A 237,692-nucleotide genomic window follows, 5' to 3' on the forward strand; every position below is an offset into this window, starting at 1 on the left:
CAGGCAGCAAATTCACTTGGATTCAGCTGAGAGGAGCCTGGACTTGTGCTGGATGAGCTTTCACTGACCTTGGCTGACCTTGGATGCTGCTCTGAGGGGAAAACAGAGTTTGTGATTCAGCCCGAGCCCTCTGGGGCTGGGGCAGCCGGAGCAGGAGGCCGTGGTGGGATGGGGGCTGTGGGATCAAATCCATCCCAGCCAGGACTGGGTGTGGGACCCCTCCCATGCACGCATTTCCTGTTAGAGAAGAAGGGTGTTTGCCTTGAAACATCCCAATTTCTGGGGAAAAGTGGGGTTGGGTGGGTTGTTTGCAGCACTCAGACAGAGGGTTTGAGGTGCCGCGGTTCCTGAGGCTTTTTAAAGCTCATTTTTGGGCGTCGTAATGACCATCTGCAGCACTAATGGGGACGGAGAGGCATCCAAACCACCTCGGGGAGGGAACGCTTCCAAATGAAACCTCCACTTCAAAGAAATGTCAAAATGCAGATCCCTCCTCGCAGCGCAGAAATCGCCTCATTTTTCAAATGTCAGCATTTCCCAGAGAACAGCGGGGCCGTTCCAGCCCAGCCGGAGCTGGGAGCCGCGTTAGCACCCGCGTGAGACTTTCCTGCCCCGAGTGCTCCAAAAGGTGCAAATCTTCCTTGGCAGGATCCATCAGGTCCCATTCCCAGAAGCTCCCTGCCCGCAGGCACCCGGGGCTCCAGCAGCCCACGCTGGGGCAGAGTCAGGCCCCGAGCTGAGGGTTATTTTTATTGCTGTGTTTATTGCCTCTTAAATGAACCTCCCGGAGGGCTGGAGCCTTTCGGAGGCGGGGAAGGGACCTTGAGCAGCCGGCGCTGTTGCGCAAGGTGCCGAAGGTGTGCGCCGGTGGGGGGGAGAGGGAAATTCCCTCTGGGCACCCGGCTTGGCTTGTGGCCCCAAACATCCTTCTCAGCCCCTTGAACACGCCTCAGTGCTGTTACATTTGGGCTGCTGACCTGTTTTCTCTGCTTGGAATCTCCCTCCAGGGCTGCCCCTGCTCCAGGATCAGGGAGCAAACACTTGGGAGCTTTCCTGTGTACCCGGCACCGCAGGGATCTGGGAGCAGGATGGAGCAGCAGGACTCCAGCTAATGACCGGATGTCCCAAGACTTTTCATAGTTATTAATAGTTTCAGCTAATAAATGGCCCATGACACCAGGGTTATTAATTAATGAGCTGAGGTGCCAAGGCTTGGCCCGTGACCAGTTAAAAGCTGACGCTCCTCGGGGACCTGGCTGTGGCTCACTTGGAGCGGTGCTGGTGTCGTGGGTCGAGTCCTGCCTGTGCTGGGGGTTGTTCCCTTGCTTTCCTAAGAGAGCCACTTCCCAACGGGATCCTGTTTCCCTGCAAACGCAGCGGGAAAGGGATCCCTGTGGCCGCAGTGATGTTCTCAGCCCCAGCTAATCTGTGTCTCGTCCTAATCGCCCGCTGTTTAATCGCTTTGCTGGGGATTTGGGGGATTTTGGGGACGGATGCAACCTTTGGAGAAGTGCCTGGGATGGACCTGGCGCTGGGCATGGCGTGGAGGCTCCCACTGACTCATCCCGGGGTGGGGCTGGGGGCAGAGCGAGCCCCAGGGCGAGCCCAGCCGTGCGGGGAGCGAATCCCCGGTGAGGTGCGGACGGGGCAGCTCGGCCTTGCCAGGCTGCTGCTCCCCGTAAAACTCAGCCCAAGGCAGGGTGGGAGCCTGGACTTTGGAGCAGCTGGGTGTGCGGAACAGCTGGAGGAGGCACCCTCCACCCTGGGCAAGTGGCATTGCTGGAGGATTACTCACGGATAACCCGGCACAGAGGATCCTGGAAATCACAGAGGATCCTGGAAATCACAGGGGAGCAGGGGCGAGGTGCTCCTGCAGCGCTGCCAGCCTGGATTTCGCAGGAACGCATCCCTGAGCTCCCAGGGAGCCCCTGAGCCCCGTCCTGCTCCCTGGACTCCTCTGTAGGGGACAGGGCTCCCTGTGTCAGTGTCCCTCCGTAGGATTTGCTGTCCTGGCAGCCAGGATTCCTCACTGGCCATCAGTAATTAAGTTATTTTTGTGCTTGTGAGTGAGGGACGGGGATTAACACCCTCCCTGCCCTCCAAGGGGAGATGGAGGACGAGCGGGGGTCAAGATGAGCTTGACTTTCCCGCCGTCCCCTCTGTCCCTGCCAGGTCCCTCTGGAGGCACCTTCAGCTGGAGGAGGTTTTGGATTTGGATTTTGGATCGAGCCCTCGAACGTGAATAACAATGACTCATAAATCATTGCTTGCACCACCTGTTTGTCATGTTTCCACCCACGATAACTGTATGGAGTGTTCAGAGGAGCTGAGCTGGCACGGGCTGTTTGTCACATCTGGACGGCATCACGGGATGTGGATCTGGCTCAGCCGCAGAGCGCGGCTTTATCCTGGCTGGGGGGTGGGAAAAGCCACACAAATCCCTTCTGCATGGGCTCCAGCAGGGTCTGCCTGGGTTCTGGGAACCTGTTTGCAGCAGGAGGGCTTGGGAATGGGATCTGAGGTGTCCCGAATGTGTGGGGATGGAGCATCAGGGCTTCATCTGTTGAAGGACGGGGGTGCAGCTGCTCTGTTGCTCTCCAGATCACTTCAGAGGTGTCACCCACCCCGTGGCCTTTCACGTTGGGAGTGAGCTGGTGCCACCCTGGGCTGGGAGCAGGGGCTGCCTCTCTGATTTCCCCTCTCTGCCCACAGCCAAAGCCCGAGAATGCCATCACCATCGCCGTGTCCTCGCGGGCGCTGTTCCGCATGGAGGAGGAGCAGAAGATTTACACGGAGCAGGGGGTGGAGGCCTACGTGAAATATCAGCTGGACCACGAGAACGAGCCTTTCCTGCCCGGGGCTGCCTTCCCCTTCGTCAAGGTGAGCAGCCACAGCGCTGTGGTCCCCAAAAATTTTGGGGAGAGGAGAGTTTGTGTGGGGACAGGGTGGATACGAGCAGGAGGGATGGAGCCACGGAGCAAACAGAGGGCAAAAAAAACCTCCCAGCAAGTGATGTGCTGCTTCCAGGGTTGGATTTTCCATCTTGAGCCCAAGAATTGAACAAATCATCTCCTTGGATCGCATTTAAAGTTTCCCTTTAGGGAATTGTCTTTTTTTTTTTTTTTAATTATGGTTATTATTACAATTTATTTATTCTTGTAAATTGGCTGAGTTTAGCCTTGCTCCCGAGTTGGCCGATTTCTAATTCTGATGTGTTGAAATGAGGCATTTTGAACTTGAAAAATATTTTCTCACTCCTGCTGCAGTTCATGCAGTTTTGGGTGCTGGAACCCATTCCCAATGAATAAATTAATCAGCTCTGTGGGGCGAGACTTGTTTCTGGTTGCTTGAAAAACACTTAACCTGCAACTTGGAGTTGATTTATCCTCATTCAATAACTCAAAACCTTTCCTGTTTGAAAACAGAAGAGTAGCTAGGTGGGTTTTTTCCCCCCCAAAAAATGAATCTGTTTTTTCCCAGCTGGTATCAGCTTGGCTCAGGGTGTAGCTGGGGTCAGGGTTTTGGTGAGCAGGAGTGTTCTGGGTGGGATGGGTCAGGGCCACACCTGGGAGGGGGCTGGCTGACACCCACCCCGCTGTCCCCGGGGTGCTGCAGGCGCTGGAAGCGGTGAACGCTCAGCTCCGTGAGCTCTACCCCGACAGCGAGGAGCTCTTCGACATCGTCCTCATGACCAACAACCACGCCCAGGTCGGGGTTCGCTTGATCAACAGCATCAACCACTACGGTAAGATGGGGACAAAGCTGTCCTTGGTGGCTTTTGGGTGGTGTCGCTGCTTGGCACCGAGAAAAGGAAATGTTTTCTCCCCTTTTTCCCGCTTCTCCCGGGTTTTCTGGGGGCTGGCTGGTGGGAAGGGGCTCTGGCTGCTGACCAAAATTAACCCCGCTCCTTCCAGCAGCAAGGCAGGGTTGGGGGGGCAGCCAGGCTCACCCTGCGGTGCCTCTTGCCCTCAGATCTGTTCATCGAGAGGTTCTGCATGACGGGAGGGAACAGCCCCATCTGTTACCTCAAGGCTTATCACACCAACCTCTACCTCTCCTCCGACGCCGAGAAAGTGAGTGGGGCCATTGAAGAGGGTGAGTCTGGGGTCCAGCTCGTGGCGGGGGGCAGTGGGGGGAGCCTGGAGCCCTCAGGGGGTTGATCCCAGGAAGGATATCTGCAATATCCGTGTCCCTAAGCCCACGTGCACTTAGGGTTTGCCTTGCCCCGCATCTCTGATGCTCCAAAGAGCCTCCAGTTTCCATAGAAATGAGCCTTTCCTGCAGCTCCACAGCTCTCCCGAGGCAAAGGCGGTGGTTTTCCTCCTTAATTCCTGTATGCAAAGGGTGATTTGTCATCTGGGGCTTTGTTTTTGCGGTGGGAGGTCTCGGGGCCGAGCCGCAGGTGCTCCCGGGCGCGTTTCCTCGCGGCGTTTTGCTTCCAGCCCGGCGTGTTTTGCTCTGCTCCTCAGCGGCCGAGCCACGGGGACGGATCCTTGGATAACTGCCACCTCTTGCCTCATCCTCAGGGATCGCTGCAGCCACCATCTTCAGCCCCAGCAGGGACCTGGAGGTGTCGGAGAAGCAGCTGCGGGTGGCCTTCGACGGGGACGCCGTGCTCTTCTCGGATGAGTCGGAGCAGATTGTGAAGGCTCACGGCCTGGACATGTTCTTCGAGCATGAAAAGGCTCATGAGAACAAGCCCCTGGCACAGGTAGAGCTGGGCTGAGGGCAGGGAAAGGCTCTGGGACAGAGGCAGCCCTCGTGGGGACGCTCCCAACTCTGGGATCAAGCCAGAGCGGGGTGCGAGGTGGGGTAGGGCAGCAGCTGCTGGCCCGGTGGTGGCTGCGGGGTCATTTTTGGGGGGGCTCACAGGGTGAAGGGATTATCCAGCATGTCTAGGATTGGAAGGATGGCACGGCGGCATCTCCTTGCTCCAACAGGGCCCACTGAAGGGCTTCCTGGAGGCGCTGGGGAAGCTGCAGAAGAAGTTCTACTCCAAGGGGCTGCGGCTGGAGTGTCCCATCCGCACGTACCTGGTGACGGCGCGGAGCGCGGCCAGCTCGGGGGCCCGGGCCCTAAAGACTCTGCGCAGCTGGGGCCTGGAGACAGACGAGGCTCTGTTCCTGGCCGGGGCTCCCAAGGGGCCGCTGCTGAGGAAGATCCGGCCCCACATCTTCTTCGACGACCAGATGTTCCACGTGGAGGGAGCCCAGGAGATGGGCACCGTGGCCGCCCACGTCCCCTATGGCGTGGCCCAGAAGCACAAGCGGCCGGCGCAGGAGAAGCAGCAGACCCCCAACAGCAAATAGTGGGGCTGGGTGGTCCCCACAGCCCCCGGCATGGACCTCACCCCCACCCCGTGGGCCGTGGCGCGCAGGGCAGGGAGCGTCGGTGCTGGGAACGGGAGTTCAGCCCCCAGTCAGGGGCAGGGAGAGAGGAGGAAAAGCTTCCTTAATGCCTCTGTTTGTCGGGGTCTTGTGGCGTTGTCGCTGTTCCTCGTGGGGCTGGAGGCTCCTCTGTGCCAGGAGACGTTTTCCCAGCTCGTCCACGCGCTCCGCGCTCGCTCCAGGCGAAATCCCTCGAGGATGGGTCTGCCCTGTGTGGGATCTTTGTGCCGGGTGGGTTTAACCTATTTATTTAAAACCCCACGTGAATCCCAAAGCATTCTGGCTTCCCAAGCAAATGTTTAGGCTGAACTGTTGAACTGGAAAGTTGGGAGCGCCCAAAAAACCTTCCGAGCAGCTTTGAAACAAAATTTTGTCACTTTTAACTAAAATTAAACTGTGATATTGTTCCTTCACAGCCCCAGCTGCTGCTCCCCAACCAGAGAATACTCAGTGTCCGTCCTTTCGCCAAGATTTTGCCAGCTTAAATTTGGAAAAATACAAACAAATACTTTGACATATTTGAAAAAAAAACAAGCAAACAAAAAAAACCAAAACAAAACAAATTCTGTTTCCTGCTTGGAGCTTTGGGCTGGTGTATTGTTGGCCCATGTTTTTATATTTGGGTTTCACACTTGCATGATTTAGCACTTAAAACTAATGATCTCAGCAAGGCATCCAAAGCCCAGCTTGTCCAAGGGCTGCAGACACATGGCCAGGGCTTGAATTAAGTTGAAAGCAGGCCCTGATATATTAGGGACATCATTTGAAGTCCATTTAGGTAAATCTGCAGAGAACTTCAGCCTGGGGATTTCAATTAAAGGATTTTTTTTCTCCCTTTCTAGGCTGAGCCCATATGAGTTGATAATCTTTTTCTCCTCAGCTTCTTAAAACCGCTGGTGCTTCCTAAAATAGACACCTCTGTTAACGATGCTGTGAGAGAACCAAATCTCTGATTAAAAAACAGGATGGGAAATCAATCGGAGAGAAACCGGTGTGAAAATCACGCTGACATTTCTGCTCAAAGCCCTGTCCCAAAGGAGACGCTCGGGAGGAAAATGTAAAGATTATTTCTTCCTTGTGGGTTCTTTTTTTTCCTCCATTTTTTCTTTTTGCACGACACCCCACGGCTGAGCAGGAAGGATGCTCAATATTATCAGACAGTTTTCTGCGAACTCCACGGGCTGCAATTTTCCAAGTTGAGTGTCTGGCTCTTTGCAGGGAAGTCTCAGCTCAAACAGTGAGGCTGGAGCTGGAGTCATCACCCGTTTGAGGAATACAGAAATAACCGAGCTGGTGATGCCTTCAGTGGCTCAGGAGACTTTTCTCATTGCACTATATCCTGCTCTAGCAGTGAAAAGCAAATTGCACTTCTCCCCCCCCCAAAAAAATTCTTTGACAGACTTAACTGTCACATCTGGGTGACAAACACCTCGGAGGAAGGTCTACAATCCAAACCAAAAAATCTTGGGAGAAATGAGTTTCCGAGTACCGCACCCGCCAGCATTCAGGTTTGTAGAAAGGTCTCGTCTTGTTTAACGTGAACCCAAGATTTTGGGATCTGAACTGGACCTTGGAGACCTTTCTGGCAGCTGGGAGGGGGAGCACAGCCTGGCCTCCCAGTAAACATTTCCAAGGTGTTTCCTGAAGATCGCGGAAGCCCAGCCAAGCCCGGCTTGTGCAGGGGAGAGGATGTTGCAGGAGGAATGGGATCGTCAGCCAGCCCTCGGGAACGGGGCAGGGTGCCAGGGGGGTCGGGCACACGGGGATGTGCCCATGGGATGATCCAGAGGTAACGCTGGTGTTGGCAGGGCTGGGCTGGCAGCGGGAGGTGCGTGCCCTGCCTGGGAATGCTGTTAGCTCTGGGGAAGCACTGGCTTCTGGTTTTGGGGCAGATTTTAGCAGAGTCCTGCTGCCTCTCCAGGCCCTGAGGTACACAGGGAGCTGGATGCAAGCTGGGGGCAGGGTTTTGGTGACCCTGCTTCAGCTCCTCCTGCTGCCAGGGCAGCTTAGGGGCTCCCTGGGAGATGTGGGGCCCGGGAAATGGGCCCCAGGTGAGCCAGACCTCCCCGAATCCTTCCCAAGCAGGGAGGATTTTCCATTCCCATCGTGGCTGCCCCTTTTGCTTTTCTACACGTGGCTTCCTCTGTTTTGTTAGGGTTTTTTTACCTCCTCCATCACTACAACTGGAAGACAAGGACTCGGGTACTTCCCTTGTGTCCCCTTGGGCTGGGAGGGCCAGCGGGGTCAGGCCTCTCGTGCTGTCCTGGCTGACAACTGGACTTTTCCTGCTGTGTGTTGTTGCTGTGGGTTTCACTTCGTTGTCCTCTGGTGGTTCTTTGCCATGTTAATGGAATCCCTCGGGGTGTTTTTCCCTAATAAACCGTGCTGGTCCCAGCCCGGCTGCCTCCGTTCTCACAGTGAGTGTTTGGCTCCCTGGTGCAGGGTCTGAGCTCCCTGCTTGGGACCTCCCAGGTTTTATGGTGATGGGGTGGGGGTGACAAGAAGGGAAAAAGGGGTTTTGGGGTTCAGGGGAATTCCGAACATGTGATTAAAGCACCTGGTTTGGGACTGGAGACTCGTGAGAGAGGTGGGATTCCAGGGGTGGGATGTGCCGTGATACAAACGCCTCCCTCTGCTTCGTGAGTGGCTTTTGTGGGCACCTGGGCTCGTGATGAAGCCCTGGGTAAAAATACAGCTTGGCAGGAGACTTTTGTCATCCTGATCTTCTCCCAGCCAACAGGTGGGAGGCAGCAGAAGCTCGACGGAGGAAAATCATGGCTGCTGAAGTACCGGCTCCATCCGAGCAGCGACACTGCAGCCCTGGCTCCTCCCTGCCAATGAGGGGAACAGATGGACTGAGGGGAAGCAACAAATTCTCCATCCATCACCAAATATAGCCAAGGAATGTCCGTAGGCCCCAGGGCAGCATCCCTGCTATGGGTGTTCATTTAAGGGGTGGATGGCTCTCAGCAGAGCGTTCCTGCTTCTCTGGAATGCCTTCCCCCAGCCCATCCCCAATCCTGCCGTGTCCTTCCACCAGATGCCTGGAGGGGAAAAAAAAAATTTAAAAAATCAAATTCCAGCACAGATTCCAGCCTGTGATGCACCAGGGAATGTCCAGGTGGGCCCAGCCAGTCCTGGGAGGTCGGGATGTCCACAGTAACGCCAAGAGCTGCAAAGACAACCCCACGCCCTTGATTGTGAGGGTTGACACCGAGATCAGGGAGGGTCAGGGAGAGGTTTGTGCAGGTGGATTTGGGATGCCTGGCTCGGCTTTGCTGCAAGCCCGAGGTTTTGATCCTGCTGCCTGTTTTCCAAGCTTTTCCCTTCATCAGGCACGGCAGGGCTTTGCAGGGAGCGTGCTTTGAAATCAAGCCCGTGGAGGAGGAGGAGGCGGAGGCAGAGCTGGTGGGAATTGTGCTGCCACTCAGCAATTGTCAGCACAGATGTTCCCGAGGTAATCACAGCCCTGAATAGCAGGAGCTGCTTTTCATGACAAATCCAGGATTTAACCCTGAGAGTTTGTGGGGTGTCTTGGCGAGGGTGGGACACCCCTGACACCACGGCAGGGAGGGCAGGCAGAAAGTGGTCTCTGCTCTCCTGGTCCTCCATGGGCACCAGGGAAGTTGTGACACCTCCCTGCCTCAGTTTCCCCATCACTGTGACAGAATCACAACATCCCAGACTGGTTTGGGTTGGAAGGGACCTTAAAGCTCATCCAGTGCCACCCCCTGCCACGGGCAGGGACACCTGCCACTATCCCAGGTTGCTCCAAGCCCCGTCTGACCTGGCCTTGGGAACTTCCTAGCAAGGTGAATCCAAAACTGATGAATGATCCAGCAGGAATGTCAGGTCTAGAGGATGACTGCAACTCCTTAGGGAGGGAAAGCAGAAACCCAGGAGCGCTCCGAAGTGCAGTGAAAACCCTGCAGGTCCTGGTGTGTGGGACCACACACAAATCCAGGTCTGTGCTGTGGCGTTGGCCGTCAGGAATCCCAGCTGGGAGCTCCTCTGCAGCACGTTTGGTTTTACACCCTTCCTGGAGGGCGGAACAGGCACCAACAACCCCGAGCAGGGACCTGCAGCCACCCCAGGGGGATAAAATGTCAGGGCAGGGGACCTGGTGACAGGGTGACAGAAACACCCGGGGCTGGAAGGACAGATAAGGGGACCTGGCGGCAGGAGAACAAGCAAAGGGCACTTGCTATCAGCACCGTGCCAGGATTTGAGCAGCCCAAGCAGCTCGTCCCTTCGACACCGCTATTTTTAGCCGCGGTTGCTGATGCCTCTGTCACCGGTGCCTAAAATGGTCCCCCCCGAGCGCACCCAGGGCCACCCCGCACCAACCGAGGCCACCAACGAAGCCGTGACTCAACGGGGCGGCTGTGGAGCCGCTCACGGCCCCGCTGGCTGCCGGAGGAAGCCGGAGCCTCCCGCTGCCAAGAGGCAGCTCCGAGCTGGGCCAGCTCCTGGGGACGTGCTCCAGAAGGTTCGTGTTTAGGGCCTGGCCCCTCGCCAGGAGTCAGGGGGGTACATGAAGCCACCTTCCACCTCCCCTGAACTGGGAATTGTCCAGCTCTGACTGGGAATCGTCGCTGTCCCTCGGTGTTGGTCCTTAAGGGAGCTGTGGGATGGCTCTGTGGGAACAGCTTCCACCCACGCCGGTGGGAATAACCCTTTGGCTGCTGGGCTGGAGCAACAGGCGAGAGGGCAAAGATCTTGGGACCACAGGGCAAACCCACCCTGCTCCCTGCCTGGAGATCCCCTTTCATAAAAAGCTGCCTTGTTTTCCCCGTTCTGCCCAGACCAGCGAGCGACGGAGGCGGAGATCTCCCTGTCCCAGCGTTTCCCCATTCCTGCAGCGGAGGCTCCGTTACCAGGGCTGCGCTTCAAAGCTTTGCTGGCAGTGCTGGGACGGATGGGGCTGTGCCATTATCCCCCCTGGGAGGGGAGCAGAGGAGAGGAGAGGGGGGCTTGGGACCTACTGGAACTACAAGAAACCTGGAGAGGGGACTTTGGACAAGGGCATGGAGTGACAGGATGAGAGGAAATGGGTTTAAGCTGAGGAAAGGTAGCTTTAGATTGGATATTGGGAAGGAATTCTTCCCTCTGAGGGTGGTGAGGCTCTGGCACAGGTCGCCTGGAGAAGCTGCTTGATGCCAGGGAGAATAAATGAGGGAAAATCTGCTCCGATTGCACTGCGAGGGAAGCTTGGCTTCCCCAGCCTGTGCTGAGTTTTGGTGGGAATTGGAGCACGAGTGGACATTGTTGTCCGTGCCGGAATTCACGGCCGTCCTGATGGGGATGCGTTCGCCCCAGGGAACAGGGGAGCATTTCTCATGGGGGTGGGATGGGGACAGGGACAGGGTCAGGGACAGGGTCCGGGCCAGTTGTGGTGCTGAGCGGGTGCCACGAGAGGGCGCGGAGGGCTGTGCGGTGCCGCCAGAGGTGACCTGGTGGCCCATGTCCCTCTCCTTGGTGTCCTTCACGGGCCAACGTGCCCTAAATGGCAGCGCCGCCTTCCACGGTGCCACCCGGTGCTCCTTGCCCTCAGGTGCGTGTTTGGGGAGTGTGAACGGGCATCTCTGCCTCAGCACAGCCCCAGGGGCCACCTGAACCCCCAGACTGTCCCCAACCCACCCCACTGCGGGGTTTGACCTCCATGGGAAGGGGTTGCTTGAAGCCCACCGAGCTGGGCATGGGAAGGATTTCCCCAGAGCCAATTGTGGTGTGGGACACGCGTCCTTAAGCGTCATCTCAGGCGCTTTGTCACCCAGGGTGACCTGGCTGGGGGGCCGTGGGGCTGCCCCAGATGGCACGGGTGGGGCGATGGGGGCCCGTCATGCTGGCTGTACAAACAGGCCCCGCTTCCTCGGCGGCCTCCTCCAGGTGCGGCTGGGAATCATTAGGAGCTCTCCGCACCGGCTGAGTGTGGGAACTGGAAGAGAAAGCTGGAGAGAGGCCTTCTTTCATCTCCCCACTCCCTCCTCCCCCCGCGTCTGCCAAGCCTGGCTTCCTTTTGAATCCTTTAGCTGGTGCCAAGCGAGGGAGAAGAGGAGGGGGGAAGAAAGAGAAAAAGGGAGGGAAAAAAAAAAAAGCAACAACCACAGGAATGTGTCCGGGGATCTGGCTTCATTCAGGCTGCCGAGCCCTGAATACCCCGGCTCCACTCGGGGAGCTGGAGGGAGGCCGTGGCAGCAGTGGGAAAACAAGCAGGGAAGTGCTGTGAGTGGCACCACAGGGAGTGACAAAAGGTGTCAGGGAAGGGGACACATCCCCCGCCGTGGTACCAGGGATCTGGGGGCACCCCCGGGTCGGGGTGCCACAAGTCCCACGCTGAGAGCAGAGCTCCCACATCTGGGTGAATCCCGGCCGTGTTCCAGCCCGGTATGGGGACACGGTGCCCAGCCCGTCCCCATTCCCTCCCCGTGTGCCGGGCCTGTCCCTCCCGACAAAGGCGACGGGGCTGCCGGCGGGGAGGGTGCGAGGGGAGGCTGGGAGCCTCTTCTCCGGCACATTGGGAGAAGGATGGGTTTTGACTCGCTGCCGACTTTATTCCCAGCAAATTAATAGTTTCCTCTTGTGGCGGCAGCGTTGGCCTGTGCGGGTGCGGGAGTGCGCTGGTGGCTCCCACTGCCCTCCCAGCCACCTTTCCCCGCTCCCGGAGGGTCCTCCCTCCATCCTTGTCCTCAGCTGGGCTCCTTCCAGCTGTGCAGAGCTGTCAGATCCAGCCCAGCTGTGCCGGCCGCGGCCTCGGGAGCATCCCGGCGGGAGCGGGGGCCCGGCTGTGAACTGATGATGCGAGAGCCGGAGGTGGCGGGGGAGCGCCTTGGGTGGCGGCGAGCGAGGCGCAGCTCCAGGAAGGAGCTCTCGCTCCCTCTTGGCTTCGCAGCCGCTTTGGCAGCGCTCGGAGAAACGGGGAAAAAGCAGCGAGGGAACCACCAGCGCATGCCGGACTCTGTCCTGGAGACACGGGGCAGCTGCAGGACGATCCCAGCGCAGGATGGGAGCACCCAGCGGAGCGCCTGGCAGGAACCTGGGGATGGGATGTGCCACCCGAGTCCCCGCAGAGCTCCGCACACGCGCTGCCCGCTCCTCCCCGTGTGCCATGCGCTCCGTGCGTCCCATCCTGCGCGCTGAGCGCTCATTCCCGGCGCATGGAAGCCGTTCCCGGGGCTGTCCGTGGGCCCGGCCGCGGCACTGACACCTCTCCCGTGTGCGGGCACGCACCGTGGCACTCGGTATCGGCAGATCTGCTGGGAACGCCAGCCATTCCTCCGGCAGCGATTGTGTTTTGTTCCCTATTTATATCCCCGGGGTGGTGCCACAGGTGGGCGATTGTTCCAGCTGACAGCCTGAAAGGCGAAGGAACAAGATTTAACTTCCTGCTATTCAATTAGAGAAAGTGAGCATTCAGCAGCAGCTGCCGGCTGCTGGCAGGAGCCGAACCCCCGCCGCGGTGGGCGCAGGGAAAGGCAGGAAAAGCTGCCTGGTGCCACGGGCCCGGCGGGCTCCGGAGAACCTCTGGCTGCCGCTGCTCTCTACCGAGTTTGTTTTTTGAAAGGGGATTGCCTGATCAAAGCAGCTCCGTGGAGCAGAAGTCGGATGAGGAGGAGCTGGGAAAGGGGCTCAGCCTGGAGCAAAGGAGGCTCAGGGGGGACCTTGTGGCTCTGCACAAGTCCCTGACAGGAGGGGGCAGCCGGGGGGGTCGGGCTCTGCTGGCAGGGTGAGAGGAAACGGCACCGAGTTGTGCCAGGGGAAGTTTAGGGTGGATATTAGGAATAAAAATCTTCTCTGGAAGGGTGGTCAGGCATTGGAACGGGCTGCCCAGGGCAGTGATGGAATCACCATCCCTGGAAGGGTTCACAGAACGCGTGGATGCGGCACTCTCGGACATGGTTTAGTGGAGAGCTGAGTTAATGGTTAGACTCGATTTTAAGGGTCTTCTCCAACTTCAGTGATTCTGTGGGAAGCACCAGCATGGAAAACAGCAGCGTGTGGTGGTGGGGGGTGGACACTAAATGGGGAGAGGCCATGCCGGGAGGGAAAGTCAGGAGCTCGCACTGCCAGAGGGAGCGGCAGCACCGCGGCTTCCCCCCGGGCCAGCCCGAGCGCTGCAGCTTCGCCTCTGCCCTGAACTCTGCGTGATCCCTGACCCTGGGGCCTCTGTGGCGGAGGGCTGGTGGCTTTGGAAGCCCTCTGGATGTGCACTTCCCCTCGCCCGTGCTGGAAGGGCCAGGGGATGATCCCTTCCCTACTGACTGGGAGCCTCCTTGTCCCTGTTTCCCCACACACGCCTGCGCTCCCTCCCGGAGGCCGGCGGGGGAGGAGGGAGTGTGTGCTCCTGCGAGCTCCACGTTGGGAACAAACCTCTCTCTCTCTTCCCCTGCACTGCTTGAGCCCTCTCTGAGGCACCCAGGACCTTGTGGAAACCCCTGCAGCGTCCAGGGTGCAGTGAGGGCTTCAGGGTCTCCCTGCTCCATTTCTTTCCCTTGCTCTTCCCCTCCTGGGACTGGTCCAGCTGGAGAAGAGTCTCCCGCTGCCACCTCTCCCTGCCCCTTCCCTGTGCCATCTGTCCCTCACTGGTGCCGTTCGTGCTCAAGATGCTCCCGTGCACCTCTTCGCTCTCCATTTTTAATCCATCTGGTTCCACGGGCTCGGGGTGTCTCCCAAGCTGGTTGTGATCATCAGGGCTGCAGTTGGAATCCGTCTGGCACCGCTGCAGCACACGGAGAGCCCCACATGCCTCCACGCACGCCAGACCCCGCAGCTCCGTCACCCTGCCCTGATCCAGAGGGTGGGACCGGGCTGAGCTCAGCACCTCGCACGAACATCGCGGAGGCGGGGGGGGGGGAGGATGCTCTGCAGCCGAGGCCATCAGCAGCAATTAGCCCCTTTTGGGAACTCGCCGTGAAGCGCTGCCGAGGCTTTTCCGTGCGTGCCGATGCTTTGGAAGTGACGGGGGTTGGACATGCCAAACCACCGGCCACGTCTGAGCGAGCCTCGGTGCCTCGTGTCATTTCCATGAGGCTGGGAGGGCTCGGGGGTGCTGTCTGAGAATGTTAAAGGCACTTGTGTACCCAAGCAGCGCAGGCACATGCTGTCATTGCCTCTGCAGTGCCATCTGGCCAGCAGCAACGCAGCTAGAACCAGGGCTGTGTGCAGGAGAACATTTTACAACAGAAAGCAATTAACAGAATAAAGCCCTTTTTAAAATCCAGTAATTAAAAACAGTCCCTCCCCCTTGTTTTCCTTTTAAGCTGAAAGTTGCTGTTTACTCATTTGCTTTACAAAGTGTGCCTTGTTGTGGCTTCAGAAGAAATGAAAGTTTGAAGTGGTTAGAGAAGAAAGGCTTTGGGGCTGGTGCGTTCCAGGCAGGGCGGAGGGGCAGGGGCTCTCCAGCCCGGCTTGTTTGTATTTGTTCTTGTCTACTCACAGGATCGCTAAACACACATTTAACAAGTGGTGAAACTGTCTACCAGCCCGATCTCTCCCAGGGTTCATGAGAAGAGGCCTGGCACATTAGCATTGCTGGGGGAAGGGGAGGGGGAGGACAGGCCTTTTGAAGGGTTGGTGTTTTGGGGCTGAACGAGGGAAGGGCTTCTTGCGCAGGCCAAGTCCCAAACAAAGGCATTGTGTTCCCCGGAGCCCTGGGGACTGGCCCCGGGGGAAGGCCAGGACCTTGCCTCACCAGCCACGGGTTTTCCCATCCCAGCTCCTCTTGTTCCTTAGCACGGGTGCAGCCCTAAGGCCATCCCAGTCTTTCCAGCGGCCAGAGATGGGAGTGGGGCTGGCACCTTCGGGGCTGGCACCTTCGGGGCTGGCTCATCCCATCCCAGAGCAGAGGAACCTGGGGCTGCAGTAGTCACAGGGACCATCCTGTGCCACCGCAGCTCACCTTGTCCCCATCACCCTCACCTTGTCCCCATCACCCTCACCTTGTCCCCATCACCCTCTCTGGGTACAAAATACCAGAGAGGAGCAGCCCGGTGTCCAGTGGCAGTAACTCTTCCCTCCTCTCTGTGTGGCCACAGGGGAGCCCTGACCTCGGCTCGGGCTCCTGGACAAGCAGTGACCCGGTCTGTAGCCGGGGCTGGTGCAATATTAATTCTCATTCGTTGTGGCTTCTCTGCAAAGCGAGCGCCCAGTGCAGCAGCTCCATTATGGGTGGGGAAACTGAGGCATATCAAGGGCCTAACCCACTGGTGTTGTCTGATGCTAGACCATCTGCTGACTCCAGAGCAGGATGAGGATCCTGTCCCTGGCTGTCCTCCAGCCGCACTGAGCTGGTGACACAGAGTGGCACAGACTCAAGGGGGGGACAGCAGCACCTCCAGGGTGTCCCAGCCGTCAGCTTGGCAGGTGTAGCCTCGTGGAGCCCCATCCCACAGGATTTGCAGGGCTGCGCCGCATTCCCCGACCCGCCGCGGGGCAATAGGTGTGAGGACACAGACAGCCCTGCCAGGGTGGTGAGGGCAGCGCCGAATTTCAGCTCTGGGATCTGCCCTGTCCCTGCCTGGGGAAGGGTGAGGCTACTGGTTTGTGGGAAAATGTTGTTTTTCCCTCCCCTGGACTGCCCGTAGCAGTCGGCTGGGCGGGCTCTGGATCGCGTGGGCCGGGGAAGTGGGGGGGAGTTTGCAATTGTGGTGCCTCTGGCTTGGAGCAGAGCCACGGCAAACAATCCTCTCCTGGCCCTGCTCCAGATCTGACAAACCACCGAGGTGATACCGCATTCATCCCTCCACGCTTTCATCCCAAATCACCTCCTGAAAGCCCTGCCTGGTTCTCCCGCCTGTGATGAATCTGCTTAGCCACAGAGCAAGGCAGCCCATCCGCAGCCAGGAATCCTGTCCAGCATCCCTGTGAGGCCTCTGCTTTGGGAATTACAGCTGTGGCTCTGGCAGGCGGCGGTGGGACCTGAGGTTAGGAGGTGATGTTGACTGAAGATGTGCGGACAGGGCATTCCAGGCATGCACGGGGTTAAATCAGAGGTGTCAGTTCACGGGGAGGTAACAGATAAGTCCTGCTCCTCGGCTGCCTCTGGCTTTCCAGAAGCCTTGCCCTCCCTCCCACATTCCAGCTGCTGCAGCTTTTCACAGCTGGCCGCTCTCCTGGGACATTTCCCAGAGCTGGGAAGGCAGGAGGGGAGGGAGCAGCGTGGTCCCAGTGTGGGAGGGGGGTTGGTGGCTGGGCTGATCATCGCCCCTCCAGGGATGCTTAGACTGGAGCCCTTCATCCCCAGGACAGGCCTGGCACAGGCAAACCTAGGCAATCCCAGGTCCCTGGCAGGGATCCATCCTCAGTCCTGGCCCGGAGAGTTTTTCCTGCTGCAGGGAAGGAACATCAATCTTTGCAGCTCTCTTTTTCCTTGGCCTCTGAAGCAGGGTAGCCAATTAGTGCTGGGTGTGATGGATGGCTTAGCCCCGTCCTCGTGACACCCATCCTCTGGAAACAGTTCCCACCATGGAGAGGCACAGCCAGCCCGAGCAGGGGACAGCTCTCAGCAGCTCCTGAGTCCCAGAGGGTCCCAGAGGGGTCCCGGGGATGGGGACAGGCATTGCAGCAATGCTTGCTGTGATCCCAGAGGGGAAACAGCCCCAAGCACGGGGCCAGCGTTGTTAATTCAGGGCTTGGGGAGAGATTTCCTCTGATAATTCCCTGGCTTGGCTGTGGCAAAGCCTAGAGCTCTCCAGGGAAGAGCAAATCGGCTCAGGGCAGAGGTTGGTCACCCACTGTTTGTGGCTCTGCTCTTGGGGTCACTGTACCACGGGAACCGCCTGCAAAGACACCCAGTGAGAGGCCAGGAAGGGCAGAACCCCCATTTCTGAACCCCAGTCTCCCCTTGCCCGCTGTGGGGGAGGTCTGGCTGCTCCCTCCCGTGGGACATGGGTGACACTCCCAAAATCCAGCTCCCCTCACGCAGCTAAACCCGTTTAATCCTTCCCTGTCATCTCCACTGAACCGGCCCGTGAGGGGTCTCAGCACCGTCTCTGCTCCGTCTGGGGTGGTTCAGATGCCCCTCACAATCCCCCCTGGGACCTCTGGGGTCGATTATAAAGAGTCTCCAGGAGCACAGGCTGGAGAACGGATCCGATTACAGGAGAAGTGGGTTTTGGGGCCCCCGCTCTGTTCATAATGAAGTGTAATCCTAGAAAAACATGTTGCCAATTACACTTCAATTGAACCCAGATAATGATGCTTAGACAAGGCCCAGAAAAGATGGAGTCTGGACAGTGAATTCCTTTCTAATGGACAAGAAAAGTGTTCCTCTGTGGCAGGTCTGGGCTCAGCTTGGTTCAGGCTCGCTGTGATATGAGCAAGAGCCTGAAACAACCAATCTCAGGATCCCATTCAAATGGTTTTATCAGTGGAAAGAGCATTAATCTCTCAAAAACACATGTTTATGGGAAGTTTGGTTTGGAGATGTATGTGTTTCTAACTGAAATCACTTTGGAAAGGGAGGAGGAATGGGTCTCAAAACTGCTAAAATAACACTTTTCTAATTCTTCTGGTTCAAAGCAACCTTTCGTTTGGAAATGTAAGCTAATAACAGCTCGGCTTCTTGACCGCTTCTCGTAGTGAAAACAAAACACCAGAATAAGAGAAACAAAGTGCCGTGAGCTGAAGCAAAGGTTTTACTCCCTTTTCCAGTTTACAAACACTGCCGAGACGTCCATTTTCCACTCCAGCACAGGACGGCTGCTTCAGGTCCCTGTTGCTTCACTTCAGAAGGGGAGGACGGTGCTGCTCAGTCCCAAAAACCACTCGGGGGGGGGGGGGGGCGGCCGCGCTTTCCTCTGCTCCATGTGCTGGGCTGGGGCAGGCGTGGGCGAAGGGCAGGCAGGAGCCAGGATTTGGCTTTTCCGGAGCTGCTGGAGAGGTGCTGGGGAATTGCAGACACCTCGGGGTTGGCGGGTGCAGCATGGGTGAGCTGGCAGAGATGGCTGAGGGAGATAGGGAGCACCCCAGGAGGCCACGGGAGACGGGTGGTGGGGTGGCTTGGCTGGCCCGAGCGGCGACGGGGCTGTTATCGCCGCCGCGGTCTCTGCAGAAGGGCTTTGGGAAACCCACGTGTTGCCAGATCTCAGCGCTGATTATTTTTTTCAAAATAAAAGGCATTATTTTCGTACTGGGAACCTCCACTTCTGTGCTCTCCCTCCTCCTCTCTCTCTCTTTCTCTCTCTCTCTCCCACACGCACACGTTTTTGCTGCCTTGGGGGATTTTAGCAGCGCAGGGCTCTGAAAAAACCTGATTCCTGCCTCCTTCCTGCCAGAGCAGGGAAAGGGAGATGCTCACTCGATGCTGGGCTGTGGGTTAAACTTTCCAGCATTGTGGAATGAGACGAGAAAACAGCGATTCACCCCAATGTTACAAAGCCTGAAGTCGGCTTTTGGCCGCTTTGTCTCACAGGGTAGGCAGGTGTCAAACGCCCTGCCCTGGCAGCGCCGTGGGCTGGCACTTGAGGAGGCTCCGAGGCTGTGGGAGCGTGGCAGAGGGGCCGAGCTCCCGGCCGGACCACCGCGGCGTGGTGCCGGACCCGTCCCGAGCGCGGTGCCACCGCTGCCAGCCCGGCCCTCGGCAGTGGCCGCTGATTAATCCCAGCCGAGGGCCCTTTGAGCGGCGTCCTCAAACAGCACCGCGCTCCGAATGAGCCGGTTTCCATCTGAATCATAAGCCTGCAAAGTGCCTGCGCCGCGCGGAGCCGGGCAGACATGTGTGTGCGTGTGGGGCTGGATGTTGATTTTTCCCTGAAACAACTCAAGGCTTTATCAGTCCCATCTCTTTCCCACGGTTTTCTGTTGCCAGTGAGGTCACTGGTCCCTTTAAACTGGGGCTGAGGCCAATGTGCAGCGGCTGGAAGGGGGGCCGTGGGCAGGAGGGGGGGGACATGAGACGGTTCACACAGACTGTTCCTTTTACAGGAAGATTTGGGATTTCGACCAGCGAGCGGGAGGAGGCGGGGGGGCGCGGGGGGGCCCTGGGAACCGGGGAGCGCCGGCGCGGCCGCGTAATCCGTCACTCCCGGGAGATGGTGGCTCATTAACCCATTACCCGGGAGGTGGGGACGTGCCGGGAGGGAGCCAGGGAAGGAGAGCCGGGGGTGGGAGAGGCAGAGCGGGCAGGGGAGGAGCCGTGCGGGGCCGGAGCGGCGGAGCCCGGGCAGGGACAGCATTGCCCCGAGCACGGCGGGGAACGACGGCGGCGGCCACCGGGGCCACGCGTGGGGCAACCTCGCCGAGCCCACCGGCCTCTCCCCCCGCCAGAATGAAGCGGCTCTGCGAGGAGAGCTCGTCCGACACGGAATCTGACGGCACCATCGACGTGGGCCGGGAGGAGGAGTACAGGTGAGGGCAGCCTCCGTCCCACGCGGGTTTTTGGGGTCCCGGCACGGCTCCTCCAGCGCTCGGTGCCTGCCGGGGCACGGCTCGGGAGGGCACCGGCTCTGCCACGGCGGCACCGGGACATGGCACGGGAGGGCACCGGGGCTGCCACCGCCGCACCGGGAGTCCCTCGCACCTCGCTTAACCCCTCGGGGTCGGGCTGGTCCTGCGCGGACAGGTAGGATGACCCTAGAGCGCCGGCCAGGGCTGGTGCTGGCCGTGGGGCTGACCCCGCAAGGAAACAGAAGTGGCCATACAAGTGTTAAAGCTATGTTAGGAGCTTCAAGAGAATCCCATTAAAGCCAGCGCGGTGGCCTTCTCCTGCCAGGTGGGAGAAGGGCAGCAGGAGCCCGTTCTCTGCACCCCGACATGGGGCAGCCCCCCCCGAGCAGAGACACCCACACCCCTGCGCTCCCGGCAATCCGAGAGCTCCCAGGGAATGGGGAAGAAACCACATTTTTTGTGGTTTTGCATGAGAAAAACGCTTCTGCTCTGCTGATGCATTCGTAAGGCACCAGCTGGGGCTGTGATGCGTTAGGGAGGGAGCCTGAGCGGGGAAGGGCTGCCCCGGTGGCCCTCGGCAGCGCAGTTCGCAGGCTCTGTCCCATCGCTGCTGAGCTGCACTTTCAGCTCTGGGCTTTGCTCTTTGTGAGGGAATGGTGAGGACAGGACCCGTGTGTGGTTCCCCAGGCGATGCCCTCAGGCTTCCCCGTGCTCCCCTGGCAAAGGGCATCCTCAGCGCCGCTGGCAGCCCAGGTTCCCAGGCTGGGTCAGCCCTCCCAGGCTCCGAGGGTGCAGACGGCGCAGGGGATGAAGGAAAGGCTCTGTTATTTGTTCCCATCCAAAAATCATCTGCTTTTGAACTCTTGTTTCAATGGCCAAGTGTCCCCCTTCCCTCTGTGACCAGCTTTGGATGAATTCATCCCCTCTTGCTCTTTGGTATCCTGAGCAGAGCAGCTGCCTGGCTGGTGCCAAGCTCAGGTTCTCTCATGGGACTAAATTCATGAATCTGCTTCTGATACAGTCACAGCAGAGTCGGGCACGTCAGGCACAAAATGTCCTGCAGGGATTCCCTGAGCCCTTACGCCGTTTCCAAGTGCATCAATATTTAAGCTGCTTTCCTGCTGCAGGTGAAATATATCCCACCTCTCCACATCAAAATAGCAGCACACTGAGTCCATAGGACCCCGAGGGATAAAATACCGGAATTGTCACAATATTTTATTTCAGTGACCAGCAATGATGAACTTTTAATGTCTCTTTGGTGCTGCTAACGTGTTTGTCCTCTCGAGCCAGTGGTAGAACCAGGCTGGCTGTGATCTGGTGATATTTGTATAGGTGGATGTTGTTCCTCATGTCACGCAAATCCACAGCCAAAAGAGCTGTTCCTGCCCTGCAGAGGTCACACCCCAAGTAATGCCATCCTGCATGGGATGCTGGTGGATCCAGAAAAATCAAACACTTCCAGGTGGGGAGTGTGGAGGAGTGATCAGAGCAGAGAGCGGCTGCCTGGCTGGGGTTCCCAGCCCATTACCCATCGGCTGAGTGGTTTGGGCAAACCAGTTTCCCCGTAGTGAGGGGATGAGTCATGCCGGGCGTGAGGCTTGGATCGGTGTGTGGAGCAAGTTTAGGCTCTGGGGTCACTGCAGAAGTGCAAGATCTGCCCAGATCACAGCCAGAGCTGTGCTGTGAATGACAAAACCAAGCAAAGAGCAATGCAGAAATTTTAGTCATGGGGAATATACTCATGCTATCTTTTATGTGGTTCAAGTCCACCAGATGTATTTTTTAAATACATTTTGCAGTGAGATAGGTGTTGATATCCACATCTGGAACAGCAGCTCACAAAGAACAACGCATCCAGACCGCCCTGCAAAGAGAGTTTCAAAAACCACTGTTATTTTTGGGTGCCTACTTTGCATTTCCAGGTGAATTCAGCACCTACCCCCTGCACCTAAAACACCCCGGTGTCTGTGCAGAGCCCGTTTTCACATCAAAATGGCTCATTCTGTGCGCGTCTGCGTAGCTGGCGATGCATGTTGGTACTTGTGGAGCCAGCCAGCACCTCTGCCCAGAGAAAGCCCACCCAGCAGACATTCAAATAGGGGACCTGTATGGAGATGAGCGGAGCAGGCAGCAGAAGAACGTGTTATTGTGTAAAACCACTTCTGAAAGCGCCTCGCTTGGGCCTATTTTTAATAGGCTGAGTTGGGTCTAGTTTTCAGCTGGCTGCAGACAGCACTGTCTGTGCAGGAAAATCCTTAATGGGCTCCTATTAAAATGCTCTGTCAAACTGAAAAACATTTGGATTGGGGTGAACCCAAGTGGCCCTTTCCAGATTTGGGTGCCTGACACGAGCTCTGGTCCCTGCGGCGCGCTGGGCTGGCCGGGATTGCAGGCGGACGCGTGTTCACATCCCTGCTCCGAGTTTCGTAAGGCACAGAAGGAGCCCCGAGCCAGTTCCACTTTCCAGAGGGACAAACCCTGAGCCAGTTCCACTTTCCAGAGGGACAAACCCTGCTTGGGGGAGGCAGGACGTGGCCTGGCCAGCCTCACACCCCCCCCCACCAGCCACGGGGTCTTGCTCCAGGGAGTTTCCCACGGTCGGTTATCCATCGTTATGGGGACCTAAGGGTTGAACTTTGCCTCCCTCTGCATGTCTAGGGCTGACCTTTGGTGTCTTTAGCCTGGCGGGCACAGGGTGGTTTGTGGGGCCCTGTTCCTTAGCCTGTCCCCACAATGTCACTTGTCCTCTGAGCCAGCAGGAGCGTCCCTGCTCCGTCACCTCCTGCCAGGTGTCCTCCCTGCCCCGTTCCTAGCCCCTCTCTGAATGGTTCAGAACGTTGAGAACATCCCAGCCCACCCCAAAAATTGTGGTTTGGGAAGCGACTCTCCGGGAAGCCCTCAGAAACCACATCAGTGCCACTGCTGGCCTCACCCTGAGGAGCAGCCAGCCCTCCCTGGGTGGGAGCTCGGATCCCTGGAGCCCAGATCCCTCCTGCTATCGCGGATCCAAGATGCAAAGCCTGCAGACAGGGCAGGCTCAGACACGAGGGACGGGAGGTTCACACATGGAGGAAAAAAGGCCACGACTCCAGAGCTTGGATCGCTGCTTTCCCAGCCCCGTGGAGATGCCATCGCAGGCTGGGATTGAAGAATCGTACCTTGGAGTGGATGGACATTCTGGTGCAGAAATCCGTCCCAGATTTCTGGGATCTGGTGGGAGATTCTCAGAGGGGAGAGAGTGGGATTCAAGTCTCTGCTTGGCTCCCCATCCCCAATTCCTGAGCTCTGTGTTGTGGGTAAAAATGAGATGGGAACCACAGAAGACGTTTTTTGGGGTGGGGGGAGGAAACTGCAGATGGCAAATGTGTGTAGAACATATGTGCAACAGAGGTTGCTCTCCAGCCAGTGATAGAAATGATCCCCTCTCCTTCCTTTCCAGCCATGTTTCCAGGTCTGTGTCTCCCACTACGACATCTCAGATACAAGCCAGGAAGAAGAGGAGAGGGGTGAGTGTCCTTTATGATGACCAGGGCAGGCTGGCCCTGACTGTGTGCCAGAGATGTCCCCCTGTGTGCACAGGGGGCCTGTCAGCCCATCCTTATTGTGAGGACACAGTACAACATCACCTTTACACCCCTCCTGCTCCATCCCCTGCAGAATTGTCCCCAAAGCCGATTTTTTTGCAGAGGTTTGGCCTCATATCTGGCAGAAAAGGGGAGAGCAATTTCACCTGCGGTTATCACACCACTTCACGTTTCTTCTCTCAAATTTTGCACCCCCAAAGCACTCACACACACGTGGCCCTTTCGAAGCACCTGCAGGGCTTTAGATCTGGGAGTTGTGGCTGGGAGTGACTGTGGTTTCTTCTCTCTGCTTGGAAATCTCCACAGATCATCGAGAAGCGGCGCCGGGACCGCATCAACAGCAGCCTCTCGGAGCTGCGGCGCCTGGTGCCCACGGCCTTCGAGAAGCAGGTGTGTGTTTGTGAGAGCCCCTGGTGCCCTGGTCCCACGAGGGCTGCAGGGTTTGGGCTATGGCCTCCAGAAGGAGAAATTCTGCAGCAAGGCTGTGCCTTTCTTATCATCCTCGCTTCAGGGAGTAAGTAGGTGGTGGGAATGGGGTGGTGGAACGATATTGGCAAATATTCAGGAGCCCTGGGGAGGATAAATTCAATCTAGGAAGCGTTTTGCAGATATGAGGAAGCACAGAAAAAGGGATTTTTCAATCTGCATTGGGAAGGAGCTGGTTTTTCTGCTCTCTTGATGTAAAAAACAGAGCCCTGGTGGATGCCCCGCGCCACTCTGAGCACTCCTGGGCTTCAGGGAGGTTTCAGGGAGGAAATCATCGGTCAGAGCCCGGCTCCTGAGAGGCACAAAGCCCTGGACCATAAAATGACAAATGGCTTTTCCTTTCTGCTCCCCACACAGGGGTCTTCCAAGCTGGAGAAGGCAGAAATTCTACAAATGACAGTGGATCACTTAAAAATGCTTCACGCCACAGGAGGAGCAGGTAAGAACTGCTCTTAGGAGCACGGGGTGAGGTGAAGGTGCAAACCTGGAAGGAAAATTCCCCATCAGCTGCAGCAGCGAGCTGCCTCCAGCCAGCTCTGCCTGCTTCCCAAGGGAAATACCTTTTGAGGGAGGGCAGATGGGCATTTTCCTACAGATGGGTCAGCATCCCATGCATCCATTTGGGAGAGTGGGACAGGTGGGGAGCTGAACCCCCCCCAGCCCCACAGGGACAGCACTGTTGGTGTCACACCCCCTGCTAAAAGCTGTTCAGCCAGAGACTCATTTCTTCCTGCTCAGAAATGGAGCCTGCTTCCAGAAAAACCATATTAAACCCTTTACCTCCTCCCTGGGATACATTTCCTGCGGAGGCTGAATTCTGCATGAGGACTCTGCAAATAAACAAGGCTTTTTTTTCCCCCTTTCTGTTCTTTTTTTTTTTTTTTTTTTTTTTGTGTGTGTGTCTCTTGGTTGTTATAAGAAGAGAGAGGGAGCCCTGTGCAAAATTCAACAAAGGTCTTATTTGTACTGGGACCTCAGTACAGACCCTCTGTCCTGTTCCAGTTAACAGGATGGAGATCACAGCTCCAGTAAAGAAGCCTCTGGCTTGCTTACCACCCAGTTTTGGCTTGCTGGGGACATTGCTGGCATCCAGGCTTTGGTTCAGGGCTGTAACTTGGTCTGGAACATTTGTTTAGATATTCAGTTTGACTGCACTGCAACAAAGGGCTGCATTGTCACGAGAGACCCTGTCAAGCACAGTGGTCCAGCGCTTCACTGTGCTGTGACATTCTCTGCTTTATTGCTTACGGCCTCACGAAGCTGCAAGTTGGGAGCAGAAGCCTTAAAATCAGCGGCTGGTTGCTGATTTCTGTGGCTTTGAGCTTTCTCAGCCCAGCTGTTTTGGTTCTGCCACTGCCCTGTGATGTTGGTTTAAAGGGAGTGTAAATTTTGGGAGCCAGGCAGAGGGAAGTGGTGCTAAGCTGTGCCTTGAGGAGGCACTGTCCTGATTGGAATGGCCCCTTGGCAAAGGCAGCCCAACCCCAGTGCCCGCCCAGCCCACAGCCATGTCTCCAGCAGTGATAACGGATAGAATCCAACAGGAAAAAATTCTTCCTTCCTGAGCACAGCTAATGAAACCTCTCACTGGTCTCACACGGAGTGAGAGGCTCCCTGACCCCGGCGGGTTCATCCCGGTCAGATAACCGCAGACGCCGCTCTCACGCACACAAACGTCCGGTCCCTCGGGACACCCACTTGGCTGCCTGCTTCAGGAATATCACACGGCAGCAAAGTGCCTCAAGTGAAATACACAGTGCACTAGAGAGGGTAGTGAAATCCAAGCGCATTCCTGAGCTCTGCACGGCCTTACTGTCACCCACGTCCTCTCTCTCCAGGCTTCCTGGATGCCCGGGCTCTGGCCGTGGATTACAGAAGCATCGGCTTCCGCGAGTGTCTCACCGAAGTTGTCAGGTACCTGGGCATCCTCGAGGGCCAAAACGCCGCCGACCCCATCCGGCTGCGACTCCTCTCCCACCTGAATAATTACGTGGCAGAAATGGAGCCTTCACCCGTGGCCACGTCCCTGCTGCCCATCCAGGCCTGGCCGTGGTCCTTCCTGCACGGCGCTGCCGGGCCTGTGCAGATCCCCAGGAGGGAGGCTGCTCCCGCTCCGGTTGTTTTGACTGCATCTTCCCTGGCTTACCCGAGCCCCGCAGTGAGGCCGGCCCCGCTCCGCCGCGTCCCTGGTGAGATGCTGCCATCCCGCCGGAGCTTCCTGGCCAGCAGGATGGGCTCCTCCAGCCGGAGGGCCCGGGGCGCTGGCTCGGCCGCAGCCGTGCCGGCCGTGCCCAGGATGCCGTCGCCAGCGGGAGCACTGAGGGAGGGCTCATCCAAGAGCAGCCAAATCGCCACTTTCCTCTTCTCCCCAGCCTCTGCCGGCATCCCTGTGCCGCCAGCTTACGCGGCACCTCCCGTCTTGGGTGCTGCCGCGCAGGGACCCGGGATCAGGGTTGGGACATCCAGGATCTGCCGCTCCTGGGCGACGGAAATCGGGGCTTTCTGACCCTCCCTTCCCCTCCGGAGACAGGAGTTCTTCAGCGCTCATTGCCCGCAGGGCTGAGAACAAACTCGGTTGAAAAGGCATCTTTCCTGCTTTGCAGAAGCCAAGGATCCATAGAGAAAATTCTCTCTGCTCTTCCCTCCCTCCTCGCGCCGCCCTCCTCGCCTCACCGTCGCACGTCCTCTCCCTCGTGACGCCTGCAAACGTAAATCACATCCGACTCCACGCACTTGTCTGCACGAGGCCGTGCTCCAGACCCTTCTGGCTACGAGGGAGGGGGCACACGCAGATCCCAACCCCGTTCCTCCTCCAGCATACCCCTCTGCAGAACCCAGCGTTGCTGTCCTTCGGAAAACAACCAGCCTTGAAATACTGTCTTTATTCCCCCGAGGACTCGGAGCTGCCAGCCAGACTCGCTCGTGCTCATTCCCTTCGACGCGTCCCCCAGCTGCAGCTCCTCATTTTGGTGTGGTGGGATGGACACAGCTCACACCCCATGCCCAGCACTGCTGGCACCCACGAGGCAGGCTCCAGCCCCCCCGCCCCCAGCTCCCGAAGAGAACTGGCTGCCTGCTAATCCCTGTGCTTTCCTCTTCGCATTACCAGCTTTTCCCACTTATGTGCCCTTAAGGTGGAGTGAGGCAGCGGCTTAGCAGGGCTCGTTCCCACAGCCCCGCTGAAATCCCGCCGTGGCTGCAGGGCCTGCGCTGGGTTCCCGGCACAAACCCTGCCGGAGCAGCCGGCCAGGCCACCCGGGCTCAGCCCTTGCCCTGCACCACCGAGGTGTGAAGAGGCGAGACAGAGGATTTCAAAGGGACGCCTGTTGTTGCTTTTTCTTCTTTCGGAACCCAGGGTTCCAACAGCCTGTCACGGAGGGGAAGGCTCTGACGGCCAAAGTGAGAAGAAAATGCCTTTCCCTCTGCCAGTCTCCCTGCTGGAGCTGTCTCTCCTCCACCCCCTGCTGAACAGCCGTGACTGCAAAGGGGGAAAATGGGTCGGAGCAGCCTGAATTTGAAGTGCCTCCCTCGTTCTCCCTGAGCCCAGCATCCCTCACCCTCTCCTCCCACAGTGTTTCTGTTTTCTTTCTCCAGCACCACATTTGGGTCTCACACCTCTCATCCCCCTCCCTGGGCTGGGACCAAAACCCACTGAGGTGTCACTGCACTTGTCCTGAGTCCTGAGAGCTCTCCCTGCCTTGCCCTGTGTGCCCCCAGATGACTGACACAGCAGATTACACCTCGGCTCCTCCAGCTGGCCTCCCCTCCTCTCTTCTTTGGGCAGAAAGAACAGAAACTTGAAGCTTTCAAGCCACCCCGCTCCTGTGCCACGTCCCGTGGTGGCAGGGCAGGGTTTCCCAGTGCTCCCCCTCACCTGAACAGCCCCTGCTCCGTGCATTTGTGCCTTGACTTGCTGGGATACACGTGCAGAATACCCTGGACCCAGCTGCATGCCCACCCCTTGCCCACCTCTACCACGGAAAGAGAGAGAAGGTCAGTGCAAAGAAAGGTAAAAAAGAGGCAGAAGATCTCTTTTGAATGGGAGAAACTCTTCCCATGCCTCAGGTCAGAGGTGCAGCCGGTCGGGCTGTGGGGATGAGCTGTTGTTTTCCTTCCTGCAGATGGTATCTGCCATGTGCATGTCAATGTATGTATCTGCCTTTGTTTGGAAAGTGAGTCCCTCCCAGTTGTTTTGATGGAAGTCATCGCACTTAGCGCACAGAAATGCCTCTGCTACTTCTCACCCTTGTCCTCAAGCACCGGAATCAGCCAGGAACAACATATTTCCTTTTAATAAAGTCACAGGAGGGAGGTCCTCGTGGACCCTGGCTGTTCCTGCAGCTGGTTTGTGCACTAGAGCTCACGGCCTCACTTTACACTGTGCAGTGCTCTTAGATTCACGAGCTGTGTCATCAGCAAAGGTGGCAAATAAAGTCTTTCAAACCCCCTGTCCTGGTTATGAAATGTAAGTGTTGAAGTGAATCCGATCTGCTCATCCAGCCTGCCCGGATCACGGAAGGGACCTGTGAAGGTCATCGATGAGTAATTTTGTGGCAGGTTTTGATTCCTGAAAAGCTCCAAAAAAAGGTGAGATTCAGCTTTTAAGGTGACATCCCCTGTGATTGTTTTATAGCTCTTGGTGACTCTGGCCCTAAGACTTTTTTACTTTGGAAAATGAGTCAAAATCAGCCAGGTATTCACCAAGGCTTGCCCTGAGATTGGCAATAATCCATCACTCGAGAAGAAATCATTTCATTTAGGGTCTACGAAAGTGTCAGGGAACAGATGGGGTCTGGCAGAGCCTCCAGCAGCCAGACTGAGGGCTTGCCCTGGTCTCCTGACCCTTTGCAGCCGAGACCAGAATAACCTCTGTGGCATCTCGCTGTCGGGAAACGCTTTGGACTAAACAAAGCGCCACAGCTGAGAGCCTGTCTCTGTTTTGAGGAAAGGAGCAGTAAATGATCCCTCTCGTGAAAGATGCTTGGGAGAATTTTACTGGGGAATGGTGGGAATTCAACTTCCTTTCCCATAACTCCTTCTCGCTGCAAAATGCCTTTCAAAACCGCCCATAAATCCCTTCCTTAAGTGCTGTGCGGGGAATTGCTGGAAGGGAGCAACTGCAGCTGTGATGGAGTAATGCAGCATCCGTCTGGAAGCGGGGAGAAACTTCAAGAGCAATAATAGGGCTATTGATGACGGCTCGTCCCGCTGGTGCCTGGGCTGCCGTGACCCGGCTGGAGGCGGCGGTGGGAGCTCAGTGCTCCGGTGTGGCCTCGGCCAGAGAGAGGAACCCAATTACCCTCCGTGGGAGGCAGGCACACAAACCGGCCCCGCGGGCTACAGTGCTAAAACAAAACAGAGACAGAGGGGAAAAAAGGAAAAACCACTTCCTGATCTCTGCGGATCAAACGGGAGCCGGGGCGGGTGGAAGGGCATCGGTTCAGCCCCGTGGGGTTTTCTCCCCACAGCAACACGGTGATTATAGAGCAGTAGCTCGGGACTGCAGCTTCATTTGATTTTTTTTTTCCCCAGGGTTTTCTTTAGCCTAAACGTCTCCTCTAATACATCCTGGCAACTTTTGATCTACCCTGCAGGGGAAATCCCCGAACTCTCCGTGCATCCTTGTTCTTCAGGCAAAAAAATTCCTGCTGAAGAGGCCCGTGGGAAGGCGTGGGCTGGGGCTGCGGCACAGTGGTGTTAAAAAGGCACCCAGCCCGACACGGCTGGAACAAAGCAGGGTCCTGATGAGCGAGCCTTGGAGGGGACAGGGACACTCCCAGGCCGTGGGAGATCTGCTGTGCAGCAGGTGCTCCAGGAGCGAGCCCTGCCCTCCCGAATTCCCCGGCATGGAAAAACGGGGCTTGTCCCGGTTCTGCTGCTGCCTGCCCTGGGTGAAATGTTCTCCCTCCTTTCTGCTCGTGGAGCAATCCCGCCCTGCCATCTGCTGGTGGAAATCCTAAAGCCGAGGTGGAGAAATCCTAACCCGGGGGGTGGCGTTTGGTTGGAAACCTGCCATCTGTGCTGAGAGTTGGGCGATCTTTCGTGGTGACCATCAAGGGCCTAGGTACAGCGCAGAAACACGGCAGCAGAGCAGCTCGGGAGGCCTCGGGATGATTGATGTGTCACCCACCAGCACCATCGATGGGGATGGATTGGCAAGATAAAGCCATTAACAGATGTCCCCTCTGCTCCAGGCGCTGCTGAAGGTCCTGAGAGGGCCAGCTGGGAGGATCTCAGGTATCGCTGGCCACCAGCAGCAGCTGCACTCGTGTGTTGAGGACACCAAGAGCAGTGGGGTCCCTGGGGGCAGTTTTGTACCTCCAGCCCATCAGGCCGTGTCAGGAGTGAAAAGGATAGAGGAGGACACAGCACGTGTGGCTGTCTGCACGGAGTCCCCTGGGAGGGAGCACAAATGTCACTAAATATGCTTCAAATCAAAGCCGTTTGCAGCGTAGCCACAGCGGCTGCTGCAGCCCAAGGGTGTTCTGTGTGGAAACACGCTCTTTGAGCTGGGCTGTGTTTTGACTTTAGCCGTCAAAGCAGGAGCTGAACACTTCCACAGCGAGATGCCTGTGTCAGTCCACGGTTTCCCAGCGGAGGAGGTGCCAGCTGTGAAGGACCAAGCACAAAACGGTGGCAGGCGTGACCCCACCAGTGCGGCCTCCCAGCACTGGCAGCTGTTGGGAGAATGATGAGACCAGGAGGAGGATGATTTGTGCCTTTTGTGTTTATCAGGACAGAAAAGACTGCAAATCGTTACAACTTGCTTTGCTGTTTTTACCTTTATTCTGCTACTCTTGATTATTCCACTGTAACGAAGGGGTAGATACCATATCCCATTTTTATGATAACACTGCATCCCGCTTTTAAAGCAAATTAAAGGCAATTTAATGTAGGATTAAAAAGCCACAATGCCCAGCTCACCAGCCTCTACAGACTATCTTAGTCCCCCTTAACAGGCCATCCGTGGAGCCTGAAGGTCACTGATGAATCACTGAATCCTGCACTGCCGTGTCCTCACGCTCTGCTGAAGATGCTGGAAATAGATAATTACGGGTCTCCCTGGAGCTGATCTCGTGAGCGTGAAGCCATGGGACAGCAGCAGAGGGGGGTGAATCCCTCTCCCATCCCAGCAGCTTTCTGCTGCATTCGGAGTCGTTCAAGCCTCACCCTGGGACTGACAGCTCGCTTCCATGGAGAGACATCAGGACCCTTGGTCCTGCTCCAGGGCAGCCCATGATGGGAGCTGGCACAGCGCCGGGGCTGCTGCAGGAACTTGTGCTTATTTGAGGAAAAATTATGCTCTGAAGAGGAGGAGGTTGTGGGAACAGCTCCAGCTCCAGCCGCTCCTCATCCCACTGCCAGCGACACCTCCAAAACCAGAGCGTGGAGCAGGGAGGAAAATGATCCCAGAGGAATTGTTTGATCCCCTGGCGCACTCCTCTGCTCGACCAGCTCCTTGCCCTGGTCCCAGCCCCATGGCCCCTTTCTCCCCAAGAGGCTCCCCTGGGGTTTTTGTGTTTTATGGTGGGGCTGAGCTGCCCCGTGAGACGTCCACACATGGGAGGATGGGGTGGGAGGGAAAACAACCCCAAAAACTCTTCTGGGGGGGGTGTTGCTGTGGATCCATCTCTCTGCCAGCTGCCCACAGGGGATTGTTTGTTCCTAAATCTGTCTAAATGTTGAGGTGAAACTCGTGTTTTAATTTACGGCTGCTGCTCCTCGCTGGGGGCCACTGAACACTCTGGCACCATCCTCTGACACCCTTTGGGGATATTTTCCGGATTGATGGGATCCCCTCTCAGCCTTCCCTTCTCCAGACCGACCAGGCCCAGCTCCCACAGTCTCTCCTCATCAGGGTGATGCTCCAGACCCCAAATCCCCTTCGTGGCCTCCGCTGGATCCCCTCCAGCAGCTCCTCACCTTCACAGTCCTGAGGGCAAGCGGGCACCGCTAACAATTAATTAAAACACCTAAAAAAACCCCAATCAATCCGGGAAGCGACATCATTTCCAACAACGCTTAACTTTAACAATCCCAGCACGGGCCGTTCTCCTGTGGCGGCCCCGAAATGGCGGGAGCCGGGGGGGGGGGGGCGGGGGGTGCTCCCCGCGGTCCTCCCGCCCGCTGGGGGGCGCTGCGTGCGGCGCGGCGCGCTCCGGGCCGGGCCCGGCCGCCTCCTCTCGGCGGCACCGCGGCCCACTCGCGCCGCCGCGGCGGCTATAAAGGGCCGCCCGCCGCCGCCGCCGCCCCCTAAAAACGCCGCCCTTCCGCCCGTCGCGGCCGCACCGCGTGAGTCGGGGTCGGGTCCGGCGCCGCCGACCCCGCCGCGGGGCAGGGAGGGCTGGGGAAGAGCGCGGGGGCGCCGGGCGAGCGCGGCGGCGGCCGCTCCGTGGCTGCCCGGCCGCCCTCAGGCCGCCGCGTGCGGGCTGTCGCACCGCCACAGCCGCTCTGGTTTATTTATAATGCTTTTAGGCTACCTAGCTGAGCTAATTTAAAAGGAAGTAGTTATATTAATGCGGGTTAGAGCTTTATTTGTTTTTATTTTTGTTTTTATTTCCTCAGAAGATCAACGGGCCGCCGCTCTGCAGAATCTGGGCTAAATCGAAGGAAAAAAAAAAAATAAGAGACGTGGGGTTTGGGAGGTTTTTGCCTCAAAGCGCTCGGGAGCCGGCGTATGAATTTTGGCGTCGTATCCGATCGCTGCTCTCCAGGAGGCGTAACTTTGGGGTGTTTTTTGCTGATTTTTCAAGCTCGCACGACCCTCTCAGCTGCTCTGTGTCCTGGTGCCCACCCTCCCACCGCCCCCTCCCCAAGCTTCTGCAGGCCGCAGCTTAGGCTTTAATTAAGAGTTTGAGTGTTCCCCCAAGATTAATATTTATAAGAAGCTTGCCTTGAACCCCCCAAGTGTAAAACCCCGTGGTCCCCAGTGGTTGAGAGCGCCGAGGGGAAGATGAACACGGCCGCCAGCAGCTACCCCATGGCCTCGCTGTACGTGGGGGACCTGCACCCCGATATCACCGAGGCCATGCTCTATGAGAAGTTCAGCCCCGCCGGGCCCGTGCTGTCCATTCGGGTCTGCAGGGATATGATCACCCGCCGCTCCCTGGGCTACGCCTACGTCAACTTCCAGCAGCCAGCAGATGGTGAGTGACAATTCCAACCACATCCAGGGCTTTTTTTTATCTCCCCCCCCCTCATTTTTTCCCCACTAATTCACGTGTTGCCATGTAGCTGCCTACCACAGTGTTACAGGGTGAGTCGTCCCTTTCTAGTGGTTGCAACAGGAATGTTTTTTGCTGCTTGGTGTCTACGAAATGCTCTGCAGAGGCACATCTTGGTAACATCTCTTTTAGGCGGGCCTGTTTCTCTCACTGATTCCGAATTTTGGAGATTTGTGTTTGTTCCTCGCGTAAGGAAATAATCCCTGCTGTGTTTCCCTTCGTTCTGAGGTCGTTTGGGGTTGTCTCTGTGGGGATTTGTGCAGCCAGCCCTAGCAGAGAAAGTTCAGAGCAGTCAGCTCTGGTTGAGTGCTCAGTTCAGTGACTGATCCTGTGGCTGCTCCACGCACTCCCTGTTCAATAAATTTAATATCTGCTGTGTTTGTGCCAGCAGCTGGACGTGCCTCCCAGTTTGGGAAGTGGTGTTCTTGCTCTAAAGTGAAATAAAATGCTTTGTTTGATGTGTGGAAAGCCAGGCTGTCTCCTGTGCCGATGCCACATTGCTTTGCTCTTGCCAGACTCTCTTTTTTTCACACTTTGTTTCCTGCTCAAAGCCAGGTGTTCCAGAGCTGAAGCAGCAGGTGAAAGATGGGACAGGAGAGGTCATTTTGGAACATGTCTCTTCTGGAAGGAAAATGGGTCAGCGTTTTCTGCCCCAGTTTTCAGAGCTTTGCCTGCTGACTGCTGCAAGTTTATTGCTCCGTGCTGGGGTTTAACAGCATCTCTATGTGATAGAGGCATCCAAGTAGAGATGAGAGTGAGCTTTTCCCCTTGAATTCAGAATCAGTTTACAGCAGCTTTCCTGTAGCCTGTAGTAGGTTTTCCTGCTTTATGTTTTTGCAGAGCTTCCATCTTCTCCCAGGGCAGTTCCTTCTGATGTCCTTCCCTTGGACTGATCTGATTGAGCACTTTTGATCCTTTCTCTTGTCATGCTGATTAAAGCTGACTTGCACCCCACTGCATAATATCTCATCCATGGCACTCTCAAAAAAGCTTTTCTTTTGCAGTATATTTGTGTTTTAAAGCTTCTCAGTGAGAAGGGAAGAACCTGAGAGCCTGTATTTGTGGTCCCATCCTGCTCTGATGAACCTGTCTGCCCTGACTGCCTCTTAAAACACCACCTTGGTACATTTATGTGCTGGACAAAGTTATCCCAGCCCACCTGCCTTCCCTAGGCTCTGATCTCATTTTGCAGGATCAGAGAAATAAAAACAAGCAGCAGAAACAAAGCCAGGAAGGAACTCTGAGCTCGGGTTGGATGAATCCTGGGGAGATGGGGTGCAGAAGTGTAGATAAACGTTCTCTCAAAGCAGAGAAGAGTGCTGATGTCAGAAGGGATCAGTGGCTTGGTCCCATGTGCTTTAGCAGAAACATTCTGCACCTCATACAAATCGGGGCCTTCCCAATAGATTCCAAGGTAATCTTTTATGGTTAAAAAAAGAATAGGCAGGAATTTAGGGGGAGGTTGCACCATTCTGGGCTGCTGGGGAGGCAGCAGACATTTTAGGAAGCTCCTGGACTTGAAGTGATACTTGGACCAAGTAGGTGGTGTCTTGTTACTGGTAGGTCTTAGAAGGTCAAGTGGTTTAAACCTAAATATTGAGTGGTTACTGGGCCACAGAGGAATAGTCAGACTCCTCCTGCCCTCATGAAGAGATGAGAATTTCTGAATTTCTCCTGTCAAACTGCAGCATTTGTTACTCTGCATAAATAAAAAACCCAGCTGCTGGTACTCCTTGTAATGCAGCAGGACATGGATAGATAATTTGGAAGAAGGTTGTGGTCTCTCCAAAACAAACTTGACTACGAAGAAGATGATTTTCAGTGTAAAATGCAGAAATTTGGACTGTTTTCAAGGAAATTTGGACTGCATGAGGCTTCCTGAGAGGAGGAGGAGGGATCTTTGTTTTCTTCCAGGAATGCATAATCAGAAATGCACTTGGGCTTCATCCCACTAAATCTGTGAAAAGCTGAGGGGAGCACTGCAGGAATCTGGTTGGATTTATGGTTGAGAGCAGGTGCTCCCGAAGTACCACTTAACAGTAATCAGGAGGTTTTGTGCTCTGCAAACTTGCTGTGGACACACCGTATGTTTGAACTGGTAGTAGGTGTTAAAAAGGTTGATAAATGATAGTTTGCACTTCCCCAGCACCTTTTGTGGAAGGGTGAGTTCTTTGTAAATGTGAAGAAAGCAACGATTTAACTTTTTTTTTTTTTGTGTTCTAAAGTAGCACTCTGTCCTTGTGTCCACAGAGCAAATCAAGCAGCCAGAACTCTTCCCCATTTCAGGGTCACGAGGAGCTCACACTGCCACATCCTGAGCATGCTCTGCACTTCCAGGTTCCCGTGTCCAAACTGGGTCAAAGCTTGTGTTTTTCTTTGTGTGTTTGTAGCTGCTGGAGTGATGCAGGACAGGCATTGTCTAACTGGCAGTGGTCTGCTGCAGAGAGGTTATTTTTAGGGAAAATGAGCTCTGCTGGTTTTGATTGCAGCTCCTTGCTGGAGTAACCAGGGAATGCTGAATGCTGAGCCTGTCATCCTGTGATAGGCAGGGTAAGGAAACACTTCAAAGTTCTGGCTAGTTCAGGCTCAGCTGTGGCTGTGTTAATATTTATTCTTCCTGACTGTGAAGAAGGGAAAGAAAGCAAACTCAACAAACAAGCTGAATTCCTCTTTTCATGTGTTCCATGCAATTTAATTCCAAACATTGACAGTCACGAAGTGACAACTCAAGTAACGAAGCAGAGAAGCTTCAGTTTGGCTGCAGAGATAAGATGTTCTGAAAGTGTAGGAAAAACAGAATGTTTCCCAGGCTAAGGAGGATCCCAGGGCTGGGAATAGATTCGTGTTTCTGTAGAAGAGCGTAGATAAACTTGTTTGTTCTCCTCCTTGAAGGCAGAGGAGCTGTGCAAGGTGAATTGTGGAGGTAAAAGGGAGGAGTTGGTACCTTTTTCATTGCAGCAGGATTTGGTTGTAACTTCAGTGATTGAGGAATCGAAGCCTGTTGTATGTGCAACCATCTCTTTTTAAAAAAGAAGTGGTTACATTTGCTTCGTGTGCTTTCCTTGTCAGGACTTTTTTTCTCAGTGGCCTAAGTGAGAGCCTGGAGGTTTGGGGAGAATAAAACTCCTTCTGTGGAGTTTCTTCTGGGTGAATCTTGGGGTGTGAGATTGGTTCTCTGTCTTCACAGCCACTAATTCCACCATTGTGTTAGCTCTGCATCAGGGAGCCTGTAAGGGATTTTAATTGCTCTTGAGGCAAACTGCAGTGAGTGTTCAGGTGCTCTCCCTGTCCAGAAGGCCATGGAAAGGGAATGAAAAGGAAGCCTGAAAGGGGCTGTGAGTGTGTTCAGTGTTCTGTATGAGCTGCAGTTTGAGTCTGCTGGAAGGATGACAGGAACCAGTGGGAGAGAAACAGATACAGGAACTGAAATGGCTGAAGCTTTGTGGCTTAAATAGAAGAAAACGAGAAGGTGTTTGCTCAGATTAAGGAAATGAATCAGATGTGCTTGCTGTGAGTCATTCACAGAACTCTTGCAGATCCCTTACAGGTTTTCTGAGGTCCTGGTGGAGTGGGATTGCATTTCCACCTGTGGGTGTGGCACGCATCCCTCAGGGAATCCATGTAGGGCTTTCACTGCTCAACCAGAAGTGTCTGGGTGAATTCCAAGCCCGGCATAATAATAGAGTGGAACAGTAGCAACCTGTTGAAAGAGCGGTGCAATAGTATCTGCTTGGGGAGCTGGTAAGAACCGGGAGGAACTTCTTGACTGCTCTGGATCTGGGTGGTGGCTGCGGAGCTTTCGCAGCTCCCCCTGCTTACACGCCACTGCTTCATCTGCTCCTCACCTTCCAGCAGGAGCCTGGTCCTGCTGCAAATGGTATTATCCACCCAGTTTGTGCCCTTGCCAGCACATGCTTCTGCAGGACCTCTGCCTGCTATAAATAAACACTGCCAAATTTGACAAGCTGCACCGGGTCGCCTGCTGAGCTGCCTACTAGGAAAGGACTGCAGGAAGAACCTGGGCTGCATGGACTTGGAGCAGCAGCTGAGGAATCATTTTAGCCTGGCACTTAATTGCATTTAACACCTTTGTCTAAACAGAGCTGTTGGAGTCCTTAAATTATATTTTTTTTCAAGCAGAGCTTGTTTCCAACTGGATTTATGTGTGGGGAAAACAGCAATGGTACCACTTCAATTTAAAAAGCAGCAAGAACAACAACAACAACAACAACAAAAAACGTTTCAAAGCACATGAAAAATCCGGAGAAACTTCCATGAAGTAATAGAAGCTGGCATTGGGGGTAGGGAGTGCTGACTTTGGTAGGCGATATTCCACTGGAATTCCTAGAGATGGTTTTGGGACATGCTGAGTGGTTACTCAGGCTGCATGAGCCAAGTCACGTGCAAGGTGTTCAGATTGGTCTTTTCCTTGAATTTTCTGCTCCTGAAATCTAATCAGCAAATACCACAGGGCGAAGGCGGCCTGGGAGAACTGAGCCAAACAAATTCAGAAAGCTTGGGCTCTGCCCTGTTAATTTCCCTTGATTTTAATGCATGTCTTCCCATCTCTTTGCCTGCTCCATGCTGGGAATTAACAATCTTTCTTTCTTCTCTGCTCGCTCCATGCTGGGAGTGTTTTCTGGCACGGAACAGTGCAAGCATCTCAATTTTATGAACAAGATCCTGATGTGTGTATGTAATGATCCTTTTAATACACCAGTAGGCAGCAGAAATAGCCTCGTGGAGGGGGGGTTTCAGTGCAGGTTAGAATGACAGTGCTGGTGTTGGAGAGTTTAGATAAACACTTCCCTGCTAATCAGATGGGGTGTACCGACTTTCCCCCCCCCCAGAATTTTCTCAGCTCTCTTGTCACCTTCAGCTTGAGCAACTTGGGAATCATTTTTTTGGCCCCATAAGTTCTGTAGAGGCTGACTCATGTCCTCACAGCCAGCCATGTGTTTGTGCACATTTTCCCTGACCTGACAGGGAGATGATCCTTCTCTCTGAATAGAAATGAGGATGGGGAGATGGGAGCTTCATGAAAAGCAAAACAGCCACACAGTCACTTTTGTTACTTCTTTTTTTTTTTTTTTAATCAGGGTTTCCTGGTTTTCCTTTCCTTCTTTAGATGGAGCAATTTACCTTCATAATAATTCAGAATATAGCTAATAAACCCCAGGCATTTTGATATCCATTTTGCTGTGGTGGTTAATGTATTGCTATAATGGAAATTTAAAGGCTGTGAAACCTTTTATATACTTAGTGACTGTGCTGCAAAGACCTCCCTTGAAACATTGAGTTAGAAGTCATTGATCACCTCTGATAACACCCCAAATGCCTCCATGAGCTGAGTAAAATTCAGAAAAAACAATCACCCACCCCCTGGAAACCTTTATTTTTTAACCAACCACAGAAATCTCTTCTTGGCTTCTCTTGCAGCTGAGCGAGCTCTCGACACCATGAATTTTGATGTGATCAAAGGGAAACCCATTCGCATCATGTGGTCTCAGAGGGACCCTTCCCTGAGGAAGTCAGGGGTTGGGAATGTCTTCATCAAGAACCTGGACAAATCCATTGATAACAAGGCACTTTATGACACATTCTCGGCGTTTGGAAACATTTTGTCCTGCAAGGTGAGATGTGGTTCCATTGTCCAGTTCTTTTATGGTGGGGACGTGATGAGAGATTGGAGTGTAGGAGTGACAAAGTGTAAGGAGCAGAATCACAGAATATTCCGAATTGGAAGGGACCCACGAGGCCCATCAAGCCCAGCTCTTTAAATGCACGGTGCCTACAGAGATTGAACCCGTCACCTTGGTGTTCAAACAGAATCTCTGAAAGGCACAGTTGACCAAAAGCTCAGGGATTGCTGAAATCACATCAGATTTGGTGGTGAAGTGCAGGAATCTGACGCTCAGGTTGCGTCTGCCTCGTGCTGACCCTTGGCAGCAACACCTTTTCACCTGCTAGCCCGTGATGCAGGAGGAACGCTGACAGCTCACTTTGCTCCCTCTCCTGCAGGTGGTGTGTGATGAGAATGGCTCTAAGGGCTACGCCTTTGTGCACTTTGAGACCCAGGATGCTGCAGATAGGGCCATCGAGAAGATGAACGGCATGCTGCTCAACGACCGCAAAGTGTGAGTGTCACAGCCGGCAGCAGCAGCGCTCACATGCTCCGGGATGCATCTCGGTATTAACAGGGACACACAAGGCACTGGTTCTCCTGGCCCAAGCCTTGGCCTGCTACCTCTCCACTCCAGGGCTGGTGAGTGACCCTGCCCAAGCCATGGCCTGCTACCCCTCCATTCCAGGACTGGTGGGTTTCCCTGACCGAGCCTTGATTTGCCACCTCTCTGTGAGCGGGCTGGGGTGGGTTCTATGTAGGAGGGCCAGTGGGAGTCCTTGGCCACCCACAGCACACAGGTGATTTTTCTGGTTGGTCTGTGGCCTGTTTGTTGTCTTCTGCTGTCACCTTTTCTTGTCCCCATTCCCAGCTCCTACTACACACTCATTTTTTTGCCTTGCCGCAAGTCACACATTGGTTTTTTTGCTCTGGAAACCGATCTGTTTATTGGGATTTTCATTTTTTTTATCTTACAGATTTGTTGGGAGATTCAAGTCTCGTAAAGAGAGGGAGGCCGAGCTGGGAGCCAAGGCGAAGGAATTCACCAATGTCTATATTAAAAACTTTGGGGATGACATGGATGATGAAAGACTGAAGGAGCTCTTTGGCAAATATGGTAAATACAGAAATGTTTTTATTGAGGCAGTGAATTTCATGAAATGTGGTACTTTGAGTGCTGCTACTGTGCAGTCTCTGCCTTGGTCACTTTGAGGCTGAGGCTATTAAATGGAAATTAATAATCTTGAGATACATTTGATATTTTACTAACCCTGTGCTTTGGTAACAGGTAAAACGCTGAGTGTTAAAGTGATGACAGATCCCACTGGAAAATCCAAAGGCTTTGGCTTTGTAAGCTTTGAAAAGCATGAAGAGGCCAACAAGGTAGGACCAACTTCCATGTTGCTTGGATAACTTCAGAGAAGAAAAACTTGGTTTATCTTGGGAGCCTGTTTCTGAAATGGAAGAAAATTCTGCCTCGGGCCTGACCTCTTCTAGATGTGGGAACTTGGAAACCTTTTGCACCTTAATAGCTTGACATTCAAGGGTGACTTGGCATTCCTCCAGTTTCCTGGATCCACACAGAGTGCAGTGGTATAATCAAGAATGTTAATTGCTGAAGAAATACTACAGTGCAGGGCTGAAGGAGGAGGAGGGCACCTAGAATGACAACATTGCTTAAAAATGGTATTTTCTAAGCAGAATGCTTGTTAAAATATAGTTTTAATTACAAGAAAAGGTGGGGATAAATTTCCAAGTTAGTTCAGCACTCTCTGGTGTTTCAGCTTGATCTGTCTGATAACTTCAGCTTGTCTTTAATGAGCCTGTTAACAGGAGCAGTGCAAAGGTAACGTGCAAACTCTGGTTTATGGACAGGCAGGGACACAACGTCAGCTCTGGGCAGTCCTGTTCTGACAGGATCAGGGGCTGCCTTGCTGCAGCAGCTGAGAGTTTCTTTTGGAACCCTCTGTGCAGGCAGTGGAAGAAATGAATGGGAAGGACATCAATGGGAAAATGCTGTTTGTGGGCAGAGCACAGAAGAAGGCTGAGCGCCAGGCAGAGCTGAAGAGGAGGTTTGAACAGCTAAAACAGGAGAGACTCAGCCGGTACCAGGTGAATAATCTGTTCCTTTTCTCAACTTAAGCATCGTGTCTGGCCTGTTGAAGGAATTGCCAGAGTAGTCATTGTCCTGTGACACATCCTGGGTTAAAACACAGAGGGGTCTCTGTGGTATTTGGTGGCAGGGGGGGCATCAGGGCTTAGTCTTGGCACTGAAAGCGTTTAGGAGGAACAGGCATGAAGTCTCCTTGACTTTCAAATGGGGATCCCTGGAGGGATGGGAAGAGACAGCACAAATCTGCACCGCTCTCTGTAATTTATGGCAGAACTGGGTCGTGTCAGAGGTGGCATCTGAAACTCCCCCACTCCCTGAGCTGCAGTGCTGGACTGGGGACATGTGATGATGCCACAGGAAGGCAGAGGAAATCCAGACAAGCTCCCTTTCACCACAGTGGGACTTGTCTCTACGCCTTTGCAACATTTATCACCTTCAGCTTTGGGTGGTGTGGAAGGAACATGATGCTAAATTAAGAGTTTTCAGATAAATTAACAGCTCTGGCAGATGGGTAACAGTTGATGTGCTTAAGATTTTGGGTTTTTTTAATATTATGAATGTCATGCTGTTCTCTCCCTTCCAGGGTGTTAACCTGTACATTAAAAACCTAGATGACACTATAGATGATGAAAAACTGAGGAAGGAGTTCTCACCTTTTGGGTCAATAACGAGTGCCAAGGTAATGTGGGGTTTGGGGGTTATTTGGATTTTAAAGCCTGAAGAAAGGACCTTTTGTCTACCATGGCATTAAAGGGCTCTTCTTAACCTGTGGTTATTGGGATTCTGAAAACACCTGGCTTAGTAAATAGTGGGATTGTACTGAAAACTTCATTCCCTTACCCAAAGGGGAGGCAGGAAGTGGCAAACATGCTTGTTTGAGGTGATAAGCATGAAATGGCACTTTCCTGTGTGCATTTAGAACTGCACCAAATCTTTCCCATTCCTTACTGTGCGGTGTGGGCCTGGGGACACATGGTGCTGACAGCAACGCAGAGCAAATCCAGACAGGTGACTCTTCATGAGAACCTGTCTCTACACCTCTGCAACAAGTTATGTCCTGCCTAAAATTTTAAAATCCACAGATTCTTAGGCTCAGTTGTACTCCATTAGCAATTCATCTTTACTGCAGGTGATGCTGGAAGATGGACGGAGCAAAGGGTTTGGCTTTGTCTGCTTTTCCTCTCCAGAGGAGGCCACCAAAGCTGTGACAGAGATGAACGGGCGCATCGTGGGCTCCAAGCCCCTCTATGTGGCACTGGCACAGAGGAAGGAGGAGAGGAAGGCCCATCTCACCAACCAGTACATGCAGCGCATCGCTGGCATGAGGGCCTTGCCTGCCAACACCATCATCAACCAGTTCCAGCCTGCTGCTGGCGGGTATTTCATGCCTGCTGTGCCCCAGGTGAGCTGCTGTGGGGTTTTTAACCTGTCTGGGTTCAGCTTTGTTCATCTCACTGAGCATTTTTTATGCCTGTAAGCAAACAGCTCTTGTGGAGGTTATTCTGTGACTTGCCAGCTGCCTGTTCTCTTAATCTGACTTGAGTGTTGGGTCATGTTGTGAACAACGTTTGTCATGCACTTGGATGTTGCCTCTGAGCTTATCTGATCTTCCTCCAGGCTCAGAGCAGACCCACTTACTATGCACCCAACCAAATGACACAGATGAGACCCAACCCACGCTGGCAGCAAGGAGGAAGACCTCAAGGTGAGAATGCCAGAGTCTGTTTTGGTTGTAGAAGCCTTTGGGGGCTGCCCTTCCCAACAGGAACAATTAATGCTTTCCTTTGTGGGGACGGTCCTGTGCAGGGCCAGGAGCTGGACTCTGCTCCTTGTGTGTCCCTTCCAACTCAGCATATTCTGTGATTCTCTGATTCTTCCCATGCTTCCCTGTAGCTGAGTGTCCTGCCTTGCCAGCTGGTTCCCTTTTGAGATTTCCCCTCATTCCATCCCTTAGGCTTCCAGGGAATGCCGAATGCCATGCGCCAGTCGGGGCCTCGGCCAGCCCTGCGCCACCTGGCCCCTGCCAACGCTCCGGCCTCCCGGGGCCTCCCAGCTGCTGCCCAGAGAGTTGGTAAGAAGGGGTCTCTTCCTGGGCTTTTCCCTTTCTCTGGGAGGGAGGAGGATGCTGTGGAGACTTGACTTCTACTCCCAGAGATGGTTGTCAGACCTGGGATGTCTGCAAAGAGCAGAGCCAGCACCTGCCTCTTTCCTATTCCTCGCTGTGCAGTGCAGGTCTGGGGGTGCTTGGTGCTACAGCACAGCAGTGGAAATCCAGATGGGTTCTTTCCCACTGGTTTGGGACTCATCTCTACACCTCTGCAACACCACTCAGAAAGCTGTGTTAGCTTATGGCTTTTGCTTTCAGAGGAGAGCATCCAAATTCATTTTATTCCAGCGAGCAGCTAAAAAGAAACAAAGTGTGGCATCTGTGGATTGGTTCTAGGGAGAACAGCCCCTCCCTGAAGTAGCCAGCTACACTTTGGAGAATGGTTTCTAAAGAAGTATCACCATGCAGAGCGTAGTTTGAATTCAGAATCAAACCCAGACATCCCAGCTTGTTTGCACGTTGCTGCAGGTGTTTGTCACTGTGTTCTCCTTCCTTTGCAGGTGTTGGCACAGCAGCACAGACTTTGGCTCCCCGTCCTCCTGTAGCTGCCCCTGCTCCCAGGGCTGTCCCTCCTTATAAATACGCCTCAAGTGTCCGCAGCCCACACCCAGGTGTCCAGCCTCTGCAGGTACCACCAGGGGCTGGGCAGTCCCCGCAGTTTCACATGCAACTGAAGTATTTTTATAAAAACTTCAAGCTACTTTTATGGCCCAGACAGTCCTAATTTGGAATTTACAAACCTGGCAGTTGTGCCTTTGCCAGGGGCACCCTGGTTGGTTTATCTGTCGTGTACTCACAAGCCCTTTTGTAGCCAGACTTGCTGTAAGGATATTTTTCTTGCTTCTTTGTTCCTGTTTTGCAACCCTTTAAGTGTCTCTCCTCTTTGCCAAGTTCCCACTGGGGTATCACTGAAAGAAAGAACAACATCCACACCTGCCTTTTTTAACACCTCACGATGTCTGATCTGGTTTTTGTGAGATATTTACAGTGCCCCGTGTGACATTCCAGGGTTTTGAGCTCAGGATTTGCAGGGAGTGTTTGTGAACCAAGGGCACCTTACCTGCCCTTTTCTGAAGCCTGAAGTGTGCTGTAGGCTTGACAGAGGTTGTGTTTTAGGAGGGAACATTTTAATATTGTCTAAATAGGAAGCAATCAGCCTCATACCTATTTCATAACCCTTGTCTGCCCTTTTCAGGCACCTCAGCCTGCAGTGCATGTGCAGGGCCAGGAGCCACTGACAGCCTCCATGCTGGCTGCTGCCCCTCCCCAGGAGCAGAAACAGATGCTGGGTGAGTAAAACCCCAGTGCTCACCGATCATTTTTCATCCCCTCAGGTTTCAAAGATCAAAACTCATTTGTCTGAACTCCTTTTTCTCCCTCAGGAGAACGTTTGTTCCCTCTGATCCAAGCTATGCACCCCAGCCTGGCGGGGAAGATCACAGGAATGCTGCTAGAGATTGACAACTCGGAGCTGCTGCACATGCTGGAATCTCCCGAGTCCCTCCGCTCCAAGGTGAGCTGCTGTGTTCCTTTTGTGTTGGGGGGTTCTGAGCAGGGAGAAGATCTCACTGGATTTGTCTCCCCAGGTGGAGGAGGCTGTGGCAGTGCTGCAGGCTCACCAAGCCAAGAAAGAAGCTGCCCAGAAAGTGGGAGTGGTTGCTGCTACCTCTTGAACCAGGATGACTGGTGAGTGTCTCAGTCCTCAGCTTCAGCGAAAAGCTTCCAGAATCAGCAAATAAAACACGGTTGTTAGTGAACAATTCATGTGGGTCTGTGACTAGCACTTGTCTGATTATAGTCCACTCTTTAACAACAAAAAGCTCCTAATGTCGTTCCTGCCAGAAGAATCCTTATGTAGAACTTAAAGAATATCCTTTAGATCCCTTAAATAAACAGCAGAATGGTGCTGTTGAAGTCCCTTGCAGCTGATGTGAAAAGGAAGGACAAAAACATGGGGATAAGTCTTGTGGAACTGCTGGTCTGGGAAACAGCCCTAAGGAGCTCTGGTGATTTTTAGGCTCAGCAGGCTCTTCATGCCCGTGCTTGTCCTGGAAACCATCTGCCTTCAGGATGTATTAAATGGTGGGAACGTTTCACTGGATAGGTCTGTCCACGCAAGTGGTGTCACCTGTGTTTGTTGTGGGACAAGAAGGTTTTTGGTTATTGGAATGCCTCTCCCTGTGTTTAACGCTCCATTTCTCTGTGGGTTGTCTGGAATTGCCATCTCCAGTACTTCCTGTGGTGCTGTTGAGATCAGATGTCACGACTCAAGCCGGTGAAGAAGGATGAGGATTCTTACTTTATTCTTATTTTCACTGGCTGATTTAGCAAAGAATTTGAGTTTCTCGTGGATAATAACGATTTCTGATCATCTGACCACCACAAACAGCTTCTCTGTACCTTCCCAATTATATCGCATTCCTTATGGCTTGGAATGCTGGAATATTCCCTAGTCTGGAGCTGACCTGTCTCCCCTTTTTCCTTTAGGATACAAAGAAGCCAAATAGCCCCTTCCTAGACATCAGCTCAAGATGTTTGAAGATCCTTCACTGTCCTGCAGATCTCAAGGCCGTGCATTTTATCACATAGTTATATTGCATTTTGTAAATTAATCTTAAAGATCTTATTTAAAAAGCCAACTCTGAAGCTTGAGGTTTCCAAAACCAGAATCTGGGGGTTTGCAAGCTTTTCCTTTGCCAGAACAGAGCTGCCCCTTGTGTCTTCTAAAGAGGACGTTGAGGATTTTAGGCTGGAAGTATTTTTGTGAGTTTGTGTTTAATTGAACAATCCAGTTTGGAAAGTTTGGGAAACATTTATCAATAAAGGAATAAACTTGCACTGTGTTTGTCATAATTTCTCTCTGCTGGCTGAATAAATGTGGCGTGGCTTTGTGAAATCAAACTGATGGGCAGTTATTGGGTGGTGAATACATTCACTTGGGATTTGAGTTACCCTGCTTGTTGATTTTGGATAATGAGTATTTTGAGGCAGCTGGGTTAAAATTATGCCTGGGGCAGTGTCTGAAGGGGGTGATGGCTGTAAGCAGTGATCTAAGAAGGGTTGGGGGAGGTATTTTCAAGTGAAGGGTACGAGGGTTTGGGCTCCCTTTCTGTCATGGGCTGTTCTCTGTTTCCATTTCTGCATTTTCAGCTGCATCTTTAATGGTTCTGCTGCTCTTTTCTACTCCGAAGGCGGCTGAGTTTCGGCACTGGCACTGATAAATCCTTTGCGAACTTATTTCGGCTGTTCCTTTGGGATAAAAAAGCGTTCTTTAGGTAAACACAGAACCACGAGAAGACCTCCGCACTCACAGCTCCGACACCGTGCTCAGGCTGGAGCTGAACGCGCCTGTTCCACAGCGCATCCGAGGCTCTGGAACGAGCTGCAGAAGGATGGGGAGGCTCTACTGGGTTTCCTCGTCCCGGGAGCGGCCCCACGAACGCGCTGCCGGCCGGGGGCGGGGCGATGCCGCCGTTCCGGGGCGGGCCGGGCCGAGCCGTTCCGGGGCACCGGGGCGCGATGGCGGCCACCAAGCGGGTGCTGTACGTGGGTGAGTGGCGGGGCTGGGGGACCCCCGAGGGGCCGCCGGGGTGGCTGGCGGTGACCGCTGGCCGCCCCCGCAGGCGGGCTGGCCGAGGAGGTGGACGAGAAGGTTCTGCACGCCGCCTTCATCCCCTTCGGGGACATCACCGACATCCAGATCCCGCTGGACTACGAGACCGGTGCGTGCTCGGGGCGCTGCAGCCGCGCCGTGTGCGGCTTTGGGTGCGAGCGCTTTTCCCGGGATGGGACCCCCCCAGGTGTGTCCGTGCTGGCCCTGACCCCTCGCTTGCCTCCCTCCAGAGAAGCACCGGGGATTCGCCTTCGTGGAGTTTGAGCTGGCAGAGGTGAGGAACCAGCAGATGCTTGAGCCTTTTGGGGGTTTGCTCGCCTTTGGGGTTTTGGGATGCATCCTTTTCCTGCTGGAGACAGTCCGTGGAATCGGGTGTGTGTTCCCTGGCACAGCATTAAGGTGTTCTGCTCCTCCAAATTCCCGCTTTTCCCATTTTCTTTTCCTGTTTCCAAAGCAAACTGCTCTCCTGCTGCCATCCCTGGGTGGGTTTCTTGGCTTCGTGGCCACCACGGGCTGTCACATATTTGTCCTCCTATCACCTGTCCTGGGCTTGGTACACAAACCTCTCCTCCTCTCCCAAATGCTCATGGCAGCAATAAAAAGCATCTGAAATACAAGGGGTTTTTTGGGTTGTTGGAAGATGAGACCCACATGGATGGGGTTTGGGTATGGCTTCTACGAAACCCATCAGTTTGTACATCCCTGGGATAGATGAGGTTTAGGAAAACCTGGCAGTCGTCTTTATAATGAGATGCTGGGACATGGCTATGCTGGGCCTTGAGAAGAAATGCCTATAATGATTGTATTTTGATTTTTTGGCAGGATGCAGCAGCAGCTATTGACAACATGGTACGGACCCTGTTCCCACTCCTGCTCTGTGTTCTAGGGGGATGTGTGGCTTTGTTGCCCTGGGTGCTGTGGGCTGTAGAGAGAACCCAAACCCCGTTCTCTGAGCTCTGCAGGGCTTTGGGGTGGTTTTATACCTTTTGGTGGGCTTTGTCGTGCTTTTTTCCCCTCTGCAGAACGAGTCTGAGCTCTTTGGCAGGACAATCCGTGTGAACCTGGCCAAACCCATGCGGATTAAAGAAGGATCATCCAGGCCTGGTGAGTCGGGGCCTGGGAGGGGGAGAACATCCCTGGGGATGCTCAGAGCTCTGTGCATAAGCTGAGGTGTGGCCCTTCGGGTCAGTTCCTGAGCTCTGACCTTTCCCTTTTTGGCCACAGTCTGGTCAGATGACGAGTGGCTGAAGAAGTTTTCAGGGAAGACTTTGGAGGAGAACAAGGAGGAGGGAGGAGCAGAGGCCCCCAAAGCAGAGGCGCAGGAGGTAGGAAAAACAACTGGAGCCATCTATATCCCCTCTATCCCAAAGGATGGGACTGTAAGGCTGGAGGCAGAGCAGAGAAATGTCACCTCAGCTTGCTTTTCTTTCTTTTCCTGCCCAGGATGAGCCTCCTGCCAAGAAATCCCGGGTCAACCCCCAGGTTTACATGGACATCAAGATCGGGAACAAACCTGCGGGGCGGCTGCGGATCCTCCTGCGCTCCGACGTGGTGCCCATGACCGCGGGTGAGGAGAAGGCTCAGCCTCCCGTCCTGGTGACCCCCGGGCTGGCACAGCTCTCACCTTCCTCCCCTTTGCCCCCACACAGAGAATTTCCGCTGCCTCTGCACCCACGAGAAAGGATTTGGCTTCAAAGGCAGCAGCTTCCACCGCGTCATCCCCCAGTTCATGTGCCAGGCCGGAGACTTCACCAACCACAACGGCACCGGCGGCAAATCCATCTACGGGAAGAAGTTTGATGATGAAAACTTCATCCTCAAGCACACAGGGCCAGGTAAAGCCATCTCCAGGCAGGGGCTGGAGAGAAAATGGCTCAGCATCACCTAGGGGCCACATTTGGGCTGGTTTGGCTGTGTTGATAGCAGCAGCCCTGAATTATAATTATAATTATTACAATCTGCATTGGCCAGATTCTTCTGCCACATTCAGACCCTCGTGTCTCACCGAGCAGAAATGTATCGTTCCCTCTCTGCCCACTTTATTTGCAGTATTACATAAAGGAAAAACAATTTCAAAGCTGCTTCTCCTGCTTGGTTTTAAATGAGGAGTGTCACAGCACGACTGTGAAAAGCAGGAGTGAGCAAGCAGGTTTATCTCCTTACAAACAGCTTTGCAGCTAAAAATAGCTGAGCATCTTTCACACTTGCAAGTGTTCCTCCCCATAATTGATTTCCAGTAGTTCCTGTGGATTTTGATACCCAGCAGCTCCCTTCGATCCAGCAGCGTTTTGCAGGACGTGGGAATGGGGCTGGGCTGAAGCAGCAGCTGCTGTGCTGGGCCATAACTCTGCACTCTCTGATCCCAGGGATGGTGTCCATGGCAAACTCCGGCCCAAACACCAATGGCTCCCAGTTCTTCATCACCTGTGACAAAACAGACTGGCTGGATGGGAAGCACGTGGTGTTCGGGGAGGTGACGGAGGGCATGGACGTGGTGCGGGAGATCGAGGTAGGTGAGGGCACTGGGGTGCTGGGGGCACACCCCATGTCCTTCCTGCCCTGAGGATTTCATGCCTGGAATTCCTGCTGCTCTTCTCTCCAAGGCTCAGGGCACCAAAGATGGGAAGCCAAAGCAGAAGGTGATCATCTCAGACTGCGGGGAGTGCCCGTGAGCTCGGCGCTTGGAGGGGCTGGATGGGGGGAGCCCGGCCAGGAGGGACGGGGAACCAGCAGGGATGGGACACCCCAGGGACACCCCAGCAGTGCCCATCCCGCAGCTTCCATGGGAATTGCCCTGCAAAGGTTGCTGTGGGCAGGGTTTATCCTTCCCGGGATAAATCGCTTCCCAGCCTGCGCTGCCCGAGCAGGGCCGGGCTGGTCCTGCTGCCGTGTTCTGGAAAACAATTGATGTTTGGTAAAATTAAAAGCTAGTTTTAAAAATACTGAGGGCCTGGCTGCGGAATTCTCTCTGTGGGACGCTGGTCTTTGAGCAAAGATGGGTTTTATTTTGCACTTGCCCTCGTCTTCATTAATCCTGTTCCTAAATCCTGGCTCCAGGGGAAGGTACCTGTGCCAGGGGAAGAAGAGCAGAGCTGAATCTCTCGTGTTTGTTCCACAGCAGCATCTCGTGGAGGCGTTTTTGGCGCGTCCCTGGCCTTGTAGTGTCCTTTTCCAGCAGCAGAGGGAGGCAGGTCCCTGGCTGGCATCTCTCCTGCTGGGAATCCTGGTCCAGCTCCGTCCCCGCCCCAGAGGGAGGGCGTTTCCTGGGATGCGTGAGCTGGAGAACACGGTCAGGACAAGGAACACCAGGGAATGAAGGAGCTCTTTGGGTGATGAGGAAGGAAAAAACCCGGAGTGATGAGGCTGAAGGAAAGGATTTCCAAACTCCAGGTTGTAGAGTGGGATAAACCACATGGATTTATGGTTCCTGTGGTGGGCAGCCCTGGCTTTGCACTGACAGGTGACCACATGGGTGGGAAGTGGTGGATTTGGGGTTTCCTGTGAAATTATGGAAGGGATGTGTGGTTCTGAGCTTGTGCAGGAGGGATGAGGCTGCTGAGGTGGAGAGGAAGATCCGATGTTCAGATTTTGGGGGTGTTTGGAAGAGCTGGTGCCATTGGGGGATTCCTGGTTTTCCCAGCCCCTCACGAGTCAGGGGTGTTGCTTTTCCATCAGGGTTGGGTTTTTTTTTTTCCACTGGCTGGTGTTCCAGCATGGCTGGGGGTTGTGCATTGTCCTGAAACTGGGGCAAGGTGAGACACAAGGATGTGATTCCTGACAGACAAAATCCCAGCCCTGCTTTTCCCTTCCTTGCTCCTTTTTGTTGTTTGAATCCCGAATTTTAACGTCAGCCCTTGCAGGCACCTTCAGCAAGACCTGAGAGGGAGAGTCCAGAGTCAGTGGAAGGCCTGGGTGTTCTCTCTGCAGGAGGCACAGAGCCAGGATCACATCCTGAGCTGGATTTTGGGTGGAATTAGACACCCAGATAAGCAAGACCCTTTCTTGGGAAGCTGGGCACTGGCAGGGAGCAAATCTTCCTTTTTCTGGTGGGGCTATTGGGATTTTTCCTGACTGTGCCAGGTTCTTTACTCGTTTATTGATCCAAGGTTCCCCAGGTATCCGAGCTGAGAACCAGGACAGGCCTTTTCCTTTTCAAACCAGAGCAAATAAATAATTTAATTGTGCAAATAGCCTGGGGAAGCTGCCTGGGACTGGTCACAGCCCCACTGGGAGCCCAGGGGATGGGCACAGCCTGACCTAAAACTCACACCAGGGCTCATTTCTGAGCAAATAGGTACAATTTTAGCTGGTCCTGAGTATTTTTTCATTGCGAAATGTCCTCCAAACAGAGCCCTGTTGTGCTGTGACATTAAAACACAAAGAGCAAGAGAAACTCCGTGTTTACTTTCCAGACTTTGCGTTTATTTTATAACAGTGCCGTAGCTCAATATTGGATGTTTTATTTTTTTTCCAGCTGGCTGAGTTTGGTGAACTTTGGGTAAACAGGAGCGGGTTAGTCAGCCAGCTGCTTAATTGGCTGATGATATTTTCATTAAGGGAATTAAAAGCACTCGGGTAGAGGTGGGTTAGTTGAGAAACACGCAGTTCTAGAAACAGCTCAGTCCCAGAGCAACCTGGATGCACAAATCGGTCACAGACAGAACAGAATCAGCCAAAAATCCTCTCTTTCCTATATATATATATATAGATGTGTGTGTGTGTTTGCATATATCCGTGTCTCATCAAGCAGAGTAAGAGAAAGGGAGTTTTATATTATTTACATCCACTTCTAGAAAGGGGTGGGAGGGGTTTATTTTTTGGTGTTTATTGTTGTCATGAACAGATTTTACTCTGATGCAGCCCCCAAAGCTCCTCTTCCACGCACGCAGCAGAAACCCAGGGGCACATTGCTCTGGTGGGAGTGGGGTGGGACACCCAGGGCTGGGAATGGGACACCCAGGGGTGGGAATGGGACACTCAGGGACCTGTCCATCAGTGGCAGCCGCAGGATTTCACCACCATGTTCCGATGCTTCTTGAGGATGACGTTGTTGTTGCTGTCATAGTAGAGGACAGAGGTGGCACTGAGCTTGGTGGGGGCACAGCACGCCTTGGGCACGGCCTCAGGCTTCATCAGGTGGACCTGGGGGATGGATGGAGCCCCGTCAGCGTCAGCAAATTTGGCTCCAGGCAACAGCAAAAGTGTCAAACCAACCAAAAACCCCGGGTGAATGGGGGGATTATTTCCATCTTTTTGCAAAAATATTTATTCTGAACTCCAGGCAGTCCCTGCTGCGGTTTGTGTTGGAGCAGGGCTCACGGCACTTCGTTGATTCGGCATTTCAGGGCCCTTTTCTCACAGAAATAGACAAACGACTCAAAAAAAGCCCATAAATGAGGGCAGCACGGGTCAGGCTCGCTGTGGGCGGGGGGCGCTGGGTGTTGTTCCAACAGCGATTCTCCACCCAGGATTTAAAACCCAAAGCCCACAGCACCTTTGTGAACGCGACTCCGCTTTGGGATGGCTTTTCCCTGCTCGGGCCGCGCTGTATCCCGGCGTTTTCCTGCAGGAGGGAGCCTCGGAGGCTGCGGGGCGCACGGAGCCCTCTCCGGCTTCCCCCGACATGTGCGATTCATTTGTGGCAGGGGCAGCCGAGCTCTCCCAGCTCGGAAGTCCGGTGTTTTTGCTGTCCAACCCTGCTATTTGCAGCACAGCCCGGGGCTGGCACGGCTCCGCAGCCGCCTTTGCCCTGGCGCTTCCCAGAAGAGCCGCATCCAGGTGATTCACATCCTGCCCGTTTTGGGAACAGCGCTGGGTTTAGGGGTGATGGGTGGGTGTAGTGGGGGGGAAAGGGGCCCCTCCCTGCCGCTGCCAGGATGGTTCCCAGCCCCTGGATGGGCCCTGGAAGCTGTGTTGATGTCAGAATTAAACCCTGCCAGGCGACACCTTCAAAGGCTCGGCCCAGGGCTCGGCGCTCCCTGTAATTAACCGGGAGCACCGGAGCCGGGGTGGTTCTGCCATTGGGGAAACGAACACTCACGGGGCAGGAAATTCCAGAAATTAAAGCGCTGGCTGGGATGCGGGGTGGGTTTGGGGAAAAAAAAAAAAAAAAAAAAGAAAAAAAATGGAGGCATTAAAGCTTTCTTGCTCGGAATATGCTGAGCCCAACGTTTGGGTGCCGGGGCTGTGGATAAAGCCTCGGGCACGGCTGGAGAGGAGGGTGCAGGGATGACACGAAGCCCTTTTTGGGAAGAGCAGGAGGGCTCTGCTGTGCCCTGTCCCTGCTCCCCAGCTCGCTGCCAGGGGAGAGGGACCATGAGCCTGTCAGAAATCCTCAGTTCTGCCCCAGCTGCTGCGAAACTGGAGCAGGATGGTGTCAGCCAGGAAATCGAGACGTGAGGGAGCTCTGGGATGACAAAATCCTGCTGTTGCACCCTTCTGGCTCAGGCTGAGGGGACAGAGCTGGTGACCTGGGTGCCCTCGCTCTGGTGCCTCCACAAATGCCTTGAAATTCCCTATTGGAACCTCCCGTGTGCCTGTGGTGGGGGCCAGCCTGTGAGCAGCCACCCAGATGTGCAAGCACCCGTCCAGATGTGCGTGAACCCACCCAGATGTGCATCCCCCCCCCCCCCCCCCCACTAATGCTTTATTTAAATCAGGAGCCCCACTGCACCTCCCAACCCGAACACCCTCCAACCCAGCTGTGCTCATCCCAAAATCCCAGCTCTCCCTCGGGTCCCACCGGGCTCTGGCGGCTCCCCAGGACCCTGAACGTCCCTCCCACCGTGGGCTGCACTGACCAGGGACTGCAGGATGGCGTGGTTGGTGGCGTTCATGCAGGAGTCCAGCGGGAATGCGCACTCCCCCTCGCAGTAGTAGGCCGAGTATCCCTGCGGAGCAATCACCCAATCCTGGAAAAAAACCCCAAACCCAGGATTACATCGAGGTCCTCACCCTTCTGCGCCCCCTCATCCCTTCCCCACCTGCACAAACAACTCAGCCAGCTCCTTCCCCACGTGGCTGTGCCAGCAGCAAGGGTTGATTTTGATTTTTTGGACCGAGCCGTGAGTTGCTCGGGGTCACCGGTGGGGTTTGGGGTTGTGGAGGTTCATGTTTGCCTTCCCAGCTCCTGGGATGGCTTCGTGGGCAGGAAATGCAGCCTGGGAGGGAGCCCAGGGCGGGGGCATGGGATGATGGGGGGGTTGTTTTGGCTTTTTTTTTTGTCATTTACTTCTCCCAGCAGACAAGTACCAGCCAGCCGAGGTCCTGGAAGCTGACGTAGAGCTCGTGGCGCCGGCAGACCTGCCGCTCGTCTGTGGCGTGGACATCGTCTGTGGGAAAAGGGAATTTCAGCCCTGGAATCCCCCGTCCCACCCCTCAGAGGTGGGATACAGCCCCTGTGATCAGGATTGGTCCAGGGGAGCCAAAGGAGAGGAGCCTTCGTTGCTGCACAAAGGGAAAAGAAGCTCCAGAGCGACTTTAAGTTGATATTCCAATATTGGGATGAAGGAATTCAGCCTTGGAAGGGCTAAACCCCAGCTTTGCTCACTCTGAGGGTTTCCCAGACTCGGCGGTTTCAGGGCCTTCCTGCTCCCCTCCTGCCTGAGCTTTCTGGAGCTGTGACACCTTCGCAGGGCTCCAAAGCCAAGGGCAATGAGGCAAAAATTCCAATATTCAGTAATCCTGACACGCTCACCAAACACCATTTCCTTGAGGGCATCCAACCCAAACCCTCCCCGCACCTCCCAAACTGCAAAAACCTCCAATCCTAAAACCTCCTCAAACCTTTTTGCTCTGTTCCCCTTGGGGCCAAAAACTGGGATTTCAAGGTGCTGAACAGCAGAGCCTGGCATTTTCCATAGGGATCCCCCCCTCACCCAAGCAAACACCTTACCAAAAATTCCCGGGAGCTTGTTTGGATGGGGGAGGTCGTTGGATTTCTTGTGCTGCCGCCTCCTCGGGGGTTTGGCCGCTCGTGGGACGCGGGCGGGGCTGGGGCTGGCGCGGAAAAATGTCACCATGAAGGGCTGCTTGGAGCGGGGTCCCCGGCGCCCCAGGAGCCCGGCCGAGCCCGGATCGACGCTGAGCCCTGCAGGGACAGGACCATGGGCGGGGTTGCCCTCAGATAGAACTCGTTTGGTTAAAGCAGAGATTGAAAATAAAAGGAGTTTTGCAGCAGGAGCTGCGGTTTCGGCATCCCAAGGGGTTGAAGCCCCCTGAGGATCCTGTTGCAATGGTCGCAGGGGGCTGTTCGAGGGTTAAAAGCAATTTTCCCCTTCGCCCCAGTGGAGGGAAAGGGATGGATGGGGTGATCCTGGCTGAGATTCCTCCTGCCACGGGAGAGGAGCTGCTCTTCGTGTGCCTGCACACCTGGAAAAGGCTGGAAGAGATCTAATCCCATGGGGAAAGGAGGGTTAATCCTCTGCCACACACACACAGGATCCCTCCAGGTAAGGAGTTCATTAAGTGTTAATGGCGTTAATTACAGTCCGTGCCACCAGAACCTGCAAACCCAGACTTCTGGCACCCATCGCAGCTGGAAATTTCAAATTGCGCTGAGATCAAACCCCCACCACATCCCACGGCACCCAGGGGACTCCAATTCCCGGGAATTTGGCCCCGGATGCTGCAGGCAGCTCCGGCAGACTCACCATCATCGGTCTCCACGTAGAGCCGCAGCCCCAGGCTGTATTTCTGATCCACGGACCAGTGGTTGCTGGCGGCCGTGACGTCGAACACCAGCCAGCCCTCTGTCCCAGCACGCAGGTCCTGCACATCCAGCAGGAACAGGTCGGATTCCCTACAGGAACAGGGGGGAGAAGGAGCAGGTGAGTAACAGCAGCCAAAGGGCTCCAGCAGGAGCGATGATTAATGGGAGCGACTCCTTGGAGCTGTGTCCGGACACATCCCGGCTCTCGTGCTGGACACGATGGTGGTGTCCTGGCAGCTGCCCTGGGAAAAGCTCCCTCCCTGCCCAGGTGGGAATGCCAGGGCGTGGCACCGGCCTGTGGGGAAGTGTGGGAGCAGCCGGACACGGCGGTGCCGCTTCCTGCGGCCTTCGGGAGGGGTGGGGAGGGAAAGGGCTGGAGCTGGTCCCTACACCCGTCTCCATCCTCACCAGTTTCATCCCAGTTCTCATCTCCATCCTCTTCATCCCCATCTTCTTCAGTCCCAGTCCCAGTCCCTTTATCCCCATTCCCATTCCCATCTTCATTCCTGTACCCACACCCATGCCCATCATCTTTATCCCCATTCCCATCTTTCCTGTACCATCCCTCTCCCCATCAACCTCGTTCCCACCTTCTCCATTCCCACCTTCTCCATTCCCTTACCCACTCCCATTTTCACTCTCATCCCCACACCCTTCCCATCCTCATCATCTTCATCCCCACTCCCATCCCCATCATCCCACACCCACGTTTTCACGCCATACCCGCTCCTGTCACCTTCACCCCCATTCCCACCGCCCTCATCCCTGTTCCCACTGCATTCCCAGCCCGTCACCTGTTGGAATGCTGGGCAGCCACCTCGTAGATGCTGATGTGGAGGCTGCTGTTGGCGTGGCCAGGGACACCCCGGGATTTGTAGATGCGGAACTCGGCGGCCGTCACGGCCTCTCCCGCCGGCACCTGGGTCAGGTCGAACCTGAACTCCTTCCAGTAGGGCTTGGGCGAGAACAGATCCCGGTCCTGCTCCACTGTGGAGCAAAAAAAGGGTCAGGGATGGCCGTGCCAGGCCCTGCTGAGTGCCACCAAAAGGATTTTGGGGACAAACCCGCTGGTTCCGAGCCGCCCGCCCTAGGTTGGGAATTCCCATCTCCCAAGAGTTTGAATCGGGATGCAGCCTCCCCTATTTTTGCATTTTATTTTGCTGTAAACCCCCCAGCCTCCCCTCCCAGCCCTCTTCCTTTATTATTAATTAAAATTAAAAGGAAAATTAAAATCAAAATCACAAATGCAGCCTATGGGGGGAGCACAGAGAATGTGCCGTGCCTCGGGGGCTGCAGCTTTTTGTGCTTCATCAAAAGGTGAAAACCACAAAAATTTGATGTTTTGGGGGTCATCAGGACCATCTGGAGCAGGAATTGGCATTTTCCAAACTTTCCTTGCAGCAGAAAAAGCCAGGGCTCATCAGGGCCATCATCACTGGATATCACAGGTCCCCTCTTGCCCACAAATACAGATTTTCAGCCTGTGCAGTTTTGGGGAGTTGGGGGGATTATCAGGTCACTGCTCTGTAAAAAACCTTCCCTTTTCCCTGAAAATTCCTTATTTCTCCATCAATCCAGCACAGTCTGGGGCAGCAAAAATCCGATTTTATTTTGTGAGCCCATAAGGAACCAGCCTCCCTTTCCCTGTGGTAACGCAGCCCCCACAGCTCTGCTAACACGCAGTTATTTGCTTCAAGTTGTTCTTTAAAAATCTTCCAACCTGTCTCATCTGAGCATAATTAAAGTTTATGATTAAATACAATTCAACGTGACCAAAGCTGCTCCTGCTTCAGGCGCGAAAGCAACGTAACCAATTTGACCTGGCGCTTTCTTTTAAAACTAAAACAAACAAATAATTAACTAAATCAAAAAGAAACCTTTTAAAGGCATTTTTTAACCAATTCCAGGGGGGGGAGAAATACTCCAAATTTAATCCACCATGAGGTCACCATTCCCATTCACACAGAGGGAGCAGCGCGTCCCTCCAAACCCAACACTGAGATTTTACCGACGTACCCATTTTTTTCCTCCTTCTTATTTTTTCCTCCTTTTTTTTTGCCCCCTTTTCTCTCTTTTTCTTTCTTTTTTTTTTTTTTTTTTCCCGAATCCCACATTCCCTCCAGCTCCCAGCCTCACCACAAGCTGGGTTATAAAAAGAGCCCGGGGCCAGGCGGGCAGGGCGGATGCGGAGAACGCTTCCTGCTCCGGCGGGGCGGCTGCCAGCTGCGGCAGGAGATGCTGCGGGCACCTGACCCAACCCCTGCCCCCCTCGGGGGGCACCCGCCAGCCCCCCAAACCCTCTGCAGTCCCTCGGCCTCTTCCCTCTTTTCCATTTCTTCCCCCAGCCCATCGTGGGTGGTTTTATTCTCCTGGACCTTTGGTGCCGCCAAAGCCTTGTGGAGCTTCCGAAATTATTCAAGTTCCACCCCCACCCCCCCAAAAAACACAAAAGGAGTCACCTCCTTTTTTTTAGCACTGCTAAACCCCCAGTGGGTGTCCCACAGTCGGTCCAGGGGACACCCAGGTACCCCTTGGGTGTCTGTGGTCACTTCGAGTGACCCCTTTGCTCCAAAATCTTTGGCTGTAGCTGGACTCTCACCCAGGGGATGGGCAGAGGGATTTTTTTTGTCGGAGCCAAGGAGGTCACAGAGACCCCACACGAGATAAAAAGAGCCAAAAAAAAAGGTGATTTTTGGCCCCAGAGAAGAGTGAAAATCATAACCACAACAAATTTGTTACGGGAACTTCCCATCGCCGTGGAGGTGATGGAGGGGTCCAGGGATGAAGGCAGAGGGTGGGAGTTGGTGGGAGGGAAGCCCAGAGACACCTTGGCAGTAGGAGAAATGCTAAAGGGGCTACAATTAGCTGAGCTCCTGGATGAACCAAATAATCTGGGTCTGACAGCAAATCTGTCTGTGCTCGGGATGAGATTCTGGGAAGAACCCCTGAATTCTCCTTCGGGGAGAAAAAGAAGAACTCCCATGGAGGGGCAGGACCCAGGGAGAAGCTTCCCCTCCTGTGCCACCTCTGGGACACAAACAGCAGCTTGGAGAGGGTTCAACATCACCGTGTTTGCTGCTAAAATCAAACTGGTTGTGAAATGAGAACCCTGCAGCTCCCCCAAATCGCCCCAGCAGAACCGTGGGTGCTCAGCTGCTGCTGGGGGTGCACTGGAGGTGCCCCCCCGGCCGGTTTTGGGAGCCCCTGGTGCCTGGGAACCTGCCACTGATCCGGGTTGACTCAGCCACACCACCAACCCTCAATTATCTGTGGGCGGATTATCCGGATTGCGGAGGAGACGCACTAAAAAAGCCCAACCCAAGCGCTTTGCTCTCCTTGCCCCCTCCTTTGGCATCATCCCGAGGAGCTGCTGCGTCTTCCCCCGAAGCTGAACGTCACCCCTGTGCTCCCACCGCTCCCCAAAAAACAACATTAAAATTAAAATAAATTTTCTCTTTTTCGGGGCCGTGCCCCTGGCAGGGGATGCCCAGCTCCACCCAGACTGAGCCTCCTGGTGTCTCCCAGTCCCTGAGCGCTCCCGATCTCCTGGCAGATGCCACCCTTCCTCCTGCCCCCCAGGTTATTCTTAGCTGCACGTTTCTCGGCGTGCACTTTCTCCGCTGCTATAAACTGCGCATCAGTCGTAATTACCGGCCCTGGCTGCTCCCGATGGGTCCCCACGACCATTTCAGGCACCAAATTAAAAGGAAATGCCAGGATATTCAACCACATCAAGTGCTCTGGAGCCTAAAATAGGTTTAAAGGAGATGCAGGGAAGATGCTGTCCTTCACTTGCAAGCAGGAAAAAATAAGCTCTGGAGGCTTTGTGAAGTGGGGAGGGATTCAGGAGTTACCCCAAGTGCTGTGAGACACATCCAGATTCCCAGTTTGCTTCCTGGGATGAGCACTGGGAGCTGCAGGACACAGGGCTCGGAACTGGACACCCCCAGTCCAGCTACTCGTGGCTGGGACACAGCTTTGGCCCCTGCCCTGCCCCGTGGATCCCAGGGATTTATCTGGAAAGCTTTTCCCATTAAAACACACACGGAGGGTCCACACAGAGCACTGACACCTTGGCACGGGCTGCCCCCGGATGGATGCCCAGAGGAGGAGGAGGCTGAAATGGTTGCAAAATGAAGCCAGGAGTGGGAAAATCCCGAGCTGGCTGCTGACAGCAGCTGGATTTCGGTGGTGATTGTGTGGGGGCGAGGGCAGTGGGTGATGAGCTTCCAGAGAGTGGAGCAGCACATCCCAACTCCCAAAATTCAATTAGAGAGGCTGCCCTGAGCTCCCACCTCACACTGATGGTTCCCTGAAGTGCCTGGGGCGCTGTGGCTATTTTTGCCAAGGTGTCCTGCATTCCTCTCCAGTGCTCCCTGGATTTTCCAGGAAGATGTTTGGCTGTGGGCACAGCTTCATCCCGAGCAGCCACAGGGGAGTCCGGCCACATGGAATCAGAGGCTGCTTTGGGCTGGAAGGAGCCTTAAAGATCATCTGATTCCAACCCCTTGCCACGGGCAGGGACATTTTCTAATAAATCAGGAGCCGTGGATGCCGGGAGGGAGAGGGGGGATGCGTGTTCTGTGTGCCCTGGGTGTTGTGGGGGGCTCAGGAATGCTGTGAATCTCCTCATCCCCTTCCCATTACAAACTCCCCACCCCACCATTACACCCTGCCCGTACCCATGACTCAGAGCCGGGGAGAAATCCCAAAGCCCATCCTTACCCCGGCCTTAAAAACACAACATCCTGCTGGACTCCTCCAGCAAGGGCACAGGAACACAGGCCAGGCTTTATCCTTGCTCTGGGAGGAGCAAAAAGGATGGGATGGGATGGGAAGGGGGTGGGAATGGGGATGGGGATGGGAATGAGGATGGGATGGGGATGATCCCCCATCACCAAACCCAGCTGGGGGTGCCCGGTGGCCCTGGCTGCCCCTGTCCCCCAAACTGGGCTGTGTTTGTGCCCCAGGGAGGTTTGTCATTCCCCCTTGCCGGGAACAAGGTGTGCCGCTGGGAGCCGCGCTCCGGCCTGGCTCACACAGGGCTGCGTGGGGTGGCTGCGAGCAAAGAGGTCCAAGTGGCCAATGGGGCACAGACTTTGCCCTATTTGCATGTCCCATCAGGATAATTGTGCAGCCAATTATGCATGCAAATGACAGCTGGCCTTCTCCCACAAAAAAAATCCCTTATTTAATTAACATGAAGGGGCTGATGAAGCCGCAGAAATCAAAGCCATTCAAATGGAAGGCTGGAGCTGTGTTCCCCAACTCTCCCGGCTACTCCAGGGGCACTGGGGAGGGGAGCAGTGCCCCTTTGCCTGCACCCCCGTACCTGCAGTGACACCTCCCAGGAGGCTCCCCCAAACATCCCACCCTGGTTGCCATCAAACCTGACCATTTTAAAGCCCATTTCGGTGCTTGGCTGTTGTCCCAAGTGCTGAGGGGATTTGGCGTTTCAGTTTTTGTCTCCATCACTCTCAGCTTTCCCAGGACACTGAGCTCCCACAGGTCCCTCAGGACCCTAAATGGGTGCTGGGTGCCTGCACCCCTGGGCACCCCAAGCACCTCCTGAGCAGCAGGGTCTGTTCCAGGGAGACTCCTCACACCCACGCGTGGTACAGGGAGTGTAGGAACGAGTGGGAGACACCTCTGCAGCCCCTCCCTCGCCTAAAACTCCTCCCAGGGGTGCAGATCCCCTCCCTGCCTCGAGTCTCCAAGGAGGGATTCTCCTCATCCTCAGAGGTTGTGGGGGACGTCGTGCTTGGGGCACCCAGACACCCCTTAAAGCAACGAGAAGAGACAGGGAAGAGCTCCATATCCGAGCTCCTGCTCTGCAAACCCCACAGGATTCGGGGCACCTGCTCTCAGACAGGATCCATCCCATCCCGAGTATTTTCGGCCCCGCTGATGCTGGGACAGCTCTGCTGCTGCTCCAGCCGCTGCCTGGAAGTAGGAGGGATACTGGAGCCGGAGCTGGGTTTCCAGCAATAATTAGCAACCTTGGGGATTTTATTTGGACTCAGTGTCCCGCCGAGGCTCACCGTGCTGCTGGCACCAGAGCTGCTGTCCCGCCTGCCCTGCACCCCAGTCCTTGTGCCCAGCGAAATGGTCAGTGCAGGGTGGACGAGCCTCCCTCAGCCTCGCTGCAGGACATTCCCCTTCTCCATTTCCCCTTTTTAAGCGGAGTTGGGATTCGTCCCGGCCTCTTTCACCCAACACCCGCGTCCCTCGCCGCCACCGTGTCCCCCACAGCCGCTCTCCCCCGTTATTGAGCTTAACCTGGGGCAAAAGAGTTCCTCATTTGAACAAGGACGCCCTGAGAAACCACCCCAGGGCCGAGGGATGCTCGGAGCTGCCGGTACCACAGTCACGGACCGGGGGTTCGGGTCAGCTCAGCCCCCTGCGCCCCGTCCCGGTGTCCCCTCGGTGCCTCCCCGGCTCTGCGCTGTGCGGGGCTCAGCCGCCGCCTCACCCCCGCTCCTGCCGGTCCACTCCTGTCTGCTTTGGTCCCCTCGGTCCCTCCGTGCCCTCCGGTCCCCGCCCCGGGTCCTTCCTAAGCCGCCTGGATCGTCCTCGTGCGCTTCCGTGCCTCCACAAGCTCCGGTCTGCTCCTGGCGCCGGGATCCTGCCCGCACGCCCCGGTATCGCCTCCCGGCGCCCTCGGTGAGCCCCGGTGCGCTCCGATCATCCCGATGCCCCCGGTGCTGCCAAAGCCGCCGGGATCCTGCCCGCACGTCCCGCTACCCCCGGTACTCCCCGCTGCGCTCCGGTCCCCCCGATGCCCCGCACAGCCCGGTGTCCCCCGCTCCGCCCCGATATCCTCGGTGCCCCCGGAACGTTTCTCACCCATGTTGACGAGGCTGACCACGGTGTCTGCGCGGCTCACGATGCTGCCGGGCGGGGGGCTCTGCGTGCTGAGCCCGGTGAGCACCGGGCGCGACACCGCCGCTTCCTCGCCCTCCTCCTCCTCCTCGCCGGCCACGGCGTGGTACAGATCGAGCATGAAGAGCGGCGCGGCGGCGGCGGGGACGCGAGCGGGGGCGCGGGGCCGGGGCCGGCCGGGCAGCCCCAGCACGGCCAGGATCTCCCGCTGCACATCCCGCCGCTCGCCGCCGCTCAGCCGCCGCTGCGGGACCCCGGCGGCGTGGAGCCGGCGGCGGAGGACGCTGCCGCTGCCCAGCTGGCACAGCACGGCCGCCACCCACAGCAGCGCCACGGCCCCACGCCGCCCCCCGCCCGCCCCGCGCCCCATGGCACCGCCGGGACCCCCCGCCCGCCCGGTGCGGTGCGGCCCCGGGCACCGGCACGGCCCCGGCTCCGGCCGCGGCCCGCCCCGGCGGGGCGAGGGAAAGGGACGGTCCCTCCAGCGGCACCGCCCCGGCCCCGGGACGCCCCAGCCCTCCCCGCCCGGCGGCTCCGGGGCACGGGGAGCATGGCTGGGTGTGAAAATCGACGGGCACCCAAAGCCGTGGACACACAAATTCATGGGAACCCATCCCTAGGGATGCCTGTGCTCGCGGGCACCCAAAGGGTCCCACCTTCGCTCACACCCCAACCCACGAGCACCCATCCGTCCCCAGGGATGCTCACCCTCCTCGAGGGGACCCAAACCCGTGGGGACCCATCCCTGGGGATGCTCCCGCTCACGGGTGAGCAAACCCGTGGAAATCCATTCCTAGGGATGCTCACCCCATGGGCACCCACTCCTAGGGAGGCTCGCCCTCGTAGGAAACCAAACCCAGGTGCACCCACCCTCACTGACACTCAAACCCCTGACCACCCACACCTGGGGATACTCAGCGTCGTAGGAAACCAAACCCGGGGCACTCACCCTCACCGACACCCAAATCCATGAACACCACACCTGGAGATGCTCACCCCCATAGGCATCCACCCCCAAGGCCACCCAAACTCTTGGACACCCCCTTGCATCCCTTCCCCTCACAGGGTTCACTGAGCGCCCTCACCAGTATCACCCACCCTCCTGGACCTTTTAATTTTGGGGCTGGGTGGTTCCCTGCTCCACCCCCCAAGGAAAACCAGCGTGCAACCCCCCCCCCCCCGACTTGCACAGGCACCGCCTTCCCACACGGGATAAGCAGCTCCAGCTCATCCTCACAAAGCTAACACTGGGGAATAAAGTAGGAGGCAAGATTGTTTATTACCGCAAGCAATTTTAATACAAAAATGTGTCTGGTTTTTAAACAATTCATTGGTAGAGCTTCAGTTTTGCCTCAATTTGAAACCAATTGAGAGAATCACACAGCAACACGGTCAGAGCCGGAGAGGAACACTATTTAATAAATACAGGAGCTGTGGAGAGCCCTCGCCCCCGGCCCGTCTCCTGGTCACTTGGTCAGTTGGATTTTATTACAAAGAAAAAGGAGCGTACAAAAGCGAGACAGGACTTGCAGCGAGTGTGCTGGTGAGACTCATTTCAAGGACAAGCAACTGTGCGTGTAAGTCCAGATTTCTCCTAGGAGCAGAGTTCACATCAATCTCAGCCTGGCTGGAAGTGGAATGACCAGTTAAATAATAAATAGGAAACAAAGAGATGCAGATAAAACAGCGATTGTGTAAGGAACGCCTCGGGTCGGGCTCGTTAAGCCATCAATCCAGAAGAATCCTTGATTTTGGAGGACCCACCACCTCTAAGGGATGCATCCGAGTGATCCAGACCTGCAGTCGTACCCTGTGCTCTCCTCCGGCGTGAACCCTCCCTCCTCAAGCCCCTCCCCAGTCCCCTCACCCTCGGTTTGTTGTTTAAAAACAAAGTTGTCAGGACAGTATTCTCAGGACAGCAAATCGTCACGGCCTTTGCTGTAGTGTGTGCAAATTTTATTATGTCAAACTCCGCTTTCTTCAGGTAAAACCACATAGCTTTAAAAAATGGAAACATAAGCCCCAAGTCCCCTCACCTCATGTTTCTCTGGTTGAGGTATCTGTGATTTACAAAAAGAGAGTTCCTTGAACACTGCAGGATTCAGGTCTTCGCTTTTAAATATAATTTACCTTGCTGAGACAGCAAGTTAAGTTTATAAAGATGCATTTAGGAAACAATCCTAAAAGATAAAGCAGGTTCACACCCTGCACCGCGCAGAAATCCTATTTATATTTTAGTTTTTCTTTACACTTTCACATCTTGACCTTTTTTTTTTTTGCTTCCTTTTTTTTTTTTAATCTTTTTCTTGATTTTTTTTTTTTCTTTCTCTCCCACATTTCAGTTTTCCAGGCCCCTCTCTAAACAGGGGTCACCGAGAGGCAATTTTTTTTTTTTTTTATCTACATAAATATTCACATGAAAATAGTAACTTACAAAAAAGAAAAAAAAAAAAAAAACAAACCCAAAAAAACAAAACAAAACAAAAAACCCAAATAAGGCAGCTTCATAACACAACTTCTCTTTTACACTTTTAACAATATAGTTTCTCCCATTTAGAATAAATATACATCCAATGTACGGAGCAGGGTTAAAAACTGGACACAGGTTGGGTTTTGTTTTGCTTTTTTTCTCCTTCCTCTCCCAGGAGGGTGGCGGGTACAGTATTATCTTTTAGGGCCCGGAGTTTTTGGGGTGGCAGTGGGCGTTTTCTTGGACATGGTGGGGATTTTGGAGGGCTTGGCCACGCCGCGGCGCGAGCTCTGCCCGCCGGCCACGCTGCTCTCCGAGGTGTCCGAGCAGGCCGACTGCGTCTCCAGCAGGTCGAAGTCGGAGGCGTCGCTGCCCCGCCGGCTGCTGGCCCGGCTCCCCGTGCGGCTCCCGGCGCGGCTCGTGGGACGACTGGCTGCTTTTTTAGGGTCTGCAAGGAGAGCCCAGCACAGGCTGCCTTGAGCAGGAGGGTTTAAAGGGTTTCATCCTCCTCCAGCCCCAAACCAACAGCGACATCCCCGTCCCTGCTGCGGCCACAGCGGCACCGCTGAGATGGGAGGTTCAACAGCAGGGTTGGTTCCTCCCCGGATTTCAGCAGTTCCTCGGAGTGCAGAGCTGTGCCAGCATCTCCTCCCCCAGCCCACCCCCAAAATATTCCGTATTTTCGCCACTGATTTAAGAAGCGACAGGAGTTTTTCCATCTTTTCCCTAAACTCACCTGCCCGAGCGGTTTTGGCACCTGTTGAGACCGGTGAGGAGCTGTTACTGGTGTCCCCAGCCAGGGAGGTCCGGCTGGAGTGGAAGGTGGGGCGCTTCAGCTTGCTGCCCGCCGAGGGGGTCACCTTGGGAGGAAGCACATGTGGGACACCCTTTAGCTGTCACCTGCACTGTGCCGGGCCGAGGTCACATCCGAGATCAGATCCTCAGCAAGAATTTGGGCTTTTAAGGAACCCCCATCTCAATGGTCAGGGAGGGCACAAGCTGCCGTTTCAGCAGCAGCTCATAAAATAAGGGAAAAGCCCGAATCCTGAAAATTGGGAGGGGAATGGCAGTTTGTGCGCTGCAGGCTGATGGAAGGGAATTTGTTGGGGAAAAGGAAAAATCCAAGCAAAGCTGTTAGGAGACAGCATCAGCTGGGCTTGAAAGCTCCACAGAGGGAATGTGAAATACGGAAAAATACGGATTTCAGCATCCAAGCAGCTCAGGAGCATTTTAGAAAGTCAAGTCCATTTGGGATCTTGAGAAGCACAACCCATTGCAGGGAGAGGTGGAGGGGTGTATCCACACCACTCCCAGTGCCCAAAGGCAGCCAGATTGGAAAAATGATGGGCAGGGACACAAAACACAGCGGGTCAGCTCTGGCTGCATCCCAAAACGGCGCTTTTCCCTGACCTTTGAGATGTGGGAAGTGCAGCTGGTGTGGGGTGAAGCAGCACAACAGGCAACTCTGCTCCTGCCACTGCTGCAGGGAGCCGAGGGGAAGGTGCCAGCAGGGTGAGGGCACCTGGATCCAGCTGGAAAAGGCAGCTCCAGTTTCTGTTCACCATCCAAAGCTCTGGGTTTGGGGCAGCGCTGCAGGAAAGCGACCCCAGCCCTGGGGGTTTTTGGGGTGCTGCAGCCCTGGATAGATGGGCACGGATCCCAGAGGGCATTCCCCACAGAGCTTTAAAGCGACAGCTGGAGGGGTTTTCCTCCATCCCCTGCAATTTTGTGATTTTTTGGGAACCTCAGAAATGTTGGGATGTGATGAAACTGGAGCTGCAGGGGGAGAGGGGGCAGCTGAGGGAATCAAAATCCATTAATGCGCGATTTTCGAGGCACCGCTGTCATCACCAGAGATTTCGATTCTCATCCTTGATCCTATTTTAAAATAGGCAGCAAGCAGCAATTTAGGGCAACCGGGGAAGTGCTCCTGACCTCCTGATGAATCAAATGAACCCCTTTTCCACGTGGAAGCACCGCTGAGCAAGACGCAGCTACCTCAACAGCACAGTGAACCACCGGGATCTACCCCGGTGCTTCTCAGCACCCACTCACGAGGGCAGGGAAAGTCCACGAGGAGGCTGAAAACTTCAGGAGAAAACCCAAATCTCAGCCCAAATCCATCCTCCTGGGAGCATCAAGGCGGTGGCTGGACACACCAGACGTGCTTTACCACGGTGATGAACACAAGCTCTCCGCAGAATGAGGCGGTGTGGTTACGGCGCATGCGCTGTAGCTGATTTTCAAGTCTCCACTCGGCTGCTGCATTTCAATTTTGGGAAGCCAAACGCGGCCCCTTTTCCAATAAAGCTCGGGAAAATGAATACATTTCTCAAAGCACGAGAGGATTATCGTGGTTTGGAAGCAGGGGGAGGCCAATTGAAAGTGCTGTGCTTCACTCTGAAGCCGATATTTGTGTTTTAAGCAGAGTTGGAGACCCATGAAAAACGCCAACAGCCGGAGCGTTAGCGGTGCTACAAGCGCTGCTCTACCACGAGGAAAGCGTTAGGAGCAGGCACGGGAGCGGGGTGACTCCGTGCCAGGGGCACTCTGGCCTGCCAGCAGCTCCTTGGGGCTGGCAGACCATACTCTACCTCGGCGCTCGGGAGCTGGAAGTCGGAATAATCGAATCCCCTCAGGGGGGTGCTCGCTTTACTGTTTATCAACCAGGGTTTGTCATAACATCGAGAGAAGTGGTGTGGAGTCTGCGAAATGGAAAAGCCAAGGAAAAGGGGGGGAGAGGTGGAATGAGTGGTAAAAAAAAAAATAAAAAAAAAAAAAAAAAGGAAAAGAGAAATGGGGAAAGGATCCGGAAAACTTGGGGGGGGGGGGGGGGGAAACGGCACTAAAACGGAGCGAGAACCAAACAGGGATGACATAAATTAAATAAAAGGGAAAAAACCCAGTGGGTGATGGAATAATGATGGGGTGGGGAAGGAGAGATGAGGGGTGGTGGCTTCCTCCTGACACCACAGCCCTGCCTCGGGCACCAGGAGCCTCCGGCTGCACGGCGAGCGCTGGGGACCCTCCTGCGGAGCCACAGGGATCCAAGGCTGGCCTGAAAACCAAACCTGTCCTGCAGCATCCCACCCCATCCCACCTGGATGCCGGTGAGCACCTTCTAGAGCCCTCATCAAGCCCAAGCCCCAACCTTCCTCCTCCCAACACCTCCTGCAGCTCCTCCTCTGGGTTTTGGAGACCACCCAGTTGCTAAAGGGAAGGGAGAGCTTCACCCCTGAGCCCCACCTTGGCTCCGCTGGCCGGAGTGGCCGGAGAGGATGGCATGGAGGCGCAGCTGTGGTTGCTCTGGCTGGCGCTGGAGCTGGATCGTGTCGGGGAGGCTGCCCGGGAGGAGGGTTTGGATCTCCGGCCCCGCGACCGGAACGGGGTCATTCCCTGCGAGGCTCCTTCCGGCAGGATGAACTTCTCCCGCAGCTCCAGGTTGGTCCGTCCTCGTGCTGCAAGGGGAGAAAGGAGAGCTCAGGTTTGGAGGGACACGACATCCTCACTGGGGATCAGGAGGCTCCAGGGTTGGGAGCAGCTTCCTTGGGCATCTCCCCACGCCCATCTCCGAGGGCAGCCCTGGTTCTCCTGCTCTGCCTTAGAACCACCTCCTGCCATGGATCAGCTCTTTGAGAAACTGGCTGATTAAAAGCTGCCCCAGGGCCAGAATTCACAGTGGATGCTCTGTTCCTCTCTGGTGCAAAAGCATCCCGATGGCCTTTAAACTCACCATGTTACAACAGCGGCCAATGCCATCTTCAACGTGGCTTTAAAACAGCAAAAGCAGCTTTGAAAAGTTGAGATTCTTGAGAATCCGAGAGAGATTCTGCTCTCTCGCAGCTCTGGGCAGCTCCCCACGCATTTTTGGGGAGAGAGGAGGGAAAACCAACTTCCCAACTTTTCCAACCAGCCGTTAAAAACCGACTTCTCCAAACTTTCATCCAAACGCCTCAAAGAGCTGGAATGCGTCTCCCTTCGACAAGCAAGGGGGCAACCAAGCAGGGAGAAGGTCTGTGGGCTTCATCCTGGGCCAGCTGACGCGTGCCAGAGTGTTTCATGCTCAGGGGTGTTGGAACAGAGAGCGAGGGCATGCACCGAGCCTTACGGGACACCGGAGGCATTCCGGAGCCGACGGATTACGGAGCAGAAAGCCAAGAAAGCAACTGCAGGAGGGAAGGGCCGCGCTGAGATAAGCAAGGGATAGAAACAACCTCGATGTCAGCGCTGCAAAGCGTCTGCTGCAAAGCCTGAAGGGCGGAGGAGGAGCAGGAAAAGCCCGCGGGCTCCCCGGAGCGAGCGGCGCGCGCTGTAAATCATGCTGCTTTCAGCAACAGCCGTCGGGCAGCCGGAGCACGGAATGCAGCAGCTTGAACAAGACACATCCGAAGCAATTAACATCCCAGAGACCCCAGGGGAATGTGGAGCGCTCTCCAAAACCCGCTCCAGACCCGGCCAGCCCCTGGCTAATCCTGCTCTGTGCCCCGGTCGTGGTTCTTGTCCAGCGCCCGGTGGCTCTGAGCAGTGGAACCCGGAGGATTTGGGAAGGAGGTGATCCCAGCTCTCCACACGTAGAGTGTGTGACCCTGGTCTGTGTTATCCCAGCTGTCCCTTCCAAATCTCACCAAGCACGGCCCTAAAAATCCAGGATTGAGGTGGTTCCTCCCTAAAAACCCAGGATTGAGGTGGTTCCTCCCTAAAAATCCAGGATCAAGGTGGTTCCTCCCTAAAAATCCAGGATCAAGGTGGTTCCTCCCTAAAAATCCAGGATTGAGGTGGTTCCTCCCTAAAAATCCAGGATCGAGGTGGTTCCTCCCTAAAAACCCAGGATCAAGTCAGTTCCTCCCTAAAAACCCAGGATTGAGGTGGTTCTTCCCTAAAAACCCAGGATTGAGGTGGTTTCTCTCTAAAAACCCAGGATCAAGGTGGTTCCTCTCTAAAAACCCAGGATCAAGGTGGTTCCACTCTAAAAACCCAGGATCAAGGTGGTTCCTCCCTAAAAACCCAGGATCGAGGTGGTTCCTCTCTAAAAACCCAGGATCAAGGTGGTTCCTCCCTTCTTCCATCCTGCTGTCTCTCTTCCCTACGCTCTGCTCACCCAGGAGCAGAATTCTTGCACTTGAATTTTCCTGCATTAATACTGCACCAAAACATCTTTGTTGCTTCACCTGGGATGCACTTGTGCGAGGTGACACTTACCAACAACCCTTAAAGCAGGACACGGTGCTCAAAATCCCCCCAAAAATCCAACCCAGCCCCATGGACAATAGTGTCTAAATGCAGCCCTTTTTACAACTCAAGTCTGGCTCTGGAATAAAGAAGAAGGGTCACACTTCCACCCTCAAAGGCAAAAATGGGGGGGGAAAAGTTCATTTTAAAGCACTGGAAGAAGACCCAGCACCATCAAAAGAGGTATTTAAGGTGCACGGTCCTGCCCAGCTCAGGGTTTCTAAATTAGTTCCTTTTACTGCTGCTCTGAAGACAAGAAATAAACTGAGAAAACGTGGATTAAAAATGCATCAGAGAGAGGCTCAAAGCCACAGGAGAAATGTCTCCTTGTCCAGCAAAATGAGCCTGGACCATCAGTGCCCTGTGGAGCAGCACCACAGGTTCACAGATCCTGGGCTGGTGCATCTCCCCAGCATGTTCAGACTGGGATTTTATCACCTCCTGGTTTTGAACCTTTGGAATTCCTTCAGGTCACCTCTACTAAACCTCACTCCATCACCTCCAGAGCCACACAAACACCCGTGGGAAGCCAGGACCCCCAGCACAGCGCTGCAGCTCCACTTTTGGGGTCTCAAACCCAAGGAAAACACAACCCTTCCCTCTTCTCCTCCTTCCACACCCAAATAAACACTGCCAGCTCTGCTGCAGCATCACCAGACCCCGTGATTCCAAGTTCCTGGTTCGCTTTGGATCTGTTTTCTCCAGCTCCTGCCCATGTGGATAATGACCCACGCTGGCCACCTCAGCCACAGCATCCCAACTCCCCTCAGTGGGTGGGAAGACACTGATTGCACCAAGCCTTACCTCTGCACGGGTCATTCTTCACCAGGAACTCATCCAGGGCCATCCATCCTCCGCCCACACGGACCATGACCGTGCTCCGCAGGATACGGACCAGCCGCAGCTGCTGGGAATCGCCGAACTGTGGGGCCAAGGGAGAGGTCAGGGAAAGGGGAACAACCAGGGGGGAACGCAGCTGCTTCCCTCACCAGGCTGCACCAAAGGCTTTCATCCACCTGTCTCATGGTTCTGAGGCTTCTCCAGGCAGGTTCTTTTGGAGTAAGTGCAAGGTTAACACCAATTGATGTGGAGTTTTCCTGCCTTCGAAGGTTTGAAGATGACGCAACCAACCCAAATCCTTTGATTTTAAAGGGGTTTTTTTTTAAGAGCAACGAAGATTTTAGAATTTGGGGGTTGGATGGCTTTTCTCAGCCAGAATTGTAGCTTTTTTTCTCTTTATTTGTGAAGGAAAGAGAGGCTGGCAATGCCCTGACCCTGCTGGTGCAGCCCACGTGGGAAAGAGCCGGCGGGTTCAGCAGGACAAGTCGAGCGCGGCACCTCTGATCACCACCAAGTCTGAAATCCAGGGGTTCCCCTGAGCCTCAGACTTGACCCCAGCAGCCCCAAAGCCCCTGCTGCAGCAATCTGCCAGTGAGGATGTTTGGGTGAGTGCAGAGTGATGGGAATCCAGGCAGCAATCCCCAGCAATGGTGATTAGTGACTGCCATGTTCATTAGTGGTTTGAGATGCCTGCGATATCAAAGAAGGTGCACCCCAGATCAGAAGCATGTGTTCATAAAGCTCCCCTAAATCTCCTGGACACCCAAACCCAGGCTCCTGGGTGTCTGCCAGCCTTGGGAGGGACGTGGAGAGCCTGGCTGGGGTGTGGCAGCTCTGCATCCAGGTCTGCAGAGCACCTGCTGGGATGAGAAGACAGCATAACCAGCTTTTGGAAGTGAGACCCTCTCCAGAATGATCAAAAAAGGGGGGAAAAACCCCCCAAACAGGAACATTTTCTGCGGGTGGAGATGCAAAAATAAGAGATTCAATGAGAACAGAGGGTGCAAAGTGACTGGGATGGGTCAGGGCAGGAGGTGACATCTCTGACCTGCAGGGAAATGGGACCTGGACCTCCCTGCTCGAGGCCCCACCAAGCTGTGCTTGTCTCAGCTGAAGAGCTGCCACTGTGCCCACAGGCAGGGAAGGGAGCAGGGCAGCTCCTTGCCTCTCTCCAGGCTCTACATGAGGTGTCCTTCAAGACCCAACCCCACCAGGGACGAGTCAGTTCTCATGATTTCTCAGTTTTTGCTGAAAACATTTCTATAATCACTGCCTGAACTAAAGCCAGAGCTCTCATCCACTTCCAACACCCAAGCGTGTTTCATTTTGGGCACCTTTTGGGGCATCTTTCTGGGTGGCCACCATCACTGCACGTGAAAAAGAAGCTGGTTTTGATCTGGGCAGGGGCAGTGGGGACATCAGAAGGGCCCGGGGTGCTCCAGCCCTGTTCCAAAGGGGGTTGTGCCCCCCGGGGCAGCTGGGCTTATCTCGGGTCACGGCACTACCAGGATACATGCAGGTTCTGGGAGGGGAGCCTTGCTCCAGTGAGTAGTTACTCAGTGCGAGTAGCAGGATGAGGGTTTAGTTGTCCTACAGGATTACTCAGCGCTCCCATTCCACGGTGATCACGGTCCAAACCCGCCCGGAGCCTGGTGCAGGTTGTACCCCCCCAGTTCCCCTCAGGAGAACGCATCCATCTGCACCCCAGTGCCACGATCCAGCACCTCAACACCCCCAGTATATCCAAGAGAGGAGCCCAGAGAGAAAAACCTCTCCGCTTTTTCATCAAATTTTTCCATCAAATTTTCTCCCTTTTTTCTGCCCAATCTTTTTTTTTTTTTGGGAGGGGGGTGGCACTCCTCTGTACCAGGCTCTCCCACATCACATCCTCCCACAGCACCACAGGACAGAGCAGCACCACGACACACAGATCTACAGTGGTTAAAGAAACTCCAGAGGTGAGAGACAGCACCACGAGGCAAACTGTACCTGATTGCCGAGGAAGAACTATGGAGGGAGAGGAGTTGTAGGGAGAGGGAACAACGGGGAGAGGGGAGGAAAGTCCAGAGGGAAGAGGAGGGGAAAGAAAAACAAGAAAAACATTTATGGGATTAACAGTGCAATAACAATGAAATCTGTTAACTGCAGGAGTTAGAAATCTGGGGGGGTTTGGGCTGTTTGGGGGGGAAGGAGAAGCTCTGAGGGGTTGGGGCCAGCGCTGCTGGAGGGGGATGGGCTCCTCCCGGCCGGAGCATCAGCCCCAAACCCAGCGGGGGCAGGGAAGTGGGAATTCTGCCGCCACTTCGCCTCGGTGAAGGGTTTGAAACATAAACAGCAGCTCGTTACAAAGAGATTCTGTCAGGAAATTATTCTCCCTTCTTCGGGAGCGAGCTAAGAAAAACACAGGCGTAAGGTACACTCATCCAGGAGGGAAACTTCAAGGGCGGCTCCGGCGCAGTGAATGCGGCGTTTCACGGGGGCCCCCGGGCCAGCTGCCCCAGAACAGGGACACTTTTATGTTCTCCCAATCCAGGGAACGCCCTGGGGCCAAGGATGGAGCTGGGAAAACACATCCCAGCCACCTCCGTGCCAGGGGGACGAGGCCTCCGCCTCACCCCAGGTCCCCTCGTGCTGGGCTGGGCACCCCCTGGGTGATGCCCCCTCCCTGGGTGGGAAGAGGGAGCGGGATTTGGGGAATTTTCCGTCCCCTTTGCCTTACCCGGTATTTGTTCTCGCCGATCTGCTCCACTTGGAACCTCTTGGCACATTTGCACTGGGCCACTTGCCTGGTGACCTGCCACCACCAACACGAGAGGTGAGGAACCAGGATTTTGGGAGCCTCTCCCAGTACAAATCAGCCCCAAGCAGCCTTTCCTTCTCAAACATGCTCAGTCCCAACCAATTACTTTGGCTCCAAAATCCTCTTTTAACCTGATTTTTCTCTTCCCCTCTGCCAACCCGCAGCCTGAACCACCCCCAACCCTGCTGAGCACCCCTTTTTTTGGTGCTTCACCTCATCCTCGATCTTGTCAGCATCAGTGGTGGGTCTGTAGGCGTCCTTGTTGGGATGGAGGGCGGCCACAAACTCGTAGTAGTCGATGTAGCCGTCGCCGTCGCGGTCAAAGATATCGGCCACCGCCGTCATCTCCAGCTTCGTGGTGGGGAATTCTGGAAGGAGAAGGGAATGAGGGAAGGATGAGACAGGGCTGCAGGAGCAGCGAGGTTGTTTTCCAGGCTGGCTCCAGGGACTCACTGGAAGCCAGGATGCCGTCGATGAACTCCTGCCGGGTGATCTTCCCGTCCTGGTCCTTGTCGATGCGCCGGAAGAAATCCATCACGCGGGATTTCTTGTGGTTCATCCAGCGCATGTACTTCTTCCTCCAGACGTCGAAGTCGAAGTTGGCAAACTCCTTCAACTGGAAGGAAAACCCAGGGGGAGTCAGTGGGGGAAATCTCAAAGGAGCAGCACCCACAGAACCGCCCCAAAACCCCCGCCGGGGCTGAGCTCCCGGCGCTCCCGCTCCCTGCCCGCCCTCCCGGGAAGGTTCATCTGGATTTATCCAGAGAACTCCCAGTGAGGGGCTGCCCAAACTGAATTCCCAGCAGCACAGGACACACAGCAGAGCCGACAGGCAGCACGTGGAGTGGACTGTGCATCCCAGGAGCGCGGGATGCAGCGTCCCCCACGCTGCTGTGGGGACACACAGGCAGGGAAGGTCAGCTACGGGCACACAGACACACACACACCCCGTCTGCTCGGCCTTCTGGGGATGCTTCCTCACCCCACGGACTTGCCAGGGAGGAATTCCCACTGCCAGCATCATTTTGGGCATGGATCTCCCCTCTCCCTGTCTGTCTAAGGGATTTCTTGCTCATCTTCCAGCACTACAAGTCCCAGCCTCAAACCCTCCAATTTAAACACCCTTCTTTATCTCCCCACCCCAAAAGGACCCCCACGACCCCACCAGCTCAAGCAGCTCACACCAAGGTAAGACAACAATTTTAAGGGGTTTGGTTTTTTTGTTTGTTTTTTCTTTTTTGGTCTCTCTCTGAACATTCTTGGGGTGAAAAGCAACAAAGAAAAAACATGGATACGAAGGAACTGAACTGACCTACAGCAAAAGCAACAGAAAACAAAAAAAAAAAAACCACTCACTTCTGGGCATAGCTGCTTTGTTAAGCGTAAATAAAAACAAAAATTACATTAGATGGTTGGATAAAATAGAGACAGTAATTGTTTAAAACTAATTACTAGGAGGAAAGCAGGGCCTGGCTATCATTAACTCTACAGATACCAAATACAGGGGCACAAAGTTGGTTAATGTGCAGTTAATTACTGAATTACCAAAGGGATTTTAGCCTTAACATTTTAGGAATATTTGATTTGGGCATTTCTGGGAAGGCAGCAGGAACTGTCTGGGGCAGCACTGATTTAAAATTGCTTCTTGCACCTCTCTGGGGATGAACTCCCAGCTCCCACCCTGCCCGGAGCAGCCAGGGGCTGTTACCTCCTCCAGCCTGTCCAGGGCATCGTTGAGCTTCCTCTGCCTCTCCAGGGCCAGCAGCCAGACCTGCTGCCAGCGTGCTGAGAGCTGGTTTATCCTGGGATTCTTCGTTTCTGACTGGGAGATGATGGGCATGCTGGGGGGAGCAGCCTGCCCCAAGGATTTCCCTGGAAAAAAGGGAGAGAGGGAGTTGTTTGAGGTGCTGTTCATGGGTGCAGCGAGTCTGAAGAGCAGCAGCAAAATGCGTTTTGTTGTTTGAAAAAAGGGAAAACCTCCCAGGGCCTTGCTGGCTGCTGTCCCAAGGGATGCAGTGTCCCCAGGCAGGAGGACAGGGGGACAGACAGCCCTACACCCACAGTCCCCCAGCCCTCAGGAACTCGCACTGGACTCTTCAAGAAACCACATCAAAAGACCCCAAAACTTCATCCCAAAGCAACTGCAGAGAGAGAAAGAGCAGTGAGGGGCCCAAGCACCCCCGGGAACAGCACACCCAGCACGGCTGCTTCGGGAAATGCCACCCGGATTCTCCCCTCCTGACAAGTCTCAGCCGCCTTCCCGGCGGCTGCTAGCGCAGGATGCCTTGTTAATTGATAATCAAAGCTAATTAGCTTCCTAGGAGTTTCATTTCCTGCCATCCTAGGACCCAAAGCAGACGCACTGTTGCTGCGGGACTTGTCGATGAAGGGCCCGTGGGGAGGCTCAGTAGCTTTTCTTTTGTAAGTCTTCGTCACCCGGTCCACGTCCGGCTGTTTCCGTGTCATCTCCTCCATAAAGGACTGTCAAAACATAGAAAGGATAAAAAAACCCTTGGCAATTTCACCATTTTTTGGCTTCCAGCCCTCACTGGGACACACCAGGCCTGCAGAGGGAGGTGAGCATCCAGCACCAGCGATTGCGGGTTGTGGTTGAGCTGCTGCTCAACGCTGGCTTGGATTTGCCAGGGCTGGAGTTCATCCCTGGGCTGGTTTTGCCCCAGTTGGGTCCCACGCTGCTTTAGGAGGGATTTCCAAGAGAAGGCAGTGCCTCCTGCACCCAGGGAGCCAGGGAAGCATCCCTCCCCCTGCGCCTCTCCCGAGCTCAGCTCAGGGCTCACCTGGTGCTCCGAGATGAGCGCTTTGACCTGATCGATATTCTGGGGCATGGGGTCCTGGTCCCGCTGGATCAGGGTGGTCTCAGCCCACTGGATCCAAGCCAGGAGCTCCTCCAGAAGCTCTGCATTGGCCACCAGCTCGGAGAGTGCCGACTCCAGCCTCTGCTGGTGCTGCTTTGCCCACGTGAGAACCTGTTGGAAACACGGGGCGACTGTCCAGTGTGGGGAACCTGGAGCAGTAGCCACCACTCCGAGGCCACCCCTGGGACCACCATCAGCCTGGAACTAATCCTGCAGCACTCACCTCCTCGAACCTGGCCCGGATGATGGTGATCCAGTGCTTGATGGTGGTGATGCAGTCGGGGTGGCAGGCGCCCAGGATGACCTCGCCCATCCCCACCGCCGCGTTCACATCCACCCTCTTCTCTTCCACTTTCTTCATGAACTCCTGGAAGGCCCAAAGGAATTGTTTTGTGATATTCACCCCCCTCAGCTTTGCCTGGGTTGTGTTTTGGAGCTCCCTGTTACCTTGTGGGTGTCGATGAGGGCCTGCAGGGCCTCGGCGTCGTCCGGCAGCGCTCCCCGAAAGCGCAGGGACTGCTCCGCTTCCGAGAGCCACTCCAGCAGCATGTGCACGGCTGTCCTGAACTCCTCAGCCTGCAGCAACAAGAGCACAGGCTTTTGTCAGCCCTCCCCCTCCCCAAACAGGCTGCTGGGTTCGCTCCTGGCAGCTGGAGTGACGACGGGGCTGAAAGGGGCTTTAAAAATACAGAAAAAGGGGGGAAAAAAGCCCTGTTTGGGGCTGGGGTTTGGGTCCTGCAGCACTCAGGCACCTCCCTCCCCTCAGCATCAGCTGCACGGAAGAAAGAAATGTTTATAAAAACAGCACAAGTGCTGTATCCTGAGCAATCTGGTAGAGTTTATTCTGTAAATTGCCTACTTGATGCAAAAGCTGCTTAAGAGCCTTTGACCTTTGTGGTTGGGTTTTTTATTTATTTTTATCTTCAATCGAGTCTCTCTGGACACTGGCAAACACCAGCCTGGCCTGTCCGATCACTGCTGTGCACATCAGTGAGATCTTTCCCATCCTCCCTCCTCAAACCAGCCTTTATCAGCTCTTTTTGAGGAGAAAGAATCAGTGACTGGTTGATATCCCCCCGCTGCTTTGCAGGGACCTCTGCAGGGCCTGGCTGGGGCAAAACCTCTTCCCTGAGCTTCGCGTGGAACAAAGCTGGAGGCCAGCAAAGCTCTCCAAGAGACTTTCCAGCTACGGTTTCCTCCTCACCTGCTTCAGGGCCTGCTCCAGGCGGGTTTGCTTGGACACAGACAGCTTGCACACCGTGTCCCAGCGGTTGCTCAGCTCCTGCAGCTGCACCTTCACCCAGGTCGTGTCATCCCGGCTGTTCTCGATGAGCTCCCGGCCCGAGCGTTTGAGCACCTGCACTGTCCCCGTGCGCTTCCCCAGCTCCTTCTGGAACACCTGGGTGGAGGCAGCAGAAGCTGAGCAAGGTCAGGCAGCTCCACTCCCATCACCTTCCCAGTAATGTGGAAGTTCTTCCTGGTTTTTTGCTGGTTTTTCCCTCTTTATCCCCCGCAGGAAAGCAGGACAGGCAAAGCACCGACTCCGTGTCTGCTCTTTGGCTCTTGGGGAGGACAAGCTCCACTCGGGTCTCGGAGAAGAGCTGGGAAAGCTGCTCTCACCTTGTGAGCATCCATGAGGTTCATGACCAGGTCGAGGTCCCCGTGGACAGGCTGGTCCTCAGCTAACTGGGGCTCCACCTTGTAGAGCCAGTCCACCAAAGCCTGCAGCGCATCCATGAACTGCCCGGAGAACAGCAGGGCCTCTTCCAGCTTGTGCTGCCTGGAAAACAAACATCCCAGTGAACTTCCATGGGCAAACTCACCTCCTTTTGTCCTGTCCCAGTGACCTCCAGCCACCCCATGAAACCCCTCTGGGCACACGAGTGCTGCTGGCACAGCCTTGGGGCTGGGCTCACCTCTCCACGGATTTTCCACACACTGTGTCCCACTTATCCCGGACTTCTCCCAGCAAATTGTCCAGCTTCTGAGTGTCATCTGGAAGCAAGGCTTTTTCTTTGAGGGCTCTGCCTGTCCTGATGGTGGTGTCGTAGACAGGCTGCTTCCCACCCAGAGTCTTCTGGAACTCCTGGGAAATGGAGGGAAAACAAAACTGCTTCAGAAAGCCTGGCCCTGCCTCTGAGGATTCCCAGATTTTCACCCTCCCAAGAGAGCCCCTTCCACCCTGTGCTCAGCACCAGCCTGGCTTTGGCAGAACTCACCTTGTGTTTGGAGAGCTGGAGCTTGATTTTGTCAGGATCGTTGGAAATCTCCAGCTCGGAGTCCAAGTGATTCTCTGCATCCTCCAGCCAATCAATCAGCTTCTTCCAGGCTTCGTGGAACTGCAAGGCAACAGCAGCAAGCCTGAAACTTCACACTGGTGGTGTCTCCAGTTCTTTCCTGGTCCTGGCACCTCCTTGCTGGCCGTTCCTTGGGGTCTGTCACGCCCACCCCACGCCCCTCACCTGCTTGGCTCTCTTCCTGGAGTCATCAAGGGCCCGTCCCCGCTCCACCGAGCGCTGCACCACCTTCTCCCAGCGGGACTGGACGCTGACCAGCAGGTTCTTGATCAGCACCACGTCCTGCTTCTGGCTGAGGAACTTCAGCTGGTTGCCAGTCTGATCCAGCTCGATGATGCGATCCCGGTGCGCGTTCACCTCGTTGGCGAACACCTGCCAACAGCAAAGGGCGTCCCACGTCTCAGAGCAGCCGGGTGTGACCACCAGAAGCCACAGGGGAGCTGAGGTGCCCCCCTGGCTCCCTCCATGCCGGGGATGGAGCCCTTGGGTACCTTGTGCTCGTCGATCTGGGCCAGCACCGCGGCGAGGATGAGGCTGGGGGGTGGTGCAACGTTCAGGCTCTGCTCAGCCAGCGTCAGCCAGTTGATGAAATCCTGGAGGGAGTTCTGGAAGTCGGTGGCCAGGGCCAATGCCTCCTCCAGCTTCGCCTGTGGCAGTGGGGAGGGAGAGAAAGAGAGGAAAAAACACAGCACGGAGGGTGAGAGCTCTGATGTGCAGACAGAGACAGCCTTTGTGTCCCTGCAACAGGAACCTCATCGCCCTGGCTGGTTTGCCAAGGGGAGGGGGCTGCAGTGAAAGGCACGGCTTTCTCTCTGAACAAGAATGGTCCCTGAAAGGGGAGACCTTCCTCGGCACACGAGCAGCTGCGTCACCCTCAGCTTCCTGGGAAAGGGATCTCCGTGGGGACAGCGCTGGCTGGACGGGGGGTGATATTCTGATGGCAGCAGCTGCAGGGCTGCACATTTATTCTGGGCCCAGGCCACCGTGGGCCTTGCTTTATCTCATCCCCGGCCAAAAGCTGAGGATGGAGTCAGCTCGGAGGAGGGTTTGGCTTGACCAACAAAGCCTGCCTTTGAGAGCTGCGGGAGGCTTCTTCCCACCTGCCTGAATTAACCCAAAGTGCCATTTCACTCTCATTTTCTGCGTGATTTAACCAATTCTGATGACTATCTAGAAAAAAAGCCCCGTGTTGACAGCTTGACACCCAGCACCACCTGAAAAACAGACTCAACCTTTACAACCAAGAGAAAAGCATAAAAAAATACCCCAAAAAACCAACCCCCAGCTTTGTGTGGGAAAGCAGAGTGGGCACACAGGGAGCAGCTGCTGTCAGGCCATGGGGCAAGGCTGGATGCATCTTTCCCTCAACATTACCTTTCTCTCCTCCATCTTGGTGCTGACCAGACTCCATTTCTGCTCCAGCAGGGCCACGCTCTGCTCCGTCTTCGAGCCGGAGCCGGAGTCGTCGCGGTTGAGCAGCATCAGCCTCCCCTTGGCCAGCAGCTGGCTGTAGACGTCCTCCTTGGCTTTGAACTGGCTGTACAGCTCCTGCAGAGAGCCACCACAGAAGGGTTAGGCAGGGAAAAGCTTGGAGAGGGAACATGTCGTGCTGCAAAGCTCCAGGTGATGGGAACATGAGGTTGAGGACAGGCAGGGAAGTGACAGCAGAGCAAAACTTGGAGCTGAGAAAAGGTGGTTAAAGCATCCTGATGGTTGTTCCAGGCATCAAGAGCAAAATGATCTGTGAGAGGAGACCAGAGCAGCCTCTTCTCCCCACCACACACAGAAAGGAGAAGTTTTGATGCTGATATTTGACAGGAATTTGCTGAATTAAAAGCATTAAACACCCCCCCCCCCCCAAAAAAAAGTCTCTCCTGAGAAATTACCATGTGGGCATTGAGCTGTTCCCGGGCAGTTTCTGGCAGACCTCCCGTGGGTTTTGATGCCGACAATTGGCTCTCCATCCTCGTTAGCCACAGGAGGAAGTCTTCAATCTCACCATGGAAACCCTGAGCCTGTTGGGGAACAGAGAATCGGCCCCGGATCAGATGACATCAGCCACCATTGATCATGTGCCAGGGGTAACGCTGTGTTTGCTCTGAAACCAGATAAAGAGGCAGAGCTGGATGTGCCAGCGTGCTCAGGAGGGTGAGACGTGGTGTGTCCCCAAGCCACAGCTGTGCCCGGTCCCCGCCGAGCCTCCCGGCAGGCACTGAACCACGGGAGCTACAGAAAAAACTTCCATAAAAAAAATCCCGGTGCATCCCCAACTCTATCCCCCCAAAACGAAGGGGAAGGCGGCACCCCACTGCCCAGGGGGGCATTCCCGATGCCTCTTCCCAACCTGCTGGAGCGTGGACTGCAGCTGCTGCTCCCTCTCCTCTGTCTTCTGCAGCACCAATTCCCAGCAGGAATTCAGCTTCTCCAGGCGGTTCCGCAGGCTGCTGGCATCGTCCCCTGCGCTGGACTCCAGCAGCTCGTTCCCTGCTTTGTTCACCGTCTCCACGGTCGCTTGGTGGGCCAGGACGTCGTTCTTCAGCACCTGCACGAGGTGGGCAAACATTGGACACCTCTCCTAAACAGCCTGCTCGCTCCCAGGGATCAAAGCCTTCATGAGAAATCAAGTCTTGCCACGGGAATGGGCTACAAATGTATCTGGAGTGGGAAAACACTCACGTGGTGCTTTGCGAGTTCGACCTCGATGACTTTTGGGTCGCCGTTGATGGGTTTTTGGGCATCCAGCAGCTCCTCGGTGTGGGTCAGCCAGGCCATCAGCTCTGCCAAGGCGTGCTGGAACTGGCCCAGTGCCAGCAGGGCGGCTTCCAGCTTGTGCTGGGCAAGGACAGGGATGGAAAAGGGGAGTTTGAAAGGGCTGGGAGCACCGCAGCGAGTTTCATCCTGCGACAGCCCCAGGTGTTCACTGTACCTGTCTGTGAGCAATCTTCTCGCCCAAGTTCTCCCAGAGATGTTTGAGCTCTGTCAGTGGTTCCTTGATGATGTCTCTGTCTGTCTCATCCGTAGCCTTTTTTAGCATCAGTTCACCTTGGTGATTAAGCTTTTCCATCTCAATCTGCTGCTGGTAAACCTCCATTTTAAACTCCTGCCAAGACAAGCGGGACAGAAACCAGAAGCGAGTGAATCACTGGAGCTCTGTGAGGCGAAGCAGCACCACAGAACTGGTCCCTCCCCTCCCGTGTACCTTCATCTCATTCATCTGCTCCTTGACCGTGCTCAGGTCGGTGCCCACAGGGGACATGTTGCACAGTTTGATCACAGCGTTGTCCAGCCAGTCAAACATGGCCTGGAAGGAGCAGGGACAACGTGAGGGAATGGCAAAGTGTCCCCTCTGCAGCCATTCAGGGGACAGGGATGGTCCCTCCACCACCCCACAGCTATGGAACTCATCTGGCAGGGCAGCTCTGCCTGGCCAGCTCCCTGTTCCCTCCCCTCATCCTGCTGCTCTGAGCAGAAATGAAAGTTTGGGGAAGACCAATGCAATCAAATATCTGCTCCCCCTCAGAGCTGGTGGTTGAGCTCGGGCTCCCTCAGAGAGGTTTCCTGCCTTAAGGAAGTGCAAATCCCAGCACAACTCCAGGGAGAGGATTCACAGTGGCGCTCCCAAGGTCCACCCACCCCGCACCAGCAGCCCTGCCTCTTACTTGGAGTGTATCTTGGTACTGCACAGCCGACTGCATGGCCTCCTCCAGCTTTTCCAGCCTCTCCTTCCACATTTTGTTTAGGTTTTCCCACGCGTTGTTCATCTGCGGAACGCGGGATTGCCCACAGAACTCGTTAGGCTCTTCAACCAGAGCTCCTGCTTGCTCCCACCTCATTTTATCTGCAGGGGAAGCTGCTGGCTCTCCCTACCTCATCAATGCTCTTCTTCACTTCTGGCTTCTCAGTCTCGCCACAGGCAAAGATGAGATCGGTCCCGAGGAGGCGGATGAACTCCAACTCTTCGTGCAACCCGTCTGTCTCCTCCTTGATAGTCTGCAGAGGCACAGCCACAGAAGAAAAACCTTTCTGATCAAATCCTCTTCCAAAACTGCCCCGTGAACAGGAGGGATGAAGAAGGAAGGGCCCTTCCTGCCCCAGTGTCCTGCACCTTGGCCAAGAGCCCAACTCCAAACCCCAGGAGCAGGTGACACAGAGAGCAGGTGGCCAATTCTGGCACCACCACCCTGGTCTGCTGCCACCTCTGGGACTAAAATAAGAACATCTGTATTTAGCTGTGAGCCTGAACTGCCTGGGCTGAAGATGATGTTTGTAGGAGACATGCTGTTGACAGGAGCATTTTGTCAATACAGGAGTGAGGGTTTTGAGGCTCAAAAGGTGCAAAGCCTGAAGGAAAAGGGAGCAGCAAGGCTAAACTTAGCAAAGCATAAAGAAACATCCCTGCTCCTCAAGGCCTGAGCCAACTCCAACCCACCTGAAGCGGGTTTTGCCACTTCCTTGAAGCAACCAGCGGCACACAAATCCAAGCACTTATCTCTGGTCTGACCAAAAGCTAAATATACTCTTCCCACGCCAGACAGCCTCTGGCTCGGGCTGGGAGCAGAGCCACGCAAGCTTCCACATCACTCCAAGCAAGTGGGCACAGAGCTCTGACTACACAGAGCTCCGTGGGCTTCCCAGAGCAGCAGCAGATAATGTGATTTAAGGTGAAGGGTGTGTGGAATCCACTTCTGGTTTTTTCCCTGCAGCTCCAAACTGAGATGGAAAGAACTCTTTATAATCTGACTGACCACCTACAAATCTGATTTACAGCCACCTCTGGCCACGGTCATGATCTCAGATCTTCCCAGTTTAATGGATAAACTGAGGGTGGACAAGCTCCAGACTGAGCAACGCCCCATGGGCCTCACCTCTGCTGCTTCCACCTGCTGCTTGATGATGGAGGGGTCAATGCCTGGGCTCTCCAGGTCGTGGACAATGTCCTGGGTGTCCTTGATGGTTGTCAGGAGCGCTGCCATGTCGTACCAGAACTTCTCTGCAAGCTCCAGGACATCAAGGAACTTCATTTCACGTTCCTCGGTCCGAGCTTTGATGTCTTCCCAGAAGAAAACCATCTGATCCAACTTGTCCTGGATGACTGTGGAAGGAAATTAAAGCACTCAGCGAAGAAGGGAACCTTTTTACAACGCAAAAAGCACTTTGAAAACACTCAGAAACAGCCAACAGAATATCCAGAGGGGAATTAAAGATGGCCAGGACTACCAGAGCATTAACTCTGGGAGATGCTGAGGAATGTGAGAAACTCCAGCCTGCAGAAATAAAGCCTTTATTTATGTGCAAGCTCAGGGCAAATTTGCCCACACACTCTCCCTCCAACAAACCTCTGTTCTGGCCACCTCTAGCATGAAGTCTCTGCTCACTCCGTCCGTGAGCTGCCTGTTGAGCTGCCAAGGAAGGTGCCAATTAGTGCCAATTGTGCTGATGGGGTTTTTGTGCTGGGGGATGTCCCCTCCCCTCCATTAGACGCTGAATCAACACCAACAAATCATGTCCCAGGGGCCACCAACAAGAGGCCAGCTCGGCTGAGAAGCCACAAGTACTTTTTCTTCTCCTCTGACTGATGCCACCCTGTCTGCTCCAGATGGAAGCAGGTACATCCATCCTGAGGACTCATCCTTGTTCCTACAGCCAGGAGAACCCTTCAAATCCTTCCTGAGGACTCATCCTTGCTCCTACAGCCAGGAGAACCCTTCAAATCCATCCTGAGGACTCATCCTTGCTCCTACAGCCAGGAGAACCTCCCAAATCCAACCTGAGGACTCATCCTTGTTCCTACAGCCAGGAGAACCTCCCAAATCCATCCTGAGGACTCATCCTTGCTCCTACAGCCACGAGAACCTCCCAAATCCATCCTGAGGACTCATCCTTGCTCCTACAGCCACGAGAACCTCCCAAATCCATCCTGAGGACTCATCCTTGTTCCTACAGCCACGAGAACCTCCCAAATCCATCCTGAGGACTCATCCTTGTTCCTACAGCCAGGAGAACCTCCCAAATCCATCCTGAGGACTCATCCTTGTTCCTACAGCCAGGAGAACCTCCCAAATCCATCCTGAGGACTCATCCTTGCTCCTACAGCCAGGAGAACCTCCCAAATCCATCCTGAGGACTCATCCTTGTTCCTACAGCCAGGAGAACCTCCCAAATCCATCCTGAGGACTCATCCTTGCTCCTACAGCCAGGAGAACCTCCCAAATCCAACCTGAGGACTCATCCTTGCTCCTAAAGCCAGGAGAACCTCCAAAATAAACCCCTGGGACATCAAAGCCTCCCTAGCAGCGATGGAGCCATGGTTTGGGGGAGAAGCTGGACAATTAAATCCACCCAGAGATACCTTTGGCTGCCAAGTCCTTGTCCGCTCCCTGGGAGCGGCCAATGAGCTCTTCCCCACGGCGTTTGAGGGCCTCGAAGGAGGGCTGCAGCTTCTCCAGCTCCACCGTGGAGTTCTTGTTCTCGCTGATGCACTCCCGGATCTTGTCGACCTCGGCGGGGATGAGGGGCGGCAGCCGCAGGCGGGAGGAGAGGCTCTCCAGGGTCTCCAGCATGGGCTCGATCTTGTCGTGGAACTGGAGAGGAGCAGACCCATTAGGGCAGGAGGGATGGGACACAGGGACACCAGCATGAGCCATGGCCCTGAGCGCTGAGCCCACGGCTCCTCTCGGAGAGGGGACAATGCCTGCGGCAGCAGCAGTGCCAGCCCTGCAGCAGCAATGCCACCTCTGCAGCAGCAATGCCACCTCTGCAGCAGCAGCAGCAATGCCACCTCTGCAGCAGCAGCAGCAATGCCACCTCTGCAGCAGCAGCAATGCCAGCCCTGCAGCAGCAATGTCACCTCTGCAGCAGCAGCAATGCCACCCCTGCAGCAGCAGGAATGCCACCTCTGCAGCAGCAGCAATGCCAGCCCTGCAGCAGCATTGCCAGCCCTGCAGCAGCAATGCCAGCCCTGCAGCCTCCTGCTCACACGTGCCCTGCTCCAGCAGAGCCCACAGATCACCCACGGACACTCACAGAGCTGCCCCCGGCACCTGTGACCCAAACACAGCAGCGCCTTGGATTCAGCCCTAAAGATTCACTTTTTTTGCTGCTGTCTCGGTTTTGGTGGCTGGGCACAGAACCCCAAAGCTGGCTGAGGGAATACCCAGGCAAAAAGTGCTGCTGGAAAAGCGCCCGTGTGTTTGGTGCTGATGGGAACCTCCACGTGGTGCAGGGCCAGTGGGAACCCATCCGGCAGGACCAGCGGGAGCTGCACGCGGGTGGGGAGGAGCTGCCATGGAGCTGCGGCCTCACAAGCAGAACCAGAAAGCCAGGAGTGAGGGAGGGAGGCAGGGAGGGAAGGAGGGAGGGGGTCCAGCAGGGTTTATTGTTGTTTTTTTAAGGAGAAGTCAACTTTGGCCTTAAAGATCCCAAACCATCTCTGCTGGTGGGAAGGACAGCTCAGCACTGGGGCTGCTCTTGTCCCCCTCCCAGTTCCTACTGGGAATGCACTGGTGCTGGTGCCCACCAAATCCCAGGCTCTCCCAGCAGAGATGGGCCAGGCTCTCGGTGCAAAGTTGATCAGGACAGGCTGGCTCAGCCAACAAGCAGGAGCAAACCAGCACATCCAGCTGGAGCAGCATGACCCCTTCCAAAAGCAAAACCTCCGCTCTGCAGGAAGCATTCCCAGCGGAAGCTGAGACCAGGCGGCCACGCAACGAAAGCCATCCCAAAAAATGTGATTCCAGCCCCCCCCACCCCGCCCCCGGCGTTAATTTTGAAGCACGTTCTGCTGAGCTGTGCATGGACCAGAAATGAAAGTCTGGGTGTAAAACAGAACCAGGCCAGGGAGGGTAAATGAACGTCTGTGGTGGGGGGGGACTCGCTTACCTCCGAAATCTGCAATGGTGGGGCGCAGTCAACACAAGAATGAAATGGGACCATGTGGGGAGGACGGGCACAGGCAGCAACACACACAGACAACACATTCCACAGTGGGAGTGAGAGATGAGAGGGGAGGGGAATGTGGGGGTGGGGGGGAAAAACTCGGAGTTAATACAAGTGCAAACCAAGAGAAGTGACTACACAATACAGGAATTAAGAAAATCAACACCCAGGACGTGACAAAAGCCAACTGTGCTACAGTAACACGGGGTGAAATGAAACGTAACTGGGGGTCATCAACCCTCAGCAGCAGGAATTTCACCCCCTTCCCAGACTTCAGCACCTCCAGTCTCTGCCCTTCCCTTCCTATTTTTCCTCCTGCACTCACCCACCTCCTCAGGAGATGCCCAGACCCTGGAGACATCCATTACCTCTCCCATACAAAGCATCCCATGGCTGCTCACTGCGCTCACAGCTTATCAGAACTGGAAATTATCTCTTCAAGCTCTTTCAAGAGGCTCTCTGGGCCCTTCCAACCTTGGGCGGATGCCAGAGCAGCCCCTTTGAACCAGCATCATTATTGAGGTCGTAAAAATTTACAACCCTATTTACTGCGTGGAGCCTCGAACGCCTTCTCCTCTGCTCCCACCGAGCAGCAGGAAACTACCCCGGAGGTGCCTGACCACGTTATTCCCTATAAAGGGTTTTCCAGTGGGAATAAAGCCACATTCCAAAGCACGTGGCTGTCCCTGGCGGGGCTGTGAGAGGAAGGTTCACCTCCCTGGCACCCCGGCGTACCTGCGTGGACTGCGAGAAGGCCTCGTCGAGCGCCAGGGCCCGCTGGCAAACCTCCTCCTTGATTTTGGCATACGTGGCCTCAGCCCTGGAGTATTTCTCCTGCACCATCTCCCCTTCTTCAGGGTTGAGGTCCTTGAGCTGGGGCCCGATTTTCAGCAGCTTGTCGATGTGAGGTTTGTGTTCAGCGATGGACTCCCTCAGTTGCTAGGGAATAGAGGGGGGGAGGGAGTGTGGAAAAAAAACCACATTTGTTTAGAAATCTGCTGCGAGCCGCTGCCTATTTATTCCAAACAGCACTCCAAGAGCAGTGATGGGATCTGGGAGGAACTCACACCCTGGATTTCATGCCCCAGCATCTGCCAAGCACATGGCACTCGGCTCTTCCCAACATGGCTGTGGCACAGCGCCTGGCACGGGTCCTTCCCCAGCCTCTGACCCTCCCCACAGCTCCACGGGAGACCCCACTGGGAATTCTTTGCTTTGCAGCCTCTACCCTAAAAGCACAAAGTGGTTTTTTCCTGCCACGAGCGGGAAGGAGATCCAAAGGCAGCCAGGTTTCCTTGGGAGCAAGCTGAATTTTGGTCAGGAGTGCTCCAACACAACAAATGGTTTTCACATGGCGTGCTTGTGCCACACAAGCAAGCTCCCCAAAAAAGGACAGAATAGGGGCAAAAAAGAGAGGAAAATTCAGGAGAAAAAGGTGCTCTTGCCCCTGCCCTCTGCTGAGGGCAGAACTGACAGGCAGGAGAGGAAAACCCTGCATCCTCTTACCCTCATGTCATCCTGCTGCTGCTTGAGCTGCTCGTGGTCGATGGCTGGGGGTGGCAGCTGGGAGATGAGGGCTTGGGTCTCCTCAATCCATGGGTTCAGCTCCTCGTAGGTCTCCCAAAACTGGTTGACCAGGACCTGGGCACGCTCCAGGCGGGCGTAGCGCTCCGAGTTGAGCTGGCTCACAGCCTCGTACTGCTGCACCAGGGACTCGGTTTTCTCCTAAAAAAAAAGGAGGGAGGAGATGCAAAAGGGCCCAGGGAAAGGGCCAGCTCCAGGCTGCGAGCTGGAAGAGAAGGAGGTGCCTTTGGTGGCCTTCCATGCTGTAATTCCAATTAAAGCAGCCTCGGGAATCTCCCGCTCCCCCATCCCCAAACCTTGCAATAAAAACCAGCAATAAAGGAGAGTCATAAATGCAAAGAGATTTCTGCTAATGCTGGTGGGAATTACTGAAGATGGAGCAATTCTGAACTCCTTCTGCCTGGGCAAGGGCTGGGGATTGGCCTCTCTCCCCTCTCTGTCCCTCCCTGTCGCAGTGAAGGGCACAGGGGGCTCACCTGGAGAACAGCTTTTTGTTCCTCGCCGCAGGTCCCGAAGATCTCGTTGCGCTGGCTGAACAGCTCATCCATGGAGTCTTTGTGCCGGATGATGTCGATGGAAAAAGCCTGCAGGAAGAGGAAGGGGAGAAATCAGAGCTGAGCTCAACCTCTCCCCAGCCTCTCCCGGCACCCTCCTGCCACAGAGACCCCGCAAAACCTGGCGCAAGCGTCCTGTGGCGAGCTGAAAATGTGGCTGGGAATGCAGATTCCTGCCTGTTTTCCTCATCTACACCAACCTCTCTCTTTCAAAGACCTGAAAACAGCTCTTAAAATGAGGTATAATCCACACCCAAGGTCCCCAATGGAGGAAAAGCTCCATCATCCCTTTGTCAGTGAACACAAAATGATGCTCTCCAGAGCTGCATCCACCAATAACTTTGCCATTCCCAAGGTCCATGAGATTAACAGCGGGAAGCTGAGCTCAATTTAACTCAATATTCAACGGTTCAGTCCTCCCTCTCTTAAAACACTGCCTTATTTTCCCTTTTTTTGCTTTAATTTTAAACCCAATAAGCCCACGTGCTGCTCTGATTGCCCCAGCAAAGGGAAGGAAAGGGCCGTTTATTTAAAGTGCACATTCTTTCAGGCATGAGCTCATCCCAAAGATATATAGAGGAAAAAAAACCCCCCAACCCCTCCAGCACCTCTTTGTTCCATGTCTGGCTGCTGGGAGGGATCTGTGGAGTCCCTCACTGCAGGGAAACAATGAGCAAAAAGCAAATGGAAACCACCCTCATTAATCAATATATTCATTTCTCTAAACCCTTCCTGCTGCCAGTGCCGGTGAGAGCCCGGCAGAGCTCACTGCAGTGGCCACAGGGAAAGGCTTCCAAGGGAGCAGCTCTCCCAAGGGAGACCAAAGCAGAGCACCCATCAAGCCCTGAATTGCTCCAATGCAAACAGAGAGGAAGCTTTTTTCCTTGGGAATCCCAACACTTGGAGGATTCAGAGCAATTTTTTCCTTTGTTCTTTTTTCCTCTTTATACACCCCAAGGACAAGTGCACCCAAACTGGACCATCCCTCCTTGCTGCCCACCCCACCCAACCCCTCAGGGAGTGAAGAGTGGTCACAGACCTTCTGCACCTGCAGCTGAGCCGTTGTCTGGTCCTGCTCCAGGCGGATGGGACCCAGAGCCATCAGCTTCCGCTTGGTCTCGGCCACCCAGGCCAGCTCTGCGTCAGCTGCCTGCTCGTACTGGCACGGGGGAGAGGAGGGGCAGTGGTCAGTGATGGAGCACACACAGGGCTGGGGACAGTGGGAATCACACAGGGACCTGGTGGGACCCGGGGACAAACGCCTCGCCCTGGCATGTGGAGGAGAAGGGGACACCGGGGTGGGGCTCGGGTTCCTGACTCCACACTGCCCTCGTGGCTCCTGCAGCTGGTTTTGGGGCAGGCTGGAGCAGCCACCTCTCCTGACACCTTCCCTGCCTGCAGGGGAAGGGACATCCCTATAAACAGGAGCATTTCCCTCGCTCCACGGAGCACGGACTCCATGGTATTCCCAGCACTCCACGGCCTCCAGTCCATGCAGGACAAGCCTTTTTGGGGAGGATTGTTGGCCTGGAACAAGTCTTTGTGCTCCCACAGCAGGGGATGATGTTTTCCCAGCTTTGACAGTCACCTGTCACCAGTTTGACACCATCTCCATCCCCCTGCAGGCAGCAGTTCACAGGCGGGACAACACGGTGCTGCTCCGGAGTTATCCCATCCCAAAAACACACACCAGGACGGGTCAGCCACCACCCCTGCTGCCACACGCTGCTGCTGGGGTCCATTCCTTGGCATTCCCGATGGGATTTGGCCTTCCTGGCTGGCTGGCTGAGCTCGCCATCCCTCCCACTGCCATGGCCCTGTGTGACGAGCAGTGCCCCGCCGCTCCCCAAGAAAACCCTGCAGGGGTTGTTCAATCACCTGCTGAGACCTCTGGATAGCAGCATCGATTTCTTCCACCCTCTGCTTGATGGTGTCACTGACCACCTTGTAGCGCTCGTTGGTGTCCGACACCAGCTTGTCCAGTCCCTCGCGGGCTCTCCAGGGCACCAGCTCCAGCAGAGCCCGGCTCACCTCGTTCACCGTGTCCAGGACGAGCCTGTGCTCCATCACCTCCTTCTTCAGCTCCTGGGGACGGCACCCATGGATGTGTGTCCTCCCCAGCTCCTCCCCAAAGCAGAGAACAAACCACCCTCACGCCCCCATCCCGTGGTGCTGCTCTCCCACCTTTTGCCGCTGCTGGAATTGGGGAATCTGCTCGCCGGCGGGGGATTGTGCCCCGCTGGAGGCCAGCTCGTCCTCCACCTTGCTCATCCATCCAGTGAGCTCCTCGTGGGTGGACTGGAATTTGGTGGCCAGCTGCCGGGCCTGCTCCAGCGTGCGCAGGGCCTTGGAGCTGGCGGCGGTGATGTCGGAGTAGCGGGTCTTGATTCCGTCCAGCTTCTCCTGGATCAGCAGCACCTCCTCCCCTGCGGGACAGCAGCAAGGGGAAAATTGTCCCAGGGCCCCTCTCCCAGGGCTACATGGCAGGGGGGTCTCAGAAAATGATGCTGGGCTCTGGAGGCTTCAGGAGCCACCCCAGGAGGCTTCAGGAGCCACTTCTCTGTCCACCTTTTAACCAGCGAATTCCAGCCTCACTTTGCTTTGTATTAATGCAACTTCAGCCTGGTTTTACTCAGAGCTGACATTTTCCACCAATGCAACACCCACCTTGTCCCTGGGATGGGATGGGATTGCGAGTGTGCTGCAAAGCCCCAAAGCCACCCCAACTCAGTTCTCAGCAACAAGCCCCAGCTCTAAGAAAAAAGGGTCAGTTCACCCCTTGCTGCTCTTTCCAAGAGGACACGGAGCTGCCTGCCAAATCCTTTGTAATCACTCTTCCTGCTCCACAGCTCCCACAAGGACACGGGGCTGTACAGCTGCTCCAAGCACACCACATCTGAAGGAAGCGCAGCGCCCCGACCTCTCTTCCCACTCATAAACATAAACTCACACCCACGTGGCAACAGCCACAACTGCTCAGTCTGGGAAAGCAATATTAGGAGAGAGCTGGGGGTATTTTTAACCTCTTTTCCGTGTGATTTTGCAGCTGGCTGCAGTGAGAAAAGCCTCCCTCAGCACTGAGCATCCCCACGGCAGCAGTGGGAATCACCCGCTGTGAGGCTGGGATTTGGGACCAAGCAAATCCTGAGCTGGAGTGCTCCAGAGTGAAGTCTGGATGCAAACCAGCTACTTTGGGAGTCTCCAAAAGGAAATGAAGAGCTGAGGGAGAAAAGCCTCCACCCAACAGAGCATGGACATCCCAAGGAAGAGCATGCTGAGGATGGATTCCCAGACCTCCCACATCTCCCAGAGAGTGCCAGGATCTCCTCTGCGTTACCTGTGGTTTGCTTCAGGAGAGCTTGTCCATTTCTGATGGCTTGGTCCACGTTCTTCTTCCTGTTCACAATTTCCTCATTCAAAGCCTGAAGGAAAAGGCAAATTTGGGTTATCCTGCTGTGGGCAGGTCCCTGTGTCCTGCCAGCCAGAGATGCTCTGGAGAGCATGAGCTTCCCTGCTGAGCACAGGAAGGGTGCACAACCCATCTGAAAACTGTCCAGTCATCCTGCTATGGGAATTTTTGGGATTTTTGGGACCCAAAGGCTGAAATTTTAGAGCAAACCCAACCCAACCCATTGGACCTGTGTCACCAAAGGACTTGGATTAGACAGAAAAGAGCCTGCCCAGCCCCAGGGAGCGGAAGCAGAGGCTTCCTTGGTGGCCAGCCCAGCTCCAAAAACCCACCAGGCTTTTCCAGCTCTCAGTTTTGGAAACAGCATCCAGCTTTTCAAAGGCACAGGGTGGCCAAGCTGGCTCAGACACTGCTCACAAAGCAAACGAACCATTTGAAGTTTCCCCGTCTTGAGAAACCCATTTTTTGGGAGTGGGGGGGGGCCCAACAGTTGTTTATAACACACAAAATCCCTTTACACTCCTCTCCAAGCCTCAGAGAGACCCAGCAGCAGAACAAGCTTCGCAAAACTAAAGCCAGGCCAGAAACATAAACAGAACCAGACAAATGCAACAAAACCAACAACACAAACACGGAAATAAAAACAGAAAATACCAGCTGGTCGGCATGCTGCTTCTGCAGGACGTCCCGTTTGTAATCCTTTATGGACACTGAGCCCAGCTTGTCCTCCACCTCAGCCAGCCAGTTGAGCACTTCCACCTCCTCCTCCCCAAAAAGCCTGGCGTTGGCCAGAGCCTGGTCCAGCAGTGCTGCCTTGCGGCCGCACCGCTCCCGGACCTCGCCGTAGCGGCTCTGCAGAGCCTCTAATTTCTCAGCCAGCAGCCTCTGCTCGGCGGCACAGCTCAGGGAGGACAGCGACTGCCCGACCCCCAGCGCCCGAGACACGTCGGCAGCATGGCTCTGTATCTCTTCCTCAAGAGCCTGAATGGCGGGGAGGGTAAAATGGACAACAGGAAGGGGGGAAAAGAAACAAAAAATACAACAAAAAATGAGTGAAGAATGGGGAAAATAAAAGAAACGCAACGTAAAAAGGGGGGAAACACGACAATGAACGCAACTGAAAGAATGGAGGAGACACAAAAGCCGCCCCTGAACGGGCAAACTGAGCCAAAATTAAAAAGAAACACATGGATGGGAATGTTTTTTCTATCCAAGTGTGCTGGGAGGTGCAAGGACATCAGTTTAATGTTTACCCACGCCAGTGGGTCAGGGCTTGCAGCCTTCTCTGTACATAAAACAGTCTGGATAACTCCTCCAATCCTTGTTTGTGCCAAAACCCCTCCGGCTGGGGTGGAAACCACCACTGGAGCGGGACCTGACTCCAACCACCTCCATCCTGTTCCTGCACAGGCCCTACCTTGTGGCGGCTGATCTGCTGCTGGATTTTGGCAGTCTGGGTGCCAATGGGCTCGGAGTTGGCCAGTTTCTTCTCCGTCACCGACAGCCAGTCGGACACGGGCTCCGTGGTCTCGTGGAACTGCTTTGCCAGCACCAAGATATCCTCCAGCTGCTTCTGCCTATAAAAAGTAATCATAAAATTAGAAGGAATTAAGTGTCCAAGGCCAGGTTGGATGGGGCCTGGAGCAACCTGACTGGAAGGTGTCCCTGCTCACAGCCAGGGGTGGGAACAAGATGGTTTTTAAGGTCCCTTCCAAACAAAACCAGTCTGTGATTCTTTGAGTCAACGAAAACACCAAGGAGCAGCTCCCAGCTGGAGCCAGGCATGGGAAGCAGCTTCAGGTATTTGGAAGAGGGGAACCAAAGCAGCCCTGCCCAGAGCAAGGTGAGGCACCATTGTCAGGCAAGCTACAAAGGCAAAGACAAAAATCAATGTGGAGGAACTGCAAAATGAGCTTTTCCTGCAGCTGTGCCTTTAGGATCCAGTTTATCTCCCTGGGAAGGTGGCAGAAAGGCTCCCCTGTAGTGCAGCTTTTTGATGGAAGGGACCTTAAAGACCATTTAGTTCCAACTCCCTTTTCTTCCATCCCTATCTTGGATGATCCCTCAGCTTGTGGCCAGGCTCTCGGTCTTTCAGAGCTTCTGGTTAAAGGCAGTCCTGGATGGACAGTCCTGGCTGGACCCTGGATGGACAGTCCAGCTTGTTGGCAATGATTAGAAACACTGACAGGGCCAAATCTGGCCTTCAGAAGTGACTTCATAACCTCGAACATCGGCTTAGGTAGAAATAAGTAACTCACAAACAAGATTCTGGCAGCAGAAAGGTGTCAACAGGATGCTGCTAAACGTTAAAGCTTACAGGAATAAAAATAACATCCCTCCCCTGCAGGGAAATTATTTAATCTCAGCTCTTCCCTGCCATTGTAAACCACTGCTATCAGCCTTTGATTCCTCGTGTTTTCCAGCTGTTTCCATGTTTCCAGGATGTACCTGCACCGAAAGCTCCGCCAGCTTCCCGAATGTTGTCACCCCTGGCTCCGGGGCACCGTGACTTGCGGCATGAGCCACTCCCAGTCCCTCTCACCTGGCAGCTGCCCTGCCCAGCAGCCCTTCCCAGCGCCGTGCCAGGCTCTCCAGCTGCCCCACGATCTTGTCCCGATCCGCGGGCTCGGCCGACTGCGCGATCCTGTCGCCCTCCGCCTGGATCATCTCCACCGTGGCTTTGCGATCGTCCAGGAGGCGCTGGAGCAGCTTTGGGGAGACAAAGGAAAGGGGAAGGTTACCAGATTGGGGCAGCAGAACCAAATCCAGCCCTTGGAGAGGTCAGATCTCTAATTGTGGCTCAGAACCAGCGCCAGCACTGGGCTGAGACCAGGCCCAGCCCGGGGGGACGGCTCTGCCTTCTAAACCAGTTCAAAAAATTAGAGAGTTGTATTATATTGTTGTATTATATTACATTATAATAGTCACATGCTTCGATTTGGGCAGCCCTGAAGCGGTCAGGCAGCTGGGCAGGGTGACCATTGTAGGTCTCTTCCAACTGAACTTTCATTTTATCTATTCTACTCCTATTCTATTCTATTCTATTCTATTCTATTCTATTCTATTCTATTCTATTCTATTCTATTCTATTCTATCCTATCCTATCCTATTCCATTCCATTCCATTCCACTCCACTCCCTTTTCCTTTTTCTTTTCCCCTTTCCTTTCCCTTTTTTCTTCCCCTATTCTATTCCCTTTTTCCTCTCCTCTTTCCTTTTCCCTTTCCCCTTTTCCTTCCTTTGCCCTTCCCCCTTCCCTCTTTTACACCACTCAAGACCCAAACCACTCCTGTGCTTGAAGAGTTTCCCGAGTCTCCCCCGCCAACCCCCTCCAACTTATCAAGCTTTTAACTTCCACTTGAAACACATTTCCTCTTCCAACCTCAACCCAAGCCTGGGTAAGAATTCATTTCTGAAATATTTCCCCATGACCACACTCGGCCTTCCCCCCGCCCGCTCCGCAGGGCAGGCGCCGACCCCGGGCTGTTATCTCAGCAAACACCGGCACACCTCGGGCCCGCTCTCACACTTTGTAACATTCCCTTTGTCCAAACACCCAAACCAGGCCCTGCACCACCAGCAGCTCACTCCTGACACAGCAGAATCACTGGCACAAAGCAAAACTCAGGGTTGGAAAAACACGGCCGACCAGCAAAACCAGCGGCCGACTTCAAGGGGCAGCGGGGACAATGAAGGGACTTAGGTGATTTAGGCCATGGAGATCATTGAGTGTGGGCAAAGCGTTCATCACACTGGGATGAGAGGAACTGAGATCCACCAGGAAAGAAGCGTGGACATCCCAGCTGGCCCCCCAAAATGTTATCTGGCTGTCCTGAGGTCCCCCTCCCACCCTCCCTCCCTCCCACCGAGCTCACCTTCTGCTCTTGGATCTGGGCTTTCACCACCTTGTACTCGGCAGAGGGAGGTTTCTGGTTGGAGATGAGCTCCTCGGTGTCTGCCAGCCAGCTCAGCAGCGGCTCCAGGGCATCCTGGAACTTCCCACAGTGCAGCAGGGCCTCCTGCAGCTGAGCCACTCGCTGGGCCACCTGAACCCCAAAAACAACCCCACTGCAGCGTCAGGCACCGGCACTGGAGCCTCAGCTCCCTGCCCGTGACCCCCTCCTTCGCCCAGATGCCAGAGGAACCAGGGACAGCCCCTGCCCATGCTCCCACCTTCTTGTTGAGGGTGTTCCAGCGGGTGTTGATTTCTTCCATGTCGTGCTCCAGCCCTTGCACGTCACAGTTTTTCCCGGCGCTTTGGATGAGTCCCTGACCAACTCCATTGACTTGCTGCAGTTTTAGCTGGAGGGGATCCACTTGCTCCTTCTGGAATTGCTGGGGATGGAAAGGGTGGGAGAGAAAAGGTGATTGACAAGCTGTGAGCTGCTCTTCCAGCCCCTCAGTCATTCCATGGATACAAGAGGCTTTCCTCTGCAGGGAAGATGCAGTAGCCACTCGCACTGGTTTTATTGGAATTGTGCAAGTTTGTCTAAACTCCTCCCTCGCCTTGACCCAGTGACACAGATGTCACAGGAATCTGCCGGTGTGGAGCACAACTCAGGGTCTATCCACACCCACCTCTGCTTTTAAGCAGCCAAATCCCATTTTTCCAAGCACTGGAGTGAGGTAAAGAGAGAAAACTGAGGAAGAAATGAGAGCATCAGCTCTGACTCGCCATCAGATTGGGGAACAACGCTCCTGGGGAAAAACCCCAAGCAATTCTCACAGTGAAGCTATTGAGAACGGAGACCTGACATCATATGAGTTTTGTTAACCACGAAATTACAGGCAGCGAGGAGCTCGCTGTATTTCGAAAGACAAAGGCAATAGGCAATTAATGTGCGAGTCGTTTACCACGGATTTGGCACGGTCCTGCCTGGGAATCCTGTGGGGAAAAGCTTTCTAAACCAAAAAAGATTTGATAGCGAAGGGGGAGGAGAGCGAATGAAGCTCCCCATTGTCAGGAGAGGCAGCAGGGAGAATCCTGTTTCTCCGGAGGAGATAAATGCTCTTTATCAGAGCTGGGGATCTGCTGGAACCACGCGCTGCCCTCCCTCTCTGCTCCTTCCCCACCAGCCCCAAGGGACAAGCCTGCCCTGTCCCCACAGCAAGTGCCCCAAAAGCCCCCAAAACAGGGAGCAGATTCCTTCCTGGCTTACTCTGCTCCCCTGGCCCATGAGCCCATGCAGAGCACAGGTCACCCCACACCCAGAGCTGGGCAGGAGCGGAGCCCTTGGCCCTTTTGGAACATTTTCCAGTTGGGAAGCAGAGGGGATGGCAGCCAGCCACCTGCTCCCTGTGCCTGAGAATGCACGGACACAGCCTGCACTGAAAAATTCCCACTCGGATGCAAGATCTCCCCCAGCAGAGCAGTGGTTCGGGGAGGACACGGCTCTCTGCGCCCAGCAATCGCTTTGCTCTGGAGGAGCACGAGGCAAAACCCCCCCGAAACCACCAAAATCCCCCAAAACACACAGGCACAGCTCCCAGCCCGAGCAAGAGGCGCTGCTCTGACTTTCCCTGCCTCATTTCCAAAGGGAAAAAAAGCTACTTCTTCCCAGCAGAGCTCAGCAGCCGGAGGGCAGGGAGGTCCCTCCAGGACAGGAGTGAAGGGTGAGCTGGCAGACACTGTCCAGAGCCGTTTGCTCAGGGAGAATTCTGCCACGGTTATAAGGAATAAACGGTGCCTTGGAATCGCCGATTCCCGGGCTGCTCTCCTGTTCCTGTTTATATATGGAGCTGCTGGCTAGAAGAGCCAAACCCACAAAAGGATCAGGCTGATAAGCCTGGCACGCCGGGCTGGTCCGAGCTCTCCATGGACTGCAAAACAAACTCCAAAGGAGCCAGGCAGGGAGGGAGCCCTGTGGGAAAGGCCAGCTGATCCAACCAGGGGTACCTGCAACACAGGTATCAGCCAGCCCGAGAGCCCGATGCTCCCTGAGGATCCTGACAAAAATAATCCCAGCAACAGCCTGGGGGGGAGCGTGTCCAACACCCTTGTTTTCCTTTGCTCATGAAAGGTTCCAGCGATTTAGCTCATTAACCTCACCGTGACTCAGCTTGGAAACAAATATTTAACGACTACCCTCGAAGCCGTGGAGCGAGGTGTCCTGCCCTGGGGAAGAGCTGGACAGACAGGCAGGCAGGACATCTGCTCCACCACACCTCTGCCTCCTCCTCACTCCCAGGAAGGCTTCCCAAAGCATCCCAAAGCTTTCTGCTTCCCTCATCTCCCTTAACCCCATCGCTGCCGGATGCGGAGCTCCGGGAAGGACCAGCGACTCCAGGAACGCTTGGAGCAAAGGGGAAGGTTTGTGGGGTGAAAAATCAAAGGTGCTGAACCTAAAATAAGGAGCCCACCACTGAATTTCAGGGAACAGACAGCTATGGCAAGAACCCAATGGCTTTTCCCTCACCCAGGTCCCCTCTGGGTGTCCCAGCCTGTGCTCACATGGACCCCCCATGTGAAACCACCTCTCCAAGCCCCTCCACGTGCGTTTCTCAACGGGGTGGTACAGCCCAAAGGATGAGTAATCGCCACCAAATCGGGATTTTTGGTGCTGACTAACTTCTGATGTCTCCTTAGTGATATTTCTCCTAATCCAGATGGCAGGAAATCAGCGCTCGGCTGTGGGAACTCCAGCACCGAGGTCTCTCCAGGCAAGAGCCACGAGAAACACAAATCCCTGAACACCAGAGAGAATCTGAGCCCCTTCCCAGGCACCTTCTGAGCCTCAGCACCTCAATGCTCACAGAAAAAGCTGCAGACAGCGATGACTGCACGGGACAGGAATTGCTTGTGCTTAATTCATTTTACAGGTTTCTCTTTCCTGACATACTTTCTGCTTCAAAGATGGGAACTCCCCGCCAGGAGCCAGCGAGAAGGTTTTTCTGAAGCCTGTGATTTCCATCTGAGTGACCATAATGTACTTTAATAAGCCAAAAAAGTGTAAGTCAACATTTCAGGTCATCGAGCAGCCAGAGTCTTTTGCCTCCCTTACTTACACAACCCCACAATTCCCCCTCTCCCAGCCCAAAAACTTTTTGCCTGCCAAATCCAAGCCGATCTCGGGAGGGAGAAGGCTGTTTGGAAGCCCAGATCGTGCGTTACTGAGTGGGCTCCCACCTCCCACCCAGCCCTGGAGTGCAAAATAAAGCGAATTCTGCGCCTGAAGCCCCGGCTGCGGGAGCCCGAGCAACAAATACCTCGTTATCTGGAACGAATCCATCTGGGAGAGCAGGGGGCCCTTCTGCCATGAGAGCGGCGCCGAGGGGTCCCTCCGCGCCCGGTGTCCCCTCTCCCTCGCCGGGGCACAGGGACAGGGCACCCCCACAGCTGTGGGGACGGAGGCTGCCCCTCAACACAGCCCTGGGGAGGGTTTGTGCCCTGGCTGCTGTGGCAGAGCGCGTCCCCCGCAGCTCTGGGGTGGCGGGACCCTCTGGGAAGGGTGGCAAGGCACCAGGGGGACCCTCCCAAGGTGCCGCCCCTGCTGCAGGTGCACTCGCAACGGGGTCATCCTCCAAAGCCAGCGCTTCCTCGGGCAGGTGCTCCAGGATGGGCGGCACAACCATGATGGCAAAGTCATCTGTATCCCCCAAGGCCACCACCAATGGCATGGGGTCACCACCGAGGTCCCCGGCACCCGAGACGAGTGGCTCGGCTGCTGGTGGTGGCACAGTGGCAACAGGCACGTCAGCAAAGGGTGGTGGGGCTTCCAGAAGCTCCTCCACCATCAAGGGCATGGCAGTGGTGGTTTCTCCTGGAGGTTCCTCAGCATCCATGATGGGATCCCCGGCAGCTGGTGGTGTCCCCTGAGCCTGGGGCTCCGGGACAGCCACACCTCCTGGTGAAAGTGGGTGGGTTGGAGCAGAAAGCTCCCCAAAATCCCATGGAATGGCAGGCCCTGCGATGGACAATGTGTCAGGAAGCTCTTCAGGGGCAGCTGGGCTGGCAGGACATGGGACCTCCCAGCCAGGGGCAAACAGCAAGTCCACATCTCCTGGCCGCAGGGTGGCTGCTGATGTCCCCCCACATGTGACAGCCACCTCCACAGGGCACCCCTCTTGGTGGGCAGTCCCTTCCAGAGCCAGGCCCTGGCCCAGGGAAATCACTTCCCATGGGAGGTCCTCAACAGGCACCGGGAATGTTGTCGGAGCCTCGGAGCCTGGCTCTGATGCAGAGCCGGCGTGGAAAGGCAGCAGAGAACCACAGCAAACATCCCCACTCTCTGCTGGATGAGTCCAGCCCTCAGCTCCACTCCCTGATCCCAAATCTGTGGCTTCATCCTCAGAAACCAGTTCTGGGACATCCCAGCTGGCAACCTCAGTCCTTCCAGGCAGAAGGTGATGGGTCCTGAATGGATCCACGCCCTCAACGCCAGCCTGGCCGTGCAGTGGGAGGGACCCCAGCTCCTCCATCGCTGTGGCCGGAGCTGGGGGCTGGCAGGGGGACACTCGGCCAGGACAGGTCACCTCGGGAAGCAAGTCTTGGTTATCTTCACCCCACCCCTCCGGAGCGCTGGGGTAACCATCTCCCCCCAGCCCAGCAGCTGGATGTGCCCCTGTGCCAGGACAGGGCATCCCACCAGCCACAAACTCCGGGTCCACGAGTGGGTCAGGATCAACCTCCCCCACCAGCGCTGGGGAGCACTCCAGGAGGGACCCCAGCCCTGCCATGGCAACGGGGCTGGGGGAGGCCCCTCCGTCCGAGTCCGTCGGGGTGACAGCCAAGGTGTCCCTTTCTGAGAAGGGCTCTGTCAAGGGCTCCAGCGTGCTCAGCACCTGCGAGCTGCAGGTGACATCGAAGTCCTCCAGATCTGACACAACAGCAGAGTCCGAGGCGCTGATGTCCAAGGGGGCCCTGTGCTGACCCCCTTCAACCACCAACCCGGCCAGTTTGGCCGAATCTGGGTCCAGCCCCTCCGAGTCCATCGGGGACATCTGAACCTCCAGGCAGCCGGGGACAGCCCCATCACCCCCGTCCTCGTTCAGGCACTGCTCTTCCAGCTCCAGGAACATCTGCACCGAGTCCGTGTCGGACAGCTCGGGGCCTGTGGGGCTGGCTGAGCGCTCCAAAACCGGAGCAAAGTCCTCCACCTCACATTGCACCGCCGCATCCTCCGTGCAGCACGTGCTGCCAGCACCCCCCGGGGATGTGCAGGGCCGGGAGGTCTCCGGGCTGGGGGCAGAGCCATCCTCTGGAGCAGCGGATTGTTCCTTTTCTTCAGAAATATCTGCCAAGCAACAGCTCCTCTTCTCCTCTGCCACCAGAACAGCCTTTCCTCTCTCTGACAGCGTCGCCTCCTCCCACTCCTCCATCATCACCCAGCGCTCGTCCTCCTCAAATCTCAGCTCAGACTCCGTTTTCTCCCTGAGATTGGAGGTGATGAGAATATCCAGTCCCGTATCCAGCAGCTCCTCACTAAGGCACGGAGAGAGGTTGACGTTCTCCACTGTAGAGTCCGACTCGGAGGCCTCCAGGGTCTCCTGGTGCCCATCGCTGAAGCTTCCCCTGATGAAATTCTTCCTGGCTCGTGGCCAGGTGGCACTGGGGAGCCGGCGGGCCCTGGCCAGGTCCCTGACACGGCTGTCCCCGGCGTTCAGCAGGGCCTGGCGCTCGTCCCGGGGACCACCGTAGCCATCAGCACCGAACTGCTTGGCTGCCAGAGCCTCTGCCGTGCCAGATGACTTGGAGACGTGCTCCAAGGTGAGAGACTCGGACATGGGCTCGCCGTGGTCGGGCTGGCCTGGCTGCTCGGCAAGCATGGCACTGGAATCCCGCTTATCCCGCAGGGAAGGGTTGGAGGCACCCGCCTCCGACACCTCGCTCAGCGAAGCCCCCATCCTTTCCGCAAACTCGGTGAAGTTGGGTGGCATGAAGGACTTCCACGAGCGCCGGTTGACGTTCTCCTTCTTCTCGGGGTTCGGTCGCCTCTTTGGCGGAGCCGGCGCCGGCTTGGAGACATCGCTGCTGAGCTTCAGCTGGTCGAAGATGACTCGCTCATCCAGCTTCTTGGGTTCCGGCGGCCTGGACTCGAAGACGTTGGCAGCTCCTAGAGTCCCGTTGCTGGATATGGTGCTGCCATCCCCCTTGCCGAGGGTGCTCTTGGAGAGCTGGTTGAGCTTCGATCCCTGATCGATTTGCTCGTTAATCCTCATCGTGTCGTATATCGATCTCTGGGGCACGTAGCAATCCTCTATATAGCCATCCTCATCCTCGCCCTTCCCCAGGCAAGTGCGGTTCTGCCGTAAACAGTCTGGCCGGCTCAGTGGTTTGCCCATACTCTCGTCCTTATGGATGACGGAACCACCCCGGCAACCTTTGGCCTACCACGGCAGGAAGCATCACATGGCCAGCAGGTCCCAAACCTGCCGGGGCGGCCTCTGATCCCAAAGTGACACTACGGGGATGGGAGGGGGGACCGGCAGCACCACGCCGGCTCAGCAGCCCGACCAGCGGTCCCGAGCTGTGAAACAACCCATCTCATCCCCCGGGCCCCCCTAAAAAACCCCATCCATCAGCGGATCATCCAAAATCCAACAGCTTCGGTAAAATATTCCAAGTGGTTCGCGACAGAGACGGCGGAAGAGTTTGAAGCTCTTAAATTATCCCGTCCGTCCTTCTTTACTAACAAAGGCACTGCTTGTCCCAGCCGCTGCCGGCTGGCAGTGGCGAGCGGCTCCGCGCGTTTTCTGCCCAGCTCCGAGCGCCGTGGAAGTCCAGCTGGTCCGAATTAGCCTCTCCCCCTGACTCTCGTGTTTTCATTTGAACTGAGCTTGTCAGCGGATATTCATACAACTTTAAACACAGGAAGTTCTTCATTCAGGGCAAACTCGGAGGTTTCCTGTCTCAAAAACATGATGGCATTGTTGCTGCCGTCACCTCGCCCGGTGCCACCGGGAGTGGCGGAACCCCCAAAATCCAGCTGGTGGGTGTGCGGTGGTGGCGGCACGGCCGCCGAGTCCGGCAGTGGAGGAAGGCTGCTGGGTCTTCGCTTTTTTTTTTTCGCTTTCTCCCCAGGAAAAAAAAAAAAAAGGCTATAAAACGCATCCAAAAATGGCAAAGGGACGGAGCGGGATGGAATCCCCTGAGTTGCCTCCGGGAGCCGACGGGGGGGACGGGGAGCAGCCGCGGCTGGAGGCGGCTGTTGCCGCTGCTGCTGCTTCTTCTTCTTCCTCCTCCTCCTCCTGCTGCTGCTGCTGCTGCGGCTGCCGGCCCCGCTCGCACTAACTTTCGCGGCGGCCGGTGTCGGGCTGCGGCGGCTCCGCGCCACCGGGCGGCCCGGCCATGGCGGGGCGGGGGGCGGCGGGGCAGGCGCGGGGCCGGTACCGGCGGCGATGCGGGGCGGACCGGGGCTGGGGACGGGGTGGGTCACACACACACACACCTCGGGGCCGCCCTCCCGTTCCCCTTCCCCGCCGCTCTCGCCCCTTTTGTGCGCGGCTCAGCGGCCGGGCCGGGGGCGGGGGGCTCCGCGCCGCCCCCGCGGGCAGCCCCCGGCCGGCGCGGCGGGATGCATGGCCGCTGCCTTCCTCCTCCTCCTCCTGCTCCCGCTCGTCCTCCTGTTCCCGGCCGCCGCCGCCCGCTCGCCTTCCCGCCGGCGGAACAAAAGGCCGAGCCGCGCAGGCCGCCGCACGCCCCGGCCCCGCCGCCGCCGCCAGCACCGGCTCCCGCGGAGCTCCAGCCCCGGCGGAGGGCGGGGGGACGCGGGGGCGGGCGGGGGGCGGCGCCGCGGGGCGGGGCGGCAGCGCCGGGGCCGCCCCCTCCCCGAGCGCCGCGGTGCCTCCCGCACCCCTCCCGCGCCGACCCCCCCACCGGCCCCGGGAAGGGGGGACCGGAGCGCGACCCGGCCGGGGAACGGGGGGGATGCTCGGTGGCGGCGCGGGGGTGGTCCCCGCCCGCCCCGCCGGGGATGGCCCCTCCTCCGGGGGGAGGCGGCAGCCCCCGACAAAGAGCAGCAACGCCCTGGCTCGGCGGCGGCTCCGGCTCCGGCTCCCCCCGCCACCGGCCCCGCTCCCCCGGCCCTTTGTCCGCTGTTCCCCGAGCCGGCGCTGGGAGGAGGATTGCGAACACCCCCCCCACACACACACACGACACACACACATCGGGTCTCGCTGCTCCTCACACCCGCCCTCGCACAAAGAACCGAGTTTTTAAATCACCGGAGGAGCCCACCCGAAACACCCCCAAAGTACCAATTTTGCCTTCCCCACCGCTCTGCCAAAAAGCCACCCGCAACTTGCCACCGTTCCCCTCAACCACTGCAGGCTCTTTATCCTAAAAACCATGATTTTTTATAGCCCCAACTCTAGGGCAGCAACCTGAGTCCTGTCACCCTCTTTTCCTCCCCCAAAACCCTTGGGTTTAAGAGATGGGGAACATTGGAAGTGGGGAGGGAGGCAGCCCGGGCGCGTGAATCACCGCTGCGAAGTGATGCTGAGGGAAGTCACAGACTTGGGAGAGAAAACAGGAGGGTTGGGAACAGCCTCCACGCATCTCCAGGCAACAACCCGCCCCACCAGCCACCCGGCCTGCTACTTTGGGATGAATTATGGCATCGGGATAAAAATACAAGGTGTTCAATACAGAAAAACGTGCAGCATTGCACTCCAAAAGCACCAACACCGGGAGAAAAGGACCTCGGTCTGCTCTTTGCTGTGCCACAGCTTCACCAAAAGCCCTCCCACCTGGCCATGGTGAGCCGCAGGCAAGGAAGATGAAACCCTGGATATTTTTTGATGCATTGCCATCCTGAAAACACTGAGGCTTGGCCAAAGTCATGGTGTGGCTGTGGTGGGCGCCCAGCTTCCACATCCCCAAGCCCTCAGACCCTTCATCCCCATGTCCCGGCAGCGCATTCCCAAAGCTTTGTTTTGCTTTCGGAGAGATGGGAACGGATGTTTTGTGGACGGGGAATTGCCCATTAAACGGCCCGAAGTGCTCCTCGGATGGAGACGTTCGCACAGCGGGAAACCTTCGGAACCCCCTTTCCCCACCATTAAATATAACCAAGGAAAAGAGCAGGAGGCGGGCAGGGAGTGGGAATTCCAAACAGCCCCCTCTGCCCACCCAGGGCATGTCCCCTCCACGTCCCCCCGAGCCCTCCCGGACAGACAGCCGGACATTCAACCTCCTCCAGCCCCAGCTGCCGACACTGCCAGAGTGTCCCAACGCCTGGATTTTTCCCCTTGCTGGGGGACACCGCAGCTCCTGGTCCCTGCTTTTAATCCAGAGCAGCTGAAACAACAAGAGGACAACGGTGCCGTGCCAGGGCTCCGGCCACGCCGCCCGCTGCCACCTTGGCCGGGAGCTGGCGGAGCTGCACCGTTACCGCTCCGGGGCCCCTCCGCCAGGAATCCCAGGCATCCGGGCTGGGGCGCGGAGGCTTTTTTGTTCCACTGCGAAGAAGGAACGATCTCTCCCTCCCTCTCTCCCTCTCTCGCTCTCTCGACGTGGAGCTGCCCCGTTTTTCACAGCCAGAAATTCTTTTCCCATTTCCTCACCGAGTCACGTGCCAGGAGCGAGCCGAGTCTTCCTCCCGACACATCCCCCCCTTCCAACAGTTTCTAAAACCATCGGGGAAATATTGGGCAGGGATGGAAGCCAGTTGGAAACCTGCTGTGCCTGGCCCGAAGATCCCAGCCAGAACTCTTGCAGGTTCCCCAAATCACGGCTTTAAGCCTCCAAGTGCCACCCCAGCGATGGGGACAGGAGCCAACCAATGCTGGGAATTGCAAGGTCAGGGCTTTGCTGGGGCTTTGTGTCAGTGCAATGGATGGATGAATTTTTGTCCTTTCCGGTGTTTCCAAGTGACCACCAAGACCCCCTCATTTGGCTTTTGCTCAGTCCCCAAACCTCCCACAAACAGCTCCCGTCACCCACTCCAGACCTGGTCACATCCTGCAGGTAAAACACCCTCAAGGTTGGAAAAACCCGGAGGTTTTCCAAGACCTTCTCCAAGTAGGAGCATCCCCATTTGTCTCCTGAACCTGCTGGTTTCAAGCTTTCCTCATAAGGCCACCAGCCCCGGTGCGTGGGGACGCGTGCTGTCCCCGTCACGGGCTGATGTCACCCTGCTTGCGGCTGTGCTACATCCTGCCACCGCTGCCGCCACTGTTTACATGGCACAGCACTATTTGGACACCAAGGTATTTTTAGCTTTCTTTTAATGCATCTCAGCAGCTGGAAGCGAGGGACCTGTGTTATGAGACAAGCAAGAGAGCTCAGAGACAGCTCGAGATCTCTGATGGACACATCATTTATGAGATCGGGGTGCAACCAAGGGTCTTCTTTGCCCTCAAAGCTTCTTTAAACTTCACCTTGGTGCCCTCCTGCCCTGGGAGTGAAGGGTGGATATAGGAGAGCTCCTGGCTTGGCACTGTGAGCTTTGTCCCTGCTGGTCTTGCTGCCCACATCGTCAAATCATAGAATAGTTTGTGTTGGAAGGACAGTAAGATCATCTTCCACTAGACCAGGCTGCTCCAACCTGGCCTTGAGGGATGGGGCAGCCACAGCTTCTCTGGGCAGCCTGTCCCCCGTGTGTGACTTCGTGTGGGTCACTGTGTCTCCCATGTCTGACTCCACAAGTGTCACCACTGGGCTGGAACACTGTGCCACATCCAAGCCAGGCAGAGTGGATAACCCGAAGAGCCTCCAGCCCAACAGAAGGACTCAGGGTGCATTTCACCCTCCCTCAGACACTGCAATAAAAGCACAAAGCCAAATCAAGCACTCACAAAATCTCCCTTAGAAACGGCGCTTTAGGCTGCGCTGGGATTTTGAGCAGAGGATTCATGTTTTTTAAAGCCTTTGCTGCGTTTGTCAGAAAGTCAGAGGGGTTTCTTTCCCTCTTGCTCTCCTCCTCACTCATCCCTTTTCCCAAACCTTTGTGATTGCCATTCCAGCGCCTGCTCCAGGCGGGAGCACCGGGGCTATTCCCACCCCACTGTGCCGCGCTGGGTGCTCCCTCATCCCTCTGGCTCACAGCTGACTTCAAACCAATCTCACATCAGCGCTCTGCCACCACTCAATCCCTCTTCAAAGGCTACAGCTGCTGGGGATGCAGGGAGCCAGCACATCTTTAAATCAGCCATTTGGAACCTGGAGCCTGTTAATTCGGGACTCTCCTCCGCAGGGCTGTGGGAGGAAACCTCGGCAGGCTCCGTGGGGGTCTGCACCTTTCCACGGGGAAAGTTTTAGGAAGAGGTTAAAACCCAAACTCCCAGAGAAACCTCCTGCACTTTGGACGCACAGCTGCAGCGAGCGCCGTAAAAAAAAGAAAAATAATTACATTTATTTTGCTCTTCCAAGAGTGCAGGAGCTGCACCGCAGCGCTTTCCCTGCAAGGCAGCTAATATAGATGTTGGTATAAATAATTCTCCCGAACGAAGCCTGGAGCCCACGTGTTGCAGCAGCGCTCAGGCACAGCCCCACGGCATTCAGCGTTCCCATGGAACCCCATCTTCGTGCACAGAGCACCCCAAAACTCCCTGGCAGCAACCTGAGATGGGACTGAGAGACAAAGGTAGAGCCACGTGCCAGGGCCCGCGTGGCCAGGAGGTGAAAGCTGCTGAAATGCCCATTTCTGTCCTCAGCTGCTCCATTGAAGCACCCTGGGCTCTCCGGGCATCCCACTGCCCACGAACCGCAGAAGCTGCTCCCCAGAGCAAAGCGGGACAGCAGGGATGGGGTGATTAATAAAGTGCTCCGAGGCTCTTTAGGAAGTGAGGTAAGTGTGTTATCATCCCGAGAATCCTCTGCATGGGAGACATTTAAACCACTCCTTCAGCAGGAGAATTGGCAATTGTTCCTGAAAGGCTGCAGCGACTAATCCCGGCCTGAGTCCTTCCCTGCTTGCTCCAGACCCAGGGGCCACAGTCCCTCCCTTCCCAATCCTCGCTTGGATGCTGTGGGTGATGGGAATGTCCCCACGGATCCCCCCAACTCCACGGCTGCATCCTGCCAGGACCAGGCTCCTCTTCCCTCCTCTGCTCAGTCCTTTGCAGACAAAAAGCTTCCCATCTCCTCCTCCCTCAGATCCTCAGCTCTCCTGGTCTTATGCAAAGCCGGTATTTTTAGTATCTCCTGGAAACACTGCGAAGTGTCATCACCACCAGCTAACGAGTGCTCCGGAGAGGGGACATTCCTCCGGCCACCTCCCTCAGCTCAGACCTGGCAGGGTCACCAAAGCATCTGCAAGTGGGTGGCTTTTGGAGCACTGAGCCACAGCAGCTCCTGAAAGGCACCATTTGATCACGGCCTGATTGTTCCACGGTCAAGAAAAGAAAAGGAGGGGAGAAAAAAAAAAAAATTAAATAAAAGCCTCGCTATGATTTGGTCGATCTCAGCAACTCTTGGCTTAATTCGCTCTTGTTCTCGGGTTCGGGGAAGTGCCTGTGCCTCTGCTGACACGTCAAGGTCAAAGCCCACCCGTGGCTTGCTGATGAACCAGCACACTGGCAGCGTTCCCTCCGGGCAGGAGGAGCTCCAGGGCTTTTCCCTCCATGCTAAATAGTCTCCCCCAGTGCTAAAATTTACTCCCGAGGAGTGAGGAGGCTGCCGGGGCTGCTCGTGCTCCCCGTGCCTCTTGTGCAGGCACGAGATCGCCAGGTTCGGAACGCACCCAGCCCCACCAGGGCTCTGCAGCTTGGGCCACTCACCCCAGCCAGGCTCGGTGACAGCCCTGTCACCCAGCACAGCCCGTGCTTATCACCCCTCCCCGTTTATCATCCCCTTCCCCAGCGAGGGGAGATGGTGCCTTTAAGGCAGCTTAACAGCTGTCAGAGAGGAGGCATTTCTGCGTGTGCTGCTGATGCTGAAAATACAAGCCAGAGATACTTTAAGTAGGTCTGGAAAGCGTTCAACGAGAAGACACCGTCACGCAGCCTGTCCCCACTCCCAGCCCAGTCCCACCCAGCTGCTCCCAACTCCACGACTGTCGGGAGCCGCACGCATTCCTCCGGGGGCACAGAAGGGTTAAAAATACCCTCGGCCAGGCTGGGGCACAGCAAGTGGCAGAGTGTGCCTTGCCTGCCACATCCCGTTCTCAGAAGCCCACCTCCCCTCGCCCACCTGCCGGCCAGGCACCCCCAGCTATGGAGGCTTGGCTGTTTGGTGGGGTGTGGAGTGCCCAAAAAAGCCACCCTGGGGGTGTGGGCTGGGCGCTCGGGCATTGCCTGTGTGGCCACTTGTCCTGGCTAAGGATCACTGTCCCGCTGCCTCCAGAAATCCAAGGCTTTGAGTGTCAATGCTTTGGTGTCAATGCCTTGTGCCACCAGCACATGGAGTCACTCCTGCTCTCCAGTTCAGCCCAGCAATCCCAAAATGGGATGCTGCTTTTCCTCTCTGCCCTCCTTAGGAGGGTTGGAATGAGATGATCTTTAAGGTCCCTTCCAACCCAAACCATTCTCTGACCTTCAAGAGCGGTTCTGCAGTGGCAGCAGCAGAGCCGCCAGTCCTGGAGAGAGAACCACAAAACCAGTGAGGCTGGAAAAGACCCTTGAGATCACCCTACAAAGGAAGGTCACCCAGGGACCGCTGGGGAGCACAAGCTGCAAGCCTAAATGGGACAAAACTTCCGGGCAGAAACCCAAACTTTGATCCTCCTGCAAAATATCCGAGGTGAAAGTGCAGGATGCTGGGCAGTCACGTCCCCATCCCACATCTCTCCCTGCCTCAGTGGCTCATGCAGGGGACACGATGAGGTCACACCAGTTGGCAGCCGCCTCTCCAAAACCGGCACCCTCAGGCAGGGACACCTGGGACAAACCCAGGGACAGGAGGCAGCAGTTAGGGGCACCTGTGGCACTTCGGACAGCACCGCTGACTCAGCTCCCTGCTGGAAAGGTTGGGGCAATTATGAGTCATAAATGAAGTGCTGAGAGAAGCTGACATCCCCCAGCCATGCAGAGGGGCAGGAGGAGGGCACGGGAGGGTTCGTGGGCTCCCCAGCCCTGGCTAACTGCTGCCTTCCCCAGGGAGCAGCGTCAGGCAGCAGCACGGGAATGGCCAGATGAGTAATTCTGGTTTGGGCCTCACTCACTGCATCACCACTCCCGGGATTTCTTTCCTGATTTTTTTTTTTTTTCTCATTGAAGCAGACAAAGAGGGTGCTGGAGGCACAACGGCTGCGCGGGCCCTGGCCGACCTGACCTGCTCTAAAATAAAACCGAGGCTTCAGTTATTGCTGTCTAGGGATTCTCCCTCCCCCCTCTTCATCATCCAGCACTAAACCTTTATTGGTGTGACACAGCAGAGCCAGAGTTCACCGCATTGAGCAACTCCAGTTTCAAAAAAAACCTCCCCAAAAATGCCAGGAGGAGAGGCAGGAGCCCGAAATCCCATCCCTTCCCTCTGCTGCCTTGGCAAAGCCATCACCCACCGAAGGCTGGATGAGGGAGACCCCCTCCTGCTCCTCCCTCCTCTCCAGGGTGGGGTTTAATTAACTCTGGGAGGCGAGAGATCCTGGATAAACAGCTCGGCTGTGCCAGCTGCGGCAGGTCCTGGCTCGCCACATTCCTGTGCCATGTCCCAGCGCTGCCGAGCTCAGCTGTGGTGACAGCGGGAGCCACCAGCCCATGGACACGTCACCAGGTGTCCCCCCCTCCAGCCAACTGCACCTGCACCCACCCAACGTGACCCAACATGAGGGCGACCCTTCGGGTTTCATTTTGGGGGAAGCGCTCCGGATCCTCGCAGAAATCCCTTGTGGCTGTTGAGCACAGCTCAGGGGGAACGCAGGGGTGATCCTGCTCTCATCTTCCTCACAGGGACAAAGCGTCCCCAGCAAAGCAGAGCACCCTGGCATGATGCAGCTGAGATTCTTTGCTGGAGTAAAGGTCCAGAGAAGCTGTGGCTTCCCCATCCGTGGAGGTGTCCAAGGACAGGTTGGACGGGGCTTGGAGCACCCTAGGATAGTGGAAGGTGTCCCTGTCCCTTCTCACCCAAACCAGTCCACGAACCCATGACTGGGGAGGCACCAGGATCTTCACTTCTGACCACTGTAAGGTAGAGAGCCCAAAAATCCCTGCCAGCACCTCTGAGCCAGGGCTGAGCGTTAACACTCTGCCTCATAGGTGAAATGTGGCAGCGTTAAGAATTTGTCCAAAAACAGCACCGTGAATCAAAGAGGGTCCCAGCTCAGAACTGCCAACGCCAAGCACAAGCCACACTTTGAAACCCAAGTTCAAAACCCACCGTGGAAAAGATAAACAAAAGCCAGGCTTAAGCTTGCTTAGCCAGGAGGCCAAGCTAGCCCAGCACAGATGTCTCCCCCAAAACACCCAGGAATGTGACTCCATCAGCTCCGTGGCCCAGGCTGATGGGTGCTCTTTGGCCAGACAGGACGAGCCCACGCCTGGGGCTTTCTGGCACCTCTGCTCCCAGCCAGCAAACCTCACCTCTGCTTCTTCAGCGTGGGAAGGAGGATGAACCACTCACACTGAGCAGCACAAGCTTTGTCCCATGAGTTTCACGATTTTTGGGGTGAAGGGTTCTCACTTGGGGTTTTCCAGCTGATCAGGGGTTGCTGATGCTGGAGATTAAGCAGTGGAGAAAGCCCCTATGGCTTCACATGAGTGACCCCCCCGTCTCATCTGTACCTGGGGAATCACATATCCCTGGGGAATTCTGCTGTTTGCCAAACTGAATCCACAGGGCTGTTATGTTTAGTAACATCTCAACTGTAGCTCATTTGATTCCAGTCATTAAAATTTAATATCAGCGTAAGCTTTGAGAAACCTGAGCTGACAGCAGAGACAGTGGAGGGGGAAGAAGTGCCCCAGCCTGGAAACTCCTACGAGCAGCTCTTGCTGGTGCCCGGCACTTGTCCCTCATGCTGAAGAGCCCAACTTGGCCATGTGAAGCTCAGTGCAAAGATTCTCCCAACTTTTAACTCCTTTTTATACAAAAAAGGGGCTCCTCGGGGAGGCAGCAATGGAACGAGAGCCACTTGGGTTAAACTCCTGTTGGAGATCAGGAGTTAAAGATGAGGTTCCTTCGCTCTGACAGCTTAACATGAGCTAAACCCGTGTTATTTCTCCTGTGGCACAGCTGGATCCGAAGCGATCCATCGGGATGTCCATATAAGCACAGGCTCCAAACCACAGAAATGCCTTTCAGCTGCACTTGATCTCACCAGAAAACTCAGGGCTGAATTCGATGACCCCTTAAAGTCTCCTCCAGATGGGTTTCTTACAATCCTGACTGGATTTCCTGCACTCCCTGTACTCCAGCTCCACCCTGGATCGTTCTCCTGGCTTCTGATGGCCGTAGAAGCTGGTGAGGGTCCGTCCCCAAAATCGCTTCTGCTCGCTGAACCAAAACCCCTCCTGCAAACAAAGCTTCCCCCTGAGCACGATCCGACAGCTGCTTCCCAGCCTCCTGCCTCGGAGGAACCCAGCCAGGAGGAAAACTTACAGCAGGAGAGGGCTCATCCATCCCAAAGCCAGGATTAGTCCCTCTGTGACCTGGGAAAGGGGCTGGGGGGGGAGAGAGGAAATGCACGGATGGCAGTTTTCCAAAAGTTAAGGAGGTTGTGGCCTTTTGGGGCAAGTTTGAGGGAAAAGAAAAATACACGGGAAGCTTCAAACATAAGCTGCTTCCAAAGTCACCCGTTCCCAGCCTCCACCAGAGCCTTCAATGGATCCTCTTTATTAAAATCTGGACACAATGAGTCCAGAAGTGCCCACCTTTGTCAGGGCTCCATTGGCAACTTGCCTGGAGCCCCGGGGCCATGCCTAATTTGCATCTCATTTACACAGATGTTCATTAAAATTAATGCCTTAAGACATAATATCTGCCTGCATTTGAGCCTTCTGGACAGACAGAGCGCGACCGCTCCCGGAGAGCCCCCGTCACCCCATCCGTCACCCCATCCGTCACCCCATCCTCCCCCCGGAGCACTGCCAGGATGAGGAGCTCCTCTGCTCCACCAGGACGCTCCGGGCACGCCCCTGGTTTGCAATCCAAGGAGGGCAAGAGGTGTGATATTGTCTTAGAGAGAGAATTTGTTGGGAAACAAAAGCCTGGCGCAACCAAGAGAAGCCCCCCGAGCTCCCCACAGAGCATGAGCCAGGCTTTTCCACAGCTCTCCCTCCACGCCCTGCTGATGCCCTTCCACGTGCAGATGGGGATCTGGGGTTGTATTTCTCTTAGAGAGGACCAGAAGGCGAAGCTTTGCCAAGATCAGCTTTGGGATTTGTGCAAAAATCCCCATTCCCGGGATGAACCGTGCACAGCAGGAATGGAGGAAAGGGGGAAAGGGGGAATGGAGGAATGAAGGAATGCTGCTGTAACCACGATTGCTCCATCCACCCCTCGTGCTTCTCCCCCATTTCATTCCCAGCCAAAACCTTCCCACCACGGCTGCAACTTTCACTTTCCCACCCACAGAGGCCCCAGCTGCACCGTGTGGCCTCGATAGCCAACGAATGACTCCTGGTAAGGACACCTCAGACCCCCAAACCCCCTCGGCTCAGGTCACCCATGCGTTGAAGGGTCATCCTCAAGGTCACTGAGCTGTGGACCATGTGCAAAGCCCACGGTGGGTTAAGCTGCTCCTGCCCAGTCTGGGTTTTGTCATTGTTCCTAATGAGAGCTACTCAGCTGGGAATAATCCCTTGCTCTGCAGGAAACGTTCACTGATTTTAAGGACTAAAAACTCCTTTCTGGATATATTTGTTCCAAGTGACTCTGTGGTGTTTAATGATGAATTTAAATCCTTCCCATCTTTGCTCAAAGCAAACTGCCCGACACAAGCAACACCATCAGGTGAGGTTGAGTTTGTCCCATAAATACAATTCCAGGGTTTTTTTTTGGATAGGCATCCCCCAAAACCAGAAACACCTTGTCCTGGTGAAGGTTTCACACAGCTGCTCAAGTGGTGGAACGGGATCAATTAGCCATGAGATGAAAAGTAAATGGCTGTAAAACTGCTTCTCCCTCCCACCCCCCCATTAACACCAGGAAACGAGCAGCCAGATGTAAATCAGCCCAATCATCAGCTCCTGAGCACATCAGGAATAGAAGTTTCACAGCAAGAGAACTTCTGAGCCGTATTAATGTAATTAATGCAGTGTAACAGCACGACCCGACACCATAACACTGTATGGAAATGCATCAAACACACTCACACTCTTCCCTCTCTCAAGTCTTGATGGTCTCCATCCGCTCCTTGCTGGAAATGTGAACAGCACACATAAAATTTCACCTTGGTTTTACTCTCTGGGCACACTCCTCGTCTCACAGTTTATCTGTGGCTCTTTTTGTACCCAAGGATCCCAAAATGGACGCAATAGGTGACCCAGATGGAGCGAACAGCAAGCAGGAGCGGGGGGCCAGGCAGAGGCAGACCCACAGGATGATCTGATCCAGACTACACTCTTAAATTCACAGCTCAGACGGACTCAAACCCCTCCTTTCCTCCCCCAAAATCTAAATGCCACCCACCTCTACCAGCCCACGAGGTGCTGGCACGCCAACATCACACATCACCAGGAGAACAGGGATTTTCCTGCCCAACCCCAAAATCTTTCCACACCTTTTCACCACAGAGTATCAAGTCCACCAGCAGGATTTCACACCCTCCAGAGCAAGGATATTTCACTGCAAACCCACTCACATCACAGCAACAAACAACGAAGACGCCACGGCTTGAAGCCCACAAAAAACCACACCACCTTCAAGCGCCGAACCCCACTTTAAAGAAAAACCAAAACCTCCATGGAATCAAACTGACCTTGAAGTCTGCCAGCTGCTGGTTGATGGTTTCCACCTCTGTCCCCACCACCCACTGCAAGGCCTCGTTCTCCTCGGCCGCTGTGGTCATGTGGCTCAGCTCCTTCAGGCGGCTGTAGAAGTCCTCGACGCGGGACAGCGTCGTCTCCACCTGCTCCTGCCGGTTCCTGCCCCTCTCTGTCAGCTTGCTGCACTGCTTGCTCAGTGTCTCCAGCTCCCGCTTCAGCCCCAGCAAGTCGGGGCTGCCCTCGTCCTCCAGCATCTTCTTGCACTCGCTCTCGGAGGATTCGATGTCGGATCTCAGCTGCTGGAGCTTGCCCAGGAAGGCGCGGACGTCCTCGGCCTGGGACTGGAGGCTGTCAGAGTCCCTCCCTATGGGGCCCATGCTGTCCAGCTCATCATCCAGGTCTGCCAGCTGGGAGAACATCTCCCTGACCCTGCTGTTGAACTGGCCGATCCCTTCCAGCTTGTTTTCCATGAGTGCACAGCAGTCATTGACTTTCTGCTTCACAGCCTTGAAGTCCTGCTGAGCCACCTCAGCTTGGCTTAAGAGCTGGGAGCAGTCGGATCCGTCTGGAGCATCTTCTACCAGACCTTGAGTGAGGTTTTTCAGATAATCCACTTGTGGCTCCAGGGCCTGCAGCACCTCCTGCTGTGCCTTGAGCTTCTCCAAATTCTTGTTGCTGCAGGCTTGTGGCCCCAGGGCATCGTAGATCTCCAACTGGTGCTTCGCCCCTTCCAGCTTCTTCTCGATGTTCTTGAAGCTCTCCTGGAACTCCTTGAGCCTCTGGGACATTTCTTCAATGGAGCCAGTCTTGGTTTGCAGCTCTTCTGTGATGGCATCCATCTTCTGGTTGATGCCAGCCTTCTCATCCCGGATGTCGTCCTCGTCGGTTTGGGAAGCGTCAATCAGGATGTCGGCAGCACTGTTGAGCATCTCCAGCAGGGACCGGCGCTTCTCCACATCACTCAGCATGGCCTTTGACCTCAGAAGAGTGGCCTCCAGCTGCACTGGATCCAGGGTTACCTCCAGCTCTGCCATCCTTGCCTTGCAGTCCTCCACCCAGGGCAGGAGATCCTCTGCGTGCCGCTGGTACTTCTGAGCCTTCTGCAAGCAGTCCTTGAGCTTGGAGTGTCTGTCAGCAGCCTGCTTGCTGAGCTCCTCCCAGTGTGTTTTCAGGCTGACCAGCTGGTTCTGCAGAGTGGTCTTCTCCTCCCCAGGCTGGACCGAGAGCAGCAAAGATTCTCCCTCGGCCACAATCATCTCGTAGGAGCCACTGTGTTGGTTGAGGCTCTTCTGGAACTCTTCTTGCTCCTGGATTTGGCTCTGCAGCCTCTCCAGTTTAGCAGAAATCGGTTGGCTCTGGGCTTGCTGGCACCTTTTGTCATCCAGCCAGGTCCTGAGTTCATCAAACATGTGCTGGAACTGCTGGGAACTCGCGAGCGCAGTCTGCAGTCGGTTCATCCGGTCGGCTGGAACGGGAATGAGATTAGAAGGCGACAATTAAGCTCAAATCAAATAAGCGAAGTGCAATTATTTAAAATCATCTCAGATGCACCAACTGTGTTTTGATTAACAGGAAGGAGCTTTCCATTGCATCACCAGCCCTCTTTGCTCACTGATTCATAAATTTCTTAAGTAGTAAGAGGCAGTGATGATGCAGAAGTCTCAGCTCTCTGGGCTGGTCTCTAAACGTAACCTCTGAGAAACCAGAAGATGCATCCCAAGACCAGAGGACGACCACTGGGGCTTCTCCATGCCCCAATATGGATTTAGGAACCTGGGGTTTTTTTTCCCAAGCACGTGCCACCCCTGCTTGTTGAGGAGCCACATCAGTGGGGCTAAACACCTCTGCTCCCTCTCCAGGCTCAGGTATTCCTGGAGTTTGAGCTCTCCCATGCTTGGTCCCACATAAAACACCCATGAAGAACCCTAAAAAGGGATAAATGGTGCTTCCCCTATTTTTTTTATAAACCCAGTGATGGGAGAGCCCTTTGGCAAAGAGCAGGGGTGGAGCTCGACATCCCAACATCTCTTAAGCAACCTCTCCTCTATCTCACCTGCCAGATCTTCCAGCCCTTTGAGGGGCAGTGCCACCGTCTCCAGACGTTTCCTCAGCTCATCTTTGAGGTACTGCTCCCCAATGAGGATGGAGAGGTCATCACAGAGGGTCTGAGCCTCTGAGATCTCCTCCTCCAGCTGCTCCAGGTCCGAGCGGATCTCACTGGTCTCCTCCAGCTGCTGTTTGACGGCATCAGGCTGGGTGCTGATGGCAGACTGGCTGCTCAGGCGCTGCCCAACAGCCTTCACCTTCTCCGAGAGGCCCTGGAGAAGCTCCTGGTACTGGGTGCTCTTTACTATGGCTTGGTCAATCTGGCTGGAGCGGGAGTTGAGGCGCTCTGTGAGCTCAGACCATTTCTGGTTGACCCCTTGGAGCTCATCCCGCACCTGGCTGGTGGATGGAGAAACATCTCCAGGGCCAGTCAGGATGCTCTGAGCTGCCTGGTTGAGCTGCTCGTGCTGTTGTCGGCGAGCTTCAAATTCCTTCAGCATAAACTGGAACAGAAACAACATTAAAATGTTTGCATAAAACTGACAGCTCCGAGTACACACAGTCAAAACAAAGCAGAGCTCCAGGGGCTTTATCCAGCCCATGGAATCAGCAGGAACAGGCCTTGGGGTGGGACAGCAGTTGGGCTGGGTAGCCCAGGATTTACTGTGACCTTGGAAGTTAAAAAGCTGGGAGAGGTCTGCGACTCCAGGACTTTTCTCTCTCTCTCTTATTTGTCTCGTAATGTAGCATAAACCACTTAGATGAGATGGAAATCTGATTATCTCCACTGGGGCTTTTTTTTTAGCTCCGTGATGTGGCTGGTTACAGCCATGTTAGGATCTGGAAGCAGGAGGAATGGAAGGGCCAGGCTGGCAGGCAGAGGGGCAGCATTAGCAAGTCCTGCAGAGCATCAGCGCAGGCCTTGTTTAAAGCAATTTCACTCTCCAGGAGAGGCCAAGTGATTCACTGGTGAGTCAATCCAGTGCGGGAAGGGAGCTGAGCACTGCACCCTTTTCAAGTTACTCACAGCAGTCTGGGCTCAGCGGGGTTTGGAGGACTTGGAAGAGGAGCCACGAGGTCTCTGAACACTCACGGCACGCCAGAGCGCTCGCAAGGCAAGCACGACCTTCCACAGCACTCTGGGCGAGACACTCCCCTCCATCCCGAGCCCACCGTGAAGACACAAACCCCTCTCACCTGCACCTGCTGCTTCTGAGCATTGAGCATGTTGGGGTCGATGGAGAGGGGGCCCAGCACGCTCATCATCAGCTCCTTCTCCATGAGCCAGGGCCGCAGCTGGGCCTCGGCCGCCTGGAACGTGGCCAGCTGGGTGGCCGACTCCTCCAGCTTCTGCTGCCGCGCCGCCGTGGCCTGGCTGGCCCTCTCCCACCTGCAATCTGAAGCACCACCTCTGTTGGCTGGGATCAAGCCCCTGGCCTGCCCACCCCTCCATCACCACGGTTGTTTTCCCCTCCCCACGGTTCTCCCGAGGGGAAGTCTCCTCTGTTTTCCAATCAAACTAGTGTGGCTCTATCCACTCTCCATCTCCTAAGCCATTACCCAAATCTAGTGGCTATGTGGTCTGGAAGCTCCTAGGAAAAAAAGCCTTGCAAGCAGGATTTCTGTGCTCTAGTCACTACTGCTGTGAGCTGCTGTGACCTTGGGTGAGCCATCTCACATCCCTGGCCCGATAAATGAGGATACTCTCATGTGTACCCGTCCTCACACAGCACACTCAGATCTCCTGGACGGACAACTCTGTCAACAGGCTCCTGCTATTTCAAAGAAGAGAATCTCCGGGCTTCTTTTTGAACACACAGCCTTGTTTAGTCAACACTTAATTACCTAGGATAGCCTCACTAATGATTAGAATTTTATATCAAGCAGTGAAGCTTTTAATCAAAATAATCAACCCGTGCCTCTAACACATTTTCCCCCCCGCCCCCTTTTTATTTTTTTAAGGAGCAATTTAAGGAGGCAAGTCTTCAAAATCCACATCCATCACAGAGATTTCATTAATCATGACAGGGCTCATCTCAGGAACACCTTCCACACCAGACAGCTCGGAGATAGGTTTGCTATTTACTGAATTTTAATTAGAAGTGACTCTGCTCTAGCGTGACTTTGGGATCGCCCCACACTCCTGAACCACCTCTAACGTGATGTTTGCAGACAGAACCTCATTAAGCGCTTCAGGCACTTACTCAGGTCTTCCTGCATCTTCTTCCAGTTCGCTGCTTCTGGAGAATCTGGATATTTCTCCAGCAAGCCAGAAAGTGCTTCCTTTACCTTCTGGATCTTCCCAGAATTCTGTTCCAATTCAGCCAGAAATGCCTGGAAAAGAATGATTTGAACTTCCTCAGATATGGGGCGAAAGAATCACCGAATAGGAATGGAAAAGCAGCTACAAGCTGGAGCTGGACAATTCCTCTTCTTTGCTCTTTAATGATATCAATTTGTTAGCAATAGTGTGAACTAACTTGTATGCAAGGGCAGGGAAAGGCTGGGAATTGCTTTCCAGGAGAAGCTGGAGTGACCCAGCAGCAAGGGCTCCAAATAATCTCATTTTCCCTCAGCCTGACAGCAACAGGTCTAAAAGCAAAGGGGAACTTGGGGCTGCTGCTCCATGGATCTGCCTGCAATTCCTGATCCGGGAATGCCCTTCTTTAACTCAGGGTAAACCCTTGTGACTAATCCTGTGCAGTAAAGCACATCTCTGGGATCCTTTGGGAGATGCATGGCAGAGGGGTGGAACTGCATGATCTCCAAGGGCCACTTTGTGATCCTATGATCCCAGAAAGTCGCGAAGAGAAATCACCTTGTTGTGCTCAGCCTGGGCTCTCATCGTCTCCGTCTTGGTGGGCGAGGAGGAGGCATCCAGCTCCGACAGCGTCCGTTCCTTGGACTCCAGCCACTTGAGCATGGAGCTGGCCTCCTCCTGCACCTCCTGCATCCTGTCCAGCATGGCCGAGAGCTGCTGCTGGCGCTCCCGCAGCGCCGCGCCCAGCGCCTGGTACCGCCGGCTCACGTCCGACACGTCGCACTGGATCTCCGTCAGATCTGCGCCCAAAATCCAGCCCGGGGTCAGCACCACTGCCCACGTTCTCCACCCCAGATTATCAGGTTCTAACCTAGCCCCAGGCAGCCACAGAGAGCTGAGATGAGGAGCAAGAGGCCACGCTCCGTCCGTCTGTCTGTGGAGTGACATCGCATCATCTTCACCTCTCCTGCCACGGGGGATTTTCCACTTGTCCCCCCTATGCCCTTTGACAGTTTACAAACAAAGCAAAATGCCTCTCTGTTTGTGAGCCTGGTGCAAGCTGAGCCCCCCTTTGATAAAGCCACTGCTAATACAAGGTTAAATAATTTGGCACCGAGGTATAAAGCCATTTTTATGCACCTATTATCTCGCTGAACCGGCGAACTAACAGCAGATAAGGGGCAATAATTAAAATTGCTCTTCAAACTGGAGGGCTGGATGCCGTAATAATCCCGCAGAAGCAATAAATTTAATTGCAGGCCTTAAAATGATCTCCCATTTATCAGCTCCTAACACCACCTGACGAGGTGTCAGGGTGCTGTCGCTCCCCAAGGCTGCCCCTCTCTGTCCTTCAGCCTGACCTCCACCCTCCATCGCTGCAGCTGAGAATTCCCAACCCATTGCCAAGCTCACTTCCCTTCTACCGGGGTGCTGACGGTGTCACATTGAGGTTTGTATTCCCAGGGAATGGAAGTGCACGGACAAAAAAGGGACGTGGCTCGGCGGCGCTGACAGCGAGCTCACCTTTGCACGTGTGGTACCCGTTCACGCTGCCTCCTGAGCCTCCTGGAGCAGGCAGAGTGGCACCTGGGCAGAGGGGACGGGGACAAGAGGGACAAGAGGGATGAGACAGAAGTGTTAGGGATGCAGACAGCAAGTGAGGAATGGCTGCTGCATGACAGGGACCACCGAGCATCGATGCGGCGTCTCCACCGCCCGCCTGCCCAGCACTGGCATTAATTCGGTTTGGAGTCCCTTTATCTCTCCTCCTGCTGCTCCCCTCACTTTCCTGCTGAAGCTGAAGCTTCTGGAGGTGGGCAGCTCCCCCAGCATCCCAACATCACCCAAACACCGAGGTGGATGTGGCTCCTGCTTGGGCTGCAATACTGGGGACCGCAGGCCACTTCTGCTGCTGCCCTGAGCACGATTTTGTGAATTATACCCAATAAAACTGCTGAATGCCTTCTCTGAAGGGATTAACTCCCCCACATCCTCCTTTGTTCATGGGATGAAACTATTCAACCAGCCCTGTGGACATGCTCTCTTTGCCCAGAGATGCAGGATGCACCAGTGGCCCTTCCCTGGGCACCAGATGTCACAGCCAAAGGGAGATCCTTGATTTTCAGGCAAGTCTCCCTTTTCTAACCACGTATTCTAAAGCTTTCATGGACTTAAGGGGTTGCACCTGTGGGCACCCACAAGCCTCTCTTCACTTCTCCTGATGGTTTCCCAAAGAACTGCTCACAAACTTAATCCTGACAAACACATCCAGACCATAAATTCCCATAAATTCCCATCAGCAATGAGAGTCCAGGGACTTGTTCTCACAAGCTGGAAGACATCTTTGAGCTGGTTTCCAAACAAACCAGACATAATCTCATTGCTTCACAGACTTGAAGCCAAAAAGGAGACCAGTAAATCACATCTGACTCTCACAGCCCCAAATGTCATCCAGATATGAAGCCCAAAGGCTGGGGCTTGATTAAAACACTCCAGCCCTCAGGAGGCTGAAGAACATCACCAGGAAAGAGCAGGAGCCACCTCCACAAGCTCCCAAGCTCCATCAGAGCAGTGATCTGTGTCCCCACAGCAAACGCAGGCCAATTCAGAGCTCGTTAGGCTACAACTAATTAAGCCAAGTTAGGCTGATGCATTAATGCAATGAGTGCCAGCGACTCAACCACTGGGCTGAGCCCCACGATACTCAGATCACCACAGCCCCTCTGAATTCGGTTAAAAGGGGGAAATAATCCCATTTTTTACTCGAGGCAGGCTCAGAGAAGATGCAGTGGTGGCAGCAGAGGTGTCCTCAGGAGAGCTGGCCACAACTCACCTGCCTTGGGCGGGGTGTTGGGGGCCGTAATCTCCACGATCAGGTTCTCCAGGAGGGTCCCTCTGCGGCCAATCTCCTCCACCTGGGCGCCCTTCCCCTTCCATTCCTCCAGGAGATCCTGCTCAAGAGCAAAGGTTGGGATTGGGGGTCACCCTTGCCCTGCCACAGCCCTTCCTTCCTCGCCTGTCCCCTCTGCGGTGACACGGTGACACCGGGACACGGTGCCCAGGGAGCCAGCTCACGGCTGCAGCAGGCAGGTGGGTGTGAAACGTCTATTTTTTGCCAGGGGGGAATCAAACAGTGAAAGGCTCTTCCCAACTAATGGGTCTGTTGAAGGAAACCTTCTCCCTCCCACCATTCCGGGGACATCCCTCCTCCCCCTCCTGGTGGAGCCCAGCCTGGCTGAGCCCAATCCCGCGGCATTCCGGGTGCTGAGGGCTGCGAGTGACTCAGCAGAGCTGCTCTGCCTCTGAGTCAACCCCTCGGCACATCCCGAATTTGTCACATCCCTGCGCTGGAGAGGAGCGGGGGCTCGGGTGACAGGAGGCCACCTTCCACATCCACCACGGGAAACACTCGGCAAAAACGAGTGTGCTCGGGTCTCCCACTCCCAAATCGCTCCCAGAGCAGGCAGAGGGAGTGACAGGAAACCAGGCAGTACCCAAGGAAACCCTCAGGCTGCTCCTTTCTCTGCAAGCCACTGGATGCACACTGAGGATTCCTGAGACCGTAAACCACCTCCCAGGCCTCTGCTTCTTGGGATTTGTTCCACATTCCAGCATTTCCACGCTTTCCCAGCCTGATTCCAGCTCCCTTGGCCCACCTGGATCTGCTGCCTGCACTGCTGCAGCTCTTGGGTGCCCAGGGAGGTCTCAGCAGGCGGAATTTTGCCTTCACTCTCCCTCAGCCACTTCCTCACGGCGCCAACCAGATTCCGAAACTCATCCAGTTGCTCCTGGCAGGACGACGCATCCTTTTCTCTGGGAGTGAAAAGGTTTCAGAGAGTCAGAGCTTGTGCTCTGCCTTGTAATTATCCCCTCTTGAATGCAGCATGCTTCTCTCTAGGAGCCATTATTATTATTATTATTATTATTATTATTATTATTAGATGTTGCCTGGGAACAGCGCAGGCAGCGCCAGCCAAAACGGGGTGCACCCACTGCCAGCCCCTCACTGCTGCTGACCCCCTCAAATCCTGCCTGGTGGCACTTTTGGGCACCCCAGTGGTGGCCAACAGCCACAGGACCATCACTGCCAACCTGCCCAGGCTCTTTGTCCTGGGAAAAGCGCCACTTTTGGGAAGACAGGGCTCATTCATGCCATGTCCCCCCGGGCAGCTGCATCCCGGGGGAGCCCAGGCTGTGCTGCCCCTTCCTCCCTGGCCACAGCTCCATCCATTGAGCCCATCCTGGAGGAACAAGGCAGCCCCTGGATGGGAGTCCTGATGCAGCTGCGAGCAGCCTGCAGGGCTCTGAATAACGGGGGATTATTGGGAGTTTCATCTGCTTTTCCCCACCACCCTCCCTGCACTCCGCAGGGATTTTGGGGACACAGCCGGGGAGGTGTGACTCCCGGGGATGCTGCTGCTCTGACCCTGCTCAAGCTCCCTTTCTACCCCATTTCAGGGGACTCCAGGAACAGGCCTGCTCTGCTGTCAGCCTCACTCCTGATCCTCCCCAGCACCCAGCAGGATGCTCTGGGGTGGAGCAGCCCACACGCCGGGAGCTGGGAAACGCAGAGCGCCGGCTCCTGCAGCACCAGGAATTTTTCACAACGCCCCCAGGCAAGGCTTTTTTTAAAGCGTCAGCTGGAGCAGAGCTGCCTCAGGATCCTGGCGTGGGAGGAGGGCGGCAGGAAGAGTTGGCTCATGTCCCCCCCTCCTCGGAAAGGAGATCTCCACAGGGTCCTGCTCAGACCATGAAGCCACCGCCAAGCTCCCCTCCCTGGGGCTCACCTGTCTTTTGCCACCTTTTGCAGCTGCAGGAAATCTTTCTTCAGGTTCTGCAGCTTCTCCTGCTGCTGGAAGGCACTGGGGGCGAAGCCACAGGAGCTCAGCTCCTCAGCCAGGTGCTCCAGGGTGGCCAGGTCCTCCTGGTGCTGCCTCATCTCCGAATTCAGCTCCTGCCAAGAGCAATGGGGGATACTGACCACGTTCCCCAGCAGCAGAAGGGATGAACTGGACAGTGCCACGTCCTGGTGAGCTGGGGAGACCCTCTGTGGGCAGTGCCACACGTGGCACCAGCATCAAATGCTGGGCACAGCTCACTCCCAGCTGCTCCTCCAGCTCCAGCTCAGCAAATACTTCGAGCAGCTGCAGGGGCAAATCCCACTTTCCCCAGTGCTGGTCTCTGGGATGGGATGGGAGGGAATGCGATGGGATGGGGGTGCTTAGACCAAGCCAAATCAAGCCCTCCCACAGCACAGGCGTCTGGTTTGGTGTCACCTTGGAGCATTTCTGAGGCTGCAGATGAACCACCCCCTGCAGCAGAACGCTTGTGGGAAGCCAGAGGGAGGAATCCTGCACAGCCACCACGGCCCACAGCACCCCTGAAAGTGTCCAAAGCAACCCTGAGCCAGCTGGTCTTGTGAAGGTGTCCCAGGGAAAGTGTCCCTGCCCCTGAGAGGGGGCTTGGAACGAGACAATCTTTAAGGTCCCTTCCATGATTTTCTGGCTCTAAGGCCTCCAAGGTCTCTGTCACATCCCACACTGCCCTCACTGCCAGCACAGGGGTATTTTGCTGTTTAAAGACCCCATGGAGTCCTGAATTGGTAAAATCCTGCTCCTTTTGGACTGGGTCCTAAAAGCCTGGCCACAGATCCCATCTGAAAACCACCCTGGCTCCTGGGAAATGCCATCCCCTTCTCCCACAGCTGGGAACAGCCTGATCCAGCTGGATCCTGCCTCAGGAACCCGGTGCAGGCAGAACCTTCTCCCCCAGAGCCTCACCTGGATGTGCTGGGAGAAGTGGGCGATGTCCCGGTCCGGCTGATTCCCGGACGCCAACATCCGCGTCCTGCTCTCCGTGAACTGCTGCAGCTTCTCCGAGAGCTGCTCGTACTGCTCCACCTTGGGGAGGAGGCCCTTGAGGGCGTCCTCCCGCTCCTGCTGCTGCTGGCACAGCCTCCCAAAGTGCTCTGTCACCTGGGCCAGCTTGTCCTGCAGGGCAGAGGCCGCGGGGCTGTCGGCGGCCTCTGTGAACCGTGTCACCATCTCCCGGGTGGCTTCCAGGCAGCTCTTCTGCCAGGCAATGTCCTGCTTCAGCTTCTGTGGGGAGCACATGAGGAGAGGGAGGGGCTTTTTAAGGCAGGTTCTTGAGCAAAACTAACTGGGCTGCCCCTGGGAGCAGCAGCAGGTGTGTTGAGACAAGCAGAGTTGGGAAAAAATCATGTTATATGCCGGTTTTCCTTTCCTTTCTGACCTTCCCAACACGCTCTGCTTTTCCCTTGTTAGCAAAGGAAAAAGGAGATTTTCAACAAGTCTGTGACCTGGTTGCCCAGAGATGCTGGAGCTTCCCCATCCTTGGATATGCCCAAGGATTGTACAAGGCTCTAAGCAACCTGGGACAGTGAAAGGTGTCCCTGCCCATGGCAAGGGTTGGGACTGGCTGATCCTTAAGGTCCCTTCCCACCCAAACCATTCTGTGACTCTATGAAAATAAAAGGTTCTGCTCATATTCCTTTTTAAGGGATTTTTTTGGTGCTTTCAGAGCTCAGCAGTGAAACCCCACCAACCCCTGCACGGTGCAGGTGCTGCTCTGGGCTGCTCGGGGTGAGGGAGCTGGGCCCGGCCTTACCACGCTCGTGGCGAGCGAGTCCTGGATGGAGGCAGAGGAGAGCACGGCTGGCTGGTCCCTCTCCAGGTTCTTCTCAATCTCAGCCACCGACTGGAGGAGGCTCTCCAGGCTCTCCTGGACGCTCTGGGACTGGGCGATGGATTTCTGCAGCAGGTCCGAGCGCTCGGACATCTGCTGGGAGAGGCTCTGGAAGCGGCTCACGATGGCATCTGCAGGGTTCAGCGCAGAGGAGACTCAGTGGCACAGAGCTCCAAGTGCTCAGAGAGCAGCGAGGGTCGCCTTTGGCTCCCCCAAAACTCTCAGAGATGACAAATCCCTGTCCCCAAACTCAGCAGCGAGACAGGGGACACGACGCAAGCGGCCACATCCCTCCCCACATGCAAACACATGCCCTGAGGACACACTGCCATGTGTTTACCCCCACATTCCCCCAAAAGTGACTTATCTTTGCCTTCTCCTTGGCTTGTTTTCCCTCCCCCCAACCCTCCCTGACAACACTGGCAGCTGCTTTGCTCTGTACCTGTTGTTTCCTGAATGTGGCCGTGGTCCGGGGCCGGCTCTCCTTGGATGTCCAGCAGGGACCGAGCTGCCTTCTGGAGCTTCTCCACTGGCACCTGGTGCTCAGCCAGGTCTCCCTGCAGTTGCTGTTTTCACACAAGACAAGCCAAAATCAGGGACAGGTCACAGGCAGGATTCCCACACTCGGGAAGCTCAGGGCTCCATTTACACCCTCTGAGGGATCCTCTGCACTTCATCACTAAATCATTAGGAAACGATGGGAAAATCTACCCCCTCTTTGCAGGCAGAGCTGGATCAGAACTGGCTTGGGCTGTCCCAGTGCTCAGTCACCCTCATGGGGGAGGATTGTCCCCCTCTGTGTCCCTCTGGGGTGTCCGTGACTGCAGCTCCTTACTCCGAGCACCCAGAAGTTTGACCCCACCTGACTTGCAGCTGCCTCTGCAGGTGCATCTTTGCCCTCAACCAGCAAAAAAAAACCCCAATGGCTCAAGTCTCCTCCCTGCTGTTGACTGCTCAGAGCAGCCAAATTCCCATCCAGGCTCCAGTGCTTCCCAGGAGATCCCCTGAGGTCCCTGTACCTTGGTGCTGGCGAGCTGCTTCTGCAGCACGGCCAGATCGGATGAAACCGTCTCGGAGAGCAGCTTCCCCAGGGCAGCTTCACTCTCCTGCAGCCACGTCCTGAGAGACTCTGCCACCTCCTGGAACTGCTGGTAGTGATCCAGCAGGGTGTTCAGGTGGGAGCCCAGCTTGGAGCACTGCAAAGGAGCAAGGAGACGTGACAGGGATGCACACAAGCGCTGAGCAACCCGTGGGAAAGGCACAGGAATCAGTTTCTAAAAAATCCATCTTGCCACAGGCTAAATGAATTACCAGCAGACCAACAGCAAGACAAAGGTGTTGCCCAAGCCCCGAAGAAGACAATCCTTGTCCTACAATCTATAAATGTCCTGGAAGTCCAGGCAGGCAGCAGGGAGAAATATCCCTGTGCCATCCCTGCAGCACAGGAGGAAAAGAGCACCCAGGGTCCAGCTCCCAGCCCTTCCCGTACCCTGGAGTGCAGCGTGGTGTATCTCTGCGTGGCGTCCTCCAGCTTGCTCTTGACCACACTCCTGGACATCAACAGCTGGGATTCGGTGTCCACAGCATCCCCCTCCAGAAACTTCTGCCCCGACATGGTGACGAAGCGCAGGTCGCCCTTGTGGGAGATCACGTCCTCCGAGAAGCTCCCCTGGCGCAGGAGCAGCTGCCGGAGGGCGGCAGGGTCGCCGTCCCCCTCGTACATCCCCTGCAGGTCCTGCTCCGCCTGCTCCAGCCAGGCCTCGAACTCGCCGTGATCCCGCAGGAACTTCTGGAGCTCCTCCCGCAGGAGCTGCACCCGCTTCAGCCGCGTCTCCGACCGCGACAGCGACGCCGAGTACTGGTCCCTGAGCTCGGCCAGCTGCGCCTGCAGCCGCTCCCGCTCCTCCCCGGCCAGGCTGTGGCCGTGCTTGTCCAGGAAAGCCTGTGCTGACTGCGTGGCCAGGATGACGTCCTGCTGCTGCGACAGCAGCTCCTGGTGCTGCGCCTGAAAGATGCAGGGAGCAAAGGTGAGGCTCGGGACTGAGGGTCTGTGCCCACCACGTGCACAACTGAGACTTCATCCCCCAAAACTTGAGGCTGTCCCATTCCTGGAAGTGTTCAAGGCCAGGCTGGAGCAAGCTGGGATAGTGGAAGGTGTCCCTGCCCATGGGATAGTGGAAGGTGTCCCTGCCCATGGCAGGGGGTGGAAGGAGATGATCTTTGAGGTCCTTTCCAACCCAAACCTTTACACGATGCTGTGACAAAGCAACAGCAAGGTGGAGAAAACTGGGAACATCCCAGGCTGGGCTACAGGAGCTCTGCCCACCAAAGAGTGACCCCTTCTCTGGCCACCACGGGCACCTTCTGGACCCTGATTATACCTTGCCATGGCACACGCCCACCACACATCCTGCATGTCCTGCAGGAAGCCAGGCAGGGACTTCCCGAGCCTCCCATATGGAGTGTGTTTAATCCCATTAATCACATGTTCCAGAGGCCAGACCCAGCTAACACCAGGGTCAGTGCGTGGGGCAGAAGGCTTTGGCTGGGACAAGGTGTCAGTTCTGACCTTCAGCCTCTCGAACTGCTCGTCCAGGCTCTCAGCAGCACTGTCTGCTCCCACAGCGTGGCCGTCAGGGACATCCCCAGGGCTTTTTCCTGCCTGTGTCCCTGTCCCTGCACTGACAGGGTGTGGTCTGTACTCCGGGAGCTCTCCCTTCTGCTCCAGCGACGCCACCCAGTTCAAAAGGGAATCGATCTTATTGCTGTTCTCCTCCAGCTCTTTGGCAGCTTTCACCTGAAAGCACAAAGGCTCCAGATAAGAACGAGCCAGTTTTTGCACGTTCAGCAAACTGCTGCACGGGGCGAGGGGGAGGGAGACAAAAATCAGCAGAATTAAAAAAAAAAAACAAAACCCGAGGAGTTTCCCAGCCTCAGCAAATGTCTGAGACACTCCCAGACCCTTTGAGGCTCTCTGGAAGGTGCAAAGAAGCTGTGAGAAAACTCAGCCTCGCTGCTACATTGAATTTCTCATCCTGACACAAGCCAGGGTCCCCCCCCCCAAAAGGGCCGCTGGCGTGAGCCTCACCTTCAGCCAGGGATGTGACTGACAACAACCCTCATCCATTAAGGGTCACCCCAAAGGCAGACAAAGGCACCTTTTCCTCCCCCCATTCCCTCCACAACCAGCTCGTCCCTAGCTGCAACTCCCAAGGCATTTCCTGATAGAAATATCTGGGGGACTCCTGATAGAAATATCTGGGGGACACCTTGCCTGGGGAACAGCCAGGAAGGAGCCACCAATTGCTCTGTGCCGCATCACCCAGGTGACACCAGGACCCCAAATGACTCTGACTGGACCTCACTGCCCCCCTCAAGCAGAGCCTGGTGGCTACAGCTCCTGGCACGTTACCTTCTCAGTCTCCTGCTGCACTGCAGCACTCACAGCGCTCTCCAGCTCCTTCTGGGCCACCTCCGTCCTCTCCTGCAGGGACCGGTACTGCTCCTTGGCACGCTGCAGGTCCTGCTGCAGAGCTGCCAGCTCCCCGGGCTCCAGCTTGGCCTTGTTCTCCTCCAAAAACTGCTCTGTGCTCTTCAGGACGCCGGTGAAGGAGGCGGCTCTGCTGTGCATGTTCCTCTGCAGCTCCTGGGTGGACGATACCGTGAGGCTCTGGGCACTCCCGAGCTGACCCTCCCCACCCTCTGGCCCCCAAGTTTTGAAACATCACTGACCTTAACATCGCTCTGCCTCTGCTGCAAGGCAGGCAGGTCCCCTTCTGCTCTCTGCTGCTCCGCCAGCGTGTCCTCTGCCTGGCCCAGCCAGCGGCTCAGCTCGGCCAGGCTCTGCGCCCGGGCTGCCTGTTGCTCCTGCAGCGTCTGGAAAGGGGACAGGGGGACAGTCAGAACCAGCCCTGCAGCTCTGCTCACGCTGCTGAAAGGCAAGGTGAGGTTACAGCTGCAGCAGCTCCTGAAGGGGAGGATGCAGCACAGAAAACTTTGTGGCTCTCCAGGCGCTCCCTGTCCGGCTGCAGGTGCCGCGTCCCTGCCGAGCCGTGGCACCTTTGGCACCATTCGAGGTTGCTCTCCGAGGAGCCCGCTGAGCTCCAAGGTGGAGCTGCACTGCTCTCCCAGAAAAACTCAGCCACGAGTTTCTGTGCCTTTCCCATTCCACCTTACAAACACTAAAACAGCAGCAGAAACTCCCCGAATGAGAGGCAGCAACAGCCTGAGTCAGGCAGCGCCACTGTGGAGCCCCAGACAATCCCAAATAAGGGTTTTTTTTAAAAGATTTGGGGTTGGAAAGGGAGCCCTGGAGAGGGAAAGCGTTTCTGTAGCTGATCCAGCTCCCCTTTTTGCTGCCAGAGCACAACACAGAAGCGCCAGTTTGAGCAATTGAGCATGATGTGACCTGAGAGTCCCTGTGACACCCCTGTCCCCCTTTGCCAGGGGGGATAAAAGGTTTCTGAGTTTCTCCCTGGGCATTTCAGCAAAGTGATGTTCAAACTTGTGCAAAACACTGTGCCTGCGTCTCCCAGTCATAAGATAAAACAACAGAAGCAAATTGAAAGAGCCTTCTTAAGAGCTCTTCAGCTGCAAAGCGAGTTCTTCCTGGGTTAGGATGGGCGCACACTCAATCTGAAAAGGCAAAGCAAACTGGTTAATACACACACACACACTCCAGAGAGGACAGGCAAGAGTTACAGAGAGCAATTGTTAATAAAAAAACCACATTAATCCTGTCTTGGAGGAGAGGATTCATGCAGTGGTGGGTGCTGCAGCAGTGCAGACCTGAGGATTTGTTTTTGTCCCTGGGGCAGCAACGCCTGACATGTGCAGTGGAAATAGGACATTAAAACTGGGGGGGTGTCTGTGATGGCCCCTCTGCATGGGGATTTCTGGGGGGATTACAGGGGTTTATTCCACCCAGCCCCAAACAATCCCATTTCTAGCAGAGGGCTTCTACCCAGACCTCAGCAGGGCTCCGCATTTTGGGAGCAAAGCGACTTTCTGCCTGGTGGGAGGAAGAAAGACTTTTAGAGGAAGCTCATGATGTGCCGTGAGAACTTCTCAACTGGGAGTGGCATGCAGGGGAGATCCCAAATCCGAGGTGCCTCAGCTCCTGTTCCTGTGGCTGGGAAGCGCTTCAGCGAGCAAAGGGCAGCCAGGGAGGAGATGGCTCACGACCTTCACCTGGTCCGTCTGCTCCGCTTGCTGGAGACAGACCTGCAGCACCTCCAGCCGCGCCGTCACGCGCTCTGACAGCTCCCTGAAGGCTTTCTGCAGCTCATTGAGCAGCCTCAGCAGCTGCCTGCTCTGCTGGGGGGTTAAATCCTGGGCGTGCTCCGAGATGAGGAACTGGATGTCGAAGGCAGTGGCGTCCAGCTCGGCCTTGGTGTTGGCGAGGGGCTCCTTCAGCTCCTGAATGGGAGAGAAAAGGTAAAACAGGTGAAATGAGCCTGCAGCCAGGCCTGTGCTGCAGGTGCCACAGGAAATATACCCCAGAAACACCAAACTTTCCCAAAACAGCATGGGGGTGAGAGCATTTCTCCACAGCCATTTCCCAACTTTCCTCCGCAGCAGGTGCTGGAGGAACCTCACCAAGAGGTTTCTTGGATGTGTGTAGGGCTGCCCTTGGGTCTGAAGATGACCCAGGCCTGGAGTTGCCACCGGGCCACAGCGACTCCATGTGCCACCAGCAGCTCTCAAAGCCTTCAATCCCCTGATTTCCACGCCAAGGTGCCATCACTAAACTTGGAAATAATCTTTAAAGCTGTTGCTAGAAGATGGATAAACGAGGAGGGGAGACTGGGCTGCTCCTACAGGTGATGGACGCCAGGGCAGGTGTGATGGAGCAGCTTCCCAGAGGATGCAGCTCCCTCCTCAGCAGCCTGACAGGAATCCCCCCTGGTCACTCAGCCACCACCACAGCCCTGCACTGGAGCCAAAGCAGGCTGTGCATCACAGAGACTTGGGAGCACACCCACAGCAGGGGCTCCTACTGCAGCACAGGCTAAGGGCAAACCTGTTGGACTGAAAGCTCCTCTGGACTCAGGCCCAGAGGGAAGCCAAAGCACAGGGGTTGAATTAAAACTTTTGGATAAGCTGTGATGCAAGAAGCCACACCAAAGTGAAACAGAAATATAGATTTTTTAACTTTTAGTAGAAATAGATGCTAAGTGCCTTAAACATTAAAAAGCAGAGACCTTAGACACAGTTCTTGCTGCAGCAGTGTTACCTTTTCACAGAATTCTTTACTTTAGACAAAATATAGATAGAATTATACTGTTCACATTTTTTAGATGGAGTGTTCACATAAACAGTAACAGCTGATAGAAACTGTATATGCAAATCTGTGTAATACCTATGTAACACTTGTGTAAGGCTTATGATTGTTAGAATTAGACCAGGATAGGTAAAGAAAAACTAGAATCGTGTGTTAATCTTATTGGGCAATTAGCAAATATAATCCACACTTCTGTAAGAAAAAATATAGAGCATACAGAGGAAGAAGAAGAAGCTGGTTTTGCCTGTTGCTGTCGTTGCTTGCCTTTATCATGTAACCCCCTTGGAACTCTGCCTTCAAGAAAGCTGTGAGACTATGAAATAAAGAACTCAGCAGAACAGCAGCCTCCTCTGCTCTCTTACCCTGCTCTGAGAAGGAAGGGTACCCCGTCAAAAGCTCAACAAAACCCTTGGTAGGCTCTGGGAGAGGAGCAGGATTAAAAGCTTCTCCTCTGTGCACAGGGCAGCAAGTTCATCAGCCTGCAGGATTAGGGGCATTGCCATGGTTACCTTGTAGTGCTGCAGGCAGCGACTCAAGCTGTTGGCATCGGTGGCCTGCTGGAAATCGCTGTCATCCAGAGACTCCGTGGTGCCAGAGACCCAGCTCAGCAGCTCCTGGAGCTTGCCCTGAAGAGTCTCGTGGTGGGCCAGGATTTCAGCCTTAAAACCAGAAATTCATCATTTAAAAGGAGGAATTTTGGGAAGCTCGAGGGGCAGCAGGGGACAGTTGCCAGCTCTACCTTTTTGGCCTCTGCTGCCCCACGAAGGTTCTGCAGCCGCGACTGCAGGATTTCTTTTGCAGAGCTCAGAGACTTCTGGAGGTTCTTGGCATCCTTCTCCAAAGCCTTCAGCAACTGCTCAGGGACTTCTTCAGGGGGGTTGGCCACAATCCTCTGCACAGCATCCAGCTCCTGATTCACTGGGAAGCTCAGCTCCTGCAGCTCAGCACCCAGGGCCTGAGGCGAGACGGCATCGTTACATCTACGGCAGGGTGACTTCGCCTCCCTGCTGCCAAAACCCAGCAGGGGTTTTGGAGAGGCACCTCCATACATTGAGTCTAGAAAAATTCATCACCACCCTCCAGCCCTGCTTGCCTGCCTTTCTCCAGGCTGTAAAATTCATGTCAGCCAAGCTCAGGCTGTTGTCTGGGCAGGGAGGAGAAGGTGGATGGATCAGCAGGATGGATGAGGTTTGATATAAAAGCCTGATAAAACCTGAGATGAATCTCCCAGAGCAGGGAGGGGTGCAAGGGCTGTGCAGGAAGCTGGGGAGAGGGGGGGAAAGCTCTGTCTGACACCAGCCAAGCCTCACTCACCTCTGCTTGCTGCCTCAGGTCGTGCAGGGCTGCCAAATTCTGCTCCGCCGGCTGCACCCGTTTGATTCTCATCTCGATATCTCGGAGCATGGAGAGATAAGATATCAGCCTCTGGTCGTGCTCCAGACACATCTTCTTGCTGAATTTGATCTGCAGAATCAGACAGGAAATCAAAGCCTCAGACTTAGGCAGACAAGGAGACAAAGAGACAAAGTGTTATAGAAAGTTCTTTTTTTTTTTTTTTTCCCCAAAGGAGAAATGTGTTAATGACATTCCCGCTCACAGACTTGCCACTCGCCGGCCTTATCTACAAGATTTACTCCAGGACAAATAAAACACAGGGCTCTCTTTCCAATGTAAGCTTGTAAACGGCAAGAGATCTCTTGGTGTTGCAGCAAAAGTGCCAAAAAAAAAAAAAAGAGTTCTACTTGTTAGTCACTGAGCACTAATGCTCCAGCTAAAGGAGCCACAACTGAGCCCCGAGCGTTTCCAGCTGTACATCACCAGCTCCTTTGCCAAATCCACTGCAGCATCCACTCCTCACGCTCCAGCTGCCCTCCATGCCTAGGACCTCGGACAGCTTTAGCATCAAACATCCACAAATAGGTCATAAAAACTGCCAAAATAGCAAAAATATCCGCTTACCTGGGCGGGTCGCGTGGACTCCCTCGAGGTTTCCAGCAGCTCCCCCTCCACGATCACAGGTAGCAGCAAACCCCGATCACCCGGACCCGGCTGCTTGGTCCTCTCCTGGGGGGTTTCTCCTGGGGATTTTGGGGGAGCAGGGGCACCTCCTCGGTCTGCTCTGAGCTCAGCTGTTTGCTCGTGCTGTTCCTCCTCTCCAAGCTCCAGGACTGTGGAGGTTTCCTGCATTTCTGCGGGCTCCTCGCTGATCATTAAGTCATGGGGCAGTTCCCGTGCCACAGTGGCTGTGCTGGACACATCCCGGGTGCTTCCCACTCTGGTGTCTTCCTGAGCCATCCTCTCCTCCAGACCCAGTGCCACCAAGGAATCCTGACCATTCTTGATCCCACCTTTGCTCACCTCTCGAGCTTCCCCCCCTTGCTCGGGGCGCACAGGGAGCGCCGGATCCTCTCCGGGGGTTTCCGTATCTTTCTCAAGGATTGTTTTCTTTCCTTTTCCATCCCCATGCTTGGCTGTATCTCGAGCCAACCCAGCAGCAGCCTTGATGCTGGATTCCTGTTGTGGCTCTGGCACCCTTGAGACAGAGCGCTCCTCCTCGCCCTTCCTCCTTGGAATTTCGTGGGAAACCAGAGAAGGAAGGGGCTGCGTTTCTGCAGAAGGTTTCTCTGGCTGAGCGCTGTCCCCTGGAATGCTGCTCTGCTTTGCTTTCTTTTTCTTGCTTTTCTGTTTTTGGGTAGGTTTTAGCTCAGTTTCCCTCGTTGTTTCCTGTTCAATGGGACCTTCTTTGTGAGAGGTTTCTCTTCCTGTGTGCTCGACAGCTTTTTTCCCTGCAAGCTCATCTCCCGCAGGCTCCACAGGAACCCCAGCGGGTTCTCCAGACTCTGCAGGACCCATCCCTCCCCTCCCTGGACCTGCACTGACAGATTCCCTCGGGGCTGCTGGTGTCACCTGGACCATGCTGGTCACTCTCTCTCCTTGCTCAGAAGCCACCACTGCACCTTCTCCACCTGCCACAACTCCCTCTGCACTTACAAACTCCTTCCTCCTCCTCCTCCTCCTCCTCCTCTCCTCACCATCTTCCTCCCTGTGAAGCACCTCCATGCCCAAGAACAGCTGCTCTTTCTCCAAGCCCGATCCCTCCACTTTCTCTGTCCCTCCATCCACTTCTCTCAATTCCTTCCCCCCAGCTGCTCTCACCTGGGAGCTGCCTTTTGGGATCCCTTTTTCCACAGCCCCTGCCACCACTGTCTCTTCAGGGAGAGACGCTGTCCCCAACACTGAGGGGTGCTCTGGAGCCACCTCAGCTTTTGCCTGGGGATGATGAAGATGATGATGTTCATCTCGGGGATGGACACCATCCTCTGAAGCTTCCTGAGGTTTTAATTTCCCTTCTCTCCGTGTTTCGGGGGATCTCTCAGTGGCAGCAGCTGCACCCTGAGCTGTGTCATCGCTCACAGCTTCAGGTTGAGCTTTGGGCTCAGCACCATCAGTAGATCTGGTAGGGAGGATGACACCTTCCTCTTTTGGAGATAATTTTTCTATTTTTCCCTGTGGAAGTTGTGTTTTTTCTACCTTGCTGACCTCAGAACCAACTTTCCCTTCGGATATTTGCACATCCCGAAGACTGGCAGCTAGTTTTTGGCTGATCAGTCCTTTTCCAACAGCTTCATTCACAGTCAACCTTTTCCCACTGGGGGCATCAACAATTCCCCCAGCCCTGAGCTGCTTGGTGGCGATGACCTTGGCCATGGCCTCGTCCAGCATCCCTTGTTCCACAGCCGCCCTCAGGGACAGCCTCTTGCTGAAGGTGCCCTCCACCACCCCTCCGCTGTCTGCCTGCGCCTGCAGCAGCCTCAGGGTGGGCAGGGGGTCCACCTTCCCCAGCCTCAGTGCCTCAGCACACGTCAGCTTGGTCCCTGTCACCTCATCCTTGATGGCCTGGAAGGGATGGACCTCCAGGTACCTCTGGCCGGATTCGATATCGATTTTACACTTCTTCAGGAACTCCGAGTAGGGAACGATCATGCAGGTCTCGGGGTCTACAATTCCTTCCCTCATTTCTGAAGATGACAGGGCTTTCTCCAGCACCTGCTGGGGCACCAAGCCCTCCTGCACCGCTTGACACAGCGCCAGTCTCTGGCCAGAAGCTGGATCAAGAATGCTTCCGCTCTCGGCCTGGATTTCCTGCACTTTCCTCTGGAATTCTGGGCTAACGAGCCCCAGTGACACTGCCTGGGGCAAGGGCAGCTTCTCCTTCGTGGCTGGATGGACAAAGTCCTGCAGGACCACACTTTCAGCTTTCCTGAGCTCCTTGCATAGATCTGGACGGATCAAACCGTGTTTCATCGCGTCGTCCACCGAAAGCCTCATCCCAGACACGTGATGGATGATTCCTCCATCAGCAACCTGCTTGGTCAAGAGCTGAAAAGCTTTTTCCTTCTCCAGGAGCCCCTTTTCGACAGACTCTGCCACAGTCAAAGGCCGTTTGGTTTCAGGATCCACAATTCCACTGGTCTCAGCCTGTAAATTAATGAGCTTCTGCCTGGTCACCTCATCAGTGCCTTTCCCCTTGGAAGCCTTCTCCAGCTTGACCAGCTCTGTCTGACTCGTCGGCTCTATGAGGCCCAGCTTTGAAGCCAAAGTCACCGACACTTTTTTGCCACGTTTCAAGTCAACAATCCCCCCAGTAACCACCTGCCCTTCCAAGATCCTCATCGCTGTCTCCTTGTCCAGAAGGCCAACGGCAGCAGCGTCCTTGATGGAGTAGACAAAGTTATTGCCTGGGTCAAGGACACCGCTTATGGCTTTGTCGGACGCGAGGACCTTCTGGAGCAGCTTCTCATCCATCAGACCTTCTTCAATGACGTCCTCGGTGGTCAAGGGTTCACACACCTGAGAGTCAAAGAAGCCACTGAACATCTTCATCCTCTCCATGAGTTTCACGGCCGTGTGGCCGGACACCACTCCAGAGGCCACCGCCTCGTCCAGCAGCAGCGTCTTGCCCGTCTGCTCGTGGATGATGCCACCGCTTCGGAGCTGCGTCAGGAGCTTTCCCAAAGCGTCCTCTGCTTCCTGCTCCCCAGGGGCTGGCAGGGATGGTTCACCGACGCCCTCATCATCACCTAACACTTCTTCCCACTCTCCTTCTTCCACTTCCAACACACTTTCCATGTCCTCGCTTTGCCTGTCTGCCGGCGCTGCCTCTCCAGTTGCAGGGAGCACAACCTCCTCTCCTCCCAGCACACCATTTTCAACTCTTTCCTCCTTCAGCAAACAAACCTCTCTAACATCTTCTGCCTCTCGCTCAGATTCCCTCACACCCTGAGACCGCTCTGCCACGATTTGCAGCCTGTCTCTACTTTCTGGCACACCCATCGTTACGCAGATTTCACTTTTCACAACCACTGCCCCACTTTCCAATGCCCTCTTCTGATCTTCGGGACCTTCCACTCCATCTTCTGCAGGAGGCTTGGACTCTTCTTCTGCCTCAATCATCATTTCCTCTGTTTCTCTGACTAATCCACTATCAAGGTCACTGGGAGGTTCTGGCATCAATAATTTTACCTGATGTTTGTCCTTGTTTATGGAAGTGACCTGTTCCCTTCCAAATTCAGCACCAGTTTCACTCCTGATGACCGCCTGTTCTCTGGAAATCTGCTCCTGCTCTTCCACACGCAGGAAATCCCCTGCATCCTCCAAGAGGAGACTTTCAGGTCCCATCACCACCTCCCCATTCTCCAAGGCAGTTCTGGGTGGTTGGATCTTCTCACTTTCACCTTTTGGAGGAGCAAACTGAAGCTCAAGCTGCTGAAAAGCCAAACCATTGCAGGGTTGGCTTTCAAGAGCCGCGTCTGCCTCTTTCTCCTCAAAGCCTTCCAACGCCTGTGCACAGGACCCATCTTCTTGGCTTTGGATGAGAGCTTTAGTGAGATTGTTCAATTCTGAGTCCACCAAGAGCACCTTCTGGCCATCGTGGATGTTGATGTAGCTGTGGGTCATCAAGTGGAACATCAGCCTTTCGTCGTCACTCCTTAGCAGAGGCTCCTCGTGGCCTGTGGGACTCCTTCCAGGGGAGCTCTGGCCGTGCCTGCTCCTGCTCGGAGAGCCAGCGAGCTGCAGGCTGGCCATGACATCAGGGATGGCTGTTGATTTCAGCTTCATCACCACCTCCCTCTGCAGGACACCCTGCTCCACCGCCTTCTGCCAGGACATCACCTCCGTGGTTTCCGGTACAAAAACAGCCCCAAGGAGCTGCCTCTTGCTGAGAATCTCGTGAATCAGCTCTGTGGAGAGCATTCCTTGCTCCAAAGCATCTGCAACCGGGATGATCTCCCCCGTCTCTGGCCACAGGAGCCCCATGAAGGACCGCAGGGATTCCAGGACCAGCAGTGCAATCCTTGGAGCTACCAAGCCCTTTCTTAGGGCTTCATCCACGGTCAGCCTCTCTCCCGTGGCAGTGTCGATGATCCCACCCGTCTGCAGCTGCCGGATCAGAAGCGTGCAGGCCACATCCTGGTCAATCAAATTATGCCTGACCGCCTCATCTACGGTCAGCCTGTGTCCTGTCCTGGGGTCAACGATGCCACCGGCAAAGAGGTGGGCTTCCAGCAACCTGATGGTCACCTGCCTGTCTATCAGCCCCTCCTGAACTGCACGGAAGATGCTGACCTCCCTGCCTGACCTCACGCTCACCATCCCACCCGCCAGCTGCTTGACTGGGAGCAGCCTCAGCCCAGTCTCTTGGTGGATGATGCACCGCTCCAGGAGCTCGGGCAGAGTGATTTTCTCTGCAGTGTTGGGGTCAATCAAATCCTTGCCACCTTCCAGGTGAGCCAGAAGCCTGGAGTGAAGCTGGGGGGGAAGGAGCCTTTCTTGCACCGCTGTCTCCATGCTGATTCTGCCCCGCTGGAATTTGAAGCCCCCAGTGATGAGCTCAGCCTCAAGAATCTTTAGCCCAGTGCTCTCACTGATCCTCCCCTCTTCTATGGCAGCAACGACGGGGAGGAGCTGCCTCCCTTCACATCGGACTTCTTCCACCTGCTGGAGAGCATCCTTCAACTCCTGCAGCACCTGGAATGCCCTGAGATCGATGATGTTTCTTGCCAGAGCTTTTTCCAAGGAGAGTTTCTCACTGGTATCTGGGACAACTAAGTCAGAGGTGATCACCTGGGCCTCCAAGAGGACCAGGCCCGTGTCCTGATCTATAAGACCTCTCTGCATGGCACCAAAGACAGGGAATATTTCTACCGTGCCAAGATCGATCACTCCTGCCACGGCTTCGCTGCCCTGGAACAGAAAGAGAAGGAGAAGAATTAAAATCAAAATCCAGCATTTCCAGCACTCATTGCGTGAGTTTCAGGGAGGCCTCCGTTTAAAAAAAAAAAAAACAACAAAAAACCAAACATAAAATCCCCAAACAGGCTAGAAAGTCCCAAAGTGTTTGAAATCCAGTCCATCACCAGGGCAGCACCAAGATGCTTCCAATATCTACCATCAGTAACACAGCAAAGCAGCAAGCACCAAAACTCAGCATCGTTCCTAATGCTCCACAAAGAAAGAGGGCAGGAGACCAACAAGCACAACAGAGCCCTTCAACAACTCCAGCCTTAAAAAGCAAAGACAACACCAATCCCACCGTGCACTCACGGGGGAGAAACCCCCCCCAAACTGCCCGCTGTGAGGTAAGGAGGAACCTCTCCCAGCGCTGATTCCTGCCATGCTGGAGAGATCCTGCACTTCCCAAGCAAATCCCAAGTGCCAGGACAGCTGGGGAGCAGCACAGGAGCCATGGAGCAGCTCTCAGCCATGCATCAGGGCAGGAGCAGCACAGCTCCCCAGGCACGACCACGGCCCCTGCTCTGCCCACTCCAGCACCTCCAAGCTGCTCCTCAGACAGGGCCAGGGGAGAAATGGAACAAGTTGGAGGTTCCAGCATGGAACGGGGACAGACTGGGATCACACCGACTACCGAGGTGCTTTTTGGAGGGGCTTTTCTTGCTGCTATCCCCACAGGGAGGGGGATAATTTAGGTGGTAAAGAGTATCTGTGTTCAAAGGCTCTTTGGACTTTTGGGTTTCTCCCAGTGCCACTGGTTGGGTCTAAGGCTGGCCCAAGCACTCCAAGATTTTAGTGGGGATAGCGAGGAGGGAATCAGGATTCTGGAATGAATTCCTTTTGCATCCCAACACCCTGCCTGTGGGGACAGGAGGAACCTTCTGGGACAACCTAAGCTCTCCACCACCATCGCCAGGCCCTGACGTGCATACTCAGAGATGAACAAGCCGTGGAAAGACAGAGAAGAGGGGAAAAAGGGGGAAACAAAAGAGAAAGATAAAAAAGGACATGGATGGGAGGGAGGGAGGGGAGTAAAAGGCTTTTACTTACCGACTTGCAGGGTGTGCCTTGAGCAGTTAAAGACAGAGCCTTATGGAGCAGTTCAGCCGTATCACACACAGTGTAAAGCTTGGGGTTAGCGTCCAGCATGCGACTGTTTTGTTTTGCAAAAGGAACCCCCACACACAGGTCCGTCCTCTTTCCCTTTTGTGTGTTTTGTTTGTTTAAATCCCAGGGGGGTTAGTTAAACTTGTAAGCAAGGATGTCAGTTAATCATAAAAACAGTTGACATGAAACACAAACCATACAGGGACACATCATGCTCAATTTAGCGCGCTCTGCTTTGCATTTTTTTGGTCTTTTGTAACTTCTTTCTGACAGTTGGATGTTTCCAGCAAGCAAATGTTAAAGAGTTCTTCATGCTCCCTCTACAGTGAAGCAACGGCTCCGCACCAGAGCCGCAGGGATGGTTTTGCAGACGGGGATTTAAGGTGAAGCCCCACTGCCATCTCTTGTTTTGCTGCCTGGGCTTCATCGAGAGCGTGAGTGAAAACTGTTCCAGCCTCAAAGCAGCCTCGTGCTGTACCAAAACAGCTTGACAAGCCCTGGAGAAGGCTTTTGCTCTAAAATCATTTTCCTGACCAAAAGGGAGGAAAAGGGAAAGGAAAAAAACATCCATTCCACAGGGAGGCTGCACCAAATCTGTGACGGCTTAACGAGATGACTCGCTCACCTTTCTGCTGCCAGCACAAGGGCTAAAGGGCTTTCAATAAAATAAATCATTTCCTGCCCTGGAACACCTGGATTGTGCTGTAAAGTCCAGTTTGGAGCAAAACACTACGTATGTAGGTGAAAGCTGCACAGGCAGATCTCAAAAAAAGCCGCCCTGCTGCCCTCTCCCCACGAGCGGCTTGAACAGGGCTTCACTCACGGACCCGAGAGCCAAAACCTGCGTCTCACAGCCAGATGTGAGCGGGCTGCTGCTTCAGGGTACAGGGAGCCAGCAAGCAAACACACAAAAATATCCATTGACACATGAATATACACTTAGAGAACACGCACACGTAAATCTGTGAACGACAGCTCCTAACAGAGGCAATAAGGGATGCGCTTCCAGCCCTCCCTACCCGGCGGAACAAGGATGGATATGAACAGGGAATAGGTCCTGAAGGTCTCCCAGGTCAGCTGAGGGGCTGGACAATGCAGTTGCCTTCCACAGGGAAGAGCTGCTTGGTTCAGCCACCGCTGAGAAAAACCCTTGATCAGGCCCTGAGATCCACGAGGCCACGTGAGTCCCACCTCCCTGCATCCCTGCAATCCTGTGGGACTGAGCCCTCTGAGGTTACAGCCCTGAGAGGACACTCCTCAGAGGACACTGATTGCCTTAAGGGGACCATTTCCAGGGCAGGATTCCCTGCTCACCAAGCATGAACGAGCCAACCCTTGCGCAGAGGGCAGAGATGGAAACCAAAGGACAACTGTCCCATTGAGCCGGAAGGCAGCAGGAGAACAGCTCCTGCTTGGCCTCCAGGAACCACCAGATGCTTTGGGTGACCATGGATGGAAGAGAAGGGAGGGCAACCACGTGCAGGTAAGAGGCTGTGAGCGGCCAGTGGCCACGAGACACACAACAAAATGAAACCTTCTCCACGCCCTGAGGAGTGAAACGCGTTTGTGCAGCCACGGGGCTGAGCAGGAGCAGTACCTTGTGCTCTGTCTCCTGAGCCAGCTGGCTCTGGAGCTGCTGGAGCTGCTCCGTGGAGTTGCTGCAGAGAGCCTGGTAGGTTTCCTTCAGAGCACCAATCTGAGCAGAAATCTGGTCCTTTTCCGGTTGGGAAAGCCTGCAAGGGGAAGGGGAAATCGCTCAGGATGCTGCCCAAACCAGCCCCACAGAGCTGCCACGTTCTTCTAGTGAAGGAAAAGGCCAAATCCACCAGGAGTCCCTTCCTCTGCCTGCCCTACTCCTTGCCCAGCTCAGCTAAAACCTGCCAGTATAATCGAGCAAAGGCTGAGCTGCACTGCAACAACCAAATCCCCAAATATACGGCGCTGCATCTCAATTAAAGAGGATTAATATCGTCCCACAGCATAAATGGGTTGAACATTTCACATTTCTCATTGCAGACAATGAAGAAGACAACTGTCACGTGCAGCTCATCATTGTTTTTAACTGGAGTCAGGCACTGGATCCCATGGATCCACCAGCTCTAAGGAATCTCATCTCCAGCCCCTATGCTCTCCCTGGGTCACACTCACTTGTGGCTGTGTTTTGCCAGGAAGATTTGGGAAGTTTTGATGGCCTCAGAGACCTGCTCCTTCTTCGCAGTCAGCTCCTCATTCAGGGCCTGGCAAAAAGAAGGAAAGAAAGAAAGAAAGAAAGAAATCAGCTTAATTCAGCTGTGAAAAAAGAGCAGAAGTTAAACCTCAGTGTCTGGTGCCACTCCTGCTTTACCTGCTGCTCTGAGATAGATTTCTTGATGTCTCCCAGCTCTCTGCTCCCAGCAGCAGCTGTCCTGCCCTGCACACTCTGCTTCAAGCCCAGGGCCCAGCCCAGGAGCTCCTTCACCTTGTCCACGTGCTCCTGCTTTTCCTCCTCCACCACTTTCTGCAAACAGGGGAGGAAGGAGGAAGACAACCACGTCAAAGGGGATCTCCAGAGGTGGGGCAGTGCCCAGGACATGCCCTCAGCACGGAGCAGCATCCTTAGGGACGGAGGGAATGTGGGAACAGCGTGTCCCACGCCCTCACCTCCTCCTCCTCCAGGCGCCGCAGCGCGTCGCTGATGTACTTCACGTGCTGGGTGGTCAGCGTGACCAGGGCTGTGTAACGAGTCCTCAAATCCATGAACTGCCAAGGGAGAGAGGGGAAAACAGAGGGAAAAGGGGGTGCATCAGTCCCTGCTGGCGGATCCGGAGCGTCGCCCTTCACAGAACACGACACGGATGCAGCACCTCTCGCTTGGGAACCCCCCAGGGCACCTGGCGGAGCTGGGATGGCACCAATGGAACGCAGCAAGTCTGCTGGGGAGGGTGGTGGCCACACAAGGCATGCTGCACGACACTGGAGCGAGGGGACACTCCGGCCACGGACACTGGGGCGGATGCTCAACTCTTACAGAGGGCTACCGGGATCTTTAATATCCACACAGAGCAGACAGGACCTCGGGTCCCTAAAAGGTTCTCATCCCAAAGATGCACACACAGCAACACTGCATGGTGCTCTGGTTATTTACCTCGCAAGGCTGGAGGGCTGAGCCGACCCCGCTGGATTTGACCCAGGGGTTCCCAGGGGTTCCCAGGAGTCTAGGTATGGCATACCTGGTGCTTAGGGCACTAAGCCATCCTCTCTGGCTATTGGAAAAAACAGCGAGGGTGGAAACTTTATTTATACAAGAGAGTTCAGCAGAAAGGAGCTCATTTCACAGAGGCTGCTGTGGGGCACAGAGGTTTTGCTGGGCACGTCGAAGGACCCCCCTCCAGAATTTCCCCCTGCCGAGCTTAGGTGGGTTCCTACCTCCTGGGTGATGGCATCCGAGGAGGAGAGCATCCGCCGGCGCTTCATGGGCGACTTCTGCTGCGACTCCACGAAGGCCCTGTAGGTCATCAGCTGCAGCTCGTAGTCCTGCAAAGGTGGGGGGAGATGTGGAGATCCTCAGACTCCGCTGGGGCTGCTCCTGCCCAGCCCGCCCTACCCAGGGGCAGGGGGGGAACTGTACCTTGACGGCAGCCGAGTATTGCTGGGAGAATTTCTGACACTGGTCCAGCTTGGCTTGGTTTTTCTCAATTTCTGCAGCCAAAGCCTTCAAGGAAATTCAGAGCAAAAATGGTTGTCAGGACAGGTTGGCTGAGCTGTTGCCCAGAGAAGCTGTGGATGCCCCAACCCTGGAAGTGTTCAAGGCCAGGTTGGACAGGGCTTGGAGCAACCTGGGACAGTGGGAGGTGTCCCTGCCCAAGACAGGGGGGTTGAAACAAGAGGATCTTGAAGACCCCTTCCAACTCAACCTTTCTGGGATTCTATGATAGAAGCCACAGAATTCTGGTTCACATCCCTGCGCTTTTGGGTAAAATCTTTACACTCTCCAATTTTTCACGCAAGACCTCATCTGCACCTCAAGTCCATCAGAGTTCCTCCACTTCCCAGACACCCAGCTCAGGCCTGCAGCCTCTTCCCTGCTGCTTTTCATATTTTCAAGCTCAGAGATGAAGAGAAGTGACACGGTCACTGCAGCAACGAGACATCACGAGGTCCTGCCTCACCGTTTGCTGGCTGAGCTGCTCCGACAGCACCCGGCTGTCCTCCGCCTGGCCGGGCTTCATCAGCTCCTGCTGGGCTGTGATCTCCTCGATCCACTGGATCAGGGCACTGTGGCACTGCCGGTAATCACTCAGCACCTCCTGGATGCTCTCCAGCTCCGTGTGGCTGAGAGAAAACCACCACAGGTAAGAGGAGGGGGTGAAACACCACCAGCGGGAATCCCGGCCGGAAAGAATTTTACCACCACCCATCCTAACCCCAACCCTCAGCTGAAGCTGAGGAGAAGAGGCAGGAGGTTCCTCACCGGGTCTCGATCTGGGCGCAGACTCGCTGCCAGCGATCCCACAGCTGGCTCCCCTTCTCCTGGAAGCGCTCCAGGTCGATGCTGCGCTCCTGCCTCAGCCGGAACAGCTGCTCCCCCACCTCCTTCGCCTTCGCCATCTCCTCCTCCAGCGTGGAGAACACGGAGCCCTTGTCCTTCACCTCCCCGAGCCATTGCTGCAAAAGGAGCCAGCACCAGGTCAGTGGCACCGAAAGCAGAAGGGACCAAAGTCAGAGACGTCCTCCTGCTCAGAGCTGACAAAGCTTGGAAGGGGTTAATGGGTTTATTTTCCCACTGTCCTTAACGTGCAAAGAACTGGGGGGTTATAGGAGGTGTGGAATGAAGGGGACCATGCTCCCAGGTCAGGTTGGTTCAGGCCCTGTCGTACAGAAGCAGACAGAGCACAAGCCACAGCACCTCCTCTACACTTACAAAGCAATCAGGGATATCACACCAGCAGCACAAAATCCTCTCACGTGTATCGAGGCAAGAAAAACATCCCCACAGCCCAAATTCGGCAGGAAAAAAGGAAGGACCCTGCTTGACAAAACGACAGCACCAACCTGCAGCGCTGTCCTGTGAGCCTGAATGGCTGCCAGGTCAGCAGGAACGGCCTCCTCCTGGCTCAGCTTCACCTCGTAGCCTTTGACCAGGGATTCTGCTCCTTGGGTGCTGCGGACGATGATATCAACCGTCTTCAACCTGGCAAATCAAACAGAGGCAGCACGATGACATCCCAGATGTGGCAGAGAACTGGAGGCTGCACCAGGTGCTGCAGGGGGATGGACTCGGTTACGCCCAGCACGAGGCGTGCTGGAGGCACAGAGTAAGGCCTTTAGTGAACTGGGAATGCTCAAAAGGGTATTTGGGAACAGAGGCACATCCTGACTCACTTCTCCAGGTAGATGGAAGACAGCCCATGCGTCTGCTCCATCTTGTTCACCACCAAGTCCAGCTCTGAACGCAGGTGGGGCGTGCTGGGCCCCGCAGGAGCCTTGTCCAGGAAGCTGCAGCACCTCTCGGACACAACCCGGAGCTCCGACTGCAGCTGCTGCAGATCCTCCTGCACGCGCTGGGGAGGGAGGGAGACAACGTGAAAGGAGAGCCCGAACAGGCAGGGAAAAAGCAGGATTGCCCTTGGCAAAGGAGCTGGTAGGAAATGAAGCAGGGAGCCCACCTGCTGAGGTTTTCCTGCTGCTTTCTGCGCAGCGAGATTCCCTCAAACCCCGCACCCTTCGCCCATACACTCACTCCAGAGGAGCCACAGCTATTTTTGGACCTGTGTCCACCTCGGCCCTCCCCTGCCCACCTCCCAGCAGCAGGCCTGACCTCCTGCTCCGCAATGCGGATGGCATTCTCCTGGATGGTGTCACCATCTGCCCGGGCGCTGCTCGGGGACTGGATGCGGCTCACGAGCCGCTGCTCGCACTCCTCCAGGCGCAGGCGGATGTTCTTCAGCTCGGACAGGTACGTCCTGGCCACGGTCTCATCCTTGTCCTCTGCAAGTCAGAGACACACAGAAGAGCAGCTCAAGCACCACGGGCCATTATCTGTCCCACACGGGACCCGCTGGAATTGCGCTGGCACCGGGATCTCCGCTGGGATGGAAAACGCGTTAATTAAATCATCTCGTTCCGGAAACGAGCCCAGCCACCGGGAACCGCAGCAGAGTCCTCGGTCCTAGAGGGACTCACAAGTGCCACCACTGTGTGTGTTTTCCCAAAGACTAAATGCAGGAGGGATTCCTTGCTCGGAATGCATCCCGATGACTAAACCCACTGCCAAGGTTACAAGGACTCAGCAGTTCAGCTGAAGCTGCAAAGCCAAGGGCTCCCTGCAGGAATACTGCTGGACAAAGGCCGAACACTCGGATGCATGGATGGATGGATGGATGGATGGATGGATGGAGAAATAAGGAGAGCAGCTGCTCATACCATCACCCAGCCAGCTCAGGAAGAAGAACACGAAGCTGCCCCATAAATCCTCATTTATGAGTTCCCACAGCTTCTGGTTAAACCATCAGGCCCTTTGAAGCTCACCGTTCTCCATGGACTCCAGCAGCTGCCGGATGTGTTCCTTGGAAGACTCCACTTCCTCCTCCAGGCGTAGCCGGTCCGACACGGAGAAGAGCTCCGAGTCCCGGCTGTCCTGCAGGAAATCCTCGTAGTGGGCCTGGAGGCTCTTCAGGGCTTGCTGACACTCCCCTTGAGCCAAGGATCTGAGCTGCAGGTGGAAAAAGGGCACATCCAAACATCAGGAACAACTTCCTGCACACCAACCAAACCACCTTCCTTCGCCAGGGGAGTGTTTTCAGAGGAGGAAAGATAAATCCTCTCTATCAGCCTCCTGCCTCCCTCCCGCTGTGCTCACTGCCTGATGAAATGCTCAATCCACAATCTCTCATCAGCAGCAAACTCCTGGTGCTCTTTTTATTGGGAAAAGCCGCAATCCTTTCGCACAGCACCCCCAAGCTCAAGTTTTCAAGGTGTTAATTGTTCCCCTTTTCCCCCGCTGTTCCCCACAGCTGCAACCTGCGACCCTTTTCAAGGTGTAAAGACCCTTGACTTCCCCAATCTTGAACTGTCTGGTTTTCCTATCTCCTCTGCCACACAGAGAAGCCTGGAGAGCAGCACGACCCCGGAACCAGGCAGGAAAGTCCCTCCATACCTTTTCCATGCTGAAGCTCTGCACCAGGGCAATGTCCTTCCGCAGGTAGTTCCAGGAGATGAGGCTCTTTGTGTTCATGTGGAGCTGGTGCCAGAGAGCCATCACCTTCTGGTACAGCTGTTCCACCCTGCAAGGGGAAGGAGCGGATCCATCAGCCCTGGATCTTTCCAGCAAACCCAGCCCTGACCCCGTTAATCCTCCAGCCATCAATGCCAGACAGCAGCCCATCAATCCCAGTGATCCCAGTCTGGCAGCAGGCAGGGAGTGGTGCTCCTGCTGGTCAGTGCCAGAGATCCCTGGGGGGGTCCCTCGTCCCTAGTTGTCATTTTTTCAGTTTGCAAGCTACAGCAGCAGCTGCTGCAATGGAGTTTGCAGCTGTGAAACCACGAGGGATTCCTTTCCCCACCACGAATCACTTTCGTTCCTCCATCCCCCACTCTTTTCCCATTCCCACCCCAAATCTCTCCCCTCCCACGCCACCATCCCACCTCTCTGTGACTACCACCAAAGTCACCTGTTGGCCATCTCGATGGCCTCTTTGTTGGGCGGGGGGATCAGGAAGCAGACAGAAGGCACCATGGCCTCGTTCCCCGTGGGGCTGATCACCTTCCACTTGGTCCTCTGGGAATTGTCCTCCAGGACGCATTCATCGTTCCTGCAGATGGTGATCTGCGACAGCACCGACACCCCCAGCCCATCAGAGACCAGCAGTGGGCCCTGCAAGCCTGTCCCTGCTGCCAGCCCCTCTCCTGGGGGTGAGCCAGCTCCCAAAAATACCCAGATGGATCTGCTTCAATCAAGCAACAGCCTGGAATGGCACCAAGCAGCACAGCATGCTCGTGCCGGAGAGGAAGGGACGGGGAAGCGAAAGGGAGCTGCCTGCCACCCACGTGCTCATCTGGCTGAGGTTGATGGAGCCCGTCCTCCCTGGAAGGGGAAAGGACTCCAACTCCTGCCCAGAATGAATCTGAGACATGGGAATCTGCTCCAGGAAAAACAGCCCTGCTGTTTCCCTCCCTCTGCCTCCCCACTCCTGCTTTCCACTGACAGACTCTACGGAGCTCCTCCCAAACCACCACGGGTGTCACTTCCCCTGCCTCGTCCCCGCCTTCCCTTCCCAAGTGCCACCACAAACGCCCTGCCAGCCCTCACCTCGATCTGCCGGTAGTCACAGACAGCCTTGATGGGGATGGTGCTCTTCACGGCGTGCTCCGGGTTCCTGGGCCGCAGCTGGACGATGGTTTTGGACCGTCCCACCAGGCTGGCCACGGAGCTCTTGGACTGGATGAGCTGCTCCTTTTCATCCTGGCAGGGAGAAGGAGGATGGGCGGGTTGCTCGAGGATGGTGAGGGGAGGTCTCTCCCGGGCATCTTGGCTCTCCCCCCACCCCAGTGCTGGCCTGCAAGGGCTGAGCAAACACGTCAGGAGGGTCCTGCTGCCCTGGCAGGATGGGAAGAGGGCTCAGGAGATGGGATGGGAGGGAGGACGGACGTCACTGCTACTCCCACTGCCCTGCAAAGCCACATGCACACCTCTGGCTCTCTGGCTGGTAGGACAAGAAAATGTTTTCTTTTGAAAGGGAACGCAACATCCAACAAAACAAAGTCCCAGGAGCTGTGAGGGGCCGAGAGCAGGACAACATCTGGCCCAAAGCTGGGGACATTTGGTTGCCTGGAGGAGAGCCCAGGGCAGCATGCTCCCTTCTCTAAAGCAAAGGATGAAGGGGTGCTTAAACCAACAGCTGGAATGGGAGACGATGAATTATGTGGATAAAATATCTCAGGAGAAGGGGCTCGTGGTGGAGTGATCGCACAGGCCTCTGGCTTTGGGGAGAAATCTGCCAAATCCTACAGATCCCTGCTGGGTTTGGTGATGGGACCAACCCAGGGGGACTGCTGGCAAAGCTCAGCGGTGGAGACGTGTGCGGATCACCCCGCTGGCAGCTCGTGTGATTAGTGACAGCTCAGCCCGTTGCTGGCTGTGGCCAAGGTTTCAAACAAAAAGGAAAAAAAAAGGGATCTCAGAAAAGGTTCTCCCTCATGCTCGGTACTCTGGGGTTGGTTAGTGTGCTATGACAGTGCAGGAGAATTTCATGGTTAAAACAAAAAAATTGTAATAATTTTTAAAAAAAGAAAAGGAAAAGAAAAGAATAAATGATTAAATAAACTACCTGTGCCTGTCCCCGGGGAGCATGATTGGAAGAAATAGAACTTTAACTTATTAGGTAAGAAAGAGTAATAAAGCTGAGCTCAGGGCAGCAGCTGCCCCAGTTCTGGGTTTGTGGCCACTCTCTGGCTGCCCAGAACAGCCTCTCCCACCCCAGATGGCACCTGCCAGACTGCTGCTGTTCCAGGGCTCCCAAACACAGACCCCAGGAGCCAGGCTGGCTGCTCCGTGTCCTGGCAGTGCCGGAGACAGGCCAGGACAACCCCAAGACTGTGACAGAGAGGACAGGGGTACCCCCAGGCCTTCAGGAGAGGAGACAGTGCTGATGCACCCCTCACCCCCAGTAAGGACACCCCCAGTGCCACTGGGGCCACTCTGGGGAGCTGTGCTGTGCACTGAGAGCAGAGTGACCGCCGGCCTCCACACACTCGCTGTTCACCTCCTGACCCTGCCACTGAGGCTCAGCGCTTCACCCACAGCCCAAATCCTGCCCTGACCCTGGTGTCAAACACCAGCTGATGCTTTGCTCCTTGGGGGTTGTTTTTAGGTTGGTTTTTTTCAGGCCAAATCAGGCAAGAAGGTGACAGTGCCACGGCCCAGGCTCTGCCCTGCTGCAGCTAAGCCAGGCCACGTGTTCAGAGATCAGCTCCTGGCACAGCCAGGCTGCCCTGGCTCTCCCCCACCCGGCAGGATGGATTAACACGGGATTTGGGCTGGATAAAGAGCAGGCATTTCTCCACCAGGAGCATCCGACGGGCCCTGCCTTTGTCAGCAGGGCTCGAGCAGGATGGCAGGACGGGCACGGCTGGGGCAGAAGCAGCCCACACGTCAGGCTGTGACCCTGCTCCTCACCCTGAGGGCACAGAGAGGCCTCTAAACGACAGCAACCAACTCCAGCCACACACACGCAGCTGGGGCCACCACAGCCTGCACCCCACGGCCACTCAGCAGCTCCGAGGGAAAGCAAATCACTGCCCGAGGCGGCAAACCAACCACACTCCACCAAAACCATGGGGATAAAAAGCCCAGTTCCCCCTGGGGAAGCAAGAGGTGCCCCAGGCAATGCTGCTGGACCGGAGCAGGGTGGTGGGGTGTGGGAGAACCCACCATGGAGTCCTGCAGCAGGTCCTCCAGCCGCGTCAGGCTCGTGTTGTGGTCGCAGGAGTATTTCCTTTTGATGGAGTCCTGCAGGTTCCGCAGGTACGTCTCCGACTCCCGGGCGTCGCTGAAGAACTGCGGAGCCAAAAAGGGTCACAGGAACCCAGGCAAGCGCCCCTGAGCAGCCTGAGGGCAGGCAAGAAGCACCCCAAAGGCTCAGCCAGCAGCGCCTGATGCTGCTCTGGCTTTAGGGCTGCAAGGGCAGGATCATCCCACGGGGGTGGCCAGAACCACAGGGAAGCTGCTCCCTGTTTCCCCTAGCAATGCCCAGGGAGCAGCTAACAGATATTCCAGAGAAAGCCCAAATCCCTCCTTCCCTCTCCCCCAAGGAGAACAGCAGCATAGGGGGCTCACAGGGCAGGATTCAGCAGATGGGATGCAGGGAATTTGGTCCCAAATACCTGGAAATAGGCAGCATTCTCCTTGACGTGCTGCTCCACGCACAGGCAGAGCTGCTTGATCCACTGCCACTGGGTGTGCACGGCAGCGCTGTAGGCCTGCGGAAAACACGGAAAAGGGCGCTGGAGAAGGGGCGTTCACAGCCAGGAAGGGCACGGGAAGGACACAGGAGCTGGAGGGAGGGACAGAAATGACCAAAATCTGGCTGCAAGCAGGAGGGTTTGGACACAGGAGATGGCAGACCCCGTGTCAGCGTCCCCATGTCCCACACAGCCACGACGCCAGAGGCAGGAACAGGTTGGCTTTTACGCCATGGAAAAGGTTCCCACAGCCCTTTGCTTCACCACCACAGTGTCCCTGGAAGCCTGGATGGCTCCAGGGCAGCCAAGGCCACTCCCTGGATCACCTCGCTGCGGGAAAGGCTCGTGCTCTGTGTGCTTGTGTCTTAATTTGAGGTGGGGATTATTTGGGAACGGCCAATTCCCGAAATAAAACAGCTCAGCCGCTGCACTGGTGTCCTGCCACCACAAAACACTTCCTCGGGCCTTGTGGGGTGGGGTAACAAGTCTGCCAGTTCCAGGTGAGGTGATCTGATCCTTGGGAACCCCATGGCTCTCCCAGGTTCCTGCTCACCTCCACGGTTTGCTTGGCCGGGTGGTTCTCCAGGGAGAGCAGCTCAGCCGTGTCCTGGAGGGAGCGGAAGATGTCCTGCTTCTCTTCCAGCTCTGCTGTCAGCTCCTGCAGGAGGGACACAGGCAAAGTCCAAACCTCAGCTTCGGGACCTCGCTCACACCGTGTGTCCAGCGTGGAAGTTCTACAGGAGATGCCAGCGGATCCCAGGGAATCCAGGACAGCACTGCAGCCCCATTCCCGATGGGAATCTGCCTCCTGTGTGCCAAACAGGCACTGGAAACCTGCCCAGGGACCTCTTCAGCTCCAGACAGTGTGATTGTGGAAAGATGGGAATTTATTTATACTGCTTTAAAGAGGGATTCATCTTCCTCCTTGGCTCAGACTTGCCCCCCTCACCCCCGCTAGCTCAAGACGCCTTGAGCTCCAAAATAATGCTAAAAATACATCTTTTGATGCCTTTTTGATTGCAATTCAATTGAACACACACTTTCATTCCACGTTCTGCTCTGGGGAGAGCTTCCATCAGCTCCCTTCAGGAGCAACAAGCTCAGCGAGCTGGGAGGGAGCATCCAGCCTTGGGAATTCGGGTCTGCTGGGAGCTGAGGCTTCCACAGCGGATCAAAAGCCCTCCCAGCACTCACCGAGAAGTAATTCTTCTTGGCTGCAATGTTGGGGTTGTTGTCACTCCAGTCATAGGCCAGCTCCTCCTCCTCCTTCTCATTCAGCCAGATCAGCTCGGCAGTGGCACGGGACACGAATCCGTGCAAGCTCTGGAGGTGCCTCAGCCGGAAGCTCGAGGTTTCCTGGACACAAGGAATTATTTATTATTCCTCCTTCCCTGCTCTGTAGCTGATGGGTTTCTCCCCCTCTCCGCAGCCCTGGAGCAGGGATGGAGCCCAGGCTCCCTGGGCAGCGCTGGGAGCCCGCTCACCATCAGTTTGCAGTACTGCGTCTCCAGCTTGCCTAGCGTCTCCGTGTAGCTCGCGCGGAAATTCGGAGACATCTTCCCCTGAGGGATGAGAAATGCTGCCATTACCCCACACAGGACAGCATCACTCCATACCCCAACCCCAAATCTTTCCCCACAGCTCTGCATGAGGAAGAGGAGGTGGAGAGGATGGCTCAGGGCAGCGCTGCATCAACTCAGAAGCTCCATCTTTAAAAATCACCTCTGTCCCAGGAATGTGACCCACAAGAGCTGGTCCCAATGCCCTCAGCCCCCCGTGTGGGGCCATGCCCGATGTCCCCCACTGTACCTCGTACATCCTGGCCTCCTTCACGCTGGAGCCCAGGTCCTCCACGCTGGCGTGGATGTACCTCTGGGTCTCCAGCTGGGATTCCACGCTCGGCAGGTCGGTGCCCCACTCCGCCCGCTCCAGTCTCATCTGAAACCAAGAGGTTCAGGTCAGCACTGCTCATTCTGCTCTCAGAAGGACACCAGGAATCCCCCCCAGGTCAACCCAGAGGGAACAAACACCTCCCAGTCCTGGGAAAAGATCCTAAGCCAGTGCTCCAACACTGAGAATTGCTGGGCCAGCCTATGCAAGCTTCCCACGCACATAAGACCAAGTGACTGCATCAGCACAGATCTGCTTCCAGCTCTGAAAGGCTCCCCTGATCCCCACTGGCCAGCAGGACCACAAGAGAGAAAACCCAGCTCCAGACAGAAGCCTCAGATCTCCAAAAACTACAAACCATCAAAGCAGCTGCTCACAGATAAATGCAAGAAAAGGCCCAGGGCAGCTTCCCACATCAGTCAGAGCAGAGGCAGAGCCCAGCACTCACCTGCATCTCCTCCACCCAGGCCAGCAGCTCGTAGACGAAGCGGAGGCTGCCTTCATCTTCGGAGGAGGAGATGGCCACCAGCTCTGTCCTGGTCATCGGCTTCCGGAACCAGGAGGCCGAGGAGGTGTGGAGCCCCTTGGTCAGTGGCTCGCCCTTCAAGTGCGTCGTGCTCAGCGTGGACGTGGGCGCCAGCTCCAGGGTGGAGAAGTGGCCTTTCCTGTACAGGTTGGTGCACTCCAGCCTCAGCGTCACCAGCTCGTCCTGCAGCCTCATGATCCTGGGGAAGCAAGCAAGGAGTGGATAAGGAGCCTTCCCCCAGACAGAGCAGACGTGCAGCCCCTGAGGAAGCTTCTCCGTGGTCACCTGAACACCAGCTCCTCCAGCTGGTAGTAGTTCTCATCCCGGAGGATCTGCACGTCCACCTGCAGCTGGCGGAGGAGCCCCTCGCACTCCTGCAGGTACACGACCACGTCGGACTCGTACTGCACCGGCTGCCCCGACTCCAGGTGAGCAGCATCCTGAGGGGACAAGGGACACTCAGGGCCGGGTCCCTTCAGCCCAGGAGGGGCAGGGAGAACACCACAGCAGCCCAGCTTGGAGACTGGAAATGCCTTTTGATGCACAAGCTTAACTGGGGCAGAACATGAATCCATCCCCCCACACCCCACCCAGGACAACCCCTTTAGGAGAACTTGTGGAGATGAACTGAAAGCTTCCAGGGATAGATGGGATCACCATTTTTAGCTCCCAGCCCTTTCAACCAACACTTCTCCCATAACAAAGAAAACCTCTTCAGAAACCTGCTCCCTACCCAGGCTCTGCCACTGAGTCCTTTCCGCCAGGCAAATAAAATAGATTTGGGGTTTTTTAAACCTCGTTATACAACAAAAATTATCCAACAAACTTTCCCAGAAGTGCTGCGCTCCTCTGCACCAGCACCTCTGCCGATGTCCAGCCCCACTTGCTGTATTCCCAGAGAACAAAACCATTCCCCATCCCCCCATCCCCAAGTTGATCCGTGGATCACCAAGTATCCACCAGCATCGTTGGGATAGGCTGAAGGGCAGAAGAGAAAGGAAAACTGCCCAGGGGAACCCACCAGCCCAGGCAGAAGAGAGGGGAGAAGATGGGTACAAAAGAAGAGCAGGAAAACAAATAAATCAATGAAATCAGGAGGGGGAAACACCAGCCCGCACTCACAGCCTGCAGCGTGTTCTTCGCCAGGGTGAGCTTTTCTTCACAGCTCAGAGCACCATTCTGGATTTTGTTAGCGATTTGTAGCAGCAATTCCAGCCTGGAATGACAGAGGGAGATGAGAGTGGGGGTTTGGATGTCCCTGTGGCCAGAGGAAGGAGCAGGGGATGTCCCTGACACGGGCACAGCACTGACCTCTCCACCGCCGGCCGCAGGAGCTTCTCGCGCTCCAGCATCTCGATGATGAGCTTGCCCCACTCCTCCTCCACATCGTTGGGGTGGTAGCCCTGGGGCAACTTGATGCGTCCAAATTCAATCCATACCTGGGGGAAACATCAGCAGGTTGGCATTTCCCACCTCTCCCTTGAGCTGGCTGGGGATTACAGCGAGGGAAGAGGGGCTCTGCTTCCGCTCCTGCAGCGTCCTGCTCGCTGCCTCACAATCCTGAGGGTTATTCCCACTTCTCCATTCCAAAATAAACCTGAACCGAGCACAGATTCGTCTTGCTAAAAAAGCACAACATTCCCCCCTACCAGCCTCCCGGCAGCCATGGTGATCCTTACCTCTAGCAGTTTGTAGAGCTCCTCTATCTGTCCTTTTTCCTGCTCCTTCGCTGGGATTTCGGTTTCTTTGAAGTGTATGTACTGGTTATAAAGTGCCTGCGATGAGAAAGGCTGCTCAGGAACCACCCTGGGGAATGCCACCACCCATCCCTCGGCGCTGGGCACAGGGGACACTGCGGGTGGACGCTGTCCAGAACCTACCTTTAGCTCTACAGGGTTCTGGGGGAAGGATTTGTCTGACATGAGTATCGTGTGCTGCTTGATCCACGAGATGAGGGACTCCACACGGGTCTGGTATTCCAGCCACCTCGAATCCACCTCCTGTGGGGCGAGAGTGTCTTTGCTGGTGGGTAAATCTCCGTGAGGATGAGGGAGAGCACGGAGGGAACTGAGGTGCCACGGACAAGCTACGGGATGGATCGTGTGCCAGGGCCTCCCTGCTGTGATGCCATCCCAGCAACAGGAAGGAGGAAAGGAGGAGGATCCTCCTGGAAGCTCTCTGGAAGCTCAGTTTTTTCCTGCAGAGCCTGGACAGTGCCGTGGCCTTACGGACACCCAGCAGGTCACAGGGCAGACACCATAAGGGAGATGCTCCTTCCTCCCCCTCAGCCTCTTCCCCCTCCTCAGCCCTCTTCCACAGGGAACAGACCCTTTCCCAAAGCCTTCCCACGACCCCCAGCTGCCTCCCAAATGGCTGTCCCAGCCTCCCAGCCTGCAGCAGTGCTTACGATGGCGCTGATCCCTTCTCCTCCCTCGGGGACTTTGGGAAAGGCATCGTAGATCGAAGACACGTAAGTTATCACGGACTTCTCATCCGGAGAGGGGACATCCACGTCTGGCAAGAGCAAAGCAGAAAGGCAGTGAGGAAAGGGAGTGGGAAGAGAGGCTGGCATCTCCCTGTGCTGGTCACATGCCCTGGCCACTCACCTTCGGCGTCCAGCAGCCGTGTGACCCCCAGGCGCTCGGCGATCTCGAAGGCCTGCTCCAGGTTCTCCCGGTTACTCTGGATCTGCACCCTCTCCATGTCCACCAGATCTGGCCTGCAAGACACACCCCAGAGTCACAACCAGCACCAGGTGCCCAGGGCAGAGCATCCTGGATGGGTATCACTGCCACGGGTGGCTCTGAGGGTTGGTCTGAGCCTCTGTCCCAGGCTCTCCAAGGGGACCTGGGCTGCAGGACCTCCCTGGCTCATCCTGTTTGGGAGCAGGGTTCAGGCTGCAAAGGAAAACCTCTTGGTCCCAGCTGAGGAAGAAGGAACCATGAGAGGTTTAACTGCTGCTTGGGAGACCTCCGAGATCCCTGGATGAAAGGATGGAAGTGCTGCTGCTCATGGAGAGCGAAAGGGCAGCACTGACACGTAGCCACCGCAGCACTCAGCAGTTTAAAAGCTTTTCTCCCCTGCCTCTCTCCCCAGCCACATTAAGATGTTTTTTTCCTGCAGCCTGATGTATTTTTTGCTCATTCCGAGCATCCCCCCCCAAGCACAGCCACCTGGCAGAAGAGATAATTCCAGGTAAAAAAGTCACTGCTCCCTGCCGGCCTCACCCACATCTCCAAGCACTCCAGCCTGTCACTGACTGCAGTGGTGGGCAGGGACTTTCAGGAGATCCTCATCCCTCCCCACTGCTCCTTCCTGCCTACCTGTATCTGTGGATGAGGGCGTTGAACATCTTGCCATCGCTCCAGCACGAGGAGAAGTTGGTGCACTTCACCCCGATGTAACCTGCTGTCACCTTCTGTGTCCACAGCAGCAGCTTCTCCTTGGCTGACATATCCCCCAGCTCCCCGCTGATGTAGATGTCGGAGATCTGCAAGGAAGCAGCACAGCCATGGGAGGATGCAGGAGCAAGGAAAGCTCCACCAGGCACATCCAGTTTCTACCAGCTTGCCCCACACCTGGCTACCAGAAAGGGCAGGAGGAAACTCATGGTCACCATTGGGGAGAGGGGAGCTGAGAAACTTGGGAATGGGGTCACTGGAGCTGCAGGAGAACACCAGGGTGATGTGGTTTGGGCAGGCTGGAGATCCAAGCAGGCAGAGCCAGCTTTGCCAACCCCAGTTCACAGGGGCACCAGGTGCTGCTTGGCCACACACCAAACCCCAGCTTCCAACAACCGCCGGAGCCGCTCCCTCTGCACCATCCCTGTCCCCGCCAGACAGGGACACACCTCACTGGGAACACAATGTCCTGGAGAGGAGAGGCTCCAGGCAGGTCCCTTCCTGCCTCTGCCCGCTCTGAGCACACTGGGCACCCTCCTGTACCCAGCACCCACCACAAGGAGCCCCAGCACGCTCGGACACCTGGGGCTCCCACAGGAATGGTCACTCCCACCCAGCAGCACCCAGGGTGGGCAGTGAGAAGGGACCACCACCAGTATCCCTTGCTGGGGCTGCAGGTGTGGCAGGGGAGCTCCACCTGGAGCATCCTGATGTGAAAAATGCCAACTTTAGAAGCAGGAAACAGCACTTGGAGAGGAGATCTCTCCCTGTCCTCCAGCCATGGAGCTCCTCCATGTCAGGGGAAAAGGGAAGGATGGGGACAAGGATGTGACATCCCCCCTTCTGCCTCACTGGTGCCAGGGGGTGCCGGTGCCAGGGGTGCTGTGACCCAATTCCCAACAAAAGACAGCGACAGTCACGGACCCCTCAGACAGGGCTGGCTGCGAATCCCAGACTGGCACGTGACGCCACGCACATGTCCCCGCATGCCAGCATATTCCTGATTGGCATGGCTTCCTTCTCGCCCTCCCCTCTCCAGCTCCCCACTTAGTACAATTACCTCCCCTTAATTAAGAGGCGGACAAAGGGGAGGATGGGAGCTGCTCGGATTCTCCGGGGTGCCCGCGGAAAAGCAACGCAGGCTCCCCGGATTCCTCCTCCCGGCACTGCGGGGAGAAGGTGTGCCAGGAGCCAGCCCTGCCCGCCGCCCTGAAAACACCCAGCTGCTTTCTTCCTCCCCAAAACACACCCAGATGGGCGCTGGCATCGCACAGGTCCCAGCTGTCAGACATCCCTTCGCAGGCAGGAGACAGGGACCTGCAGGATTATCCGTGTCTCCCGCCAGCGGGGCGGATGCTGCCGGTGTCATTGGTATGCTGCAGCTCACCTCCCTCTCCAGCCTGATACGCTCATCACACATGAAACTGCTCTTTGTCAGCTGCTGCCACACTGCCGGAGCTGCCTTTAACTCCTCCAGCCCCGGGGCTGCCTTTCCCCAGGGATGTCAGGAGCCAGCACCTGGTGGCAGAGCCGGGATGGATGGGACAATGAGAGGGGTGAGCAGCAGGATGCAGGATGGGACCCTCCACGCCTGCAGGGAGCAGAGAGGGACCCACAAACATCCCTCTGCTCAGCACCCCTTTATTAATTACCTGACGGCTCTTAACGAAGAGCAGAATGAACCCTTCTGTGAACCCACCCACCAGCTGTGCCCCACCCAGGCTCTCCAGCGTGGCTGCCCATCCGGGAGCACCTCACAGCACCCAGCTCTGATAAATCATTTATTTTTAATCACTGACACAGCACTGGGGTTCTCCAACCACTGGGCCTCTTCCCTGAGAGCATCCTTGAAGGAAACTCTCCTGGAGATGCACTTACAAAGGTGCAGGGTGCGGCACCAGCTCCACCCTCCTTTCTTCACGTGTCTGTGACAGGACAAAGATTTAGGGAGGCACCCGCAAGAAAAGAAAGAGGAAGCTCACAGGACCTGGGGCCAAACCCTTCCAGCACCAGCTTCATGCATCAAGCAACTGGTGGCAGGATGGTGAAGGCCACATGGTGGCTGTGACACTGATCCCAACCTGGCAAAGGTATCGGGGGCCACAGCCCCTCGAACCACGCGCTTGTCCTGGGGCACTCAGAGCCCGGCCAGAACCAAGGGCTCCTTTGCCCACGCTGTCACCCCTAAAAGAGTGACCACCAAACAGCAACAGGCCCCAAAACACAGAATCATCCCCTCCTGTTCCTCTCGGAGACTCCTCGGAGCAGGCAGAGCCCCCACGTCTCCACGTTCATCCCACTGCCATTCATCCTGCACGGGAAGCAGGAAAGGGACACCCCAAACTCACAGCCGAGCCAGCAGCCCTGAGGGCACGTGTGCCACTGGTGACAGCAGCCGCCAGCCGCACCCACTGGATCCAGCGACTGGCACTCTCAGCCCGCCCGTGCCAGGAGCAGAGGACAGGACAGGTCGGTTCCCAAGGGATACTTTCCCAGTGGAGATGCTGGAGGGGAAAAGACTTCAGGAGCTCTCTGCCCCAGCATCCTGCCACCCAGCACGAGGTTGCCCCTTGCCGAAATGACCGTGCCCAGGGTCCACCAGGATCTGGGGGTGCACTGAGCCAGGTCCCCCCACCCCGCTCCGGAAAGGGGGCGAGGGCACACGCACACACTGACCATTGCTCCGGCTGTCCCCGAGCTCCCCCTGCAAGCCCGGCCCTCCACAGCGAGCCTGAGGCCACCATCAGAGGGTGACACCGTGGTCCCACCAGCTCCTGTGCCCTTGGCCGGCCGGTCGCTGCCGTACCCCGAGGAGCTCCGGGCCGCGCTGCCGCTGCGCCCGCTGAAGGAGGACGGGCTGCGGGAAGCCGGCAGTCCGTGACCATCTCCCTCCCCGGCCCGGGACGACGGCAACCCTGAGCTTCTCCCCACGCTGGGGTTTTCCAGCTGATCCACCATGGGGGACGGCGTAGACAGCTCGGACACGGTGCCCGGCTCTGCTGCGGACGAGCAGGTCCATGCGGCGCTGGAGCTGGGATCATCGCTGCCTCCTTTCCCCCAGGCATCCAGGGCGCTGCCGGCCTCCGGCTCCCGGCTCGGCGCTGGCTCCTCGCCGGACACGGCGCCGGCCGGGGACAGGAGTCCCCCCGCAGGGCCATCGGTCCCCGCACGCAGGGGCAGCAGCACGGCCCGGCAGCTGCCGCTCCTCTGCAGCTCGACCAGCCGGCTGACCGCCTTCTCGCAGTCCTTCTCGGCCGGGTTCTCCAGCAGGCGGGCGATGACGGTGGTGCCTTCCTCCCGGGCAGCTCCCGCCACACCCGGCCGCTGCGGCTCCAGCACCAGGCGAGCTTTCTGCACCTCCCCCTGGAAGCGCTCCTTCACCTGCACGATGATCCCGGCGTGCAGCGCCGCCGGCTCGGGGTCCCCGCCGCGGGGCCGGCTGCCGGAGGGCTCCTCTCCTCCCTCCTGCCCGGGGGCTGCCTTCGACTTCGGCGCCTCCTCATCCTCGGCCACCTCCAGCGCCGGCGGCTCCTCCTGCGGGGCTGCCTCCGGCATCGCTCTCCTCTTCCCTCTCCGCCTCCGTTTGAAGCGGACTCTCTTTTTGGGAGACAGCGGTGCCTTGCCCACAGCTTTTTCCTTCTGCTCTTTAACGCAGCCCAGCGAATTCCCCATCTCCTCCTGCTCGGTGCCGGCAGGAACGCAGCTGAGCGAGTCGCCGGCTCCCGAATAAATCCCAACCCGGGCTTCATCGGATCAAACGCCCGGCGCGCAGCGCTCCGCGGACTGCCCCTTGTCGCCGTCCCCTCCCGCCAGCCCTGCCGCCACCGCCGCCGCTCCAGACAGCCATCTTACAGCCTGGGCGCTGCGAGAAGACAAATTCAAAGCATCTCACTGCAGTTCAGAAATCACTTGACCTAAAAGCAGAGGGAGCGGGGATTGGCTGCGGCGTCCTTCTCTCCAAATATGAGGTAATTGGAGCACGGCCCTTGCCAACACAAACAGGGAGCAGGAATCAGGCAGCGGAGCGAGGAGGGGAGTGGGAGAGGGTGGGGAAGAGGGGGAGAAAACACAAAACCTAAGGAAGGTTGGCAAAGGTAGAATAAAGGAAGGGGTGGGAGAGAAATGGGGGAAAAAAAAAAAGCAGGGAGGAGTCAGAGTGACTCTGCATGCACGGCAGCCGGCTCCGCAGGGCTGCTGCTCTCCAGTTCGGGAGGTTTGCTCCTTAATTCTTAATTCCGGGAGCCCCAAAAGCCCAGCTCACGTGCCCACGCTGCTGCCAGGCTCACCCAGTTTGGGGCACAGAGGGGCAGCTCGAGGTGCCCGGGGGGGGACCCGGCATCGCTTCAGTCGGAGGGTCCCAATAGGAACGGGAGCGTGATGCTGCCCATCCCACCCCATCCCATCCCAGTCCCAGTCCCAGTCCCAGTCCTGCCTCTCTTCGGTGGCTCCTGCCCCAAACGCCGCCCAGGGCAGGGATTTGAGGAGCGTGGAGCATCCCAACCCCGCCTGCCAGCTCAGAGGGCCCAGGGCAGGGTGACACACACCAAAAGTAGGGGTGAGACAAAAAATGGGGAGCAGAGGGCATAAAGATGGGGGGACTGAGCTCAGTCCCAGGAAGCAGGGAAACAACAAGGGAAACACTCAACAGGGAGCAATCCAGAAAATGACTAAGGGAAACCAGTGACCACAAGAGCTCCCACGGCACAGGGAAAAGCCCCCAGGACACCGGAGCACCCCACTCATCGTCACCACGCCAGCTCCCTGAGCTCCACACCGGCGCCATCCCACCCCAAACCTCTCCCGGGGCTCTCCCAGCTGCCCGCCCCCAGGCAGCGGCACTGGGACACGGGAGATTAAGAGGTTCACAATGGAGCTACAACCCCAGAAAAAATCCCGTTAGCGCAGCGGGAGGGGGACGCGCAGGCTCGCCGGCACCAGCCCGGCTCCTGTGTCACCCCCCCCGTCCCCCACGGCAGCAGGGCAGCGTCCCCTCCCAGCCAGGCACGGAGGGGACCCAGTGTCCCTGTCCCGGTGTCCCTGTCCCGCAATAGAAGATGCACCAGGGCTGGGTGACCCCGAGGACAGCAGGGACGAGATGCCACAGGCAGGGCCCCACCGGAGATGACGGTGACTCATCAGCATCCAGAGCCTGCCTGACCCCGGCTGCTTCCCAGGGCCAAAGCCTGGGAGAGCCTCGTCAGCAGCCTCACACCCAGCTCAGCCCCAGGCTGCCCCCAAAAGCCTCTGCCTGAGGCACTGCCCATCCTCCAAAAAATGCAATCTTCCAGTGCAATCTTCCTCATGAGTCTCAAAGCCAGCGCTAGTCCCGCCTGGAAGGTGCCAGCAGGGATCCAGCAGGGATCCAGCAGGGATCCAGCAGATCCCACAGGCTCGGTCCCACAGAGCTGACGAGCTGCTGACAGCAGCCCTGCCCAGCAAACCCCACTCGCCAACTCACTGGTGGCCACACGTCATCCCCCCCAAGCCATCAGAGCTACAACCGGATAATTTGAGGCTGTTAAAGACCCAAAACTTGCTTTTCCAAGAGCATCTCCAGCACACAATTGCTGGAGACAGCCCCAGGTCAGGGCGTTTCTCCCAGCCCCTGTGCTGTCACTCAGCTGACACATCCCATCCCATCCCATCCCATCCCATCCCATCCCATCCCATCCCATCCCATCCCATCCCATCCCATCCCATCCCATCCCATGGAAAAGTCCTGTGGCTGCACCGACCACCCAAAGGGCCGGGAGTGCCTTGGGATAACAGCCCATGGCCCCTTCCAAATTTGCTCTTCTCCTCCCAGAGACTCCAGCTGAGCAAACAGCCACGGCCAACAACCCCGGGAGGCCACGGCACACAATCTGTCATTAACGATTTCGTTATGCAAATGACGAGGGGAGGGCACTGCTCTTCTCCCAGCACAGTCTCCATGACACTGCCATGAACCTCCAGGCCCATCCATGTGCCGACATCACCATGGAAAAATGCAGAAACCATGGGTTCCACCGCCCCGGAGAGACAACGCGCTCCCTACGCATCCTCCAGCAAGAAAATTCCATGTCCTACCTGGAAGTGGAGGATGATGGTCCAGATGAGGCCCAGGGTGAGCTTGGGGTTGCCATCTGTGATGTCATCGTTGCGGATATTCACCAGTTTCACCTGGAAAAAAGGCAACAGGGTTGAAGTTTCCCATCGGCCTCCCCCGGAGAGGTCCCCAGGGCCACCCCAGGTGCTCTGGTGAGGAGCAGGCACACAGGGAGATCCCAGTGCTTCCCAAAGAGGCAGCGAGGCCACCTCATCTCCTGGCTCGGGGAGGATTTTTCCATGTTTCCAGCACTCTCCATCCAGAAGTGCTTTCCCAGCACTTAATGGTTTTACTTCAGCTCACAGAGCAGCATCCCTGGAGCACTGGTGCATAATTGAGCAGCTACAGAACCACAGAGAGTGGGGAAAAAGAGGGATGACCAAGCTTTAACTCCAGCCTGGGCTCACAACCAAGCTCTGATCAACCAGCCCTAACGAAGGCAGCAACACCCTCAATCTTCTCCCCGCTCCCCACCACTCCACGGATCATTCCCTGGCAGGAGTGTCTGGGGTAAGACACCCCAGTGAGGCCACCAGGCCATCACACTTCAAAGGAAAAAGCTGCTTCATCCAAGTGGAGAAACAAGTTTCCAAGAGCCCTTGGCAAAATGTCTCTATCAAGGAGCAGGGAGGAGGAGGAGGAGGAGGAGGAGGAGGGCTGGAAGCAGCTCGCCCTCCCTGGAGTAGGGAATGTGCTCCAATTTATTCCGTGCCCTCAGGCCATCAGCGAGGGAGAAAAGTCTCTGCTTCAGCATGAGCTGGTCCCATTTATCATCATCATCACCCTGGCATATCTGGGAGCATCACGCTGGGGAGACCTGGCCCAACAGGCAGAACAGGACACCCGGGGCTGCAGGGGTTCCACCTGGAGAGCCAACAAGTCTCGGGATGCATCCCATTGCTCCGAGCAGGATCTGCACTGAGGGGCCAGCAGCTCCCAAAAGCCTGGAGGAGGGAGCCTGTCCTCCAAAAACTGAGGGATAACAAGTCCGTGCTGATATCCAGAGAGGTGATACCACACTGAGGCACCCCTAGTGAGCCCCCCGAGGTCAAGGCAGAGCCAGCTGCCACACCTCCCCAAAAGTTGGGAGCTGTGCCACAGCCACCCATCCCCACAGCCAGGACCTGCCGGGGAGCCCCAGGGGAGGCTTTTGGGGTGCAGAAGTGACATTGACCACCCCCCTCTCAGAGCAGGGGTCTGGTCCCTTTTTCACAGCAGTTTTTGTGTGCGGGGGTGGTTTTCAGAGGCACAACACCCACAGGGAAAAGCCGCCTGAAAGCCATCCTCAACCAGCAGCACAGAGACAGGCACACCCCAGCACGGGCTGACGCTGCTTCTCGACTCCTTCCAAAGCCTCAGACAAGAGAAAGAACCCACAAACCCACCCAGCTCTGCTGGATGAGCTTTTATCAGCCCTTACCTGTCGCTGCTTCAGGAAATCCAGGGCAATCTGCACGTTCTGCAGGCGGTGGAAGCGCATCCGCCCCTTCTCACGTGGCTGCAAGAGACAGGCAGAAGTTTTAGGTCAGGCTCATGGGGCTGGGCTGGCAGCACCCCACATGCACAGTGACCCCCCTGGGAGCTGTCAGCGTGCTGCTGTGACCCCCTGTGCCCCCACACATCCTGCTCTGCCTTGTTCTGGGAGCAAATATGGTCACTGCTGTGCACAGTCCTGCTGGAAGAAGGTTAAAATGCCCTGCTTGGAGATGGAAGGTGGGAAGATCCTGAGATCCAGACCTCTGCTGGTGCCCTGAGGGTCTGTGTCCAGGCCTGGCTCAGCCTCTGAGATCCCAGGGCAGGATCTTGCCCAGCTCATGGACAGCCAGGCAAGCTGGGAAGAGGCCTCAGCAAAGAGATGGACTCAGGTACAGAGTCTGATTTGTCCAGGTGGAAGCAGAGGCAGGACATGGGGACTCAGGCAGGGACCCACTGCAGGTCCCCACTGATGGCAGAGGAGCCCCGACCTCAGCTCCAGCCCCTCCAGCTCCTCCTGCACACGGGCAGGGGCTGCTGCTCCAGGTACCTCTGAATCCCTTGGGAAAGGGCACAGGAGACACCCTGGGCCTTGCCCATCGCTGCTGAAGGTGAGGGATTTCCAGAGGTATCCTGAGCCACGGCCGGGGAAAGGAGACGGGATGCTGGGTCAGCTCTGCATCAGCAGGAGCGGGAGGATCGACACCCAAAACCCAATCCCAGCTTCCATATGAGGAATATTCACGGAATCACAGGAGTTTGGGGTTGGAAAGGACCTTAAAGACCATCTAATTCCAACCGTGGTGGGGGGACACACCCCACAAATGTGTTCTGAACTGTTGGGATGCCCCAAATGCTCCGAGTCACCTTCCTTTCCCAGCCTGAAGGGAAGAGCTGTCCCTGCAAGGGGAAGAGCTGTCCCTGCAAGGGGAACATCTCCAGGGGACCATCAGGAAGGTGCTACAGCCCCAGCTCCTCCTGCACCGCTCCAGGGAGGCAACACTGCACAAGGGCATCGTCACCCCGAGCACAGGGGCTGAGAAACGCACCTGGGCACGTTTTGGGGTCTGACCCTCGCCTGGGGCTGTGCTGTGCTCGCTCCCACCCCCACTCCCATGCAGGATCCCAGAAGGTGCCTGTGCCCAGAGCCTGTCCATGCAGTGCCAGGTGGTGCAGGCCCCGTCGCTGTCCCCTCCCTCCCCCGTGGAGGGGACACATGCTGTCACACCGTGGCGTGCCCCGCCTGCGGGCTGACCCCGCTGTGCACGCACAGATGATCCAGCTGCCAGGCACATAGCCCTGGAACGAGGCACATTCCCACTGCCACAGCTCCTGCAGGGCACCCGGGGTGGGTTTTATCCCAAACCCCGCGGGGAAGGGAGCGCTGGGATGGCGCTGGATGATCTGGCGGCACTGCCAGGGAGACGCTGCGGCCGGGGCAGGCTCGACCTACTTCTTCATCATCATCATCTTCCTCCTCCTCGCTGCTCGCACGGCACCAGGCCGGTGCTGTCACCAGGCGAAGGCTCCGCTGAGCTGGCGGCTCTACGGGCTAAGGAGGGCGGGAGGGTGGCACGGCGGGGACACAGAATGGAAACCAAAATGCGACACCCAGGCACGAGGAGAAACACAAAATAAAAACAACAAAAAAAAAAAGGGGGTGAAGGTGGCTGGGTCTCCGGCACAGCCCGGGCTCCGGCACTGGGATTTCCTCCTGATTTTGGAAGCTGTCTGGATCACAAGCAGCGCGATCCAAGTTTTCAGCCCCCACAAAAACGGATTTGGCGTCTCCGGAGGGTACGGAGGGACGTAGGAGATCTTTGCCCAGATGCTATTTTTGGGGGGAACTAAAATAATTGCTGCTGTGCTACGGCAATCGGGATCTTCCCGGAGCTGAGGGAATGTGTCAGTCAGAGAGGGAAGAGGAGGAGGAGGAGGAAGGAGGGGGAACTCTACGATGCTCCAGGAGCAGGAAGAGGTTTGCACCAATGACTGCTACGAACCCAGGAGCTGAGCAGGGGGCAGGAGTGTCACATCTGAGATAAACTGCTGGGCACGCTGCCAGAGAAGCAGCTTTTGGCCAAATTCTGCTGTTATCCATGATTTTAAACATGGAGCCGCATCTGGGAGGTGAAGGTGTGTAAAACTTGGCAAGAAGAGGGAAAAAGCTCCCTGAAAGTCACCATAATCAGGTGAGAGACCAGCCTGGGGAACAAGGGTTTGAGTAAAAATAAATCAATAAAAAATGCAGTGATAAATATAATAGTAAATAACTATATTAATAATAATAATAATAATAATAATAATAATAATAACGATAAAAGAAACAATGACAAACACTTGAAACCAAAACCAGAAAAGACAGCTGATGGCTGGGGGTGAAGGGGAGCAGGGAGAGGATGGAGAGGGTTTGGGGGGGGTCTCCAGAATCCCTGCCCAGCCCTGGCAACTCACCAGCTTCACTCCCGACAGCACTTCCAGGAGGGAGATGAGGTTGTGGCCATCTCTCAGGTCTTCATAGAGGTCGTTGATGTGCTTGCGCACCTGGGGAGGGGAAGAGCCATCAGTGAGCCCAGAATTATCCCTGGGAAGAGCAGCCTCCCCTTTCCCAAGCAGCCTGGCAGAAGCTGCTGCCAATCTCACACACAAAACCCAACCGTGCCACCATCTGCGCTCCAGGGAGCCTGCAGGAAGGGCAGCCCCTCCTGAGGAGGAGGTTTAACTTCTCACATTCCTCACAGCATCCCCCAAAACACAGCTCCCACCTGGGAGCAGAGCAGCTTTCCCCGGGCACCACAGGCAGCCTCTCTTCCCCAGACACCCAGACCTTGTCCTGGGGTTTTACCCACTTGGGAATCCCCAAATGTTTTCCCCCAACAGCCTCAAGATTTTTCTCTGTTTTCCCCTCCTCTGTAAGATTTAGGAAGCAGGCAAAAGCTTGGCACAGAGCTTGGCAAAGCTGGCAGGAAAACACAGCTGGGACACCCAGTGCTCAAACCACTTTTTTCCTCCTTTTTTTTTTTTTTTTTTTTTTGGCAAATGGAGAATTAATTAAAAGCCACCCAGAATTAACCAAGGAAGCAGGAGGCACCTCGTGGCGCCGTGTTAATCCTGCTTGACAAACTTTGGATCTCGTCTCCACCCTGGAGCATCCTTCAAAGGACAAAAATGCCCCTTTTTTCCTGGCGAGGGGGTGTGAGGGAGGAGTCAGGATCCTCTCCTTTCCCCCAGGATGCACAAGCCTCGAGTTAAAGCAAGGACCAGGTGCCCAGAAAGGAAAGGTAATAAAAGGGCTGTGTGGTGATGCTACAGTGCCCTCCAAAGGCTCCAGCACATTTCCAGCACATCCTGCTCTGCTCTGACTCAGGCGAACACTCAAAACAAACACTCCTAGGCGTAAAACAAGTTTTAAAAGCCCCTTAAAAAGGCATTTATCTGCCAGTCCTGAGCTGCAACACACAGAGAGAGAGAGAGAGACGGTCATTTCACCGGCTTTATAACAAAATCTGTGACTCTTACCTTCATCAAGTGTTTATTGACCCATTTAGTGAAGGTTTTCTTTTGGACTCTGTCCCGTTCATCTGTCAAAAGGAGACAAAGGCAGCTCTTGGTCAGTGGTTCTCATGCAGAAACTCAAACGACTTTGAAATGACGGGAAGAGACAGAGGGATCGCCGCCGGTGCCAGGACAGATCCCGCGCGCTCACAGGGAACAGAGGCGGCTTATTCAGGGAATGGTGTGGGATGGGGCCGTTCACGCGGCTCCAGCATCCCCCCCCGGGCAGGGAAATGGGAGTCAGAACAAAATGCACCGGGTTTTTTCTGCTGAGAATCACGATATTGAACGAAAGCAGCGTGGATGACCGGGATAGGTACGACCGGCAGCACCGACTGAACACCGGGAATTCAGCACCTCTGTGCCTCCCCACCTCCCCTGGAGGCAGCACAGGGAGGGAAAGGGGGGTTTGCCCAATTTTAGGAGGGTGTCCCCCTCCCCTGCCCGCTCCTGGAAGGCTTTAGGGTGTTATATAAACCCCCAGATGTCCTGTAACAGGCCCTGGCCAGGCACTGCCAGCGCGTGCAATTAGCAGCTTATTCTGCCGCTGTATTTTTGGTTCATTGGATTGCCAGGATTTAATGTTTATTTCTGTCCCCCAGCTCAGCCCTGGTCAGAGCTCTGAACGCTGCTGGGACAGGGTGACAACGTGGGTGCCATCCTCAGGGAGTCCCAGTCCCCAGGGGTGGCAGGGGGATGGGATGGGAGATTTGTGGTGACACCGAGCAGCGACGGGGGAGCTCTGGGCAGGCTTCTTGCTCCGTGAAACAAAATAATATCACAGGAAAAACACAGGCAAACAGGCGAGAGGAGATGGTCCCACGGGGCACAGGGGGTCCCACTCAGCTCCCCAGGCAGCGAGGGGGGCTCAGGGCAGCCCTGGCAGCCTGCCCTGTGTCCAGCAAGGTTAACAACATCTTGGAGCACAGAGAGATCCTCAGCACCGACCCACGGCACACAACCCCGAGCACTGCATGTCCAGCCCAGAGGACCCCTGGGATATTTTGGGAAAGGATGAGCCCTGCTTGCCCAAAACACACCTCTGACATCAGGGTGCACCAGGCAGCAGCACCCCTTGCTTTGGTTTTAAGTTAAAAATCAAGGAAAGGGAGAAAAACAGCATTTCCCAGGCCAAGCTCCCCAGGACAGCCCCAGAACCCATTCCTGGGACGGGAGGTCACTGGGAGTCCCCGCACAGCCCCAGCGACCCTCGGCAGAACCCCCCCGACGTCTCCATCCACAGATGGGAAAGCACCACCCAACAACCTTCCTCTTCCTCACCCACCCCGCGGCTTCCCCCTCCGAAAGCACCGCAGCCAAGCACGTGGCACAGGGTGACACAACGTCACCTCCCCCTGTCCCCGCTCTGCCCCACGGCCACGGCACCTAACCGGGTGCCAAAAACTACCCGGAGGCTGAGCCACATCCACCCTCACTTCCCACCCCGCCAGGCTCCAGCCTTGGCACGGCTTCCCAGGAGCCACGGAGCTGCCGCCTGGCACCGCCGGCCATAGGAAGCTGTGTCACTCGCACGTGGGTTTTAGGGGTTTTCCTTCACCCCTCCAGAGCCGCAGCGTCGGGTCCCTTCCCAACTCTGGCGTCCATTCGGGATGGACAAACCCCGTGTCCCGGGCGTCCCGCGGGCTGGGCAGTGGGTACTAACCGATGCAGCACATCTGGCACACCAAGCAGGCGCTGAGCCGCCTCTTCTCCCCGGAGAAACGCCGCTTCTCCATCGCCCCAGCCCCGGGATGGCGAGTGCTGGGTCCCGGCAAAGCGGCAGCACCTGGGGAAGGGTCTTCTGGGGAAGCGGCAGCACCTCCCGCTCGCCGACCTCGACCCCGGCGGGTGTGGACGGATGAGTTCTCGGCCCCAGAGAACTCCTCCCACCGTGCCACTTCCTACCCGCGGTGTCCCCGGCGCGGTGTCCCCGGCGCGTTCCTCCTCCGCGGCATCGCCACCGGCCTCTCCCCGCGACGCCCGCTCCCGGCTCCTCCGGGTGCTCCCAGCTCTGCAAAATCCTCACCGGCCCGCGCTCCCAGCGGCCGGCAGAGCAGCTTGGAAAGCTCTCAGCAGCGAAGGGCAGAGCCGCTGCTCCCTCCGGCACGTGGGGAAGAAGCGAGGCCGAGCGCGGCGCGGCTCCCGCAGCCCAAAGCCCGGCGCGATCGGGATGCGGGCACGGGCTCGTCCCGCAGAGCCGGGCACTGCCCGCTGGCCGGCTCCTGGCTTGTTTTTCCTCGTCTTGTTTTCCAGTTAATTGCACCAGGGACAGGAGGGACAATGCCGGGCTGTTCTCCGCGCTCCCGCCTGCCCGCCCGCGGCTTCTGCCCAAATCATGTCCCGGGTCCGGAGCGCTGGAGCCGGGACGCGGCCCCGCTTGGCACGCGGGGAGATAACGGGGGCCGCCTTATCACCACCTCTCTTCCTCTTCTTCTAAATATAATCCTCCTGCAGCCCTTCTGCCGGCTGCTGCCGCGGCCTGGAGGGCGAGAGGAGCCGGGCTGCTGCCTCGGGAAGGTGGGAGCACGTCCCCGAGCATCGCACGGAGCACACGGGGACACAGGGATGTCACCGGGTCCCACAGGGACAATCTGCAGCCAGCCACCTCCAGCGCTGCATCCCAAGGGCGCCCACAGGCCGGAGGCTCCTCGGCGAGCTCCCTCTTCCCATGTCCCGCAGAAATGGGGGGTTCTCCTCCGGTTTTTTTTGCCCTGACTCACCACCTTTGGGTGGTTCCCGGGCTCTGACCAGATTAAACCTCCCCAGCCCGGACCCACACTATCGGCTGAGCTAATAATAATGCTGGTTACTGCTTACTAACAATATTAGGGCATTGCAAGCTTATCTCTGCCGAGCTAATCTTTTCCAGAGTCACCCTGACAAATAACTTGTTGCAATCCCCCCCATGCTCGTCCTCTCCCTGGTCCAGAGGAGGTTTGCTGGCCCCAGCCACTAAAAACCACCCTGTCACCAGCCAGGGACAGTCAGCAGAGGCACAGCAGGCAGGTAGGGCAGGGCCAGAGTGAAGATTATGGGGAAAAGGAAAGGAAAATCTGTCCCACTCCAAAGCCAAGCCAGTGGCAGGAAAAGGGACTGCAGAGCCTCGGGTCCCTCACACACAGGGCATGGAGCAAAGGCTGGTGGCAGTGACACAGGGGACATCACCAGCAAACAGAGACCGTGAGCCTCTGCAGGACCACACGTGGTTTAATTCCCTTGCCACCTCCCCTCCCAACACTGCACGGAAAGAAAAACTCCCACTCCCCATCCTGCTGCACCTCAGCATCCCCAGGCATTTTCCATCATCACAGGGAGGGTTCCCACAGGCCCTGGGTGCCAGAGAACCCCTCAGCACCACCACAACGCCCTGCACAGACAATTCCCTGCCCGTTTGCCTGCGGCAGCCTCCGTCCTGGCAGCCTGCCTGTCCCCAGCAGCTCCCAACACGTCCGGCCGGGAGCTGCTGCTCCCCCCAGATCTCTCCTCCATCATCGCCGGCCTTGCTCGCTGTCACACTCCATCCCTGTGTGCCTCCTCCTCCCTCAGGTTGCTGCCACAGTCCAGCCCCAGCCCCAGGAACCTGCAGGATAAAAGGTGCCCGGCCAGGCATCATCCCTAATCCCAATTCTGGCTGGGGACCCTCCGTCACACCGATGCCCGCTGCTCCCCAGGATGGCCTCTTGCCATCCTTGGGAGGGAACCCAGGGGGCTCCATGTTGCCCACCAGCTCCTGCATTGAAATTAGGAAGTGGCTCCCAAACTTCCTGCTCCTTTTAAATCCAAAGGAACACAGGAGACATCAGACAGGGCACTGCACTGGATGAGCTCGCAGAGATCTCGAGGATATCTCCAAGCCCATGCTCAGTGTGAAAGTGGGATTAAACAAGAGCCAGCCTTGGGGTAAAGGAGGGGTTGGTTACTTAAAAATGCCAAAACTCCAAATTTTCAAGCGTTGAAACCCAGCGTTTTCCCTTCAAGGCAAGCAAAGAACGAGAATGAGCAGGGGGCTTTTCAAACCTGGCACTTTTGAGAGGGGGGATATGCAAAAAAATCTGGCTGGCTGAGGAGCACAAGGTATTTAAAACACGCTGGCTGCCAACTTGAGAGCTGACATAATCCATCATGACAACAGAGCCAACAGGGCAGGATTTACGGAGCCTTTCACCCAGGGAGAGGAAACAGAGCCTGATTCAGCCTGGAAGAATGCACAAGAGATACCTGCAGTGGAAAAGTATCCAACACCCGGATATTTAATGAGGGAGACACCTGAGATGTGGTGATGCAAAGGAGAGCAGGGCAGATGCTCAGCAGGGCTGGGTGAGGGCCGCAGAGTGAAAAACCTGCTGCAAAATGATCCTGGTCTGTCAGGATTGGGTTTTACCTGCCCTTTCCTGGGAAAAAGTGAGGAAAGGAAACAGATTTTGAATACACTTGGTGCTTGCAACACTCGCTCCAGGATTTTTTCCAAAAGGGGTGGATTTAGCGGGGGGGGGGAACATCCCTCCAAGTGGGATGAAGCTGCAGGTTAGCATGGGGAAGAGATAGTCCAGCTGGGGAGCATCCAAGAGGTCCCCAAATGGAGCCAAGAACATCACTGGACAACACTGCCCAGCCATGGAGATTAATTAAGTGGACAGGTCAGCAGGAGGAATTGCAGCAAGGCTGGGTTTAGTGGGTGACAGGGCGCATTCTGCACGACACGTTTGTGCAATTCCCTCTCGATCTCCCTCTCCCAGGAGCTCAGAGGGAGAAAGGAAGCGTATCCCAAAGCAGCATCCAGGGAAAAGCCTGCGCGCGCTGCCCGGCTGCGCAGTCCCGCCCCTTTGCACGGAAAAAAAGGAAAGAAAAGAGGGAATCGGTCATGGACGCAGCGAAAGGGCCCCATGCGGAGGCACAGGCGAGAACAAGCACGGCTGGGAAGAAAGAGGGAGGAATCAAAACAAACAAATCCCAGGAGGGAGGAGGTCGGGGACGGAGAAGGAGTTCAGCGAGACCTCGTCTGGGGCCTGGAGCTATCCCACACCCCTGTAACGAACCCTTGCCCTCCTTGGGCAGTCATGTGCAAGCCCTATTTTGGGAAACTGAGGCAGGGTCAGCCCCAGCTGCTCGGCGAGGCCGTGCCAGCGCCGGGAGAAGCTCCCAGGGCCGCGTCTTGCCGGTGCCGGCGGGTGACGGAGACGCCGCTGTCACGGCGAAGGGTGGCAGCGAGCGGGGCACAAATGGGAGGCAGAACCCCTCAGCCACGTGTCGTGGGATCGTGCCAGACACAAAGCAACCTCACCCCCCCACCCAGACCCCCCTCATCCCAACCTCTCCCAGCCCCACACAGGCCGGGAATGGGTGGCGAGGCCAAATTTAGGCACTCGAACCTCTGCCCCACCCTCTCCCCCCCCTCCCCACATGGGTTCAGAGCCCCCGGGAGGTTCCCCATTGCCGTGTCCTCCTTCCTCCCCACAGCCACGTCCGTCCTTGTCCGTGACGCTGCCACGGCTCCTGGGGAGGGACAGCAATCCTGGGGAGGGACAGCAATCCTGGGGAGGGACATCAAGCCGTGCCCCTAGTCACGCCGGCCATCTTAGCGCTCCGTGCCCCCCCCGGAACCACCCCTACCTTCCCTGCTCCGGCTCCTCCAGTACAGGACGCCGGCGATGCCCAGGACGTGGCTCAGGACAAAGGCAGCGGGTGGCAGATAGGAGCTCTCCGAAAGAGGCATCGCTTCCTATTCCCGGCCCGTTATCCCAAGCCTGGCTCCGACTTTCTTTCTCCTGCTGGAGCCCGGCATCGCCGGGAGGGTGAGGGGATGGGGGCTGAGTCGCTGCCTGGAGAAACTTCCAAAACTTCCTGCCTGCGCCTCTGCCTGCAGCTGGCTGCGTCCCACGGCGTCCCCGGAGCTGGCAGGGCTTGGGACAGCCAGCGCCGCTGGGACTGGGAGATTTGGAAGCTCCAAGAGGGGGCGGGTAAGAGGGAGAAAAGCGAGCGTCAGGCCGGCTCTAACATCTTTCCTCGGAGTTCTCGCGGCCAAACTTCGTCCGTCCCCCCCCCCTTTCCCCGCTCGGTGGGGAGAGACGTCATCTCCTCAATATCCATTCCCAGCCCCGCTGGAAGGGAGCCGCAGCCGAGGGGATATCGGCGGCAGCAGCTGCCATGGCGGCATCGCCGCGAACCTCCCCGTCCTCACGGGGGGCTGGGGACAGGCACAAAACCTCGGCAAACCCACCCCCCCCCGGCACCCCCCCGATGGGTGACAGTCAGCAGCGTCCCCTGCCAGCAGACAGCCAGGGATGCCAAGCGCAGCCGGGATCCAGGGGGAGCGGCTGGGACACGGAGGCAGCACTTCCCGGGGCTCCCGGGGTACTCGGGCTGGAGCCAGCAGTGTCTGCTGGTAGGAAACTCTGCCCAGCAGCGGGGCGAAAGCAATGGGGACAAAATTTGGGCTTCTGGGAGTTGAGGACCACCAGCACATCCCCACCACCCTCCCCGGATGCTCTGAATAATTTAAGAACAGCCCCGCGCAATGAGGAAACACCCCAAAAAGATGCTCTGACACCAGAGGTTTGGGCACTTCCCCACCCTCCCCGTGGCTGGGTGGCCCGCTTGCCCCCAGCACCAGGGACTTTGCAGCCCAGCCTCATTTACCCACGGTTTGCACCGTGTTGGGCGTTTCTCAGGGTTTCAGTTCTTTCCGGAAACGCTTCCGCCGCCGGCGGTACCAGGAACGGAGCAGGGAAACCGAGAGCAGCCGGTGCCCCCCCGGCCCCCCTGCCGCTGTAACCACAAGCAAACGGGGTGGGGAGGCTCCCACAAAGCCTGGATTGATCTCAGAGCCCATCGCGTCCCCGTGCCAGCTCCAGAGGGAAGAAACCGGCTCTTGGATAGTGGTTGCACGGAACTAAAGGCTCATTTTTTCGCCGTTACCTTCTCCCAAGGGCTCAGACAAGAGAAGGTTGTTCTGCCGGAGCTCGGGGGAGTTGTTATGGTGAGCGTGGCACAGAGCAGACCTGCAGAGCATCAGCCTGGCTCAGGATTTACTGGTGGGAGAGCCAGGAATCCCAGCTCAGGTTCTACTGACCTGGAGATGCAGCTCATGCAGGGCCAGATGCCATCTCACAGCTCCCGCTCCACATTTGGGAAACCCCATGAGGTCCAGGGTTTCATGCAGGTGCAAATAGAGACTTATATTGTATTTATAACCCTGAGCACTTCCCCAAACCCAACAGCCACCAGCTGGTGAGGCACACAAAGAAAACCATATCAAGCAAAACCTGATAGACCAAACATCGCCTGAAACATTCCAAAACCTGGCACAGTTTGACTGAAGAAGCTGTGGCTGCCCCTGGATCCCTGGAAGTGTCCAAGACCAGGCTGGACAGGGCTTGGAGCACCCTGGGATCCTGGAAGGTGTCCTTGTCCATTACAGGGGTGAGGAATGAGATGATCTTTAAGGTCCCTTCCAACCCAACCATTCCATGACCCTACAACTGCATCATTCCCTGGGGTTCCTGCAACCCCCACATCTTTCGGGACAGGGAGATGGGTGATAAAAAATACAGAATTACCCCGGGGCTCGGCGCTGTTGCAATGTATTTTCCAGAGCTCCATCCCTGCCCGGATGAAAAATATCCTGGCATAGTTTTCCTCCAAAGCCGTCTGCTTTCTGTTAAGGCTGCAGGAGGAATGACCCACCGCGAGGCAGGCATGAGGCCACCATAAATGGGCCCGTGGTCCACCCTGAGCGGGGTGAAGAGCTTCCTGCAAGGCAGAGATGGAGCTGAGATGTGCCAGTGGAAAAAGGGTCCAGGAAGCAGGAGTTGGTTTCCCACATCCCCTCGTCCCAGGTGCAACCATGGGGGGCTCAGCTGCTCCTGTGCTACCCGGGTGTTTCCTGCATGGAAGGGCTGATAAAATGCACTGAGCTCCAGCTGGACAAGGCTTTGGGTGAAATAAATTCTTAAAATATATATAATCACGTGTAAATATATGGATTTACTTACATTTATGCGTACAAATACAATTTAATGGAATCGTAGAATGCCCTGACTTGGAAGGGACCCACAAGGACCACTGAGCCCAACTCCTGAATATATTTATATAAATGTACATTTATATATATCACTACATCCCTCTGCTGCATCAGGACACCCCAGGGATTCCTGGGACGCCAAATTCACCCAGCTCAGTTTAGCACCATCACCCCACTTTCCTTTTCCCGCTGCAGGAAGCTGATAAGGCGGGAAGGAGGTGGCTGATCCGGGGTGTCAGGAGCCAACGGCGGCTTTCAGGGTGACTCTGCTGAGCTCTGGGGACCACCCAGCCCCGGATGCAGCCACCCCCCCCCTCCCTGCCATGGAAACCACCCTGAGCACCCAAAACACAAACAGCTCATTTTTAGTTCCTTGCAAGGCGGCTTGGCCCGGAAAGGAAAGGGGTGGGGAGAGGACACATCTCTCGCCCGCGCAGGAATTTGGGGAGCGGAGAGGCCCTGCCCTCCCACAGAGGGGTCCCCACCTTGCAGGGCACTCCCCTTATTTCACAGAGTGCCCTGGGCAGCATTTTGCATCACCCAGCATGGTGGGACACCAGCGCTGCCCCCCACCTGGGTTTAGGGTACCCCACAGCACAGCCGTGGGGACGCGGATCCCGGACCCCCCTCGCTCCAGCCACGCTCCTGCCCGGAGCTGAGTCATGCCAAGCTTTGGGTGTCCTGGGCTGTTCCTCCCCCCTCCCTGTGCCTCCCCAGTGAGTAATGCTCAGGCGACAAGAGATCGGCTCCCGGCTCCGGCATCTCCTTATATGACCGGAGAAGCTGCCGGGCAGTGTCACACGGGAGCCGGGCACAGCCCTCGTGTCTCTGTCGCCACTCAGGGCATGAAGGCACCTTGGCATCGCTGTGGCTGAAGCCACTGCACTGCTCCTTCATCCCCTGGGTGCTGTGGCCTGGCAGAAGGCAGCAAAAGCTCCACGAGCTCCGGCCGGGGCGGCGTGTCCCAGCCCCGGGAGGTGGCAGCCAGGTGGCACTGTGGAAACGCCGGAGTGGGCATCGCTGGGGACAGAGCCAGAGCTGGCACCTGGCGGCGCTGAGCCGGGCTGAAGCATCGCTCCGGCGCTCTGCCTGCACCCCGCTGTGCCCGGCTGGGCGGGGGTGCTGCCAGCTCCCCCCCCAGCAAAGCCTAACAAAGCGCCTCCGCTGCCTGCAGCAGGAAAAACTGGACATGGGAGCAGCTGGGAGTGCCCTGGAGGGCTTCTCTGCCCCAAAGGGTCATCAGGGTCACCCCACCCTGCCCACGAGGCACCCCAGTTCCCACAGCAGCTACAGAGCCTGTCCAGCAGCAGTGCTGAGCACGCACAAACTCGCGACTGCAGGACAGGAGCCAGGTTTCCTGCCGTGCTTCCTCAGCAAAGCTTCTCCCCTTTTTGCTGTTTCTTTCCTCCTTTTTGGGGGGCTTTAAGGGCAAATCTCAGTTGCTTATGGCAGCGGCTGAGAATCGACCGGGAGGGGAAGGAGAGTCCAGGTTTTGGATCGGGGTGCCCAGGTAAATCAAAGACAGCATCACCCAGGGACAGGTCCTGCTCTGGAGTGGGTCGAGGAGCCTGTCTGGGCTTCCGTGGGGGCCGGATGGGGTCACGGGGCTGGATGGGGTCACAGGGCTGGAACAAACACTGTTCCTAATCCTGAACCAGGGCATGGAGCACAGACCCCACTCCAGTGCTCAGCTGAGATCCTTCCCGCTTGGATCACAGCTCTTCCCCCCTCACCTCCACAGCATCACACCCTCCCGGCAAACCGCACCAAAGGCAGCTGCGGACAGACAGACAGACAGACAGACAGCTCAGCAAGACCCATCCCTGGCTGCCGAGCGCTCCCGCACGTGCCAGGGCACCGCTTTCTGCCGGCAAGCACGGGCAGGGCCCCGCCGGGGCGCGGAGCCTCGCTCCACCCTGCCCGCGGCGCCAGGAGCCTTGGGAAAGGAAAGCCAGAACAAAGATGACGTTTCTTCTGATCCGGGCTATTAAAAACAAGGTGGAACGAGGCAGGTCACGGCTCCCGACGCTGCCCAGCTCCTCGGCTCCAGCTCCCAAACCCTCTCCCGCTGCCGGTGAATCACCCGCCCGAGCGTGTGCGGGCACAGCCGGTGAGCCCTCGCCAGCCGGCTCCTGGCACAGCGGGCACATTCCCCACGTTCAACATTTCCTTCTGGCTTTCGTCATCCCCCAGCGGCCACATTCCCGCTGGGAGGGACGGGGAGAAACCCGCGGGGTCCTCTGCCGGCCCCTGGGCATCATCACCCCCCTCCACTACTGCAAAAATGAGGATTATGGAAACTCGCAGACAGCAAGGCTCTTGTGGCCCTGGAAAACCAACATCTCAAGCACAGGGGGGTTTGTGCAAATAGGGATTTTGGCTCTGAGTACCCCTCCATAGCTCCCCATTTGGACAGGGAATAGTGGGAGCTGGAGCTGGGCTTCATCCGGATTAACCGGAGCAGCTCCATCCCACCCAGGGCTGGGGGGCTGTTCTGCACCAGCTCCCCCTGGTCTGCACCAGCTCCCCCTGTTCTGCACCGTGAGGGCAGCACAAATCAATATTTGCCTGCGAATCTCTCTCAGAGGAGCTTCCAAAGGTCAGCTGGACTCGGCAAAACGAGGGGAGAGGGAAGGGGCTGGGAGGGAACCTTGGACACCCCCCCCCCCCCGGCACTAAAATCGGAACTGAGCAAAAGGAAGCTCCGGTGATAAGAATGGAGATGTTCCCTTTTCCAGCAGACGTCTGGGCACCAAAATTAGAAAAATATCTTTAAAAAAAGACAAGACTTCCCTTCCCACAGCAGGGCTGACATCGGGGGGGATGTGGGAAAGGACCCCGGGACCACCTTGCTGTGGGACACGGAGGTGGAGGGCAGGGGTAAGAAGGTTCGAGGCAAGGCTGGAAGCAAACATCATTCCTGTGGCTTTCATCCTGCAAAGGCAAACGGCTGAGCTGGATGGCCACCTGCTCATGACTTAATCATTCCCCAGCAGCATGAACTCCTGGGCTGGAGGGCAAATTCCCCAGCACAGCAGCAGTTATGGGGTCTGCGGGAATGTGACATCCCAACAGGGCCTGTCCAAAGGGACCAACCCCAGCGAGATGGACAGAGCCAACAGGAGAGCCCAGGGCCTCGAGAATCTCAAAAATAACTCAGAAAGAGACCGTTCCCTTCGCAGCAGGATCAGGGAGAGGCTCCCACATCTCCTGCAAGAAAAGCAGCCAGCATTCCCAGGGCACCAGCCTTTCCTAGGTGGGGCTCACTTTTTGGTGTCCCAGAACCAGCACCTTTCCCAGGGGCATCCAGAGCCACGGTGCCCACCCCTCCATGCACCCCCCCAGAGCGACGCCAGCTCCATCTCCCTGACACGGATCCCAGCAGATCCTTGCCCACGAGCCACGTGCACGCAGTGCCAGCCTGAATACATCCCATTCCAACTCTCTCCCGGCCTTTGGAGCTCTCCCTCCGCGCCGGGAGCGAGCGTCACGCTGGAGGGGAGTGATCTCACCGCTGCTTTCCCAGCATGACAAACCTCCCTCCATCCACCCTCCCCAAGGCTGCGGGGATTGTGCTGACGCGGCAGCTCGGGCATTATTTCACCGCTTCCCGCTTCTCGGAAGCCTCCCGTGGTTTGTCACCCCTCCGAGGACGCTGGCAGCGCCTGCTCATTGAGCGATGCCGCGAAATTCACGGCCACGTAACCCCGGCTCCCGGAAAGCACCGAACCCCGCTGAGCTGGCATGGACTCGGTGGCATCGTCCTGCAAGGAGAGGGCAGGGAACGGGGACAGGGCACTGGGGGCACGGATAAAAGCTGCACGGAGAGCTTGGAGCCATCCATGGAGATGCTGGGTGAGAGGGAAGAGGTGAAGCCGGTGCCGGAGGCGAGGAGGATGGGGATGAACGGGGAAAGGAACAGCAAAGGTCTCCCGGCAGAAAACCCCGCGGGCTCTTCGGGAGGGAGCAGCATCAGCCCTGGGCAGAGGAAGGCTTGCTTGCACGCCCACGTGCAAGAGGACACACACGTCTGCACGCCTTCCCAGGGGCCTGTGCTGACACGAGAGGTGGCTTCTTTCCCAGGCCGGGGGAGGAGGAGGAAGGCGATGCCATCTCCGGGTCCCTCCCTGCCCCTCCGGCCACGGGGACAACGCCGCACACCTCCACAGAGCCGCCGTCTCCACGGCTGGGTAAACACCCGCTCCGCAATTCCCAGCACACCCCGACAGCCGAGGGAGAAAGCCATGAAAAAACAAAACACTGAAAAAAAACCCCAAACCCCTCCACCATTGAGATTTGATGGAAACCCCGGCAGATGGAAACCCCGGCACAGCCCCATACCAGAAAGCAGCCCAAATCCCGAATCCCAAATCCCAAATCCTGCACCCGCTCCCACCGCCTGCACAGGAGCTGAGCACCAGGAATGCCCTGAACGCTGGAAAAACCCCCCAAATTAAGTCCCAGGCCCCGGCCCCTCTTGGAGGAGCCAGACCCCGCTGCTCCTCAGCACCGCCAAGCCCCAGGGAGAGCCGTGGGGAGCCGGATCGGAGCCGCGGCGCTGGGATCATCCCCGGCAGCTCAAGTCCAAGCTTTGCACTTCCCACAGCAGCGGCTTAGGGAGCAGGAAAGCCGGGGGGGCGGAGGGATGGCCGGCATCAAAACTCCTTTTCTAGCAGCTAACAAAAGAGCCGGTGTCTCCGCAGAGAGGCTTGTTATTCCAACGCCAACCAGAGGCTGCTTGGCAGCGGGGGAAATAGAGAAATGTTGGCCTAGTGGGAACTGGCTGCGCTTTGTTTGGGGGGTGCTGTGTTTGCACAGCCCCCCACACAACGGGGGTGTCAGGGTCAGGGGGGTCAGGGCTGGGCTCTCCCCTGGGTATGGCCACTGGTGGCCCTGTCCTGCTCCTCACAAATAAAGCACAGAGGTGACTGCCCAAGGTGCTGTTAGGAAGCTGTGTCCCCCTTTTTTTCTGCCTTCAGCTCCCCAGGTGTGCCCCGAAAAGCAGCTCAGGGTCTCCCCACCGCCGCCACGCTGCGAACACGAGGACGGCAGCGGTGGAGCCGGAGATGTGCAAAGTCTCCTCTGAGAAATGGAGGTCAAAGAGAAGGAAGCGGCCGATTCCCTCCTCTTCCTCTGCAGATGGAGGGCAGGCAGCAACCCTGAGCCCTGATCTCATTAGATGTCCCAAACTAAGCAGTGTGAAACCTGATTAGCGCCGGGCGGGAGGCGGGTGAAGGAGCGGCAGCTTGCTCTGCCAGCCAGCCCCAGCACCCTGCCTCTGGAGAGGGGGGTCTGGGCAGCAGGGCACCCACAGTTGCCTCCCCACAGCACCCAGGACCTGTCCTGGTCCTTCCAGGCTCCATCACACCCCCGGTCATGGCTGTGCCGTGCTCTGAAGTGATGCTTCATCCCAGCTCCGCCCGGCCTTGGCGTGCAGCAGCACAGAGAAATGTAGGATTATAAAAAAAGGGGAGGCAGGAGCCCAAAACCTCTGTTCCCTAGAGACCTGCTCTCCTGCAGAGAAACTTAATCCCTGTTAAAAAGCAAATGAAATAATCCAGTTGCTAACACTGCTCTGGCCACTCCGTTCAAGCCCCAGGCCTGCCGGACCCCTCCAGCCTGGCCCAAGCCCAGCAGATTCCCTCAGCAGGGCTGAGCCGGACCTTTCCAAGGCTAAAACCATTCCTGGCACCACAGAGCTGTGGTGGGAAAGCTGTAAATCAACAGAGAGCCTCAGTCAGGGCACAGCCCGTGAGTGTCCCTGCCTGGCTGTGCTGCCCAGGGGACACCTCAGCGCGCGGCCCTGCCAGAAAAGTGCCACCCACCCTTTCCCAGGGGACACCAGCACCATCCTCCTCACACACTGGGACACAGGTCTCACAGAGCCACGTGCTGGAGGAGCCAAAACTCACCAGGGCCTCCACCCAAGGCAGCCAGGGAAGATGTTGGCCCTGGATCTCTTATCACACCCAGCCACCTTGGGCGGCCTCGGCTCCTCGGGGAAGCCACCACATGATGGGACGACAGCAAACAGTGACAAGGGGACGAGCTGTGGCACCACTCCAGCACGGTGGCACACAGCAGAGCAGGATGCTGCTCCTGCCTCCTGCTCCGATCCCACACATCCCTCAGGCAGCACCTAAACCCCTCTTTTTTAACAGCAGAAACTCAGCCACGAAATTCCTCACCGCTCGTGCACAGTGGTGAGGTGACAAGAACAAGCATGGACCCACTCCTTGGTCACAGGGAGGGGGGGAAAATCTGAGCCCGGTTCCCCTGGGGAAAGCACGTGGCAGCTCCAAGGTCAGATGGAGCCAGATTAGCTGGCAGTGCACGGACAGGGCCGAGATGTCGGGTTTGAGCCGGCTGCCAAGTAAACAACAAAACTCCTCAGAAAGAGAAACCAGCCGTCCTCCTGCTGCTGGTAAAATTAACCCAGCAATAAATTTGTAATCAAATGGGTTTCCTCAGCCAAGCCCAAAGGATCTGGTCATCTCGGGGCCGTGACCGACGCTGCTCCGGGAAACTCAAGATGGAAACTGTGTGGAAAGTCCGGGTGACCCCACACCCACCGGGGCAGGGTCCCTCCCGGAGCAGCACCCTTTGTCCCCGGCGTGGAGACAGGGATCTGGCAGGGCCCCCCAGCCCCATCCCAGCTGGGCAGGCTGGGGGCACTGGGATGCTCTCCAAGCCCCTTGGAGGGCTGACAGGGATGGATGCTGGCACGGAGCCGGGGGTCAGGGGCCTGGACTCACACACACGAGCATTTACATATGAAACACTCCCAGCTCCAATATCCGCTGCTGCCTCCACCTCCCCGGGGAGATGAATAGAGATGAGGGGGGAGAAGGGAAAAGAAACCTCTCCAGCAATAAAACCTTGTTTTCCTCCAGCTCTGGCCAGCCCCGCAGCTCAAGGGCAGGCTGGGCCGGCTGTTTTCAGTGCTGGGAGCACACTTAGATCCACGGCAATGCCAAACAGTGACAGCGGGATGCACGGCGCAGCATCTCCACGCCAGCGAGCGCCACAGAGCCAACCATTCCCTGTGGGCACCCCTTCTGTGCTTGGATGCACAGGGAAGCCCCCCCAGCAGCGTGGAAGAACTCAAACTGTGCTGGCTCAAGCAGTGTTTGGCCTCCTCCAAGCACAGAATCCCAGACTGGACTGGTTGGAAGGGACCTTAAAGGCCATTTCATCCCCATGGGCAGGAACACCTTCCACCAGACCAGGTTGCTCCAAGCCTTGTGCAACCTGGCCTTGGACACTTCCAGTTTCCACCCCTTCCCTGCCCACACCACCATCTCCTGCCTGCTCTGCTCCCTGAATTAAAACCACGAAGGGCTGTGGTGAACACAGCTGGTGACAGACAAAGTCGGCATCACTGGGTCTAGAGGCAGCAAAACAGACCCAAATCCACAGACTGGGGCTCCTTGGGGACGTGCCACCCACGTTGCCACGTCCTTGTTCCAGGCTTGCGGGCACGGAAAGCGCCACGAGCTCCGGGATGTGGGAGCCAGAGCGGGAGCCAACGCTCCCAGCAGAGCTCTGGGCAGCACCTGGAGAGGGGAAGGCTGCCAGCTCAGCTCCTGCAAGCAGTCACCTTGTAAACACGATTAATAATGTCATGTGGGCTCCCCGCGCCTCGCTCGCGCCGGCAGGATGGGAACTCGCCGAGCTGCAGCTGGAGCCGGGGCTCGGAAGCTCCGTGTGAGAGCTTCAGCAGCAGCCCCAAAATGCAGAGTTGGGGTCAACAGCACTCAAACTTGGCACCCAAACCCAGCACCCATCCCTGCTCCGGCTGCCAAGGGGCTGGACACGGAGGGGACAGCGCCGGCCACCATCCCCGGCACACCCAGCCGGCACATGGCGACTCGGGGCTCCTTTTACATTGATTCCCAGTGCCAGCTGCAGCGAGGCTCAGGAAAAATTTATGATGGACACCACGGCAGCATAAGAAAGTGAATTATATTCCTCCCAGACTCGATAAGTCAGGGCAGCTGTCAGCCACAGAGCCGCGGGATTAACCCTTCGCGGCGGTGGCGGCGGCTGCACGGGAGGGTGGGGACACTGCCAGCCTGCTGGTGACAACTCCCTTGGCTCCCTGCTAAATTAAACATGGAATTGATTCACCTTTGTTATACAATGGGATCAGCTGGTAAAGCCCAGCCGAGGCCTTGCTGTGAAAAGGGGCGAGTCAATGACAGCATTGTCGGATGACAGGCGATGGCATTCCAGGTGCCTTCTGTTTTCCTCTCCTGCCCTTCTAGCAGGAGAACCCCTGCAGCAGGATGAGGCTGGCAGGGAATTCCAGGGCAAAAAGCTCCTCTGACAGCAGGGAAGATAAAAAAATAGAGAAAGAAAGGGGGAGAAAAAGCATTCTCAGAGCAGCAGGTAAGCCGAGCTGCTCTCCCACAGCCCGGGCTCGCTGCCTGTGACAGCGGGACAACGGGTGCCTGCCTCCAGCCACCTGCCAGGGGCCAGCCCGGCACGATCGGGTGTCCCAGCTGACTCTCCAGGGACAGCCCGCGAGGCAGGAGAGGGCACAGCACTGGGAAAGAGCTTTAGAAAGAAGGGAAGTGGGAAAGCAGCAATCTGTACCCGCAGCCACGCGGCGAAAACACCCTCGGCAGAGCAGGGTCAGCCCCCACGCCGTGGCAACAGCAGCCCACTCTCCCTCTGAGCAGGAATCGGAGCTCAATTCCTCTCCCAGTTGTTACTGAAGCAGCTTCCCCGGGCTCCCTGCGCTGCTCCCAGGGCTGGGCCGGCCGCTGCCCCAGCGCTCCCTTTGTGCCCAGCTCCAAATCCAAGGAGAGGACAAAAGAGGGAAGTGAAGCGGAGCCGTGGAAGCACCACCCCTCCCCGGCTGCCTCCCCGGGCAGCTCCTGGCCGTGCCGGGAGCGCTCGATCCGCCTCGATCGGCGATCGATGACAGATGGTGGGACCCAGCTGGAGCCGGAGCGGCTCAGCCTCTCCCCGCGCTGGGTCACAAATACCTCTCAGCGTGCCGAGCCCATCCAGGAACTTCTTGTACTTCTCCAGGTTCATTTTGCAGCCGGACCCACCACCAGCTCCTCAGCTGGGCGGCATCGGGGCACCCACAAGCTCCGGCCACTGTCCCCGGCTCAGCATTCCCGCTGGACTCCTCTGAGTCGCCCTTTGACCACTGGCAGTGTTTCCTTATTTGATGAAGCACATGAAAGCCTCCCAGAGCTGAGGCCACCCCCCTTTTTGCAAATGAGCCCAGCAACTGCCCCGCACCACCAGGGCCCCCTCCCCACCCCCGGCATCCCTCATCCCACCCCTCCACGCCGGAGGATTCAGGGATTGGATGTCCTGGGGATATTTCCAGCAGGGAGCATGGTGAAGGGAATTGGGAGGGGAAGGAAAAAACCCAATGGGATTTAAGGCTGGCAGGCAGGAGATGAGGAAAACGCAGGCAGTGGGCAAGTGGGTCCCACTCCTTGTGGGAAAAGCCACCCTGGCCAACAGTCTGGGAGAAGCCACCAGAAAAGTGCCGTAAAATGCTGGAAAAATGGGCCAGGTGAGACCCAGGAGCAGATGGGGAGCAGATCCCTCCTGTCTCTGCCCCCCGACACCCACCACATGTTCACCTGGCCCCGGCTGCGAGGCGCTCGCAAAGCTGAAAAGGAGATTTACTGGTTTTAAAGGAATTTTTGGCAGCAGGAACCAGCCCAGAGTGATCCAAGGGGATCCGAGCGCCTGACCCGCTCATTGCTGCCCTTCAGCAGGGCTGGTGTCCACCAGGCAGGGAGCAGGACTTCTGTTAAATCAAATAATAAAACCAATAATGATAATGATAATATCACCGTCAGCAGTGTTGAAATGTCCTGTCACAGAGGTAGATCCTGCTGTCGCCATTCCCTCTCTGGAAAGATCCCAGCAGATTGAGCAAGACCCACCACACGGTACAGGATCATCCTGCCTGAGCTCCCACACGGCATCTGAGCTTTGCCAGAGGAAGAGGAGAGAGAGAAATAGAGCGAGGATGTGCTGCAGGAGCCAAATCTCCCCCCAAAAACCAGGGGGGAAGCTCCCTGGCAGTCAGGGGAGCGAGGAGATTCCCCTCATCCATGAATCCCTGGCTCCTTCACCGTGTGCTGAAGTGCCTCCCCAGAGCAACCCCCATCCCACAGTGACATTATCCATAAAATATTCATAAAACCAGAACACTCGTGGAAGCAGCCCCATGTCCACCTCCTCCACAGCTCCAGGACAGACGGACACTTCTCCAGGGACAGACACACACTGAGGGTATCGCTTTGCATGGTGAGCAGAGCAAGCCCAGCAGGCCAGTTGCTGCTCGTGCCCCTGACAGCTGGGAACCAGGGAGCCAAAAATCCCTCTGGGAGCTCCAAGTTGGGGAAGGAGGCAGGTGGTGAGGTGCCTCCTCCACACTCAGGGTACCCCAGGACGCTCTGCACCCCTCTGAGCTCCGGTGGGGTGGAGGTGACATCCGTTCATCCCAGCAAGGAGTTGATCCAAGAGCTGATCCAACCACCAGGGAAGCGGCCACAGGAAGAGCCTGGATTCAGGGCTGGAGCTGGAGGTGCTGGCTGCATCCCTGGCATCATGGGGCCATTCCCAGCCATCCCCCCGTGCCCGCCGGCAGCGCCGGCAGCAGAATGAAGTTGTTTCGAGAAGCCAAGTTGTCAACACTAAAAATAGCACAATGGAATTTTCCTCTAAAGGAAGACAAAAAGAAACAGGGGGGAAAAAAAAAAAAGTCCTGATTCTTCCTGACAAAGGGGCTGTGAGAAGGAAGGGTGGGAACAGCCCCACGGAGGGGGCACGAGGGCACATCGGGTCCTTGCCTTCCAACAGCCCCAAACAGGCATGGAGAGCTGAGCCCATCACGGGGGGACAGCGAGATCCCACCTTATTTATCTCCATCCTCCCCTTCCCAGCAAAGGGGTGAGACCAGATCCCATCAGGATGGCTACTGGACACGGCAAGCAGGGAGCTGCTCCAAAATTACAGTAATGGGAGCAGGAGGGAGATGCAGGGAAGAGAGCCCAGAACCCACCGGGCACCCCCCGAACCCTGCCTGGATGGGGAGAACGGCTCTTCCCTCCTCCTGTCCCGAAGGGGTTAATGGGAAGGGGGTCTGGCGCCACCAGATCCCATCCCCAAGCATCCCAGCTCCCTCTCCCCTCTGCCGGGAACGCCAGGAATTCCTGGAGGAGGGAAGGATCGCTCCAGCTGGCTCGATCATATTGAGAATGGGGCGGGAGGGGGGGGAGTCAGGGGAGCCCCCAGCTCCCGCGGCGGCCACCGCACATCCAGGAATCCCAGATCTCCCAGCACGGCAACTGCCCTCGCAGCAGGAACGAGAGGCATCCCAAACAGCCGGCCAGGATGAAATATCTCCACGGGCAGCAGCGTCTGGAGGCGCCCGCACGGAAACCTCCCGTGCCACCCACGGCTGTCCCCAGCGCTGTCACCCCGGAGGTTGGGGCCGTGCTGGGAGACCCCACCAGCCCCGGGAGTGGGGATGGGGCTGTTCCAGCCACGCTGAGGATGCTGCCAGAGCCAGGGAATGGGGGTGTGATTCAAGGCACGCCGGGGGTGCGGGGTAGATTTATTTCGGGAGAGCCTTAAGGCTGCACCGTCACCGCCCTGGCGAGCCCCCAGCGGGGTCACAGGGACGGTCAGGGCCACACAGGCTGTCCCCAACATCACCGTGTCAACTGAACGTGCCTGCAGCAGAGGGGTGGTGCGGGGGCACTAATTAACTAATGCTCATTAGCTGGCGGGACAGCACGGGACCACCGGGCTGGGAAAGCATCCCGGCCCCGCTCCGTGGGGAGAGGAGTCGCTCCCACAGGATAGTTTTGAGTTTTACCAGGAGCAAAAGTGCCCAAGGTCACCTGGAATCTCTCAGCCAAAGGAGCCCTTGTATACGGTTTCCTACAGGGAAAAATAAGCTGCTGGCAGAAGCATTTCTGTAGGGCCACAACGGGCCCGAGTAACGATTCATAAAAACCAAGATGAGTCCCAGCCTGATGGGACACAACCAGAAGTCAGCACAAAAATCCCACCGGGATCAAGGCAGGAGTGGGGTGGATGGCTGGGGGCAGCAAGGGCAGAGTAAGGGATTTGGAGAAGGAGCTGGTTTCAATCCCAGCCGTGCCAGGATTACACCCCCGACCTAGGCAGGGGTCCCAGCAGAGCTGGAGAAAGGGGAAAAGGCTCCCAGCAGAGCTCAAGGTGGGCAAAACAGAAGCTGGGAGAGAACACAGCCCACGCAGGTGCCGCAGAGGTGCAAAACACAGCACTCATCACCTGTGGGAGGCTGGAAGAGCTTCCCCAGCATCATTAAAAAACGCTCATCCGAGCAGGGGAGGGCAGGTGGGGCAGGCGGCTGCCGGCACGCTCGGGCTCTCCGGAGGGAAACAGGGCTCAGCAGGAAATGAAAGATGGAAATGCAGGCATGTCACGCACAGGAAAACAACAGAATAAACACGATTGTGGCCTCGCAGCGCCCGGAGCTCGCTGGCTCAGAGCGCCGGTAAACAGGGGGTGACAAAGGGACACTCCAGGCAGGGCGAGGCCACGGCTGCAGGGACCGGGCACAGGCACGAGCCCTGCACACAGACCTGTCCCACCTCTGCCAGGCTGTGCCCCGGGGGGTGACAGGGAGCTGCAGCCCGTCCTGCCGGGATCAGCATCCTGCTTCTCACCCGGAATCTCCCAACCCATCTCGCCCAACAGCCCTCCCCACTTCCCCCCTCCCTCTTCCAGGAATCTCTGGGTTTATCTGACCCACAAGCAGGACACACATCTCAGATCACATCCCAGCACTCGTTTTACCGTGTCCACAGCCAAACACACCAAATCTGATCACTCAGCCTCCCGCCCCACCACACATCCCTGTGGGAAGCTGGCACTGGAGGATCCCCCTCCCCGGCCCCCCCAGCCGGGTGAGATCCATCCAGACACACAAAACCCCACGACATGAGCTTGGAAGTGAAACTTCCCAGCTTATTAACACAAGCATCCTCCGTGCAGGGAATTTCCTTGGCGGTTTCCCTCTCCAAGCTGGAGGCTGTTTCAACACCCCCAGACCCGGCAGCGGGCCCAGACCCCCCAGAGGTTAAATCTGAGAGGTTAAATCTGGAGTTTCCCAGGAGAAAGAGCATCTGGAAAGAGAGGGAGATCTCAGGGACAGCATCCAGCCACGCATGAGGGGTGTTCTCCTCACCGTGCCGGGGAGATCAGCTCCCTGCCTCCACCCCTGCTCCCCCACCACCTCCCAGCACCGGCTCTGCTGGTTCCCACCCCACCCGCAGCCTCCGATGGGATGGGATGGGAAAGGTGTGAGCAATCCGGGGTGCGGAGAGGAGCTGGTTTGCTGGTCCTGCCCATGGACCTGGGAGGGTTCACCCAGCGCCGGGGGGCACAGCGCGGGTGTCCAGCCCCAGCAATCAGGGCTCCCGCTGTGTCCCTGCTGCCGGCCCCATCCCAGGTGTGCCAGCACCTCTGCACCGCCTCTCCCCAGGGCAGGGATTGCCTCACCTGCCTGGAAAACTCAGCTGGCGTTGCTAAGATCCGGCCACAGCACGGAGTTTCCACGGCAGCACCGCCCTGGGCACGGCTGAGCCACGGAGAGCGCTGGGAAGGGCTGGATTATTGGAGCTCAGGGTCCCTTCCAGGGCTTCCCTGCGCTGCTTCCCAGCTGCTCCGTGCATCTTCCCACCACCCCACGCCTGTCCCGGCCCTGCTGCTCCAGGCGGCAGCGAAACACTGCCCCGTGCAGGAACCAGCCAGGCTGAGCCCACGGCCCGGGAAGGGCTCACAGCCCCTCTGTGCAGGAGGATGGAGCTGTATCCAGAGATCCCAGTATGGACCAGCTCCTTCACGCCCACCCCGAGCTCCAGCACAGCCTCTCCCAGCACCGGGACAGGAGCAACTGGAACCTGCAGCGCCCTGCTGCTCCCACAGCCTGGATTTATCCATTTCAGACCTATAAAAAAGGCACTTATCACCCGGGTATTCAAACAATGGTGCTAAGACACTTTACATTTAAATAAAACCTCTTGTTTTACTTCCCTCTGGGAGGTTCCTTGCCACTGGCATCAGCCACGTTATGTCCAGAGCAGTCTAAACTTAGCTGACACAAGCGAGACGAGCCTGGAAAGGAGGTTGGCTGGGACCCAGCAGACGGAGGTCAAAGACTCCGGTCTCGCCCTGGAGCATGAGCCGGGAAGGAAAAAGCTCCACGGGAATGCAGCGCTGAGGAGAGCAAGGAGAGAACAACCCCAGCCCTTTCCAAAGGCTCTGAGAGGAGATCAAAGCCATCCGGCACAGCCCTGCACACCCGCGGGTCACGTCCCGGTGACGGTGCCAGCGAGGTACCGCGGCTGCAGCCACCTTGCACCCACCCCCTGCCCTCCCAGGGGATTTTCTCTCTGGACCAGAAGCACATGGAAAGGAGGAGAAGCAGCCAACAGCCCCAGGAGCTGTGAGAGCAGGGCTCAGCCACGGTTCTGGTTCATTAGCAGGGCACCAGGACAACGCCGGCCGTGGCTTCCGCTGATTGCGGGGATGCCGGCGGGATGGGGGGAGGCAATCCCAGCCCGGGAGGCACCGCTGAGCCTTGGGATGGGGATGACTCCACTGCCAAGGCTGCAGAGAGAGGCCGAGCTGGGTGGGGAGGATCCTGTCACCTGCAATGCCACCAGCCCCGTTTCCCCGCTGGTCACAACAAACACGAGCAGAACAGCTCCGAGCACTGGGGCTCTGCCTCGGACACCCAGGGCTGCCCCAGGCTCCTGCCACCTCCTTGAGCCCCCCTTTGCCTCTGGTCCACCCCCCATGCCAGAGAAACCAATGACTCCCACATGTATCCCCCCAAAAAATCCATGTTATTCACCCAATGATGGAAAATCCCGTGGCTCCCAGCCCAGCTTCCCCCACGTTTGCTCAAGCCAGGGACTCTCCACTCCAAAAGTGGAACTTGGCCAACCCTCCTCCCGAGGGATGAAGGGGAAGAAGGGCTTCCTCTCCCCCAGCGAGGAGTCACCACCACGCTGCCAGCCCCAGCAGAGCTCTCACAGGCCACAGAGGCCTCGTGCAGCCCACTCAGCACCACCCAGGAGCGACGTTTGTCCTCGTGGGATGGATCTCCCAGCAATCCCTTGCATCAGGAGGCGGCTGCACGCTGGGAGAGCTGCTCGGCTCAAGGAACAAGGCCCCTCCAAGTCCCCAGACACCCCCAGTAGCATTTATTGTGGCACAACAGCAGCCACAAGTGGAAAAAAGGAGATTCTTCAGAGCTGGCCATGGCCAGGAATGCCATGTACCACCAGGAAGGCTCCAGTCCCAACTGGGAATGAACCCTGGCTGATTTATACAAGGGTCCTCCACCTCTCCTGCCCGCCCCAGGGTCTCCTCCAGGCCCTGGGAGGTTGTTCCCCCCCTAACTGGAGCCAGGTTACTCAGACAAGGTGACAAACCACCTTGTGCTGTCCCAGTCCAAACAAGCCAGGCCACATGCTGGGCACCACGGAGCAGGCAGAGACGGTGTCAGGAGCGGGCAAAACTTTCCTGGATGCCACAGCTCCAGGTTTTCTACCCCCAGTGCGAAAAACCCTCCAGTTAATTATGAAAACGAAAGGATTTCACCAGGATTGATTAGTTAATGTTTACAGTGCTGGAAGCAGGGGAAGCATGACCTGAGTTCTGAGCTTGGCAGAGCTGCCGGCACCCTTGCGCTGCCGGACATCCCAGGGCTGCTCAGCACAGGGCCACGAGCCGGCTCCTGCTTCCCATGGGCTGCCTCCTGATTTTCCAAGGGGACAGTGAGGGTCAGCACCCCCCAAAACACACTGGGAAGTTGCCATGGGAATGGAGAGTGGCCTCAGCTGCTGGGCCCCGCTCAGGGTGGCAGAGTCAGGCTCCCCTTCCTGCCCAGACCCCAAAAGAGAGGAGCCCACAAAAAGCTCCACCATCACCCCCCACCTCAGCGCCGTCATTCCCACCGGGATCCGCGGCAGCACGTCCCAGCATGTGCTGCGGCACCGTGATCCAGGCACGAGGCAAGAGGGGCTGGAAACCGCCCCGTGGCCAGCTCCCCGCGGGGAACTGGCCTGCTGGCTTCCAACTGGGCCAGACTGGTGAAGGTCATGGCATTGGGGACCTCCTGCTGCAGGTGTGGGGCTCTTCCCGGACAGGACAACCCCGAGAACACCAACAGCTGAAGGAAGTGAGAGAGCCAGCGAAGCGCTGAGGCAGCACCGGAGTCACCACCCCCAAAATCCCCACTTTTAGCCCCATCCTCTGGTTCAAGCCACCCAGCACAGCAGGTGGGTGCCCCCGCAGCGCTGATGCAAACGTCCTCCCCCGGGATCGGGAGCATCCCGGCGAGCCCCGGCGCCGCAGCGCTGCGGCACAGCTCCCCGGCACCCCGCTGCCAAGGGTGGGTGTTCTCAGAAAGAAAAGAATCACAGGGATCTGCCAGCTGGATCACTCCTGCTCACCAGGGAAAATCAGGACTCGCAGCTCCGGGACCCTTCCCGTGCCGCCACTCTCCTCATCTCCGGACCCGTCGCAGCTCGTGCAACAGCAGAGGCCTCGCTGCTCAAATTGGGATTTTTTAGGGTGTTCAGTGGTGCTGTTTAAAAGAAATGCATTTGCAATCCCCGCTCTGGCAGTGCCAAGTGTCCTCCTTGCCCTCTTCTTGCCCTCCTTGCAGCCAGTCCTGGATGTGGCAGGTCAGGGGTGGCCACCACAAGCCGGCTGCCAACGCCACGTGTCTCACCCCCACTCGGCCCTCAGCAGTCACATTTCAGTGAAAACTCTCCTTTTTTGCAGGATTAAGAGGGGGAGGGGATGAGCCAGTGGAAAACTTGTTCTGGACAGGAAAAACCAAACTGTTCACGGGAGCTGCAGTAGGGGATAACAGGGAAGAGACAACACAGCCTCCAACTCGGAGCCAAACAACCCCACCTGGGGCTCCCACTCAGCCCTTGCAGCGTTGCTGGGATGCCCCAGGAGGGGTGGGGAGCTGGGAAGGGGTCAAAGGCAAAGGGAAGCTTTTCTGGAGCATAAACACTCATTTCCCCTACACCACAAACAAGCTCCAACAACACCCAGCAGGCTATTTCCAAGTTAGCAACACCTTCCTAACACATCCCAGCTCAAAAATCAGGTATTCCCTAGAAAAACTCCTTCCCAGAAGGAGCCAATTGCTCATGGAAGGCACCAACACCCAGAGCACGGAGCAGGCAAAGGGAGCCCAAGGTGCCAGGGGTGCTCCAGCTGGACCAAGTGTGCTACAGGCCCTGGAATTCCCATTTCTTGTTCGGAACGAAGCAAACAGCAGCTCCTTCCACGCCAGCACTGGCACCCGCGTCTCCACGCTGAACCCAGCTACATCAAAGCAGCTTTTTAGTAATAAAAAAGTTTGCTGGGTACTTGGACAAGCCCAAGTCACGTTTCCCAGCGCCTTTCCAAGGCGCCCGACGAGGTTTTATGCCCTGCTCCCTGCGGAGGCTGCGCGTCTCTCCCACCTCTGGGATGTTTGAGTGGCACCCCCTGGATCAGGGAGCCAGGGAATCCATTATTCCAGGCAGAAAGGAAAAGGAAACAGGCTCTGCGAGCGCCTGGCTCCTCTCAGCCCGGCCATTCGCATTTTAAAGAGACTTGGCTGCTAAACTTATCAAACGGAGCACTGGGAGCCCTGTGGGGCTGGAATCTGGGCTCCAGGACAAGCCTAGCGCTGCAGCGGGGAGGAGGAAAGAAAAATAATAATAACAAGCAGAAGAATGGGAACGCACACAGCTGCCGGGGATGAGCCGCTGACATCAAAACTGCACACTCACTGCCGGTACCGGCACCGGCCTCAGCAGCACCTTGGCCCCTCATCCCTGCCCGGCTGCGGCTCGGGGAGCGACCCCGGTGGCGTGGGGGGGCTGTGGGGACACGGATGGGCCCCCACAGCCCTTGTGCCACCGCGGGTGAGGGCACAGGGGTGACGGATGTCGTGCTGCTCCGAGCGCCGGGGTGCCCGGGCGGGATGCTGGGCACCCCACGGAAAGGACGCAGGGACCCCAAAACTCTGGGAAAGCCAGGCGGGGGGCGTGGGAAGCTCACGCAGGGCGCCCACGCAGGAACCCCAGACACCCCACGCTGGGGACAGCAGCGCCGCTCATCCCTCGGGCACCCCACGCGGGGACGCGGAGCCCACGGGCAGCCCACGCAGGAGACGCGGCACCCAGGAACCCCACGCAGGGACGCTGCGCCCCCAGACAGCCCACGCAGGAACCCCACGCAGGGGGACACCTGGGACGCTCGGACGCTGTCCCCGCGCTGGGAACACTCGGACCAGGACACCGAGGATGCTGCCCCCGAGCATCCCACCCCGCAGCGCGCCCGGGGCCGCCTCCAGCGCTCCGGCCGTGGGCACCGAGAAAACACCGGGAATACACCGGGAAGGCACCGGAAACGCTCCGGGAAGACTCCGGGAAGGCTCCGGGACGGCGCCGGCTGAGCCCAGCGGGGCGGCCCCGGCGCGCTCCAGGCCCGGCCGCGGGCCCCGGCGGACGCGGTACCTTTGTAGCGCTCCAGCACGTCCTCGTAGGCCTGCACGAACTCCTTCTCCTGGCTGCGGTTGGCCGGGAGCAGCCCCGGCACGTACCCGGCCATGGCGGCCTTTGTGCCCGGGCTGGGCGCAGCTGCCGGCGGCGCGGCCAGGGCCCGTCTGTGCCGGGGCCGCTTCCGCCGCGCCGCGCCCGGGACCGGCCCGCCCCGAGACCCGCCCAGCGCCGCCGGGACCGCCCATCGCCACCGGGACCCGCCCAGCGCCGCCGGGACCGCCCATCGCCACCGGGACCCGCCCAGAGCCACCAGGACCCGCCCAGAGCCACCAGGACCCGCCCATCGCCACCGGGATCCGCCCATCGCCACCGGGACCCGCCCATCGCCACCTGGACCGCCCAGCACCACCGGGATCCGCCCAGCACCACCGGGACCCGCCCATCGCCACCGAGACCCGCCCATAGCCACCGGGACCCGCCCATCGCCACCGGGACCCGCCCATCGCCACCGAGACCCGCCCAGAGCCACCGGGATCCGCCCATCGCCACTGGGAACCGCCCATCGCCACCGGGACCCGCCCGCGGACACGGGACACGCCCCCGGGGCACGCCCATTGTCCCGGGACACGCCCACCGAAGGGACACGCCTTGGGGTCGTGCTCACCGACAGGGAGACACCCCCAGACCCACCCGTGGTCCCCGGGATCAGCCCACGGATGGGGACACGCCCACGGATGGGGACACGCCCACGGATGGGAACACGCCCACGGATGGGGATACGCCCATGGGTGGGGATACGCCCATGGGTGGGACACGCCCCCCTGGACACGCCCATGATGGGGACACGCCCAGAGCCCGCCTGATTCGGTGGCCCCGCCCATCGGGCCGTGTTTGCTCCGCCCCCTGCTGAGGCCACACCCCGAGGAGGCCCCGCCCCCCGGAGCGCGCCCCGGCCCCGCCGCGACCTCTCGCGGCCACTCGGGGCAACACCGGGCGGGAGGGGCGGGGGGACACGGGGGGACAACAGGGGGGACACAGGAGTGACATGGGGGTGACACCGGGGGGGACATCGGGGGGACACCGGAGGTGACAACGGGAGTGACACAGGGGGTGACAACGGGGGTGACACCGGGGTGACACCGGGGGGGACACCGGGGTGACACTGGGGGGACAACGGGGGTGATACCAGGGGAACACCGAGGGGGGCTACGGGGGGGGGGACACGGGGGTGACACCGGGGGTGACAATGGGTAACACCGGGGGTGACAATGGGTGTCATACCGGGAACGACACCAGGGGGTGACACTAGGAGTGACATCGTGGATAACACCGGGGGGTGACTGACGCAGACAGTGACACCAGGGGGTGACACCGAGGGGTGACAGCGGCACTGACACCAGGGGTGACACCTTGGGAGGGGGGGAACGACCCTGCTCGGCAGGGCCACGTGTGATGCCGTGACCTCCCAGTGCCATGCTGTCACCCAGAGACCCCCAGTGCATCCCAGTGAGCCCAGGAAGTTCACCCCAGTGGATCCCAGTAGATCCCAGTGCATCCCATCACATCCCAGTAGATCCCAGTGCACCACCTCAGCTGCCCCAAGGACAGGGGTCCTGCTGCTCCCCCCCCTGCTTCCAGCATGGGAGAGACTGGGGGGGCTGCCAGGCCCGTGGGCATCCCCCGGGCTGGGATCCTGGCTGGAAGCTCTGACCAGGGAGGACCAGGCCCCCGGGACTGCCTGGAGGGGCTGGGGGGGAATGGGGGGCCCTCAGCATCACCTGGTGAGGAATGGGCAGGAAAAAAGGGACCCTGAGGATCACCTGGGGGACTTCGGAGGGGATGGAAAGACCCCACCAAGGGGAGCAGTGGGGCAGAGCCAAACGGGGAAATGGGGGTTCAGAGCCGAACCTTCCTGGCACCCCCATATCCCCAGAAACCCCACTCAGCCCTCCCCCCCCTCCCCCAAAATCCCAGCCGAGCTGTCGGAGCAAAACCTCCCATGGAAACTGCCCTTTCAGGGGCACGAGGGTGACTGTCCCCAGGCCAGGGGACACCCCAGTCCCCCCAGCACCCACGCAGCCCCCGCTGACCCCACAGGCCACCCCCTCGCCGCGACCCCCGCCGGACCCAACCCCTCCCCGATGGGGCAAATCCCGGCCGTTTTTTGGCCATCTCAAGATGTTGCTTTTTCACCCCGATGCACCGTTCCCATGGCAACTGGAGGGCCCGGCTGGGTAACCATGGCAACGAGAAAAGCCCCATCCCGCTCAGGCAAACACCCTGTGTGTCCCCACTGTCACCCAGGGACCCCCGAGCCCCCTCGGGGGGGAGTGGCTGTACCCCAAATCTCTCCGGGGAATGAAGAGGGACCACGGGCAGCACCCCCGTCTTCCTCCTCCTCCTCCTCCCTCAGCCCCCGGCCTGGGGTGGGGTTACACAAATCACTCCCCTCACCCCGGCTTTGGAGGCATCTCCCTTTCAGCGTGGCGCCTTAATTAGGAAAAGTAATTAACGTGGCACAGAGCGCCCGTGCCCGGCTGCATCCCCGGCAGAGCCTCCATGGGGAGGAGGGATTCGATTGCGGCGACCTCGTGGCAGGGCCTTTGTGCCCAGCGGTGCCAGGGCCGGGCAGGCATCCTCAGCGGATCATCCCACTGGGAATGGCCAGAGAATCCCCCGGGAATGACCACAGGGGTGCAGCCCCCCCGGCTGCGCCCACGGAGCCGCCCCGCACGGAGCCCTGCAGAGGTGCCCGCTCTCACCACATCCCTCTGACCCAAAAACGCGTTCCCAGGCAAAGGGAAATTTGTGCCGGCCAGCTGGCACGCCGCGATTCCTCCCCGGGCAGCGGGAATGCTGCTCGGAACCTGCCCCGGCCCCGCGAGCCGGCGGCTCTGCTGCTCCCAAGGCAGCGGAGAACAAGGGGGTTTGTTCCCATGTCCCCGAGGATGAAGCACAGCTCCCTCCCGCAGCCAGCGCTGGCTCTGCCAGCGGCGCGGGTGACGCGCCCGGGTGACAAAGGACTCCCAGGAACCTTTTCAAAGAGCCCTTGGAAAGCCCCCGCGACGCCTCGTCCATCACCCCTGTCCGCTCACCCCTGGCACCCCGGAGTCCCCCCCGCCCCAGCAGCGCCCCAGCACAGCCCTGGCAGCACCGGGTGCAAACGGATTGAGGATGAAAGAGCTCTTTTTTCCCCCAAAAGCGGCACCCCCCGCCCACCCTCACCCTCTGCCAAGCGCCTGGAGTGAGACAGAGCAAGGCAGGGCCAAGGGTCGGACTCTGACCCTCCACGTCCTGCTCTCCCCTCCCCTCCCAGCGCTGCTTTCCAAGGAGATGCCAGAAAAGCAGGGAACGGCTCCAGAGCTGCCTGGGGACCTGGGCCAGCGTGTCCCAGCCCCCCGCAAAGCCCTCCCTGGGCACGGCTGTGCCCTCCTTTCCTTGGCTCTGATGGCCAGAAGGGATGCAGAGACTGCTGGGCCCCATGGACAGTGAGGGGCAAGAGCCCCCCAGATCCCTGTGTCCCCCCAAAACCACGGAGGTCACTGAGGTGCCACTCCTGTGTCACCTCTGCCAGATCTGTGGTGGGTACAGGATGGGGCTCCCCAACCCCAAATGATGCTCAGCTCAGTCCTCAGGCCCTGGTGCCCCTTCCTGGGGATCCCAAGAAGCCAAAGCCCCATCCCCCTCCCCGGGCACACTGAGAGGTGCCAGCTGCCCCAGGGCACATTCCTCAGGCCACCATCCCTGATGCCAAGCCTGATCCCAGTGGGAAGAGGCACTGGGGCGGCCAGCGCCCCACAGACATTCCCACTGAATAATGCAAGGATCCCAATCAATATTTCAGCTCATTTTCAAACTTGGTGACACAAAACTGTCTCCGAACTCTTCTTTTTTGTTTTTTTTCCCCAGCTCAGCACTGTCTCACTGCACCTCCCGAGTTATTTTTAATGGGGAATCTGCATGAGACCGAATTTTGTGACATCCCCCTGCCTTTCATCACGGCCTGGATCCAGCTGGAGTGACAACAAGCACTCGGCATCCTGGGCAGGAACGGAGCTGGGGAATGGCCGGGCCTTGGCAGGATCCATCCCTGGGGTGTGGGAGGATGGGGATTTGGGGTCCATGGGAAAGTGGTGGATATGGCAGGATCCTGGTACCCCTCACCTCCCAGCCCCAGGGATTTGGGATTTGGGGCAGGGCCAGCCGCACCCTGCACATTTGCCTATCCCAGCCCCAGACGGTGCATTCTCAAGAACCATCATTTGAATCAACTGGTTCTTCCAGCCCCAAGATTCCTGGGATGGCACAGCAGCACCGCGGCACGGCCAGATCCACACGCAGCCCCGTGCCATGGGGCAGGCAGGGAGGGGGGGAGGGAGGGAGCAGCACCCACGGCCACCCCTGGCCTGGTGGCACCTGCCCCTGTGCCAGGTGCTGTCCCTGCTCCCCAGTGCTCCCAGTCTGTGTCCCCACAGCACCTGGGCTGGTTCGGTCATCAACTGGGGGCTGGGCAGAGTGGACGCCTCAGCCACCCTTGTACCCACCCCACCAGTGAGATTAAAGCCCAGCCCCGGGTTTCTCTTGGAGCAACAGCCAGGGACAGCCAGGCCAGGGCTCAGCGGGGGTCCCTCAGCACGGCCCCGAATCCCCAAATCCCCGTTTGCTCCAGCAGGGGCAGATCAAAGGCGCCCGGAGCGCCGGGAGATGTGGACAGACCCTGGCAGACGCAGATCAAAGCCCTTGGTGGCCATTTGGCCCCAGTGAAGAACCAAATCCCGGCTCTGGTGCCTGGAGCCACCGCCCTGAGCTAATTCTCCCATCCTCCCTCCCCGGCCATCCCGGAGCGGGGTCCCCACCACCCCTCTGAGCCGGTGCTTGGAGAAGGAGCCATCGGCCAAGGTGGGTCCATCCCTGTCTTTGTTTCTGCTTCCCGCCCCTGTTCCTTCCCCCGAGCTGTGACTGGGTCAGCAGCACAGCAGGCAAAGGGACACACGGGGCAGTGTCCCCTCCACACGGGGACACCAGCATGTCCCAATGACCACAGCCATGGAGCTGCTGATGGGCGCCACAAAGGAGCAGCCCCAGCTCCATCACCCGGGCGGGGAATCCCAAACCTCCCCGGGCAAATTCCTCCCCGGAGTTCAGCCAAGGGCGTTGTTGCACCAAGGAGCCATTCGGTCCTTAATTAAGCATTTTAATGGCACCCAACCCGCGAGCTGGAGGTGCCCAGTCATCCCTTAACCCCGGTGCTGAGGGTATGAACCGCCCGGGCGAGCCTGGAGTGGACAAAGCCACGGCAGACACAAGCCACCACCCTGGTCCTCAGCCACCAACGCCACATCCATCCCTCCCCTCCTCTCCCCATCCATCCCCAGGCTCCCTGAGGAGCAGTGGGGTACAGGGATGACCCCAAGAGCATCTCAGCCACCGCGGGGGAGCGCAGAGAATCCCCGAGGGGGGGACCAACAAGGCGCTGCCTTACCTGCGACCCTGACGACAGCCCTCTCGGCCGGGTCCAGCACCGAATCCTGGCTCTTCCTCTTCCTCTGCTCATGGAGGGGTAAATTCCAGGGCAAGGTGTCCCCGGGGGGGCAGGGGGAGAGGCTACCCGAGCGCTCGCTGCGGTAGGAGCGCTCGCTCCGGCACGACCGCTCGCTCCGGCACGAGCGCTCGCTGAGGGTCTCCTCGTCGGAGGACGACATGGCCCAGGCCACGGGCAGGAGGGCGGGCAGGACGTCCCCGCGGGCAGCAGCACCCTGGAGAAGGAGCAAACAGCGCGTGACACCGGGCCAGCAGCCGCGGGGCCCTCCCCGCCACAGGTGCTGGGGGTGGTGGAGAAGGGATCATCCACCATGGATGTCTCTGCTCTCTCGGCCAGGTGAATCAGCCCTCCTGGAGGTTCTAAAGGCTGCCTCAGTTCCCCCCTTGCTGGCATTCCCAGGGGTGGGGACAGTGGCACGGCTGTTCCTCTACCAGCAAAGCTCACACCGGCATCCTCCAGCTCACTCCCACAAAGCCAAGTCCAACCTTTTGGGCTCGATTTCTTTGTGCTCAGTACAAGAAGGAGCATCAGCTCGGCTCTGCCCTTTGTACCTGCAGGTTTTTCCCCTCTGAGAACGGGAACGGCTTTAAAAATCCTATTAATCATGGTAAGGGAAGATGGTAGGGCTTTCTGGAGCACGCCGGGAGTGAGCTGTGCCGCGTACACACGCTGGGCAAATAAGCACCTTGCATGAGACATATTTAAAATAAATCTTATTGTGTCCTCTAGCATGGCCAGGAAAAATGCCTGAGACTCCTACAACCGATGTGCCGCGGCGCAGGAGCCGCCTCCATCACGCCGAGCCTTTCCTTATTCCCATCATTTAATCAGCAAAACAGGAACAAAGAGACCCAAAAAAACATTGAAAGAAACGGAGAAAGGATTCCATGAGTCATTCACCCCCCATTGAAAAGCTGCGAAAAAATGAATCGCGGCCCAAAACCGCGGCTCCCCCGGCAGCCCCGAGGGGCTCAGCCCGCGCCCTGCTTTTGGGGGACCCAGAGCGTGTGGCTGGGGGGGCTGCGGGGCAGGGTGGGGTTCGGAGCCCAGGCAGAGGCAGAGCCGGGGGCTGCGGGGGCTGGACCCGGCTTTCCGGCGCGGGCGGGGGGGCAGCAGGTGCGGGAGACAGCGGGTGCGGGCACGGCTCTGCGGGGGCACTCGGGGCCGCTGTGGCCCCCCCGAGTCCTGCTCCCACCTGGTCCTACCTCCCCCCCTCCCCCCGGCACCCGCCGGTGTCCGCAGTTCCAGCCCGGCCCCGGCGGCTGCTGCCCCCCTTTCCTGGTCCATCCCCATCGCCACCCGCCGCCCTTCCGCGCTCCATCCCCGCTGCATCCCTGTGTCCTGCCCTTCCCGCTTCATCCCCCGCTCATCTCCCGCTCTGACCCTGCGCTTTCCCGCTCCATCCCCGGCGCTTCCCCGCTCCATCCCCGGCCCATCCCCGCTCCATCCGCCGCCCTTCCCCGGTCCCTCCCCGGTGCGCAACCCCCGGCCCGGCTCACCCCCCGCCGGCGCTCCGGTTCCGACTCGGCGCGGGCAGGACGCGGCGCTCCGGTGCCGGCCCGGCCCCGCCGTGCGCTCCCGGTCCGGCCGCTCCCGGCCCCGCCGTGCGCTCCCGCCGCCGCGGCGCCTCCCCCGGCCCGGCCCGGCCCTGCCCACCGGGCGGCGGGGAGCGGCGGGGGGGTCCCGGCCGCCTCCCGCCCCGCGCAGCCCCGGGACCGGCCCCGCCGCCCGCCCCTGCGCCGGCACAACCGGCACCTCCACCCCGGGCACCCCCGGGCCTGCCCCGGGCAATCCCCTCGGGGCTCCCACCCTGCGCCCCCCCAACCTGCCCGTGCTCCTCAGGGCACCCCAGCGCCTGCTGCCTCCCCACCCTGCACCCCCATTGCACAGGGGGTCCCCCCAAACCAGCCAACAGCTCCCCACACCCTACAGAGCCCCCCCGGCATCCTCCCAGCATCCCCCTTCCATCCTCATCCTCCGGATCCCCCCAGGCCCCGGGTAATTAGAGCACCCATCGATCGGGGACCGGGGCCAGCAGCCGCAGCACATCGCGGGGGACACGAGCAGGGTGCGGGGGACAGGCACGGCAAGGTCTGGGAGAGCCGTGAGCTGCCCAAGGCCTCACCTGCGGGGCAGCCGGGCATCCCAGCCGCAGCCGAACGTGTCCCAGCGCCAGCCGCGGCGCGGGCAGGGACACCAGGAGCAGCCCGAAGGGGTGGCGGAGCTGCAGGACAGCCCCAGCCGCCTGGCAGGAGTGAAGCAGGATAAACCGCTCCGGCTGACGGCAGATCCAGCCGCCCCGCACCGACGGCGGCGTCCAACGAGCAGCAGCAGCTCCGTGCCACGGCCCCGGGCCAGCGCGGCTGCTCCCGCGGCGCCGCACGCGGCCCGGCCAAGCCCGGCGCCCCAGTCCCCCCGGGGTCTCGGCGCACCCGAGTGCCCCGTGGGCATCTCTCCCCCGCCGGTTTTCAGATCTCATCCCAACACCTCTGCTTCCCGGTGCCTGTTTTCCTGAGTACTTGCAGCGAGGGGGTGGGACGCGGTGGAGGACACACGGCGTGGGGTGTGGTGACACCCGCTCGTGGACGCTTTGGGACGTGGCTGGAGAGGAGCACGTGTTGCCCTGCGGCCCTGCCCGGTCGGGTCCAGGGATGGGGAGGAAGCACTTGGCCAAAACCCGCCCGGGTGCGGATGCACCCGTGGGGTGACCCCACAGATGCAGGGACAAGGCCTCAAAGACACGAGCTCCAGCTGGGAATGAGGCTGGGAGTTCCGGGGACCTGGGAACCCTCATGTGCTGCAGCCAGGCCAGACTGGTGCTGCAGAACTGGGGCAGGCTGAAGGGTGTACTGGAAAAGGGTGCGCTTGTGGGCTGGCACCAGTCCCGCCACCCCAATGACAGGTGACAGTGACAGGCCCATCACCGTGGTGCCAGCCCTGCCACCCTGACGCTGCTTTCTGTGCAAGTCCCTCACCCTTGCAGGGTCCGTACTGGACACTGATGGATAAATGCACTCAAGTCGGGGAGGGGCTGTGGTCCCCCACCATTACGAGGGACCCCAAACCCCGTGAGAGCTGTGGAGCAGGGAAGGCTCATCCCAGCAGAGCCCGCGGCCCCAGACGCGCTGGGAGGAGGGAAGCCCTGGAGAGCCAGACGCTGCCGCAGCGCCATTCCCAAAGCTCCCGGACGGGTTGGGCGGCTCAGCCTCGTGTCTGCAGAGCTGCCGGCCCTGAGAGCCCGGCCGCGGCCAGCCCGGCCCCTGGCACACGTGGGGTGATGCTGTGACACCCTCGGTCAGCCCTGCTCCCAGCCGTGGTGACCGGGCACCGCTCGCCCTCGGGACACCACCCAGGGTTCATGGTTCGGCCGCCTGCGGGAAGCCCGGTGCCGGCTGCAGGGTGACGCGTGCCTTTGTCACCCCGTGTCGCCAGCCGGGCTCCAGCCTCCTCCCTCACGGTGCTCTCCCAGCCCATTCCAGCCGTGCTGAATCCCGGAGGAGCGCGGGTGGCTGGGAGACGGCGCCTGTTCCAGCCTGCGTGGATCTCACACCCGGAATGCGCTTCCCGAAATCCCTCGCAGCGCCGGGAGGTGCTGGAATATTTGTGCTGCGAATCTGGGTTAGGATCGTGCGTTGTTTTGCCTACGTGGAGACAGGGAAGCGTTATTTCAGGAGGAAGGGGGAGGCAGGTCCTCCCTGAATCATTTCATCTCCCTGCTCCTGCACTGCTCAGCAGGACCCTGGGGACCCCTGGGAGTGCCGAGACCTTGGGCATCCACAGGGATGCAGGGAAATGTCTCCTGGCACAAATCAGGCAGGACCCAGCTCTGCCCCAGAAGTGTCCCCTCTCCCTCATTAAAACCTCTGCCCAAGGCCAGGGCTGAAACCTGCCTTTTCCCTCGACTTTTGATAAATTATTCATCTCCCGAGAGTTGTTTATTCCCCCTCTGCAGATGATGCACAGCACATCCAGGGCTATGGGAGCTGCAGGAGGTGGGGGCTCACCCCAACACCAGACCCCAGCTCCCGCTCCTGGGGGTTCAGGGTTGTAGAAAAAGGGAATGAGGGGCTGGGAGGAGGGATGGTGCTCTGCCCTCACCAGCTCCTGCCCAGACAAGGCCGTGTTGATGGCAGGAGCAGCTCCCCATGGAGATCTCCCACCCCATCCCAGCCTCGGTGCCTCCCACCCAGCCGGGACGTGGCATCACCCCGTGCCAAAAAAGCGACAAAAAAGGCAAAGAGCAAAATATAAATTTGGAACTACTACAGGCTGGAAATGGATCCTGTTCAGGGCTCCGTGGTGAACCACACTGTGGAACTGAGGATGCTCCAAATCTCTTTGCCCAGGGGAACTCGGTCAGGAGCATCGGATCCATTTTCGATCCCTGCTGCTCAGCCAGAGCCTCGGCCTCGCTCTCCTCCCCGCAGAGCCGGGAGGTGTTGTTTTTATCCCTCCATGAATTTGATCGTTTTCATCAGGTCTTTGATTATTCCCTTTATTGGCCGAAATTCCTGACAGAGCTTTTAACTGCAGCAAATGGATCCTCCCGGCTCCGGCCGCTCCCCGCGCGCCCTTGGCCGCGATAACGCCGGAGCAATTAGATTTTGAGCGGATCTAAAGAGCCACTCGGGAGCCAGGGGTGTTGGGATGAGTCACTCTCCACACCAGCGAGCTGCCAGGCTTTTTGCTGAGCCTGGTTTTTTCCCCCTCCTCTCCCTGGAAAAGCAACCCTTCCCAATCAAAACATTGGTTGGGGTTTTTTTTCTCCCAAACCAGCAATTCCCGTGCTGCTGCGTGGCTCCCAGTGCTGTCACATCCAGCTTGGGAGGAGGTTGTGATGCCACCAAGGTAAGGACTGGCAAAGCCTCCACCAGAAGAGTCATTCCCAAAGCCTTCTCTGCATTCCCGGTGCCTCCAGAGTGCACATCTCTTTGGGAAAGGGAAGGATAATTGATAATAATTAATCATCATCCATAATGAGCGATTGCAAGTGCGGAGGTTCATGAAGATTTGACCTCCTGGCTGGCCCCGCTGCCCAAATTTCCATCCATGGGTGAAACCCAGGGACTGACCCCGGGGAACTGCGCTGTGGTTTGGTGAGGAATCAGCTCCTGGAGTAGCTTGGCCCTGCTCAGCACTTTCTGGATGTTCCATGTGGGTCCCTGCATCCCCCATCCACACAGTCCCATCCCATCCTCTCCCTCACTCCTCCTCCTCCTCCCCAAATTCCCCCAGGATAACAATTTACTGGGGATAAACAACTCCGATGTCTCCCACAGCACCGCAGCCTCCCCAGTCCCTTTCCACATGAAACGATTCCCATTTCCTCATGTGGCTCCCATATTTTCCCTGTGTTTCCCTCCTCAGAGCTCCCCCTTGCCCACTTTTACAGCTGGAATGCTGAGATCCATCGAGCACCGATATCCTGATGTTGGTTTTCCTCTGCTCAAGCTCATCACCACCAGAGTTCTCATATTTAAAGCACCCAACAGAACCCCTGAAGATTATCAGCCTCCCATCATTTACTGCAAGGACAGCCAGGAATCACACCAGGATCCAGCCAGGATGGGCTCTTGGGTCAATTACTGCTGCCATGGGCAGGAAACAGGAGAAAAATAGAAAAACTGATGGAAAAAGATTCTTAAAAAGGACATTATTTCTGGAATTATCTAAAATAGAGAGAACACAGTGGATCAGCAGTGCCAAACAAAGGCAGACACAGGGAAGAGCCAGTCCTGGGCTGTGGATTTGAACCCAGACTGGGAATTTGGAGCTCTCCAGTGCCACCCTTCCCCAGTGCCTGCCCCTGCCAGGGAGAACGGTGGCTCCAGCCCCGGCCGTGAGTCAGGGAATCCATCTGGGCTGGAGCAGCGGATCCATCTGGGCTTGGGGGAAGGGAGAAACCTCCAGGCAGTGCTTGGGAAGGCTGCTTTGGGGGGAGCTGAGGGATGAGGAGCAGCAGCAATCTCAGGAAAAGGTCAAACCCTGCTGGGATGGCTCCTGAGAGAAGTGAAATCCAGGGAAGTGCTTCTTTCAGGGCACTTTGTTCAAAGGGGAAACAACAGAGCTCTGCTGGTTCAGATCCCTGCCCTGGACACCCTGGGATGGCTCAGAGCCCCAAAACCACAGCACCCAGCTATGATCCCTCGTATCCAAGGGCACAGCCATCCCAGGAGTCAGGGCTCCATGAGACTCTTCTCCAGGAGAGATCCCGTGCCTCAGGAGCAGGCAGGGCAGGAGTCCCAGCCAGGAGAGCCTGGAATGTCCCTCCTGTCACATCCCTGCTCCCGGAGGTCACGCTGGGCTCAGCCTTTGTCATCCCAGCAGGGGGATTTGGCAGGATCAGGAATCTCACAGGCTCCACCTGCATGAAAGATCCAGCATTAACTCCACCAGCAGCAGGATTAAAAACAGGGATTAAAGCACAGAGCTTCCAGGGACTCACCTGCTTCAGTGCTGCTCCAAAAGGGAGGGAATTTGGAGGAAATGGAAGGAAAAACTCTCCTTGGGGAGGGACAAACCCCATGGCCATGCCAGGGACTCCATGGATCCCGCTGGCACACGGGATTTCAAAGCCCCCAGTGAGGAAATCTGCCTCCCACACACCGAAAAGGCAGGAGAGATCCCGAATCCATTCACTTCCACTCCGAATCCGTGTGGAAACGAGCTGGTTTTCCCCCCAAAAAAGACAAGACAGAGCCAAGGAGACATTCCAAAGGGATATTTACTGCCCCAGCGATGCCCGACCTGAGGTGGGTTCCCCTTCAGCCACAGCACAGCCCCTGCCCCCTGCCCCGTGGGGTTTCTTCCAAGAGGAATTCCAGTGGGAATCACAGCCTGGGCTCGTCCTTGTCCATGTGGGGGGGTGTGTACTTCCCTTCTTTGATCATCTTGTCCCGCTGCTCCAGGATGGTCCGGAGCCGTTTAGCCTGGCAGGGACACAGGGGGGGGTCTCAGGGATCCCTCAGGGGGTCCCCAAGGCAGGTCCTGGCAGCCCCATAGATGTGGAAGCCACACTAAGCCTGCCCTGGGGTTCCTCACTCCAGTTTGAGGCTCTTCTCAAAGGCTTTGAGGCTTTCAGGATGTTGTAACACGTTGTGTACTGATGAGATTTGGGTTTGCAGCCCAATTTTCTGACCAGGATTTTGTCCTGGATGTGGATGCTGCTGGAGAAGGGCTGGGGGCAGGGAGAAAGGTCTGCTCCGCGCTGCCCGGCTGACCCAAAACACGGAATGGTTTGGTTGGGAGGGAACTAAAATCCCATCCAGCCCCACCCCCATGGGCAGGGACACCTTCCACCAACCAGGCTGCTCCAACCCGGCATGGAACCCTCGCAGGAATGGGGCAGCCACAGCTTCTCCGGGCTCCTGCAGCCAACCGCAGCCCTCGGGGAAGCGGCTGCTGCGGGGCCAGACCCCTTCCTCACACTGAGCACGACCAGGCAGCGCTCTCACCCTGGGCTGGAGCCCCCAGACCTTCCCCAGGACCCTCTGCACCCTCTCCCCAGCCTGACCCAGCACCTGGAGCGCCCGGACCTGGTGCCCCCCCTTTGTCAGGACCCTCCAGACCCCCGCGCCCCCCGTGCCCCCGCTCGCCCCAGGGCCCCGCGGTGCTCCCCCCGCTCACCCACCAGCTTGGTGCGCTTCATGCACTCCATGAAATCCTCGTACTCGAGCTGACACTCGCGGCGGGCGCGGGTCTGGCCCAGCCCGTGCCCGCACTCCACCCACTCGCGCTCGAAGGCGTGGCAGGCCGCGGCCTGGCGCTGCGGCTGCGGCATGCTCTGCCGCAGCAGCCAGCTGTCCACATCGATGCCCAGCTGCTTCTGCAGGCCCCAGAACGGCATGGCTGCGCGCCTGTCGCGACACGGCCGCTGTCGCGCCGCCGACACCGCCGCCCCCCCTCACGGGCCCGCCGCCGTCCTTCACCGGCCTTTCGCGACGCGCCCGCCGTCAAGCGCAACCGCCGTCGCGGCACCGCGCCGCGCTTTGCGGCTGGGCGGAGCCAGGGAGAGGAGCGCCCCGAGCGGCCCCGCCTGCGCTGTAGCGCCCCTGGCGGAGCGGAGGACTCGCGGAACGCCGCGCCCCAGCGCCCCCTGGCGGCCGCAGCGCTCGAGGCTCTCCCAGTGCTCCCAGTGTCCTCCCAGTGTCCCCCCAGTGCTCCCAGTGTCCCTCCCAGTGCCCTCCCAGTGTCCCCACAGTGTCCCCACAGTGTCCCCACAGTGCTCCCAGTGTCCTCCCAGTGTCCTCCCAGTGCCCCAGTGTCCCCCCAGTGTCCCCTCAGTGTCCCCCCAGTGCCCCTGTGTCCTCCCAGTACTCCCAGTGTCCCCACAGTGACCTCCCAGTGTCCTCCCAGTGTCCCCACAGTGACCTCCCAGTGTCCTCACAGTGTCCCCACAGTGTCCCCACAGTGACCTCCCCGTGTCCTCCCAGTGCTCCCAGTGTCCCCCCAGTGCTCCCAGTGTCCTCCCAGTGTCCTCCCAGTGTCCCCACAGTGTCCCCACAGTGCCCCTGTGTCCTCCCAGTACTCCCAGTGTCCCCACAGTGTCCCCACAGTGACCTCCCAGTGTCCTCCCAGTGTCCCCACAGTGACCTCCCCGTGTCCTCCCAGTGCCCCAGTGTCCTCCCAGTGTCCCCCCAGTGTCCCCCCAGTGCCCCAGTGTTCTCCCAGTGTTCTCCCAATGCTCCCAGTGTTCTCCCAGTGCTCTCCCAGTATACTCATCCCAGAGTCCTTCCAGTGCTCTGAGTCCCCAAACCTGGACATTAAGGGAGATCTTACCAACGCACACCCCCAGCACTCCCAGTGCCTCCACCTCAGCGTCACCCAGTATCCCCCAGTGTCCCATTACTCCTGGTGCATCCCATTCCCATGAGCCAGGGTCCTCCCAGTGCCTCCCAGTTCTCTCAGTTTCCGCCCCCCCCCCCCCGTTCTCCCAGTGGCTCCCAGTTCTCCCAGTCCCTGGCCTTCAGGCTGTCACAGGGGCTGCACCCAGGGCAGGAGCCTTCATGAGGGCTGACAAGGAGCCAGGGAGGTGCCACAAGGCCTGGGTTTTCCTCCCACAAAACCTCAACCCATCCCCTATTTCCACACCCCCCCCCCCCCCAAAATCCCAGGGGTCCCTCTGGATGCCTGAACAGCACCCAAGGTTTGGGTGAATGGCCCCGCCTTCCCTAACGAGCAAAGCCTCATTAAATGCTGATTGCAGGGGGATTCTGCACCACCTCGGGCGCAGGGCGGGGAGGAAGAGCCGGGGGCTTCCTCAGCCGACCCCTGAAGCCAACGCTGGGCTAGCAATTAGCACCACCACTGCTAAAAGCAGAGCCCAAACCTGCCGAACCCCTGGGGAAGGCACACGCACACCGCACGAGCTGGAGGAGCAGGATTTGTGGAGCAGGATTTACTTCCAAGTCCGTGAGAGCGGAGAGGGGCGATGCCAGAGGCAGGATGGCACCTTCCCCCTCCCTGGCGCTGCCATGGGATCCTTTCCCCCTCTGGCACCACCACAGGACCTCTCCCTTCTGGTACTGCCATGGGATATTTCCCACCGTGGCACTGCTGGAGGATCTTTATCCCTCCAGTACCACTGTGGCACCTTTTCCCCCGGTGCTGCCGAGGGATTTTTCCCACCCTGGTACAATTATGGGACATTTCCCCTGCCAGTACCACCACAGGACCTTTCCCAGCGTGGCTCCTTCCCCAGCAGAGCTCAGATGATGCCGGCAGGAGCGAAGACAGGGGTGACACAAAGTGTCTCTGCCATCTCCCAGCCGCAGGACAGAGGGGTGCAGAGACTCTCACGGTCGTCTTCTGTCTGGGGTGGCTTTTCCTGGAAGAGCTGGACGGCTTTCCTGCAAATGGAGACACCTGAGGGGGAGCCAGGGGAAGGAGCAGCCCCCTGGGAATGGGAAGGGGACAATCCAGGGCTCTCATGTCCCCCAGAACAGCCAGAGGTGAGCTGCCTGTGGCTTCTGCAGCGAAAAAACTGGCTCAAGTTTGAGAATATTAAAAAAGCAGGATTTTTGCCTCTGAGGCCATGATTTTACCCTGAATTTCCAGGTTCTGTGATTCAGATTTCACCCTCTCCCTCGGGCCCAGAGCCCAGGTGGAGGAGAAGCCAGCACCTCCCCCAGGATCCAGCCCTGCCCTCTCACCCTACCCATCTCTTACCAGGCCATGCGGGGCATGGCGTAGGTGACCTGGGGCTGGGGACACCCGGTGAGCAGGGACGATGTTGTGATGGTGTAGGCTCCCATGTTCCCAAAAACCAGCCAGTCCCCCACGTGCAGCTGGGGCAGCTGCAGCCCGTCAGCGATGCGATCCTCGCCGTGCCCCGGGGGTCCCCGCAGGCTGCTGCTGTGCCAGGGGTGCTCTGGGCAGGGTCTCTGGCAGGTGAAAATCACACAGCAGACACAGGGATGAGAATGTCCCAGCATCACAGTGACCCCCCAGCAGCCCATGGACTGGCTACAGCGTGCCCATGCTCTACTCCCCTGTGGCATGGGGTGGGCTGAGGTGATGCCAGCCAACGTGAGGGACATCCTGGGCTGTCCCCAAGGTAGGTGAGCCCCTCACCTTGTGCAGCCGAGGCCTGGGGCAGGGGCTGTCGAACAGGAGGCAGCTGAAGGCGCCGTAGATGCCGTCGCTGAGGTGATACACGAGGCTCTTCCTGCTGCCACACTCTTCCTCTGCAGCGGAGCAGGGACAGGGCTCAGGGGGGCTCGGGGACACGGGGGGACACATCCTGCTGTCACACCTACCGTCAGAGCCAGGCTGCTCCATGGGAATCTCCTCCAAGGCAGTGATGCTGACAGCCAAGGTGAAGGCTGAGGTGACATAGTAGCGCCCAGGCCTGGCAACCACGTCCACCCCACAGCCCTCGGGGAAGTACAGATCCAGGGCGGAGTTTATCACGGCAGAAATCTGTGTGGGAAGGAGAAGCAGCGTCCTCTTGGTTAGCTCGGAACTCCGCAGGGAGCTGGGGAGAGCTTCCAGCCTCGGGCAGGTTTGTACCTCTTCGAGAGGGGCTCTGGTGTCCTCGGTGCCGGGGAAGCCGCCCCCGATGTCCAGGAGGTGCATTCGGAATCCCAGCTCTGTGGCCACGTCAAACACCAGCTGTGCTGTGGCCACGGCCTGGGTGAAGGTCTGGGGCTCCAGGCCACGGCTCCCAAGGTGGAAGCTGAGGGCACAGACCCCGTTTCAGCAGGGTTTGATCGTCCCCAGAGAGCAGAGGGAACACAGCACTGGGGGCAGCTTCCCATTCACCATCCCAAACCAGACCCACAGAGCCTTTCTTAGGGTCAAACCTGCCCCAATTTGGTGCCAACAAGCTCATCCCAACAGCAAATCCCTGCTTTCACCTCACTCCTAAGCAGAGCAGCTGGAGCACTGCATTGTTCCAGCAGGGCAGAGCTCTCCAGATGCCGATCCAGGGGGGCTGAGCACCCTACAGAGGAAGGCCCATGTGCTGTACCTGATGCCAACAACCTCCACAGCCTGTTCCTTCGCCATCTCCAGCAGGTGCCGGCAGGATTTCAGCGTGGTCCCGAAGGTCATGCTCGGGTGGGCAGAAGGGATGGAGTCAGCAGTGATCCCCAACAACATCCTGCACAACAAAGCCACACTGTGTTGTCTTGGAATCACAGAATCATGAAAGGAAAAGCCTTGGAGGGCTGGGAAAGCCCTCAAAGACCACTGAGTCCAAATATTAACCCCAACTCTTAACTCCAGCACTAAACCACGTCCCCGAGCACCACATCTACGAGTTTTTTGAATGCTTCCACACATGTTGGTTGCACCATTTCCCTGGGCAGCCTGCTCCACTGCCTGACCACCCTTTCACGATCAGATTTTTCCCCATATTCAATCTAAACCTCCCCTGGCACAGCTTGAGGCCGTTTCCTCTTGTCCTATCACCTGGGAGATGAGACTGACACCCGCCTTCTACAGCCTCCTCTTGCACCCCACAGCCCCCTGGCCATCCCCTCCTCCAGCTCCCACTCCAGTGGCACTGCCAGACACCCACCTGGCACGGGGGTGGCTCCTGGCCACCTTGCTCAGCTCCACCTCGTTGTCGAAGGCCATCAGCCTGACCCCGTGGGTGGCCGCGTACCTGATGTGGGCGACCTGCTTGCAGGGGCTGCTGTAGAAGATCCTCTCAGCTGGGACCCCAATGCCTTGAACCCGGCTGATCTCTGCCTGCAGGGAGAAGGGGACACGTGCAGCAGGTCCCCAAGACCTGGGTCTGGACCAGCCACCAGCTCTGGGTCTTGGCCAGCTTGCAGTGCCGAGGAGAGCAAAGCGCCAGCGTGGCAGCCTGGGCTTTTCCAGGGAAAAGCTAGCAGAGCTCAGAGGGATCTCAGTGGACTTTGTCCTGGTGTGGACAGGTTGTGGCAAGGTGTTTAAAAACACCATGAGAACGGCAGAGGAAACAAGTGGGGTGAGCAAGCCTGGGGCTGACCCCTGGTCTGAGCTGGGAAAACTCCTGCACTTTCTCCTCCTGGAAACACGTCCTATTTAATTACATAAAAGCGATTTAATCTTGGCTTCTCCCTGGAAATCTGGCTGTTGCAAATGACAAGCAGGAGGGAGCAAAGAGCTTTAGGCTCAGCCCTAAGGACACGGAGAGTTGGACAGCTGTGGCAGTGGCACCCCAGGGACAGGAATGTCGGCCAAAGGGAACAACACAGAGAGGACAAGGATTTCTGGGCTGTGTCAGGAGGGTTCTGACAGCAGAGGGAGACTCCTGCCCCTGTAAATGTCACCTAAAGCAGAGACTTAGGAAAGGAGGGTGAGCTCTGCCACTCGCCCACAAACATTTCCCCCGGAGCTGTCCTCCCACAGCCCTACCTTGTTGGCACAGGCGAATCCTGCCCCCAGCTCTGCCAGCAGCCGAATCACCCCTTCGCTGCCGTTGCATTTAACTGGGAAATAGGGCTTCACTCGGGGCAAGGCCTTCAGGAAACGCAGGTGTTTCTTGACGATGTCCCCAAGGTCTGCCACGAAGAAGGCCTGCTGGTCGCTCTAGGGGACAGCTGGAGTGAGCAGCAGCTCCAGCAGTGCCTTTTCCAAAGGCAGCAGCAGAGCATCAGCCCTCACCTCTTGGCACAGCTCCCCCAGGAGGTTCTCCAGGAGGTCTCTGGTGGTGAAGCCTTCCTCCACCATCAGGAAATGGGATTCGTTCAGGTACCCGTTCATGGTGTGATGTTCAGGGTGTGATGATGCTCGTTTAAAGCCTGCTGGAGTAGGGGATGGATTCTAAGGATGAGACACACTGGGAAAAGAAAGGGAATATTAGAGGAAGGGTCCACAAGCTCCATCAGCAGGGACCACCCAGCCCGCAGCCAGGGGTGCCCCTGGGTAGAGCTCTGTGCTGCTCTGCTCCAAACCAGCGCCTCAGCAGAGCCCTGCTGTGGGTTACAGCATCTCCTCCGGGGGAGGAGACACATTTCTCTGCAGTTCAGAGCTCTGTTTTGGCACACAGCAGCCTTGTCTCCATCAGCAGGCACCAGCACAGCGAACAACAAAGCCAACTGCACCACAAAGAGGAGAGGTGCCTTTAGAGGCCAGGACAGGCCCCTTCACGCTCTGGAATGCAGCTGGATCTGCTGAGTGCTCAATGGGGCGAACATCCCTTATGGATTCCCAAAAGCTGAAGTCTCGTGGACACACTTTGCCAGTAGAAAACCCCAGCACAGGCTGCTCACTGACACCACCTCAGGACAGCCTGGATCCGTGCTGTGGGTCCTCTTTCACGGCTCTCCCACAACACAGGGTGTGGAACAAGGGGACAGTTGAGCAGCACAGAGTTTTCTGGCTCATCCTAGAAGATCTTTACCTTTGAGCTCACACCCTTAGCTTTAACAATCTCCTGCCCCGGATCCAGCCCGTCCCATAACCCAGGGAGCTGATGAGCTAGCAGGGAACATTTCCACTCCAATAATCCAGGTCTAGCCACGGGGCTCTTCCAGGAGCACAGTCTCTCTGATTTGAAGTGAGCAGGAGGCAGAGGTTTTGTTTCTCAGAGCTGTCCACCACCTCCTCCCTACACAGACCTCCTGACAGCATTCCAGGGGGGCACTGGGAGAAAGACCACGCCGACCCCGGAGCAGCAGGATGTTGTAATGCATTGAGCAAGCACCACCAGCGAATTCCAGAGATGGGGAATGAGGTGAAAAAACATGTTTTGAAGCTCTTAGAGCTTCAAATTCAGGAAAGGAGAGCAATTCCTCCACCTCTACCCTTCACCAAACAGCACCCAGCCCACCCTGGTTGGGCACAGAAGGGGTGAAAGGGGTCATTCCTGTCGGAATACGTGCCCCAGCCTCGGACACCCCCTCCTTACCACCGTCCAGCTGTCCCTCCCAGGTGTCCTGGTGCGCTGTCAGGGGGGCTCCCCGAGGAACGCCGAGCTCCCGCAGCAGCCCGAGGTGTAGCTGTGCCTGGGGGTCCGGGGTCTCTGGGCAGAAGCAGTGCAGGGGCTGAGAGAGGCACTGACAGCACCATGCCCTCCACCCCCATCCCCAAATCCAGCAACCACAGGCACTCTACAGCTCCCTCCTCACTGTGCCAGGCAAAACAGCTCCCCCACAGCCCCCCCAGAGCCCCCTTACCTCAGAAAGCATTTAAACAGATTCTGCCATGGGTCTCCCAAGAGAATGAACCGGCCCCAGCGCCGGCTGCTCGTCCTGTCCCGGCTCCTTGCCTGCCCCAAGCCCCTGCAGAGGATGAGGGGGCTCTGCACCCCTTCTCTGCCAGCAGCGCCTCCCTGCTCTGCCTCCCAACCGCAACCATGACAACCAAATCCAGCCACCCCATTGGCTGAGCCGCCTCCGAGCATCCTTCATCCTTTTTGGAGAACGCTCCCCCTCCTCGCCCACCCTCTCCCAGGGCTGGGGCTGCCCCCAGCAGTCACCCCGGGCTCTCACCGGGTCCCTGCCGTGCCGGCAGCTCGTCCCCAGCCTGTCAGCCCGGCCCTGCTTCCCGCGGCTGCGCATCCTGAGCACGGGGACCCTCGCGGGGAAGAGCCCAAAATACCTCGGAAATGCTGCTGCCAGGGAAACCAGGCTTCCTGCAGATTAAAGGCTGAGCGGTGTTTGGCTGGGACTCTGGAGAGGGGGAGGTAGTGGGGAAGATGTCAGGGACTGATCCTGCCCTTGCTGAGCTGCTGCTGGTTTTGGGGGGTGCCCCAGCAGCAGATCCAGCCCTGCCATCCATGCAGATGCTCTGTCTTTGCTGCTTTCATGAGCTTGGAAATGGTGCCACTGCTCCATCCCACACACAGGATGGGCTCAGCAGGGATTTTTTAAATTCTTCTTGCTAAATTTGGAGGTCTCTCTCTGGTATTGCTGAGGAGCCAGTGTTCTGTCTGGGGAGGGGTAGCTGCCCCCACTGAGGGGGGAGTAAGAAGGACCAACTTAACCTGGGTTTCTGTATCCAACACTGTGGTCTTGGCTTTGCCACAGACTCTCCTGGCAACCAGGGCCAAGGCAGCTCTTGTCTGCTGTGAGATCCTGGCCTGTTTTCCTGGTGCTCTGGCCCATCACCAGCGCTGGACTGTGCTGTGTAGGATGTGGGGGCCATGCAGAGAGGCTGGGAGAACAGAGAGATGCAGAGCCCTGCAGTGCCAGTCCCTCCTGGATGTGCTGGGCAGTGTTGTGATGCACAGCTCACGCAGAGCAGGGCACTGAGCCCATCCCATGCAGCGCCAGGGCCAGCACAGCTCAGAATCACAGAATCGATTAGGCTGGAAAAGATCTCTGAGATCACGAAGTCCAACTGTGACCGAACACCACAACTGGACCACGGCCCTAAGTGCCACATCCAGTCTTTCCTTAACACTTCCAGGGATGGTGACTCCACCACCTCCCTGGGCAGCCTGCTCCAATGTCTAATCACCCCTCCTGTGAATAAATCCTCCTTAATGTCCAACCTAAACCTCCCCCTGCATAGCTTAAGACTGTGTCCTCTTGTCCTGTCACTAGTTGCCTGGGAGACAAGCCCTACCCCCACCTGGCTCCAAACTCCTTTCAGGTAGATGTACAGAGTGATAAGGACACCCCTGAACCTCCTTTTCTCCTGGCTCAACCGCCCCAGCTCCCTCAGCCGCTCCTCATCAGCCTTGTACTCCAGCTCCGTTGCCCTTCTCTGGACACATTCCAGCAGCTCAATGTCCTTCTTGAACCGAGCGGCGCAGAACTGGACGCAGCACTCGAGGCGCGGCCTCACCGCGCCCAGAACCCGGGGCCAGCCGGGCCCGAGCGCGGCGGCACCGAGCGCCCCACGTGGCGCCGCCAAGCCCCGCCCACCGCGGCGTGACCCCGCCCACCCCGGCGATAACCCCGCCCACTTCCGCGATAACCCCGCCCACTCGACGTAAAAGCCTATCTCTTATTTGCATACCCACCACCCTCATCTGCATAGCCCCGCCCACCCCGCGGTGTCCCCGCCCACGAGGCGCGGGCCGGGCGCGCAGTCGGCGGCGGCCATGGCTCCGAGCGCGCAGGCCGGGGGCGGCCGCGGGCAGGTCCCGGCCGCGGGGATCCGGCACGGCATCCGCGCCGTGCTGCTGGGCCCGCCCGGCGCCGGCAAGGGCACGCAGGTGAGGGGGATGCGGGGGACTGTGCCGAGAGCGGCCGGCGGGATCGTCCCGCCCGGCCTTCCCCGCGCCCGGCACCCGGCGTGTGACCCCCGCGAGGAGGGACGCGGCCGTCCGGCCTCCCGTTCCCCGCCGAGGGATCGGGGTGTGCGGTGTGTTCGTGCGGCCGCGGGCCTCCGCTCCGCCGGGGGCTCGGTCGTGTCCTGCCTCCAGGGGCCCGCTCGGCCGGGCTCTTTCTCCCGGATGCCTTTGTCCCGGACTAGGGCCGGCCGCGGGGAGCCGGTGCCTGGCCCTGCTCGCTGAGCGCCGGGGCTCTGTGCCGGGCCCTGCCACGTGCTGGCCGGTCAGCGACTGTCCCGCTGCCGCGGGCCCCACCGGGGCGGGGATCCTCAGCCTCCGAGGTCCGGTCTCACCTCTGTCCTCTTCCGCAGGCCCCGAAGCTGGCCGAGACCTACTGCGTGTGCCACTTGGCTACCGGCGACATGCTGCGGGCCATGGTGGCCTCGGGCTCCGAGCTGGGCAAGCGGCTCAAGGAGACGATGGATGCGGGGAAGCTGGTGGGTCGCGGGGAATGTGCTGGGAAGGACTGGCAGCACGTGGAATGAGAGCAGACAAAATCCACCTCCTAATTAGAATTCTCCGTGGCAAAACTAATTAGTGTAGGAAGGCAGATTGCAGGGTGAAGGCAGATTGCAGGGTGAAGGCAGATTGCAGGGTGAAGGTAGGGATGGGGTGGGGGCTTTCCTTGTTATCACCCTGCAGGAGAAGCATCCTATAAAAACATCCTTCCTCTTCAAAATTACTATTTGCTTACCAGCAGCCTGTGGCCCTGGGTTGTTTTTATCTTTTAGGGGGTGTGGTCTGGCTGGCAATTTTCTGGCTCCTGAACACTGAGGTGACAGTGTATCCTTGGAGCTGCAGGATGTTACAGCCGTGTTTTGCGGCCCCTGTCTCTCTTGACGTGATACCTGAACTCCAGGTATCACTTCAGAGGGTTCATCTGCATCCCAGCTCTTGCATAAGCTCGATTCACCTGTAACTGTAAGGTGAAAAGAGACTTAAAGGTGTTGCTGTGGTAGTTACAGCAGCTGCTGTGTGAGAGAGACACTTTGGATCCCCAAGAAGCACGAGTTAGAATCTCTGACATTCATTTTCTGAGGGTCTAATTATCTCATCCAAACGACTGAAATATCTCAGGGAAACTTGAGGGACCATAAATTGCAGTGACTTGCCCCAATGTGGGGCAGATCTCGGGCATCACTGCGGCCGCCATGGGCTCGTAACACCCCGAGGAGAATCTGCAGGCCCCAGATGGGGAGAGCAGCCTTATCTCACTTCTGCTCAGAGCTCATTGCAACACCGAGCCTGCAATACCCAGCTGGTTATGAAAGATAGGGACATTATCAGGCCAGGCTGGTGGTATCTGCCACGTGTGTGCGTGTGGCAGCCAGCTCCAGGCTGCTCCACAGGTACATCCCGCAGCTCTGTGATAACTCAGCTGGGAGCACGGCAGCATTTCGGCATGGGCTTTATGCTCAGGATCTCTCTTCTCCGAAGGGTGTAATCAGGAAGTCACAGAAGTGACTTTTTGCTTACCCCCTCTGCCTGCAGGGCTGTTGTTTGTGTGTTGTGACAGCCTGGTCCCAAATCCTGCTGGGTCCCAGCTGTGTGTGCTGGAGAAAGCAGCGCTGCTGAGGAGAGCTGCTCCCAAATAAACAGCCTTCCTTGAGGCTGCAGCACCTGTGAGTGCTGCAGTGTGGAAAAGGCACTAATCCCAGCGGTATGCTGAGATTGTTAGATGGGAAAAAACTACGCAGTGAAGCCAGAGCTTGTCAGCAACTATTGGGCCTTTACCTTCACACGAGCTTTATGGGAGTCAATGAGCAACTCGGCTGCTCTGCCCTTCCTGCCCGGGCCTGCCTTCCAAGGGGGATGTGTGGGTGAAGGTACAAAGTAACAGGAAATCAAGGTTATGTCGATATTTTGTATTGTGATTTGGTTTTTAAAAAAAATAACAATCTGAGGAGTTTGAGCTGACAGCGTTCCTTGCGATACAGCAACCTTTGTAACAGTGAGGTTACAGTGCTGGTCCAAGTCCCTGCACGGGCTGGAGTGTCCCTGGAGTGAAATGTGGCACTGCCCATGTCCTGGTGTTGCAGGGAGTGCTTTCCTGATGTGGGCAGGTCTGAACAGGCAGCCTGAGCATTGACATGAATCATGGCATCACAGAATATCCTGAGTTAGAAGGGACACGCAAGAATTACCGAGCCCAACCCTTGGCCTTGCGCAGGACAACCTCCAAAAATCCCACCCTGTGCACAAGGGCAGATGCTGTGTGTAAATTCAGGGTGTCCTGCTGACCACACACCTGTCTCCCCTCTGCAGGTGAGCGATGAGATGGTGGTGGAGCTGATTGAGAACAACCTGGACTCCCCTCCCTGCAAGAACGGGTTCCTCCTGGATGGCTTCCCCCGCACGGTGAAACAGGCAGAGATGGTACGTGGGCCCCTGCTCAGGGGCTGCTCCAGCACCTCCTTCCCTCAAAACCAGGGGTCCCTGCTCCCTCAGCCCCTCTGAGGTGGGTGTTTGCTGTTGCAGCTGGATGAGCTCCTGGAGAAAAGGAGAGAGAAGCTCGACTCCGTCATTGAGTTCAGCATTCCCGACTCCTTGCTGATCCGGAGGATCACTGGACGGTAATCCTTCCCTCCCAATGCTCAGTGCACGGGCTGGGGTTTCCTAGTCTAAGGAACAGCATCCTAATTTCAGATCCCAGGTCGTCCTCATGGTGCTTAGGTCTGGCTGTGGTGCTGGTCTCTATTTCTGCCCTGATCCCTTGCCTCTTCCCCCATGCCTGGGCCAGCCTTGAGCAGAGCCCCTTCCTTGCCCTATAAATTAGGGATTTCTGTAGAAAATCTCAGCTCACCCTTTAAGTTCCTCCTCCTCCTCCAAAGCTATTATTGCTGCCTTACACAGGACGCTGAATACATTTGGGCACCAGCAAACTTCCTGCAGGGTCAGGAGTGTGTTCTCTTGTGTTCTTGTTGTCCAGACCCCTTTCTCAGCAGAGCAGGAAGTAAAACTCCCCTTCTCCACCTCCCAGTGCAGCTGCTTTTCCAAACTGAAGAGGCCCTTGGTACAGAAATAACTGGAGAGAATTTTCTTACAAGTGAAAGGCTGATGGTGTTGCTGTGGCAGATGTTTCTGTGCTGATGAGTGGCAGGTTCAGGAGACCTTGTCCTGACCGGGCTGCTTTGCTGACACTTCTTTTCTGTCTCAGGCTGATTCACCCAGCGAGTGGCCGCTCGTATCACGAGGAGTTCAGACCCCCGAAAGAGCACATGAAGGACGATGTATGTGAGCTCCCAAGGCCGCAGCTTACCTTGCTTTGGGTTTAGCTGATGCTTTGCAGTCTCTCCCTGGAAAAACTCATTTCTCTCCTTCTCTTGTACCTTCTTGTCCTGGCTTTCTGGGGAGCGTGGGGAACTGCTTGGGCAGCCTGAGCCGACGGCACTGCAGGGAGCAAGGCCTGGAGGGATGGATGGATGGATGAAGGGCATGGCCATTCTGCAGAGCTGGCCCAGGCTCTGCCAGCCTCAGAACTTGTTGGACTCTGTCCACAGCTCAAGTTGCCGTGGGTTGTGACTGCTTTCCATCCTGGGGAGCAGCTGTAGCTGGTGCCTGCTCTTGAGGCTCCTTTTAGCAAGCAGAGTGGTGTGTGGGGGAAAAGACCATGATGCTGAGCCCTTCTCTCTTCAGTGACTGCTCTGGGACTTGTTCTGGCTGCCCCGGGTTCACTCCGTCTCCCCCGTAGACCTGGGGTCTCCTCTGCAGCTCCGCCTTGGAGGAGGGGAGCAGGGAGAGAAGTGGGGAGCACCCCAGGCTGCAGCCCGCTGGAGACTGTCCCCTTGCTTCTCCCAGGTCACTGGAGAGCCCCTGATCCGCCGCTCGGACGATAACGAAACGGCCCTGAAAACCCGGCTGAAGGCCTATCACACCCAGACCTCCCCCCTGGTGTCCTACTACAGCAAGCGAGGGATCCATACGGCCGTGGATGCCTCCCAGTCTCCCGACGTGGTGTTTGCCAGCATCCTGGCAGCCTTCACGAAAGCAACATGTAAAGACCTGGTTATGTTCATTTAGGGCTCTGTCCCAGAACGGGGCTCTGCTTTTTTTCCCCCCTCTCTCTTTCTTCTGTCTCTGTCTCTCTGGGGTCAAGGAGGGTGAAGAGCTGAGCAGAGTAGAAGGGGAAGGCACGAGGTGGTGCAGCCCAAGGCAGGGCTGTGCTAATTCTGTAATTAAACAGCTGTTAACGGTCTCTATCTCGCTCTATGTGAACGTCAGGTCTGTGTGTGGATGTTGGGATTTTGGCCTCTAGAGGCCGCAGCGAGCCCAGGCTCCAGCTGCCCAAAATGGGCTCTGCGCTCCTTCGGGCCACAAAGCCTTTGTTTCATCCTAGAGATGCGCCTCCCTGGAAGGAACTGTACTTCCAGCTCCTCCTGGCTACCCCACAGGGGCCTAGGAGAAAGTTGGGGATAGGGGGGAAGGATTTCAGAGGCGATGTGAAGCTGCAGGATTGAAACGTGGCGTTGCTCTGTGTGTGTTGCTGTGGGAGCAGCCAGGGAGGGGCAGCCTGGCTCGGGGCTGGGTGACAACGTGTTCTTCTTGTATGTGTTTTATTCCCTGTGGGGTGGCAGGTTACCTGGGAGCACAGGCTGTCTTCCTGTTCTGCTGGCACTTGGCGGGGCAGAAAGAGGGGGTGGGAGGTTTCAACCTTTATTTATTTGTGGGATTTATAGCAAATTAGTGAGATGCTTCTTGCTCTTTTTAGTGTGAAATCTGTGGTCAGAGTCTGACGGTTACTGTTTGGCAGGTTGGGATGTCCTGAGGATCAGAAAAGGATTTGGGTTTTATCTCTTCACTCTTGTCTTGGTTTTGACCAAGGAGAGGAAGATGTGTTGAGCTTCTCCTGATCCCAAAGTCTAAATATAATAAAGCCTTATTGCAAAACAAATGATTTCTCAAGGCTCGAGAGACAGCGTTATTAACCACTGGCTCCATGTGCCCTTGAGCTAACGACCTTCGTTATGAGCTCATGGAAATGTTCCTGTTTCTTGAGCAAATCCAGCAGCTCTGTCAGGCTGTGTTTGAGGACACTGTGTGTGCTTAGTGCCTCGGCCTTTGCGGGGCATTGCGCTGCTGCGTGGTGACACTGCAGGGCTGGCACTGACCTTTGGCCATGAGGGATTCCAGCCCTTCCTAGGGGACCTTGCTGTAAATATGGATTGGCCCAGATGAAACTTTGTCCTTTGGCATTCCATGTGTGTTTACTGATTGAGTGTTACTGAGTATCCTCCTCTCTCTCTCTCTCGGGATGGCCCACTCCATCCTGTGCACTGAGCTGCTGTGGGCTCTGTGGCCAGAGCAGATGTTTAATCCTCAGGAATCCCTTGCTCTTTTCCTTGATAATTTCTCTTCTATCTCACAATCGCCTCTCTGTCCTCTCACATCCTTTCCAGGGACAGAACCTTTTCCCTTCCAGCAAACTGGAAATAACACTGGGAACCGAAAGCACTTGATTTGTTGCTCTAGAAAGCACATGACTGAGGAGAAAGGCTTTGACAGTAAACAGGGCTGGTTTTGCCAGCAGCCTGTGGTCCCCTGGGATTCCCAGATGGGCCTTGCTCTGTCTCTGGCAGCCCCAGCACCTGGAGTTGGTGTGCTGGGAGGTCAGGATTTAGGATGGGACTGGTATGGTCCAGGGAGTGGGAAAGTGTGGGTTACAGCTGCCCCGGCACCTTGGTGACTAAAGAAGTTGTGTGGAAGCAGCTTTTATCTTGAGAGAGTCAAAGGGAGAGCTGCAGCCCCCTAAACTCTGCGAAGGGTTCCCAGCCAGTTGGCATTCCTGGATTTGGTCAAGGTTTTACTCTACAGCAAGAGCAAGATGTTCCCCCACTCTCCATGCCTTTCCTCCCTTGTGCTCACTTCACATCCAGCTCACCAGCCTTTTTTTTTTTTTTTGCCATAAACCATGCTTAATTTTGTTTGTTTGTTTTTCCCTAAATGTTTTTTTTTTCTCTCTGTTCCCATTTATTCCAGCTGAGTGACTCCATCAAGCAGATGAGACACCACCAAACGCTGCACACTCTGCTACATCACCCATTGCAGCCCTTCCCTGGGTGCAGGGGGGGCGGCTGGGAGGGGGGTATGATTGATGGGAGGGGGGGAAGGAGGTGGTAAACAAGGGGTTGGGGGGGCTGATTTGGTTGGGTTTTGGTTGGATTTCTTATTTGGCAGAATCATTGTGAAGAGGAGACAGACTTCTCCATAGAAATCGTGTTTGTGGAGGCAAAACAATTGTGGAGAGGGGAAACGTCTCTCAGTGATCAGCTGCAGGTCCTTGACCTGTCGGAGGGTAGGGCTAGGAGCTATTCCAGGCTTCTCCAGGACTTTTCAGGGCTTGTCTCATGGACTCTTGGTACTCTGAGGCCACTGAAAGGTTTGCTGTGATTTTTTCCTAAAGTTGCTTCCTATCAGCGAGGACCAGAATGAACAAATGATTCATCGTGTCTGAAATGGAAAGGAAAAAGAGACTCCGTGGTCTTTTCCTGGAAGTTTTGTTTTTCTTGTTCTGCTGCATTCCTAAACCCTGGCATAGAGACTTCTCAAGGATTCTCTGCTGCTGAACAGAGGGGCTGTGGCTCTAGTCCAAACCTGCCTTACTTGGGAACGGGGTGGCTTTTCTGTGATCATGACCAAGCTGGAATTCACACAATGCTGAAGAAATGCAAAAGAGACTTTCTTAATTGCTTGCAAAAATAACACTTAATTTGGTTTGGGTTTTTTTGCATTTCTTTTTAGATCAAATGGTGCCTTGTCTAACCTCTGAATCAGTAATAAAATAACCCCTTTACATTTGTATCTGGTGCTGTGTCCTCTTTGACCTGCAGACAGCGTGGAGGATGAGGAGGCAGATGACAGCATCAACTAACAATTGAGCTGGGTGGATCCTGGGGCCTGATCCTATCTCAAGGATGTTCTGTGCAGCTGGAAATGTGGCTTGTAATTCCTTTTATCTCTTCTCCTTGCTGAGTGTGTCCAATGCTTTAGATCACCATAGCAATGGTGCTTCTTGCTGGTTCTCTCTCCTGTTTCTTCGTGTGTGAGGCTGAAAGCACCGAGCCTCTGTGTATCCTTTCTGTCCAGAGCTCCTTGCAGTATTTTAACTGATGTAATCCCTTTTTTTCCTCCTCCCTTTGCATCTCCAGTGTGTGGAGGAGCTGATGTTATTTCCTTCTCTCCTCCTGCAGCAACTGGAAGCCACATTATTGTGTCTTCTGCTTCTGCTCGTTTGCTTTCTGCCTTTCATGCCTTGTGGCATCCCTCCTCTCTCTAAATTCACAGGGAAAAGCCTGTCCTAAAACAGGGAACGAGAGCATTTCCTGGCCTCCCTTTCTCCTGCCTGCACAGGGACCCTGACCCTCTGAGGTACCCCAGAGGAGGCTGTTCCTGATGGACTGATGGAGGGTTGTTGTTTATCCACAGTTCTTGCAGCCCTGCTTGTGTTCAGGCACCGTGGCCCAGCACCAGGAAGGGTTGGGTTGTGTGTACCCATTTCCTGCAGAAATTACAGGTTTTCCATCATAATTGGGCTCTCCTGCTCCTCCGCCATTCTGTCTCTGTGCTCAGGTGTTTTCATTACCTCTCTGTACCTCCCATTACCATTCCTGTGCCTCTCTGGCCTTTGTGGTGTTCTTCCCTTGTTCCTTTTGATGCTGGATGTTAAACTGTGTTCTTCCTCCTTGTCTGGGATTGTGTCCTCTGCTCCTTGCCTGCTGTTGTTTTGAAAACCTGTTCTGCCTGCTCCTCCTGGCTTTCTGGTCTGTGGGATGGAGGGGTCTTGGCTCCTCTGAGCTGGGCTGCCTCTGTTTGATCCTTACCTGAGTGTGGAGCATGAAATGGATTGTTGGGGAGCTGTGGGGAGGCTGCTGTGGGGAAGCTGTGAGCTCAAGCCTGGATCCTCTGGAGTTGGATCTGTGCTGTGACCTGTTTCTCTCAGGCTGACCTTGAATGTTTTCCACAGTACACGATGCTCTGCAGGTGCTGTAAATTCCTTCTGCTCAACCATTTCGTTCCAGCAAGCTGCTTATCAGGCACTCTTTTGAAAACTGTGTTCATATTTCATACACACAATTATTCAGCAACTATAAAAGGGGAAATTTCCTATTTATAGCACAAGGACCAGCATCAAATAGGACACTGAATTCTCACTGATAGAGGAAGTGACCTGTTCTCTAATGCAGCAATATTTCTGCTGAAAAGAAACAGCATCTTGAATGGGGGGAGGGATGAAAGCCCTGGGCCATCTCTTTCCATTAAAAATGTGCTGCAGTCCTAAAAATCTATCTGCCCTTCTCCCTTCCCAATGAAACCATCGGCGACAGGGATTGCAGGAAAACCTTTCCCTGTGGCTTTGTGGTTAGTGGTGATGAGCCCACCGACTCTTGATGGTCTGGTTTAGAGCTGGTCTTAAGTTTCTGATCAATAACCTGATCTCTGACCTTGATGTGGGGGTGAGGAGAAGCCACTGCAGAGATGTCTGTGGGGACTTAGTGCCATCGCGGTGCTCGTGTGCACAGCCCCGAACGAGCGAGCACGTGGGGCTGGGGAACAAAGAACTGCCTGGGAGCGAGGAATGGAGGGAGTGGGAAGGTGGGAAGAGCTCAGGGGACACGGGTGGAACTGCTGCGGGTGAGGTGAGAGCCTGTTCGCTCTGAGCCTGCTTCCCCTGGCTGCCTCTGCTCTCCCTTCCCTCCCAGGTACGTTGAGCCACAAGGCCACCACTGGCCGATCCCTGCTGCTGTCCCCTGCCACTGTCGCCCTGTCCCTCCCGCGGCCTCTTTAGGACGAGCTGCAGTGGGTGATACCAAGCGAGGCCCTGGGAGGTGGAGGACCAGAGGATGGGATTCCCCTCCTGTCGCTGTGGCAACGCTGGGCAGGGAAGCAGCAGCAGCAGCAGCAGCAGCAGCGGGATGCGATGGGCGGCTGCGTGGCGTGGAGGGTGCGCTGGGGAGGCTGCGGGGGCCGGGCTGCGCTGACATCACGCGGGGAGGTGGCGCAGAGGGAAGGGGAGTGGGGAAGGGAGAGCGGGGAGACTGCGGAGGGGAGAGCGCGGCACCGGGAGTGGGCTCCGGGGACAGGTAAGGGATGCCCGGGGGCAGCGGGGCAGGGGAGGGGCTCCACGAGCTGCTGTGGGATCAGCGCCTGCCTCGGCATCTCTCGGGGTGATGGGGGATGGCTCCTGGGCAGCGGGAATGTTACACAATGCCTGAACAGCCTGGCACAGCGGGGCTCGGCTGTGGGACAGTGAGGCCAGGTCAGAGCCCAGCTGGCTGGTGCAGAAACTGGTGCAGATGCTTCCCCCAGGACAGCAGTGTGTGTGTGTCACTGGTGCTGTACTGGAAAGAGCTGGGAGTACCTGCACTTCCAGAACAGGATAAAGGGACTGGGGAGCAGCCCTGGCCCCTGGCTGGAGATGGGGAGCAGAGTTCTCCCTAGGGATTAGAGCACGGATCACTGACGAAATGAATCAGAAGTTTGAGACTCCATCCCCTGAGCTGCATCTATCTTGGAGGAGGCTGTGAGCAGAGCTGGTGCACTGGGACCGAGCCCAGCAGCGCGTTTGTGGTGGGAATCCTAAACTGCACATCCCCAGCAACCTCAGCGCTTACCCTGCCTGTGCAGCACCAATGGTTCTGGGGAAGGCAGCCAGGTGCGTGGTTACTGCCAGGAGCTATCTGGATGTGGATCCTGGGGATTTGCAAACCCAGAAGGCAAAATAACAAAGTCCTTGAAGCCTCTCTGGGTGTTGTGTTGCCTTTCAGCACAAGGGTTGCATAACGGGATCTGTTTTGTTAGCAGAGGGAGCAAGGGTGACGGTCACCTCTGTGCCCTGCAGCAGCCCAGCAGCACCTGGGTGCTGTGCTGGCCCGTGGTCCCGGGGGGAATTTCATCTTTCCTCTAAATCCAAGAGCTGGGCTCGTTCCTTGATGCTTGTGGGTTCCCAGCCCCGATCCCACAGCAGCGGGGTGTAGGGATTCTCCACCTACACTTAGGCTACACAGCCTTAGCAAACTAGAAAATGAGTTTGTGAGCACCCCACTCATCTGTGCTGACCTGATTCTGGCCTGGCAGGATTCTCAGTGTGTATCTGACTGAGGAAAGCACATTTGGGGTCAAAAGCCCAGTGCTGGTAACTCCTGTGGGTGTCAGAAACCAGTACGGGGGTGGAGATGGAAAAGGCACAAAGTAGAAACCTTGCTTGAAATCTAAGAACAGGGAGAGGCCAATGCTCCTGTCACGACCATTTTGTTGAAACAACACATTTCCTGAGGCATTTAAAAGGCTGGGGGCCATGACCCAGTGGGGCCATGGAGAAATGCAGCCAGGAATGCTTGAGAATATAATTGCAACAAGAAGCATGAATCTGCTTTAATTAGGGAAGCGATTGCTGTGTGATGAAGGATCCTTCCCCACCCAGGCACAGATGCTGGGTCTACTGGGACCATTTGGGAGTGGCCCAGGTGGCCATACTGCTGCTTATGGGATGGAAACTGCCGACAGCAACAGCTTGTGCTGCTCTGTGGGGCTTCTCTGGGAGCAAAGGGTGGGAGCCCCACACTTGGAGGGTGACAGGCAGTGCTTTCACCCAGGTGGCTGCGGGGCCAGCTGCATTCCAAGCCTCTGGCATGGGCAGGCAGGGAGGGGAGGGCCCATCAGCTGCTCCGTGCCAGCCCTCAGCTCTGCCCAGGGCAGCTGTGCTGGGAGGGAGCCAGCTCAGGATGGGCCCCGGCGCTCCAAGTGGGACCTCGCTGGGCACAGCCTGAGCTGGGCTCCCAGGGCCAGTTTGGGAAGGGTGCAGGGAGGAGTTAATGCTGCTGTTCTGCAGTTTCACCCCCAAGGTTGTGGTTCTGCATGACCAGCAGCGGGACTGCTTCAAAGTCATGTTCCAACTTGATTTTTTTTCAAGGTTATTCAAAATTCAGTGCGGGAATGGCACCAGGACCTCTCACAAACAGAAAGGCCAAGTCACCCCCTCCTAGTCCTTGACCTTCTCCGTGGCTCAGCTGGCTCTCCTCGCTTTCCCCCATACTTGCCTACACTGCAAAAGCGATAATCATGTGAATATTACAAAGCCTGACATCTGCACATCAGCTGCAGCAGCTGAGGCTCTGACATGTTCCCGGTGCCTTCTTGTGACCCTGTCCCCACAGCCATGCTCTGTTACCTGTGTGTTCGGCCCCACCACAGGCTGCCACTGTCAGGCACACAATAATACAGAAATACAATAACTGGGAACTTGTGCTCCCTCCTGGGAAAAGTGCTATGGATCTGTGAGCCTCTGCAGAGACCCGGAGCATCGGGAGGAGCTGCCTTTGTGCCAGTGGCCAGAGAAGGCCCTGGGAGCTGAGCCAGGTCCTGTGAGACATTTTAATCCTTCCTGTTCCACAGTCTATCTTGGCCATGGCTCTGCTGCAGCGAAGGTTTACCCGTTCCTTTGTCAGGGGCACTCACATGCACCTACCTTGTGTTTGTTTTCACTCCTTATCTGGCACCACTGGGAGCAGGCAGGGCAGCAGCGCAGCAAGGACAGTCAAGGAGAGTGGGAATACACATTCCCACTAATGCCTGGCCAGCCTGGAGTCCCCTGGATCCTCTCCCTGAAGCCAGGCTGAAATTTCTTTCTGCTGAGGTAGCTGTTTGTTAAATAGTTGAGGTTACTTGAGTAATCAATAGTTCTCTGGCTCCCAACAGAAATGTTATCCCTTTGGCCAAATCAGCTTTTCTATCTTTGCTATAAACCTGCTCCTGACTCTCAGCTCTCGAAGGACCCAGGCACACTCCTGATTTACCTTCACAGAACCCCACTTCTCTTCTTTCCTCCTGCCAGCACCACTTTTTCTCTCTGAGGTTAAGCAAGAAGGGCTGGAAGAACACGGAGAAATCGCTGGAGTCATTGGACTCTTCAGTCTCAGCCCTTCTCTTGGCTCTGCCCCAACAGCTCCTTCTCCGTGCTTGTTTCTCTAAGGAGCGAGGTGAGGAGAGTCAATAGGATCCTCGTGGCCAAGGGCATTGCTGACATAAGTCCCAGTCCGTGGACTCCGAGACAACTTGGCTCAGCTGCTGCCAGCTGAAGAAAAATTGTTCCCATCCCACAGCAGGAGCTGCATCCCAGAGAAGCAGGGCTGGAAGACAAGGCGCCCATAGTAAGGTTCCATGGCTGCACATAAATTTTCCTTGCAAACAGGCAAAGGCACCGACTCCCTGGAGCTGGAGTTCTGGTTCCACCCCAGCAGCCAAAGGCTGGGCTGTGGCTCTGGGCTCCAATTTCCTGTGACTGAAGGAGACCACGAGGTTTGTTCTGCTGCTGGGGCAGTGGAAACATCCTTGCTGTGCATTGTGAGCATCTCTGCACATCTCTGTTCTTTCCAAACCAGAAAAGGTCACAGAGACCCAAGAGAAACCCACTTCCCTCCTTCACTGAACTCCTTCTGCCTTGCACATGCTTTTGTTGCCATCCCTTGCTTGCCAAAGGCAGGAACAAACACTGGGGTTTGGCAGGGCTCGGAGCCTTGGCGCGTTGGATGGGAAAGAGGCATTCTTGGTCCTCAGCCCGGGGACAGGGCTCTGCTCCACGTCCACTGCCAGATTTTCCAGCTGCGATTTCGCTGCTCATCCCATGCTGAGGGTTCTGGGGATAGGGAGCACCCCTGGGTGCTGGGCTGTGAATCCTGCAGGAGATGCACGGAAAGGGGGAGGGAATAGCTGGAGCAGGACCCAGAGCTACGTGAACCCCTGCATGCTGCTGCAGCTGAGCTTCATATCCAGGGAGAAGCGCAGGAGTCGGCGCTGCCCTGAGAGGCTTTTCCCAAAGAATGATTCCAGGGGAGCAGGGGAAGGCAGAAGGAGGCCATGTAAAGCCAGGCTGTCTCTGCTTTGGTTAAATAGGGCTGGTTTTGCTGACAGCTCCTCCTCAGAGACTGCAGGGAGGGATCCTGTAACTCGGGCAGCTGGAAGGCTCTTGGCAGCTACTGCTGTTTCAGTGTCAGGCACTGGACTTTTCCTGGTGCTCGGGGGAAAAGGGATGGCAGCCTGGATCAGAGGCTGGGCAGACGAGAGGCTGCTGCCTCCCTGTTAGAAGGATGCTCTGGGACAACAGCAGGGCCTGATTTCAGAGAAGCATTTGAGGTCTCAGTGTGCACTGATCACCCCAGAAACCTCCTACTCAATTTTCTGCCGTGCACAGCCCAGCCTGAGCTAGCACAGGGGGCAGTTTGCTCAAGCACTGGTTAAGACAACCCACAGATGACAAATCCCAGAGAGGGACGAGTGTTTCTCATGGTGGTGAAGGGCTGAGGGAGAGGAAGGAGGGAGAAGAGGAATTTTCTGGCTGTAGTAAAGGTGGGTTGTGCTTGAAGTTAGAGAGAATGGGCTTGTGGTCATGGCATCAGGCTGGGGGAAGGAAGGCGTGGGTCAGCAGCAAAACCCAGCAGAACAAACCCAGTTTGCCTTTCTATGCCGGCCCAGGAATGAAGGACAAAGTACAGCTCCCCCCTCCCTTTGCCCACCTTGTTGTGCTGCAGAGAGAACAGAGCACAGGCAGATTGAGCCAGGCTGAGAGCAGGAGCCTGGCAGCCAAGGGTGGTCAGGCTGGGGAAAGATCTCAGCTGAGACAAGGGAACCCTGAGCAAGCACATGTTCAGAGTGAGAGGCTCATACATTCCCCACCTGGTTAGTGCTGGCTCAGCCCTCTGGAAAATGACACACGTTTTCCTTGCTGCGGGGCCACAGGGCTGTGCTGGGAGCTCTCTCTTCTCCCAGCCCTGCTGCAGGCGAGAGGTGCTGCTGGCAGGGTCCAGAATCGCTCTTCTTTCCCCTTTCCACAGCTGTTGCTGGTTATGAAAACGGGAATGTTCCTCAGCCAGTTCTTGGCAGGAACTGCCCTTTCCAGGGCTGACTGCATGGGCTTTCTTCCTTTTCCCACCTCCTGACAGCAGTCACAGTTTTGGGTACGTTCTAGTCTTGGCAAAGCACTGCCTTTCCCTGCTCCTCTTCCTCACATGACACACAGGAGAGAGAGGCTGTGGCCTGTGGAAGGGGAATGTTTGTTCCTGGACTGAGATCAATACAATTCTTGAGCCAGTTCTCTTCCCAAAGCACAAAGAGAGAAAGAAGAAAAGTTGGGATCAGTCCTGCAGTGGGGATTTACACCCCGAAGTGTCAGATCCTGACACCAGCTCTCCTCTTCCCAGTGCAGGATGGGGAGCACATCTTGCAGGAACATCAGGGCGTGTTGTGGGAAGTCATTATTTCTTGTCACATCTGAAGCAGAGTGTCCACAGCACAAAGGAACACTGGGCAAAGCTTAGGGAAGGCAGGAAGGAGACAGCAGAGCCTGTTGCTGCTGGAAGCTGAGGGTACAGAGCTCAGCAGAGGGGTCCAAAACCTCTGCAGGCAGTGAGACTGTGCAGGAGTTAGCACAGATATCAGCTGCAGCAGGGTAGGAAACCCCAGGGTTCAGAGCTTAAGCCAGTTTCTAAGAGAAAAGAGCAAGACTAGCAGGAAAGGGGAATGACTCCAGGCCAGCTTTCTGGCAGTGCTGGATACTCAGAGGACACTGATGGCACAGAAGGGAGTGGGTTTGGGCCACATCCTAGCCAGGAGCTTGAGAGTTCCTTGGAAAACCCAAATAATGCAACTGAGCTAATTCAGAAAGAAGTGGTCTGGCTAAGGCCTAGGTCAGTCTGAATAATTCCTTCCACTCCCTCTTCCGCTTTTGTGCAGCGAGGCAGGAAGCTGAAAATTCCCTGGCTACTTTTGGGAGTGCAGAGGTCAGTGAGCAGTGATCATCCTGGTTCTGAGGAACAGATGAGTGTGTTAGCACCCAGCCCTGCCCTCAGCTCCCTCCCTGACTCCTCAGCACACAGCCACAGAATTTCCTGGTTTCTTGTTTCAGAACTCAGGGAAAATTCCTGCCACCAGCACTGAGTTAAATTCAAAGTCGGTAAATTCAGGAGGCTTCTTGTAACAAGGCGCTAACCTTTGGAATTGCCTCAAGAGTTGGTAAATGATAACTGGCTTGGAAAATCCTGATGGTTTTATGACCTTTCACAATGTCTGTACTTCTGTACCCAGATAAGGGTCACCACACTGCTCCAAGACATGACCAGGGGGATAAAGGAAGAATTCTCTTCCTGTCTTTCCCTGTCCTGGTGTGACTGCCATTGCTCAGCGCCTTAAAGCACAGGAAATCCCCCAGGCCGGAGCAGCGTGGCTGGAGCGCTGAGCTCACCACACAGCCTGTTCCCACAAACCCCACTTTGGGATGAGAATTCAGGCCTCTCCATGACCTCCTGGCAAGTGAGGGAATGAGGATGTGGCCATCACCAAAGGGGCTTCAGAAGACCCTGCTGAGGGCAGTCGTGCTCTTCTCCTTGTAAGTTCCACAGAGACCTTTCCCTTCCTTCCCTGGTGCTTCCTGGGATTGAAGCCCAAGCCTCCTTGGAGGCCAAGCAGCCACGGGGAAAGGCTTCATCCACCAGTGCCCATGGCAGCAGGTCCCAGTGGTGCTCAGTTCACTGGAGCTTTCTCCCACGAGCAGGTCACTGTGAGCAGTGGATTATGCCCTGGCAACAGGGACACTGCAACATGCAAGCCCCGAAACTGCAGTGCCTGCTCCACTACACAGCAAAATAGGTCGTGCATCAGCAAATGAAAAAGGACAGATGGTGTCTGCTAATACAGCTTAGTTTATGGCCTGCAGGATTAACTCACTAGTTGTCATGTCTGCAGAAAATAGGAAATGGGTGGGCCAGCTGAAGGAAACGTGTGGTGTGCCCAGCCCTACCTGTGCTGTGGGATGCACCAGCTGGAGAGGATGTCAGAGATCCTGGGAGGTTTTGAGATGCTGCTGAAGGGCTGCCAGTGTCTTTTGGGGGGTCTGGGCACTGGACACAGTGCCTTGTACCAAGCCTTCCTGTCCACCTGGGATTCCCACGCTCCCACTACAAAGGTCAGCGCTGCAGGGATTGATGCTGAGCCGAGCAGGGATCTCCAGCAGAGACAGGGACCCCCTCTGTGGTCTCTGCTCCAGCAGCTCTGCAGGAGGAACCCACAGCTTCCTGTCCTCTGCCAGCTGCAGGACAGCCTCCAGTTCAGCCTTTTGAACTCCCAAGCACCCACGTGTCTGCAGGAGTAAGACAGAAAGCTGAAGCAGAAGCCTCAGGTCTTTTCAATGCCTTCTCTGTGACACACTGTTCTCCTTTCCTGGAAACCAGGCCAGTGCCTCACTCTGTTCTCCTTGTAGAAATCAAACCCCGTGCCAGAGCTCTGCCTTGTGCATCTGCTCTCTGAAGGGCAGAACAAATTCTTCCTTAGCTCTCCATGAGTGCTCCTCCTGAAGATTTCACCTTGATCTTGCTGCCTTTACTGTGGCCAGGTTTGCTCATGTCCTGCAAGACGCTGAGCATCCCCAAAACCAGCTGGCATCAGGGAGACACTGGGTTCCTGCCATGCCATGCCATGCCATGCCATGCCATGCCATGCCATCTCTGTGCCTCTTGGCCTTCTGCTGTCACAGGTGTTTGTCACCACCACCTTCAAACCACAGCCAGCCACCACAGGCTCTGGGGTTTTCTCCAGTGACTAATTTGCCTGTGTTTATGCCAGCACCAAACACTTAATTGTCTGTTGAATGACTCAGGTGAGGAGGGAGTCTGGCTCCTTCCTCCTACCACAGGGATCTGGCCAGCCCTATCCTGATGGCAGCACCCTACAGTGCTAAACCTTCTCAGTTATAAATCCCCCATCATTAAGGGTAGCAGGTCACTCCTAAGAGTGACTTGAGAGCGGGGATCATTGTCACTTCTATCCCCAAAGCCATTCAGTGAGCGTGGAGGTGAATAAAGAACACAGAACAGCCTGTGCTTTTATTACAAAAGGAAATGCTGCTTTTGTAGAGGGGAAAAGCATGTCAGATTACTATTATAAGCAATTCCTTAATGATCCCTACCTTTGCGTCACTGCTGAAGTACATCTGAGTCCCTTTTTGGGGTCTCTCCTCACTACACGTGTCACCAACGCGGCCAAGCCCGCGGCCATCCTGGCTGCTGGAGCCCTGGAGGAGACAGGATGGGGGAGCTACGTGGGCATGAGAGCCTCCACATTCTTCCCCCTCGAAATCTCCCCACCTCCCACCTCTTATCAGCTGCTGACAAGACTTGCCATGTGTGTAGGCGGCTCCCAAGCTTACAAGATGATTCCCCGCTCCCCCCACCTCCCATCCATGAGAGGAGCGCTCAGGATTTCGGGGAGGGGGAGCGCAGCGTTCCTCCGGCTGTCGGCCTTTTCTGCAAGGCCTGTTCTGATGCTTTCAGAGAGCTCCATGTGGTAACTCTCTCCCAGGATTTCACATGACAGCCTCTTCCCCGGAAAGTCACAGCAGGGAGTGGAAGATTGCTGTGCGTGTGGGTGTTAGGAGGGAGCAGAGTGGGATGGGGAGATGGAGGGGAGAGGAGGTGTAACCACAGACTAAACCAGAACAAATCCTCTTGGAAGAGCCTTGCATTGCTGATCCCAAGGCTCCCATCTCCTGCCTCTTCCTCTTCATTTAAAAGAACGTCAATCCTTGTTAAGTCCAGCAGAGAAAAGAGGAGTCAAGCAGAATCATCTCGTTCCTTCCCTGAACACATCTCAGGGGAGCAGGAGAGGCAAATAGAACACGAACTAACTGGATAGAGCCAGAGAGCGTGTGCGGTGTGCACACTGGGGAGAGCCCTCCCCAGCCACTCGTGTCTTCCCTGGAGAGACGTGAGGGGCTGTTAATGACATCTCCATCTGACAAACGATCACAGTGCATGTCATTACGACCCAGTGCTTCCCCGGGGCCCTGGCAGAAAATGACCCCAAGGAGCTTCAGTTCTTGCAATCACAGCTGCTCCCCGTGAATACTCAGCGTCCCTCCATGAAGAGCTCCAAGCTCTCCAGGGGTTAAACCTTGCTGAACGCCTCGGGCAAGCCAAGACTGACATCCCTGCTCTGGAGCTGGGACCCTGAGGAGTAGGGAAGCCCACGTGCCCCTGGCACAACTCTTCAGGGCAGGGAGCTGGGGGGAGACCTGGCACTGCACCTCTGAAAGGTTTAAAACGACCTCTGTGCTACTGGGATCTGTCTGTCCCTCTTGTCTTCCTCCAGATGCTGTGAGTGCAGCACATCTCAGGCGGGTCTCGTGGTGGGTCCTCAGCAGAGAGACCCCTGAAACTGCCATCTGCATTTTGGCATCCTGATGCACCTGGACCCCTTTAACAGTCCTGGCTGTCCCACCTTAATAGGGCCAAAGGTCTCAGCCTGCCCAGCAAGACCAGAGCTGAGTCATTCCCGAGTGTCCCTGTGCGAAAACAAGGAAGAATTCCGGGTGTAAAGCTGCTCCCCTCCTTCCCGCATTTCATCAGCAAGCAGCAGCACGAGCTGCATTTCCTCTAAACTCCATCTGCTCTGCAGTGCAGCCTGTCCCCCTTCAGTAAACCCCCATCCCTGCCTGGGAAAAGTAGGGGAAACCCCGAGGAGACCCACGGACTTCTAGAGAAAACAGCCAGTGCTGGGGAGGGGTTCACACCTCAGTGCCTCAGTGACGCGGAGGTTTAAGGCAGATTGAAACTTTGTGTGTCCTGAAATAGCTGCTTCAACACCCGCTGTGTCCTGCAGGCCAGGGAGGAGAGCAACAGGCAGGTATTTACCATACCTGTGATATTCGGGTAACCAGGAAGGGGGGGACGGTGAGCAAAAGGGAAGTGGTAGGAGCTGGAATTTCAATTTTATCAGGCTGCAAACCCAAGCCGACGTGTCCCACCGCAGCGATATTCCCGGCCAGGCACACCCCAGTTCCTCCATACAGTGTGAGTTTCACAATCCCTTCCCAGCAGCCCAGCCTCTGCTTTCACTCTCTGAATTACCGAGGGGAATTTTCATTACATCACCAGAGGCTCTTCCTCCTCGACAGCGACAGAGCTGCCACTCTGCTTTGCCAGGGGGGGTTTGGGGCTGTGGGTGACGAGAGTATTTCTCTGGAAAGAGAAATACCTCCCAAAAGCACGTCCCGCCCAGCTCGGCCTCCTCCAGTGGCTCCATCCAGGCTGGGAACGGCACTGGGCAGTGCGGGGTGGCTCCAACCGGTGTCTGGACAAAGCCTTCTCCCTGGAAGCCTTCCTGAGGAAAGTTTTAAAAGTCGCCTGTGCCAAATCCAGCGGGGTCGGAAGTCAGCAATCTTCCAGCTTTCTGCCAGCGTAAGCAAAAGCAAATTTGCCTATTGGAGCTGGGATTTGCAGAATGATTCGCTGCAGCGTTTGAATCCCCCCCACGCCCCCGCCTTCTGTATCTTTCTTGTTTGTTTGTTTTGGGTTTGTCTTTTCAAATATCCCCCAGTTTAACGGTCGGGCTGGTGGCAGCTTCCCCGCAGCTCTGGGGAGGGGCTGATCTGATCGCACTCCCAATCCGGTGACCTTCCAGTCAGCCTCTTTCCTTTCCTCCCTGGCAGCTTGCTTTCCTGCTCTCTCCTTCCAGTTCCTGGCTGTTTGTTTTGGGGTGGGTTGTTTTTTTTTTTTTTGAATCAAAACAAACTACCGGGTTCAAACTGCTAGTCAGGAACACGCTGAGCAGGAGCCTTTGCTCCTGGCAAGGGCTGCAGAAACTCGCCATGGAGAAACACCTCAGCCACGGAGAACTTGTTTTTTAAGTAGCTGGGATGTCTGGACCACAGCAGGGTCCGGACAGTTGGAAATCTGTGTCTCAGAGCTCCATAAAAGCACTGAATTCCCTCAAATATGGCAAGAGCTCTGCACAGCTTGGGAGCAGGGAAGATGGCTCTGAAGTCACTCAGATTTACCCTGGCCTCCCCCAGCCCTGTTGGTATCGTGATTCCTCATATAAGGCAATGAAGAGTCATTTGTGCCCCATCAGAAAGCCGATGCTTTTCCCAGGAACTCCAGATGGTTTTGCTCTCTGTCTTTCTGTGTCTGCACTACTGGTAATTCAGGCCTGTCTCACATTAGCTTTTGAGCTGAAACCTTCCCACAATTAGTTACAGTCTGTGCTCCTGCGCTGCAGAGGACGTAGGGCTGAGCTGGCAGAGCGCTGTCTGGGAGATCCGTCCCACACACGAGTCCTGTGCAGGTTTCTCTATTTCAGTCAAGAGTGTGATTTTGCTAGTGAAATCATCAAAGCAAGACAGTCTCTGCTACAGATGGGCAGCGACAGCCATTTGAAGATGCCTCATACCTGGCTCGTCTCAGACAGGAGTAGTTTATTTCAATATAATCCCATTTTACACCAATACATCTCTCCCTTCTTCATCTGGCCCTCCTTTCCCAAGGAAAAGGGTCCTTTTCCTCTGGGAGCTCCATACCACAAGTGTCAGGGAAATGTTAAAAATCTTCATGCCTGCCCAAGGACCACAGCTCAGCAACTCACTGCTCAGGGACAACGTGCTCCACAAACACCCTCGTAGCATCCCT

The 237,692-nt window shown here is 56.8% G+C and overlaps 9 protein-coding genes across 20 annotated transcripts in view; 5 read left to right on the forward strand and 4 right to left on the reverse strand.

The window, feature by feature from the left end:
• Positions 1–7,792, forward strand: part of NT5C1A (5'-nucleotidase, cytosolic IA) — a gene marked incomplete at its 5' end in the record, with an annotated part of 10,970 nt that extends 3,178 nt beyond the window's left edge. The window contains 5 exon segments of the mRNA XM_082296736.1: positions 2,713–2,880; positions 3,616–3,745; positions 3,973–4,095; positions 4,527–4,711; positions 4,941–7,792. Of these exon segments, the coding sequence (XP_082152862.1) occupies positions 2,713–2,880; positions 3,616–3,745; positions 3,973–4,095; positions 4,527–4,711; positions 4,941–5,309 (975 nt within the window). The 3' untranslated portion in view covers positions 5,310–7,792.
• An 11,801-nt stretch (positions 7,793–19,593) lies between these two features.
• On the forward strand, positions 19,594–28,203 carry HEYL (hes related family bHLH transcription factor with YRPW motif like). The gene is made up of 5 exons (XM_082296757.1): positions 19,594–19,733; positions 23,215–23,281; positions 23,666–23,749; positions 24,203–24,284; positions 25,681–28,203. Exons 1-5 carry the CDS (start codon positions 19,654–19,656, stop codon positions 26,346–26,348), a joined length of 981 nt encoding a protein of 326 aa, XP_082152883.1. The 5' UTR covers positions 19,594–19,653; the 3' UTR covers positions 26,349–28,203.
• A 3,809-nt stretch (positions 28,204–32,012) lies between these two features.
• PABPC4 (poly(A) binding protein cytoplasmic 4) lies at positions 32,013–45,762 on the forward strand. Its single transcript, XM_082296720.1, has 16 exons — positions 32,013–32,134; positions 32,408–32,988; positions 38,506–38,699; positions 39,088–39,203; positions 39,667–39,806; positions 39,978–40,072; positions 40,664–40,801; positions 41,386–41,481; positions 41,932–42,204; positions 42,420–42,507; positions 42,757–42,873; positions 43,410–43,537; positions 44,105–44,198; positions 44,292–44,422; positions 44,496–44,595; positions 45,397–45,762. The coding sequence occupies exons 2-15, from the start codon at positions 32,796–32,798 to the stop codon at positions 44,580–44,582; spliced, it is 1,890 nt and encodes a 629-aa protein (XP_082152846.1). The 5' UTR covers positions 32,013–32,134; positions 32,408–32,795; the 3' UTR covers positions 44,583–44,595; positions 45,397–45,762.
• A 635-nt stretch (positions 45,763–46,397) lies between these two features.
• PPIE (peptidylprolyl isomerase E) lies at positions 46,398–49,455 on the forward strand. The gene is made up of 10 exons (XM_082296480.1): positions 46,398–46,459; positions 46,533–46,631; positions 46,753–46,796; positions 47,345–47,371; positions 47,545–47,626; positions 47,747–47,847; positions 47,966–48,089; positions 48,172–48,357; positions 48,889–49,031; positions 49,126–49,455. Exons 1-10 carry the CDS (start codon positions 46,429–46,431, stop codon positions 49,192–49,194), a joined length of 906 nt encoding a protein of 301 aa, XP_082152606.1. The 5' UTR covers positions 46,398–46,428; the 3' UTR covers positions 49,195–49,455.
• A 2,059-nt stretch (positions 49,456–51,514) lies between these two features.
• On the reverse strand, positions 51,515–62,484 carry LOC309581914 (bone morphogenetic protein 8B-like; the record flags this gene model as incomplete). Its single annotated transcript, XM_082296818.1, has 7 exons — positions 51,515–51,664; positions 53,323–53,433; positions 53,774–53,853; positions 54,417–54,611; positions 55,174–55,322; positions 56,027–56,219; positions 62,079–62,484. 7 exons carry the CDS (start codon positions 62,482–62,484, stop codon positions 51,515–51,517), a joined length of 1,284 nt encoding a protein of 427 aa, XP_082152944.1.
• A 919-nt stretch (positions 62,485–63,403) lies between these two features.
• MACF1 (microtubule actin crosslinking factor 1) lies at positions 63,404–195,141 on the reverse strand. 9 transcript variants are annotated; one of them, XM_082296577.1, is made up of 100 exons: positions 195,008–195,141; positions 168,380–168,441; positions 167,315–167,404; positions 164,808–164,885; positions 163,369–163,461; positions 157,222–157,388; positions 156,505–156,617; positions 156,306–156,412; positions 155,779–155,898; positions 155,578–155,673; positions 155,210–155,337; positions 155,021–155,114; positions 154,184–154,338; positions 153,821–154,097; positions 153,292–153,420; positions 152,967–153,044; positions 152,677–152,838; positions 152,036–152,140; positions 151,405–151,500; positions 150,953–151,078; positions 148,832–148,984; positions 148,194–148,348; positions 147,680–147,806; positions 147,052–147,235; positions 146,342–146,511; positions 145,906–146,084; positions 145,576–145,714; positions 144,995–145,188; positions 144,693–144,855; positions 144,152–144,235; positions 143,950–144,057; positions 143,185–143,283; positions 142,889–143,041; positions 142,693–142,781; positions 142,142–142,277; positions 134,104–139,389; positions 133,459–133,608; positions 132,884–133,099; positions 132,654–132,803; positions 131,052–131,279; positions 129,594–129,737; positions 129,274–129,507; positions 128,431–128,658; positions 127,351–127,866; positions 126,881–127,057; positions 126,304–126,427; positions 125,784–125,992; positions 124,937–125,254; positions 123,944–124,110; positions 122,813–122,969; positions 121,990–122,107; positions 120,681–120,743; positions 119,715–119,956; positions 119,101–119,230; positions 118,094–118,293; positions 116,904–117,399; positions 114,844–116,315; positions 96,281–96,442; positions 95,983–96,153; positions 94,651–94,817; positions 93,526–93,685; positions 92,763–93,089; positions 92,037–92,121; positions 90,884–91,125; positions 90,578–90,784; positions 89,739–89,858; positions 88,622–88,729; positions 88,068–88,286; positions 87,297–87,500; positions 84,976–85,207; positions 83,492–83,718; positions 82,494–82,616; positions 82,286–82,387; positions 81,826–81,927; positions 81,553–81,726; positions 81,303–81,458; positions 80,971–81,168; positions 80,513–80,641; positions 80,001–80,174; positions 79,118–79,273; positions 78,792–78,998; positions 78,549–78,668; positions 78,246–78,415; positions 77,950–78,109; positions 77,534–77,728; positions 76,777–76,905; positions 76,553–76,696; positions 76,252–76,440; positions 75,817–75,934; positions 75,162–75,325; positions 74,810–74,824; positions 73,907–74,069; positions 73,667–73,821; positions 73,373–73,447; positions 72,643–72,660; positions 70,618–70,735; positions 67,831–68,042; positions 67,179–67,289; positions 65,321–65,444; positions 63,404–65,032 (listed from the first exon to the last, which is right to left on the reverse strand). In XM_082296577.1, the coding sequence occupies exons 1-100, from the start codon at positions 195,099–195,101 to the stop codon at positions 64,779–64,781; spliced, it is 22,314 nt and encodes a 7,437-aa protein (XP_082152703.1). In that variant the 5' UTR covers positions 195,102–195,141; the 3' UTR covers positions 63,404–64,778. The 9 variants fall into 9 exon arrangements, with proteins under 9 accessions (XP_082152703.1, XP_082152701.1, XP_082152700.1 ...); XM_082296575.1 differs by having other exon boundaries at positions 131,046–131,279; XM_082296574.1 differs by lacking the exon at positions 195,008–195,141 and adding an exon at positions 174,026–174,132 and having other exon boundaries at positions 131,046–131,279.
• A 12,099-nt stretch (positions 195,142–207,240) lies between these two features.
• NDUFS5 (NADH:ubiquinone oxidoreductase subunit S5) lies at positions 207,241–208,485 on the reverse strand. Its single transcript, XM_082296485.1, has 2 exons — positions 208,165–208,485; positions 207,241–207,463 (listed from the first exon to the last, which is right to left on the reverse strand). The coding sequence occupies exons 1-2, from the start codon at positions 208,378–208,380 to the stop codon at positions 207,365–207,367; spliced, it is 315 nt and encodes a 104-aa protein (XP_082152611.1). The 5' UTR covers positions 208,381–208,485; the 3' UTR covers positions 207,241–207,364.
• Positions 208,486–210,240: 1,755 nt separating this feature from the next.
• AZIN2 (antizyme inhibitor 2) lies at positions 210,241–213,728 on the reverse strand (the record flags this gene model as incomplete). 3 transcript variants are annotated; one of them, XM_082296400.1, is made up of 9 exons in its annotated part: positions 210,241–210,382; positions 210,702–210,916; positions 211,107–211,219; positions 211,292–211,454; positions 211,545–211,710; positions 212,005–212,136; positions 212,557–212,729; positions 213,381–213,554; positions 213,630–213,728. In XM_082296400.1, the coding sequence occupies 9 exons, from the start codon at positions 213,726–213,728 to the stop codon at positions 210,241–210,243; spliced, it is 1,377 nt and encodes a 458-aa protein (XP_082152526.1). The 3 variants fall into 3 exon arrangements, with proteins under 3 accessions (XP_082152526.1, XP_082152525.1, XP_082152524.1); XM_082296399.1 differs by having other exon boundaries at positions 213,624–213,728; XM_082296398.1 differs by having other exon boundaries at positions 211,107–211,454.
• Positions 213,729–216,991: 3,263 nt separating this feature from the next.
• AK2 (adenylate kinase 2) lies at positions 216,992–224,046 on the forward strand. 2 transcript variants are annotated; one of them, XM_082296382.1, is made up of 7 exons: positions 216,992–217,131; positions 217,560–217,685; positions 219,514–219,624; positions 219,727–219,821; positions 220,406–220,478; positions 221,047–221,242; positions 223,225–224,046. In XM_082296382.1, the coding sequence occupies exons 1-7, from the start codon at positions 217,018–217,020 to the stop codon at positions 223,230–223,232; spliced, it is 723 nt and encodes a 240-aa protein (XP_082152508.1). In that variant the 5' UTR covers positions 216,992–217,017; the 3' UTR covers positions 223,233–224,046. The 2 variants fall into 2 exon arrangements, with proteins under 2 accessions (XP_082152508.1, XP_082152507.1); XM_082296381.1 differs by lacking the exon at positions 223,225–224,046 and having other exon boundaries at positions 221,047–221,443.
• Positions 224,047–237,692: the final 13,646 nt, after the last annotated feature.

The sequence above is a fragment of the Coloeus monedula genome (genome assembly GCF_965178545.1).
Source record: "Coloeus monedula genome assembly, chromosome: 24".
NCBI classification, from domain to species: domain Eukaryota; kingdom Metazoa; phylum Chordata; class Aves; order Passeriformes; family Corvidae; genus Coloeus; species Coloeus monedula.

Coding starts and splice junctions, on each gene's coding strand:
- HEYL (XM_082296757.1), top strand. CDS start 19,654: ATGAAGCGGCTCTGCGAGGAGAGCTCGTCCGACACGGAATCTGACGGC. Junction 19,734..23,214: donor GGCCGGGAGGAGGAGTACAG/GTGAGGGCAGCC, acceptor CTTCCTTTCCAG/CCATGTTTCCAGGTCTGTGT. Junction 23,282..23,665: donor CCAGGAAGAAGAGGAGAGGG/GTGAGTGTCCTT, acceptor AAATCTCCACAG/ATCATCGAGAAGCGGCGCCG.
- PABPC4 (XM_082296720.1), top strand. CDS start 32,796: ATGAACACGGCCGCCAGCAGCTACCCCATGGCCTCGCTGTACGTGGGG. Junction 42,205..42,419: donor TCATGCCTGCTGTGCCCCAG/GTGAGCTGCTGT, acceptor ATCTTCCTCCAG/GCTCAGAGCAGACCCACTTA. Junction 43,538..44,104: donor CAGGTGTCCAGCCTCTGCAG/GTACCACCAGGG, acceptor TGCCCTTTTCAG/GCACCTCAGCCTGCAGTGCA.
- PPIE (XM_082296480.1), top strand. CDS start 46,429: ATGGCGGCCACCAAGCGGGTGCTGTACGTGG. Junction 46,632..46,752: donor CCCGCTGGACTACGAGACCG/GTGCGTGCTCGG, acceptor GCCTCCCTCCAG/AGAAGCACCGGGGATTCGCC. Junction 48,090..48,171: donor CGTGGTGCCCATGACCGCGG/GTGAGGAGAAGG, acceptor GCCCCCACACAG/AGAATTTCCGCTGCCTCTGC.
- MACF1 (XM_082296574.1), bottom strand. CDS start 174,128: ATGCCTCTTTCGGAGAGCTCCTATCTGCCACCCGCTGCCTTTGTCCTG. Junction 146,085..146,341: donor TCCGCATTGCGGAGCAGGAG/GTCAGGCCTGCT, acceptor CTCCCTCCCCAG/CGCGTGCAGGAGGATCTGCA. Junction 125,993..126,303: donor CCACATTCAGGAAACAACAG/GTACAGAGCAAA, acceptor TGAACCCTGCAG/ATGCCATCGTGAGCCGCTTC.
- NDUFS5 (XM_082296485.1), bottom strand. CDS start 208,380: ATGCCGTTCTGGGGCCTGCAGAAGCAGCTGGGCATCGATGTGGACAGC. Junction 207,464..208,164: donor GCATGAAGCGCACCAAGCTG/GTGGGTGAGCGG, acceptor TGTCCCTGCCAG/GCTAAACGGCTCCGGACCAT.
- AK2 (XM_082296381.1), top strand. CDS start 217,018: ATGGCTCCGAGCGCGCAGGCCGGGGGCGGCCGCGGGCAGGTCCCGGCC. Junction 219,625..219,726: donor CGGTGAAACAGGCAGAGATG/GTACGTGGGCCC, acceptor TTGCTGTTGCAG/CTGGATGAGCTCCTGGAGAA. Junction 219,822..220,405: donor ATCCGGAGGATCACTGGACG/GTAATCCTTCCC, acceptor TTTCTGTCTCAG/GCTGATTCACCCAGCGAGTG.